The 288,358-nt window shown below is 38.8% G+C and overlaps 4 protein-coding genes, 2 long non-coding RNA genes and 1 pseudogene across 8 annotated transcripts; 4 read left to right on the forward strand and 3 right to left on the reverse strand.

Annotated features, from left to right (window-relative positions):
* Nucleotides 1-9,313: 9,313 nt before the first annotated feature.
* Nucleotides 9,314-34,751, reverse strand: GTF2E1 (general transcription factor IIE subunit 1). 2 transcript variants are annotated; one of them, XM_072613888.1, is made up of 5 exons: nt 34,601-34,751; nt 30,847-31,326; nt 17,690-17,891; nt 12,934-13,172; nt 9,314-10,476 (listed from the first exon to the last, which is right to left on the reverse strand). In XM_072613888.1, exons 2-5 carry the CDS (start codon nt 31,319-31,321, stop codon nt 10,055-10,057), a joined length of 1,338 nt encoding a protein of 445 aa, XP_072469989.1. In that variant the 5' UTR covers nt 31,322-31,326; nt 34,601-34,751; the 3' UTR covers nt 9,314-10,054. The 2 variants fall into 2 exon arrangements, with proteins under 2 accessions (XP_072469989.1, XP_072469990.1); XM_072613889.1 differs by lacking the exon at nt 34,601-34,751 and adding an exon at nt 33,034-33,900.
* Nucleotides 34,752-34,776: 25 nt separating this feature from the next.
* Nucleotides 34,777-92,037, forward strand: RABL3 (RAB, member of RAS oncogene family like 3). The gene is made up of 8 exons (XM_072613891.1): nt 34,777-35,054; nt 45,415-45,506; nt 56,095-56,224; nt 63,057-63,171; nt 74,684-74,834; nt 86,098-86,169; nt 89,909-89,947; nt 90,742-92,037. The coding sequence occupies exons 1-8, from the start codon at nt 35,009-35,011 to the stop codon at nt 90,805-90,807; spliced, it is 711 nt and encodes a 236-aa protein (XP_072469992.1). The 5' UTR covers nt 34,777-35,008; the 3' UTR covers nt 90,808-92,037.
* An 8,829-nt stretch (nt 92,038-100,866) lies between these two features.
* Nucleotides 100,867-202,546, forward strand: HGD (homogentisate 1,2-dioxygenase). 2 transcript variants are annotated; one of them, XM_072613893.1, is made up of 15 exons: nt 100,867-101,094; nt 103,074-103,273; nt 124,586-124,657; nt 125,775-125,863; nt 141,880-141,985; nt 153,499-153,558; nt 156,319-156,410; nt 157,877-157,911; nt 161,058-161,137; nt 162,110-162,209; nt 172,498-172,622; nt 181,818-181,922; nt 188,356-188,482; nt 195,210-195,391; nt 201,918-202,546. In XM_072613893.1, exons 2-15 carry the CDS (start codon nt 103,265-103,267, stop codon nt 202,065-202,067), a joined length of 1,332 nt encoding a protein of 443 aa, XP_072469994.1. In that variant the 5' UTR covers nt 100,867-101,094; nt 103,074-103,264; the 3' UTR covers nt 202,068-202,546. The 2 variants fall into 2 exon arrangements, with proteins under 2 accessions (XP_072469994.1, XP_072469993.1); XM_072613892.1 differs by lacking the exon at nt 103,074-103,273 and having other exon boundaries at nt 100,871-101,094.
* Nucleotides 120,226-123,262, reverse strand: LOC140506568 (uncharacterized). Its single transcript, XR_011967979.1, has 2 exons — nt 122,574-123,262; nt 120,226-120,935 (listed from the first exon to the last, which is right to left on the reverse strand). It is a non-coding gene; the product is annotated as an uncharacterized lncRNA (long non-coding RNA).
* Nucleotides 202,547-211,032: 8,486 nt separating the features above from the next.
* On the forward strand, nt 211,033-217,136 carry LOC140507942 (pyruvate dehydrogenase (acetyl-transferring) kinase isozyme 1, mitochondrial pseudogene; annotated as a pseudogene).
* A 13,704-nt stretch (nt 217,137-230,840) lies between these two features.
* NDUFB4 (NADH:ubiquinone oxidoreductase subunit B4) lies at nt 230,841-241,559 on the reverse strand. The gene is made up of 3 exons (XM_072613894.1): nt 241,155-241,559; nt 233,405-233,551; nt 230,841-231,015 (listed from the first exon to the last, which is right to left on the reverse strand). Exons 1-3 carry the CDS (start codon nt 241,326-241,328, stop codon nt 230,953-230,955), a joined length of 384 nt encoding a protein of 127 aa, XP_072469995.1. The 5' UTR covers nt 241,329-241,559; the 3' UTR covers nt 230,841-230,952.
* A 194-nt stretch (nt 241,560-241,753) lies between these two features.
* LOC140506571 (uncharacterized) lies at nt 241,754-280,435 on the forward strand. Its single transcript, XR_011967980.1, has 2 exons — nt 241,754-241,891; nt 279,692-280,435. It is a non-coding gene; the product is annotated as an uncharacterized lncRNA (long non-coding RNA).
* Nucleotides 280,436-288,358: the final 7,923 nt, after the last annotated feature.

Consider the following 288,358-nt stretch of genomic DNA (forward strand, 5'->3'; position numbering starts at 1 on the left):
TTTTCTTTCTTTTCCCCCATCTCTATCATGTCTCACTCACTCATTACTACCACCCCCATTGTCAAGTCAAGTCAACAGCAATTATTAAGCATCTACTATGTGTCAGGCAGCATGGTAATCACTGAAACACTTCCTTGTAAGAAATACACACTGTGTGTATATGTATGTATATAGGTGTGTGTATATATACATTCCCACAGACACATATATACATATAACAATCAATACAGCTTTCAGATATAGCATTTCGAGCTCATTCATTTTTCAAAAATGAACTCTGAAAATGCTGTCTCATGCATATGCCTCATTCTGTACCTCTAATCCATCACCTCTATGCCAAGAGAAATGAAGCATGTTGCCTTATCAGTCTTCTAAAGCTGACTAGTGACTGAACTGACCACTGTGCTGAAGTCTTTTGAAATTGTTTTCCTTTATATTATTGTGGTCACCATGCAAATAATTTTCCTGGTTCTATTCATTCCACTCTATCAATTTGTTTAGGTCTTTCCAAGTTTCTATGAATTTTTCATCTTCAGTGTTTTAACATTTCATCTTATTTCCCACTAAGCCTAAATTTCAGCCTTCCACTATGATCAGGTTGGTTTACTTACTGTACACTTGCCTCCCAAATATTTTTCATTTCAATCTGTCATTTGCTTATCCTATTTCCTCTTTCTGGAATGTCTTTTTCCAACTATCCAAACTCTCCATCTGAAAAGGCATAGTAAGTCTTATCTCTTGCAGGCATTTTTTTTTTTCAGACATTTTAAAAAATAGAATTAATGTTTAAGTACCATTCCCCTTCCCCCCACCTCAACCAACTTTGTGAGCCTTCTTTCATGAAGAAGAATTAAACATAACCAAACAACCAGAGCCATGCCGAAGAGCTTAAGTAATATTATATTTCCATAGCCCCTTGTTTCTCCAAGGAAAGGAGGGAGGTCAATTTCCTGATTTCTCTTTCATAATCAAAATTATTCATTTCAATTATGCATTAGGGTTTAATTTTAGTGGGTTTTTTCATTTTATAATATTATAGACATTGTGTACCTTACTCTTCTGCTTATCTCTCTCTCCATCCATTCATAGAGGTCTTCCCATGCCTCTCCAAATCTTCAGTCATTGTTTCTTATGGCACAGAAATTCTCCTTTACTTTCATATGCTAAAACTTGTTCAGATGCACCCTAATCAATGGATTTTCATCCTGCCACTATAACAAGTGCCCCATGAACACTCTGGCAAATATAGAACTCTTCTCTTTCCACCTCAATCACTCTAAAGCTGGGGATGCAACCAGAAGACCTGAGTTTAAATCCAGCCTTAAACATTTACTATGTGTCTCTGGGCAAGACTTTAACTGTTTGCCTCAGTTTCCTCAACTGTAAACGGGCTTAATAATAATAGCACCTACCTTGAAGGATTATTGTGAGATCAAATTAGAAAGACTTGCCCAGGGTCACAGTAACTAAGTATCTGAGGCTGGATTTGAACTCAGATTTTCTTGACTCTGGGGCCTGTTCTCTTTCTCACAGCCCCATCTAGTTGGCTATATATAAATGGTTCCAGTTCTTTTCTCCCTGCTGAAACTTCAGGCAAACCGTTAATGTCCTCTACCCTAACTTCTTTATTTCTCTTTCTCATCAAATAATATGTGCCTGGCACATAGTAGGTGCTTATATAAATAAATGCTTCTTACTTCTCTACCCTAGGCCACTACTCTAAGCTCAGAAGGTAGATTCATGGGGAATGTATGGTACAAAGCCTTTTCTCAGGCAATTCCATACTTTTCCAGAACAAGTGGACCAACTCACAGTTCCACCAACAGTGCATAAGCATACATATCCTCAGACCCTCCAGCACAGAACACCTCCATTCCTTGTTACCTTTTCCTATGTACTGGGTGTAGAAAGGAACCTTCAAGTAGCTTCAGTTTATGTTTGTCAATACGAGAGACCTGGCGCTATAGCTCATATGATTGTTTGTTGTGTCTGACTCTTTGTGACCCCATGGAATATAGCATGCCAGCCCCTTCTATCCTCTATCTCCTGAAGTCTGTCCATACGGTTCTAATAGTCTGTAATTTGTCCCCTGAAAACTGTCTTCCCCTAGGCAGTTTTCAGTCACTCCTCCAGTCTTTCTTTAATGTTCTCCAGCATTTACTGGCTCTGGCTGATATTACCTCACCATGCCTTGTGTTGATAACTTCTCCTCGTGTTTATTTATGTCATCTCCCCATCAAAGTGGTGAGCTCCCTAAGGGTCAGCCAGGGAAAGAGCTGAAAATGTTATTTCCTGAATGAATGGAAGTCCAAGGTAAGGTTACATTAAGGTCTTCGCTGCCTGAGTCCTAAAGTGCATTGCAGTCAGTTGCTTCTTCAAAGCTAATAGGAATTAAGCTCTAGTGATGGTAAAACAAGGTAAAGAGAGGATTTCTGGAGTATAATAATAATAGTAGCTAGCATTTATATGTAATATTTATATCTAGCTGTAATATGAGCTAGAGAAGGAAATGGTAGACCACTCAAGTATCTTTGCCAATAAAACCCCAAATGGGGTCATGAAAATCAGACATGACTGAACAATGACCTAACAATGGAGTTGAATTGGATCACCAAGACACTGAGATAGAGAAATAAGAAGATTGTAGCTAGTAATAGTTTGAAAAAGAACTGAGAAATAGAGGGATTATATATTATGGTAAGACTGAAGAAAAAGGTTCAATATTATCACTTCCTTAATTACTCAATTCCTATGACCAGTATATTCTTTCACTCCATTTTCAGCTGCATAGAGAGGTGGTCACACCTTTGATTTTGCCATGGACCACAAATGTTCTACTTTTTTATTCATAAGCTACAAAATTCCTTTATCTGATCATATTATCTAACCCTATTTCATATATTATCTAACCCATAATATTGAACCTTTTTCTTCAGTCTTACCATAATATATAATCCCTCTATTTCTCAGTTCTTTTTCAAACTATTACTAGCTACAATCTTCTTATTTCTCTATCTCAGTGTCTTGGTGATCCAATTCAACTCCATTGTTAGGTCATTGTTCAGTCATGTCTGATTTTCATGACCCCATTTGGGGTTTTATTGGCAAAGATACTTGAGTGGTCTACCATTTCCTTCTCTAGCTCATATTACAGATGAGGAAACTGAGGCAAAGAGGATTAAGTGACTTGCTCAGGGTCACACAGCTAGTAAGTGTCTGAGGCCAGATTTGGACTCAGGAAGATGAGTATTCCTGATTCCAGGCCTGGAGCTCTGTCCACTGTGCCATAGCTGCTCACTACCCTATGCCTTGCTAAGTCCCAACCTTGGATTACTCTTATCATCCTCTGCCTGAACAGAGATGGAAAAAATCACAAAGCTTGAGTTAACTGAGTTCCCCACAAATTTATATTACATCTTTCAACAGAACCCTACTAAAATAAGGCAATCACTTTATACCTCCCTAATTAATTCACTAGCTCACTCACCAGTGGCTTTTTCAGATGTTTTCATGTATGAAACCTCCCCATACTCCCATACATCTTCCCGAACTTTGCCTCATACTTCAGGGAAAAAATTGATATCATTCATAGAGAGCTCTCTCTTCTACTCTCATCCTCATTTCATATTACTCACACATCTTTCCGTTTTGCCCATGCACCTTGCATTAAGAGGTGGTCCTTCTTGACAAGACAAACTTTTCTACAACAGCCCTTTATCCAACTTTTTTCTGACTTCCTGTAATGTTAATAGAATAGGAAGATCTTCCCTGCCCATTAACAGGTCTAACACATAGAGCCTGTGATCACATGGTTTACTATATTTTGTGAATTTACCCTGGAAATACCCATGCATATTCATATTCATAGCAGCTGCTATGGGTATTGCATTGGCATTACACTTCCCTAGCAGATTGCTCCCTTTATATCCATTCTTACTAACCGTTAATCTCACTCTATCTACTGGCAACTTCCCTGCTGCCTACAAACACTCATGTCTCCTCATCCTTAGAAAACCTTCCCTTGATCTGACTGACCCTGGTAGCTACTGTCCTCTTTCTTTCCTCCCTCTCATGACTAAACTCCTTGTGAAAAACCTCCACTTCCTCTCACTGAATTCTAAACCCTCTATAGTCTGACTTCTACATCCATTCAATGAAATGGCTCTTTCCAAAGTGCCAGTTGCCCTGATCTATATCTGGCCACTGGACCCAGATGGCTCCAGAGCCCTCCCTCACTCAAATCCAATTCACTTGCAAGCCGTGGCATCACCTTCCTGATGTGATGATCAAAGGACAAACAACAATCTTTCCAAAATCCCCAATAATCTCTTAATTTCCAAATGTAACGATTTTCTCAATCCTCATGCTTCTTTACCCCTTGACAGCCTGGCATCCTTTGATACTGTTGATCACCTTGGTTACCCTCTTCTGGATATTCTCTACTTTCTACATTGTGGTTTTGGTGAAACTGACCTCTCTTGGTTTTCTCTCTTGGATGGCTCCTTGGTCTCCTTCGTAGACCTTCATTCATATCACAACCATGAACTGTGGACATCTCCCAAAACTCAGTCCTGAGCCCACTTTTCTCTCTATATTATTTTTGTTGGTAATTTCATTAGCTCCCCTGGGTTCAATCTACAAGGGTCCCAGTCAAGCAGTTTCCCAAGCTAGTGCAGACTGACAAGCACCTGTCTCAACTCCAAAGGACACACAGGGAGTTCAGCTTGGGGTGCAGGCAACAAATTATGGCAGCTTGGCAGAACAGGGGTGGAGGAACTTTGTCCTTGACATAATACTCTGGATTGTGTTTCTGCAAAATATGGCAACTCAAAAGGATAAGTTCAAATGATCCTCTAACAATACTTGAGCACACTGCTCTTAACTAAAAATGTTAAATTTTTAGTGATAGCAAAAAGGCTTAAACTTTTTTCTAAATAATTGATTTCATCTTTGTCTTATCCTTTAGCAATACTACTTTGGTATATTTTTCATAATATACAATATTAGTGTAGTAATACATATATGGAATATATAATCCTATATTGTAGTGCATGTTTAAAATCTTTAATTAAAGTTGTAGATCAATGATCTAGACAATTAGTGCCATAGGAATTCAGGAGGTAAAGAATTACTCGAGTTGAACAAACTAGAGAATGCTACACAGAAGAGAGAAGAGAGCTTTCCCATAAAGGATTTAGATAAGGAAGTGTATTTTGGAGTTTGGGAAATACATAGATCTATGTTGAGTCTGAAAGATAAGGAGGCAGATCAGTTGGATAGGGAGAAGAGGCTTCAAATAAGGACAGAGATAGGGACCAGGTAATGGCTTGTCTTGAATGTTAGGCTAATGAATCTTAGGCTTTAAAACTATAAGACAACTCAGAGGTTTTCTACCCAAACCCCTCATTTTATTTTTATTTTTTGAAGTTTAATAGTATTTTTTTTCCAGTTATACATGTCAAGGAAAATTTTAGCATTCACTTTTACAAGATTCGGAGTTCCAAATTTTTCTCCCTCCCTCTCTCTCCTCTCCTCTTCTGAAAATGGTAGGCAGTTTGAAATAGTTTATACATGTGTTATGAAAAAATATTTCATTATTAGTCATAGTTATGAAAACAATCATTAGGAAATATTTTGCCCAATTATATGACAATAAATCTGACAATGAGTGAAACTGATGAATATTTAAGAAAATATAAATTACCTAAATTAACAGATCAGGAAATGGAATGCCTAACTAATACCATTGTAGAAATAGAAACTGAACAAGCCATTAATGAACTCCCTACAAAAAAATTCCCAGGGATAGATGGGTTCACAAGTGAATTGTACCAAACATTAAAAAAACAATTAATTTCAACACTACAACAACTATTTGGAAAAATAGCTGAAGGAGTCTTACTTACCAAACTCCTTTTATGACACAAATATCAAGTTGATACCTAAACCAGAAAGAGCCAAAACAAACAAACAAACAAAAATTGTAGACCTATTTCCCTAATGAACATAGATGCAAATATTTTTAACACAATACTAGCAAGGCAATTACAGTAATATATCACAAGAATTATACACTATGATCAGGAATGCAGGGTTGGTTCAATATTAGGAAAACTATCAACATAATTGACCATATATCAACAATAAAGCCAACAGAAATCGTGTGATTATCTCAACGATGAAAAAGCTTTTGACAAAATATAACACCCACTCCTATTAAAAACAGCAGAGAACATAAGAATAAAGGGAGCATTCCTTGAAATGATAAGCAGCATCTCTCTAAAGCCATCAAAAAGTATTATCTGTAATGGGGATAAGCTAAAGCCTTCCCAATAATTCGGAGTGAAATAAGGATGCCCATTATCACCACCATATGGCACTAGCAATATTAACCATAGCAACAAGAAAAAGAAATTGAAGGAATTAGAATAAGCATTGAGGAAACAAAGCTATCACTCCTTGCAGATGATACGATGGTATACTTAGACGAACCTAGAGTATCAACTAAAAAATTATTTGAAATAATTAACAACTTTAGGAAAGCTGCAGATTATAAGATAAACCCATTTAAATCATCAGAATTTCTTTATATGAACAATAAAGCCTAGCAGCGAAAGAAAGAGAAATTCCATTTAAAATAACTGTAAACAATATAAAATACCTAGGAGTCTACCTGCCAAGACAAACCCAGGTACTGTATGAACACAATTACAAAATACTCTCACAAAATATTTTTCACACAAATAAGGTCAGATCTAAACAAATGAAAAAATATCAATTGCTCATGGGTTAGTCAAGCCAATATGATAAAAATAACAATCCTGCCTAAACTAATTTACTTACTCAGCATAATACCAATCAAACTACCAAAAATTATTTTATGGAGCTTAAAAAATATAACAAAAATTCATCTGGAAGAACAAAAGGTCAAGAATTAAGGAAATGAGGAAAAAAATGCCAAGGTGCCCCAGCAATACCATATCTCAAACTATATATTAAAGCAGTAATCATCAAAATTGTCTGGTACTGGCTATGAAATAGAGTTGGGGATCAGTGGAACAGAGTAGGCACACAAAACACAGTAGCCAATGACTATAGTAACCTGGTGTTTGATAATCCCTAAGACATCAGCTTTTGGAATAAGAATTCACTACTTCACAAAAACTGCTGGGAAAACTGGAAAACAGTAGGACACAGACTAGATATGGACCAATACCTCACATCATGTACCCAGAGAAGGTCAAAATGGGTTCATGATATAGAAATAAAAAGTTAGGGCTTAAGCAAATTAGTAGAGCAAGAAATAGTCTACCTGTCCGATCTATGAGGAGGGGAAGAATTCACGAACAAATAAGAGATAGCGTTACAAAATGTAAAAAGATCATTTTAATTATATTAAATTTAAAAAAACTTGTGTACAAACAAAATCAGCACAATCAAGATTAGAATGAAAGCTGGGAAATAATCTTTATAGGAAGTGTTTCTGATAAAGGCCTCATTTCTCAAATATACAGAGAACTGAGCCAAATTTATAAGAATACAAGCCATCCCCAAACTGATAAATGGTCAAAGGACATGAACAGGTAGTTTTCAGATGAAGAAATCAAAGTTATCTATAGACATACGAAAAAGTGCTCTAAATCACTTTTGACTAGAGAAATGCAAATTAAAACAACTCTGAGATACCACCTCTTACCTATCGGATTGGTTAATATGACAAAAAAGGAAAATGATGAATGTTGGAGAGGACATGGGGGAAATTGGAACACTTATGCACTGTTGGAGGAGTTGTGAATTCATCCAACCTTTCTGGAGAGCAATTTGGATTGTTGCCCAAAGGGTAACCAAACTATGCATACCCTTTGATCCAGCACAATACCACTACTAAGTCTGTATCCTAGATATCATATAAAAGGGACAAGGCCCTACATGTGCAAAAATATAGCTAGTAGCCCTTTTCGTGGTGGCAAAATTAAGGAAATGTCCATCAACTGGAGAATGGCTGAACAAGGTGGGGCATATGAGTGCATGAAATACTAGTATTCAAGAAGAAATTATGAACAGACATATTTCAGAGAAATCTAGAAAGACTTGTATAAACTGATGCAAAGAAACGAGAACCAGAAAAACATTGTACACAATATCAACAACATTGTGTGATGATCAGCTATGAATGACTTGGCTCTTCTCAGCCACACAACATTCTAAGATACGTACAAAGGACTCACAAAGGATAGGAATCTCCATATCCAGATAAAGGACTGATGGACTCCGAATGCAGATGTAAGCTTATTTTTTCACATCGTTCTTTCTTGTGTTCTTTTTTCCCCTTTTAACCTGTTTCTTGAATTCCCTCATTTTAGAAGGAAACTGAGTCCCAGAGAATTAAAATGACTTACCTAAGGTTTCATAGACTATAAGTGAAAGAACTCAGATCTGAACTCTTCAGCTCCAAATCCAGTATTCTTTCCACTGCATCAAGAAGCGTCTCCAACTTTAGATAATGGGAAACCTTCAAGTTCTTTGAGCAAAAATGCTTCTTTTTGCTTTGAACATTTATTAGTTGTCTTTTACACCACTATTCTCCCAATACATTCTCTTTTCCCAACTGAACTTTTAGCTCATACACCTTCCCTCTTCCCACTCTCCCCAATCTCATTTCAAAGAGGGAAACAGGTTTTATTACCTGTTGTCTGGGACCAAAATTCATCATTAAAAGTAATGTTTTAGTAACATTAGCCTAATAGTATAAAGATTAGAAGATGGGTGGAGGGCAATTAACATTTAAGTGTGTGGCTGTGGCAATGAAAGCCTGCACCTATACACAGGACATTTTAAAACTCTTAGTATAGTTTTAAGTTTTTAAGCTTAAACAGAATACATAAACTTATTTCAAGCTGTTCAGTTAAAACTTAACATTGCACTAAGATGTTGGGATTGCTCTGTACTGCTGTTCTGAAAAGTCTGGCAATAAAAGGAGGGTTCAATATGGGATAACTCAAGGAAGTTAAAAGGGTTGAGGTGAATCTCAAAAGAAGTGAGTTACACTTTTCCAGGGAACTGGAAAGTTTTAGAAAGTTTCAGCCTCTATCAGTGGTTTAACAGTATTATTAAAATGAAAATTTTAATGAGCAACAAGGTTTAAAGCCCAAGGTATTCCATGTGCATCACAGTATAAAAGGAAAGTTATTTCTGTAACAGCAATTTCACTGCAGGAACACTCCAGAACAGAAAAGCAGTTAACAGGTAAAATGAGAAAGGCACCAGGGCATATGCAGATATTAGTTTATGTAATGGAAAGCAGAGATGAAAATATTTTTTAAAGAAAACTTTATTTTTAAAGGAGATAAAATATCAGTTTCAACCCTTGCCCTTGGGTGTTACATTCCTAGCAATAACAAATTTTAATTGGTATAAAATAGTTTGAAAATAGTTTTTCAATTCTAACATTCATCTATGTAAATGAAACATCATTTTTAATAGGGTCAAATTCTGAAACACAATCTTTACTTTCCACAAAGGCCTGTAAAATGATATTTTAAAAAACTGTAAGAGAAAGTGTTACAAAAGTTACTACTCTTATAGGCACCTATAGGAAAAATTATATTTATATATACATATGCGTATATATATTTTACATATTTTTATATGTTTAAAACTCTGCATTAAGAAACAATGTCATGCTACAAATCAGAACTGCCGAATACTATCTTTTTGACAAACAGATTTGAAAACCAAAATCCATACTGGTACCAGAGATATTCCTCACGTAAAAGAGTGAGCAAGTTAAGAAATTATGCCAAAAAAAAAAAGGGTAGAAATACTGATACTAAGGTGACAGACAAAAGGATGAATGAATTTTCCCAGTTTGTATACAACTCACTCTACCATCTTCTCTTCCTTCCTCTTCTTTTCTGTTTTGGCACATTGAAGTCAAATTCCTAGTCTTGACCTGATTGGTGTGAGATAACTATTTTCTTTAGACTAAATATTGGGAAATATTTTGAAAAATACATTCTCTAATCTGGCCACCATGGAAGACATAGGAGAAGTTTCATGCAAACAGGTCCTCAAACATACGCTGTCCCATTGCAATATAAACATCTTTCTCTTCTGGAGTCATTTGTGCCACTAACTCAGGTCGCTGGCTCACTTCACTGTAGGAGAATGAGCGTCCAGCTACCATGACAACTGGGTCATCTGCCACCTCCTCAAACTCTTCCTCGTCATCGTCCTCTTGGTACATCGAGACAGCTGCAGACGGACGAGGTGGAGAGTCTTCGTCTGATTCACTTGTCTCACTCTCTGAGTCACTGCCATTTGCAGTCGTTATGGGAGCAGCTGCCCCAACCGAGCCCACTGCCGCTGAAGGCGTCTTTTTCTCATGAATGAGGAGGGCCCGCATGACCTCCTCATTATCATCTAGGGCCGTTCTGCCTTCTTCCCGTTCATGAAAAGCATCCAGGTCTAGTCCACCTTGAACAAGAAAATATAAAAAATAAGGCCCTTCAGAAGTCCCTGGCACATGCACTCTCTGTGGGATGAATCTAGAATTCATAAACTGCCTTCCAAGAGGAGACAGCACCTCTTCTATAAATGGAGAAGAGGCTCCACATTGGTCTAGGACTAAACAATGACCATTAGCAAAGCACCCAGAGCTTTTCCTATAACAGAAGGTGCTTCAAATGCTACAGCATTATCAGTACAGCTTTCCTCACCATCACTACCACTTTCTGAATTTTCCTGTGCAAATATTTTGCTTCATTAATAATGAAAATTTTTCTTACTATTAAGTGAAATATGAGTAGAAAGATATTTGAATTCTATACTTTTGATATTGCTAATAAGTATCTAATTACTTAATGAGAAAGCTGGTACCAAGGAAGTTCTTAAATGGTTGTCCAGGTGAAAATTTGAAATGTATATCAAGAAGACTTGATTTATTTTTCATAGCCTTAAAAGTGGGTCACTTTTCTAACACCACTACTGACTAGTGACTCGTGACTCACATGTGATAACTTTCCTTTCAAAATGTGGTAACTGCTCGGATGCACCAGTTTTGAACATTCCCTAGCAGGGCCAGCTGTACATATTGCTAGAAATAGGCATCAGGATATCTATACTGTATAATTTGAGGGGTGCTGTGAAGTCCTACAGGCCACAGCCCTCATCTGTCTGGTGCAAAGCTGTCTTCTTTAGACTAGCCAACAGAGTCAGACCCATGTAAAAAACACTTAATACTCAAGATAGCCTTAGAAAAGGGGCTGTCTTCTCTCATTGTTACATCAGCACAGATTAATTTATCTGATTAACTAGTCACTCAGACATTTTGGAAAGCAGTCTGAGTAGGTACTAGATTGTGGGGATCCTCCAAAGGGGTGTGGCACAGCTGACTTCACCTACTTAAAATCTGGCCCTGTTCCAGACTTCTTAATGTTAAGGCTGACCTGATCAGTAGGAATGACAGAGTTAGCTGAGGTGAAGTAGAATTGTGGTTTTCAGGGGAACCCTTCTTCTGACCGAAATGAGAACATTGTGGAGAGTCATACTGTGCAAAACTATTCTTGCTACCCAGGCCCATCCCCTCCGTCCTTGTCTATACAATAAAGGAAGAATAGATTATAATGGGAAGAGGGTTAGAAAGATGGAAGAGGGAGGTGATTTTTGGTTGCTTATAAGATTTTCATTAAAAGAAAACCAAGTAGTAAAGTAATAATGGTAATTCAGCCCAGGAATCAAGTGAAATGCTGCCAGGAGTACAGAAAGATCTAGTCCCAGCACCAATTTTTCTGGGACACTTACAGACATGTGTTAGTCTCATTCCCATACTAATGGGCACATCAACCCCCAAATCTAAAGAGCAAAAGTAACTCTGGATTCAGTAACATAAAGGGTATGTATGTGCCACTGGAATTCTGTTGTACAGCTTACACAGTATGGTAAGCATAGTCAACAATAATGGTTTGCAAAGCTCTTTTTATTATCTCATTTGAATCTCCCCACAACATGTGAGGTAGGTACTATCATCCCCCTCCTTTTACAAGGGAGGAAACTGAGGCTGAGAGAGGTTGAGGGATTTGCCCAGGGTCACACAGTTACGCAGGATTTGAACTCAGAACTTTGAAAGTAAGTCCAAGTCCAGAACTCTCTCCATTATGCCACCTAGCAGCCACTAAGCATATAACCTGTCTGGAAATTACTATGTGAAATAAGAAGAAAGCAACTGTGACCCCTCATTGGCCTCCATTCCCATGATGTCTCTTTTTAACTGTGTTCTGTACTGTCCTGTGCACATAATATGGATCATGATGTGGTGCAGTGGATACAGCGCTGGACCAGAAGATAGAAAGACCTGAATTCAAATCCAACCTCAAACATAGACTAGCTGTGTGACCCTAGGCAAGTCACAACTTTTGTCTGCCTCAGTCTTTTCATCTTCAAAAGGGAGATAATAACAGCACCTATCTCCTGGGGGGTAATTGTGAGGATCAAATAAGATAACATGTAAATACTTTGCAAACTTTAAAGCATGATTTTGTTATGAAAATAAATTAGTAAGTGATTCCAGAAGAAGTAAATGGGTAGCAAAATAGCTCCAGCATATTCAGGAGAAAGAAGAAGGTACTAAGTGTTACCCACAACTAAAAGAAAAAAATCTCAAATCAAACTCAGGGCTGTAAGGTCTCCTCCCTAAAACTGGAAACAATATTTTAAAAAGAGAAGTAAATAACCCTACTTGCTATTAGATCAGCTTGCTTCTGAGGAGTATTATAAATTTTCTGAAATGTCTTGTCCTCTTGTTACATTTCTAACTTCCTGTTACAAAGAGGGGTGAAAGTATACGGCAAGAAGCAAAAATGATGAAGCCATACAAGTGTACTGGCACAACATCCTCAGCTGCACCTAAGACAGACACATATTTTAGCCTCTCACCTTCCTTCATCTCTTCAGAATCATAGGCTCCCTGGACTGTGCTCTCTCTCAACCAAATGGGCCTCTCTTTGCTGGGCTTCCCTTCAGCTGCTGCCCGATGAAGATCATCTTGGTCCTCCATGCTGATGACAACATTCTGAGTGTACAAGTCCTCATAGGATGGACCCTTGCTAGTCCAAGCTTCCCGGTGATGTCCACCTGCAAGGCCAGCAGCTCCAGCAGCAGCAACACGTTCTTTACTATGAAAAATCAAAAAGGAAAAAAGAAGTTTACAAAAATATTCACTGCATAGAAGTTGACAGGAAGATGGATGAAGGACAGGAATGAGAGGACGAGGTATCTGTTGTAAGGCTGGAAGTCAGCAGCTATAGCACTTTTATGCTAATCTAGCTAATCTATGCTAAATTGAAGAGAACCCTGAAGTACCTTTCTACTGGACTGAACCTGTACGGGGGATCAGAGTCAAGGTTCAGAGGCTCTATTCAGAGTTGGTGTTTACTGGATTCTGGGGGAAGATACAACCCACTGATTTTCCATCGCTTTGAGCACCCAAAAAGACAACTGTCAGAAATCCAATGAATCCTGTCCCTAAGATTTACAACACCAATGCTCAAAAGAAAATGGCTGAAGAGGTAAACAGTTTTAACTCGGTGTCTTGTTGATGGCCATACTCATGAGAGAACCAGAGAGTCTTTGCTTATTTAACGAGCCATGGAAGATGACCAGAATGCCTCAAGAGTGGCCATGGCTGCCCAAAGAGATTCCGTTACCTTAGAGTCATCTTTCACTCTCCCCTCTCTCATACCATATATCTAATTAGTTGCAAAGTCCTAATGTCTCTGAGTCTGCAATATCTCTCTAATGTGGCCCCACCCAAATCTATCCTCACTACTACCATACTAGCTCAGGATCTTAATTTTTCTTGCTTCAGCTACTGGAATAGTTTAAATGGTCTTTATGTCTCCAATATAACTATGTTTAATCCATTCTCCAGATTGCTGCCCAAGTAATATTGCTAATTCAGTGCCAGGAGCATGTCATCTCTCTCTTTAAAATCTTACACCTCAGAAATAGGATGTAATCTCCTGAGCCTAGCATCGAAAGTCCTCCACAAACCACCTCCAACCTACCTATGGCCTCATCTCATACTGGTGTCCTCCAAGCTATTTTTAAATGAAATGTTATTTTATCTTTACAATGCTGTTGTATAAATTTCTCCAATGGATTAATTTCTACTGTCCAGTGTTCATTCTGCTCTCATCTACATAGCCTTCCTTGCTCAGTCTGCCACGGGATGAGTGGGCCTTCTCCATCTCTAAGACCCTCCCCTTGTTTGAGGGTAACTCAGACCGTGCTTCTTCCTTAGCACACATCCCCAATACCTGTCAACAGTCTTTGCTTCAATTTTTGAGCACTTTACTTGGGTCTCACTTCCTCATGTGCAGATTCTCTGTGTGCCTGTTTTTCCCTTTACTTGTTTAGGTTCCTTGAGCCCCAAGAGTCCTCCAGTAGTCCCTTAAAGTGGTAGCTACTCAATGAATGCTTACTGAATTGTAAACAAAGAGTAGCAACTGATTAAATAGACATTCAAGGAATTTGGAAGGACAGACCAGAGGTGAGGCAGGTCTTCTTGGTGTGCTTTATTGTCAGTTGACACATGTAAAGACTCTGTAACCTTTAAAGCACCAGAAACAGAGATACCTATATTATCATCCTTCAATTTTGTGTACATGGGAGAAGAGAGGGGTAGTTGATGTGTGTGTTACACTGAAAAATTAGATTACTCACTAACCTTATCCTATCTCTCCTCTTTTTTCTCAACTAAAGGCCTTGGAAAAAACTGTCTACATTTGGTGACTTTATTTTTTTCTCTTTTAAATCCTCAGCAGCCTGGCTTTCTATCTCATCATTCGACAGAAACTGCCAAATCAATGGCCTTGTCTCAGTTCTCATCCTTCCTAACCTCTCTGCAGTATCTGCCTTGTCTGCCCTTCCCCCACCCCATCTACCTGTACCCAGTCTTGATGGCGCTCTTCTCTTTGGGTTCTCCTCCACCTGTCTGATTACTGCTCCTTCTTCGCTTCCTTTATCATATCACAACCAAGGTCTACGAGTGTCCCTGAAAAGCTCTATCCTGACTCCTCCATCAGCTGCTATGGGTTCAATAATCATCTCTACACAGGTGATTCCTAGATCTCTCTCTCTCTAGCCCTAGTCTTTCTACTGAATTGCAGTCATACATCAAGAACTGCTTACTGGATATTTCAAATTGGATGTCCCAAACACATCTCCAACTCAACATGTCCAAAACGTAACTCATTACATTCTCCCTCCCCCCCAATATCAACCCCTCTACTTAACTTCCCTATTACTGTTTCAGTCACTCAGGTTTACATCCTTAGTGTCTTCCTCAACTCTTTACTCCGCCGCCATGTCCAATCCACTGCCAAATTTTGTCATTTACACCTTTACAACATCTTTCCTACATGTTCTCTTTTTTCTACTCACAAAGTCACCACCCTAACTCAGACCTTCATCACCTCTTTCCTACACTGCTGTAAGAGCATCCTAAGTGGGCTCCCTGCCTCAAGTCTCTGCTTTGCCAGGCTACCTAACCACCTTCAGGATTAAATGCAAAGTCTTCTGGCATTTAAAGTTCTTTATAACCTGGCCCTTCCTATCTTCTTATGTATTATTTCTTTCCACATACTGGACAGTCTAGTTACACTGGCTAACTTGTTCTTCACACAAGGCTTAGTCAGATGCCTTCATTCCCTTACCCTCATTTCCCATGCCTGGAAGATTCTTTTCTTCACCTCCAATTCTTAGAATCCCTGACTTCCTTCAAGACTCAGCCTATGTGCCACCACCTTCCTCAGGGGGCTTCCCCTACCAACTGCTAGTGTCATCTCCTCTAAGGCTGCCTTCCATCTGTAAGGATGGAATCTCTGCTGTGAGAATATAAACTTCTCAAGGGTTAGAACTGTCCTTCAGCATATTTGAAGGCAGTAAGGAAGAAACCAGGTAGGAAGAGGTTGAAAGTTAGAGGAAAAGAAGGAATGACTGAGGTGGGAATCTGCTGGAAGAGATGGGATCATTGGCATGTTAAAGGCTGACCCTAAGAAGAGCCATCTTATTATTTGAGGGTAGGGAAAAGGAGAGAATGGGTGATCAGGTAAAGAAAAGTGGAGAAGAGGGAACTCATTGCAAAAAGGCTTCAATCTTCTTAGTAAATGAAGATGTGAAGTCTTCAACTAAAAGAGCAGAAGTAGTAATGTGGGAGGGAAAGAAGAGAAGACTTGGAATAGCTTCTGTGAGGAGACAGGGCATAAACTGGAGAGGAATAAAAAGATTTCCTTGCTGAAGTGAAAACCTAGTTGAAAATGGGCAACAAATTTATAACTACCCCACCACATGGTTGTGTGACCTCCTCCAACACTATTCAACAGCACAAATAGATGGTAGGAATAATCCAGGCCCAGGGTTTGGTGAGGAAATAAACGGCTGGTGGACAAAGAGGGGAAAGGTTCGTTGAGTAGAGGAGAGTGCGGAGGGAATCGGTTAACTACAGGGCCAAGACTAAGAAGGGAAGAAAGTGAAGTCAGAGCATGGGTAATGAAAGGGTGGAGGAATCAGAACTTGTGATGAAGGTGATAGGTCTACTACTAGTCCCTCTACTCTATCTTTTGTAATTCCAATCTGTAATGAACGATTTTCACCTCTTCCAACCTCCTGTCTCTCCCTCTCCCACCACCTTCTGGATATTTTCAACAAAGACTCCTTTTCCCTCTTCCGGAATTAAATTGATATTACTTCTTCTGAAACTTTCTTCTATGGAAAATGCTTATTCCAACACCCCAAGATCTACAGGGTCAGGAAGAGGGCTCAGTAGGCAAACCCCTAACTCCCCCAATGCAGCTTCTAGACCACCATTCTGTGCTTAACACTCTCTCTGCTCTGAAGGTTACAACAGCTGATTACAATATTCTCTTCCCATGGAAATCACCCAGCTTTCCTGATGATGTTCAGGCCCTGGATCCCAGTTCACTGATTATTCTTCAGAGCTACCATCCACAATGATCCTAGTTCTTCAAACTCCCCAACTGTAATAGCCTTCATTCTTTTCATTTTCTTTTCAACTATCCTCAAACATGGCCACAACTTGGACTTTGAAATCACTGGGATTGGCAGCACCTCTAAGAAAAGGAATTCTTCTCCATGGCCACAACCTGCTACATCTCCACTTCTAACTCCAATATAGCCTGTTTTTTTTTTTTAATATAATGTCAATAAAGAAGACTAAGAATGTCAAATGCTACAAAGAGGTTGGAGGATGAAAGCTGAGGAAAGACCCTTGAGTTTGATGATTAAGAGACCACTAGTAATCTGGTTCCCCACCATCTTCATAGTCTCCAACTCAAACCAGCTCTCTGCTGGACCTTCCTACCCATCTTTAACTCTGCGGTCATTGATTATTTAATTCTCTGTCTCAATTTTTCCTGCTGGGCTTCACATGACTTTGCCTACTTTGAGAAGATTCACAGAGCCACAAGATTACAGTATATTTCTTTCTGCGGCAAACTTAGGAAAATGAGCACTTGGAGACTCTGCCAGACATCTAATCAAAGCCACAACTCTCTGAGTTAAGGAAAGCAGTAGTAATACACTGCCAACCCCTAATGGATAGTCTGAGGTGCAGAAGACAGACTCGACATGAAAGTACCCTTGGTAAGGGCATAAAGTCCTCATAACCCACCTTTGTTTTAGGGCTGGGATTTCCGTGGGTTCTGGCTCAAGAATTTCATATGCCAAGTTAACATCCTCAGTCTCTCGTAGCAATGCATAAATGGGCTCGATCTGTTCGTTAAACCTTGCCACAACTGTTCGAGCATCTTTTTTGGGCATTGCTGACTCATCCTCCTCCACTTCTGCTTCACAAAAGGTACAACGGAAAATTCCTACACAGACAACAAAAGCTTGTGATTAGTGAACCAGAGATATCCAATCAGTCTCTCTGTGGTAACGTTTTTTAAAAAAGCAAATATTTGGGTTCATTTTAAACTCAAAACCAAATTCCACCCCCCAGTGTGCCTTCCTTCTCAGATACTCACTCCACAGGTAGTATTTAACCACACAAAGAAACATCAGTTATGTTACCAGACACAGGTCTCAGTGGAATGGGGAAAATACTTTCTAGGATGCTACTAGATTTTTATTTCTTATTAAGTCCTTTCCACTTATGTTGGCCATTTTAAATACAGGTGTCAACACAAGGTTCTTAACAAGTTAACTTCATTAGTATTAACTATGTGCAGAGAATTGTGCTAGTGAGATTATGGATGAGAAACAAAGATGAGTCAGACCAAAACTGTATGCTTTTGGAACTTCCATCCGAATAGGGTAGATTTCACACATACAGGGAAGCAGAAAACTAAATAGCAAGTTAGAATATGGTAGTTGTTTTTTAAGAAGTACTCTGTTGGTTCACAGTATAGGATCAAAGTTAGGCATACAACTGTTTTCTTATACTCTCAGGATGTCTGAAACCAATATTCTTCATTTGTCATGCCTTTCTGCCTACTGCAGTATTTTATTGAAACTTACCCCATGTTTTAGAGACTACTTTATTCCAATAAATTCTTCAAACCTAATTCCCTAACCATAATTAAAAAATAATTTTATAAACACACACAACAGATGGATCTCCTATTTGTGTGGTTTAGGAAGAGGTCAGTGCTACATCATTCTACTCACTTTAACAATAAGGAAGTTCCAATGAATTTATTCAGTAAAATTTTATCTAAATGTGTCAAACAACTGGCTCTTTCAAAGGAACCACCACATGTTTATATTATTTGCAGAAGAAACCAGAAGGTCATAAGCTACCACAGTTTGAGAGTGCTTAGAGGCTGGTGGTAACCACACATGAAACAAGCAGTAAAAAAGTCATTAACCCAGCCTCACCGGGATCACTGCCTGAATGCCTCAAATATGGTACTTAATCAGAGTCCTGGGTATAGGTCCTGAAGCAGGCTGCATTTAAATGAGTAAAAGGAGAGTTGTGGTACAATGAAGGGAGGGTTAGACTGGGAAGCAGGTGACAGGAATTCAGGTTTAAGTCTGGGCTATAACCTTAAATTTTATGTGACTATGGACAACTCACTTCAAATCTCTGCCCCTCAGTTTCTTCACGTGTAAAATGAGGGGATTGGACTAGATCATGGTCTCTCTTGGCTCAACAATCCTATTCACTGTAAATAAAGACAAGCTACTTTGGGAAACCAGTACTTTAAATGACAAAAGAATGGAATAAATTAGCTCTACAATCTACTTTTCCATTTTAACAACATTAAAAACTGCATTTACATGCAGTTTGAGAGATCTGCATTAGAAGGCGTCAAGTTTTACTCCAAGTTTTTCAGTGAAATCTATTGATCCTTGCTACTGACATGAATAAGTGAAAAGAACAGCAGACCCTAGCAGGAGACATACTCTACTAAACATAAAACGATAAATATCAGTTTGATGGACTTTTTACAGCAAAAAATGACTAAATTATTCTCCATAATTTGAGGAAAACATTAAGACCATTATAAAACCCATCTCAAACAATATTTATTCACACCCAGTTTCCCTCTTCAGGTCATCCCAATCCTTTATCCATATACACAATCTGTCATCAAATGCCGTCATCTGTAGCCATTTTCCACTACTACAGCCATCACTTGTCCTGGCCCACAACTGTTGCCTAATTCCAGCCTAGCTCCAGTCTCTTCCCACTCCCATCCATCCTACGCACAGTCATAAGATTAATTCTGCTAAAGTACTGCTTTCAACTATCACTCCTCTAACTCAAGAACCCACTTGGTAGCTTGTAAATATAAATAAGATAAAGCTGAAATTCAGACTCTTCACTCTAGCATTCAAGGATCTCTGTTGTATGGTCCACTCTATCTAGCCAAAAATTAGTGGCTGTAATTGCTATTCTCTCCATCCAGGATGGCTGCCTCGTCTCTTGTACATTCCCACCTCCAAGTCTTTGTTCATATTGTTTCCCCTCCAGAGATGACTCTCTGCCTTTTCTCTTTCTATTCAAATCCATTCTTTTAAGGCCCACTCAAAAACAAGCTCCCCAATTAACACCTTCAATAATTTGACTTTATCACTCTGAGCCTTTATCACCCACATGATACATTTACACATATCACAATATTCAAACGAGTAGCGTAAGACACTATGGAATAAGAATTTGAGAGAGGGAAGTTCTAATCTGGCTCTGTGACCCTAAACATATTATGGAATTCCCCTGAACTTTATTTTCTCATTTATTAAATGAAAATATTATCATTTTACCTTGCCTGCTTCAAAAGGCAAAATATTTACATATATATCTCCTTATTGACCAAAATAGCCTCTTAATATTTTTTTTTGTGGGAGGGGGATGTTAAATATTCTTCTTTTCCATCCCTATCTGTGCTGGAAAAATGGAAAATTGAACACTTTTATAACAAACCATGTATATATTCCCATGATGTCCATGTCCAAAAATGTGTTTCATTCTGCACATCATTCCATTTCCTCTCTATCAGTAGTGAGTAGCCTTTATCACTGGTCCTTTTAATACTGGCCATTTCTGCTTTGACCAGTTTTCAAAATTTTTGTACAATGCTGATGGAATCTAGAGCATGCTAGGCACCTAGGTGGCACAGTAGATAAGGCTGGACCTAGGGTCAGGAAGACCTGGATTAAAAAAAAAAAAAATCTGGCCTCAGATACTTACTAGCAATGAAACCATGGGCAAGCCACTTAACCGTACGCTATCTGTCTCAGCTTCCTCAACTGTAAGATGGAGGCATTATTAGCAACCCAAGGTTGTAGTAAAGCTAAACAAGGTATTGTAAAGTACTTTGCAGATCTTAAAGAACTACATGAATACTATTACTATTCTTATTATTCAATAAATTGTTCTCTTGGTTCTTCTCACTTTACTCTGCCACAATTCAAACAAGTCTTCTATATTCATGTTTTTCTGAATCTATTTGTCATCATTTCCTATAATACAAAAATATTTTCAAACATATATAGAACCGTTTCCTTTTTCTCTCATCTCTTTGGGGGAGTAGTTCTAGCAATGGTAGTATTGGATCAAAGGGTATTGGTACTCTTGGGGTAGAGTTTCCAACTGATCTCCAGAATGGCTGTACCAATTCAGCAGACCATTGATATACAGCATCAATGTGACTATTTTCTGGTAAACCTCCCCATTTGTCATTTTCTTTATTTTTGTCAACTATGTTGAACTGATTTATGTGAGATGAAACTTATTCTTGGTTATAAGCCTATACCTCTTTAAATCATGTTATCATGACTATGGTTCCTTGGTACTGGAACTCTTCTGATGGACTGCAGTATTTTTCTTTTTGACTCGGAATCTCTGTATTTTGGTTATTATATTCCTGGAAATTTTCAGTTTGAGTTTCCTTCAGGTGGTGATCAGTACTTTTACTTTTCTCTACTAGTTCTACAAATGTCTGGGAAGCTTTCTTTCATTTTATGCTGTCTCATTAAGTCATAAATTTGTTTGGTCCATTCTAATTTTCAGGAAATCTGCTCTTTGGGCACTGTTTTGTACTTTCTCTGCCAAGCTGTTAATTCTCTTCCCAAGTTTCTCCTCCACTGCTTTTATTTCCACCCCACCCCACCAGCTCTTTCCTCCAGGCTTATTTCATTATAACACCATAATCACTCTTTTGGACAACATGTATTTTCATTTGAGGCACTGTCTATAGGTGTTTTGGAGTTATTTCCTTCTGGATTGGTATCCTGAGTATCCCTGACATCATAGTAACTGTTTCTTTATTCATCTTCCAGGATTGGAACTCTGTGTTAGGGTTAAGCTCTATATGATTCTGGAAGAACTACAAAGGCCTTATATAATCCTTTTTCTGCAGCTGAGGGTAAGGGCAACAGTGCTATGGCCCCGTTCTGCTGGGGGTTGCGGAGGGGAGGAGAAAGGAAGGGAAGGGAACCTGGCCCATTCTTGTTCCATAGTTCCTGAACTCATTACTTGAGTGAGTGTACGTGCCCCTTTGGGAGGGGCTGGGCTACCTCAACCCACCCCACTCCCCACCCCCAACTCCATCATCTTGGCTGGTCTCAACAGGATTTTTTCATCTTGTCTCTACAGTAGAGGACAACAAACTATGTCCTATGGGCCAAATCTGACCCACTGCCTGTTTTTGAACAGCTTTCAAGTTGCATAAAAACAGGTGGTAGATCAGATTTGGCCCACAAGACTGTTTGTCAACCCCTATGCTACAGAATCACTAATTCCTCAAAACTTTTTGTCTGATTATCCATTTGTGAAAATCCCAAGGAGTGACTGGGCATTTAGCAATTCCTTCAGCAAATGAACAGAGTAAATTAAAAGCAAAGAAAACAGGCCTCTGATAGAAACTGTGCCAAAAACTACTCACTTAAAGTTTATCTGTGGAATTCATTCATCTGATCTATCTAAAATCCCTAATTAACAGAAATGACTATAAGATGTTAAAGATACTTCTATTTTTACTCAAAGATGTTACAGTTTTCTTGCACAATGTTTTCGAACGAATTGTGAGCCCTTAGCAGTCTGGGTCACTACTCAACAGATAGTAATTTGTCCAATCTTTTTTTTTTTTTTAAAATTTTAAAATCAAACTTTACTACTTCATTATAGCAGACAGAGCACTTACTGTTGGCTTTATTCTCTTTTTGGTGGTGTCCATGTCCAAGGCCTTATCAAAGCAGTTCAGTTAGAAGGATTTGTAACAGTCTACTTAAGTCTAGGAATGTACCCTACAAAAGGCCAAAGTTTTGGGAATGCACTTAAGTGAGCTGCTCCTGGATCTAGCCTAGCTCTACCTCAGCCTCCTATTTTTTTGGTGGCCTTGAGAAATCCAGTCCCCCAGACAGGTTAGGTCTTCGACCTATATTTGCTTGGGCCCAAATTCAGACCCAGTCCCAACTTTACCCAGAAGAGGATTAGGTGCTATCCAATCCAAGCCTGTTCTCTATTCTTTCCTACCTGGACCTACTGCTCTCATGCAATAATTAAACCCTACCAAGGTTAAAAGTAGTTTTCTAATATGAATGAAAGATATGACAAAAATGGCAAAAATAAATCTTTTCTACATGACTAATCTTCTGATCTCTAATATTTAGAGAGAGAATATAAATAAAATTCTCCTCTAACATGTTAGTGTTCTTAGCTGGCAGCTTTATTTATTTAGCAACTTTAGAAGGATGACTGAATTTCTAGAGTATTCATTATAGGCGTACATGACTACTAATTCATCATTACTAGTCCAGGAGGACCTCAACATATTGATTTTCATTTATAATAAACACATTTAATGGATAATGAATTTTTATGCTTTAATACAGAAGACAATGTTTTAGTTTCAGACCTTTTCCCTTCCCCAGCCCTTACTCCAAACCTGGAACTACTAAAACAATAGCCTCATGATTACCAGATGCAGGAGACTTTCAGTAGTGATTCAATGGATTTGACTGAACCTCTAAATCATTTCACTGTTATGTGTCTCAGTTTCTTCCTTTATAAAATGAAGTGGTTGAATGAGATTATAGCTAAAGATCTGTTTCAACACTAAATGCTATGATCCTTCTTGAAACTGTCTTCAATTGTAACACTATCCCATCCTTATAAGTCCAACCTTTGCTGCTCTTTCTTTTTCTCTAAGTGTGAGTCTAAATGAGCTTCAAGGTTCTCTGATTACCTCTCCCTATAATCCATCCTTTCAAAATCTTGCAGAATTCCAGAGATGGAAGAAGCCTCAAATAGTTACAAACTGATGGGTGCCTGAATTCTTTATTCAACACTCCCAATAGTGGTAATCCATCAAAGATGGCTCCAAGACTTGGAGAATGGGAGGATGGATCAAAAGAAGCAAAAAGTCAATTAAGTTGTAGAGAAGCTGGAAATTAAGTTCAATTCTGAACATGTTTCTATTATAGTTTGACGTTTTGATGGATCTATCTGATAGGCAGTTGAAGATATTAGTTGAGCTTGAGGAAAGATCAGGAAGGGCTGGAGTCATCTACACAGAGGCAAATGCTGAAGCCACTGAAAAGGATGAGATTGCTAAGGAATGAAATATATAGATAGAAAAATGAGGATAATATTTTGGGGAACAGAATCAGTAAAGAAGACTGAGCAGTTGTCATGTGGAACTAGGAAGAAGCAGTGATATGGAAACAGGGAGAAGAGATTACACAAAAGGAATAGTTCTTCAGTCAAATGCTGAAAAAAAATGGAGGAAGACAGAAAAAGTCATTAGATTTAGTAATTAGGAGGTCATGTGTAATCTTCAAGAGAACAGCTTAATTTTAAACCAATACACCAAAATATCCAATTTTTAAAAAAATTCTATGGCTATATATTCTGAGGAAATGTGTACATCTCTGTGTACATCTAATATTAAGTCTAAAATTAAAATGTTAGATATAGTGCCACAAAAAAAAGTTGGCCTCAGCACATGATTTAAAAAAAAAATCAATACGAAAAATGTAAAAGGTTTAAAATTGCACACTTAATAGAACTATGACTTGAGTGTTAATGCTTTTTCATGTATCTATGGTCTCAATGATTTCAATGTGTCATAAAAACAAATGGGCTGCTGTTAATGTCACAATTCATTCCTGCTATGACCAGTCTACTTCCTTTTATAGTCAAATATCTTTCTGATGATACTCTCCCATCTACAATGTTTTGCAAATAATGTGCTACAGCCTATTTATACTCAAACATGCCTCTCTCCATTGCCCTTTGGGTGACCTACAATTTTGATTCCTTAAAAGATTTTGGTTCCCCATGACTCACAGACATATGGCATCACCTGAAGATTACTAATATGGGATAGATGGATCACTGATGGAGAAAATAGTTTGTTAAAAGAAAACCGATATTTATTTTTCCATTTTAAAAATCTATTTGTTGTCTTCCTTAAATTCCTTAGGTCTTACTCTTAAATGCTCTTGGGGTAAACTAGCTGCTTGTGAAGGCCAATTAAGTTTTCTATAAACCTGATTTTCCCTTTGATACCTTTCACTGTTTTATGAAGCAATTCTGATTATAATCTTCCCCATTCCTCCACAAAAGTCCTATTCCAATGCCTCATCATGAAGTAGAGTTGATCCTGATCTCTCAAACACTATACTACTGGAACACAAAGTGATAGGTTTAATTACACTAGAAAAGATTTCTAAGTCTAGCAACAGACCAAATGTACTTTCTGAAGATCAGTCTAGTTAAGTATAAAGAGGCTTATCATCAGGAGGCCAGACAACAACTTTGTCTATGGCAATCCCTGAGATAACAACAAAATAAAAATCATCCTCAGTTCCATATGGCTTCCTTTTCCTTCTCAAACTATAAGGAAAGAGTGGTGGCAACTATGGCTGAAAATAAGCAGTGTAGTTGGTACTTTGTATGCAAATTCTCTGTTCAAGGATCAACATGAAGACATAATGCTAAATGAATTATATTAAAATAAGGAAATACAGAGAAATCACAAGACACGAGGAAAATACAGAGAAATCAAAGGATGGCTTTGTACTTTCTCCTCAGAGATGCAAAGGAGTTAGTAAGGTTCATTTTTATCATGTGTCCTGGTAACAACAATTATTAATGGGGCACCTAGTTATTTCATGTTACAGGGTTCGCAATGAACATAAGATAAATAAGATAATTATAGCTTTATAAGCCAACATCTGCTAGAGAGAACAAGGAGGTAATTCCATGAAAAACTTGGTAAGACTCTCTAAATTAAATCAATATACACATCAACAGCAGTGGTGGACTTTGGGAAAAATGGTGAAAAATATATTGAAAGACATGGCTCAGATCAAGAAATTTAAGAACTGAAATTTCGGTTTACATATCACCTAGATGCCTCATCGTCTTACTTCATGAAATGATACTTATATCATGGCTACTTTCTTCAAGAATAAAGTTAGAAATTGTCAGGTGTAATGAGCACTAAATATTTCAAAAAGAAAATAACAAAACCTTAAACAAGAACCAACTAGTTATTGATTTAAGAATCATTTCTGAATCATTTATGTATAACTGTATACACCTGACTTGTTAGAAGACCATAATCAGCAAAAATTAGAAAATAAAAAGATATGGTATACAATTAATACAGTACAAATCTGTTTTTAAGTTTACATTTTGCAAAAAGAGACTTCTTGCCAAGATAGCTACTCAAAGAGAGGACCATCCGGCTCCTTCATACCCACTCCGGCAAGTCTGAAATTGGCACAAGACAAAAGAAATACCAAAAAGTTCAATAAGAAATTACAAAAGTGATTTCTTCCAGCCCAGAACTGCATAAAAAGTGAGGCAAGCCCATAAAGAAGAGGAAAGAGGGATCCCACCCACTAAAGCCTGTACCTGCTAGCCCACTGGTGTATCCAAAGGTAGGTCATAGAAAAGGTTGATGAACAGGGTGGTAAGAAATCCCCAAAGCAGGTAACTTGAAAGCTGAGGGTGGGGGAGGGGAACTAACAAATGCCAGAATAGGAAAGTCCCAAACCCAGGGACTCTAGGATCCCTGGCATTCATGCTGAGAATGCCATAAAAGGCATTGAAGATTCAGTGATTTTAACCTCCAAGACCCATGGGAACCCTGGAAGGTGGTGAACTGCAAAAGAAACCAGGTGACCATGACTGACCAACTACCCCACCCAAAAGCACACCAGAGGACAGAAACTGACTGTAGCATCAAACCCCAATTCAGAGCTAAAACTGGAGAAGTAAACCAAAGACTAGTTATCAAAAATTATTGTGTATCTAGAGACTTCCAAAAGATGGGGAATAATTCTGTAACAATTGCAAGCAGAGACTCAAATGAAAAAATGGATTTTTTTATAGGGATTATGTCAATACTTGGAAAAATGAAGCAAGGGGAAAAAATATTAAAGTGACAAAAACCTGGGCTACAAACTTCAAGATATATAATGGCCAAATTTAACAATTTCGATGACAAACAATCAAGTCTACAAGTAACAAAATGAAAGACCTTCAAATAGCACAAGATGCTTCTGTACTCATCAGAAATCAGAGCTGGGAATGGAATAGTGTGTTCTGAAGATGAAAGGAGCTTAAGATGAAACCCAAGGACATCCCCAGCAAGTCTAAACCTAATCATCATTGAAACAAGATAGACAGTCTATAAAAGAAAGATGTGAAGTATTCCTAACCAGGGACCTTGGAAAGAATGATAACCTTAAGAATTATTGTTGAGTCATTTCAATGGGATTTAACTCTTTAAAACCCCATTTGGGGATTTCTTGGCAAAGATACTGGAGTAGTTTGCCATTTCCTAATCTAGCTCATTTTATAGATGAGGAAACTGGGGCAAACAGGGTTAGATGACTTACCCAGGGTCACACATTTTCTGTCTGAAGTCATCAGAAGATGAGTCTTTCTGACTTCAAGCCCAGCACTTTATCCACTGTACCACCTAGCTGTCCCCAAGAACTAACTACTTTTTTTGCTTACCCCTCATTTCCACACTTCCTCCCAACCTCCTCCAAAAAAGCCTAAAAAAACTCAGAGCAATACTGGGAAGCAGCCATGCAATCTCAGTTTGCTAATCTATCTCAAGCCCTCTTCACAATTCTAAGAACAATTATGGGGTTTTATAAACACACATGATGTTGCCACCACCCCAGTGTAGGTTCTCATTACTTCAAACCCAGGCCATGGCAATACCCTGCTGGTTGATCTCCTTACCTCAAGTCTTTCCCCTCTCCAGTAAATCTCTCACTCAGCTGTCAAAGAGATCTTCCTAATCTAAAGTCTGACCAATTCCACCCCTGCCCTGCCCCTCCAATTCAACCAACTTCAGTAATTCCCCACTGACTTCAGGACTAAATAGAAAAGCCTTTCAACACTCTTCAAATCTGGCCCCTTCCCACCTTTCCAGTCTTCTTTATGTCTTATACCCAGTGATCCATCTCCCATCTCTAGATTCCAGATATTTTCACTAGCTTTCACCCATGCCTGGAATTTTCCTCCTCTCTTCTCCCTGGCTTACTCCAAGTCTCAGCTAAAGTCCCACTTTCTACAAAAAAATGTTTCTTTGTCCTCAATCTTAATGCCTTCACTCTGAGATTACTGCTAATTTACTCTGTGTATATGTTGTTTGTGCAGAGTAGTTTGAATGTTATCTCCTCAATTAGACTGTGAGCTATTTGAGAATAGGAACTTTTTTGCCTTTCTTTGTATTTCCAGTGCTTAGCACAGTATCTGACACACAGAAAGCATTTTAAGTGCTTGCTGACTTGACATACATACCAATAATTTAAATAAATGGAAGGCAGTTCAGTTTTGAACAGTGGCAGAGTCTTCATATACAGAAATGCTTTTTTTCTTTTGTTCCTTTGGAGAAAATTATTCTAAATTTGGACTAAGAATTTAGGAGTTGGCGAAACAGGACACTACCTGTCTTTCTTTTCCTATCTATTAACAAAGGGTTGCATATCCTACTAGTCAATTTCTCATGAAGACCTGGTTGAAAGTCTTGTTAATTTTTAAAAACCAATAAAAATTCACATTTATGATAAAAACAGTTAACAGTTCAAGAGCACAACATCGTTAAATTGTATATCTTATTAAAAGAAAAAGAGCAAGGATATATTGTTTTATCTATGCTTGTACTGTGTACGGAGATCACTATATAGATCCTGAAGTAGTTACAAAGTTTAGAAAAGATACAGTTCCTAGTCTCATAGACTTTAATTTTCTCTACAAGTTTAGATCCCAAATATCCCTGACTTCCCCATTGATGTGGGGACTGCTCACATTTAAATGATTTGATAATTATCTGCTTCAACTAATAAATGTTTTCAAGCACAGAAGCCAAATTCATTTGAAGGAGGAACCCTCCCACCAATGTTTTCAAATGACTTAATTTTTAAAACTGAAACCTACATCTCCATTCTTAAACACAGTCATGTTATGTCAAACAAGAGAAAATGATTAAATAATTACTGATTAATAATGACTGAAATCACATCTGACTACAATTTAAATCAAATCCACCACAGTCTACTATTCTATTTCCTTTAGATTGGTTCTCTACAAACACTGATCAATACTCTCAATTACAACCCTTCCCATGTATAAACATACACATACACATGAGTATGTCTGCATATATGAAGCTGAAGACAAAAAGTCATCTCTTAGCCCTGTTTGGTTTAAGCAACAACAACTCCCTTCATTCTTTATCCCAAAGACCTATTTTACATACTATCACTTTTACTGCTTTTTTCTATTTTTCCAATTTGTACATTTTTAAAGAATGGAGTGAGAATAAAACTGGATGCAATAATATTAAAAGTATGCTGAAAACAGCATACAGATAAATCACAATTTATGCAATAGCTGTTATACTAAACAAGTTTTAAGTAAATCAATTTTAAATGTACTATAGGTCCTAAAGGAAAACAAATAATCCTGGTTACCTTATTTATTTTAAATTTATATTTTTACACATCTTCAGTGTGGAAAGATAAATTCTCTCTGAAAAGCCTTTTTAGTTAGTCTAGATCAGAAGTGGCATTTTCAGATCCTAAAAATTAAAACTTGTTCAATTTCTCTTTACCAAGAACCCAAGAAGAGGCAGCACAGTAAGTGGAAGGAGGTGAGGGGAGCCTTGAAGTTAGAAAGACCTTGGTTGAAGTTCTGCCTCTGACTTACTAGCTTGGTAGAAGCGGGTAAAGCACTGAATTTCTCAGACAGCTTTCTCAGACTTTACATTTCAGACAAGTGGAAGGAGCTTCTGCACCAGGAATGCTTCATACTGAAGACACAAGAACAGAAAAAGGACCCAAGACAAGGACCTGAGAGACCACAGTAAAGGCGTGCACAAGTGTTGTATTAAATGACAATGTTCCTGAAATCCAAATAGTTTGAAGGAGTTTTTTCATCTCCCCTAATTTCCCTACTCTTACATCTCTTTAGCTAATTCTACTATCTGACAGATATTTAGAAATTTATAAATAAGTAGTACCTTTACTCAGAAAACAAGATCAAAAGCTTCATTTGTCATAATTATAAATAATACATACAAAGGTAGGAAGATGAAGCCATTCCTATTGAATTTTGGCATTTCCTCCATTCTCTATATGAAAAAAGAACTGTGATTCCCCAATTATCTTGGGATGAGAGAAAAATATTTTCCAATTTCACAGGGTATTTCTCTCTTGTGTGGTCAGGCAGATAGCAAGGATCACACTTATGGGAGTGATCTGTACCTAGCACAGGTCTCCTCCCCTCTAGCACGGTTAAGCAAGGCTTGTATCTGGAGGCTGTATCAGAGTAGCCCCACCCCATTAAATTAAGTACCTGGACTTAGATTTATTCAACTCTTAAAATGAGGCTTCAAGTTTCCAGTGTTAGGGCAGAGGGGGCACAGATCAACCCATTTAAACCTTTAATGTGGATGGTTGGTGTTCCTGAAAAGAAGAGAAGACAGATAGATCCAGAAAAAGGAACGCCAAACTTCTGTAGCTTTCAGCTGACCTATATCCCTCTGGCTCCAAAAAGGACAGACCAACAAGTGAGTGAAGAAATAAAGTTAAATTATGCCAACACCCACAATTACAGACCCCGACATTTATATTTTCAAACACATGTACAAAAGGCTCAAATAGCAATTTAAATGCATGTGTATGTGTGTATTTGGGGGGTGAGGTAAAGGAAGGAAGATAAAGGAGAGGGAAAGAAATAAGGTTTTCTGTTCTAGAAAATGTGGTATATTTTTTCTAAAAATGACACTATTTTTCATCATAAAACATGAACACTTGAAAAGAAAGTTTATGTAACAGGTATACCCTTACCTGTCCCTAGATCAAAGAGCTGATTGGCTTCCAAGTCTGTAAAAGTACTAAAGCAAGTGGGACATTTAAAAGATGCCCGATTAGTAGAATCTCTTTCATCCGTTTCAATCCTCCTTCTCATGTGGTCTAGCTTATATTTCACCACATTAACCAAAAGACGATAATTTATAAAGTAGTAATTATGGCGGGTAGTCTTGCCATCTGGAGCAGTCTCTACTCTCATTCTGCATTTGATGAACTTGTCACCCTTCAAGTTGTTCAGAACTGATCGGAGTTGTTTCCGATCAAATTTCAGCAGCTCCAACATGTCTTCCTCCTTCACACAAGGGTTTCGGATTAGGATGTCCAAAGCCAGAGCATGTTCAATTCCATAAAAGCCCCGTACCACGTATTTAGCAAGTTTTTTCAAAGATGCTGGAACCTCCGTTAGGACGTCTGGGTCAGTCATTTTATGCAGAATACCAGCACTTTTCATATATTCTGTATTGAGAAGAAAAAATTAATCCAGGCATAAGGAGAATTTAATTGGTTTAAGTTAGGAAAAATCAATAGTTGACCTACTGGCATACACCAGAAAGGAAGGTAGTGATTAAACATGTGTTGAAAGGCATTAAATTAAAAAAAAAAATCTTTTAGTCATCTCAAATTACATCTCATAAAGAGAATTTATAAAAAGACCACCATTAAAGTTACTGTGGCTCATGCATTAACATCCGCAGCAAAGAAGAAATTAGAGAAATCCCATAAAGGCCTTGATGAAAGCCTCTAAATAAAATACTTTCATACTCAATATTAAACTAAGTATTACATTTTAAACCTGGTGACTTCAACGCAAATCCGGGTGTAGGAGAAGACAAGGACAAAGAAATGATTTCCTTGACAAGTGGAAAGAGATGCTAGCCAAGAGCAAAGCCATTTTACATTATCTTAGATGGTGGCCTAGGAAGAGTAAAATTGTGTTTTAAAAAGTGAGACAGCATACAGAAAAATAAGTTTATAGAAAGCTTGGTAAGAGACCCAAATAAGCAAAAGTACTTGGAATATTTAAGGATGAAACTTCACTGAGGAAAAATGGAACACAGACATTAAAAATTCTTAAAACAAAAGCTTTTCACCACAAATCTGGACTCTTAACTCATAGTCTCTGAAGTGCTGCATGAAGAAATAGAAATGGCACCAGAGAAAATAGGTGAGACAAAGAGCTAGTTTAGACCAAGGACACCCAAAACAGTTTGTGGCTGGAGGTAACACAATTTTGAGGTCACTGAGGCATAATAGACTTTTGAAGCACAGAAAGAGGGGAGAACAACGAGGACATGGGAAAAAAATTGGAATTTATTATCTAAAAAAGGCAACTGGGAAAAAATATCAACTCTGAATTACTTTTCCACATCTACAAAAATTTTGAGAGCATAATCTACACATGCAGCAAGGAATATAGTTTTTCTTTTTGCATAGTAAAAAATGATTCCACTCATAAAATTTGAATAAATTTATATGCTTTTAACATAGTCAAAGCTAGTGTTCATTCCAACACACCACAAGAAGGCAGGGACCCATTAGCAAAATAAAATAAGACAATAAGATAATTGTGAGATAAATTACATGGCATAAACTATTAACAGTTTGGGACTTTACAGAAAAGGGGGCTACTGAGTCCTGGAACAATCAAGGAAGGCATTATAGAAGACCTACAACCTAAGCTAATAAGCCTTGCATGTTATTGGAGAATACACCTGTAGGGGATTAGAAAATCCACTCCCTAACCCTTCTCATGAAATCCTGAGGGAAGAAGTACAAAGTCAATTCTGTTCTGGGAAACCAGCTCATCATTGGGAGAGGGAGTCAAGGGCCACACAGTGTTGTTATCTCACTTGCAACAGAACTTTCCAATACGTTAACAAGTTAAGACTCCTCACTATCCTCTAGGCACACCATGCTTTTTCACCCTATTTACCGCTTTAGCTCCTAAGTTCTCTTTGTCTAGAATGTCTATTTACCTCTGTCTAAAGCTAGGTCAACTCTTCAAGGCCCAGCTCAAGTGAAAGCTTCTCCTGTCCATTCCCCCCCACCCTTAGAGACCAGTGGCAACGCAGGTGCATATGAGTAAAACAGATTTTTTTTTTTAAAAAGTCAACTGATTCTCAAGCATATTATTTTCATGCTAGTGGGTTATTAGAAGTTTACCTTATTTCCATTAGTCTCTGCGACAATCCAAGAGGAAATAGCGCACTCCTACGAAGTAGTAGATAGGAGAACTCCTATGAAGACCACTAGCCTGACATGGAGTCCAGAAAAAGCTGGGTTCCCACTCCCTCCTCAGATACGCACACAGTCGTGTATTCCTAGACAAGTCACTTAACTTCTTTGTACCTTGGTTTTTTTCGTCTGTAAAATAAGGGACTAGATACCCTCTAAGGCCCGGAATGTACTTTGTATGCACTCTAAAAAGTTATAAGAGGCAGCTAGATGGTGAATGCTCAGAACACCAACTACCGGTTCAAATGTGACTCAGATCCTTACTAGCTGTGTGACCCTGGTCAAGTCACTTAACCCTGATTGCTTCAAAACAATTTTTTTTTTTAAATAAAAAAACCTTTATCTAACCTAGGGTTTTTGTAATCTAAATCTGCCATCCTATGACTTCCCTCTTTCTCATCAAGGATCTTCCTTTAAAGCAGTATTTTAATTACGCATCCAGAACCTAGCACTGGAGGCAGTAAGGCATAAACAGAACTCACTCACTCTACACCATCAAGGGACCCTGGTCTCGGGGCTGTTCGTTCCTCCCCTGGGGAACCTCCACCTCCCTACTCGGAGTGTTTTCGCCCTCCGTGACTGCTGGATTCCCTAGCTTCCTGCAGGTCCCGCCTCTGTAAGAAGCAAGCCTCTCTCCCAGGGCTCTTTAATCTGGGTTCTTTCCCAGAGACCGACCCCAATCCGTCCGGGCAGTAATCTCGTTGGTACCTGGCTACGGGCATGGCAGACCTCCTCGGGGAGCTCCTGGCGGGCAGGACCTGCTCTGGCCTTTCTCTGGCTCAGTCAGCATAGTGCCTGGCACATAACAAGCGTTTAGTAAGTAAAATATCGACCAGTTCCTACTAATAATACGTCAGTATAACGAGTCCTTATTTATTAGCCCCCACAGTGTGCCAGGCACTGTGCTAAGCGCTAGGAATGCAAAGAAAGGCCCCAAACTCGAGGGCTAACAGTTTAACTGAAGGCTCTGCGGCGTGGGAACCACAAAACTTTACCGGGTCCAACTGTCTTCGAACTAAAGGACGGTCTAAAGGAAGACCCCGGCCCGGGTGGCCTCCTTCACCCTCCTCTCCTTCCACACCCTAATAGGGTCCCCTCCGCGAGGCCTCGCGGCCGGGCCACAACTGAAACCCCCCAGGACTCCAGTGAGACCGCAGGGCACGGCGCTCTTCTCCTCCGTGAGCCTCAGTTTCCTCTTCTGTTAACTGAGGGAGCTGGACCAGCGCTCTGCGAAGTGCCTGGCTCCCAGCAGGCCCTCGGTACGAGCTCGTGGACTCGCCCAAACGTTCCCTCCCGGCTCGCTCGGGTCCTGAGGCCCCGGAGCACGCCGCAGGTGAGCCTGGGGAGAGAAAGGGGCCCGGGAGGGAAACCAGGGGCCCAGGGAGGATAGCCAGCGGCAGGGAAAGGACCAAGACCTAAGAGGCACTAGGGGGTGATGGGAGGAAGTGAAAGCCTGGTGCGGCGCAGAACCCGGGGCTCGGGGAGCCCCACTCACCAGAGACAGGCGGCAGAAGCCGGGAGACGCACGCTCAGCAGGCGAACCAAGGGCCGTCCACAACAAAATACGTCACCAGCGCGACGCTGACGCCGCCGAGGGCCCGCCGCGCAGCCCTGCTTCCGCTTCTAGCCCCGCTCCTCCCGGTTCGAGCCCCGCCCCTAGGCCCCAGCCCCGCCCGCCCGCTGCGTAGGACGGGCAGTCTCCTCCTCCCAGGAAAGACTGCTCGTAAATACATCTAACCAATCAATGCTGCAAAAAAGAGAGTCCTATTCCCATTAACCAATGAAATAGCGGAGAAGGCGGGGTATGGGGCGGTACCGTGTTCAAACAAGGTCTGTGATTAGTAGGTTCTCTATCAACCTGCCCTAGACCGGGAAAGGCTTGCTATTAACCAGTGGCGGCAAGATGGCGTCGTTGGATCGGGTGAAGGTGCTAGTGTTGGGGGACTCAGGTAAGTAGTCCTGGCTTTGTTCTCTGCTCTCGACCACGCAGTGGCTGCCGAAGTTCGCTTCCTTCCTCATGGCTCTTCTCCCCGCTTTTAAGTTTTTCGGCTGGAGTCAGAGGCTCCGTGGGAACGGAAAACTACATTTCCCAGAGGGCCTAGCTAGGGAGGTCGCTTGTGTGGGCGGGGCTCCCTCTTCCTTGGCTCCCATGCTTTTGGCCTACTCTTAGTTGTGCCTTACTTCTCCAGGCGTTTTGCTTCCTTTCTACTAAAAGTACGTGAACGCCTGTGAGGGTGTTGTTGGGGCAGGAGGGTCTGCATCGTTGGAGATCGTAGTCACAGGAATGACAGCCTAAAACTGTCAAAATACGAGGGGTATACAAAAAAGAGGAAAAGGCTCCCTGCCCTGAAGGAGCTTACCATCCAGCGAGAGACAGAACATGCCAACAAGTAGTGACAAAGCAAGTTATATCCAGGACAAAGACGGGAAAGGCAGTGTCATTCCAAGGGGTTGGAGGTAGGATACTAAGAGGTACGTAAAGGAAGCCAGGGAGGTCAGTCGTTGGAGTGAAGGAGGGAATTGACCACCGAGTTAACAAAAACCTTCATTAAAAATCCAAAAACCATGCTTGGACTGCTGCCTGGGGCCAGGCCAACTGGATCTAGGCTATGAACTGCAGTTTGCTGACCCTCGGTTGGGAAAAGGGATCTTGGAATTGCAAATTAAATTTCACGTCAAGTTTATCGATCACCAAAAACACCGCTAACATTCACACTTCGCCTTGCCCTGCTGTTTTCTTCCTTCTGTCCTATTGACCCGGCAAGACTGTGTTTAAGCACCACTTCCATTCCTCCGTCCTCTGCAGCTTTACGTTTAAGTCATGTATCTGTGCAAACCAGACACTTGGTTCTCTATTCCGTTAACCACCTGACAACACAGTCCCAAACCGGCTTGGAAAAGGGCACTAGGCTGATTGGGCCGGGATTCAAATCCTATTTAGACTGTGGGCGAGACTCTTGGTCTCAGTTCCTTCATCTGTAAAATAAGAGAGTATTCATAAATGAAGGGAGTCAGTATGGTGCTTTCTACTAAAAAACAAAAACCCCAAACTGATTTTAGCTTACCTCTCTCACTCCCTCTTACTATAGAATAATTCCTCCAGGTTCAAGAGACTCTGGATTTGCATCTACTCAGAACAGAACAAACCTCTACTGATGTGTCTGTTTCTTCCCTAGTGAGCCTGAGGACACATTTATTTTGAAGAAAATGCACTTAATAAAATAGCATAATAAGGAATGAACAATAGATCTTCCCCCCCCCACACTCTCCCTTTCCCCAATAAGGCAACATATACTCTGCCATACCTATATACATTTTCAGTGGAGAGAGTGAGCAAACGTAGAGATCATGTTTGAGGAGCCCACGCTTGGGGAACATATTTTGGGAGTGAACTGCTGGGCTCCTGATGAGTTCTGGTCATGTGCTTTTGACTGAGTCGGTGTTGGTTTACTGGGCTTACTGCCCCTACTCCTGCCTGGAAGCAGCACCTCTGCTGGACTCTGTCAGATGCTTTTTGACTTTAGTCTGCACTCCCTCCAGCTTCCGGCACAGCCCTTGGATGCTGCTGCTTGAAGAAAGAGCAGAAATCATTATATTAGAAAACCTCCCCCATCCTGCTTCTTCAGAGTCTCAAACTTGAAGCTTATTTTCCCTCAAGCAGGAGATTCTCAGCCCCAAGGGCTAAGCTCTGGAACAGTGAACAAATATCCTAGACCTTTTCCTTCTCTTTAATCATCCCCAGCCCTCTTCCTTGTAGAGGGCTGGGTATTTTAAAGGACCTCACCTGGCTTACGGTGATTGTCAGATACACTTCCCCAGTGTTCATCTTTGCAGGGTAGGCTATAAACCATATAAAAACCATAGGGTCATAGAATTATAGTCTAGCACTGGAAGGTCCCTGTAAACTTACAGGTCACTAGAATATACCCTCCACGTGAGAAAGGACTCAAAAGTCAAGTAACTGACTGGAAAAATGCCCTAAAAAGGGGGGAAAAAATAAAACTATAGAATGTTACTTTCTCGGTGAAAAGGTATTTTCTTCCATCCTTTTGGATGAGGAATAATAAAGCATGCCATCGGAGGAAGACATCAAAGTCAAGGTTTCTACATCTAAAACTTCCAAAAAAAAATATGCAGTGATCTCAAGTCATAGAAGAGCTCAAAAAGGTTTTTGAAAATCACCTAAGAGAGGTGGAGGAAAAATTGGGAAGAGAAATGAGAGCAATGCAAGAAAATCATGAAAAGTGAGTCAATAGCTTGTTAAAGGAGACCCCCCAAAAAATGCTGAAGAAAATAACACCTTTAAAAATAGACTTACCCAGATGGCAAAAAGAAATCCAAAAAGCCAAAGAGAAGAAGAATGCCTTAAAAAGGCAGAATGGGCCAAATGGAAAAAGTGGTCCAAAAGCTCATTGAAGAAAATAGTTCTTTAAAAATTAGAATAGAGCAGATGGAAGCTAATGACTTTATGAGAAATCAGGAAATTATAAACAAAACCAAGAGCATGAAAAATAGAACTCAATGTGAAATATCCCCTTGGAAAAACAACTAACCTGCAAAATAGATCTAAGAGAGATAATTCAAAAATTATTGGTCTACCTGAAAACCATGATCACAAAAAAGAGCCTAGACATTATCTTCCAAGAAGTTATCAAGGAAAAGTGCCCTGATATTCTAGAACCAGAGGGTAAAAAAGAAATGGAAAGAATTCACTGATCACCTCCTGAAGGAATTTTCTTTCCTAGGAATACTGTAGCCAAATTCCAGAGTTCCCAGGTCAAGGAGAAAATATTACAAGCAGCCAGAAAGAAACAATTCAAGTATTGTGGAAATACAATCAGGAGAACACAGGATTTAGCAGCTTCTACACTAAGGGACTGAAGGATTTGGAATATGATATTCCAGAAGTCAAAGGAGTTAGGTTGAAAACCAAGAATCACCTACCCAGCAAAGCTGAATATAATACTTTAGGGGAAAAATCAAATTTCGATAAAATAGAGAACTTCCAAGCATTGTTGTTGAAAAGACCAAAGCTGAATAGAAAATTTGACTTTCAAATACAAGAATCAAGAGAAACATGAAAAGGTAAACAAGAAAGAGAAGCCTTAAGGAACTCATTAAAGGTGAACTGTTTACATTCCTACATGAAAAGATGTTATTTGTAACTCATGAGACCTTTTTCAGTATTAGGGTAGTTAGAGGGAACATATATGTATATACATATATATATTTACATATATATATTTATAGGTGTGAATGGGTATGTATGTATGTATGTGTAGGTGTGTATATGTACATATGTGTATATATGTATGTGTGTATATACATATATACACATATATTTGTAGGTGTGAATGGGTATGTATGTGTATATTACGCATGTATAGGTGTATATATGTACATATGTGTATATATGTATGTGTGTATATGCATATATATATATACACACACACACACATAGAGACCACAGGGTGAGCTGAATATGGAAAATACCTAAATAAAATTTACTGTTGAATGGAATATACTAGGAGTAAGAGAAAGGGAGAGGTAGAATATAGCAAATCATCTCACATACAAGAGGGAAGAAAGAGCTTTTACAATGGAGGGGAAGATGGGGGAGATGAAAGGAAATAAGTGAGCCTTACTTTCATGGGATTTGGCTTAGGGAGGGAATAACACAAACTCAATTGGATATGGAAATCTATTTTACCCTGCAGGAAGGCGGGGGGAAGGGGATAGGAGAGGGAAGATAATAGAAGGGACAGCAAGTTGGGGAAAGGGATAATCAGAAGCAAAAACTATTATGGGAGGACAGGTCAAGGGAGAGAATGGAATAAATGGAGGGCAGGATAGGACAGAAGGAAATGTGTTTAGCCTTTTACAACATAACTATTATGGAAGTGCTTTGCATTGTTACACATGTATGACCTATATTGAATTACTTGTTTTCTCAGTGAGAGTGGGTGGGGAGGGAGGAAGAGAATATGAAACTCAAAGCTTTAATAATGAATGTTAAAAATTGCTTTAGCATGCAACTGGAAATTAAGATATACAGGCAAGGGAGTATAGAAATCTATTTTGCCCTACAGGAAAATAGAGGGGAACGGGGATGGAAGAAGGCTGGGTAATAGAAGAGAGGACAGACTGGAGGAAGGGGTGGATGGGGTGCATGCTGTCCTGGGATGGGGGGTGGGGAGAAAATTTTAAATTCAAATTCTTGTGGAAGTGAATGTTAAGAACTGAAAAATAAATTGTATTTTTAAAAAAAGGTCAGGGTTTCCCACTGCATCTGGGGCCATCCCCAGTCATCCTGGTCTGCATATTGCCACTGAGTGGAGATGTTTCAGGTGAAGATGAGGCTGGTGACTTTGCACAACACTGCCTCACTTAAATCTAATTCACTTGCAAATGGAAACATAACCCTTCTTGACTCATTGGTCTTCTTTGAGAAGGAAGGACCTATGGTAACTTGAGGCCAGTCACTTAACTTTTCTTAGCCTCAGATTCCTCATCTATAAAACCTAATCCCTGGGAGGAAAAGGGGGGCGCAGCTGTGTGGCAAAGTAGATAGAGCACTAGCTTTGGAATCTGAGGACCTGTGTTCAAATCTGCCGTCAGACACTTACTAGCTGTGTTATCTTGGGCAAGTCACTAAACCCTAGGTACCTCCAAAACAAAAAAACAAATCCACAGAATTATTGTCAGATCCAAAAGGAATAAAATGTGTAAAGTGCTTCACAAATCTTAAAGGGATAAATAATGCCAGCTGTCTTAAAAATTTCTCTCTTCTACATTTAGTTATCTCTTTTGTTCACGTAGAATCAGATTATCTCTTATCAGATGACTTCCAAACCTAGCCCTTGTCCCTCACCTGACCTCTAATCATCCATCACCAACTGCCTGCTAGATGTCTCCTGAATAAGTATTCAGATTAGATATTTCAAATTCAACATGTTTAAAAGAGAACTCATGGTCTCTCCCCCCAACCCACTTCTTTTCCTAACTTTCTTATATCTTTGGATGACATTACCGTCTTCCCATTCACCCAAGTTTGGAATCTCATAGTTATCCTTGACTCTTCAGTACATCTATCAATAAGCAAATATTAAGCACTTACTGTCTATTAGGCACTGTGCTAAGGACTGAGGTAGATACTGACAAAAGTGAAGCAACATCTGCCTCAAGGGTGCTTACGTTGTAATAAGGGAGACACCAGATTTGAACTCAGATCTTCCTGACTCCAGTCCTGGTGCTCTATCCACTGCATCACCTAGCTGCCATGTATGTGTGTGTCTCTGTCTGCCTCTGTCTTTCTCTGTCTGTCTTTGTGTGTGTCTCTGTGTGTGTCTGTGCCATTTTGGGAGGGAGTGCATCAGCAGCTGAGGTCATGAGGAAAGGCTTCCTGTAGAAGGTAGCACTTGAACTGAGTCCTGACCTAAACCAAGAACTCCAGGAGTTGAGGGAAAGGGGTGCCTTTCATAGGGAATGATGATGGCTTACGTAAAAGCACAGAGATGGAGAGACGTATATGGAACAAAAATAGACCAAGCTAGTATGGCTGGATCTCGGGATACATAAAAGGGATTTAGGTGTAAGAAGAGGTCAAATTGTAAAAACCTCTAAATACAAAACAAGAGTTTGTTTTTAATCTTATAAGTGATAAGTAGCCACTAGAATTTCTTGAGTGGTCAGAGGAGATATGAATAACATTATCAGAGCTGACTTTTGGAAAATCACTTTAGTATCTATGTGGAATAGGGAGAGGCTTGAGGTGGGGAGGCCGTCATCCAGGTGAGAGGTAGTGAAGGCCTGAACTTGGGTGGTGGTGGTTTGAGTTGAGAATGAGGGACACAGGCACAAGATGTTGTGGAGACAGTAATGCCAAGATTTGGATACTGATTGAATGTGTGGGGTGAGAGTGAAGTCAAGAATGACATTGAGTTTGTGAACCTGGATGATGGGAAGGATGGTGGTGTTCTTGATAACCATAGGGTAGTTTGGAAGGGAGGATGGGTTTTGGGGAAAGATGAGATCTATTTCGGACATGTTAAGCTTGAGGTATCTCCCAGACGTTCAGTTTGAAATGTCCAGTAAGCAGTTGATGAGGCAGCATTGGAGCTTAGGACAGATAGACAGGTCTGGTAATCATCAGCCTAGAAATGGCAGTGGAGACTATGGGAACATGAAGTGAGAGTGTAATAAGAAAAGATAAGAAATCCTACAACAGTGAGTGTGACATGAATTATCAAAAGAGACAGAAAGAAATCAGAAATGTAGGCGCATAATCGAGAAAATAAAAATCAGTGTTTTGAAAACTCAGAGCTCATCCGGGAAGAGAGAGTAGTCAAATGCTGCAGAGCTTAAGAGTAACAAGGATTGAAAAATGACTATAGATTTCACAAGAAATCATTTGTAACTTTGGAGAGAGCAATTTCATTTGAACAATGAGACTGGAAGTGTGATTGCAGAGGTTTCAGAGGAGAGAAAGTGAAGGCACCGTGTTTGAATGACTGTCCTAGTTTGTCTGAGGTAGAGAGGAGAGGTGCAGCATGATAGTTAGGTGATAGGTTGATAGATAGATAGGTTTGGTGAGACCTAGTTGGGGTTTTTTAAGGATGAGAGATTTGGGAGTATTTGTAGACAACAGGGAAGGAACCAAAAATTGAAGATTAGAGGAGAGAGGGGTGAAAATGGGGCCAATTTTTGGAAAAGATGGGAAGGGGTTGGTATCAAGAGTGTATGTAGAGGAGTCAGCCTTGATAGGAAGAGCCATCACTTCATTAAATAGGGATAAAATGGTCAGGAATGGTGTTAAGGAATTGTCTGATGAGAGGGGGGGAAGAGGGAGCTTTTGGTGAAATGACTCAATTTCTTTTACTTTCTCTTACTCATCTGGCAGGGTGGGGGGAAGAGGGGCTGTGAGAGTCTTGAGGAGGGAAGATTTAGAACAGGTCTTGTGGGGAGTTAGTGAGAGAAACAGTTAGGGAGGAGTAAAAGGATTGCCTTACTGGAATAAGGACCCAGCTGTGATTAGGTGCAATCTCATTTTGTAGCACTGGGGAAGGGGAGATGAATTCCTCTAGCTCTCTTCAGGAGTATGTGATGAGGAGCAAAAGGGATGGATGAGGGGAGGAATCCAGGCTTGTGGTTTTACAGGGTGTGAGCGTGGGACTACAGGATGGTAGCAAGTTGGACTGGTTCCAACTAAAGGGTTGAAATTGTGAAGGTAGAAGAATGTAGCCAATGCAGGAATAATGGACTGGGTGAGGCAGGGTAGAGTTTGAAGATCATGGTGAGAAAAACTTGGTTTTGGAAGAGCAAAGTATAGCTAGTTGGTACAGTACATAGAGTACTAGACTTGGAATCAGAATGTTCTGAGTTCAAATACTGCTTCAAACACTTACTAGCTGTGTGACCCTGGTTAGGGCACTTAACTTCTCTTTGCCTCAGTTTCCTCATCTGCAAAATGGGGATACTCATGGCACCTTCTTCTCTGGGTTATTGTGAGAATCAAATGGGAGTAATTGTGAAGCATTTAGCATAAGTGTTTGTCACATACTAATTGCTATATAACTGTCAGCTATTATTTTTATCATCATCATCATTATTATTTAATCTCTCTCAGCATCATCTGTATGTTTGCAAAGTCTGTGTCCCCCATCCCTCCAACCCTCCAGCATAACATGACCACTTTTATCTTCAAATCTTTATAGTGTATTCATGGACCATATTGTTCCAGAGGTCTTTTCCGAAGCCTTGGGGAAGGTGCTCCCTCCAAAGTTACTCTACGTATACTTGTATATATTTTGAATATCTTTATCCATGTACATCATGTTTCCCCCCAGTATACTGGAAGCAACTTTAGGGCAGGGACCATTTCATTTTTATCTTTATATTCTCCAGCATCTAACACACAGTGGGTATCTTGTATATAACAGCTACTCAATAAATGCCTGTTGCATTGAATTGTCTTTTATCCAGTTTCCATTTTTCAGATTTTACAGCTTGTTTAAGTTAGATGGATACTACTGTAAGTCTTAGTAAATACTTATCCCTTTTGCTCTAAACAGTCAATGATTTGACTGCATGCAGATTGTTGATTATGAAATAACTGATCACCAGACATTTCCTGTCAAAATGCAGCTTCACTTTTTAGGGTTTCATTTAGTGTTTGCCCACGCTTTGCACCTGTCTTTTAGTATTCATACTACTCCTTATGTAAGTGACCTTGAGCAAACCACTTATCTTCCTTGAGCTTCAGTTTCCTCGGCTGTGAAACGAGAGGATTGGCATGGAAGATTTCTCAGCCCTAAATCTGACATACAAATGACTCATTTGGCTGCTGGTCTTCTCCCTTTCAGAATTGAATCAAGATGATCTTAGCAAAGTTTTCATAGAATTTCCCAGTTTCATCCCTTGCCCATCAGCTCAGTTATCATGAGCATTTGAAGGCAAGGTGACCAAGTGGTCCATGACATGATGCTTCTTACTGTCCTTAGGCATGAGAGCAAATCATCCTCCTCTGTTTGCTCTGTATGTCTTCCGATTTCATTTAAAACAGGATTGTTTACATGGATGAAATTCAGCTCCTTTAGTAATATGGCCAATTTGATGATTAGACAAAGTTTCCAGGTTAAGAGCTCTTGAGCATGTGAGTGAAAATTCTTTCCATCCATGCAAATTGCTGGCTCTCCCCCTTCTCATCATATGTGATTCTTGTTTGAGTCTTTTGGCTAAGTCATAATTATCAGCATATAAGAGATTTCATTCATTCATCCATAGCATTACAGAATTGAGAACTGAAGGGGACCTTAGAGATCATTGGATGAGGGAACTGAGGGTCCGAGAGGTGAAATATCTTGCTATAGGTCAAACAGGATGCTGCAAAGCGAGGATTCAGAACTCAGTCTTATGAATTCAAATTCAGTGTCCTTTCTATTGTACCATCCTATTAGAGAATCTACCCATCCCTACCGAAGGCTTATCTCTATTTTTTCCAATAGTTCATGTATAACAGTGGAACCCTCAGCTTGTCCATGTTTTATCCTTTGCCCCTCTGACTTTATCAGCCATCTTCTTTCCCACCACAGCAATCTTATTCTGGTGCTTCATGGCTGGGAGGTGGCCTTCGTTTCCCAAAGGAGTGCAAGTCAACTTTTATAAAGCTGGAAAGCCTTGGAATGTGAAAGATTGTCTACTGTCTTAGGATCAGTGTAGCTCAGAGCAACGAGATTCATCACCAGTAGGTTTTCTAATGGGTTTTTGATCATAGTGACCCAGGTTTAAAAAATGTGTGGGGGATGTGCATGTGTATGTGCACAATATCCAGTGGGCAACTAGTAATATAGCACCAGATTCCAAAGGGGAGAGATTAGCATTGGACATACAGATTTCTGTAGATTTTTGCTATGGGTGATAATTGAACCCAAACCATTAGATACAATCACTCTAGCAGAGAGTGTGAAAAGAAGAATAGAAGGCTTGAGACAGAACCTGGGAACTCCCATTCTTAGAGGGGCAAGAAGGTGATGGGCCATCAAAGGAGATTTTAAAAGTCCTATCATATGAGAATAGCTAGGAGAGAACAATGTCATAGAAGCCAGGAGATGACAAGGAGTGTAGGAAGAACAGTGGTCAGCAGTGACGAAAAGTGTAAACAGGTCAAGAAGGTTGGGGACTGAGGGAAAAAAAATGAGCATTTGGATTTAGCAGGTGAGACATCATTGGAGACCTTAATCATATGGTAGGTTTAGAAACTAGTTGTAAGAGGTTAAGGAGTGAGTGAGTAGCAAGTGGAGGCAGTGATTTGACACTACTCCTTCTAGAGGTTAGGCAGAGAAGGTCTCCCCCCTCCCCCCAAAAGTTACAGGAGGATAGCTTGAGGCAACAGTAATGTCAAAGGCAGATATTTTGTTTTGTTGTCTTTTTTTAAAGCTCGACTGTTGTGTTTTGGTTTTAGGCTGTCTGGAAGAAACTAGTAAATAGGGAGATATTGAAGAAAAGAGAGAGAAGGAGGGAAAATGGAGCTGGGGGAAGTTGAAGGGGGAGAGGGAATGCTTACTGGAGTAAGCTCTTGAAGTTGTGTGGTGATAAGATATAGGACACAATTGGAGAATTTGGTCATGGCAGGGAGAAGGGATGGTAATGGATGGATACATTTATAGGGAGATTTTGAGGTTTCAATTAGGGGAGGAGAGTTAAAGATGGATGCCTCTAATCTCCATAAAGTAAGAGGCAAGGTTTTGTACTGAGCGGTGGGAAGATGGATTCCAATATATACACAAATTGAAGTATTTATATCTTTTTCAGGTGTTGGGAAATCTTCACTTGTTCATCTTTTGTGTCAAAATCAGGTGTTGGGAAATCCATCCTGGACCGTGGGCTGCTCAGTGGATGTCCGAGTATGTAGTCTTTAGATTTTAGTTTTTCCAAAACTGTGTTTATATTAGCTAAGAAAATGAATTCTTTCAGAATTCATTATATGCCTTTAAATTACAGGGTCAAACTAAACTGTTAAATAGGTTAAGTCCAAGAACTTTTTGATAAAGACTTGGCTCAAAGTGCTATCCAGTACACTTCTGTCTCAGTATATTACTGGACCTACCAGGTTGCGTGACTTGGCATTTTAACCTTAGTTCCTAGTCATTGGGTCCACACATTAGATTTCTGATAAGGCTGAGCCATGTGCAACTGTTCATATGATAGAGCACAACTTTGGTTTGTTCCACACAAGTAGTTCTGGGATCACCTCAGCAAAGATGTCACTTTATAGTTGGGATGCTTCTGTTGATTTGACCCTTTCCTGCCTTAAGTGAAGGTGATGGATTGGAAACAGGGGAGTGGGGAATATAGGGGATGTTGTTTTAATATCTTGCTACTTTTGTCTTAATTATGGAGTAGTACAGAAACCATAGCTGAGACTAATTTTGTTTTAACTTTCATGTGCTTACAATACTGAAAGCTTGAACAAATTAGAGGGAACATGGAATACAAATGACCTGTTCCTGAAACTGGTTTCCAGAGGGAACAGAGCAGAACCATGTGAATGATCCCAGGTCACTCTAAAATCATGGAATGGTGAAGAAGGCCCTGATGGTTCCTTTAGCCTTACCAAGTAAACATGCAACCACCTTCATAGAGCATAATCTTTAAAATAAAAGGTTCTAGTCTTTTTTTTTTTTTTTAAGGCCTGAGGATATGCTTGAGATCAGCAAGGGGAAAGGGGGAAAAGTTAGTAGAGTAAAATAATCCTGAAGTTAATTAGAAGGCTGCTGGGTGATAGCAAGTGTTATGAGGAAGGTGACACTACTGGCCTTAATTTAATAATTTTTTTGAAGGGGGGGTGGGTAATACATGGCATAGTCAAATCAAACTGGAGATCTAACAGTTAAAGCTTTAAATTCTGTAGGTAGATTATAACCCTGCTAGTTAAGGGCCCAAAGAAGATAGATTAAATTACAAGGCATTAGCTCTTAATAAATATTAACTTTTTTTACATTTAATTTAATTTTTAAATTATATATAACAAAAAATTTTTAATATTGATTTTTGAAATTTTGAGTTCCAAATTCTCTCCCTCCCCTTGAGAAGGCAAGCAATTTGATATCGACTATACATGGGCAGTCATGAAAAGCATTTCCATGTTAGCCATATTGCAAAGAAAACACAGACCCCCAAAGTCCCAAGAATAATAAAGTTTAAAAAAAAGTATGCTTCGATCTGCATTCAGATTCCATCAGTTCTTTCTCTAGAGGTGGATAGCATTTTGTATCGTAAGTTTTTCAGAATTGTCTTGGATCACAAGTACTGCTGCTCATAGCTAGAAGTCATTCACAGTTGATCATTGTACAATATTGCCATTACTATGTAAGATATCCTATTGGTTCTGCTTATTTCACTTTGCATTAGTTCATACAAGTCTCTTCTTAGGTTTTTCTAAAATCATCCTTCTCATTTCTTACAGTACAATAGTATTCCATTATAATCATATACTACAACTTATTCAACCATTCCCCAGTTGATGGACATCCCTTCAATTTCCAATTCTTTGCCACTACAAATAGAGCTGTTATAAATATTTTTGTACAAAAAGGTCCTTTTCCTTTTTCTTTGATCTCTTTGGGTTATAGACCAAGCAGTGGCATTGCTGGATCAAAGGGTATGCACAGTTTTATAGCCCTTTGGGCATAGTTCTAAATTGCTCTCTAAAATGGTTGTATCAGTTCACAACTCTGCCAGCAATGTTTTAGTTTGCCTATTTTTCCATATCCCCTCCAACATTTCTCATTTTCCTTTTCTGTCATCAGTCTGGTAGGTATGAGGTAGTACCTCAAAGTTATTTTAATTTGCACTTCTCTAATCAATAATGATTTAGAGCATTTTTATATGACTATAACTTTGATTTCTGCTTCTGAAAAGTGCCTGTTCATTAATTATTAACTTTTAAAAGAATACATTTTATGTGGAAGAGCAATACCAGGGATGTTAGAAATGCTTTTGTATTGCCCCTCCCTCCCTGTTGCTCAAAAAGTACACTACACTGAAAAAAAAAACTAGAATTCCCTATAGACTCCCCAAAGTAGGAATCCAGGTACATAGTGTTAGGTGTTCCCATCATTATAGACCCCAAGCATACATATAAGCACTAGGAAAAAAAAAGCCATGCTACTCACAATGCATTTGACTGATTATTTTGGACTCTTTGGTACTCACTAGTTCCTTTTTGAAAAATCAAGTCATATCTACAGTCTATTGGGTTATTTGGTATAGTGAAAATAGCACCAACCAGGAGAACGTTGTACGCAGTAACAGCAACATTATGTGATGATCAGCAGTGATTCAAGACAGTTCCAAAAGACTCATGATGGAAAATGCCATCCACATCCAGAGAAAGAACTGTGGAGTCTGAACTCAGATCACAGCATACTATTTTCACTTTTGGGGGTTTTTTTTTGTTTTTTTTTATTCTTTCTTGTGGTTTTTCCCTTTTTTTCTGATTCTTCTTTCACAATAGGACTAATGTGGAAATAAGTTAACATGATTGTACATGTATGACCTGTAAGAGATTGCATGCTATATTGGGGAGTGGGGAGAGGAAAAAGGGAGGGAGAAAAAATTGGAACTCAAAATCTTGTAAACAATGAATGTTGAAAACTATCTTTTCATGTAATTGGGAAAAAAAATACTATTTACAAAAAAAAACAAAGCTGGGAAACCTGTGCTCTTGCCTCCAACTAATTGAGCAAATTTCCTAACCTCCTGGCCCCAGTTTCATCATTATTAGAGGGTTGAGCTAAAAATATCCCTTCTAGTTCTAATGTTCTGTGATTTAAAAAAATATATATATATGCACATATATATTTTTTTGTAAGAATGGAGCTTGGGCTGAGCTGAAAATTCTCCTCCATTTATTCCTGAATATTCCGGTCTGGATTTATTGATCATTTCTGCCCTACAACTTTAAAAAGCTTGCATTTCTTCAAGGACATAAACTGTAATAGGTTTTGTTTCCGACTCTTCAGAGGAAAAATATTCTATAGGAATTTAAGTAATTATGATCTGTTGTAATAAAATAAACACTTTTTTCCTTCAGAAAGAATTTGATTTTACAATTTTTCTACTAAGTAGCTTGAAATGACTGTTTTCTAGAGTAATTTTATATTGCCATTACTGCTTCTGTTGAAATAGAGGCTGTGAGTGGGGCCCTTTGGATTATAGGTGGAACCATTAAAATGCACTTTTTCAAAGCTCCCTTGGAAATAGTTCTATCCCATTTAGCTCATTTCTGTTCTACTGAGATGCCAAGTAAATATAGAAGTGAACAACATGATGAAGTGGTCGGTTTTCATTTCAGAGGTAGGATTAATGAGTTGAATATACATCCTTAAGGTAAAATTACTGAAATCTTTGGATTAGTGTTGACTACAAGGTTGATTCAGACTTACTGGAAAGGAGGAAATGAATTTTCTTTTGCAAAACTTTTTCGTTTTGGAAGTGATACAAGTACCACTTATGCAAGTTATACAAGTTATACAAGTCTAACTTCCTTAATTATATGATAACCAAACACACAGCATTTTGTTATGTGTGAATTAATTTATAATCTGGAAGCAGATGTGGCATATAATTTAAATTTACTTTCCTGAAATTTTGAAACCCTAATTTATTCATTTGATTGCAGCAAGAGGTAGTAATATAATGTAAAAGTTTGACCAATATAATTTATTTACCAGAGCAAAGATACCAGAAAAGGTCAGAAAGGGGGAAAATCTTTGTAACAAATTTCTCTTGTAAAGTTCTCATTTCTTAGATATATAAGGAACTAATTCACATATATGACTGAGAACTATTCCCCAATAAATAAATGGTCCAAGAATATAAATAGGGAGTTTTCAAATGAGGAAAAATAAGCTATCAACAATTGTGGGAAAAATGCTATAAATCACTAGTAATTAAAGAAAAAAAATCAAAGCAATTCTTAAGTTTCACTCACACCTACAAGACTGACACTGATGACAAGAAAGGAAAATGACAAATGTTGGAGAGGCTTTGGAGAGACAGGCACAGTAGTGCCTTTTTAATGAAGCTATGAGTTGGTCTTGCCATTCTGGAAAACAAATTAAAACTATCCCCAGAAAGTCACCAAAAGTTACATATCCTTTGACCCAGCTACCTAAACCACCTTTAAGCCTATACCCCAATGTAATCAAAGAAAGAGAAGCAGTATCTACTTGTATAAAAAATACGTAGAGTAGCTCTTTTCTTGGTGACTAAGAATTGGAAACTGGGACAGAATGTTGGAGAATGGCTAAACAAATTATAGTATATGAACATAATGCAATATTATTGTACCATAAGAAGTACTGAAATGGACATGGCTAATGTGGGGATTTGTTTGCTAGATTTTTCTTCCTTCTTCTTTCCTTCCTTCCTTCCTTTTTTCTTTTTTTTCCTCTTTGTGGGAGAAAGGAAGACAAGAGGGACAGATTAATTTTTTTACATGCTTCTTAACTGAGAAAATGAAAATAAAAGCTAAATAAAGATTTGTATGAACTGATAGATGTAAGAAAACAAGAAAACAATAAACCCAGTGATTATAACAATGTGGGGTAGTTTCTAGAGCCAGGGTCCCTAGATTTCAAGGAATCCATGAACTTTGATGGGAAAAAAAGTATATCTTTATTTCACTACCACTGGTTTCCTTTGTAAATCTGTGTATTTTATTTTATGCACTGAAAAATATTATACTGAGAAGGATGCAAGGTTTCACCAGTTTGCCAAAGGGATCGATGCCACAGAAGCTGTTAAGAAACCTTGGGTTAGAGGGACAACAGATTAATTGAAGGTGTAAGGTATTTTCTCCCCTCATGAGAGTAATTGTGTCAGTGGTTCAAGGTAGAGAAGAAAAGAGTCACCGGAGGAGAGTTTGAAAAAATAATTATAAAGATGGGTTAGATAATAACATCCATGAAGAGGTTACCTTTGAAATGAGAAAGGCCAGCTCTTCCCCTGAGACCTCAGGAAAAGGTGAGATTTGCACCAGACAGATTTTGAGGTGGAAAGGAAAAAGGAAAACAACCTGGGCACAAAGCCAAGTATATCCAGCTGAGGGTTAATAGGCAAGAGTAAACTGAGAAGAATTTCCTACCCCAGTGGGTGTTGAAATACTGCCAGGGAAGCATAACAAATAGGAGGGTAAGGAAAGTAGATTAAAAATGAGATCAAAGCATTTATCAGTAGTGATGGCAGCCATCCACTTCTACTACCCCATCACTGGTAGCAGAGCTTCCTTTGCACCATCTTGCTCACAAAAGGATTCTGACTTTGCTGGTCCCTGAAAATGGCACATAAAGTGTCATTCAGCAGACACAATTCCTAGACTTCATGTATTTGGAAAATATGTGCAACGTTCTGTATTCTTTATTAGAGTATCTAATTTCCTTTAATAAATTAGTTTTATTCAAGATTACAAGAAATATGACTTAAAATGGAACAAAGAAGTCATATGATTATATTGATAGAAACAGAAAATATTTTTGACAAAATATTGCACTCATGACTATTAAAAACACTTGAATGCATAGGTATAAATGGATAAGAAGCATCTTCCTAAAACCATGAGCAAGTATTATTTGTAATGGGCATAAGGTAGAAGCCTTCCCAGTAACATCAGGAGTAACATGCCCATTATCACCAATATTATTCAATATTGTATTAGAAATGCTATCAATAAGAGAAGAAAATTGAAGGAATCAAAATGGACAATGAGGTAATATCTCTTTGCAGATGATATGGTGATATACTTGGAAAATCCTGGAGATTGAATTAAAAAGCTAGTTGAACTAATTATTTTAGCAAAGTAGCAAAATATAAAATAAACCTACATAAATCATCAACATTTCTATATATCACCAACAAAACCCTGCAGTAAGAGATACACCATTTAAAATAACTACAGACTGCATTCCTGCAAGTATGCCAAGACAAACCCAGGAACTACATCAACATAAGTATGAAACACTTGTTATATAAATAAAGTCAAATTGAATAATTGGAGAAGTATTCATTGTTCATGGGTCAGAGCCAGTAAAATAAAAATGACAATTCTGCCGAAATTAATTTACTTTTTTAGTGCTGTGCCAATTAAATTACCAAAAAATTATTTTATTGGGCTAGAAAAAAGTGGCAATTCATTTAGAAGAACAAAGAATATCAAAGAAATTAATGAAAAAAAGTTAAAGGAAAGAGATTTGAAAGTACCAGATCTTAAACTATATTATAAGGTAGTAATTATCAAAATTATCTGGTACTGGCTAAGAAATAGAAAGGTGGATCAGAGTAAGAAATACAATAAATGGTAGTGACTGATTATAGTAGCCATGAGTGTTTGACTGTTGTAAAGATTTAAGCTTTGGGGATAACAATTCACAAATTGTTGAGAAAACTGACAACAGTTTGGAAGAAATTGGGTATAGACCAATATCTTACACCATTTACCAAGATAATGTTAAAATAGGTAAATGACTTAGATATTAAAGAGATTAAAAGAAAATTTCAAGAATGTGGAACATATTACCTATCAGACTTATGGACAGGAGAATTTGTGAATAAATAAGAAATAGCATTGTGAGATGTCAAATGGATACTTTTGATTATATTAAATTAAAAAGGTTTTGTACAAATAAAACTAATATATCCAAGATTAGGAGGAAAGCAGAAATTTAAGAAAAAAATTTTTTTAAAAAGTTTCTTAGATTAAGATCTTCTATCTCAAATATATAATTTTTGTTGAATTTATAAGAATGGGTCATTCCCCAATTGATAAGTGATCAAAAGGATATGAATAGCAGTTTTTTGATGAAGAAATTGAAAGTATCTATAGTTATATGAAAAAAGCTCTAGATCATTATTGATTAGAGAAATACAAAATTAAAAGAACTTTGATATATCATCCCACACCTATTAGACTGGCTAAAATGATAGAAAGGAAAAATGGCAAATGTTGAAGAGGATGTGGAAATATTGGGACACTAATACACTGTTGGTGGAACTGTGAACTGATGGAACCATTTTGGAGAGCAATCTGGAATTATGCCCAGAGTTATACAACTATGCATACTCTTTGACCCAGAAATACCACTATTAGGCCTGTTTCTCAAGGTGATCAGAGAAAAAGGAAAAGAATCTATATGTTCTAAAAATATTTATAACAGCTCTCTTTGTGGTGGGAAAGAACTGGAAATTTAGGGGATGCCTATCCGTTGTGGAATGGCTAAACAAGTTGTGGTATATAATTGTGTTGGGATACTATTGTACTGTAAGAAATGATGAGTAGGTTGCTTCTGAAAAACATGGAAAGACTTAACATGAAATAATGAAGAGTGAAGTGAGCCAAAGCTCAAGAACATTGAATACAGTAGCAGCGATATTGTTCTGAGAATAACTGTGAATGACTAAGTTTTCCTGAGTATTGTAAATATTCACATCCCCTACAAAGGACCTAGGAAGGAAGATGCTATCACCTCCAGAGAAAGAACTGTATGAAACAGTGGCCTTCTCTAGTGCAGAGTTGGAAGGAAGGGAAAGAGACAGTTTGGAACTTAAAGTGTAGCCAAAAAAATTAAATTTTAAAAAATGAGACAAAGATCTCACCTATTTACTATTAATTTGGTGTTTAATAAAAATCTAAGGATCTTAGCAAGTGAGAAGTTCCTTTTTAACAGCAGAACTTTAGATGTTGAGGTGCCTCTTCTCGCTGGTTGAACAGCCCATCTGTGTACTGCACTGTTCTAAAAATTTCTATAGGATCTTTAATGACCATAAATTTCAAATCTTTTAAGAGCTTTCTTCCATAAAAAATGTCTTTTAGTTTTACATTGCTTCTTACCACATTATGTTTTTAGGATAGTAATGACTTGGAAGAAGGTGCCACTTACTGTGTCAACAGCAGGCTTTCTCTTAGGAATTACTCAGATTGGTGAAATCAGATGTAATCTCACAGTTCAGTGTTAGCACTGCAAGACACTATTTAGTCATGTCATTTAAAGTCTGTTCAAGACAGAAGTATTTATGAAGCAGTTAACTCCTATGTGCCTAGAATATGTTACGGAAATTTCAGTGGAAGCATATGACATAGTCCTGTCTTCAAAGGACCTATACCTATACCCCATTAAATGTAGTTGGAGGTTTGGAGAGGGGGGTGTACATGAAACACTTTGAGAATGACAAAAGGTGCTATCTAAGAAAATACTAACTTGGATATCATAAAATCTTCGTTATCTAGAACTCACAGTCAGATAGTCTAGATAACTAAGAGAAGGCAAGTGCCAATATTTTTCCAAAGTTGAAACCATGTAAGATGTAAACTTTACTCCTATGTATATTTTCTTATCTTCATAAACATAAACAGGATAATAAATCTATTTTAACCTTTCATGGGTAGCACAGTTATCACAATAAACGTCAATTGTTATACCATAATGCAATAATAATTATACATTATGTTTGCAAAGTAGTTGATCAATTTACAAAACACTTTCATTTGTGTGTGTTATTAAGTTTCACAGAATCATAGACTTTTAGATTTGGAGGTCATCTGCTTCACTCCGGTCATAGAAACTATATTTGAATGCCTTCAGCAGCAAAGCTAGCACTGATAATATAGCTAGCATTTATACAGTGGTTTAAAGTTGACTTTTCATTTAATTCATTTGATTCTCACAACTCAGTGAGGTTGGTTCTATCATCCCCATTTTACAAATGAGGAAAGTGAGGATTAGAGAAGTTGAATGACTTGTTAAAGGTCACATAGCTTATATGTGTCTGAGCTGGGGCTTAAAATTTTTTTTAAGTATTTTGAGTATTTTAAGTATTTTGAAGTGGGAATCTTTCCAACTCCAAGTGCAGAACTGCCTCACAAAGTCCTACCAATTTTATTTTTCAACAACTCTCACTGTTCTCTTCCTTTATGTTGAGCTAGATTCCATTTCCCCATCTTCCCGTAGATCATAGCTCTGTTTCACCACCATGCAGAATAAGTGTATCTTTCACCATAATTTGTGATCCATCTACCCTGTTTTCCCCAGTTCATCACTCCTACACTGACTATACTCTCCACACTTCTCCATCTCCAGGGCTTGGGTGAACCAATTTTTATCTACATATCCTCAACATTCACTCTAATTGTTTATCCCATTGTCCCAAACTCCAACTAAGGATTATTTTCACCAAAACTTAATAGGACATATATTATTTTTTTAAATTTTATTTATTTTAATTTATGGAATAAAACAAGCATTTCCATAACATAGTATAATTAAAAAAGAGGGCCGTGCATGAAACTGCAAATCTGTCATGTACAACTTGCTATTCCGTTTAAATAGATAATAATGTTATCATGTAAATTTCTTATTTTCCCTCTTTTTTTTTCCCCTTCCCTCCCTCCCCAGAGATGGCTAACATTACACACAAATGTGTGTATGTGTGTGTGTGTGTGTGTGTGTGTGTGTGTGTGTGTCTAAAATCATTCTATGCATACTTCTTTACTGAGACCTGCAGAAAGGCCATCCAAAGGTGAGAGGGTTTACCTCAAGAGTCAGTGGGCTCCCAGTCACTGGAGGTCTAAAAGTGGAAGCTGGGGATCTATTTTACCAAGGGTGTTATAGGGGAGATTCCTGCTCAGTGTTTGGACTCAGTGAACTTGGAGGCTTTGAGTTTCCCTGAGAGATTCCCCAGAGACACTGCCAGGTGGAGGTACATGTAGGAAGAGTTGCCACGTAGCTGAGATCTGGAAAGATGAAGTTGACCACCTCAATCAAATACTGAAGGATGGTATATAATATGAACCTTAAGTGTACCCATAAGTAAACATATTACTTTCCCCCAACACCTGCTGCCCTTCTGACTTCCATCTTATGTCACTAACACTACTAAATCACTCCTTTCCATCTCCTACCTTTTCACATGGGTGTTCTCCAAGGTTCTGTCTTCATCCTTCTTTATGTAAATTTTGTTTCTTGGCAGTTTTATTCACTTGCATATCTTCAACTGTCACCTCTATGATCCTTTATCTCTAGCCCTGAGGTACATGGTGGGAGCTAACCTCCACATCCAATGTTTGAAATCTGAATTTTTTTTTTAGAAATGAAGAAATTTACCCACAATGGAGTAGTGATTTTATAGCATACACTATGAAGAAACATAACTCAGAGGACTATATAGAGAGGCAACAGGCTACAATAGAATCATAAGATCTGGGTTACAGTCTTGGTTATTAGTGGTGGGACCTTGGTCAAGTCTCTTAATCTTGTCTTTATCCAGTTTTCCTAATTTGTAAAGAGTAGATACTGACACCTGCCCTGCCTTCCTCACAAGATTGGTATGATCATCAAATGAGATGGTGTGTGTTGAAAATGCTCAGTACTCATTAGGTATTATATGCATGTAAGCCATGATTTAGTAGTTACTGTAATTCTTTATTTGACTTGTCAGGTTCATGACTATAAGGAAGGAACACCGGAAGAAAAGACCTTTTATATTGAACTGTGGGATGTTGGAGGGTCAGTGGGCGGTGCCAGCAGTGTGAAAAGTACACGAGCAGTGTTCTTCAACTCTGTAAATGGTAAAGTATTTGATTTTTTCCCTCTTCTGGTATGAAATCATCTGACATGGAACTCCAGGTGACCTTAGAGGGTCATATCCATTCAGTAAAGAATGTTTGTTCACCAAATACCTCGTGTACATGGTTTGAACTTGAAACTCAAGGGGCAGCACAGCTTTGTGGATCCTGAATTTTTCTACATATGTTACAACATCAAACCATTTCCTTTACCCTAGTACATCCATCTTTTGTTGTTGTTCAGTCGTTTCAGTCATGTTTGACTCTTCATGACATCACTTGGGGTTTCCTTGGCAAAGATACTGGCGTGGTCTGCCATTTCCTTCTCCAGCTCATTTTACAGATGAGGAAACTGAAGTAAACAGGGTTAAGTGACTTGTCGAGGTTCTTACAACTGGTAAGTGTCTGAGGTCAGGTCTTCTTGATTCCAGGTCCAGTACTCTATTCACTGTGCCACCTAGCTGCCCTTACTTCCATATGTCTTATTCTCATTACTGTAACTTGAGGTTAAAATGAGATTGAATTCTTTTTTTAAAATAAATTTTTATTGATAATGTTTTTACACCACCAAAATTTCTCCTAGTATTCTACCCCTCCTAAGAGACTTATGCCATCTGACAGGTAGTTTTTTTCTTAAGAAAAGGGAAAAAGAAAAAATATTTATAGCAGCACTCTTTGTGGTGGCTAAAAACTGGAAATCAAGGGGATGCACATCAACTGGAGAATGGCTGAATAAATTGTGGTATATGAATGTAATGGAATACTATTGTGCTATAAGAAATGATGAACAGGAAGACTTCAGAGAGGCCTGGAAAGACTAATATGAACTGATGCTGAGTGAAAGGAGCAGAACCAGGAGATCTTTATACACAGCAACAACCACTGTGTGTGAGGAATTTTTCTGATAGAATTAGAACTTCATTGCAATGCAAGGACCTAAAAAATGCCCAATGGTCTTTTTAGGCAAAATGCCTTCCACATCCAGAGAAAGAACTATGGAATTCAATCGCAGAATATAGCAGATCATCTTCTTTTGTATTACAGTTTGGTTTGTTATATGGTTTCTCCCATTCATTTTAATTCTTCTATGCAACATGACTATGGTGAAAATGTATTTAATAGAAATATATGTATAGAACCTATATAAAACTGTATGCTGTCTCAGGGAGTGAGGGGGTAAGGAAGGAGAGGGAGGGGAAAAAAAATTTTAGTTATATGGTAGTGATTATAGAACACTGAAAATAAAAAAAAAAGAAAAGGAAAAGAAAAGGGAAAAAAGAGGGGGAAAATCAGCAAAAATAATTAGTATGTTGAAAAAAATCTAAGAACATGTGCAGTGTACCACACTTGTGGACCTACCATCTCTGCAGAGAAGTGAGGTGAAGGTACCATTCTTTAAAAAAAGAAAGGCAGAAACTTCTGTGATGCTTCTAGGTTCCATCTCATAACACTGCCAAGCTTATTGAAAAAGTTTGTTTGTTTTCCACGTCTGTTGCCTCTAAATCCTCACCACTCACTTCAGTTTCCCTCCTCTTTCAGTCCGGTTTCTATCCCCACCACTCTCACTATCCCATAGTACTCTCAAAAGTCAGTGATGAATTCCTGATTGCCAAATATAAAGGCTTTTTCCCCAAGGGCTTTATTTTTCTGTTACTTTTCTGCAGTATTTGGCACTGTTGACCTTCCTTCTAGACTTTTTCTCCTCTAGGGCTTCAGAAAGACCCTACTTCAGTGGTTCTCCTTTAGTAAGACTTCACCAGCTCCTGTTCTGATGACTTCACTACATCTTCATCCTTTCCTATTCATACCTTTCATTATGGCTGTCCTCCAATATTTTATCCTTGTCCCTTTGTGTTCTTGGCACTCTTATCTTCTGGTGGTTTCATTATCTCCTCTTGGCAGATCGCTGAGCCCCAAGCCCATATTTCCAGCTGCCTATAGAATATTTCTACCTAGATAAGTCTTTTCCAGCAGCACCTTGAACCCAACATTTGAACTTCTGCTCTTTCCTCAAAAACTGCTATTCCTGATGGTGTTTTTTTGAGTAGACTGTCATTCACCCAACCTCTTATGTTTGCAACCTTATTATCCTTGTCTCTTTCCTGTCCTTCACATGATATACTTAATTAGTTCAAAAATCCTATTGATTCTAACTCTACAGAATTCCTTAAGTCTCTCCTCTCTTCTCCATTCCCATTGTTGTGATCTTTTTGTTTCCAGTCTTGGGATCCATCTTCCAGTTCATCCCTAATTCCACTGCTTCATTAATTTTCCTTATGTATAAATCTGTTCATCATTCATTCCTCTCTTAAAACCCTTCAGTGGGTCTCTGTTGTCTTCTGAATAAAGTTCACTTTAAACCTAGCATGCAAGACTTTACACAATATGACCTACTCTAACCTTTTATCTGTTCCCCTTTATATACTTCATACTTCATAAGTAGGCACACTGCACTACTGGCTGTCACCTGTACATGCCTCACACTTTCTCACCTTGGTTAATAACTGTTCCCAATGTCTGGAATATCTTTTCTTCTCCTTCTCTAAACAGCCAAGCCCTGTCTTCTTGTGATGGTTGAATTCCTATTTGTCCTTTAAAATCCAGCTCACATGCTGCCTTCTTCATTATCTTTTCCTGATTCATCCAGTCAATAATGATCTCTTCTTCCTCAAGTTTCACATAGTTCTGCATACCTCACTTGCCTTTACTGTTTTATAATATAGTTATTTATGTATATCTTTCTTTTATATATTGTCAGTTCTATAAGGGCAGGGATTCTGTTTTTCCTAAACTTGGTCCCATTCCCAGGGCCTAGCACAGTGCTCTGCACGTTATTGGACACTTTGATGTTGTTTATTGAATTTAACGGGAGCCAAAAGTACCTACCCTGAAATGAAATTGCAATTATTGACACAAGTTCACTGACCATGGAGTCCTCCACTGACCTGTAGTTACCCGAATGTCCCTGGTTTCCCAGAAGGGTTATGGCTCTGTTAGAATACATAGCTCTTTATAATACTATTCCATAGCCACATTCAAATAGCATTTATTAAGCACCTACTGCTTGTGGAGACTTAGAGAAAAATGCTTTAAAAGGTACAAAAATAAATAAAGGGCGGTACCTCTATGTGTGTATACATACACATATACATGCACACAATATACACATGTGAATATACACACATGTGTGTATATTTACATGCATGTATATTGTATGTGTATGATACGTGTATACATACATACATACACCACATTGGGTACCCCATGACCCACCAGTCCCAGCCTTTAACAAGTGGCACAGTCAGTTGACAGCATTAAACTTACACGGTCCTACTATAAGACAGTAAGGCAGCATATAAGCAAGTGAATGGTATAGTGTATCAGTAAGCACTCCAACATTCACAGGGGGACCTGCTATCCCAGGTTCTTAGATCTGCATTCATAAAAAGAAAGACAACTGTTGAGGGGTTAACAGTCACTTTAATCAAGCACGTGTATCGCTCCTTTAACCATGCACATATATCATTCACCTAATTCAAGGGAGTCAGCACCCTGAACTTCAAAGAAAATACAGAGAAGTTAAAAGTCAACAGACATGGCTTCCTCTGCCTGAATTCAACCAATAGTTCCAACTGTAGTTAACAGAGAGGGAAGCACAACATCTGGGTTCTCAAAGCTGGGGGGGGGGGGGGGTGCTCCTTAGCATCTTCCCAGAATCCTCATCTGACCAAACAAACACTTCCAGTCAGTAAGCCCCAAAATAAAACCCTGGACCTCAGAGTCTTTATAAACTGTTTACAGCCAGAGGACATCTCATCCCTTGAGAGCCAGTGCCTCAAATCTTCCCAAGCCCAACAGTGGGTAGGAAAGATCCCCCCAAGTCACATTCAGATAGAGACATTATGCTTGTTGATTATCCTGAAACAAAAACAGCAAAAGATCCTCTTTTACGTGCCATTACATATAGAGGCATATGGAAATGCTGAAAAGAGGTAAAATAAAAGGATAACCAAAGGATAAGCTTCTTAGAAGAGGGGAATCTTACCCTGTGCTGCGCAGGACTGATGAGCTTGGATTTGGTCAGATTGTTATACAGCTGTCCCTTCCACATTTTGCAGGTGTTAGGAGTACAGTGCCCCTGCCCTCTGGAAAATCCGTGTAAAACTTTGTGGCCCTTTCTTCAGACCAGAGAAGAAGTCTGAATTTTTCTTTTCTTTTTGTGGGATGTTTCCAGTGTCTTATTGTAAAATTTGAATTGATAGTATGCAATGCTATACGTATACTTTTTGCATTTCTGAGTTTCTAAACTTCTTTTGTGTCATCTGCTGGCCTTCACTTGTCTGCAGCTCCTGCAGAGCTCCCAAAAGATTCTCAGATTTCTTATGCTGACTTGCAATATATTAAAACCACAAAGGGGAAAGTCACGATGTGGAAGGGATAACTGTAATGAGTCATCAATGTAACGTTAGTCTGACTTGATAATAGGGGCACTTGGATATCTGTCTAGTCATTAGCCATTTGTTATATGTCCATTGTGGGAACTCCATGTGAGTAACTTCCTCCAGTGGTGCAGGCTAGCACCTTCTTTGTAGCATACAGCTGAGAGGGTCACCCAGTAGTATATGTCAAAGGGAAGATTCAAATTCAGGTCTTCTTGACTATTCACTGAAAAACTACTCCTTGCTGCCTTTCCTTACTCGTAGTAGGAGCTTAATACATGTTTTAATTAAATTGAATGCTAAGACCCACACTCAAATACTTAGAAACTTTACAAAAGTCTCATTAGCAAAGCATATGGTCCTGATTTCAGAAAAAGAAACTAGTCTGGATGTGTAAATCTATCTCTTTTTCTCCTATATTTTTGCAGATGAAAGAGTAGTTTCTGAATTTATTTTTATTTATTATTTTTATATGCCTTTTATCCCTTGGTAAAAAAGCAAGTTCCCTAAGTTCAAGGACAAGTTGATTTTTTTTTCTCTTTGCTCATGCTTTGTACCCAGGAGGCACTTAAAGTTCATTAAATTGAGTTATTTCTGTTCATTTTAATCTTTAATCTCAGTCATCAGAAAAGTCCTTTGATATCTTTTTTCTTGTTCTTTCATTGTGTTTTTGGCATATATCCCCAAATGCATATAGTTGTTCTCATTCAGATATGTTTTTCAGCTCCAGATTCATAAAAAAGCAGTAACACGTATCTTGAGTTTGCTGTAATGACATTCAGCAGTGATCCACAAGCCTGCCCTAGGCAAACAACATATAAACAAATAATTTTGAAGATCAGAAAGGGACAGACAATTCTGCCCTCCATGCTTTGCCCATTTAAAATTGATAGTACCGCTGTGTCTGGAGGGTATGACATTTTTCACTTTTTTGTCCCCTTCTGGATTATGGTCAAAAGTGGGTAAAGTTGAAAGTTGAAATGTAGCCTATTGGCAGCCTACCAACTTGCTGTATTCTCTCATATCTTCAATTTGATTTTTCAGCCCCTCAAAAAGACCACACTATCAAATTTGTAGTCAACAATAGCTCTTATTTATAAATTATCATCTCACCTATAGCCTCCAGTTACCAGTGATCTTTTTTCTTTCCCTGTCTTACTGGGAAAAGAAGCAAAAATACAAAAACTGCCAGTTTTTTTTGAGGATCTTGACAGCTTTTACTTTTTGACTCATTCTACTTTTGCATATTTCTTAACTTCGTTGATCCTACATTCTAAATTTTTCAGATTTTTCTCACAGATCCATTAATATTTATACTTCTTAGATTTTTCTTCACCCTTGTATGCACCTTTTGCTGTTTTAAATTCAGTTCTGAAATATAATGTTACGTAGAAAATGTCAGTTCTAAATGTAAGAAGTTTTAAGAATGGACTTTTTGAACTAATTTGATCCAAGTTAAATGTACTATATCTTATCATCTAAAGAATAGCAGTCTTTTCTCCATATCTGTCCCTTCTGGCCCTTTCTTCCTTTGAAGCTTGCAAAGAACTAGTTTTAGCATCAGAAGACTTGCTCCTACTCTCATCCCCAGTGCTTTACTAACTGACCATGACCAAGTCACTTAAACTCCTGAGGTTTAGTTTCCCTATCTGTTAAAAGAGCATAATAATTCTTATCCTAACTCCCACATAGGGTTGTTGTAAGGAACATTTCCTGTAAACCTTAGAAATGTGAACGTGAATTTTTCTTATAAATCAATATCAGATTAAAAAGGTCTTGTTTTACAGTATCATTTTTTAAAAAATTATTGTATTAGTAGTGCCTATGTGTAGCATAGTGCTTTAAATACCTAAGTACTCAGTAAATGTCCTTTGGGGACAAATTCTTGGTTTCAGCCTTTTCTGGTTCTCTGTAATGATGAGGTGGCCACTGCAGCTATTTGAATGTCATTGCCTCGGCCTTCTAGATCAGTGAAGCTATAAAAATGACCTGATCTCATTACTTAAGGAAGAGGTTTTAAATGAGTTTAAAGCACTTTTTTATGAAGGAACCTTTTCTTAGCTTAGCACAGGGTGTGGAACCTGTGGCCATGAGGCCACATGTGACCCTCTAGATCCTCAAGTGCAATCTTTTAACTGAGTCCAAATTTCACAGAACAAATCCCCTTAATAAAAAGATTTGTTCAGTAAAACATGCACTCAGTCAAAAGGCTGTACCTGAGGACCTAGAAGGCCACTTGTAGCCTCAAGGCCATAGGTTCCCCACCGCTGGTTTAGCAAGTTGAATCAGATACTAGGATTCCCAACTCATGAGGCAGTTTCATACTGGAATTAATGAAGCTTAGGAACAAAAGAAGCCATGACATTACTGGTATTGTTTTTCCTGTTGCATTTTAGGCATTATTCTAGTCCACGACTTAACGAATAAGAAGTCATCACAGAATTTGTATCGTTGGTCATTGGAAGCTGTCAACAGGGATTTGGTCCCAAGTGGAGTCTTAGTTACCAATGGGTAAGTCTATCGTTTTTAGACAAGAAACTACTCAAACTTCAGATTGTTATCTTCTTTACCTATTGCGTTCAAGTGTTAAGTAACTTCAAGTATATGCTCTGCAAAAATATTTATACATTTGTTGTTTGAAGAACAAGGCTAATTTTTAAGACCTTGTTTTTTTATATATGAACATCTAAGTTTTATATGAAGAGATGTCACATGACCAACAAGATAGAGGATAGACATATTGGTTGGGTCATGTCACCAATAAGATGGAGAACTAAGTGATCTTCAAAACATTTCCAAAGTAGGGATTAAGTGCAAGAGATGATAAAGCAATTTCAGCTGTCTCCATGGTCTAGGACACCAGGAACCCTAATAAGGTAACAATCCAATGAATTAATAACACACAACTAACATGCTGACTCGTCACCTTTTGCCGCATTGCCCACCACACTGTAGCAGGGTTACAGAAGCTAACCCATAGGCTTGCAACAAAACTCACGTCTTTTCTCTCCTCCCTCCTCTAAGTGCCATAGAAAACCAAAAGGCAGAAGCTTGTTCTGCCTGAGATAACAGTACAGCAGCTCATGGTTATATAATTACACCCAGCCAGAGAACTGAGAAATAGAGGGAACTAGAGTAGCACGTGTGTGACTGTGCAGCACATCTAGCCGAGGTCAGTCCTGTCACTCCAGAAGTCACTTGGGGCAAACATTGAGGCTGGTGAAACATGAATTTTCCAGTGTGGGTGGAGGCTTTGATGGCTTTGAGGTCCAACCCCCAAAGACTATCAAAGGGGAAGTAGTCAGAAAATGAGCAGTAGGGGAAAATAAGGGGAAAAAAACCTGGAATTACCAGAAATCTCAGGAGAAAAAACAGTTGGTTAAAGACCTTGAACATAAACAGATAAACTGACAGGGAAAGAGCTAATGATGGTCTGTAGATCAGCTAAACAAGTCCGGAAATCTGTGACTAAATATTGTAAGATGAAGGAAAATGGATCAATTCCTTATGATACTGAAGAACTCATGGATTCCCAAGAGAGTATAGAACCATAGCTGCAAGTTTCTGAATGTTTTAAAAGAGAAATAGGAACCATAAAAGAATTTATGACTTTCACAGCAGAAATCATTAGCAGGACAGAAAAATTTGAATCCAAAGTGGCGAGTCTCACCAAAGAAACAAAAAAGGAATAACTTGATAGGAGTGCAAATACATAAGAAATCAAGGACAGCTTGGAAGAGGAGAAGCAAAAAGCAATCATGTTAAAAGAAAACACAGTCTCCATACCAGCAAAATAGGAAATGTATACTTCTTAAGGCTTACAAATAACATGACAGGTCAAAAAATTTGAACGCTGTAATGCAAGAAACGTTGCAAGAAAACTGCCTAGAACTGCTGAAAGGGGTGGGGTGGGGGGAATAACTAATCAAAAGAATCAATACATGACCAAAAAAGCCTTACTCTGCAAACTCAAGACAAGTAGTAGTGAAATTTAACAAGTCCTATAACAAATTCTGCAAGCAACCAGGAGAAAGGCCTTCAAATATAAAACAAATGAAATTTGAATAACAAGTCATTGTTGCACACTCCACAAACCGCAGGAAGCAATGAAGATGCAACCCAACAGCGTACCCAGCCAACCCAAGCCTAACCAATAAGAAGAGATGGACATTCAGAGCCTTCCGAGAAATTCACCAGAACTGACCAGATTATTTGCTTTGCAAGCACTCCAGATGACAGATATGCAGGAAAGGTAAACAGATACCACAACCAAGCATAACAACAAAACAGCAGAAAAACCGTTAAGAGATTTCTTTCTGAAAATGCACAAGGAGACAACAGTGAAAGCAAACAGAACTGATGGTAGAGATACAGACCTGAAATGTCATGGATTAATCAACACTGCCTACCCATAAGTGGTTTTTTGTGGGACTGAATTACAGAATGAGAGGATGCGTTAAAGGGGAGAAGGAAGGAAGAAGATACAAAGAAATGTGATGAAGCTTAATGTAGGTAAAGGTTAACAGTCAAGAGGAAGCAACTCCTGTTAGGGATTGAAAAAGGGGGAAATTTTGTTTTAGTGGTAAAAGAGGAACTCACTAAAGAATACTCTCATGGAGGAAGAAAGATATTCTGTAAAGGGAGGTAGGACCTCCGGATATAATCTATACACATGGGTATAATATCCAGGGATTTGGTGCTTAGAGAGACCACTCAGGACAAGGGGAATCAGAGCTTCTGGAGGCAACACCCACAGGAGTGGGAAGGCATGTACCTAGGGAGAGTTCATGGCAAATGGGGGGCGGAGGACATTGCCATGGAGAGCAAAGGTTAATCATTAACTGCTGTTTCTGGAATGTAGAAATATTCTTACCATTGGGCAATAGCCTTTCTGTTGTCTATAGGAACTTTTCTTGTTCTAAAAGTATAACTGGGGTGAAAAAATCTACAAGGCCATAACATGGAAATTCTTTAATAGTGGGAATCAAAAATATTTACTTTAGAAATTTTAACTCCATGGGGTTACAGAGATTAAAGAAGGACTAAATAAGTATCAGGCCCATGAATCAAAGAATAAAAGTCTGGAAAAGACAAAAAGGGAAGATTAATAAGGAAGAGAACAAGGGAAAGAAATGCTTTGCTTAGATAAAGGCTCAGAAAATGAAATTTTAAAAACTAAATAGTAAAACAAGTTGATGGGAAGGAAAGGAAGGGGAATTTTACTTGGCCACTTACCTGAAAGGAGAAAAAAAGTGAAGAATTAAATAGCTAGATAAAGGAGAGAAAGTAAAAAGGAACCAGTGAGTCAGGCAAAACTCCAAAAATGGGAGAAACGTAACAGAAGGGAGCAGGGAGGAGTAAAGGTGGAATAAAATTGCCTTAAAGTAGATTAAGCTGAAATACCTATTTTATTGACAGAGGAAGAGGAGGAAAAAAAATCCTAATTTGGAAAAAAAACACAAATGGAGGGAAATAAAAACCTATATCTCAAAACCTTAAATAATAGAGTTTTAAAATCCAACAAAATGAAACAGTGACAGTTTGTATAAGAAAACAAATCCCCACAATCTGTTGCTTTCTTACAAGAAATAAATTTTAAAAACAAAGACATACACAGAATAAAAATGAAAGGATGAAAGAAAAACTTATTTTGTCTCAGATGAATCCAAAAAAGCATGAGGTGGACTCATTCTATCAGACAAGGCAAAAACAAATATTCAAAACTTTAAAAGGGATAAATAAAAGGGATATAGTTCTGGGAAGAACTGTAGTCAGCAAATCAATATCATTATTAAACTTTTATGCTCCAGTTAACGAAATTCACAAAAGGAAATTACCTGAACTACAAGAAGACATGGATAGTGATAAAGTAGTGACTGGAGACTTCAGTGTCTTGCTCTCAGTGTTGCATGTATCTAAAAAGAAGAATAAAGAGAAAATACAAAATTGAACAAATTTTCTGGAGAAATAAGAGCTAAAAGACCAATGGTGTCTTCTAGGTGATCTTCAGCACCACATGGAGCTTTTACAAAAATTATCACATGTTAGGGCACAGAGATAATACAAATAAAATGTGAAAAAGCAGAAATAGCAGACATCCTTTATAGACTACAAACAAAAGATAGACACCAAATGGAGACTTAAAAATGAAATCCTAAATAATGAGTAGATCAAAGAACAGTAATTATGTGAAAAAATATAGTGATGGAACAACTTACCAAAATTTCTGAGATGCAGCTTAAATAGTTCTTAGGGAAAGAATCATATCCCTATTAAAAAAAAGAGACATTAACAAAACAGAAAAAGAGAAGATTAGTGAATAGAATATGCATTTAAAAATTAGAAAGCCAATGTATAATGAACAGTTTTCCAAAGAATTACAAATTAGAAATGACTATTTAAAAACCCACTCCAAATCAATAATAGTGAGAAGTGCACACTAAAACAATTACTTTACACCATGCAACTGGGCAAAGATTACCCAAAAAGGCAGGGGGAGGTGTGGGGTGGGGAGTATTGTTGTTTTGGAAACAGTTATAGGAAAGTAAACACACTAATATGTTCTTGGAGGAGCTGTGAATTGTTCCATCCATTCTGCACATAAATTTGAAATTATGCAAGTAAAGTTACTGAATGGTCTTCATACCTTTTAACCAAGGGAATCTCACTGTTGGGCTTATGCACCAAGGAAGTCAAAGACACAAAGATCTAATATAGGCACAGTCAGATTCTTTGTGGTAACAAAGAAGTGGAAACAAAGTGCATTCTCATTGATTGGGGAATGGATAAAAATCTGTTATATAAATGTAATGGAATGTTCTTTTACAGTTAAAAGAAATGACAAATATGAAGGATTCAAAGAAACAGCAAGAGTTTTATGAGAGAATTGTCTGGGAGGGAAAATAAAGCAGAACTGAAAGATCTATGTACATACACATTGATCACAACATTAAAAATGAAAAAAAATCACTAAAAAGAAGTTGAACTCTGAACATTTGAAAAAAGTCATGAAAGATACTGAAAACAGATAATGAAATATATCTTCTCAGCTGAGAGAAGTTGGACTACTGAGACAGAACTTCATGTACATGGTCAAATGTAGTTACTGTGTAATATGTTTTTCTTTGTCAGAAGGTGGGGTTCAGTCTAGTTGGGGAAAAGATTTTTTGGAGGGAGTCTTTTTCTCAGAGGTGACTGATGGGGTAACAAATTACATCAATAAAATGGATTTTGAAAAAGCGAAAAACATGAGGTAGGAGAAAGAAGGTGGGGAAGGGCATTACTTGAAAGACTTCTTGACGAGACAATATTTTTGTCAAAACAATTAGTAGGAATTTGTTAGGTGTCAAGCTGAGTCACTGTGAAGTGCGTTCCTACCTAGCTGTCAGTATCCAGGAGCCTTCAATGAAAGTGTAACTGGGAGATGGACTTATCTGAGATGATTTGTTATGGGTGGAATTTTTGGTAGGGAGTAAATAGGGAAAATGTGGTATGTGATATGGGGGATTATGTGTCATAGACTAAAAAGGGAAAGGGAGAAATTGAGGACAAATACAACACTTCAGTGATTAATAAGGCAAATCACAGTTTCACAGCTTGTCTCTCAAATCAGTGCTTATGTTGGAAGTAAGAGTCAAAGGTCTCTAGCAGTAATTAGCCAAGATGTGATAAGAAGGATGTTAATGGTTTTAGAAGGTAGATTACAAAGAGTAGAACTCATTCATGTGTAAAGGCTGGCCAGTCATGAGGCTTCAGATTTCTGAAAACTATTGTTTGGTATGATGTTTCAGTAAGTTTGGCTATCCCTGATTCAGAGATTTTAAAAACAGAAGGCAGGCGGAAGGAAGGAAGGAAGGAAACGAGGGAAAGAAAAGAGAAAAGAAAGAAAGAAAAGGAAAGAAAAAGAACTGAAGAAAAGGGGAAACTATACCCAATTTGGCTATATTGACTGGTTTATTGATTTAGTGACACAAGCCAGCCTGAGTTGTCTTGAAACTCCATTTCTGCTGACTTATTTTTTGCTTGTAACGTATTTTTTTAAATCCACACCTGGCTTATCTTTCATACATAGAAAGAATTTAAATAATATAGTGCTCCATCTTTCTTTCCAACAAAATGAAGCAACATTCATATCATTTCTTTACCTTTGAATGAATTTAGAAAATAACCCTTTTTCATACCCCAAGACACTGATGTTTTCTGATCATTTTCTTGGGGTTTGGATATCAATACAAGTTTGCTTTCTAGTTACAAATTACTCCCTTTTTGTATTCAATATGTGTCCCAGTTTTATAAGATCATAGATTTAAAACTAGAAGGGATCCTAGAAATAATCTAGTCCATCTCCCTCCATTTTATAAAGGAAGAAACTGGGACTGAAACCCAAAGATGCTTAGGGGCTTTTCCAGAGCCACAAAACAAGTAAATGGCAGGACTGGAATTTGAATGCCGGCACTTCAAGTCCAATCCAGTTCCATTGCACCCCTCTTTTCTTCCTCATTTGCTAAATCTTTTTTTTTCTCCTTACACAACTGTATAATGAGACATAGATCATCTATGTTTGCTTTTCTGCTCTTTGTTGTCTCTGTGTCTAGGAGCTTTCTTAGCATAATCTCTATATTAATAGGTATGCATACCCACTGACGTGGAGACACGTCCTCTGTGATCGGTCCATTGTGCATTTCCCAAATGGATACCTGGTAGTTTGTCATTTTCCCCTGTGGCACAGAGCTAATGTAGCCATAGGCTCTTGGATATTCTTGGAGGCATAATATGAATTTCCCATCTTGCTGCTACACTACAAAACCCCTTAGCTTACACTTTGGAATACTAGGATGTCTCCAAGTAGCTGTGAAGATACTCCGTAGCCAAAATTCTGGACATAATTCCCAGAAGAAATCTTCTTCTGAGTCAAAATTCAGGAGTAATTATAATAATAAACAGTTGTATAGTACTGGTTGTAGTTATAGTAAACAGTTACATAAGCATGTGGCAGACACTGTGTAAGCTCTTTGAAAATATTATCCTCACAGCTACCCTGGGAGGTAGGTGCTATTGTCATCCCCAGTTTACAGATAAGGAAATGGAGTCAAATAGAGATTAAGTAATTTGCTGTACAGGTACAGTTAGTATCTGAGGCTGGATCTGAACTCAAGTCTTCCTGATTCCAGACCCAGGGCACTCTATGCACCTAGTTACCTAACAATAAGTAAACAATAAGATGCCTGTCAGTCATCCTGTTTTCATTCACTTTGATTCTAGGTCATCTCTTGAGCCCACAAAGTCTAGTAGATCTGCATTTTTCAAACTTTGTTTCACTCATCAGTCTATGAGGTTCTACAGATATGTTTGGTTTAAATCATATAGCCAAAAAGCCGGAAGCTTACTGAACTAATTTATAGCATTGAATGCACTGCATAATCACTTGAATGTGTGTGGGCAGCCTGGCAAAGTCATATGGGGGGAGCGGCAACAGACTATTAAGGTGGTGTTTTTTTGTTCCCACTTTGATTAGAGACAACTCGATAAAGTCATTAAGTTTAAAGAGACAGAAATGCAAAAGTGTTCATAATCATGCCAACGATGAAACAAAACATTTATGAATCTCATTCAAGTACTAAATCCTAAAAGCTAAGATAGTAGTGATCTCCAGTGTGCTTACTTTTAATGATCCTAGTATACATTGTGTATTATGTTACTAATATCTTAAAATCATCTCATGATTCTTTAAAAAAGTATGAAGGAATTTACAAGCAAAATGCCAAAAATTTAAAATTTGAAGTCTTGAAATGGTAATATAATTGTGAACAATCTACTAGAACCAAGCTGTACAGCGCACAAATTATTTCCAATGATAAAAAAACACTTGACAATTGGCTGGTTGTTGTCCTTCATTCTTGAAGAGGACCAAAATGGCATCACTATGTTTGTCTGTGGCTGATCAGACCAGTACAAGCTCAGAATGCTCTACTGCAGGTGGGGCACAAATAATCCACGTGAACATTTGAATGGAGATGTCTCTAAATTTGCACATATCATATTTTTTTGAACTACTGCAATTCTGCTTTGCTCATAGAGCACAGCCCCTTTTGACTGCCCACTATGCTGGGCAGTCATTTGCCGGTGTCTGCCATGTCATATAATCAATTCCAAAGCTCCAAGAAGACCTTGAGAGTGTCCTTGTGTCGCTTCTTCTCACCATCTTGTAAGCATCTTCCTTGTGTGAGTTCTCCATAAAATAGTCTTAGGCAAGCGTACATTTGGCATTTAGACAACATTGTCCGCCCATTAGAATCTCACTCTTCAGTAGAATTTGAATGCTTGGCAGTTGGCTTGAGAAAGGACCTCAGGGTCTGGTACCTTATCCTGCCAGGTGATCTTCAGAATCATCCCAAGATATTTCAAATGGGAGCGATTCAGTTTCCTGGCATGGTGCTGGTAGACTATTCAGGTTTCACAGGTATACAACAATGAGGTCAGCACAGAAGTTCTGTAGACCTTCAGTTTGGTATTCAGCCTAATAACACTTTTCCCCCACGCTTTCTTTCACAGCCTCCAAACACCCCACAGGGTTTACCAGCAAGAGAGTTCGCCCACCTCTCTAAGAAGATAACATTTAATTCCATTGAAAGTAAAGTACAAGGGAAGCTTAAAGAGATGCTGGATTCTTAACTCACTCAGTAAGAAAGCAGATGAAATTCAGCTTTAAGCTGATAGTAACAATCCAAAGAACTTTTATAAGTAGCCCTGAAGGCTATTTATGGGCCAAAAGAAGTAAGATGTATGTAAATTATTCAGTGCTGATGGTGCATATGGAAACAATAGAAAGCAGAGGTTAGGGGACTGGGGCGATAGGAATGAAAGGTTAGTACTAGATAAGGACATGATCCTAGAGATGGGCAGAGCACTTCCAGACAGCACATGTCTGTTTTCAACACACATCAATCAGTGCTGAAGCCAGTGATTATTCACTTTAGGCTGAAGTCAATCCCTTTCTAGTCAGATTTCTAACTTGGCAGTAGCAGAGACATGCTCTGCATTAATTCTGTGTTGTCTGATTCTTTAATTCTCCTTTTCCCACTTTATTTGAGAGCATCTCAAAGAAATGCCATCATAGTGAAGTCCTATGATCTACCCTGATTGACTGTTACAGCCCCTACTCCATAACTTCATTTCAAATCATTCCAAAACATCAACCTTCCTATACCTATACCTCCCTTCCTTTCAGCAGAAAGTTTCAATGCCTGCCATCTTGGGAAAATCTTAGAGATCGCCCATGCTGTTTTCTCTTTTCCACTATTGTGCACTTTTGCTCCACTCTCAGAAGAAGAGATGACCCTTCTCCTCAACCACACTAGCCCTACCACTTTTGGACACTTATGTATCTCTTCCAGGAGCTTTTCCCTTAAATTGGTTTCTTTCTTTTTACCTTTAGTCTCTTTGCCCACTAACTCACTTCATCATTAACTTCAAAAATGCCAGTTTTCTTCCATCCTTAAATACTTCCACTGGACCTTCAGTTTGCAATTATTCTCTTCTCCATCTTCTAACCAAAGTTTTAGAAAGGGCTGGCTACATTTAATGCCTCCATTTCCTCAGCTCTGACTCATCTCTTAGTCCCTTGCAGCCTGACTTTTACCTCCCTGAAACTGCTGTCCACTCACATAGCAATCCCCTGCTTCAGGCCCTCATCATCTCTCACCTAAACTATTGCAGTATTCTCCTCGTTGATCCTCCTTCTGAAGTCTCTTCATTCCAATCTATCTCCTACACATCCACATCCACAAAGTTGCCATCCCTAAAGCCCTTCAAGGCTCTTCAGTGACTCCCTAAGTACCTTTAGGATTAAATAGAAAAGGTGCTATTTGGCGTTTTGTAATGCTAATGAGACTAAAGATCTTCCCCATCCATTAATGGGCCTGCCCATTTAGGGAAACTTGATTAGAGGTGGCCCACACCATTTGTTAGTTTTTGGTTCTCAAGGGTTGTGGTGCCCTCTGGCTCTGAAAAGTGTGTAAATACTCTGAGGTGAGGTTTTACTTTGGGGCTTACTCATTAGGAGTGTTTGTTTGGCCACGGGAGACTCTGGGTAGACTCTAAGCCTCCCCTGCCTCTTCCCTTGGCTTTGAAAACCTAGATGTTGGTGCTTCTCTCTCTGGTATCGCTGTATGTATGTAATGACAGTTGGATCTGTCTGTTGATCAGTGATGCATGTATTACTTATGGTCAGGGAGCTGGAAGCCCTGTCTATTGATTATTATTTCTTTGTATTTTCTCTGAAGTTCAGAGACTTTTTTGCCTGAACTCAATGAATAATATAGACGTGCTTGATTAAAGTGATTGTTGACCCCCTCAAAAATTGCCTTTCCTTTGAGAGAAGCAAATCTAAGAACCTGTACAGCAGACCCTCCTGGATGTGTCAGGGTGCTTGCTGTTACACATTTAAAGCCCTCTGCAGTCTGGCTAATTTCACATCACTCTCCCACATACTGTATATTCTGGTAGATTGATCTATTGCTATTCCTTGCACATAATTTCCAAGCTCCAACTCATTCCTTTAAATAGACTGTTGTCCATACCTGGCTCTTCTGCCTCACCACCACCTCTTAGAATTCTGCGCTTCCTTTAAGACACAGTCTAGGTGCCACATTTCTTGACCCTATTAGTTGTTAATTCTCTTCCCTTATTAAATCTCATTGTCTTTATTTTGTATTTTCTTTTTCTTTTTTTTTTGTAGTCATCTTGTTTCTTCTTACTAAAAAGTAAATTACCTGAGGGCAGGCACTGTTTGATTCTTAGTCTTTATAATCCAGTGCCTAACAGTGCCTGGCATATCGTAGGTGCTTAAAAGGGGCTTTTTGAGTTGAATTGCATTGAATTGAGTTAGTTTGTGATATTATTAGATTTGTTTAGATTTATTTGAAAATGTGTGTTTTAATTATCTCTGTGTTATTCCACACTATTAGTAATAGGGTTTAAAAGATATTTTTAAAAGATTTTGTTGGGACAGCTCTCCCTGTATTATTTGAAGTGGAGTGCTTCCACTAAAAAGATTTTTGAATATCACTGAAGTACATGGTTATTAATTTATACATAAAGATACTTAATATACCTATTAGGCCCTCAGTTGTTGAAGTAGTTCCAGAAACTTGTAGCTTTAGCTCAAAAAATTAATGAGTAAAGAAATGAGACTTGGTAAATGGGGGAAAGCATCAGTGGATATGTAAAAACAGACAACATAATGGCATCAAAACCTGGTCAGATATACACATAAAAGGAAAAAAATATGCTCATGGAAAGAAGATGACTTTGTAACTGCCTCATTAAAATTAATATGTAGTCTTTTGCTTTCTTTATTCTACAAATAAAAGTTTACAGTTACATTTACAACATGTATGTGACTTATTTTGTTGGTCATTTTTTATATTTTTATGCATTTGAATATCTGTACTTAATTGATGGAAGTTAAAAGTATTCTTTTAATTGGACAGGTAGATGGACCAGTGGCAAGAGTCTATTGACAGGTAAATGATAGTATCAGTAAAATAAACAGAATTTTTCTGTTGAAAATTTATGATTTTTGATGCTGCATGAAAGGAGCAGAACCAGGAGAACTTTGTACACAGTGAGGAGTTTTTCTGGTAGTAGTCCTTCACAGCAATGCAAGGCCTTAAAAAATTCCCAATGGTCTCTTAAGGCAAAATGCCTTCCACATCCAGAGAAAGAACTGTGGAATCCAATAGCAGAATGAAACAGATCATTTTCTTTTGTATTATGTTTTGGTTTGCTTTGTGATTTCTCCCATTCATTTCAATTCTTCTATGCAACGTGACTAAGATGAAAATGTATTTTAATAGGAATATATGTGTAGAACCTATATAAAATTGTATGCCGTCTCAAGGAGGGAGTGGGGAGGGAGGGGGAAAAGTCTGAGATATGTGAAAGTGATTGTAGAACACTGAAAACAAATAAAATAATTTAAAAATGTTTTAAAATTTATAATTTTCACTTTTCATTGTAACAGGGATTATGACCGAGAACAATTTGCTGATCACCAAATCCCCCTGTTGGTAATAGGAACCAAACTTGACCAGATTCATGAAGCTAAGCGCAGTGAAGTTCTAACTAGAATTGCTTTCTTGGCTGAAGATTTCAATGCAGAAGAGATTAATTTGGTGGGTAATACTAATAATAATCACTAACATTTATATAGTGCTTACTATGTGCCAGGCACTGTGCTAAGGGTTTTACAGTTATTATTTTTTTTTGATCCTCACAATATCCCTGGGAGGTAGGTGCTATTATTATATCCATTTTACAGATTAGAAAGCTGAGACCAACAACACTTAAGTGATTTGCCCAGGGTCACACAGCTAGTAAGTGTCTGAGTCTGGATTTAAACTGAGGTCTCCTGACCCCAGGCTCAGCCCTCTATCCACTGTACCACCAAGCTTCCCTGGTATTTCACCAGCAGACGTTGGTGTTGTCAGAAAAGCCTATCGTTAGTGGATTAAGGGACATTGAGATATTGTAGGTCATTTAATATAATGGGTACTTAAAAGTTTTCAGATGGATCAATGATCCTGTCAGTTTGGAGTCTCTCTTCAGTGATACAGACGACAGTGTGTTCCTGCCTTACCATTCTGTCCAACTCTTAGCCATGTCCTCCCCTAAGTTCCTCCAGTATACTGGAGGACTTCCTTGATTTTTCCTAACATTGGAAGGATACAAGTGGAGTACTCTGGAGTCGACCTGTCTTCCCTTGCCTTTGTCTCATGGCCAGTCCATCTTTTCTTGTCATATATTTCCCTAATAGCATCTTCTACCCTTTGAAGTTTCTTATTAGTTCCTAACTTTTCCCATCTGTATGATGCAGACAGTATTACTTAAACCTTAAATTATTGTCTAATCTACCTCCCTCAACTTATAGTTGAGGAAACTGAGGCCCAGGAAAGGGAAGTAACATGCCCAGTGTCACACACCTAAGTTATTAGTGGAGTCATGACTATATCCTAGATTTTGTCAATAGCTTCCTCACTCTTGTTCTTTTGTCATTAACCTGTATGTTTTAACTCTTTGATCACTTACAAGTCTATGGTCATTTACCTGAGTAAGTTCATTCTTTTGTGCCAATTTATTAGACAGTTAGCCTGTTTTCTGGCACCTAGCAAGGTATATCATGTGTAGTAAGTACTTAAGAAGCATTGGTTCTGTCAAATTAACCTGATGTAAAGTAACCTATCCACTGTGGTGATTTACTTGTGAATGATGAAAGTTATGGCCTTACTATAAGGAAGAGAAAAGCAAAGTAAAAATGTTTAGAGTAGAGGGTAATGAGATTCATACCTTGAATGGTATGAACAGTATCACTAATTCTGTGCCTCGGTTGCTCCTGCCTTAATGTGTCAATTAGTTACCTCAGCTTTAAAATCTGCAGTGAAGGGCAGCCAGGCATATGAAGGAAATGAATCTATCCTAATCATTTAAATTCCTCTATAAACATCCGTATGCTTACATAGGCTTTGAGAACCAAATATCACACAACGGGATTACTAGACAAGCTGAAAATTATTAGTTTTTCTCATGTGGTAATATACTGCGGATTACTGAGCCTCCTTCTAAACCAGTTAGCACAGTTAGGGCTTACTGCTAACAATACCACATGATACTGTTCCCTTGTAGGCCAAGCACTGTCAAATGGGGAAGAATGCTCATAGGCTACTCCTTAACCTTGGCCAGCATTTCTTTTTTTTATTAGTTAATTTATTTATTTTTCATTTTCAACATTCACTTCCATAAGTTTAAAATTTTCTCCCCCTTCCTCCCCTCCCCAAGACAGCATGCAATCTGATATATGTGTTCTACATATACATTCCTGTTAGACGTATTTTCACATTAGTCATATTGTATAGACGAATTAGAAAAAATGGGAGTAACCATGAAAAAGAACAACATAAAATAAAACAGAAAAAGAAAATAGTCTGCTTCAGTATGCATTCAGACTCCATATTTCTTTTTTCTGGATGTGGATGGTATTTTCCATCATGAGTGCTTTCGAATTATTTTAGGTTCTTGAATTGCTAAGAAGAACTTGGTCTATCAAAATCAGTCATCTCACACTGCGATTGTTACTTTGTATAATGTTCTCCTGATTCTACTCACTTCACCCAGTGTCAGTTCATGTTAAGTCTTTCCAGGTTTTTCTGAAATCTGCCTGTTCCTCATTTCTTATAGCACAATAGTATTCCATTACATTCATATACCACAACTTGTTCAGTCATTCCCCAATGTATGGGAATCCCCTCAATTTCCAGTTCATGGCCACCACAAAAAGGGAAGCCATAAATATTTCTGTACATGTGGGTCCTTTTTCCAATTGACCAGCATTTCTGTTACAGATGCATTGAAAGGGAGATAGACAGAAATGGTAATGGTGGCTCTTTACAAGTCATTTGTCTCCAGTTCATGCCTCATTACAGGTGGATGAGTAGTTTCTACTCTTTATCAAGTCTCTGCAACTAGATCACCTTCCCCCAGGCCATTCTCTTGAATTGTTTATATCCTGTTTTGCTGTGGAGTGTGGGCTCTTTACTTTAGGAATAGCAGTGCCACAAGCAAAAACTGACTCTCAGCCTTCCTGTCTCCTTCATTTTTCACCATGGAAGATTTGGTATAAATGCCTTAAGAATCAGCACTGGATTTTGAAATATTAGAAGGCGACTCCTGTGTAGAGTACATCAGGTCCCTGTACTACCAGTTTCAAGATTACTCAATTTTAAACAGTACCCAGAAGAAAAATGGACTAAACTGAAAACCAAATTTATTTTATTCTTATGGTTCCTGTCGATTTCAATCAAAATGGTTTTGTGTTAACAGTGGCTGTAGGTTTTCCTGATCAGTCTAGAATATGTCATTCATCATTCTCTAACAAGGATGGGGCCAGTTTTACATGTTTTTAGGATCTGGAAAATATGTTTATCTGATAGAGTTTGAGTGCCTTCAAAGAGTTCACTCACTTGATGAAGAACTTTGGACTTTTGACAGTGGCCAGCCTCTGAAGCTAACTAGTAACCAAATAGTAGAGAGCTTTGAGCACCAGGAAAATGAAAATGAGGGAAGTTGATACCAAGAAAAAAACATAATTAGAAAGAAAAGTCACAAATTTAGGTGAAAATAAGCAAGTTTAGAGTCACCAAAAAGAGGAAAGTCTAACTATTTGAATGCCATTATAATTTTATTGATCACAGATCTATTAAGTGATAAATCTTCTTAAATCTGACCAAAAAAAAGAGCCTGACAATGCAATTATATAGTTTAAACAGAAGATGTTATTTAAAGTGTATGTTTATATGGTAAGCAATGAAAGAGATCAGAGTACAACTTGTACATAGTCTTTAATCGAAATGCTTGTACATACTTCCTTCAGTAATCAAAGATTCCTGATTTCATCTATGTGAGCACTCACTCCCTCCTTGCCTCACAGCATAGATGAATGAGTTCCTATGGCAAAAAAACTCATTACGTGATAACAAACATTCTGTGATGAACTTTTCCAGACTTAGCCAGGCTGATCACAGACAACAGACATATCTAGTGTTATCCACTGATCTGGCCTGTTCTTGGGGCAGCAGATAATAGCATATTTTAATATCCAGTCTCCAAGCCTTTGATGAGGCATCAAAATGAGATGTTATACTCTTATCAGAGACACTGTGGTTTGGATATCTTGCTTTTCTCAAACTTAGATAAGTGTTAACAGCTGTCCATTTGCAAAATCCTGCTGTGTCACAAATTTTTTTTTTTTTAAGATTTAAATTTATTTATTTATTCTTAGTTTTCAACATTCATTTCTACAAGATTGTGAGTTCAAAATTTTCTCCCCAATTTTCCCTCCCCTCTACTCCCTGAGGTGACATGCATTCTGAGTAGCCTTTCCCTCAGTCTGTCCTCCCTTTTATCATGCCCCTGCCCATCCTGGATAAAATAGATTTCTATACCCCATTGCCTGTATATCTTATTTCCCAATTGCATGTAAAAACAATTTTTAACATCTGTTTTTAAAATTTTGAGTTCCAGCCACCTCCATTGAGAAGGCAAGTATATAGATTATACATGTGTAGTTATGCAAAACACTTATGTAATAGTCATGTTGTAAAAGACTAACTATATTTCCCTCCATCCTCTCCTGCCCCCCAATTATTCTTTTTTATCCTGTGACACTGTCCCTTTTCTAATGTGTTTGCTTCTGACTATTCCCACCCCCAATCTGTCCTTCCTTCTATCATTCTCCCCCTTATTCCCTTCTCCCTAATTTCCCATAGGGTAAGATACTCAATTGAGTGTATATGTTATTTTCTCCTTAAGCCAAATCCTATGAGAGTAAGATTCACTCATTACTTCTCACCTCCTCCCTCATCCCTTCCATTGTGAAATCTTTTTCTTGCCTCTTTTATGTGAGATAATTTACCCCATTCTATCTCTCCCTTCCTCCTTCTCCCAATATATTCCTCTCTCACCCATTAATATTATTTTTTAGATATCCCTTCATATTCAACTCACCCTGTGCCATCTATCTATCTGCCTGTCTATCTTTCTATCTATCTGTATTTATCTATCTTTTTCCTCTAACTTCCTTAATACTGAGAAGAGTCTCATGAGGTACAAATATCATCTTTCCATGTAGGATTGTAAACAGTTCAACTTTAATAAGTCTCTTATGATTTCTCTTTCCTGTTACCTTTTTATGCTTCTCTTGATTCTTAAATCTGAAAGTCAAGTTTTCTATTTAGCTGTGGTCTTTTCATTAAGAATACTTAAAAGTCCTCCGTTTTCTTGAATGTCCATTTTTTGCCCTGAAGGATTATACTCAGTTTTGCTGGGTAGGTGATTCTTGGTTTTAATCCTAGCTCCTCTGACCTCTGGAGTATCCTATTCCAAGCCCTGTGATCCCTTCATGTAGAAGCTGCTAGATCTTGTGTTATTCTGATTGTTTTTCCATAGTACTCAAATTGTTTCTTTCTGTCTGCCTGCAATATTTTCTCCTTGACTTGGGAACTCTGGAATTTGGCTACAATATTCCTAAGAGTTTTCCTTTTGGAATCTCTTTCCAGAGGCAATCAGTGGATTCTTTCAATTTCTGTTTTACCCTCTGATGCTAGATCATCAGACCTATCAGGACAGTTTTCCTTAATAATTTCTTGAAAGATGATGTTTAGGCTTTTTTTTTGACCATGGCTTCAGGTAGTTCAATAATTTTTAAATTATCTCTCTTGGATCTGTTTTCCAGGTCAGTGTTTTTCCAATGAGATATTTCACATTGTCTTCCATTTTTTCATTCTTTTGATTCTGTTTTATAATTTCTTGATTTCTCATAAAGTCATTAGCTTCTCATTTGCTCCATTCTAATTTTGAAGGAATTATTTTCTTCTCTGAGCTTTTGGACTTCCTCTTCTATTTGACCAATGCTGCTTTTTAAGGCATTCTTCTTCTCATTGGTTTTTTGGACTTCTTTTGCCATTTGGGTTAGTCTGTTATTTAAGGTGTTATTTCCTTTGGTATTTTTTTGAGTCTCCTTCAGCAAGTTATTGACTTGATTTTCATGATTTTCTTGCATCACTTTAATTTCTCTTGCCAACTTTTCCTCTATTTCTCTTACTTGATTTTCAGAATCCATTTTGACTTCTTCCATGGCCTATGACCAATTCATATTCCTTTTAGAGGCTTTTGATGTAGGAGCTGTTCTGCTGTCTTCCTGTGGTTATATGCCCTGATCTTCCTTGTCACCAAAATAATATTTTATAGTATGAGTTCTTTTACGAAGTTTACTCATCTTCGCAGCCAAACATTTGACTTTCTAACTCTTTGTCAAGGTAGAACTCTGCTTCCAGTATAGGGGTAGGGGTGCGGTGGGGAAGGTGGGGAGCTGTGCTTGATCCCTCTCTGTGGACCCAAAGCTCTGGAAATAGCCTCTGCTTCCTGCTGCTGCTGCTGTTGCTGCTGCTGCCACTGCTGCTGCCACCACCCCTTCCATCTTGGGGCTGGGGCTGGACCAGGCTAGACTCCTCCCTCACCCAGATCCAACAGAGTTCTCCTACTGACCTCTCCTGGCATTTGTGGATTGAGAAGTCTGGAAACCACCACAACTGCCAATGACCCAGTCCCCTGAGGCCTGCTCTAGTCAGTCCTTGCCAGGGTGTGACCTATGTAGGACTGCATTCTGCTCCCTGCCCAATACAAAATACCCTTCCTGTTGACCCTCCAGGATTTGTTTCACTCTGCCATTTTGTGGGTTCTGTAGCTCTAGAATTTGTTTAGAGTCATTTTTACAGGTATTTGGAGGGCTTTTGGGAAGAGCTCAGGAAGGTCCCTGCTTTTATTCTGCTTATCTTGACACCGCCCTGTATCACACATTGTCGACTAGAAACTATTTGATAGTTTCTAGAAACTATCTATTTCTAGAAGCTGGATATTCAAACTATACTAGAAGGTCCTTAGGGTTATGATTCTGACTTGTATATATTTCAAAATGAGTTTTTCAAAAAGTTTAGTAAGTGTCTGAAACATAAGATTTTAGATTTGTGGAGTCTCTTTTTATACTAGGAACTTTGAAATTCCAAACAAAAATTATTTCAGCCACAGAAAGTCATTGTCAGAGCAATTCTTTTAAAATTCATTTTTGGATATTTTATGCAAAAAATAATAATAAAAACCTTGTATCTCTTGTACTTTATAACATGTTTTAAAGACCATATAGTATTCTTTGCTGTTATTATTCTACAACTTTGGCATCAACTTCTGACCCAAAGCATAAGGATATATAGACAGTGAATTTTGTTTAATGGGTAAAATAGGTGATTATAAATGTGCATACTTTGAGGGAGCATCAAATAGACTTTAAGGTCAACAGAACAGAATAAAGCAGTTATTACTCAGAAAAAAAACAAATTTAATTTCCAAGAGGTCATTTATAGAAAGTTCAAAGCTACATGATTCTCATCTCTTTGATAGATTCCAAAGCATGTTTAGCCTAGAAGTTATATCACCCTCATCTTGATGATAATGTAGGCTTCACCAAGAATTGGAAGGTATTTTAAAGTAGGAAACAAAGGTTTCCTTTCAGGGACACAGCTATGAATGCCCTTGACTGCTATAGCCCACTTGCTCCCTGCCAGAGGTGAAATAGCTGTTAATTTTCCATCAGTGGAGAAGGTCTTGCCACTACTAATCATTTTTTATTCCAAAAGCCCAATCTTCTCTGCCTACCCTTTATACCAGATCTTTTGTTTTTCTTCTTTAATTTTTGGTTAAACAACATTGTAATATACTTCATTATTTGGATCAGTAGCTATCATTTGTTTATTTGTTGGTAGCAATAACATCACTCTCTGGTATTTGCCTAGGGATTTAGAACCATGTTTCTGATAGGTGGAAAATCCCTAGCTGGTGTTCTCCAGTGCTTCAAAAGTCTGAACTGAAATGTTAGACAATTCCAACCATTACCCTGTAAAATCATCACTGAGCATCAGGACTGAGATCATTTAGAGAGAAATTACATATGATTTTTTATTATGATGACCTAATGTTGAATTATTAACATTAAACCATTTATTTCTGTAATCCAATTCATCAGATAATCATTTGTTCAAAACTTTTTTTGAAAATCAAAATAAGATTGATTGGGTTTCTGTTCATTTCACCCATAGAAGGATTTTTATTTGTCTCCTAAACCTTCACCATTTCCTAATCTCTCTCTAGAGGTAAACCACTTTCAGTTACATAAGACAAATCTAGTGGTATGTGACTGTTTTCTGAATTTACCATTGAATTGAAAGATGATGTCTGTTTCTTCTAGATATATGTCTCTACATTATTAATTTCTGTTTCATGAGCTTTGAGAACATATAACAATACTTTTCCTCATGTTTGACAAGTTAATGCTCAATCTATTGAAACTTTTTCAAATTAAATTTTAATTTTTTTCCATAATTACTTGTAAAAACAATTTTTAGTATTTGTTTTTAAAACTCTTGAGCTCCAAATTTTCTCCCTTCCTCCCTCCTCAAACCCCTCCCCCCATTTTGAGGGCAAGCAGTTCAATATAGATAGATTATAAATGTGTAGTCATGCAAAACATGATATCTCACACAAAGTGAGAATGTGATAACACCTTATCCTGAAAGAAACAGAGTCTCCCATTGCATCCTGAGCCATCTCCAGTTGTATTGAATATCAGGCTAGTTGACCCAGGTGGCTCAGAAGAAGAAAGTGAGGTTGGTGACCTTGCACAGCCCTCCCTCACTCAAATCAAAGTCAACTGCAAGTCATGTCATCATCTTGATATCATGATCCTCTTCAAGAATGAAGGAGAAACACAACAACAACTTACTGATTCAGTGCCATACCAATCAGACCACCAAAAAGTTACTTTATAGAGTTGAGAAAAAAATAGCAATTCATCAGGAAGAACAGAAGGTCAATAATATCAAGGGAGCTGATGAAAAAAATGTGAAAGAAAATGAAAAAAACATGAAAGAAGTACCAGATCTCAAACTGTACCACAGAGTAATAATCATCAAAGTCTGGTACTGGCTAAGAAATAGAGTGGTGGATCAGTGGAATAGATTAGGTATACAATACACAGTAGTAAATAGCCATAGTAATCTAGTGTTTGACAAAACCAAAGAGCACGAGAATTCACTATTTAACAAAAATTGCTTGGAAAACTGGAAAGGAGTTTGATAGAAACTAAGTTTAAATCAACATCTCACATTGTATACCAAGATAAGGGTGTGTCATTTAGACATAAAAGGTGATATCATAAATATATCATGGATTATGGAAAATTTTACCTGTCATATCTATGGATGAGAAAAATTTATGTCTAACAAGAGAGAGGATGACAGGAAATAAAATGGATAATTTTGATTACATTAAACTAAAGTTTTGTATAAACAAAACCAATGCAGCCAAGATTAGAAAGTAGGAAACTAGGGGCAAAATTTACAAATTTCTCTCATAAAAATCTCATTTCTCCAATATATAGAGAACTGAGTCCAATTTTTAAGACTATGAGTCATTCCTTGATTGATAAATGGTCAAACGATATGAACAGGGAGTTTTCAAAGAGATCAGTGTTATCTATACTCATGTGAAAAAATGCTCTAAATTACTATTGATTAGAGAAATGCAAATTAAAACAGCTCTGAGGTACCACCTCACAACTATCAGATTGACTAATATGGTGGAAAAGGAAATGACAAATGTTGGAGAGGATATGGGAAAATTGAGACAATAACACACTGTTTGTGGAGTTGTGAACTTATCTAACCATTCTGAAGAGTAATTTGGAACTATGTCCAAAGGGCTATGAAACTGTGTATATCCTTTGACCCAGCAATACTACTACTAGGTCTGTACTCCAAAAAGATAAAAGGAAAAGGACTTGTATGTACAAAAATATTTATAATAGGTCTTTTGTGATGGTAAGGAATTGGAAATTGAGGGGCTGTCCATATCAGTTGAGAAATGACTGACCAAGTTGTATTTTATGATTATCACGGAATGTTGTTGTGCCATAAGAAATGATGAGCAGGGTGGTTTTAGAAAACTCTAGGAAGACTTAAATGAACTGATACAAAATGAAGTGAGCAGAACCAGGAGAGCATTGTACACAGTGACTGCAATACCTTACAGTGATCAACCGTGAATGACTTAGCTACTCTGATCAATGCAGTGATCCAGGACAATTCAGAAAAACAATTCTGAAAAAATACTGCCTCCAGAGAAAGAACTAATAAAGTCTGAATGAATATTGAAGCATAATTTTTTCACTTTCTTTTTCTTGCTTTTTTTTTTGCAACATAGCTAATATGGAAATGTTTTTGCATGATTTCACATGTATTATTGATATCACATTTCTTGCCTTCTCAGTGGATGGGGGAGGCATCAACGGGAGGGAGAGAATTCAGAACTTTTTTTTTTTAATTTTAAAGCTTTTATAATAAATATTCATAGTCAATCAGGCCCTTTCTGTCCAGAGGTTGGATACCAGTCCTGTGGTATCATGGTTAGTCATTGCAGCGATCAAGTTCTTAAAGCCTTTCAAAGTTGTTCATCTTTACAGTACTGTTGTTAAATAAGTTGGGCTTTTGGTTCTAGGAATTTTACTCTGCAATAAGTTTTCCCAAGTTTTTCTGAAATCATTTCCCTAAGTTCTTACAGCACAATCGTATTCCATCACATTCACATGCCACAGTTGGTTCAGCCATTTCCCAATTAAAAGGTAGCCCCTTAGTTTCCATTTCTCTGCCACTACTCAACGAGCTGCTACGAATGGTTCTGTACGTTTTGGAACTTCTTTCTTTGATCTCTGTGGAGCGGTATAGCTGAACCTCCCTTCTGTCTGACTGATGTCCAGTTTGTCCACTGCTTTTTTCAAATAGTAATTCCTGGTATTATCATTTTCATCATTTTGGCTCAGGCTACTCATAAGCAATTAATATTTCTCTAATTATTTAGATCCATCTTCATTTCTGTAAACAACATTCTCTAGTTGCATTTATAGAGTTCCTATGTGTAGCAGATAGGCTACTAAATAGTTAATACACCAGGAGGTAAGTTTTTTTTTTTTTTGGAGGGGGGAAAGCAAGACAGTTGGAGTTAAGTGACTTGCCCAAGGGCATACAACTCGTAAGTGTCAAGTGTCTGAGGCGAGATTTGAAGGGTCCTTCTGACTCCTGAGCAGGTGCTATATTCACTTTCCCCACCTAGCTGCCCCAAGGTAAGTTCTTAACCTGCTGCCTTCAGGCTTTTCTTTTTTTGTTTCAACACATGTCTTCTCTAGGGCCCTGTGCCCTTTGTACCTTCAGACCTAAGCATTGCATCTTGAGTCTTTGGAAGAAGTAATTATGCTTGTGTCTGGTGTTGCGTTTGACCTGAAACTTCAAATGATTTTTTTCATGTCACATTGGTTATGAGTAAGTGTTCTGTGAGGATTAGTGGAGAGGACTGGAATTGAAGAATTCTTACCTAGTTATGATTCTATTACTAATTCCCAGTGTGGCCTTAAATTAATTAAGTGCTTAGCACCTTCAGCTTCAGCACACACAGTCCCTGGCACATGGTAGGTATTTGATAAATGCTTGTTGGCTGGTTGATTTTTCATTCAAAAAATGCTAGCATTATAAACCTACCTCAAGGAGGACCATAGAATTGATTGATTGGTCACCAAAAATAGGCAACATTACCTTTCTGTAACACCTCTCATCATTTATTGAGTTAATCGTAATTTGAAAACCACCTATAGAAACTGTTTGTAAAAGTATAATGCACTTTATTTCTCTATAGAAAGACCTACTAATAATTATTAGAATTAATAAAGAGTTGTTGTTGAAAAATATAAGTCAGTGCTCATGATAGATTTTGTGTTCCCTTTTCTAGGACTGCACAAATCCCCGATACCTTGCTGCAGGATCTTCCAACGCTGTCAAGCTCAGTAGGTTTTTTGATAAGGTAAATTCTCACTTTCTTTTCTAATATAAGTAGGAGCCTGTGTATTATGAGAGTTAAGGATGTGGCTTGCAGTGTCCCTTTATTCCTTCAGGCTGAACTTAGCAACCTGGGGAACATCTGCTATTTCTTTCCTTATCTGTTAGCATAATTGCTCATTGCCTGCTGAAGTATTCATACCTTTGTCCACAAAGGATAACTCATGACTATCAGAGTTTAAATTTTTCATTTTTGTTATTTGTCAGTGGGCAACTGATCCCACTTGTGATTTTAAATACACATTCCTTTGTGTATACACATTCCTAAAAAAAAAAAGGTGCTCACCTGATGCTAATACAAGTCCTAAGGATTGTTTTGATTTGCTAGACTGATTCTAAGTACTTATTAATCCCAGACACATGTAATTTCTAAAGTAATTGCTACATATGAAGTTGATGTCCTGATAATTCTGTTTCAGAGACTTTTGAATTCCAATTATTGACCTATTCTTGAAGTGCTGAAATGGAATAAAAATGTAAGATGACTCAACAAGCTCATAAATTAGGGCACCATTTGTCTTTGCCTTGGCAAAGTCACTTATCTGCAGAGCTGCTCAAGTGGCAGTGTTCATATTTCACATTAAGACAACTGGAGAGCAGAATGAACTCTTTTCTCATCTTCTTTCAAAGTTCAAGGTACTTCTTTCAGAGTACATTTCTTTTACCAGGACTTCTCTTGTCCTCACCAATGAAAAAGGTTCTCCTTCCCCAGGCTTTATTGGCACAGTTTATCTGGATCCTTTCTTTGCCCCTGGTCTGATACTTATTTGTGCACATGTTTTATCTCCCTGTTAGATTATAAACTCCTGGAGTGCAGGGACCGTCATTTTTTCATATTCATATCATCAGCACCTCACTCTTAGTGTGTACAGTTCTGGAAGGGAGGCAGGAGAAGAGGGTATGAGAATCAGGAATAGGAATCTCTCCTTCCCTATAAATTTCTTCTCTTGGTATGCCCCTTTGTCTTTGCATCTCCAGTGCCTTCTATGTCTTACACATAGCAGACATTTAATAAATAGGTATTGGATTGGATTGGTTTGGTTTGGAAGTTGCCATAATCACATACGCAGTTGAGGCACACACGCATACACAGACACACACACACACAGACACACAGAGACACAGACACAGACACACACAGAGACACACACACACACACAGACACACACACAGACACACACACACACACACACACACACACACACACCCCTTTCTTTGTAGAGAGATTTCCAGAGTAGGAATATTCCACTGCCTTCTCATTCCCCATATCATCAGAAAGTACTCCCTGTGACCTGACTCAGATTTAGTGCTCTCTGGCACGTAAGAAAAAAGATTGGGGGAACCTGAGCTTCCAGGCTTTTTCAGCTGCAGCAAATTTGGGGTTTAGTATTTAGATTAGCAAACATTTTTGCTTATCAAATTTAAGAATTGTCATATGGATTAGATTCTTAAATGATCTCACCTAATACTCATTACCAAAACATTATGAAGAAAATCATTAGATACATTATGAGCAATATTGTCATGTGACAGCAAAAAGAAATTCAAGAGAAAATGACTGGATTATCCCCAGAGCATTTAGAAACAAACCAGAAGGAGGAAAACAGACAGGTACAAAGTAGGAATAGACCTGCTAGAATTTCTCTTTATTTTCATCGATGGGCATAGTGGAACTACCAGTGTGGTGCTGCAAATGTGCATATTACCAAGATGCCAGATGAAAACTGGTAATGGTGCTTCAAAAGATATAAGAAAAAATGGCTAGATTTGACCCAGAAGAAATTTGTATTCTATGATACACTTTAACTCTAAAAATATTAAGAGTCGAATTTAAAGATTTAAAAAGAATTAAAAAAAAGAAATTTAAATTGGCGTTGCAGGTGTTCTCAAGATATCTCAAAAAAGGAGAGACAGCAAGAGAATGAGAAAGATCACAAATAGTGGTTTTACACAACAAGGCAACTAAGAAGATAATTGTAACTATATACCCATAATGCTTGCTTACTTTCTCATCTTCATAAAATCTTTGAGAGCAAACTAGGCCCATATGAAGGATATCCTTGATGAGTCCTTGAGAAAGGAAAAGGCAAGATTGAGAAGGTGGTTTTCTCTAGATTATCACATCAGTGTAGCTACACAGCTGCCTGAAAATTATAGAGAATATGTAAGTTCTCATTTTGTTCCCTAATTTTAAGAAAGCATTTGACTTTGAATAGCTTTGAGAGTTTTTCCAGGCAAGGTTCCTCTCACATATACCTCATAATCATTTAAAACTCCATGACTGAGATGAGCACAGACACAGCTTTGTTCAGCAACATCAAAGAAGATATTCAAACAAGCTGATCGATAGATGTTCAACAGAGATCATCTGGTGACGTGGAAAATGTCCTGTGTAAAGTCCAAATGAAAGAAGGTTTTACTCTAATGAAGTTTCACCTGTCCCTTTTTGCAATGATAGAGCACTACAAAACTGCCTCAGAGAAATCCATCACAATGCACAATTAATCTATCTCATCTTCCTCTTGAGGAAGACAAAAACGGATGAAAAACTCATCTAGTTGAACAGGTAGCCTATTGACTTAGCCCATAAATATGCTTGGATAAGTGCTGCTAGTGATCTGGGCTGAGAATTGAGGACGCTATCAGACTGGATTGTATTTGGGAAATTGCACAGCGGTCTCAAATTGATTACCACTGAAAAGCTATTGAATTACCATTGAATAGATGAAACCAGTGAATACCATTATTCTCAGAGTAATGGTGTTCACTGATGAATTATCTCAGAAGAATTAAAAGGACAGCTGGAAATGAAAAGATGCATGACAAGCAAGCAAAATGTAGTATATTAGCTGTAGTGGCTCATGCATGAGAAGTTGCATAAGGAGTATATCACTGGAAAAAAAAATGGGCTGGTCATATTGAGAAACATGACCAGGTGGTACATTGGTATCCCTCAGTTACTAAAAGAACAAGTGGGAGATGTGGGGAAACACAGACAAGTATCACACATGATCAAAAGGAATGGAATGGGGTATGATCTTCACCATGTAGGCAGTACCCGTACGGTTCTATTTAAGGAATAGTATAGAATTTCTGCCCTTAGATTTTGAACTATTTTATTTTTTCCCAGGAGGGTTTTTATGCCGTGGTTTCTTCATTCTCATGGAGATACATCTGCCCCTTACCTGAGCACCCTTGTTACAGTGTAATTTATCCTGACTCCAGCCACTGCAACAACAAAGATCAATATTGATTATTTTTCACATGTTCTCCATCACATATTAAAATAATACTAACATTGTAATAGTATATCTTATTTTCAGTTGTTTTTTCACTAATCATTACTTTACACAGATCCATCCACATTCTTTTACCTGGTCTTCTTTGTGACTAAGGATAAGGACACCCAGCTGTTAATGAAACGTCCTAATTAAGGGTTCAGTTTGTGGTCATGAAAAAGAGCATAGCTAACTGTATAAATGGAGATCAAGCTCGCAACCTTGGCCTGATTAGCTCTGTGCTCTGTCTAAGCTAACTGGCAACAGACTTTGCTTTAAATTGTATGAAGCCTCTTAATTATAGATTAATTAAGGTCTCTTAATTGTGGATAAGCCTTTGAGTCCCCTGAGTAGCCATCACAGTTAACCACTTTTTCCAGATATGTGTATTCTACATTTGCTAAATCATCTCTCACTTTCCAACAGGTCATAGAGAAGAGATATTTTATTCGAGATGGTAACCAGGTCAGTGACCACCTTTTTCTTTCAGTAAAGTGAGGCCGATAGTTAGAGTTAAGGTGCTACGTTTTATCTTTTATGATGTACACTGGCTCTAGAAATGTTTTCCTGGATCTCAGATATGAAATGGTAATCACCATAATGATTCTCAAAAGACCTGTATCCTTAAATCTTTCCCTTGGATTTGGAATAGTTTGATTTCTAAAGCTTTATGGGGGAAGGTGGGGAAGAGGGAAGACAAGGAAATTAGGGTTAAGTGTCTTGTTCGAGGTCACACAGCTAGTCAGTGTCAAGTGTCTAAGTCCAGATTTGAACTCAGGTCTTCCTGACTCCAAGGCTGGCCCAATTTCTAAAGCTCTTTAGATTATAAAAACACAGAGTGACAGGGATTCCTCTTGGCTCACAAGGAACCACATGTCCTGTTCTCTTCTATTCCTAACATTAAAGAACAGGCTTTTGTAATGGTATCAATTCATTTTGAACTCTAATATATTAATTAAGTAATGTTCAGTCTTCACCTGGCATTTCTTCTTTCTTAATTTAGTTGATGCTGTTATTACCTATACCTGTTTGGCAGATATACCTATACTTTGGCAGCATTTTTTCCATAACTTATTCTTACAGTTTTGAATTTCTTAGTAAAACTTCTATAAACTAGTTCCACAATATAAATGTGTGAATGCTACCATTGAGTTATTTCGCTATAGAAAAGGAGAATTAAGAGAAAAGACATTCATGTTATCAGGGAGATGAATGTGTCCCATCTGTGTTAGACATAACTTTTTATCTTCCTGCTACAGATGCCTGGCTTTCCTGACCGAAAAAGATTTGGGGGAGGAGTTCTGAAGAACCTGCATTATGACTGAAATATACTCACGCTTTTAAAGAATGAACAGGAACGAACAGATTTTCTCTTCCTGGTGGGCTCCGGGGCAATGTATTGGCTGCTAGAATGTCCAGCCTTACATCTTCCCCCACTAATGGAAAAATAAAGGGAATGACAATAGGGGTTATTTGCGAGTATGGAAGCCTTTCTTCCTTCTCTATCCCTGGCTTCCGTGGATTGTACAGCCATGTGGAAATAGAGAATACTATCAGATTTAAGCATCAAATAGCAGTGACTTGGCAAGACAGCGAAAATTTACTCTTGCCCAGTACAGAAAGGTTTTCTTGTGTGTCTCATCTAAACTTAAGTATATTTTAAAATGGGTGCCTCTTGGTTTAGACTCTGAAGAGGAGAGGTTTATATTAGCCAGTCCTTAAATTGTTTTTAGTAGCTGTCTTTCATTAACTTTTTGTCATTTTCAAAGAGGAAAAGCAGAATCAATTGTCTCCATTCCAGTCACATACTCTTCACCATAGTAGTCTTGTCTGCTGCCCTTCCTCTTCCTTATAAATGGCTCAGTGGCTACAACAGGCAGACTAAGAGCCGCAGGTAAATATTAATATAAATTAATAATACGTGGCCAGCAACAGGAGCAGAAAAATCAATAAATTGGTCAGAAGTTGGCAGCTTCCTGAATCCTGGAACCATTGAGCTCTACCTGCCTGCAGTCCTCACTGAAACCTACTTGGGAATGAGCAAGGAACATGTGTAGGCCAGCAGGGAGTGACTTACAGCCCTTTCACTCATTTATTTGAAGTAAAATTCAACTCTGGAAGAGTAAATCTTAGTTCACTCACATGTACTCTGTGAATTCGGAATATTCTTCTTGGTGCCAGCATTGGAGGATTCACTGTGAGAGGAGTAAAAATAGGCTTTGCAGCCACACATTCACTAGAAAGAGATATGAATTATGGAACAGGATTCTTGGCTTTCTGGATGGCCCAGTAATTGGTTTAGGATCATGTCAGTTTTTAGCGCAGCCTTCCTTTTTTGATTTTTGCCCATCATTTTTTCGTGTTATAATGAATCCTGCTTTTGCGGCTTTCCTCAGAGTCTCCTTGATTGACCCTCTGTCCTCTCCCCACCTCCCGTGTTCATCTCAGCTTCAATTATTTCCTCCCTCCCCCCGCATCTCTCTCCATGATTTTTTAATTAAGTTCCCACCTCACCACTTCTTTTTTCATTGTAAAAATAAAGCATTCACACTCCAGTTTCTCCTCTATCTTTTTCTCCCATTTTAATTACATTTCAACACTTAAGCCAGTCCCGAAGCAGAAGAGTTTACAATAGGGTTTTACAAGAAAGGTTTTGGAGGGTTTGGGGACCACATGTCACCCCCACTTTCTCCCATAGTTGTCACCACATTTGAATAGGGTTTGGTGGTGGGAGGCAGGGGTGGCAGGACTCTAATACCCCTGCCACATGTGGATTTTGGCATGTGTTAATGTTGTGCCTGGGACTGCGCATTGTTTGTCAGAGTCAACAACACCTGGGCAAAATTCTCCAACTGTGGCTCTCATCTTTCCCATTTTAAAAAATAATTAAGTAGAATCCTTGTCTCTCTTTCCTTCCTCTTGGTCATTAAGTTCAACCATTATGTCTCCTCCTTTTAAATTAAAGTCTATTCCAGTTTATTCCCCCTAAAAAACACAACAAAACAAACAAAAGTACCTTCCCGGGGCAGAGCTGATTATCTTCCCCTTATAAAATGAATGAACATAATTCTTTGTCACCACCCCAACCACATTTTTTTCAAAATACCGTGTTCCTTTCACACTAAGAAATGTGTAGCAAGTGTAAGCAGTGACAATAGGGGGCCTGTTGCAAAGAGAGAGCCTATGTTAGATGATTTTGAATGCCCTGATGGGGGACAGCCTGAGGCAGAAGTGAAGGAGGTAGTCTGACTTTGGATCCCCTCCACCTCCCTTGTTGGCTTTGGATCCCTTCCACCTCCCTTGTCAATATCATTTTTCCTCCTTCTTGCTTCATCCAACTCCAATAAGCTTCCCCAGGCACCTCTTCTATGTCCATTCTCGTTTTCGGCCAACCGTCAGCTGATTCCTGCTAAGGGGTGAGCTCATAACCTAACATCTTCAGGGAACTTTTGGAAACAAAAAAGCCTTCAAGACCCAAAAGAATTAAGCTATAACAGTTAAATGGCAAGTTGATATTTCTAGGCAGGAGTTGCCTGTTCTACTTAGTTGTTAATAAGGTCAGCCCTGGGCCTGGGATCACAGAGCCATGCATGCCACTTCCCATCCATTTACTCCATTGTCAGGATCCCTGTCAATGCATTCTCCTGTTCTGTCTCCTGCTAAGACTGCCTCATACTGCAAGGATATATTTCCAGCATTTAAGTGGGTAACCTGTTGGCAGTTGGTACCTTCCCCACCACCACTACTGCTCCCATTCTCACACGTAGCTTGGGGAGAACAACTACCACCCTCTTTAAGTAGGGGACAAAGATTTGGCCCACTACTCCACAATACCTCCACATCTCACCTTCTGTTTAACCTGGTCCTTGGTTCATTGTATTTTTTTAGAATTGTCTCTTTTGCCTGATAGCTTTATTAGGTAGTAGAGTCTTTTTTTTTTTTTTTGGTAAATGGTATTGTATTATTTCCAATTACATGTAAAGAAAATTTTCAGCATTCATTTTTATAAGATTTTGAGTTCTGTATTTTTCTGCCTTGCCTCCCCCCTCTCTAAGATAGCAAGCAATCTGATGTAGGTTATACATGTGCAATCAAGTTAAACATATTTCCACCTTAGTCATGTTGTGAAGGAAGAAACAGAACAAAAGGAAAAACCACCATGAAAAAGAAGTGAAAATAGTCTGCTTTGATCTGCATTCAGACTCTATAGTTCTTTCCCAAGAGGTGGATAGCATTTTGTGTCATGAGTTGGAATTGTCTTGGCTCATTGTATTGCTAAGAAGAGCCAAGTCCATCATAGATGATCACTGCACAATATTGCTGTTGCTGTGTACAACATTCTCCTGGCTCTGCCCACTTCATTCAGCATCAGTTCATGTAAAACGCCAGATTTTTCAGAAATCTCATCATTTCTTATAGCATGATAGTATTCCATTACGTTCGTAGACCCACAATTTGTTCAGCCATTCTCCAACAGATGGGCATGCCCTCAGTTTCCAATTCCACCACAAAAAGAGCTACTATTAATGTCTTTGTGCACTAGGTCCTTTCCCTGTAGTAGAGTCTTTCTCTATACGTAGACTCTGCAAAGACTAGTATCAATCTAATAAACTTTATTGGATAGGGGAAGGGGAGGGTAGCAGAAAGGACCTTGGAAGTCATTTAGTCCCATTGCCTTCTTTTACAGATAAAAAAACCCTAAACTATAAGCATCTAATATAATAGATAATAAGTCATTAAGTGTTTAATATTAGGGAGAGAGATGAAGTCATGAGTGCACCAGACACTTAGGAAAGTGTTTTGGAGGCAGAATTGAAAGTAAATTCAATGCGTTGACCTGCATGTGACCATTTTCTTTCTAGTTTGTCACTTGTGTTGTTCCTGGGTGGTTTTGATAGTTTCCCAGCTCTCTGAGGCCAGGGCTGTGGAAAAATTACAGAAAAACAGCTGAATTGGGAGCTGGAGACCCTGAACTTCAATCCTGGCTTTACTGCTCCCTCCTAGTGTGAACTTGGACAAGCCATTTAATCCTTGGGGACTTCATGTTCCTTGTAAAATGAGGGTGTTGAGCTGTATGATTGTAAAGCCAATCACGGCCCAACACGCTTGAGGACTGCTGCTGCGAAGGGTCTAGTCATATAGTGTAATGAACTCTTTATTCAGCAACAAACTAAACATTGTTCAGTAAAGTAAAGTATAGCATTCATAGCAACATCCTTAAGTAAAAAATGTCATTATATGTGTGTGTGTGTATAACAACATCCTTAATACCAAACCTCCAAGTAAAGTCCTCTTTCAAAATATCACACTACGCACTCCTAGGTCACAGTAAAAACAATCTTCTTAATATCAAGTGTCCAAGTAAAATCCTTTTTCATCTTGACTCAAGGGTAACTTCCAAACCCCACAGCTACTCAAGGGCTGACCACTCCCAGCTCATGCCTGGGCTCCTTCTCTCAGCTCACAGGGACTGTTCCCACTCCAAACTTCCTGCTTTTGTCTGACGGCAGGCTCCAGGGGCTGCTGCCCGCAGCTTCTGTTTCTAGGAAAACAAAGCTTAACAAGGCTATAACAGTATTTATACACATTGCTAGCACCATCATCTCAATTCACTCATAAAGACCAACAGACAGGGCTTCTTTTCAAGAAATCGACACAGATCAGCAGACAGGGCTTTGACATCACAAGCATTCTTTCTGTTAGGTCTCCTCCCAAACATTCCCCTGCCTGCTCACCACAATCTCTTCTCTCTCAGCTCTGCTTCTGACTGTTCTCTCTACTATATATATATATATATATATATATATATATATATATATATATATATATATATATATATATATATATATATATATATATATATATATATATACTGTTTCTTATCAATGACTCTTGATTGATACAATCAAAGGCAAGACTCAATCAAAGGCATTTGATTGGCTAAAACTCAAACAGCTAAAGATCTTTCTTTGCTTGCTGTTACAATGATCTCTGAGGACCCTTTCATGTCTAAAGCTATAGATTCTATGAAACGTTAATTGGGAGTAAAAGAATGTAGACTTTATGAACCCAAACTGGATAAGAGCCAGAAATAGAGCATTTACCTTCTAGATCTGAATAATAGCAAATAACAGTAGAGGAGTGGCCTTACAGTGGCCAAGGTGATACAACCTAGGGAATTATTGGGAGTGGAGAGAGTAGTAGGAAGACATACTACTAGGAGTAGAACAGTTGGGAGAGCTATAAGTTTAGTCTACCAATTCTGGGAAACAGTTTGGAATTAGGTAAGAAAAAAATGGCCCAAACCATTTGTGTCCTTTGACCTGCTGGATAAATGGGCATAAACACTAAGGAGGGCAAATTCAGAAAGATTCTATAAAAAATATTGTACAAACTTTTCATAGTAAAAAAAATGGAAGCAGGTGCCTGTTGATTGGCTTAAAACACCAGTTGTTCAGTCATGTCAGACTTTGTGACCCTGTGGCCCGTAGCACACCAATGGTGAGCATGGGGTTTTCTTGGCAAAGATCGTGGAGTGGTTTGCCATTTCCTTCTCCAGCATATTTTACAGATGAGAAATCTGAGGCAAAAAGAGTTAAGTTAATTTGCCTAGGTTCACACAGTAAGTCATCTGAGGCCACATTTGAACTTAGGAAAATGAGTCTTTGTATCTCTATAGACCTAGCACTCCAGCCGCTGTCCCACCTGGCTACCTTGTTAAACTTATTATTCTAGAACTACATGCCATTATGATACTTAATTTAATATTAAACGGAGTAGCATGGAATAATGGTTAAAGTCCTGAAAGTCAGAAAGAGCTAGGTTCTAATTCTGTGATTTCCTAGTGGGAACAAGTTTCATTTCATTTGAGCCTCACTTTTACCTGAGGATAGCTAGGAGTTGCAGTGGATAGAGCACTGGGTCTGGAGTGAGGAAGACTCATCTTCCTGAGTTCAAATATGGCCTCAGACACTAACTGTGTGATCCTGGGCAAGACTCTTAATCCTGTTTGCCTCAGTTTCCTCATCTGTAAAAAACTAGAAAAAGAAACAGCAAACCACTCTAGTGTCTTTGCCAAGAAAACCCCAAATGAGGTCACAAAGAGTCAGAGATGACTGAAATGACTCAACAACAGCAGTTTTATCTAGGTTCTAGAGCTGATAGAGTAGTATGCTTGAGTTCAAATCTGGTCTCAGAAGCTTTGAAGTTGTGTGACTGTGGGCAAGTCACTTAACTTCTATTTGCCTCAGTTTCCTCAATTGTAAAATAAGGATAATAATAGCATGTATCTTGGAGGGTTGTTGTAAGGATCAAATGAGATATTTGTAAAACATTTAGTATAGTGCCTAGCACATCTATATAAATGCATGTTCCATTACCCCTCCCCACTGGAAGAAGACAAAAATAAGATCATATGATCCTAGACCCTGTAAGTCCACACGTAGCAATTTTGAGACTGAATAAAAATGTGTTAGAGGACTTCATAAATCTTAAAGATGGAGTGCATAAATTCCAGCATAGAGGCCAAAGACAATGCTTAGCTGAGCCCACAGGGAGCTGTTGAGCAGCAGCGGTTTCTAACTTTCCCCTACCCATTGTGGATTGCCTGGATTCATCTCTTAGGAAGCCTGACATCTGATTAGGGGAAGTAGGCTCCCCATTCTCACATTCATTTGCTCTTCACCCTTACCCAGGCTACTCAAGGACATTTACTTTTGCCTCTTATGCAGCGTTTCTGAAAGGCAGGAAGGAAGGCAGGAAGGCAGGAAGGCAGGAAGGCAGGAAGGAAGGAAGGAAGGAAGGAAGGAAGGAAGGAAGGAAGGAAGGAAGGAAGGAAGGAAGGAAAAGAAAGGAGAAAGAAAAGAGGAAGAAAGGAAGAAAGAAAGAAAAAAGGAGGGAGGAAGAAAGAAAGAAAAGAGGAAGGAAAAAAGAAAGGAGGAAGGAAGAAAGAAAAAAGAAAAGAGGAAGGAACAGGAAGTAAAAAAGGAACCCAGTGCAGTGTATGAATCTGGAATAGGACAGGTCATTTATTACCTACGTAGAAAGCACTGGGACCCATCCATACATTACCAGAATGATTTCAATAGAATTGAGCATCTTGACGTTATTACTGATACAGGCAGCTGGAAGGTATGAGTACATGACTGTTCTTTACCTCTTTATGGGTGTTTTCTGTTTTTTGTTTTTCCTGCTCTTAGGTGAAGGCTGTGACCTTGTGAAATTCAGGTCAGGAAAGTGAGCCCTTAGAGGTCTAGCAGTTTGCAGACGTGCCAGGTTTTGCAGGCAGCCAAGTCTAATGAGGATTTTGGTCTCAAGTGACTAAGTGGATAGAAGGCAGCCAAAAGCCAATATAAACAACTCATCTATCCAGCTTTGCACTTGAACTTGGTAAAGCAAACACTATGCAGAATACTTTCCACATGAACCTAATCTCTCCAGGGATCGAGGTGGTATAGGGGAGAGTGTGCCCCTCAGTGCTGGGAAGGAAATGCTTCGTAATGTCTATTGCTTCTCTCTTCTCAGGAAATTTACAAATATTTTACAAACTTTTGTTAAAAAATGAATTCATTTGTACAGTAATGATTAGAAAAATGGTACTAGAACATTAATCGACTGGAGGGTATTGATAATACAGGGAGCGATCAAATGCAATGGGATTGGTATTGAGGAGAACACACTGGAATCAGGGCTGTAGCCCTGACAGCATTAGAGAAAGACATGCCAACGTTGACCTCAGGTCTCTCCCCGCCCCAGCCAAGGGGAGATGTGGCCTTGCTTTGGGGAACCAAACCTGTGAGCGGCAATGGGAGTTGGGATAAGAATATGGACCCCCTGCCCCCAATTAGAAAGGCTATCCTGGAATTAGGCAACTATTAAATAAGTCCTTAGAAAGTATGAGGATCGTCGTGTTCATCCTTCATTTTCAAAGACCATGCCATCAAAGAAATAATGACATGACTTGCACTTGACTTTGTTTTGAGTGAGGGAGGGCTGTGCAGGTCACCAGCCTCACTTCTCCTCCAGAGCCATCTGGGTCCAGTGACCAGATATTCATCAGGAGGACTGGAGATGACCCAAGATGCACTGGAAGACGTTGGCCCCTTTAGGCCAAGGTCTATGCAGGTACTCACTTAGGGGGAGGTAACACCCATTCATTGAATGGGCCTGTTTAAGAAGTAGCCAGGGCATGGCTCCTTTAATGACGTCAAGAAAAACAAAGACATCAGGCTGGGGGGGAAACAGCAACAGTTACTATTGATGATCACTGTAAAGCTAGAGGGGTCCAGGAGCCCTTGGCAGGGGCCCCTTGGAGTCCCAGTTTCAGAGTGTAGTAGGTTTAAGGTTCTGGGAGAGAACAGGGTACAGGACATGGAAAAAGGAAGGGAAGGAGGCAGTATGGACTCAAACTCAAAATGTACAAAACAGAACTCATTGTCTCTCCCTCCACAAAAACAAAAACAAACAACCAAAAAAAAAAACCCCTCTCCTCTCCTAAGGGTACCAGCATCCTCCCAGTCATTCAGACTTGAAACCTCAGCATCACCCTGAAATTCTTTCTCCACTCAATCATTCAGTCTGTTGCCAGATGTTATTGTTTCTACTTTCACATTTTTTGTGTTCATCCTCTTCTCACCATTCACATAGTCACCATCCAATGCAGGCTTTCAATCCCTCTGGACTCCATGAACCTGGACTATTGCACATCTTTCCTCCTGGTCTCCTTTCTTCAAGTCTGTCTTCACTCCAATCTAGCCTACTTTACTCAGCTTCCCAAGTAATTTTCCTAAAGTTCAAGTTTTACCCTTACTCCAGTGGTTTTCTACTAACTCCAAGAGAGAGTCCTCTGTTTGGCACTTAAAGCCCTTTACAAGGGTCCTTTTCTTTCTTTACAGATTTTTTTTTACACTTTATTCCCCCATAAGTACTCTACCCTCCAGTGACAAGAGCTCCTAAAACTGAACACTCCAAGTTTTAGACTTTGTTGAGAGGCTGTAGCTAGTAAGGAAACTGAGGGTTACTTCTTATTATGTCCCATCTAGGCCCTCTGGTTTAAGTATAGGAAAAACAAACAAAAAAGCTAATCACTGATAAAAGGCTCATTTTCTTTTTTTTCTTCCTTTTTTTTTTGAAGTAATTTGGGTTAAGTGACTTGCCCAGAGTTACACAGCTGGTAAATGCCACATTTGAATATGGATTCACCTGACTCCCAGTGCCACCTAACTGCCCCTTCATTTTCAAAATCTGTAAAGGATTCAAATTTATAAAAGCCATGCCCCGATTGATAAACAGTCAAATAATGTGAGCAGGCAGTTTTCTAAGTAAGAAATTCAAACCATCAATAGCAATATGAACAAAATGTTTCAACTCATTAATATTATAGAAAAACAAATAAAAATTACTCTGAGATTCCACTCTATGCCCATCGTATTAGGAAAGTTGGCAGACAGGGAAAATGATGAAAATTGGAGCAATATGGGAAAAAAAACCAGACAGTTCAATGCACTGTTGGTAAAACTGTGATTTGGTTCAGACACTGGAAAGCAATTTGGAACTATGCCCCAAAAGGTAATAAACTGCAGAACCTTTCACTAGTACTGTGTATTTACTCCCAAAAAGATCAAAGAAAGGAAAAGGATTCATGGGTACAAAAATGTTTATGTCATCTCTTTTTGTAGTGGCAAGGAACTGAAACCAAAGAGGTGTCTGTCTATGGAGGATGGCTGAATAAATTGTGGCATTTGGATGTAACAGAATACTGTTGTGCTATAAGAACTTATGAAGGGAATGGAACTTGGAAATATTTGTCTGAACTGATGCAAAGTGAAGTGAGTAGAACTGGAGAATGATTTATACAGGAACAACAACATTTATAAAGACAAACAACTTTGAAATATTCTGATCAATGCAGTAACGAGTTACAATTCTTGGCGACAAATAATGAACTGTGCTACCCATCTTTTAACAGAAAGGTGATAGACTCAAGGTATAGAATGAGACTTTTTGAAAAAACATGGCCAAATAAAAATTTGTTTTACTTGGCTATGCATATTTGTTACAAGAGTTTTCTTTTTTCCCTTAATGTGGAGTGGTGGAGAGGTGGGGAAGGGACAAGAAAACTTTTTTTGCTTCATTAAAAATAATTAAAGACAAGCCTGGCAAGAGAAGTTACTTTATTCAAATGCCCTGAAAATCCTCTCCATTTAAAGGTCACTCTGCTATCGCTTCTTTTCAGTCTTCTAATTCATTGGACTGATATTTAGCCAATCTCATTTTCCCCCTAGTCAGTAACTCAAAAGGAAAAGAAATTCTTCCTGTGAACACTCAGAAATAGTTCTTCATCTGACTTTAAACCACTACCAACAAACCCCTATGAAGCAATGTCAATAACCTCCAGCAAGGCTTGTTGGACTTTATCACTTGCACACTAAGCAGTTTAGAAATTTCTCTTAGCAGTTCGCTAACAAATAGCAGATAGTTAGGAAGAAGGAAAGACAGATTGGATTAAAAACTGTTTTCTAGAAAGAGCAGCATTTTCACCAGATACTTTCTTTGAGTTTGGGTTTGGTGAAGTCCCCAAAGGCTACAAGAAGACAATGCTGGCAGATTTGAAGGTAAGAAATGATCTGGAAAGTTTCTGTACCTAGAAGCTGCGTAGATTACTAGTGTACTCCACAGAATTTATTTTACAGGCCATATGGCTAGGTGGCATGGTGGTTAGAATTCCAGGCCTACAGTCATAAAGACTTATTTATCTGAGTTCAGATCAAATCTCAGAACACTTACTACCTGTGTGAAGATGGGCTAGTCTCTTAATTCTGTTTGCCTCAGTTTCCTCATCTGTAAAATGAGCTGGAGAAGGAAATGGCAAACCAGTGTAGTATCTCTGCCAAGAAAACCCCAAATGAGGTCATGAAGAGTCAGACATGACTAACATAGCAAGGAATTCGGGCAATAGGGAGCTGTCTGTCTTAAGGAATTATTTCTGACTGCCCAGACACAGAACCTCAGAATGTTAGAACTGAAGGAGTCTTCAGAGATCATTTAGGACCATATGTTTCATTTTACAAATGAGGAAACTGAGGCCACCGAGAAGAGAAATGACTTGCCTGAAGTCACACAATGGCAGAAATGGGACAAGAAAAAACCTTCCCTGCCTCCCAGAACACTGTGCCTCCCACTATCTCATAGGGGCCTTGGGGTTTAGAAACCTTGAAATATCAACCACACCCCCCCCTTTCCCATCTACTTCCCCCCACCCCTCACCCCCTCTGGACCTCATCCTGCCCCATCAACCCCCATCCTGCTGACCACGGATTCTGTGACTGTCAGCCCTGCCAAAGGGCTTCCCTTCTAGGTGATGGGTTTGGCTGCTTGCTGCTGTCTCCTGTACAGTCTTGCCTGAGCAGACTAGCAGCAGTCATACCACCAATCTGCTGACATTGACTGACATGACTCACAGCTTCCCCTTCCAGACTTCACACATCTTCTCCTGCTGCTGGAGCTGACTGGGGAAGAGAGGGGACTAGTAGGGGATGTTCCCCAATCCTCAAATTAGATTGAGCTGTTTATTCTGTCCAGATTATTATTAAACTCAAAATGAAATTGTGGCTAACAAACACTCCAGCCTTTCCCCTAAGGAATAATGTTTTTTGTGTACTTAAAGGAGAGAGTGTGTATGTAAAGAGGAAAAAAGAAAATACTGTCATTTTAATGTCTGCCATTAGACCTCAGAATGACAGACTGTATGATCTCTCCTGGATGATATGATATATGATTTTATGATATGATATATCCAGGATACCATGATGGGATAGTGACTGATTTTCAAATACATGCAAATGAATTCAAATTAATTGCAATGACCAATCTCGATATTCTCTAGTATCAAAGAATGACATAAGATCCTCTTCATAGGAAGTGAGGCTACAGGTATAAAATATTGCATAAGCTATCAACCAAGGTCATTGTATCAGTTGGTTTTTTCTTTCTTGTTTTCCTTAATTTAAAGGGGATTAGATTTGCAGGGGTGGGAGATGAGGGTGGACATTTTGGGAGATGACTGTGGTATAGGGACAATTTGTTCAGTCATTTTCATTCATGTCTGACTCTCCATAACTCCATTTGGGGTTTTCTTGGAAAAATGTTAGAATAATTTGCCACTTCCTTCTCCAGCTTATTATACAGATGAGAAAATTGAGGCAAACAGGGTTAAGTGATTTGCCCAGAGTCACCCAGCTAGTAAGTCTGAGGGCACATTTAAACTCAGGAAAATGAGTCTTCCTGGTTCCATCCCAGTGCTCTATCCACTGCACCACATAGCTACCCTTGGTATAAGGACAAAGTCATCAGAGGCAAAGCCATCTTTTAAAGAAAAAATAAATCAATTCATTCTTAATGACACCTAATCTGATGCCTCCTATTCCCATTTTACAATGATCAGAAGAAATAAACTTATTTGTCCAAGTTTCTACAACTAGTAAGTATTACCAGTAATAATTGCCAGTAAGGTGGAACTTGAATCCAGGTCTCTTGGTTCCTAATTCCAGTACTCTTTCTCCTGCTTTAACCCATCTCTTTATATTTATTTTAGATATGGGAAAACATACGTAAAAGGCTTTCCTGGGGGTACCTACCTGATCAAGAATAGTACTGAATCTGTCCTCTTGCTACATATCTATTTTACAAAGCGCCTTCCTCAGAGATAGGTACCGTAACAACAGCTGATGGTGCAATAGAAGGAGGAGATTAAGCTTTTAGCACACTGGAGCACAGGTCAAAGGAATGAGAAAGGTGAGATGTCTGACAACAAATATGACTTTCTGTACCCATAGGCCCCCACCCTTATACCAAGAAGAGGGAAATGTATTTCATTTTCTATTCTTTAAGAGCTAGCTTGGTCATTACCGTTAATTAGACTTTGGACACCATTTAGAGATTTTTTTTTTTAAAATTTTTATTTTTCATTTTTAACACAGTCCATATTACATAAAACAATTCCAACTTTTGGTCAGGTGATACTTCTTTTAAAGCATTTAAAATATAGACCGCAAACAAATTTTTTTTTTTAACATTAACCAAGTGAGACACATTGCAGGGAAGCAATGTCTCCCCAACTTCATGTCAGTTCCAGGCAGGAATAGATTGTCAACTTGCATTCAGTGAGGCTTAGAGCCTGCCAGGTGTCAGTGGAGAAATTGAGTCAGGAGAATCCTACCTCAGCCCAGGCTGAACAGCCACTCTCCCATCCTTCCCATGAGATCACCTTTTGCAGTTCATACTAGCATCTCACAGGCTTACTGACATCATGGATTGGAGGCTCGGATCACCTTTGTTGCTATCCATTTCTAGAGTTAGACTCAGAAGAACAGTCATTTAATAGTCCCATAGAATCTTAAAATAGCAAGTTCCAATAACCAGGTTTCAGATTTGACTATAATATCACATTGGCTAAGGAACATCTTTTGAGGCAAGTCTTAAGTGGCTCACATGCCTTTCTATACATGTTCTAGTTCCTGATTAAATTACAGTCATAAAATCAAATTTACCATTAAAACCTTAACTTTGCCATCAGTGCCAAATTTTACCCAAAGTTGCCTGCCTCTATGAAATTTAGACTAAAATTCTTTTCCCCAAACTAAAGATGTCTCTGACTTAGTCTCAGTAATTAATTCAGTCAATTGTGTTAATACTAATTGCTTTTACATCACTTTGTAACACGTCCAATTTTTCTCCCCAGCTCTCCCCTCCACCAACACCCTAATACCTTGCATTCTGATTACCACTTCCCTCAATGTACCCTCCCTTCTATCACACCTCACTCTTCTCTTATCCCCATCTTCCCTCTTTTCTTGTAGGGCAAGATAAATTTCTATACCCCATTACCTGTGTTTCTTATTTCCCAGTAATATGCAATAATAATTCTCAACATTTGTTTCTAATACTTTGAATTCCACCTTCTTTCCCTCCCTCCCTCCCTACCCATCCCCACTGAGAAGGTAAGCAATTCAATACAGATTAAATATGTGCCATTTTGCAAAAGACTTCCATAATAATCATATTGTGCAATACTAACTATATTGCCTTCTATCCTACTCTACCCCCCCTTATTTTTTTATTCCTTCATTTGACCTTGTCCCTTCCCCAAAGTGTTTACTTCTAGTTACTCCCTTCTCCCATTTGCCCTCCCTTCCATCATTCCCCTCACCCCACTTGTCGCCTCCTCCCCTACTTTTCTGTAGTGCAAGATAGATTTTCATACCAAATTTAGTGAGCGTGTTATTCCATCCTTAAGCTATATGTGCAGAGAGTAGATTCACTTTTCCCCTCTCCCCTTCTCCCTTTTCTCCTCCATTGAACAAGCTTTTTCTTATCTCTTTTATGAGTTACAGCCTGCCCCATTCCATTTCTCCCTTTCTCCTCCCAGTATTTTCCTCCCTTACCCCTTAATTTTTATTTTATTTTATTTTTTTTGTGGATATCATCTCTTCTGATTCAACACAGTCTGTATTCTCTGTCTGTGTGTGTGAGTGTGTGCGTGTGTGTGTGCGTACAATCCCTCCACCTACCCAAATACTGAGAAAAGTCTCAAGAGTTATGTTTTCTTTCCATATAGGAATGTAAACAGTTCAGCTTTAGAAAGTCTTTTATGATTACTCTTTCCTGTTTACCTTTTCATGCTTCTCTTGATTCTTGTGTTTGAAAGTCAAATTTTCTCTTCAGTTCTGGTCTTTTCATCATGAATGCTTGAAAGTCCTCTATTATCATTGAATGATCATTTATTTCCTTGAACTATTATACTCAGTTTTGCTGGGTAGGTGATTCTTGGTTTTAATCCCAGTTCCTTTGACTTCTGGAATATCCTGTTCCAAGCCCTTTGATCCCTTAATGTTGAAGCTGCCAGATCCTGTGTTATCCTGATTATATTTCCACAATACTTGAATTGTTTCTTTCTAGCTGCTTGCAGTATTTTCTCCTTGACCTGAGGACTCTGAAATTTGGCTTCAATATTCCTAGGAGTTTCACTTTTCAGGTCTCTTTCAGGAGGTGACCAGTGGATTCTTTCAATATTCATTTTGCCCTCTGGTTCTAGAATATCAGAACAGTTTTCCTTGATAATTTCATGGAAGATAATGTCTAGGCTCTTTTTTTGATCATAACTTTCAGGTAGTCCCATAATTTTTAAATTGCCTGTCCTGGATCTATTTTCCAGGTCAGTTGTTTTTCCAGTGAGATATTTCACATTATCTTCTATTTTTTCAAACTTTTGGTTTTGTTTTTCAACTGTTTGGTTTATCTCAGTCATTCATTTCCCTAAACTCAATTCTCACTTTCAAGGAACTATTTTGTTCAGTGAATTTTTGAAACTTCTCCTCCATTTGACTAATTCTGCTTTTTAAAGCCTCCTTCTCCTCATTGGCTTTTTGGACCTCTTTTCCCAATTGAGTTAACCTCTTTTTTAAAGGTGTTATTTTCCTCAGAATTTTTTGGTTCTCCTTTAGCAAGCTGCTAACTCGCTTTTCAAGCTCTTAAACTGGGTCTGAGCCCCATTGAAGTTCCCTTTGCAGGCCCTGGAGGCAGGGGCCTTGACTTCCTGTGACAGTATACCTTGTTCTTCCTCATCCAAACGGATAGGAGGAGACACTTGTTCACCGAGAAAGTAACCTTCTATGGTCTTATTTTTTTCCCTTTTTGGGGCATTTTCCCAGCCAGTTACTTGACTTTGGAATCCTTTGTCAAGAGGATGGTCCTATTGTCCCTCCTTTCCCCAGTGCCATGTTCAAGGCTGAGATCTGACTCAGCTGCTGGATTCCCTTGGGCTTTGGGTGGGGGCAGGGCCATCACTCAGGGCTGAGATTTAGATCAGCTGCTCCCTATTGCATGAGGCTTTAAGCTGAGCTGCTTGGACAATGGACGCAGGTTGGTTCCTGGCCACTGTAGCTGCCTTCACTCTGCTGCCTTGGCCTCTGCTGTCACCTGGGGCTATTGCTGGAGGAATGCCATTCCCTCTTGCCCAGCTGGGAAAGCCCTCCCCCCTCTGACCTTTGGCTTTTCTTTGTGGCTTGTGGGTTGAGGTATCTGGGACCCTCCCTGCTGGGAATTCTGCCCCAGAGGTCTGTTCAGGGTCCTGTTCTTCCCAGTGCCATGTGGCCAGGGCTGGGCTCTGCTCCACTCAGCTTCCCATGAGATAGACCTTTCCTGTTGGCCTTCCAGGTTACCTTTGGCTGGAAACCTCTTTCACTCTGTTGTTCTGTGGCTTCTGCTGCTCTAAACTTTGTTGAGAGTCATTTTTACAGGTATTTTGTGAGCTAGCACACTAGAATATATACATCTTTCTACTCTGCCATCTTGGCTCCACTCCCCTAGAGATTTTTTCATTTACATTATTTTATATCATTCTCTTGCTTCTGCTTAATTCCCTTTACATTGGTTCATACAAATATTACCATGCTTCTCTGAATGACTTATATTTATGATCTCTTATGGCACAATAGGAAGAAGGTAGGTGGTTCAGTGGATAGAGCCCCAGGCCTTGAGTCAGGGAGACCTGACTTCAAACCCAGCTTCATAAACTTACCTGGCTGTGTGACCCTAGGGAAGTCACTTCACCCTATTCACCTTAGCTTCGTCATCTGTAAAATGAACTGGAAAAGAAAATGGCAAACCACTCCAGTATCTTTGCCAAGGAAACTCAATGGATAATTTTGGTGTGCTGTGGTCCACCGGGTCACAAAGTCTGACATGACTAACATGCCACAATTGCATTGTTATATTCAAATGGAACAATTTTTCCAATCCCCAAATTGGTTTCTAATTTTTTGCTGTTCAAAAATACCACTATGAATATTGTGGCAAATGTGAACTTATCTTTCTTGAGATATGTGCATGGTAGATGGATCAAACACACATTTTAATGACTTCTCAAATAGTTTCAGATTATTTTCTAGAAAATAATTTTTTTGGCAAATCTTAAACAAATACAAAATAGGAAAAGAGAGAAGAAACAATTACTAATATTTAAATATAAAATAAGAAAAGAGAAAAAAATTGCTAAATGCACAGCAGAACAGTAAGAGAGGATTCAAAACATAAAGCAATAAATTTCCATTTCAAGAAAGCTTATATGATAAATACTAGACATTGTGTTCAGAACTGTCCATCTTTTCTTTACATTCTTGTAGGTTTCTCTGCTGTGCACTTTTTAGTTTGTTCTTTTTTTTCTCCCTTCCTTCCCCCTCCCCCAATTACAATTAAGTGCAAAATGAATATATCTGTATTTTTTATTATATATGTTTATTATATATGTATGTGTATGTGTATATGCACATACACATACATATATGCACATTCATATATATACATATATACACATATAGACATTCATACATATACTTACACTACATAGATATCTATAATCATTCACATATATACACATATACATTCCTATGTACCTATGTACAACCAACTTGCTTGTGCTCTGTTTCTCTGAAGGTGAATAGCATCTTCCTTCATAAGTCCAAGTCTTTCTAATATTTCTCTATATCTACCAATCCAACTTTGTACTGTCTAGCTATTTTAATTAGTCTAAAACAATATTGATCAATATAGCTGACATGTAGTTTTCCTATTTTTCTCTTTTGATTAAGTCTATTTTAGTTTTAACTTTGAGATCATGATTACTATCCCTGCTTTTTTCCCTAGTAAATTCTACTCCTGATCTTTATTTTATGTTTGTGTGTCTCTTATTTCCTATACCTCCTGACGCCTCTACTTTACTTACTACCAGCTACCTTGCCCTCCTACAACTCAACCTAACTCCCCTCCAAGGATCACCCTGTTATCCTCTCCTCCCACCTTTTCTCCTTGTCCTACTGTTTCTATCTGAATTTAGAAGACTTTTATAGCCTTCCAAATATATATGATATATGTTGTTCTCTCTTTATCCCATTCCCATTAATTCAGAACCCCTTCTATATCTCCCTTATTCTATTCCTCACCCTCTTGTTTCTTTACAAATTTAGAAGACTTTTATTGCCTTCTAAATATATATATATATGTATATATATATACACATGTATATGTATATATATATATACATATATATATATATATATATTGTTCTCTCTTTAACCTAGATCTGATGGGAGTAGAGTTCCCTCTAAAAATCCTTTCCCCCTCCCTATCACCCTAGCCTTTTATTTCTTTCTGAATTTAGAAGATATATACCTATACATATATATACATATATATGCATTGTTCCCTCTGTAACTCATTCTTGATGACAGTATGGTTCCAGAACTACCAACCCTCCTTTCCCATCTAATTTCTCTATGTCAGATCTTCCTCTCATACTTTATTGGTACAATTACATTTTTTACCTTTTCCTAGATGGTATTATTTTTTTAGAATCACATTATACTCAGCTCTGCCCCAGTCTTTCTCTCAAACTGCTCAATTGCTAATTACAATCTCAGAGATACAGTTTACCTTTTATCTTATAAAAGGTAAATAGTCTGTCCTTATTGAGTCCCTTGCAATTAGTTTTTGATGTTTACCTTACAGTTTTCTTGGATCTTGTATGTCAAATTTTCTATTAAGTTCAGGTGTTTCTTGCAATAAAATCCTGAAAGTCTGGCAATTCATTGAACGTCTATTTTTTTTCTTTCAGGATTATGCTTAACTTTGCTGGGTATGATATTTTTGGCTGCAGCTCCAGCTCTTTTGCTCTTCGATATAGAGCATTCCAAGAACTGTGGTCTCCTAATGTTATTGCTGCTTGATCTTGTGTGATTCTAATTGTGGCTCCACCATATTTGAATTTTTTTGTTGTTTTTTGTTTCTCATAATATTTTCTCCTTGAGTTGGGGGTTTGGGAATTTGACTATGATATTCCTGTAGGTTTTCCTTGTAGGATCTTTTTCAGGTGGTGATTGGTGTATTTTTTTTTCTATTTTTATTTTCCTTTCTTATTCTAACACTTCAGGACAATTTTCTTTAATTATTTCTTGTATTATTGTATCAAGATTCTTCTTTTAACTGTAGCTTTCACCTAGTCTCATTATTCTTGCTTTCTCTTCTTGATCTGTTCTCCACAAGTTGTTTTTCTTGTGAGATGTTTCTCTTGAGAAATTTTTTCATTCTGTATAATTTATTATTTCTTGGTCTTTTAAAACTTTGCTGGCCTCCCCTTGCCCAATTCTCATTTTCAAGTAATCATTTACTTCCTTAAGATTATGGATTTCCTTTTCTAGTTGGTTAACTTTCTTTTTTATAATCTTCTTGGTTTTCTTGGATTGTTCTTTTTTAAAAAAAATTCCTCAGTCTCTCTCATTTGATTTTTAAACTTTTAAGTTCTTTTATGAATTCTTTTTAATCAGGTGACCATTTAACATTGCTCTTTGGGTAGGAGAGGCTTTTGGTCTTCTCTATTCCCATAGTAACTTTTTGTGGTTGGATTTTTTTCTCCTCTGCCTGCTCATTTAAAAAAAATTATAACAACTTGTAATCACCTCTAGTGCTGGGGCACAGGGTATAGTGCCTCTGGCCTCAGGTTCTCCTTCAGTTATTCCCTGTAGCCTGGAACTAGAACCAAGAACTTCATACTCCTTTAAGTATCCACAGCCAGCAGTATCCTCTCCACCCTCACCCCACCTCACTGCTGCCCTTACAGGATGTGAGCTGGTTCCTTCTCTCCTAGGGCTGTGTATTGGCAGTACAGCTGGGCCTGGCATCACTTATGAGAATAGGTTCCCTCAATCTCCTCGTCCTCAGACACCAGACTCCCTACACTGCCTGGGAGGTGGGAATTCCTGTACCTGGGGTCAAGGCTACCCCACACCCCAACAAGCACAAGGGCTCACTTACTGCTTGCTGTTTCTGTGGAATTAGCCTGGAGGTGTTTATACTTCTCAGGGACCAAACCTCAGTCCTGGAGTTTTCTTCTGCTTGGGGGCACTACTGTTCTGCCACAACTCTTGTTTATTTTTTCCACTCTACATTTGTTTTCATTTTATCAAAAGTCTGCCAAATTTTATAAATGCAAGTCTCTGTCTACCAGTAAGTCCTATTTCGATTCTCTCATACCTCTTTTAAAATCAAGAAGTCTAATTATGTTCATTATTCTTTCCTATTTCTCTCTCCTTGTAATCCCTTACTTCTCTTCCTTTATTCTACTAATGTTCTCTCCTTTCCTCAATTTCTTTTTTTAACCTCCTCCCCATTTTTCAAAACATCCCCTACTTCAAATTTAAAAGTCCTTTTTGAGTATTTGGATTGGGAATATAGCCCTCAAAAAACTTTACTTCTTTGGGGTTGTTAGCCCTCACTCAGTAGGAAAAAACATCCATTTCTTACCATCTGCTCAAATCAGAAGTGCTAAGTGTATAATCAAAGGTATAATATGAGAAACACCCCAAGGTCACTTTAGTGTCTGCTTGAATCCAGGTTTCTTTTAACTCTTAGGCTAGTCTTGCAAAGAAAACTTTATTCATTTGAATATTTATTAAGATTTCTGGTCCCTGGAACTACAGAAAGTTAGGAAGTGAAGGAAGCTTGGAGATAATGCAGACCAGTCCCCACTGAGAAACTGAGAAGCAAAGAAGCAGTGTCTTACTCATGGCTACACAGCTAGGCATCGCCTTAAAAATCTGTCGCATTTAAATCTTTTCTTCATCCTCTTTTGTTTTTAGAAATAGCTTCAGAAAATCTTGTCTAAAGGTAGGTGGTTGTTTTTTAAGTTAAGGATTAACTCTAAGAAACTTAGTTTCCTGATGAAACTCCCTTGGGGGAGGTTCAGTGGGAGCCAGAAACAATCTTACCATTTATAAATAAATGATTCTCAACTCTTAGCGGGTTGTAGTTTATAGAACAATTTATTATGCACTGCTCCATCAGTCCACCAATGTAAATTATATTCTGGTCTCTCTATTAGACTTCAAAAGCATTCATTCCTGCCTGCCGTCTAATGTCTCTCCTCAAAGGTTAGTGCTGGAGGTCAGCCCAGGGATCCAAAGGAGGGGATGCCATGATGTTTATTGATTAGGATGATGGTGATACAACATTTAATTTTTTATATTTCTCAGCATTTATCTCTTTATTTCGCTCATGATGTCAAAACAAAGACTCAGATGAAATGAATCCTTAAGGTCCCATTTGCTTTAGATGTAACATAACCACGGGAGAAAGAGACATTGTAAAACTGGTGCCTAGGAGGTAGTTAATAGAAGGTCAATCTAGCCTAATCTGGGAGAGACTGCCACCAGGATATGACTGGTTTTCTCTAAAACAGCACATAACAACAACAATTAATAACAAACAATTACACGTATAGATATATAGTAACTCTAGTTAGCTAAGTACTAATAACTCTAGTTAACTCTAGAAGCATTAGTAACTAGTGACCAGGAATTAGGAGGAAGCCTCCCTTAACAAATGGTCTATGAACTGAGCCTTGTTGGAAACCAGGGATTCCAAAAAGGGGCAGTGAGAAGGATGTGCATTCCACACATAGGAAAGAGTCTATTCAAAGGGCAAAAAGTCAGCAATGAAATGCTGAGCCACAGAGACCTTTCATTTCCAGACTCCAGGCATTTCCACAGGCTGTTTCCCATGCCTGGAATGTATTCTCTCCTCCTTGTCTCAGAATCCTTCAAAACTGAGCTCAAGTGCCACCTCCTACATAAGGGCTTTCCTGATTCTCCCGTGAGGCTAATATTGTTCTCTCCTGCTAATTACTTCGTATGTATTATATAAATACATATATATGTATATTTACTTTGTATAATTATATAGTTTCTCCTTCAAAAGAATATAAAATTCTGGAGGAAGGAGACTATTTCACTAATGTTCTTTGTATCCCTATCACCTAGCACAGTGCCTGGAATATAGTAAGGGTTTAATAAATGCTTGTTGATTGACTAATCGATTTGGAAGGGATTCAATGCATCCAGGAGAAGATCAGGAAGATTTTTATAGAGAAGATAGAATTTTATTTGAGCTATAGAGAGATGGGAACTAAATCTGTGATTTCATTGGCATAGGGAAGTCCAAGACCAGGAAACTCCCTCTTACCAAGGCAGGTTGAACCTTTCTCTGCAAATTATAATTTCTTGAGCACTGAGAGGTTAAGTGATTTGCCCAAAATCCCACAGCCAGTATGTGTCAGAGATGGAATCTGACTCCAGGTCTTCCTGGCTCTGAATCTAGCTCTATCCATTGTGCTACCAACACCTCTAGAGCTATAGAGGATGGATAGGAATTCAACAAGGGAAGCTGGTAATGATACACTATAAGCATATACTGAAGCCCGCTTGTATGTGCTAGAGAGAGCTGATTGTCAGATTTTAAGTGTGAGCATTTATATCTCAGAATTAGACAAATGTTTCAAATGAATCTTGATTTATTATTTTGCTGATTTCTAAACTTAAGAAAGTGATAGAAAAAAATGTTAATAATATAGATTAAATCCAAAACTTTGTCATCCGTACTTTTTTTTCCCAGAAAGAAAAGGTTGTTAAATATTTACCAGCACCCTAGGTACAGTTATAGGGAACAATAGGCACGAAAGCACAAAGGAAGGAAAGCACAAGTCATGTTAAAAGGTCAGACAATAGCCTGGTTTTGCTGGAGCATAACAGGTTATGGAAGGGGAGAATGATGTGAGAATAGTTAAAATCTACAGCTTTTCCCTTCCCCCACTCCATTTCTACCTCATGCCCCAGTGGAAAGATAGAAAGAGGGGCCATCTGTTCCCTCTACTGGAGTGATATATTGGGGATCAGAGCCAAAAACAAGCGCCTCATCAAACTACTCTGGTTCATAAACAAATATCCTGGGGGCCAGGTGAGAATGAGAAAGTAGGCTTGGGAGCTGCCAAGGAACTAGGCATTCTGAATTAACACACAACACAATATGTCCAGGTACTTGTTCTCCAAATCATCCAGAGAAAACTGTGCTTGTGAAGTTCTCTTGTAAATAACTTGCCTTAAAAAAATATGTTGTATTAAATTACTAAGAATTCTCATTGGAGATCAACCCAAACCCTTTTGCCTGACTTCATGATTAGGTTTTTGCATGATTCAGGGAATGCTTCAGATGAAGTGATATTTTTTAATATATGGTGGCTGAATGAGGGAGGCAATATGACAGAGTGGAAAGGACCCCAGCTCTGAAGGCAGATATCCTGTATTCTGATGCTTACTACTCGTGTGACTAGGTAAGTCACTAACTTCCCTGCCCTCATCTGTAGAATGGGAGAGTTAAATGAGATGACCTCAGAGGTCCTTTCCAGTTATAGATCTATGATCCTCTGATCCCATATCCTTCCCCCTAATAATTCTTGCAATCAGTAAATCCAGAGCTCAGAATCTGGCCTTGACTTTAAAGCCAGGGCACTGATTCCCTTCTCTCTGCAGCTGTGGAAAGGAGAAGCACATAACCCTTTGGCAAACCTAAGGACACTTAACTGAGATTTTTATTTTTTATTCCAAAGGCTTTGGATAACTAACTTATTTAGCAAACAGTGACTCAGCAACTTCTCACCCCTGTCTCTTGCCAGTGCTCTGCAGCTAAAAAAGAGAGGCCTACCCTGAATCAGGATGTCCTTTGGTAGCATGTGGCTACTGTCCAACCTACCAGTTGTGCAAAAAAATCCTAGATGTTGGCCTGGTAGGAACTTTAAAGGATATCCAGACCAATGCCCTCATTTTACAAATGAGGAAACTGAGGTGCAGAGCTACTGCTACTACTTGTGGAGCTACTACTCACAGAGTAGTAAGTGGCACAGCCAGGACTCCGAACAAGATCATAGAATTATCAAATCACAGATTTAAAGTTGGAAAGGTCCTTAGAGCTCATTGAATCTAATCACCTCATTTTACAAATGAGGAAACTGAAGTCAAGAAAAAGTGGACCTACCCAGGGGCATACAGATAGTAAGAGGCAGTACCAAAATTCAAATCCAAGTCCTCCAACTCTAAATCCAGGCCTTTTCCACTGAGCTGTGTCTTTAGGAAATAATCAACCAAAAAACTCCAATCCAAATCAGATGCTCCAGTTACAGTCTCTTCCTCATTCCAACATACCTACAATCCAGCAATGTGGTATGATTGAAAGACGTGAGAAACATATTCACTCGAAAAAGACAATATCCATTGTGAAGCCAGGAAAGGTTTTATTAATTTTTACATTCATTCCTGAATGAATCAATGGGTAGTTCCTAATGGACTACTACGCTTGCTTTAGACAAATGCAAAGTTTATATGCCCTGTTTTTAATTCAAATTTCTCTCCTGCCTCCCATTGGCCAGCATTCCTCATTTTCTTTATAGAATGCCATGATATAAATTCTTTTAAAGGAATTCCCTTAATTAATGTACAATCTTTCTGGTGTCGATCTGAAAGTTTGGTTAAAGAGGCAAAAAACTAAGTGATAACTTAATTGAATAGGTGGTACAGTAAGATAAGAGAGTTGACAAAATGTCCATTGAAATTACAACCCAGGATATCTGTATTTTCTTTACCATTAACATGCCATAACATAGTATGTGTCCATAAAATATTAAGAAAAAGTCCCATTATTCAAGATAGTGTCTCAGCTTAAGGGTCTCATCCTCAATGGTCATAAACAGAAGAAAATGTTTCTTAAGTCAGCCCCATCTGGCCTTGTTGACATAGGAAGAGGTATTCTCTGAGTTTACACAGAGAAAAGAAGCTGTTAAGTCCAGGCTCTTCTTCTGGTCAGTTAGGTCAGGCTCTGACTCTTAATGAGAATCAAAATGATATTAAATGATTATCACTGGTATCACAGATATTATATATTTTCTGTGGAAATATAAGTTCAGTTCATTTCTTACAAAGAGCACTGAATCAAAATTCAAAAGATCTGGGTTCAAATCTCACCTCTCTTATTTCTGTGACTTAGGCAAGTCATTGAACCTCCAGGGCCTCAGTTTCCTAATCTTTAATATGAATGAAGAGGTTGAACTAGGTGGTGTCAGAGGTCCTTTTCAGGTCTTATGGTCCATGGCTGTTCTGAGGCCAATAGTTAAAAACATCTATAGTTTCCTATTGTTGGCCTCTGGGTCCAGAAAGCAATCTGCATTCCTCACTTTCCACAAACCACAGTCCCCCTTTTCTCTCTTGCTGTAGATGCAGCACAGCACTTGGGCCCTTTGAGGAAAGTACAAGCTCTGTCCTGATCACCATGTTCATGAGATGGTCTACAATCCCTCGATTTCACCCCATTCAGTTTGACTTGGCCATTACTTCCCACCCCCATACCCCAACTAGTTGAAATGCAATCCAGCTAATGGTTAAGGCAAGTCTGAGTACTATCCCCTCCATGTCACCAATTAGCTTTGAGAGGAGGAAATTGTGTGCAGAGAAGAGCCAAATACTATGTAGGCCATGGTTCTTTTCCTTTGCTCAAAGATGTCAGTGCAGACTCCATGTTACTGGCTTTAACTGGCCTGGACCTAATAGAACTCTGTTTTTGCCATAGACTTGAAGATGTATAGTGCAATCATGTCTGAAAACAGTCAAAATTCTTCACTTTTATCTGTTTATGGGTCACATTTTACATGTGATAGTCCTTCCAAATGGAGACGTTGTTTGCCTGAACATTATGCACACACCCATGCCCTTTGAATCAAAACATAATCCTCTGTTTGCTGTTGCTACAACTGCTAATGTGTTTCTTCTCTGGAAAAAAAAAGAAAACCAAAACAACAACAAAAATCCAAAAAATCTCACTCCATCCCTCCACTCTGCTAGATTCACTTTCAATGCCTGGACTTTTTTTTAAAATTGGAATGATTCTGCAAGCCAATCAATCTAGGTTTCATTTCCATTTGAAAAGGTGCTGAAGGGAGAATATATTTACTAGGGCTACTAGTATGGATATAGTATTTTGAATATTCATGTTCCACATAAGTTAAGGAATCATAAAACAATAAATTAAGAGCTGGAAGCAGTCTTACAAGACAAAGAGAGTAATTCGTGTGTGTGCGTTCATCTTTTGTTGCTGAAGAAGACCATGCCATCAGAGAAATAATGACATGACTTGCACTTGATTTTGTTTTGAGGGAGGGAGGGCTGTGCAGGTCACCAGCCTCACTTCTCCTCCAGAGCCATCTGAATCCAGTGACCAGATATTCATCAGGATGACTGGAGATGACCCAGGATGAGGCAATTGGGGTTAAGTGACTTGCCCAAGGTCACACAGCTAGTGAGTGTCAAGTGTCTGAGGTGAGATTTGAACTCAGGTCCTCCTGACTCCTGCACTGGCCCTCTATCCACTGCACCACCTCGCTGCTCCTAGAAGAGGAGAATATATGGTACAGAGAGATGAGTAAGTGAGTGTCTGTGATAGAATTTGAACCCAAGTCTTCCTGACTTCAAGTTCCATGTCCTATCTATCCCATGTTGTCTCACCAGAAGAGGGAGAAAACAGATATATTCATAGCTACCCACTTACCCCTATAGAAAATAACTTTTTTGGGAGGAAGAAGAATGTCTGTAATTTCATTGTTGTAGAGAACTCCTGAGGTGTTAATTCCTTCTACCAATGAAAGTCTCTAGAATTGCCTGCATCACTGAGAGTTGAATAGAAGCCTCAGAGAAATGTGACTAGGAATATGATAAAAAATGGGCCCATGCTATTTACTCTTAGTCGGTCTCCTTTGAAGTTTAGGAAAGTTGTAGGGTGCCTACTGTCTGGGGTACAGTGGAATGGGTCACCCAACCAGTATATATCAGAGATGGGACTTAAACCCAGGTCTTCTTAGCTCCTAGGTCAACCCCCTGTCCTGCCTGCCTCAAGTTTCTTCTTGCTCCAGTCCATCTCCATTCATCTACCAAAGTCTTACCATGTCAAGACCTGCCCCTCCTCCCCATCCCTCAGCCCCAAAACACATATACTCAAGCCCCAGAACCTCCAGGGTTAAAAACAAAATCCTTTGTCTGCTATTCAAAGCACTTCATAACCTATCCCTCACCCCCTCACACTCTCAAGCACACACACCTTACTCGTCAACAGTTACTGGATCCAGTGGCACTGATCCCTTTCCTATTTCACAAGCAATACACTCCATCTGTCCTCTCTGGCTTAGGTATTTTCTCTGGCTGTCTCTCTCCCCATATCTAGACTGGAATACTCTTCCTCCTTATCTCTGCCTCCTGCCTTTCCTGGCTTCCTTTTAGTCCCAATTGACATCCCATCTTCTATAGGCAGCCTTTTTCAACTCCTCTTAATTCCAGTGCCTTCTTTCCGATTTATTCTAAATATAGCTTGTTTGTATGTGTTTTCTTGTTGTCTTCCCTATTAGGTAAGCTCTTGAGGGTAGGACCATCCTTTGCCTCCTTTTGTACAGCTTTACACAGTGCCTGGTCCACAGGCAGTGTTTAATAATGCCTATTGACTGATTGACTACCCACTACACAAGGCAATCTGTCTAGAAAAGAACCTACAATCATGAATTCAGAACCAGAAGTTACCTTAAACACCATCTAGTCTAAAATCCTCCTTTTGTAGATGAGAAAACTGAGACCAAGAAATGTTAAGTGAATTTCCCAAGGTCACATGGGTAGAAAATAGTAGAGCTGAGATTTGGAACCAAGTTTTTCAAGTTCAGTGGATTTTCTTCTATACCGTATCACCCATAAGGTGTCTGTGGTTCAATTCCAAAGAGGCTATGTCTTGATCCCAAGGGGTATACGATCAGTTAATTGAATGTAGGGGAGATTGGTTGCCTCTGACCTTTCCTATCACAGTCAGTCATAGTGTCTCTAGCTACACCGCACCTATCCTAATCTCCCCAACACTCCTCTACCCTGCCTCCTTCCTCCACTGAGCAAGTTCCTAATTTCCCCCATTCTGAGATGAGTGTTGGTCCCTTGAGACAGTTATTACTTAGCCACTCCCTGGGTACCCACAGAAACAGCTACCCCAGTATCATCAGGAAAATTCTACCACTTCTAGAATTCCCGTGCCCTGCCCTCCAAATCATCTACTAGCAATGGCAGGCATCTTTAGGAGGCAGAGCTCTGAGCTTGGGTCATGACTGGTAAGAAAGGCTGCCCCATTTTTCTTTTGGGGTTGGACTGACTCTCAAAGGATGATCAGGCCTAGATGGGTTGTGATCTGCATTACCAACATCATTACATTATCTTCCCCCTAATTCCCTCCTTCTTCTGTGTTTCTATTGAGGCAAAAACTACCTTTCTAGTCACCCAAGTTTATAATCTTTCTTTATCTCTTCCTTCCATCTAGTTGCCTACAAACATCCAGGTCTCCCAGGTGTTCGGGCTATTTATGTTTACCTTTCCTTCATAGTCAAAATTCCAGAAAAAGTCACCTGCATTTGTTTCCCCACTTCCTTACTTCTCACTCACTGACTTCTGACTTTATCACTTGCCTGAAACTGACAGCTCCAAGGTCATCAATGATTTTTTAACTGACAACTCCAATGGCCTTTTCTTAGTCTTCATCTTTCCTTTTATCTGAACGCTAGTTTTCAGTGTCCTTTGCTGGATCGTCATCCATCTTCTGCCCCCTAATAGTGGATATATCTCAAGGCTCTGTTCTGAACTTCTTTTCTCTTTATACCCTTCCCCTTGGTTAGCTCATCAGTTCTCATGGGTCCAATTATAATCTTCATGCAGATGATTACAAAATCTATTTATTCAGTGCAATCTCTCTCATATTCAGTACAGTATTACCAACTGCCTGCCAACTATCTCTTAACATCTCAAACTCTAAATCTAAACTGAAACTCACCAGATTTCCCCTAAAACTCATCCCTCCACTTCCCAATTTCTAATGAGGGTACCCAAGTTCTTCTAGTCCCCCAGGCTAACAACCTTGGAGCCATCATTGACTCTTTCTTCTCCTTCAACTCCATCTCTTTCTTCTCCATCAACTTCATCTAATCACTTGTCAAGTCATGTTGTACATGCTTGCGAGACAAACTTTGTGTCTGTCCCTGTCTCTTCACTTACATATCCAGAAGAGAGTAGATGCTGAGGAAGTAGGGGAAGTGAGTGATGCTTTTCTAGAGCTTTGTCCATGAATGGGAGAAGAAACCTATAATGTAGCTAGAAGGGAGATCTTTTGCATGTCAAAAGAAATAGTCCTGTCCAAATTTTAATGGGTCAAATCAATTCTGAGTTCTGTTTCTTCACTCCTTACCTTCCCTGCTGTCTGTATGGAAACTAAATGGAGTTCTGGGATAAGTCTTGACCCAAGGACACAGAGATAACAGTTCAGGCTCAGAAACTGTAGAAGGGTAGGAGTAGAGAGGGAAATCTATTAGATCTAGAGAGGAAAAAATGGCTTCTTGTTAGAATGGGGCTGTCATGAGCAGTGCCAGAGAGGGTCTAACATACCAGACTAAGGTATTTGGATTTTGATCATAGTATTTTATGCCACAAAATTAGATGATTTATCCCAGGGACAGTATCAGCTATATAGAGAAAAGAGTAGGGGGTCATAGATTGAACTTGGGGGAACATAGATATCTAGGTACTAGAAGAATGACAAAGATCTAAGAGAAGTTTTTATTAAGATATTAAGAAAAGATGAACAACTTTGAAAGACCCAAGAACTCTGATTAATGCAATTAATGCAATGACCAACCATAATTGCAGAGGATCAGGAATGAAGAATGCTACCTATATCCCCAAGGCAATATGTGGTGACTATGAATATGCTGGCATAGTTCTCAGTAGCAAAGTATAAAAGACTCTCCATATAGAAGTAAAACATTTATTCAGACATCAGAAAGTCAAATCCCAAAACCAGAAAGCAAAATTCATCATGGTGATCAAGAAGTTAATAAACATGATCACAGCAGAGGACAAAGCCATTCTCAAATCTCCCCTCTCTCAGCCAGGGCCTACTTAGCATCAACTGTCAAACTGTGTCAGTTGGGCCCATGTCAGTGGGCCTGTGTTCTTTCCTCTCTGACCTGACTCCATTTCCTCTCTGATACTTCCTCCCAGTTCTGCTCTATCCTTTCTGTTCTACCCCTTCAGCAAGCTCTTCCCACCACATGTGACCCAGGCTTCCAGGGGATCCTAGCAGATCATATGGGCCTATTAATTAAATAGAAAGAGCTTTCCATTTTAAATTGCTATTACATTTGGCCCCAAGATCTTTCATAATCATTACACAGGTTAGTCGAGCAACTGGTATTACAAGCACGTCATCATTCCCCCTCAACAAATGGGGCCCAAAATCTTGAGGTAAGGGGCAAATGTCTCTTCTTCCACAACTACTTCCTGCTGAGATTGGATGTAGAGCTGTCCCTGCCCCAAGAGGTCCCATTTGAGAGATCAATTCTTTAGTTGGCATCTGGAGTTTGGTCAACTTCAGGTTCAGAGATGACACATCTCCATCATGGATAAGAGGTGACATCTGACTTAAGTGATCAGGTATCTGCAGGTGGAGGGTACTAAGCCTATAAGAAATAAATCTAGTAAATAAGTTTAACAGATGAAAACACAAAAAACAAACAAAAAAACCCGCAAGGAAACAATAACCAGAAGCAGGGTAGATATAGGGTCAGCTGTGGTTCTGGAGTCCATAAACCCACTATCACAGCCTCATTCATAGTAGAATATATGAGTTAAGGGTACAATTTGGTAATCACACTTACAGTATTATCTTTCCCATGTGCTATCATTCCACAGCCTTTGGAACATCGTCTGGCTTCCATTTTACCCATACTTTAGCTCCCGATTTTATTCTATCAGTAGAACCCAATCCTTCGGTTACTCTGCTAGTTATTTCAGAGGAAGGTTAGGTTTTCACAAGTGGTCTTGTTTCACAAGAAATAATAATCACTTGAACTATTCTATCATTTTTACAAAACTATATGGGTCTATCATCTAAATTTTGGAATGTTACAACAACTTCTCCTTGATAATTGGAATCTATCACTCCAGCCAATACATGTATTCAAGCTGCCAATCCTGATCTGAGCTGGGGTTTGGCCAACTTCCTATTCTCCCTGAAGGTGCAACAAACTTGGATACAAGGGTTCAGCAGGATCTGTAGGGGCAGTTCTTACTTCTCTATTTCTCTATTTCATCTAGTATCAAGTCCGTTTTCTCGGTATATTCTGTATAGTTCATTAGTTGGAATACCATCTATGCTTCTAAAATCTACCCCTGACCTCAAAAGAGCAGTAAACAATTCTTTCCTTGTTGATTTATTCTGATTTTGAATCCACTGGCTATTTACTCTTCTCTCTCTAGCAGTGTTGTCTTTTCCCCATCTCCTAAGTCACCTAACTGTGAAATCTTATCCAGCCCTATTTCCCTAATTATTAGAGTCAAAATCAAGTGCTTATAAGTAGGAGGAGCTGTCTTCACTATCATATTCCTATGGTATACTTCAAAGGGAGTATCACAGTATGTATCTACATTTCTGGTCATTATGGCAGTCTTCATTACCTCCTCCTTTAACTTTCTTATAGAGTCCCTAAGGAATACCAGGGTCTGTCCCCACTAGGCCACATAGAGTCATTAGGATACTGCCTACTGCAGCCTTCTGCAGCCAAAGCTAACAGATTGGTTGTATTGTTACCTCCTTGCATATTGTAATCTCTAAAAGTTTGCTGTACAAAAGGATTCTGATTAATACCTATAAATTTTAGTCAACGGGATCAATAGCTATTCCTCCAGCTCTATCATCACTGATTCTCACCATCCAAGATATTGATTCTCCCATCCTTTGGGTGAATTTACTCAAAATTTCTGTGATCTCTTGCTGAGTAAAATCCTCAATTATTTCCCTAAACACTGAGTTACCTCCTTGGTTCTCCTGTTTTAGCCTCACTATTGGGCATGCTTCTGACTGAGAAACTTCTTCCTCTAAAATTATTTCACTTCCTTTGTCACTGTGGCAACTAGGCTGGGTCTATACAAAGATCAGATGCACATTTCTTTTGTTAGCCTTCAGCTTCTTCTGAGCTAAATGAACAACCTTTCCTTCCACTTGAAACCCCTCCAGATTGCTCTTATACTCTTTTTCCATCTGAATTTCTACACATAATACAGTAAACCATTAGTAAAATCCAAACTCTTCTACTTACCCCTGCCAACTCCTTCCCTGGAGTTATTGGCATTCCTTGCAAACACCTTTCCAAATCTCCAGGTTCCCCCTCTTGTAACCTCACTTCCCAGTTTTCACAGGGTTCAGTGCTTTTAGCCCATTCCCTTGCTAGTGAGGAAAACAGTAAATTTTCCCATCCTGGGATATTAATGTCTTCCTCTAAATCATTTCTGCCTCCAAATAGAGATTTTTTACTTTGTGATCTTGTTAGCGATGCCAAATGTATCGCCAAGGCAATATTCACAGCACTGGTGGTAACTATGAATATGTCAGCATAGTTCTCAATCACAAAGTATAAAAGACTCTCCATATAGAAAGCAGAAGAAAAACATTTATTTAAACACCAGAAAGCCAAATCCCAGAACCAGAAAGCAAAATCCATCATGGTGACCAAGGAGTTAATAAACATGATCACAGCAGGAAGTAAAGCCATTCTCAAACCTCCCCTCCCCCAGTCAAGGCCTTCTCAACTGTCAACTGTAACAATGTATCAGTCTCAAACCTCCCCTTCCCCCGTCAGGGCCTTCTGAACTACTGACTGTAACAATGTATCAGTTGACCTGTGTCATCTGGCCTATGTTCTTTCACCTCTGACCTGACTCCACTCACTTCCTCCCAGTTCCGTTCCACCCTTCAGGAAGCTCCTCCCACCACTTGTGACGTAGGCTTCCAGGTGATTTAAGAAAATCATATGGGCCTATTCATTGAGAAAGATCTTTCCATTTTAAATTACTGTTGCACTACCCTATTCCTGACAGAGAGTCAATGGGTTCATGATACAGAATGAGACTTATGGTTTTGGACATGATCGATGTAGAAATTTGTTTTGCTTAACAATTCATATTAGTTATAATTTTTTTTAAATTTTTCTTTAGGGGACAGTTAGAATGGAGAGAAAATAATAGCCTTTTAATTGAAAAATATAATAAATATTTTTTAAAATATTAAGAGGACAAATATGGTATTATTTCTTACATGCTAAATAAGAAAAGATTTATAGACTCAGAGTATGCAAAGATTCAAAGAAACATATATACACATATAGAGATGCTCTGATATAGAGACTGTAGTCTATATCAACATATACTCACAAAGACAAAGATCAGTAACATGAATGACCTTTGGAATCACCTGCGTTGATGGACTGCTAGGCATCCCTTGTATACTGTTAGCACCCTTTACACTACTATACACTGAAAGGCTCTGGGTCCATCCTGGGGTCATGAGCATGGATACAGTTGGTTTTCAGAAGTCTACTTCTTTCTTCAAGAAGAGCACTGTCTGGTCAATATGCCGCTGGTGTGGCATGTTAGGATGAGAAATTATCATCACAGCAAGAACTTGCAATGGTCTGAAAGTTGCTTCTCTGTCACCTCTACTCACTAGTTGTGTTCCCTGGAACCACACAGAGCATGTCCAATTACTATTATTAGCACATAAACTTTTTGAAAACACACTCTATGTCAATTTTCTCTTCTAAGCTAAACATCCACCATTTCCTTCAACTGATCTTAAAGGACATTAATTTCAGGAGCCCTTGCTTACTCTCCTTGGGATGAATTCCGACATATCAATTTATTGTTGTTCAGTCAAAAATAAAATCATAGGAGATAGTAAACTTTCCATAATAAAGAGTTCAAAATGAAACTTGACTAAAGGCTATTTGTCAGGTGTGTGATAGAAGGAATTCTTGCTTCAGGTAGGGAATTGAACTATATGACCTAAGTCTCTTCTAACTCTATGGGTTAGTGGATGTGAAAGAACACAGCTCAGTGGATGTCAGAAAGGGTGGGAAAATAGATAATAGCTGAGACTGTGAAGACTAGTGGGTGCCAAAGCAGGTGAGGAATGAAGAAGGTGAGTCATCACTCATGGAACCATTGGGAGCTAATAATTTAGCTCTCCTGTAGACACAGTTGTAGAAGTTACAAAAAGCTTTTTGAAATCCAGCTTCTTCAGTTCACTTATGTGTTACATCTTTCTTGACTGCAGTACATTTCGGGATTTGGAAATGAGTTTGCCTCAGAGGATCCACGCTGCCCAGGAGCCCTACCAGAGGGACAGGTATGGAATATTCAGTATAACTGATTTACTATCTCTGATGGAGAAGGAAGGCTTCATTATCACATGGCCAAATCTTCATGTGGGCTTCAGCTAGTCACTAAAACAATCAGGAGTCATGTAAGATTTTCTAGACAGAATTTAAGTTCCTTGAAGACAGACTTTTTTTCATTTTTGCCTTTGTATTCTCTGAATCTGGAATAGTGCCTGTCACCCAGTAAATTAATAATGATTGTTAATGCATTGGTTTGCAGTGTTTTATTATGTAGGCCATTGATGTACAATGAGCAAGTGGGGGTTGTCAAGGTCCAATTGCTACATAATCCCATGCTCAATGTGTATGGCATGAGCTAATTACAGGATTTCCCAGTATGTGTGTGTATGTACGTATGTATGTGTATGGGATGACAAAATTCCCTACTTAAATTAATTACTCAGAGGCCTCTCAAAGTGATGACAGAAAGTTTATTTATTCAATTCTCGAGAAGCGGGGCAATTCCTCCACCAGGTGGTCTGGAGCAGGAAAAGCTGAAGACAAAGGAAAAGCAGTGATATATATAGACCCTAACGCAAATCTCTCCTCCTACCACTGACCATTATTCTCATTAGCTGAGAATATGATCTTACATTCTAGACAAGAAATCTAGCCAATCCCCTTTGAAATGAAGATATCGAAAAGTTATGTAAGTATTATCCAGTCACTGAGACCCTAATATACTACACAGTCTATATCCTTATATGAAATTATTCCACTCTAAAAGTATTGTAACCTGAGCCTCTCAGTCTCCTTTACCCCTGGGAGAAGAATTACAATCTGAGAAGTCTTCACCGAATCTATTCCACTCATATGTATGTGTGTATGTGTGTGTTGGAAGGGAGCATTTCCCTTAAATTAAAAGCAGATTTAATCCAAAACTAAACTCTTCTCTATGGACATATGGTCTCTCAGGGTCTAGGGGTTCATGAAATCAGTCCTCTCCAATCCTGTGCCATCATTTATACATTTATGCCTGGGTTTCTCCAGATGGAATTTTATTTTATTTTACTATGAGTACTGAACACCTGGAATCATTTTTCTTTTGGAATAGTTTTTGTTACTTATTATCTTTTAAAATTTCAGAATAATCCTCAAGTCTGCCCGTATAACCTGTATGCTGAGCAGCTCTCAGGATCAGCATTCACTTGCCCCCGAAGCACCAACAAAAGAAGGTACAGAAACCCTGACCACTGCTTTCATTTGTAGACTAGGGGAGAATTATGGGCCAGAATGTATGATTCTATTACTTTATGACTGGAAACATATGCAATTGAAAATGCCTTGTTGACTCAGTAGTGCCTTAGAAAGAGAGAAGGAAGTTGACTATGGTTTATAATTCTCTCAGCATACAGATCCAGGACATTTTGTCCAGTCCTCACAATTTTACAGATGAGTGAACTAAGGCACAGAGAGGGTAAGTAATTTGCCAAGTCTGTGGTCATAACCCTCAGAGGAGAAAGGGGATAGAGAGTAAAGGAAGACCTGATTCCAAGAACTCTGAGGTCTAGAACTTTCCAACAGCACCTAAGGCTGAGCCATAGAGTCTCAGAAAAGTAATATCTCAAAGTTGCATCCCTAGGCTTTTTTCAGAAAGGCCTCATTATTGCAAGTTTATTTAAAACCTAAAGATATGGTAATGGATGTACCAAGTATAGCTAAAGCAAATGCCTGGGGTTGAAGGGAGAGGGTCAGTGGGAAACACTACCCCCCCCCCCCCAGCTCCCCTGGCCACTTTCCAGAGGTTGATATCTAGTGGAGACATACAATCGCATACCCATTTCTGGGAAATTTCCCAGGAATCCTAAGTATGCAATCATGTTCTTAAACACTAGAAAATCACCTGGGTCTGAGTCACCTTCTGTAAGCAACCAAAACTGCTACAAATTCCAGAGGAGCAGAGAATCACTTTTCCTCTTTAACATTTTCTTCCATACCCTTCTCATCACCTGCAAACATCCAAAACAACCATACAAAACAGAAATTAACTCCCAGGACCTAGGTACCATCGTTTTCAAAAATCTGTTTTTGATCTCAGTATTCAGCCTTCCCAGAGTCCCTATCCTGACAATAAGGTAACTTTTCCAAACCCCTATGTCTGCCTTTTCCCCAGCCTTAACAAAGTCAAATGGCCAGTAAACAAAGGCAACCCCAGAATGATCGTGCTTTCAACATCTTGGAGCTGGAAGGGACTTTAAAGTGCATAGTGCAAAGACCACTGGATTTTATTTCAAGTCTACCACACCCCCATTCTGTCATTTATTGCGTGACCTTGGAAAAGTTAATTCTAATTTCTGAACCTTAGTTTCATCATCTTTAAAATGGAGATAATGACATTATTACTATGCAATAGGGTTGGAGGTTTTGAAAAATGTGTATGAGTTTTTATTATCTAGTCTAATTTCCCACCTGATGCAAGAACCTACCAATACTGAAAGCTATCCAGATTCTTTCCGAAAATCTCCAGTGATGGAGATACTCATTACCTATATAAGGAAGCCAATTCAATTTTTGAAATGTTCTAACGCTTAGAAAGTTCTTTCTTTATATTGATCTCAAACTACAAATTTTTCCCTGCAAGTTAATGTCTTAGGTTCCAAGAGCAGCCCTCAGAGTCACGTAGAGTCGCTCTGTGGGAGAATAAGATACACACAGCTGCAAAGCTTAAGTCAATAAAAGGTCATTCCTTGCTTCCCCAGAGCTATCAACCATTCCAAATGAATTTCTCCATCATGGGAACAGGTTCTGAGAACCTGGTATGTGAAAAGTATTCTCTAACATTTGAAATCAGAATGGTCTAGAAACTTTCCGAGTGGTAAGGAAGACTTCAGAGGCAGTTGGTGGCATAGTAGAGGGTTGGACCTGGAATAAGGAAGGCTTGATTTCAATTTCAGCCTCACACATTTACTAGCTGTGTGATCCTAAGCAAATCACTTAACTTCTTATCTGTCACAATTTCCTCATCTGTAAAATGGGATTAACGATAGCATTTACCCTCCAGGATTATTGTGAGGATCAAATGAGATACTATTTGTAAATTGCTTTGCAAACTTTTAAGGCACTATGGAAATGCTAGATATTATTATTACTTCAGTGGTTGTATAGAGTAAGAAGGGAAGTTCACGTTCTCTATTTTGTTTTTCGTTTCTGTTGATGTCACCTTCTCATTCACCTTTCTGGTCATTTCCATATGATGGAAAAAAGGGGATGATCCTTTGTTTTGGGTGCCTTGGTAAATGCTGATGCCTAACCGCTAAGAGAGTAGTGGATTATCCATGTGACCATCAGTGCTTTTGGAGGTAAGCAGGGGAGTTAGGGCTGCTAGCAGCATAGCTCCACTAATGAGCACTGAGTAGTTGAGTTTTGCCTGCCCAGCTGAGAGCAGGTGCTATAAGGACCAGCAGATGTCTTCCACCCATTCCTGGTTGTCATGTCCACTTATCAGATGCTTCAGCTTTCTGAAGTTATCTGGTATGCCAGCTCCAAGTCTGGACTGTGTTTGCCACACAATTATTTATCAAGACAATTGGATATCCTAAAGACAGCTACTGCCTCTGTAGCTAAGCATGACACTTTCCACTTCCCCTCAGACTGTGAATTTCATGTGCTTTACTTGGGCTCAAGCAGTCTCTGGATCAGGACAAGATTTTCTTGTCTGTGTCCCTCCAGGATCAGGGTCATATTGTAAGGTCCTGCTGGTCTATTGCTATATCTATATGTCTATGATAGGTGATATTGAAGGAGTAATGAGGTAATCATGTGTTAGCAATATCACTGGCAGGTGAAGCTTGGTTTTTTGACCATTTTCTGAGGTATAGTGATTGGATACCTGATTTTACTTAGTAAAGTGAAGGGAGCAAGGAGAACCAATAGATTCTCCTTGATAACATGGTTTGTGAACATGCAGGTACAATACTGCATTCACTCAGGGTGAGAGAGTTTATAGCAATCAAAATTCAGTTTGTGAGAGACCAGAAGCAAGAGATAGGATCCTTCCCTTGTCCAGGAAGAACTAAAGACAATTGTCTTTCCTCTGTCCTAATGTAAGTTCCCTGAGAGCAGCAAGATTTTTGCCTTTGTATTTTTAGCCTGAGCCTATAACACAGTGCTTGGCATTTAATATGACCAAGCAAAAGGATGAAGAGTCAGGGAGTGGTTAGGGACTAAGACAGCAGATGGGAGAGGTTAGAAATGTAGAGGTAACAAGATGCAAGGAGCTGAAATAGTCTGTGGTTAACCTAGAGTTAAAAGAAAACAAGACATCCAAAGAAGTTTGAGCTACCACATCCATCCAAGTCCTATCCTTCTAGAGTTCATCTCTCTCTTTCTCTGTCTCTCTCTTTATTTATCTCTGTTTCTGTCTCTCTATTTTTCTCTCTCCCTCCCTCCTTTTCCCTCTTCCTCTCTTTCTCCTCCCTCTCTCTTTTACTCTCTCTCTCTCTCTCTCCCTCTCTCTCCTCTGTTTCTCCTTGCCTCTTCTCCTCCCTACCCCCAACTTATCCACTGAACATATAATTCACTTCATTTGGAAAGAGAACTCCCAACGAGAGGATCCCTTCTATCACTGCAAGTTAATATTTAATCTTAAAGACTTGCCTGAGGCTCTGAGAGGTTAAACAATTTGCCCAGAGCACTCAGGACTTCTCCTGATTATCTATTATTTCTATCTATCATTTCTCTATCTCTCATGCAATACCATCTCTAGATCTTGGGTTTTCAGTGGATATGACAATATAGTAAAGACTCTGGTGGGTCTTGCTTATTTGGAAAGGATATGAGCCAAATTGGTCCTATTTGAGGACCAACCTGGTTAAATTTCCAGAGGCTTGTTATCAAGTTGACCATGTGGTGATGATTCTTCTGGTCACAGGAACTCTTGAAGATCATCTCCTGGACCATCCACTGAGACATACAGTTTTTTTTATCTGCAACAATGGAAGGAATATTTGAACTAACAAAATCTTAGCTCATTGAAGTTGAAGTCTAACAGAGTTTCTTACACATAGTAGGCACTTGATAAATGTAATATGAATTCAATTGAATTGAGGTACAGCATGAGGCAGGGCACTGAACTTGGAATCAAGTGGACCTGGGTTCAAATCCCACCTCAGTTACTTGTTTACTTGTTGTTTGACCCTGGGAAAATCACTTAATCTCTGTCTCAGTTTCCTCATTTTCAAAACGGAGGAACTAGCTCCTCAACGGCCCCTAGCATTCTTTCCAACCCAAATTCTATTCCTCTGATGAAATTCTATTCTAACCCACTCTCCTTGTTTGTCCAAATGAACTTTAAATGCGGATGCCTCCCTGCAACCTATGGATGGTATTTCCATTCCCCCAAAAGCAACAAGTTATATCTGAGCAGGGCATAGAAAGAAGGGACTTGGGACTCCGAAGATAAACTAAGCCTATTTTTTCAAGTGTGCTCAAGGCCAGCCCTGCCTAGTAGTTGTGTCTGATTCTATCAAGTCAATACCAAGATGAAACCATATATCAAAAGTGCAGAGACCAGATAAATGGCCCAGTCTAAATCAGATACTCTAAGATTGTCGTGAATAGGAATCTTGTTATTGAATCTTAAGCTATTCCCTCTGAAATTCCTTCATCCCCAGCTTGTAGGCCATTCCAAATATGTCCCTTGATCTCACACACACACACACACACACACACACACACACACACACACACACACACACTCTCACTCGCTCTTGGCGTTCTTCATCTTTTCCCACCTCTCCTCCCCAACTGCCCTGAATCTGTGATCCGCTGTCAAGTCTATGAGACAAATTTAATATCACTAAGGGCAAGGTCCTCCCTCACTCAGCAGAGTTGGCACAGTAATACAACAGAGATTGCCACTCATCTCAGGGCTGTACCCTTCCCATTCTCTGACATACAGTCTGACTCTTTTAGCAACAACATTTACAAAATTTAAGTTACAGTCTGACTCATGGTCCTCTTGTAAGCCTGGCATACTTCCATCCCTTACAAATCCTGACATGAAATAAGAAATGAGTATGGACAAGAAAGCCTTGCTACAGGTCATTTGGCTGTTTCACGTCTCCTATTTCTCAAAAGTGCATTAACCTTTTCACTCTTTCCAAATAAGCAGCTTTTTAGAATGTCATTGTTCTAGCAGAATGATTTATTGAATAAGTAGGTCACATTCAGTATCCTGGGCTTGCTGGGTGAACCAGAAGCACAGAATCATAGCAATGATGGCTCACATTTCTTTTTAGCATTTTAAGGTTTGCAAAACACTTTACATATATTATCTCATTTGATCCTCTCAGCCCCTTAAGAGAGGCACTATTATTATCTCCATTTTACAGATGAGACTGAAAGAGTTCAAGTGACCTGTCCAAGGTCACACATAAAGTAAGTGTTCACTGTACAATTTGCACTCAAGCCTTCTTGACTTCAAATCTACTCTGCCAAAGTTGCCTCATAATCAAAGAATCTCAGAGCAGGAGAGACTTTAAAGTTCGTCTAGTCCAATCCCTTTATCTTAAAGATGGAGAAACTGAGACTGAGAGAGGTAGAGTAAATTTCTTACAGTAAAATTGCAAGGGCCAAAGCACTATAAGATTTAGGGTGAATAAAAATTGTGTCTTACATATGTAATAGTAGTAAGTAAATGATGCTAATTGAAGCTAAAACTCCATTGAGACTTTGGGGCATCATTTCTAGCTACTGAAAGTTTGCAGAGTGCTTTATATAAATAATCTCACTTGAACCTCAGTAAAGCCACCATGAAATCAGTGCTTACCCCTACTAGGATACCCATTTGACAGATGAAGGAAAGAGGTTAAAGGTGCTTGGCCATGGTCACAAAGTTAGCAAATATTCCAGCAACTATTTCAAATCAGGGCTTCCTGAGTCGAGGCACACATTGCTCTCCACTGTGCCATGGTGGCTCTGTGCTAGGATATTTGACAGATAGCAGATAACTAGAGCTCTTTGATCTTTATATGGGATACCAGCGTTACCACCACCACCACCACCATCTCACACTTTTACCCTAGGCTGCTAGGTGGCACAGTGGATAGAGTACTAGACTGGGAGTCAGAAAGACTGAACTTCCAGTCTGGTCTCAGTCTCTTAATAATTGTGTGACCCTGAGCAAGTAATTTAACTGCTGCTTGTCTCAGTTTTCTCATCTGTAAAATAGGAATAATATTAATATCACCTATCTTCCTCTCTTTTTCCTCCTCTTTCTTCTTCTTCTCCTCTCTCTTCTGTCTCTTCTTCCTCCCCTTCCTCCTTTTCCTTTTCCTCCTCCATCTCCTTCTTCCTCCTTTTTCTCCTCTTTCCTCTCCTCCTCCTTCTTCCAACCACTCCCTCACTTTTGTATACTGCTCTACTGCTGCTGCTGCTGCTGCTACTACTACCACCTCACCTTTATAAAATACTTTATAGTTTACTAAGCACTGTTTTCACAATAGTCCTATGAAGTTAGTAGTGCTAGTAGATTATTCCCACTTTGCAGATGAAGAAACTGAGATTCAGATAGATTGAGCTGGAGTTCAAATTCAAATTCAGCTCTTCGTATTCCATTTCCCGAGCTCTTTCCAATTCTGTACCATTTGGTCAATGTCCATACTACTCTAATATGAAAAAAAACATATGAATTGAAGCAATAACAGTGATTATTATCAGAGCTATTATTAATAAAAATGGCAGCAAATGAGATGTCCTCATTTATTGTGGGTTATGCCAACAGACATAATAGTGTTGGCAAGTGTGCTCCACAATAATTAGCTTCAAAATGTGATAAACAGATGAATTAATATTTATAGTCATTATACAGATGAAACAAAAAAATGTTGGAAAGTAGCCACCATAAGAAATATGGAACTCACAACATAATGAGAACAATAATTTCTAGCCAACAGAGTAGATGTATTTTTATTAACCTAATAAAAGAACAGAAACTATTAAGATGAAGAACCTCAACTAACCTCGTGGAATGAATCATTTAAGACAGATGGCTTTTCTGGGTAGCTGAAGATAAATCTCAACCCACGTCAAGAAGCATTCATTAAATGCCTATTGTGTACCATGCACTGTGCTAAAGAGTGAGGATAAGGGGGGAAGGCAAAAATGATTTAATGAGGGAGACAGTATATAAGCAATTATATACCAATGTATGAATGTATAAATTGGATATAAAAGTAAAACATCAAAATCAGAGCCTTAAACATCAAAATTTTTAAATTTCAAGTATTTGAACGGAAGTTTCTTGAAAATGTATTATACACTTCTCTGTCTTCTTAAACAGAGGGTCATATACATAATTCAACCTCTTCTTGATGTTAGGACCTAGGATACTTCCTCTCTAGTCTATATTCATTAGAGCACCCTCTGCAGTGTTATACCCTCTCCTGCCAAGATCCTGGGATATTGACAAGCCACCCAGGGATATTTACAAGCTGAAGCATGTGAACTGGATGGTGAGGAGTCTGGAAATCATGTTATACATATATTTTCGAATAATATTTTCTTTTTCCTCAGTTATATGTAAAAACAAATTTTAACATTCATTTTTTTTAAATTTGAGTTCCAAATTCTCTTCCTCCTTCGCCTCCACCTTCCCTGAAACAATAGGCAATTTCATATTGGTTATGCAGAAATCATGTTATATGAGGAAGAGTTGAAGAAACTGTGAGGATTTCAGTGTGTATTTCAGAAAACTAAGATGGGAAACTTAACTGCCTGCAAACCTCTGAATCTCTGTCATGAGAACAGCAAATTAGCATTCTCTCTAGCTCTAATCCTAACTGGGACCAGTGGACAGAAGAGGGAGATTTCAATTTAGTTCGAGGAATAACTTTATAATGGTTAAAATTGTCTGAAAAAGGAATATGCTTACCAAATGGGATACTAGAAGGGCTCAAAAACGCTGAATTTCAAGGATAGTGTAGAAAGGTTTTAGGTACTGGACAAAGGGCTGAAGTGACAGATAAAGTTCCTCCCAGTCATAGATTCTATCATTATAAAAATCAGTTATTGCACTATACTGTTCTACTGAGGGATGTAAGATTATTTTCCTAAACACAAAGTTACCACCAAACTTCTGTGATTTTTGAGTTCTTATATCTAGTTTTTTTAGTTTTTCTGTTTTTTCTAGCTCTCACTCCTTCTTGTCGGGCTGTTAGCTCTCACCTCTTGCTATCAGTGGGTCTGCTTGTACGATTCTTTCTCTCTTGCCCTAATTTGCGAATTCTAAATTTCTGTGGCTTATTAGTGAGATAACTAAGCTTGTTAGAACTATGTATAAAAGAATAAACAGGCTCTGAGCAAGGGTTTTGAAACATTTTCCTATGAGAGTCAACTGCATGAGCTTCAGTCCATACACTTTCTGATACTGATTTTGGCTTTTTGGAGGCTTTTTTTTCCCTCTATAGTTCTTGGCTGTGTTTCATTTGGGTGAAGATACAGGCTAGTTGAGGTGTTATTGTAATAATATCAGTATTGTTACTGTGTTGAAAACCTACCCACATATTATTCCTAGTGTGGATAATTTGCATGTGAATAATAATAGCTAACATTTGTATAGTGCATGCTGTGTGCCAGGCACTGTGCTAACTGCTTTACAATTATTATCTCATTTGATCCTCACAATAACCCTGCAAGGTAGGTGCTATTATTATCCCCATTTTACAGATGAGGAAACGGAGGCAAATAGAGGTTAAAAATTTGTCCATGATTATGTAGCTAGCAAATGTTTGAAACCAGATTTGAACTCAGGTTTGCCTGACTCCACGTCCAGCACTGGATCCTCTGAGCCACCTAATTTAGCTCAGAAGGTATATGTCTAATGTACATGGTAGAGGAGTGGTGGAATATGAATTCTCTAGCTGAAGAGCTTTCCCAGGAAAATGGCAGGCACAGAACCATGCATGTGCACAGCAAATTGAGATAACTTAGTCTAAAATGATACCCTATTATTGGTACCCCATTAACAAAAAATTATAGCTTGATACTTGAATCACTTCACATTTAGTTTTGACCCAATTTTCACTTTAGACACTAACTCTCACGTGATCTGGCCTTTTAAATTCCATGATATATACTGGCTCTTGCTCTTGGTATGCTCACATTGTGATTCTGACTCTTCCTATGCAAGAAAAAATGCATATTTTTTTTTGTTCATTTATTTTTTTCAACATCTTCTTTTATAAGATTTTGAGTTCTAATTTTCCCTCTTCCCTCTACTCCCCACTTCACAAGATGGCATGAAATCTGATGTAGGTCATATGTGTGCAATCATGTTAAATATATTTCGACATTAGTCATGTTGTGATAGAAGAATGAAAACAAAAGAGAAAATCACGGGAAAGAAAACCCAAAAAACAACAACAAAAAGAGAAAATAGTCTGCTTTGATCTGCATTCAGATGCCACAGTTTTCTCTGGATGTGAATAGTGTTTTTCAACATGTGTCTTTTGAAACCATCTTAGACCGCTACATTGCTGAGAAGAGCTAAATCTATCATAGTTGATCACCACATAATGTTGCTGTTAATGTTATGCAGTGTTCTCCTCTCCTGGTTCTGCTCACGTCACTTAGCATCAGTTCATGTAAGTTTTTCCAGGTTTTTCTGAAGTCCTCCTACTACTCATTTCTTATAGCACAATAGTGTTCCATTAAATTCATATATCACATCTTATTCAGCCATTCCTCAATTGATGGACATCCCCTCAATTTCCAATTCTTTGCCACTACAAAAAGAGCTGCTATAAATATTTTTGCACATGTGGGTCCTTTCCCCTGTTTTATGATTTCTTTAGGATACAGTAATGATACTGGTAGACCTAGTAGTAGTATTGCTAGATCAAAGGGTATGCACAGTTTTATAACCTTTGAGTATAGTTCCAAATTGTTCTCCAGAATGGTTAAATTAATTCACAACTTCACCAGCAATGCATTAGTGTTCCAATTTCACCACATCTTCTTCAACAACAAATTCATAATCTTAAAGAATGAGCTTGAGTATGGTACTCCCCTCCTCAAGAAACCTCAGTGGCTACACATTACCTACCCCTAGAAGAAAATATAAATCCCTCTGTTTAGCATTTGAAGTCCTTCACAATTTGACTTCAGCCTACCTTTCCAGACTTACTATGAATTATTCTCCTTCATGGTAGCTAGGTGATGCAGTGGATAAAGTGGCGGGCCTACAGTCGGGAAGATTTGAATTCAAATCCAATCTCAGACACTCACTAGCTGTGTGACCCTGAGCAAGTCACTTAACTTCTGTCTGCCTTAGTTTCTTCAGCTATAAAATGAAGATAATAATAGCACTTGTCTATCAGGATTGTTGTAAGGATGAAATGAGATAATATTTGTAAAGTTTTTTTCTTAACACAGGGCACATAGGAGGTGCTTAATAAATGCTTATTTCTTTCCTTCCCCGTGTACTCTGCATTCCACGTGAACTGACTTACTAGTTGTTCCCGTCATATAACATCCCACCTCTTGCCTCTAGGTCTTTGTTTATAATGCTCTTCCTCCTCATTTTGATCTACCTCTTGGAATTTTTAGCACTCTTCAAGGGTCAGCTCAGGTGACACTTTTACCTGAAATACCCCTGATTTACTTTGCACATTTTTGCATTTGCGTATCTGTGTGTGCTTACATATCCCTTTCCATAGTGCTTTGCAAATGTTGTTGTTGTTCAGTCATTTCAGTCACGTCTGACTCTTTCATGACCTCATTTGGGGGTTTTCTTGGCAAAGATACTAGAGTAGTTTGCCATTTTCTTCTCCAGCTCATTTCACAGAGGAGGAAACTGAGGCAGAAAGGGTTAAATAACTTGCTAAGGGTCACCCATCTAGTAAGTATCTAGGGCCAGATTTGAACTCATGAAGATAAGTCTTCCTAGCTGGCACTCTATCCACTAAACCACTTAGCTGCACAAAACGGGCACTCATTAAGAATGAATGAATGAATAAATGAGGTAGTAGATGAATGAATGAATAGTTGTTACTCCTTCCCCATCCATTCCCTAACCCAGGTATAGCTCAATATGAATCTTGCTCAGTTACAACCATAAACTCTAGGCCTCTGTCATGGGGAGAAGTCAAAGAGAACAGTACATATGAAGTTAAGGTTGAAAAATGCAGTCTCTATTATACTCTGATTTATGGCAGCTTGGCTGTCCCTAAACCCATTTATTTGGTCTTAATGACTATCAAAATAATGGAGGAACTGGACTCAATATTTTGTTGCTCACATCACTCAGCAGTAATTACCAGTAGCCCAAGCCACAGTCTCTTCCAGAAAACTGGAAAGGAGCTGTCAGAGCTTCATTAAGAAGCTGGCGCTCTTCCCTGAAACAGAATTAAATCTCTGCTGAGCAGCCCAATGAGCTTTATGAACTGACTCAACTACTGCGTAAACCCAACCATGTTTCCCTTGTCTTTTTAACAATCCTCCAATGGGGAACGTTGAGAACCAAAGCTACTACAGAAACATCCTTATTGGGAAACCAGTCATAAACACAGATGGAGTGATATAATGTAAGGGAGCCAGGAAAGCCACTCCACCCTACATTTCTCTTCCAACAACCTAGAATTCCAATTAACTATAGGACAGCTTGGTGGCTCAGTGGATAGAGCACCAAGCCGAGAGTCAGGAAGAGCTGAGTTCAAATCTAGCCTCAGACACTTACTAGCTGTGTGACCCTGGCCAAATCACTTTACCCTGTTTGCCTCAGTTTCCTCATCTGTAAAATGAACTGGAGATGGAAATGGAAAACGACTCCAGTATCTTTGTCAAGAGAACTCCCCAAAAAGGGGTCACAAAGAGTCGGAAACAACTAACCAACCACAGTAATCACTGCAGTTAGACGGAATTCTTTATTCCTCTCTGAGCTCCATCCAGATTCTTCAGACATTTCCTACCATTCCACTTGTACAAGGAAGTCTGGGGCATAAAGAATATGCTAATGAGTGTCTGAGATTGGATTTGAATTCAAGTCTTGAATTGCATGTTTTTTATGCCTCAGATTTGCTTGTGCAAGAAATACAGTCTGCATCTTTGGCCCCTTCTTTTAATTGGTTGGTCTTTCCTAGAACCTCCATTTTAAGGAAAGTACTCAGGACAGCCACGTCTTTATTCCCCTTCAAGCTTCACTTCTGACTTTCTGGTTTTTCTCCACAATGACCCTCTCTAGTACCTTCTCCCCTTACACCTCCCTGTTTTTCTATTTCCTGTTATGCATCGTCTTCCTCCTTGAGGACAATAAGCATTAATTAAACATCTACTGTATAATAAACATTTATTAAGTACCTATGGGAGAATAAACATTTATTAAGCACTTCGTAATAAATAGAGCAGCTAGGTGGTAAAGTGCATAGAGTTCCTGGTCTGGAGTTAGGAAGACCTGAGTTCAAATTTGGCTTCAGATGCTCATTAGCTGTATGACCCTGGGCAAGCCACTTAACCCTGTTTGCCTTAGTTTCCTCATCTGTAAGATGATCTGGAGAAGGAAGTGGCAAACCACTCCAGTATCCTTGCCAAGAAAACCCCTAATGGGGTCACCAAGAGTCAGATACAACTGACAAATATCAAGAACAACAACATATAATAAACATCTTATTTAACACCTATTATATAATAAACATTTATTGAGCACCTGGCACCTCCAGGCCCTGAGCTAAGCATCTCCCTATATTTTATGGAACAGAAGAAGTTAGGTTATGCTCTTCTATAAGAAACCTTTCTCAGACCTCTGAGATTATCTCCAGTTTATCCTGTATGTATCTTAGTAGTACATAACTATATGCCCGTTGTCTCCCTAGTTAGAATCAATCAATCAAAAAACATTTATTAAGCACTTACCACGTGCTAGACACTGTACCAAGTACTAGGGATACAAAGAAGCAAAACCAGTTCCTGCCCTCAGGGAGTTTACAGTCTAGAGATTTCTGCTCTTATTTGTATTACCAGGATTTAGCAGAGAGCTGGGACATACACAGTAAGTGCTAGATAGAGTACCTCTTGGAGTGGAATTAGCAAATCTGATTAGCTCATTGTTATCTTTAGTCCCGAGGGAAGGAGATACAGGATGAGGAAGTGTGAGTGTGGGAGATTGAGCCACTGGGGAAGCAGGGGTGACCACGCTGTCAGTGGCTGCCAGGCCTAGGGGGATGCCATGCCTGGGCCTGGGTAGAATGCCTTCAAAGAGAAAAAGGGAAACAGGTTTCAACTTTTTCCCTCAAGCAAGAGTACGGCAACCATTTTGTTCTTTGGATATTGAAATACTGGCGTTTGTTAATGATTACTAAGTTCATCATTTTTTTTAGATGTTAAAGTTTAAGAACACTGCAGTGGATGCTGGGATCCAGGACACTGGTAGAATTGGGGAGGCAGTTGTTAACCCCTCCAAACTTCCAAACACCAGCCTGGACTATTGTCAGTACAGAAGCCACAGGCAGCTTCAGTGACCTTTGCCTCCAGGTGATTGGTCTGGGACTCCGACAGGGTCCATTGAGCAAGAAGAATGTCACAGCAGTTTTTAGCAATTTAGCAGAGTTCTCCAGACTGCTTTCAAGGTCCCAAGGAAACTCTTTGCCAACCTTTTTTAATTTCCTTACTGGCAGTCTTGACTAGCTTGTACTTTCCTGGTCTACATTTAGCAGCTTTGGAGACTGCTTTTTGAATATGTTTTTATTAAAGGGAATATTTATTTGACCCCTCAGGCTCTGAGGTATCTATCCTACCAGATGTGAAACCGCAACTAGAAAAATGGCACTTTTTAATGGCACTTTAAGAAAGAAATCCCAAAGAGTTGCAATAGGCTGTCCAGCTTGCAGGGTCTGTAGTCCAGCGGCAAGAGCACTGGGTCTGGAGCCAGAGGACTTGAACTCAGATTTCATCTCTAGAACAGCCTAAGTGTTTTGGAGCAAATCACTTCATCCACTGACCTTAACTTCCTCCTGTGTAAAATGGGGTGGCACAGGGGAAGCGTGAATTCAGAGATCTCCACGGTCCCTTCTGACTCAAAATCTATGATTCTATGATCCTCCTGAATTCAAGAAGGGAAGACCCCCTACTGCTTGTGGCTCAGGGTGTTTGATCCATTATAGCTGTAATTGTCCAAAAGTGATCCAGAAGTGTCATAGAATCTAGAAGCCTTGATCACCTAGTCTAACCCAAATCTAATGGAATGGAGGTCCAGGGAGGAAAAGGGATTTGCCTAAACTACCTAGTTCAGCAGCAGCTAGCAGGAGACTAGAGCTCAAATCTCTGAATCCAAGTCCAGTCAATCAATCAGCCAGTCAGTGACTCAATAGCATTTAATAGGTGCTTACTATGTACTAGACAATGGTTACACAGACAAAAAAAAAGAAAAAAACTAAAACAAACAGTACCTGCCCTCAAAGACCACACATACTCCACCATATTCCCACTGTCCTACTAACAAAGATCATAATTTGATTTTCCCTCTATGTACCAATGAGAAAGTGAGCTAGGTGGTGCAGTGGGTGGACCAGGAGTCAGAAAGCTTGGAGTTCCCACCTGGCCCCAGATACTTGCTAACTGTGATGATGATGATGATGATGATGATGATGATGATGATGATGAGGAGGAGGAGGAGGAGGAGGAGGAGGAGGAGGATTTCATTTCATTGTTATTAGTAGTAGTAGTAAGACAATTTCTGCATTTTGTTGGGATAATATCACCCACTTCCTAAGGTTGCCATGAGGATAAAATGAGATAATATTTGTAAAGCCCTTTCCGAATCTTAAAGTCCTATATAAATATGCATATGGGTATTCACTGAAGTCACTTTTAGCCTAAGTCTCAATTTCTTCATGTTTAAAATGGAGACAATAATACCTTGTAAAACCTATTTTATAGGGTTATGGTAAAGATCAAATAAGGTCATGTTCAGAAAGCATTTTTCACATTCTTAAGCACTGTGTAAATGTCAGTTTGTATTATTACTATTTAGTTCCAGAATATAACGAGTTCTGTCCCTTATTTTTTGTAATTTTTGTTGCAGCTTTGGAATACTGTCACCAGATACTCTACAAAGGATTTCCCCCTCCCTAGATTCCATTTACAGTGTTAGTTGGGAAGGATCATGGTGTCAAAAAAAATACCACAATCTGCATTCCAGGCATGAGTCCGCCAGAGACATTTTTAAAATTAATTTAACAAAATTCAAGCATTGTTCTGCTTGGAAAGAAATGTCCACATTGTCAGAGTCCCTCTGAATCCCCTCAGACATGTCAAAACATTTTAAAGTAACATTTATAGGAATCTTGAATGAGGAAAATGTCACAACATGATAAAACAGATTTGGGGGTTAACATTCTAATTCATCTGGTAGAATAATAGTCATTTAATCTTTCCAGAACTGTGCTTGGAGACAAATCATTCATGCCTCTTCGACCCCTGGCATCAAGGACTCTCCTGAAATAATTAAAGGGACCTCCTTCCTCTGATCAATACCTTAATACCTTTAGGAAAAGGAGGGAAAGGGTGCTGTCCTCAGCTGGGTCATAGCTCTGTTTAAGGGAAGGGGAAAGGCAAGGATATTAACTAGTGAAATCAGCAAGCATTTATTAAGTGCCGACTGTGTGTTGAGTACTGTGCCAGAGCAAGAGGAGATATTTTTAATTCTAAGTTTGGTTATCTCCCTTAATTCACTTTCCAGGGCTTTGACTTTTGCTCTTGACGTTTCTACCTACTTTCCTAAAAGAAAAAGGCCTGAGAGAAAGAGTTCTAGAGTAAAGCAATATTGATTTCTTAATATTTGAACTAAAACAGGCTTCTAATAGGCTTCCCAGATGATGTCACAAAATTATAAGATTTAGAACTGGAAGGAACATTAAAACTCAATAAGTTCATTTTGCAGATGAGAAAACTGAGGCACAAAGGAGTTAAAGCATGTTGAGCAATTCTTTACCTCTTGTCCTGTCTTCTGATGTCTTGCCAACTCATACATCAGCCATTTCACTGCACTAATCAGTGCCCAAACACTTTGCAACATTTGGCAGGGGTAGGGGAGGGAGGCCAAAGAGAAAGAGAGGGAAAGTCAGTGACCACCATGGAACCAAAAGTGGCCACAGGAAATTCTTTTGTTGCTTCTCCTAGCTGGGTGTGTGTACTTTTGGACATGACTGCTTCATTCATGACATTTCCTAAATCTTTCACCTTCTCTTTTCTTCCACAGCTGGCTGTACAGAATTCTACCTTCCGTCGTTCACAAGCCTTTTGAACCCATCGACCAAGGCCATCTTACTCACAATTGGGACGAAGTAGAGCCAGACCCCAACCAGGTAACTCAGTCATGTCAATAAAGGCACACGATGTACATAGGGGATAGGCACTGGACCTCTAAATTAACCGACAGAAGGAAATTCCCTCTACCAATGCAAATTGGCACCTTCACTGCAGGATCTGCATCTAAGTCTTCTTGGCTTTGAAGCTAGCCCTCTAGTCATGATGCATCTCTACCTTTCTGTATTTTGTACAAGGGGGCCTAAAATAAGCCAGGCCTGGGATTGAAAGAAAGTACACACATGATCAGCAGAGCTGAAATTTGAGTTTGGAGTAGACTCTGTGCAAATGAATCCAAATGGACACAGTTTGTATTCTCCTAGCTTAAAAATACAGAGCATAGGAAAGAATGTGCATCAACTCAGTTAAAATTTTGCAAGTCAATAAAAATTTTTGCAGGTTCCTGACCCTCCTTACAACAAAATATAGGCAACCTATCCAGTAATGGGACCTAGGCCTATGATTTCTTTGGTACAAGTTGCTCCCCAAAGAGGGGCCTCCTTCTACTAGTACAAGTGGGCATCTTCTCTGCTAGTCATAGGCCTACAGAGATGTGTGAAGCTCTGAGAGGTTACCTAGGGTCCTTCAGTCAGTATATTCTGAGGCAGGACTTGTCCCCAGCTATTCCTGTCTTGTACCCAGTTCCTTACCAGAAAAGCCATGCTGACCCTGGCCTCATCACTATTCCTCAAACAAGACACCCCCCAAGCTGGGCTTTCTCACTGACTGTCTCCCATGCATGGCATGCTCCCCCTCTTCATCTCAGCCTCCCTGTTTCTCTGGCTTCCTTCAAGTCCCAGTTAAAATCCCACCTGCTACAGGACACCTTTCCTAATCCCTCTTAATTTGAATGCCTTCCCTCTGTTCATTGTTTCCAGTTTATCCTCTATATAATTTGTCCATAGATAATTATTTGCATGGAATGCCTCCCATTGGATCGTGAGCTTCTGAAGAGCAGGGCTTAGCCCAGTACCTGGCCTGGTGCATATTTGGTGCTTGATAAATATTTAATGACTAACACTTCTGAAAATATTCCTCAGGAATAGGGATGAAAAGATCCCAGATTCTGATGATCACCAGAGAGTATCATGTTGTCCCAACTGGATTCTGGGAAGTATGGTTATTCTCAGGGTATTAGTTTCTTTCCATAGCTAGGATCCTTCATCCTTTCCTCCAGCCTCCCTTAAGGAGTGATCTAATTTGTAAACTATTATCCTCTGCTGGGTAACTAAGAGACCATATCTAGTGATGTAACTGAACCAGATGTTTTTTTCCCCCGTCATGAGCCCAGTGTCTTTGCCCAAAATGTAATAAAAAAATTAATAATGGCTAACATTTATATCATGCTTACTATGTGCTAGGCACTGTGCTAAGAACCTTATCATTATTCAAATATCAGTTGATACTCACAATAACTCTAAAGTAGGTGCTGTTGTCATTCCCATTTTATAAACAAGGAAACTGAGGCCAGCAGAGATCGTGACATAATATGCCATATACTCCTAGTGACCTTAAAGGAAGCTTTGGATCATACCTATTTCCCTTGATCTAATCTGGTTTTTTATAACTTTTTTTATATCTTTATATTTTTTTGTCTTTATCTTAAATTTTTTTACATTGATATTTTTGTTTTTACCTCTTCTTCATTTCTGAATGTATCCTTTTTCTTCTTCTTCCACTCAGTGAGCTGTCCTTTATTTAAAAAAAAAATAGATTTTTTTTTTAAAAAAAGAGAAAATGAGCAGTTCAGAAAAACTATTCAACATATCAATCATGTGTGACAGGACATGCAAGACTTCTCCTCTTAGGCCCTCACCTCTGCAAAGATAGGAGAAGGAGACATTTCCACAGACCTTCTCCAGGGCCATTTTATTTCTCATTTCTCTTCCGACTTTTTGATCACCTTCCATATGTTAGCAAGCCACCAATTAAATTTCCTTTCCAAGAGTTTTCCTGTTCTCTTGTACTTCTCATAGTCATAAGCGTGTATCTAGGTAATTGTTCTGTGCAATCCACTTTTGTTAAAGTTGTTGTTCAAGTCATTTCACTCATGTCCTATTCTTTGTGACGTCATTTTGGGGTTTTCTTGGCAAAGATACTGGAATGGTTTGCCATTTTCTTCTCCAGCTCATTTTGCAGATGAAGAAATTGAGGCAAACAGGGTTAAGTGACCTGCCCAGGATCATACAGTTAGTAAGTGTCGTAAGCCAGATTTGAACTCAGAAAAAATGAGTCTTCCTGACTCCAGGCCTGGCACTCTATGCACTATGGTGCTGCCTAGCTGCTCAAAGGTAATGGTTTTGTGATTCCTCCCTTCTCTGTGACCTGGCCTCATCCACAATTCTGATTTCTTTGCTTTGCTAAACATGTACAATATTCTTGATAATATGATTCTCTTGTCTTTTCATTTTTACCATCCTGACATGGCATAAAGGTATTCCTTACATGATTCATGCTTCAGTAATTAAAGTCTAGTGGTTTCTGTTCATTTTTCAATTTTCTTCTCACTTTTCAATGACACTGAAATATCCCCTCCAGACTCCATCAAGTAGGTTTGAAGAAATTATTTTTGCGTCTCTGACATCCTTTCCCATCCAAAAACTTAAAGTAGAGCTTCTGTTCTTACCCATTAAACATATCAAGGTAGACAGAAAGCTGGGACCAATGCCAGGAAGACATGGGTCAACTCAAGTCTTTGTCCCCCCTGAGCAAGTCACTTAAACTCTTGGATCTTTAGGCCGCTCTCTTTAAAAAATAGCAGCTAGATGTTGAAGTGAGTAGAGAACTGGATCTGGAGTCAGAAAGACTTGAGTTCAGATGCAGCCTGACACTAGTGGTGTGACCCTGGGCAAGTCGCTTTAACCACTATCTGCCTCAGTTTCTTCAACTGTAAAATGGGGATAATAGCAGCACCTACTTCTTGGGGTTGTTGTGAAGATCAAATGAGTTAATGATTGTAAAGTGCTTACCACAGTGCCAGGCACATAGTTGGTGCTTTTCTTTCACCTTCCCTCTAAGAAGGTGCCAATCTGCCCTAATAAGGGAGAGTTTTCTCTTCTGAGAGTTCCCTATGCCTATTCTCACCTTTCACATACCAGCCCCAGGGAGCCTACATGGTACAATAAATTGAGTTGGAATTGTGATCAAAGGACTGGGGTTTGAATCCTAGCTCCCTCCCTTACTACCTGTGAATTTTGACTTTCTTGTATAGGAAAGGAAAAGCTTGGACTTGGTGGCCTCCAAGTCCCCTTCCAGTTCTGTGATCCCATTGGCTTAGAATTATGATGCAGAACTTAGGCTGAGCTCATTAAAGTGTCTTTGGAGTCTTCAAAACAAGCATTAAAATCTAAAAGTTGAAAAACTATAATAGCTAGCATTTATGTAATGCCTTCAGGTTTGCAAAGCACTTTGTAGATTTACCTCATTTGATACTCAACAAATTGAGGCAGAAAGAGATTAAATAACTTCCCCAGGACCACACAGCTGGATTTGAACTCAGATCTCCCTAACAACAGGTCCAGTGTGCAATCCTCTGTAATACTTGCCTGTTGTAGTCTGTTCAGGCTAGTAGATGTTTACCTCTCATGTTGTAACTACAAAATGAAACTCTTCTCCAAGCTTTTCTCTATTCTAACAACGGTAAAAAAAAAAAACACAAAAAAACAACTTATGGTAAAGAGAATGTGGTTGTTATTCATGACATCAATTTCAAAAGGTTAAGAAATGTCACACAAAATAGGCCTTATTTCCTCTCTCCCTGTGAATGGATCTTTCACCCAGGCCAAGGGCAAGGCCTCTGGGTACCCGAGGAAAGATGTGAAAAATTGTGCTTAAATATTTCTATACTAGAGGATTTAAGCTTTCCTGGGAACATATTCATAATTTATCACAAAATAAATATATGCATAGCATGGAAAATTAGATTTTTCTGGCAGCAAAAATATGGGAGAAGTAGTATGTCAGATAGATAGAGAAGTGACCTCAGTTAGGAAGAGCCAGGTTTAGGTTTTGCCTCTGACACATTAGCTGTGTGACCGTGGTCAGGTCACTTGAACCTTCTGTTTCCTGAGAGATTCTATAAGATTGTACATTTAGACATGTTTTGAAATTCTAACAAATAATTCCCACATTGAGAAAATCACAGGCCTGGATCAAACTTCTACCGTGGCACATTTATAAATAGTAAAGTTTAAGAGTATCCGTTGTTACTCCCACCCTGTCTCCCTATTTCACCCTAGGCAGACTTTAGGTAGTATGAAATGAACAGGGTTTTGCTCCAGGGATCCAACAGTGAGTGTGTGAGTAGAAGGAGGGGCAGTGTTTCGTCCCCACAGCAACCACCATCTCTGTACTTTGAGGCTGACCACTGACCCATTCCATCACAAGCGAGAACTACCCTGGGACAGCTCCCACCCCTAGATTCCCATTAATGTTTTGCCCTCTCCTGGGAAAGCCTTATCCTCCAATTCTCCAGAACACAAGAGCTGGACCAGCTCTTCTCCTGGTCCAACTGGATCTACAGTCAGATGATCCTCTGTGATGCTTCCATTTCCTGACCCCCCCATCCCCCAAGTGAAAGTAATCCCCATTAAAGCTGGGCCCTAGAGGAACCTGCTACTCGGGGCTACTTTTATCCAACATGGATTTATCTTGAAGCTTCAGAGGCATCTATTCCTAGAATCTTGGAATTTAGTAAGTCTATTTTTTCTATATATACTCACGAAAATTCAGGGGGTTTATTTTTGTTTTTGTTTGCGGCAAATAAACCCCATCTACTTCCAATGCCAATTCCTTGATCGTTTTAATTGCCCTTCTCTGCAACTTCTACATTTATAGGAATAGGGATGGGGATAAGGATAGGCACCAGACCTGTGCTTTCATCAGGATAGGGAACTGTAGCCTGTGAAAGCTCTTTCTACCAGGGCAAATGAACACTCTCTGTAACTCATAACCTAAGATGGTTGCAGAGACCGCTGAGAGGTTGATTGATTTGTCCAGCAACACACAGCCAGTATCTATCAGAGGTTGGCCTTGGCTCTGAACGCAAAGTCTTCCTAGCTTCAAGACCAACTCTCTACCCACAATGCAATAGTACCTCTTCTCCATTTTTAGAAAATGATTATTTCTTGGTTTCCTGTTTCAAACTCAACTCTCATTCATAGAATATGTTCTCAGTTCCACAGTGGCTTATTTTTACAAATCATCTTTAAAAAGGCTTTTTTGAAATTTTGAATAAACTATATCCTCTGCTTACCTTTCTTTATATACCCATTTAACCCCTAATAGGAAATACATGGTTTGCCAATTCCTCATTTTACAAATGAGGAGCTAAAGCAAGCAGGGTTAAGTGACTTGCCTAGGGTCACGTGGCTAAGTAAGCGTCTGAGACAGATGTGAACTCAGGTCTTCCTGCCTCAGGCCCAGCACTCTGTCCACTTTGCACCTGGATTCCCTCCTTAAAGTGCTGTATACATCTTTACACAAGCTAGAATTCATACAGCACTGGGAGGGTCTGTCCCTGACATTCTGTTCCACTGTTTTGTTTGAGAAAGGTGCGCACTGTAAAGTGGAGTGTCATAGATTGCTGTGGTTTGGGCTGCGTGAGTGAAAGACCATGGATTGTCAATGGGAAACTTCTATGGGAAAGAGAGATGTGGAAGAGCCTCTGACAAGGTGAATGTGCACACCCTGGTCTTTTGGATTTCAGTGTGTAAGCTTCCTTTTAGGTGATGCAGAAGTAAAATGATCTAAGATAACCAGAGGTTTGCAGAAGCACTCGACAAGCAGCATTTCGTTTGATCCTTGCCACAGCTCTGGGAGACAGGGGCTATTATTTTTTCCATTTTACAAATGAGGAAACTAAGGAAGATAAAGGTAAAGTGGCTTTCCCACAGTGTCTGAGTCTGGATTTGAACTCAGGTCTTCCTGAATTCAGCTCCAAGCCTCTATTCACTGTACTACCCAGCTGCTTCTTGTTTTATAGATTAGGAAACTGAGCCTAGGGGAGATTAAGTGACTTGCTCAAGGTCGTACAGGTAGTGGGTATATGAGACTGGATTCAAACTCAGAGCTTTCTGACTCCAAGTTGAACACTATCCACTGGGCCACCTGGCTGTCTCTAGTAGTATAGAAGGCAACTAATCCATGCCCACTGATCCAATACTGCTCTTGTCTATGTCTTAACAGTGAATCCTTCATGAAGGATTTACTTTATACACCAGTGACAATGATGAAAGCAACTCCATTTCTTTTCCTATTTCACAAGATTTTAGAACTTAGAACCTAAAGAGACTCCAGACCCCTCTCCATTTTTTAACAGATGAGTAAACTGAGACCTGGAGTTAAGTGATTTATTCATGGTTTCACAGATAACAGATCTGGAGTATCTGAGGTACTCTAATTCCAGACTTTGTGCTCTTTTCAGATAGGTGGCTCAGTAGATAAAGTGCTGGACCTGAAGTAGGGAAGACTTCCCTTAATATCTTAATAGCTTCACAAAGAAATTAAGGGAATGCCCATCAATTAGGGAATGGCTAAACAAGTTGTGCTATATGCATGTAAAGGAATACTATTGTGCTATAAGAAATGACAAACAGGCAGACTTCAGAAAAACCTGGAAAGGCTTACATGAACTGATGCTGAGTGAAGTGAGCAGAACCAGGAGAATGTGATGCACAGTAATAGCACATTGTGTGATAAAAACCATAACTGACTTAACTCTTCTCAGCAATATGAGGATCCAAGACAACTGCAAAAGACTCATGATGGAAAATGTTGACCATATCTAGAGAAAGAACTATGGAATCTGAATGCAGATCAAAGCATACTTTTTCACCTTCTTTTGTTTGTTTATTTGTTCTTGTGACTTTTTCCTTTTGCTCTTTCTTTTTTCACAACATGCCCAATGTGGAAATATGTTTTATTGGTTGAACATATCAGATTGCTTGCCACCTTGGGGAGAGGGGAGGAGAGAGGGAGAGAGAGAGAGAAAATTTGAAACTCAAAATCTTATCAAAAATGAATGTTGGAAACTATCTTTACATATAATTGGAAAAAATAAAATACTATTTACAAAAAAAAAAATTAGCTAAAAAAATCTGACCTCAGACACTAACTAGCTGTGTGACATTGGCCAGGTCTCTTAACTTCTGTCTTCCTCAGTTTCCTCAATCATAAAGTGAGGGTAATAATATTTCACAAGGTTGTTGTGACGATCAACTGAGATGAGAGCAACAAGATTCTTAGCACAAGGCTTTGCATACAGTAGGTGCTTAATAAATGCTGATATCTCTCCTTCCCTCCAGTCCCTCTCCTACCCATTGAGAAGTAACGTGATATTAATTGTACTTGTGAACTCACGTGAAACAATTTCCATATTAGTGATGATGCAAAAAAAAAAAGCAAGAAAAATAAAGTAAAAAATTGTACATCAATCTGTGCTCAGTCTTTATCAGTTCGCTCTCTGGAGGTAGATAGCATTTTTCATCATGAGTCCTTTGGAATTGTCTTGGATCATTGTCTTAATCAGTGTCTCTTATTAATTAAAAAAATAAAAACCTTCAGAATAAATGTGTTAACTCTCAGTTTTCTCCTCCGAGAAATGAGGAGTTTGAACTAACTGACCTGTAAGATTCCTCACCCCCACCCACCCCCAGTTCTAAATTATTATTATTTTATTGTGTATAATTCAATTGCTTTTACCAAACGGAAGGGATAGCTTTAACAGTCCATAGGAAGGAAATGGGCCTGATTAATATCACCACATATAACACTGGGAAGAATTAAGCTGCCCATCGTGCCTCAGCTGAAGTTATCTTATGTCCTGCTCTAAAGATTCCATGTACTCACCAGCTCCCAAAGACTTTCTTATGTTGTCATCTCCTCTCCCTAGCCTCCATCTCCACAGCTTCTTAGAGGCTAGAGAACTCTGTCTGCTTCTCCAGACAGAATCTCATGCAAAACTTCTCCAGAAATCCTAAACTGGACTTCCCCATTATATTCATTTACCCATTATACCCATTATGCCCATCTATACCACAATCACTAGCTCTTTCTCCCCCATCTCTATAATATTACAGTTTTATGTCTCATTCAGATGCACCCCTACCAAACAAGTCAGTCTGGGCTTCCCTGGGTCATCATCAGACCCTGATATCCCTGTATCTAATTGTGGAAAGTCTCATTCTCACACTTAATTCCCTCCTTCCTGAGAGTCTCTTTCCTTGGAGGACCAGAGGAGGATAAAGCATCATTTGGGAAAAGGTTCCTATTTAAGAGTACTTTTGTTTCCTCACAGTCTAGTCCCTCTTTTCCTTGAAGCCCTGTTTTTCCTTGCCTAAGGGCTGCCCTCCTAGAAATAAGGCTGTTCTGTAGTAAACAGGAACCCCTCACCTAGAAATCGGTTTGATTCATTCACTTTCCCTAGGTCAACTAGTCTTGTAAGGTAGTATGGTTTAGGGGAGTGAGGTGGCAGGGTGCTGGGGTCTGAAGTCAGAAGACTCCTCTTTCCAAGTTCACATCTGGCCTCGGACACTTACTAGCTGTGTGACATTGAACAAGTCGCTTAACCTTGTTTGCCTCAGTTTTCCTGTAAAATGAATTGGGGAAGGAAATGGCAAACTACTCTGATATCTTTGCCAAGAAAATCCCAAATGGGGTCAGGAAGGTCATGACTAAACATCAAAGTGTGGAGTAGTGAAACTACTACTGATCCTCTGATCTCGAGTCAGAGCGCGTTGGGTTCAAATCCTAAGGCTGCCACCTTTTTGGGGGGTAGGGGAGAGATGGAGGAAGGATATTTCATTATTTTGTATTTGCACCAGAGAAAGCTAAGGCTTCAACAATGTTACTCAACTAGGAAATTTCAATCAACAAAATTTTTTTAAATGCTTACTATGTGCCAGGCACTGTGCTAAGTACTAAGGATGCAAAGGAAGGCAAAAAATAAAAATCCTTGGCCTCAAGTAGCTCAGTCAAATGGAAGAAACAAACAACTATGTAGGCACAGTAGATGGACGGTATTCTCAGAGGGAAGGGGCTAACAGTGGGTGAGGTAGGGAAAAGCCTTCTACAGAAGGTTGGATTTGAGTTGAGTTATGATTTCCTTTGATTAGGGTTTTTTAAAAAATCCTTCTCCAAAGTCTTACTTCTAAATATTATCATACAGTGTGGCAAAAGAGTATGAGTGTTGGCAAGGAAAAATCTTCAAATCTGAGCCTAGGGAAGGTCTTAATACCTGTCTAATCAAGGTTCAACCTCCCTGCTCTAAGTTTAAAGAATCAGAGCCCACTTCTCATCACCTCTTCTAGTTGGCTATCAGGTGGTGAATTTTTTTCAGTCACTTGCTTGTTCAGTTGTGTCCAACTTTTCATGATCCCATTTGGGGTTTTCTTGGCAAAGATACTGGAATGGTTTGCCATTTCCTTCTCCAGCTCATTTTACAGACAAAAGAAACTAAGGCAAATAGGATTAAGAGACTTGCCCAGGGTCACACAGGTAATAAGTGTCTGAGGTCAAATTTGAACTCAGGAAGAGAAGTCTTCCTGACTTCAGTCCTGGCACTCTATCCACTCTGCCACCTAGCTACCCTTTTTTAGCCACAGCAACAAGCAAAACTTTCTCCTAAAATATGGAAGGGGTAGGGGCACTGGTTGCTGTTTCTGTGGGATGGAGTATTCTCATCAATGAAGTTATGGATCCTTGAAATACATTATTAAAATGTATATGTGCACCTAAAGGGAAAAGATACTAGAGTCTGGGATGTGGGGCTGGAGGGGGCAGCCCCTGATCACGTGCCTCAGCAGAGCTCTCAGAGACAGGCCTTGACTGTTGGTACTGGCATTGAGAAGGATGGAATGAGACAGAGGGGATTTGGGAGATTATATGTGGCTTTGATGAGATGAAGCAAAGATCCATCTTTTTCTAAATATTTTCTAAAGTAATTAATTTTTTCCCAATTAATGTAAAAACAATCCAACTTTTTAAAGATAAATTTACTTATTATAGCTTCGTCATTGATAAATGCAAACATGACAAAATACAATGAATAAACAGAAAAAAAATGTATATGTGTATGGCATTCCCAAGCAAGCTATCCACACATATTTATTATTTACCCAATATGTGCCAGACAATGTGAAAAGTACTGAGGATACAAAAATAAAAAAGAAACAGTCCCTGCCCTCAAAAAATTTACAGTCTTTCAAAGGAGTGTGTACACACACACACACACACACACACACACACACGCAAAACGAATACGTAAAAAATACAGTTTGGGGGAAGGGAGGGACTAGAAACTGGGGGTAGAGGGGAGCAGGAGCTCAGCCGTGTAATTCAAATTTCTAAGTCAAATATTTCCCTATTATGATAACTTTATTTTCTTTTGAAAAAAAATCAGGACTACCACATGACTGTGACTAATTGCCAAACACATTCTCTCCACCTCTTGGACTCATTTATTGTAGTATGAAGTAATGGGGCATGAGCACCCCCCGCTGTTCAGTACTAATGGAGACACTCTGAGCAGGGATCTGGGTGCCAGGCTGATCCAAGGCAGAAAGGTCACTCTAGGAACAGATGGGCTCAGAGACTTCATTGTTTATCGACCTCTGACAGTCATCACCTTGCTGTGTTAAACTCAATGCAGAGCTGATTAATACATCATGAAGTCCTGGACCACTTGGCAGGCTGGCACAGCTGGCAGGGCCCCCAGCCTGCTGACATCTTCTGATTCTTTCAATTGTCTAATTAATAAGTTAAATATTGCCTAATTAACAAATCAAATATCGTCATGACTCAAATGAAAGTGCCAGGTAGCTTAGGGACAAATCCTGAGCTTGGTGGAGGAACTGAATGGTGGTTCTGTAACTTGTAAAAGCTACGATCAATTTGCAGAATCACAAGGATGTCAGAACTGGAAGGGTCCTTCGAGATCACTTAGCCCAACTTCTGCATTTTACAAATAACACCAAGGCTCAGAGAGGGGCACTGGCTTGCCCCCAGTCCCCCAGACTTCACGCTTTTTTTTACTTGTTTAAAGTCATGATTCAGAACTACGAGGGCTGAAAGCAAAAGCAGCCCCAGGCAGCCTCTGCAGTGTTGGGAGCCCACACAGAGCAGTTAGTGTGCCAGGAAGGGGAGCTGATTATAAACAGCATAAAAATGAGATCAGTTGAAACTCCCTGATCTTCCTGAGCAGAATGTCAAAAAGCAAAGCTCCAGCATCTGAAGGAGAAAGGAAGGGAACCAGGGGACACATTCTGCCACTGAGGGGAATAGAAGGCACCATCCCGCAAGTCATATGAAAAAATGGGTGGCTTATTTTCCTGGGTTTTTTTTGAATCCCACCAGTGCCTCTGGAAGAAAGTGACTAATAATGATCAATTTCAAAATAACAGACACACCAGCAGACAGGGCTCCATGCTTCAGCTTCCACGGTGTAGATGCCATTCATTAAAAACCTCTAACTTTCCTCTGTGAAATAAATTTTTTACCTGTGTTTGTTTTTCAGCTGAGGTGGAAGCCATTTGAGATTCCAAAAGCATCTGAGAAAAAAATGGACTTTGTGAGCGTAAGTCACTATTCCAGCCCTCCTTCTTAGCCTTGTCCTCTCCTCTGTGGCCTGGTTCATTCATCCGTTCATTTGTTCATTCATACAGTCATCCAATAAGCATTCATTAAGTACCTGTTATATTCCACAGGGTCTGGAAATATAAAGACAAAAATTAAATAGTCTGTAACCTTAAGGAAATTACATTCTCTTGGGGAAGGTTCATTTGGCACATGATAATCCAACCATTAGCAGGCTGGGTGCCAAGTAGGGTCAGCCTCACATGAAAGCAGTCACATTCATGGTAGGGTGTAGGATCATTGAAAGCCTCCCTCTGACCCAAATGTGGACTTCACGTGCCTACCCCTGAGCCTGATATTTTCACCATTAGCTGAAGATGGCTGTTAAAATGCATGTCCTTTCTGGAAGAAAGTCACACATTCATCCTTTGCTAGCCACTAACACTTTCTATCAATTCATCTTTATATTACTTAGCAAAAAGTGGGACACAAGTCCAGAAAGACTGAAGGTGGCAAAAGATAGAAGCATATAAACTCAATGAGGGCAGAGACCGTGACTTACCCAGCTTTTAGAAAGGCATCATGGACATGACACTGAAGTTGGCATTAGATTTGTGTTAAATTCATCATCTACCACTTACTACTTATGTTATTTAGAGCAAATCACTTCCTTTCTCTGGACTATTCTGAGGGTAATGGACTAGATCATCCCTAAGATCTGATCTAGCTGATTCTGTGATCCAGTGATCCCATATGGATTAGGGAAACATCTAGTCTAATCCCCAATTTGAGCAAAAGAGGAAAGTGAGTCCTAGAGATATGAAATGACCTTACCTAAGGTTAGAACGGGGAAATCAGAGAATGTTGGAGTTAGAACGATCATTATAACAATGAGAGTTGATGTCATGCTTTAAGGTTTACATGCATTATCTCAGGGAAACTTAGGGATCATTGAATTCAACTCTCACCCAGTGCTAGAATTCCTTCTACAACATTTCTAGGTCATTCAATCTCTGCTTCAATACTTCCAGGGACAGAGAGTTTTCTGTATCAATTCAGTTCTGCCCCAGCTTCCAAGGGCTTCTCACTCTGGAGTCGTGCTACAGGAATCAACTCTCCCTGCTGCTTTCCTTGGCAGTGATGAGGAGACGTTATACAGAGAAACCCCATCTCAGGGTTGAACCTTTTCACAAACAGGAACCTGACAATGAGGTTTGAGGAATATCACAAGGTCCCAGCTGACTCCCACATATCTTATTCCTCAGATTACAAGACCATTATTAGAGAGATTCCTTTGAGTGAAAGAAAATGTCGCCAGAAGGTCCCTATTTAAATTACCTGGGAATGAAGAGACATAAACAACTGTTATTGGAGCAGCTGGGTGGTGCCATAGTACATGGAGGCCTGAAGTCAGGGAAGATTCATCTTCCTGAGTTCAAGTCTGGCCTCAAACACTAGCTGTGTGACCCTGGGCAAGTCAGTCACTTAACCCTGTTTGCCTCAGTTTCCTTATCTGTAAAATGAGGTAGCAAAGGAAATGGCAAACTACTCTAGTATCTTTGCCAAGAAAACCCCAAATGGGATCATGGAGGAAATGACTAAAATGACTGAACAGCAACAAAGTACACATTAGCACACTAATGAGGAATAATTTATGGAATTAGCAGAAAGTGGGGATCTGACAGAATGGACAAGAAGATGGGTGAGTTTTTATTTCATTCCGCAAGTATTTGCTGAGCACTTATCATGTGCTCAGCCCTGTGCTAGGCATGAAGGGACCTATGGAAAGATTGCCTCCAATGCATTACATACCTTATACATGCATTCATACATCAAGTGCCTTCTATGTGCACAGCATAGTGTTTCTGCTTTTATGGAGTGTATAGCTTACTAGATACTTTATAAATATTTCCTGGGTGAAGGAAGAGTGAGAGAGTTTTTCTGGGCCAATAAAACATGAATATGACACAATTAGGTTAAAAAATTGTTTAATTATTAAGCATTTATTTTTTAATCATCTACTACTTACCAGGTACTATGCAAAGCACTTTACAAATGTTATCTCGTTTTATCCTTGAAATAATCCTATGAGGTAGGTGCTATTATCATTCCATTTTACAGATGAGGAAACTGAGGCAGAGATAGACTTGCCCAGGGTCACACAGCTAGAAAGTATTTGAGGCTATATTTGAATGCAGGTTGTTCTGACTCCAAGTTCAGGGTTCCATTCACTTTACTACCTAACTGCCTCTAGTTGCTGAGTTGTTTCAGGGTTTTCTTGGCAAAGACACTGGAGTGGTTGGCTATCTCCTTCTCCAATTCATTTTACAGATGAGGAAACTGAGGCAAACAGGGTTAAGTGACTTGCTCAGGGTCACACAGCTAGTAAGTATCTGAGGTCACATTTGAACACTGGTCTTCCTAACCCCTGACCCAGCACTCTGTGCTCTATGGCTTCACCTAGCTGCCCAGCTCTCTCTAGCACCTGTGTATTCTTAGTGTCACTATTCCTAGCTATCTTTTCTAAATGATTATAACATAAGAGTTAGAGGTTAAAGAGGGGGCTGTGGACATGAAGCATCTTGGGGTCTTCAGTCAGCTCCTCTCAGTCTTTGCCTGTCCCAGAGTTCATAATGAGTCTCACAGTCCTTGATGCAAATGAGTCCACTTCTTTGTTTTAGTTACCAGAGGGAGGGCAGAATCTGCCTGGAAGCCTGAATTTTAACCCTTCTTTCTGGTGGGGCTGGCTTTTGTTTCCTAGGGACTCCATACCTTGTGTGGAGCTGGAGACTCCAGGTCCAACAATGGGATTGCCATCCACATTTTTATCTGTAACACCTCTATGGTTAACAAGTAAGCAACTATGTTTTCCTGAATTTGAGTGAGCCCCAGAGGATGTTTTCAAAGATTTCCAGTTATGACAGATTATGTAGTAGGGCATTTATTTGACTTTGATTTCCTAAAATTATGGCCTTAGAATGATAAAATACCAGAGTTGTAAGGGATCTTTTGTGGCTTAGTCTTTTCTGACTCTTTGTGAACTCATTTGGGGTTTTCTCAGCAAAGATACTGGAACAGTTTGCCATTTCTTTCTCCAGTTCATTTTACAGATGAGAAAACTGAGGTAATTACCCAGGGTCACACAGCTAGTGTCTAAGGCTAGATACGAACTCAGGAAAATGAATGTTTCTGACTTTAGGCCTGGTATTCTATCCACTGAGCCACCTAGCTGTCCCCAGAAGAGACTCTAAACTCTTCATTTTACAAATGAGGAAAATGAGTCATGCATGTGCTTGACCAATTACATAATCCAGTTTGTCAATCAACTACAAATCTCCCTAGATATTAATGGTTCATTTCATATACTGTTTTAAGTTTTAAAGTATCTTTCTCAAAAAAAAAGCCCTCTGGGGCAAGAAGTGCATATGGAGTACATTGAGGTTCAGATAACTAACTTTCCTATTTTTGTATGTAGTTAGAATCCAGGCTCGAATGTCTGATTCTATTTGCAGTGATATCCCTTTGTGATATTAACCTATTAAGAGTGATTCTCAATAACAAAGAAGGAAAAAAAGAAGGAAGGAAGGAAGGAAGGAAGGAAAGAAGGAAGGAAGCAAAGAAGGAAAAAAGGAAGGAAGGAAGGAAGGAATTTTTTAAACAACCCTACCTTATTCTTCTGCAGGCTCTTACAAATAGGCATTCTGAACATTAAAATATTTACTTTCAGCTACACTGCTATCAGTCTGCTCATACGTGGCTAAAGAATGGAAAACTGCTCTTAGGCAATTGTATAGTCTCTCACCTTCCCTCATGATTAATGTCTGGAAAAATTCCCTACCCCTTCTGCTGTGTCCTCTCCTACTAAGTTATCCCACCTTTGAGTAGGGAGCTCCCACTCAGGAACTCCTCCTGCTAATAATGCAGATCCATCTCCAGCCACTTTGAGAGTATTAGAGTTGCCTGGGGACATTAACAAGTTAAGCAACTTGCCCAGGGTCATACAATCAGTTCCTATCAGAGACAGGACTGGAATTCAGTTCTTCCTGACTTTGAAGTCATTTCTTTTTTTAGGATCATAGAGTTTTAGAACTAGAAGGGGTTTTATAGGTTATCTGTATCATCCCATTTTAGAGATAAGGCAAATGAGACCTAGAGAGGAAGTGATTTATTGATGGGATGAGTTGTCAGAACCAGGACTAGAACCCAGAACCCCTGACTCCAAGTCCCATTCAGTTTCAGGAGCACTACACTTCCCTTTACTGTGCTTTTATGTTGCTGATATCAAGCATCTCATAAATTGTTTTCTACCTTCTTTCCAGATGTTTTTACAATTCAGATGGTGATTTCTTGATTGGTGAGTTATAAAGAACTTTTTTCCTGTTACTCTCAAGTGGTCTCTAGTCACAAATTTTCTATTTCCCAGTACTTTACAAATAACCCTCTTTTCTTGAATTCTCTAATTTCCAACTGCTTAGCCTTATACAGTCATCTGAAGCCAAAATTCCCATTAATCGTCTAGAAAAGATTATTGCTACTCCTTAAGATTCCATCTTCTATTTCATTTTGTTCTGTGTGTCTGGGCTCTGCCATCATTTCGCAGGAGATCTGACTCAGTTGCAATGCATGGATGGATAAGAAGATATGAAGAGAAAAATTAAGATATGATAAACCTTTGGGTACAGCAATACAATTTAACTTGAACATTACTCCCATAAGGATAGGACAAAATAAGGCATTTTGCATATTATAAGCAAATATATATGCATGTATATTTATATATACATGATTTACATATACAAATACATACATGATCACCTGAACTATTACATACATCTGAATTTGGCTTCTGGACAATCTAAAATGAACCTTTCATTCCTTGATAGACAGAATCTCTAAGGTTTTCTTTCAACAATCATAGGTTAGATTGATGAGACCTTAGGGAATCACATTCAGCCCCTTTATTTTAAAAATGAGAAAACCAAGGCCAGGAGAAGTTAACTGACTACCAATGTCACACAAAACCAGAATCAGGATTTGAACCTAAATCCTTTGACTCCAAATTTAGTGTTTTTTGCCATTACACTAAGGGTTTGGGGGTATCTGTGTAGATGTCTCCAGGGATACTCCCTGACATTGCTACCAAAAAGTTGTCGCTTCCTCTTCCAGCATGTTTTGGATCAATCTGCTCTATCATGCATCTATTTTTAGCTATTCTGAACTTGATAGATATCAACAAATGTGAACTTTACCAAATAAAAAGAATAGAAAAAGGGGATTGCGTGTGGTACTCTGAATCTCCACTATGTACAGTTTGTTCCCTCTTTTTTATAGTGTGTGATAAATTTGCCACAAGGCTCCTAACCTTGCCATCTATGGGTTCACTAGCAGACAAGACAAACAAGGATGAAAAACCTGATATATAAATGATATATAGCTGCAGACCCATAGAATTAGAAAATTAAGCAGTCTTGGGTCAAGCTTTATTTTGTTCATGTATAATGAATGAAGTCTACTGATAGGATTCCCTTTGATCTCATGGTAGAATTGGGGTCTTTCTAGTTTCTTTCAAAGAGTAGAATTTGCCATCCCGGATCCTCCACATTTGGGTGAAGGGTTGTTCTTCTTGAATGGTCTAGAGAATCTCTGATTGTAAAAATAATTCTCCAATCAGCAAATATTTATTAGGCATTTACGTGGAATGGACTTTTTGTCCAACAGTGTCTATCTTCAAAGTGCTCAGATTCTTGTTGTAGGACAGTAAGTAAATGATTAGGTAAGTACTCACTGCATAGAGTCACTGGAAGGCACCTTTGAGAGGAAGGGTAGAGCATCTTTAAGGACAAGGAAGGCCTCCTCCAAAAGGTGGTACTTGAACTGAATCTTTTTCTTTTTGGAGGGGGAAGGGAAAGGCAGTTGGGGTCAAGTGACTTACCCAAGAACACACAGCTAGTAAGTGTCAAGTGTCTGAGGCTAGATTTGAATTCAGGTCCTTTTGACTCCAAGACTAGTGTTCTAGTGCACTGTATCACCTAGCTGCCCATTGAGCTGAATCCTAAGCCAGGAATTCTGAGAGGCAGAGATGAGGAGACAGATCATGCTAGGCATAGAGGATAGCTAGCATGAAAACTTAGAGATAGCATCTGGTCAGTGAGGAATACCAAGCAAGCCAGTGTAGATTATAGAGTATATAAAGGAAAGTCAATGTCAGAGACCTAGAGAGGCAGGAAAGGACCAGGTCATGAAGGACATTTATATTTATATTTGATCCTGGAGCAATAGGGAACTACCGGAGGTTACCAAGGGAAGCATGACCAGACCTTCACTGTGGCAAAATTACTTTGGTAGCTATGTGGGGGATGGAATAGAGTGGGGATTGTCTTAGGGAGATGAGTTAGAAGGCTATTGCACCAATACAAGTGAGAGGTGCTGAAACCTTGAGCTAGAGTGATGGATGTAGGAGTGCAAAGAAGGGGAGATAGACAAGGGATGTGGCAAAAGTAGAAGCGGCAACATTTGGCAACCACTTGCACATGTAGGGTAAGAGAGGAGTCCAGGATGACACAGAGATTTCAAACCTGGGTGACTTTCTCCTGAAAAGAGAGATCCTCTTGCCAATCAGATTAGCCTTGGGCGTAGTCCCAGCAAAAGAGGGATTGTGAGTCAAGGTATTGCCAAAATCTCTTTGACATGGCTGATCTCTTTAGATTTGGACCCAAGCCATTCTGAATTAGAGCACCCCTATGACAGATACTCCAGAGGCCCTGAATTACACTGGTGAATTTTTTGCTGGTTCACAATGCCCTTCTAATACCTGGCACTGAAAGGACAACAGACTAAATGTGGGCTTCAAGTAGGTGGGTAGTGGGTGTACAACTATTGCAGACCAAACTTCTGGCCCTGCTGTCCATAGCAAACTGAACTCGTAGAGAGGCTGTTCTAGAGAACCTACTAGACCTTCTCTGAATTTGCAGGTCCAGATATAATCCAAGGCTGAGCCAGTCTCCCAGGCCAACCATGAATGGGAATGCAGAGGATAAAGTATAGGTCTTAGAGTCAGAAAGACCTGAATTCAAATTCTGCCTCAGATTTACTACCTGTTTGACCATGGGCCATGCACATCATTTAGCCTCCATGAACCTCCTTTTTCCCATCTGTAAAATGGGTACAATAATAGCGCTTCTCACAGGGTTGCTGTAAAGACCAAATAAATGTCAGCTTTTCCCTTCAGTCTACTTTCCACACTCTGCCACTGCCAACAACTGAGCTCCAGGGCAAATTCAACCCAAGAATTCCTAAGAATGTACTTACTACTGCTAGAAGACTGCTCAGTTCATTCCTTTGACTGGGTGTCAGCCTCCAGGGCCCTGAATCCAATATCTTTTTTTTTTTTTTTATCAACAGAGGGTTCACCCTTAAGCCTAGTTCTCTGTTCTCTGTGTTTGCAGAGATGGAAGAATTTCTTCTAGTCCCTTGGAATCCTGAATGTGTCTTTCTCTTTAGTTCCACAGCAAGGGAAGCTTCTCATTTACACTGAGTTTGGCAAGATGCTGGTGGAACCCAAAGAGATCTGTGTCATTCAGGTAAGCAAAATATCCCTCCTTTCAAGCCCAGTCCCCATGTCTACCCTCCAAAACACACACACACACACACACACACACACACACGCACATGCACGCACGCACACACACACACATACATCTTTCAGGTTAGGGTTAAATTCAGCAGGAGCAAAGAGGCATTTGGACCAATTAATCAATCAATAAACATTTATTAAGTGCCTGGTATATTTCAGGCACAGTGCTAAGTACTGAGGATACAAAAAGAGACAAAAGATAGCCCCTGCCCTTACAATCTAATGGGTCTCACAAGAAGAGGGATGAGGTTGGGTGGCTTGATTGAAGCTTCATTGACGTTGCTTACTGTCTTAGGGAGGGGAGAGGGAAGGGAGGGAGAGAGAAAATTTGGAATGCAACATTTTATCAAGAAAAGGTTAAAAAATGTCTTTATATGCAATTGGAAAAAATAAAACACTATTTTTTATAAAAAGAACCTCATTGAGTCAGGCATGAGGAAGCTCTATCTTGTGCAGATCTAGTAAATGAGTTAAGGCCTCTATGAATAAATAGTGCACAATGAAGGAAAATGATCCAGTACTTGATGAGATAGAAAACTGTGTGGAATTTGCGAATAAGGAACCACCACAAGCTGTTCCTGAATGGTCTAAAGGGGAAATTAGAATTAAGAGAACAGAATTTACCAAACCCAAGGAGAAGATGGATTCAAGTTGGGATTCAATTAAACTGAAAAGTACTTATTAAGTGTCTGCTGTGTGCTAGGCAGTATATTAGGTGCCAGGGATACAAAGACAAAATCCAAAGTCTTTGCCCACAAAGACTATGTTGAGGGTAGTTGGAAACATGCATAGTTCACTAAGGACAAATATAGGGTCTATTGGATAAATTGAGTCTTTGCATTTCGGGGCTGTATGAGGACTCCTTGTCACTGCAGGTATGATTTCTATGAGGAACCCCAATATCTGCTTCTTTTTCCAGAGAGGAATGAGGTTCACCGTGGATATATTTGAAGAGACCAGGGGCTACATCTTAGAAGTCTATGGAGTCCACTTTGAGTTGCCTGACCTGGGACCTATTGGTAAAGACTTTACATCTCTAAATATCATTCAATGAGATATTGAGAATAACAGAAAAACTGGATACTCTTTATATTTCACTTTTTCATTTAAATTCCCATTTCTTTTTTGACAAATCAACTTTCTTCTCTAGAATAGAGATTTTTTGTGTTCAGCTGCCATAGATGATGCCTGGAGTAGTATTAGAGAATGAAGTGATAGAGGCTAGATGTGATTTAATTGCTATAAGGCTCAGGATAGGACTAGAGTTATGTTGAGCTACATACATCCACAGCCATACATACATAAGCATTTATACTCTGATCTAGTAGCATGACATAGTGGATAGAGAACCATCCTTAAATTCAGAAAGATTCAAAGCCAAGCCCTACCTCTAACATACACACTCTCTTTGTGACCTGAAACATGTTACCTATCTTTTCTACGCCCCAGGTAACTTCTCAAAAATTTCAAGGAGGTGCCAACTTGCATTTGGTGGAGGGAGCATTTTCATACAGGCATTCCTTATAGCAATGAAATCAGAACTCCAGACCTATTTCCTATTCTGATCTGGATCTTTGATTTCACATAAGCCAAAGCAAAAGAGTACAGTCTAGTACTGACCATTCAGTTGGGGCCCCATTCAGCTAAGTTGGTGAATAGTGAATTGCCCAATGTGGGGGCACACTGAGACACTTTGAGATTCAGCCCCCAAGGAAATCACTGTCAGAAGGGAGGGAATCAGGAAGTGAGTGATAAGAGAAATAAAGGGTGGGGGGGAGAAACTGAAAATACCAAAGAAAATACCCAAGAAACTGAACATAAACAGATAAATCAACAGGAAAAATAGCAACAACAAGAAATATGATCTTCAGATCTTGCAAACAAGTTCAGGCATCTATGAATACCTGATGAAGGAAAATGATCCAATACTTGGTGACACAGAGAACTCTGTGGAATTTGAGAACAAGGAACAACAACCTGTACCTGAATGATGTAAAAGGGAAATTAGAATCATGAGAGTAGATTTTATATCCTGCACAGCAGAAATAATGAGCAGAATAGAAAAATTTGAGTCTGCAATGGCAAACGTCAGCAGAGAAACAGAGGAGAGAGCAATTGATTGGGAAAGCAGGTAAATGCAAAGGTGAAGGATAACCTGGAAGATAAGAAACAAAAAAACATTAAAAGGTAATACTCTCACTATGCGAGCAAAGCATGTAGCTCTCAAGGGCCTAGAGACAAGCCTGTGGATCATAAGTCTCCCAGAAGAACCTAACAGGACAAAAAATCCTTAACACCATAATGAATGGAGTAATAGAGGAGAATTGCTCAGAACTTCTAAACATGGAAAATGAAATTCCAATAGAAAGAATCCACAAGTCACCTCCAGAAAAAATTTAAAAAAGGTGGCTAACTGCAAGGCCCAGAGTCATTAAATTTAACAATTCATTTGAGAGACAAGTTCTACAAGTCATCAGTGGAAAAGTCATCAAATATAAAGGAAAGGACATTCAAATGATGAAAGACTAATCCTCACCTACTAGAAAGAAAATGAAGGAATATCATAATGTATTCTGAAGAGCTTTGGAGCTCAAGATACAGCTCAGGGCAGCCTATCCCTGAGATTAAATGTGCAAATCCGAGCTTAACCACATCCAATAAGGGAGAAAAGTTTGAAACATTTGTAGAAGATAACTGAACATTTTTAGAACTGCAGAGATCATTTGCTTCTCAAATACCTTAAGCCACAGAGTTTCAGGAGGAGTGAATAAATGCAGGCAACAACAACGGAGAGACAACAGAAAGACCAAGAAGAAACTTCTTTCTAAATGTACACAGGGAGATAGGAATGAAGGCAGAAATCTGGTAGAGGTAACAGTAAAGAGAGAAATGGAGGAATTACTTTTTTTAATATCTAATTTATTTATTTTTCAGTTCTTAACATTCACTTCCACAAGAATTTGAATCCAAAGTTTTCTCCCCCTCTCTCCCCATCCCCTACCCCAGGACAGCATGTACCCCATCCACCCCTTCCTCCAGTCTGTCCTCCCTTCTATTACCCACCCTTCTTCCATCCCCTTTCCCCTCTATTTTCCTGTAAAGCAAAATAGATTTCTATACTCCATTGCCTGTATATCTTAATTTCCAGCTGCATGCTTAAATAATTTTTAACATTCATTATTAAAGCTTTGAGTTTCATATTCTCTCCCTCCCTCCCCCCGACTCTCACTGAGAAAACAAGCAATTCAATTTAGGTCATACATGTGTAACAATGCAAAGCACTTCCATCATAGTTATGTTATAAAAGACTAACTACATTTCCCTCTGTCCTATCCTGACCTCCCTTTATTCCATTCTCTCCCTTGACCTGTCCTCCCACAATAGTGTTTGCTTCTGATTATCCCTTTCCCCAATTTGCTGTCCTTTCTATTATCTTCCCTCTCCTATCCCCTTCTCCCTTACTTTCCTGCAGGGTAAAATCCAATTGAGTTTGTGTTATTCCCTTCTTAAACCAAGTCCCACGAAAGTAAGGCTCAATTATTTCCTTTCATCTCCCCCCTCTTCCCCTAAATGGAGGAATTATCAATACAACCTAGTGACACCTTGTCTACAAGTCAAAGCTTCTTTTGTGGGATTGCACTATAACATGGGAGGGTACATGAAAGGAGGAGAGGGGAACATGAGGATAGAGAGGAGTGAATGATGCACTGGAGTCTAATCAAGGGTTAGCAAAGAGGGGAAAGTGACATCTGTAGTCTCAGAAAAAAAGAGCCTATAGGGGAATGGTGAGGAAGAGAGAAGAAAGATTGAAAAGGTGAGGAAAGGAAGGACATCTTACTCTGGATGTGGGATGAGGTTCTACAGGTGAACACTATTGTGAATGAAGGTAGATGAGGACCATACACTAGATGAGGCCTGGGGGATTTGCTGTCTGAAAATTTACTTATCCTAGATGATGGGAGAGTTGGAAGCCTTGGGGGCAACTGACAACTGGAGGAGTGGGAAAGCATGTTTACAGGGAGATTTCCGGCAAATGTAGGGGGAAAAGTCAACAAGAGAGTATATAGATACATTTTTGGTGGGGAAGGATGGGCCGTACCATAAGACAGTGTACTGTATGACACCTGTAATTATTAACATTGTTCTGAGAGTGAGGCACTAAAGAAAAAGAGAATCCATGGGCTAAGCTCTACAAGGTAGTATCAAAAAGTAACTAGAGGGCTGGGCTAGAATGGATACCTTGGAAGCTTTGATTGTATGAAGAATATAGAGAAAAGAGAAAGATCAGATGATTATATGGGTCACGAATCAGAGAATAAGGGTCTAAAGTAAACAAAAAGAAAAGGTGGATAATGAAGAAAGTGAGAGAAATCCTTTGTGGAAAAGGGTACACAAAATAAAAAAAAATCTGAAGAGCAGGTCTAATTTAAAGGTTCTTTCTCTTCCCTTTTACTTGACTGAGAGGTAACAAAAAGGGGTAACAAATGAGGAGAAGAGAGGGAAGAGAAGGGAAGAGAGCCAGTAGGAACAGGGACACCTTAAAAAATTAAAGTTATTAATTGAAGGAACATACTATGCTGACAGCAGGAGGGAAAAATCTTAACTTGAAAAAAAAACATTTTAGAGACAGAGGAAGTATAAACCTAACTCTTTTAAATGTAAGTGGATTAAACTATCCAATAAAATAAAAAAGAGGGACAAAATGGATAAGAAAACAAAACCCTATAATCTGTTGCTCCCAAGAAATACATTTAAAAGACAAACATACACAAAATGAAACCGAGGGAATGGAAAAAAATTCACTCTGCATCACATGAATCCAAAAATCAAGCCTTGCTATCATGGTATTAGACAAAGTAAAAGCAAATATTCAGAAAATAAAGGAGATAAACAAAGAAACTATAATAGGATAAAAGAAAACAAAGACAACGAACCAACATCACCAATAACCTTTTCTGCTTTAAATGCCTTAGCATCTAAATTCATAAAGGAAACATCATCTGAACGTCAAGGAGGCACAGAAAGTAACTCAATAGTTGTAGGAAATTTCAATATTTGTCTATCAGTTTTGCATAAGTCTTACAGAAAAATAAACAAGAGGGGAAATATGTAACTGAATGCATTTCTGGATAAACTAGAGTTGAAAGATTTATGACATCTTCTAAATGAGACAGCAAAAGAATATACATGGGTCTCTGCACCACAGAGAAAGCAGTTTTACAGAAATTAGGCTAAGACCAACATCTTGCACCATTTTTCACATCATGAACAGAATGTGGGTGTAGATAAATAAGACTAGAGGCACAACAGGGGTCTTCCTGGGATAATTCAAGAAGATCAGAAGAAAAATCTCAGGAAGAGGTTTGGTCCCTGTAAGGAGTAAACACCCCCAGGCTAGGTTCTGACTGAACAACAAGCTGCAAGCCACTTAATGAACAAGTGGCAAACCCTGGGGTTAGTTGATTTGAGAAGTCTCCTCAGCCCCAGCCACAGGAATTTTCACCCAACTACTCCCTCTATGGGTGGGGTGGGGCAGAAGGATCCAGCACATGCCAGGTGTGTGCAGAAGCAGTGGGGCAGAAAACCTCTGGCTGCAGGCACTCATAGGAAACTGATGGTTTGGTTTTGGTTCCAGGTCAGAGAGGAGAACTGAAGATGTGGGGCAAGAGGTATGATATCTCATACCCACAGAGGTGATTACAAAAATTAAGCTATTACCAAAAAAAAAAAAAAATGCACAGGCAAAGGAGAAAGAATCCAAGCATAGAAAGCTATTATGGGAATAGAGATGACCAGGGTTCATCTTCAGAAGAGGATATTGAAGTAAAGAAATCCCCAAAGAGTAACATCAAACATACCCGAAAATAGTTTGTAGAAGATCTTTAAAAAAGCCTTTAAAAATCAAATGACAGAGATGGAAGAAAAGCTGAAAAAAAATTAGAATAATCCAAGAAAAATAAGAGGGTTATGAAAGGAAAGTCAACCAATTAGAAAAGAAGATCCAGCATCTTAAGGAAGAAAATGGTGTTTTGAAAATTAGAACTGGGCAAAGTGAAGTCAGCAAAATGATAAGAGATCAAGAAATAATTAAACAAAGTATGAATAATGATAAAATAGAAGAGAAGGTGAAACATCTTATAAGAAAAGCAATAGATTTGGAGAATAGATCAAGAAGAGAAAATATAAAAATAATTGGACTAACTGAAAGTTATGATCAAAAAAAGTCTTGATAAAATAATACAAGAAATAATTAAAGAAAATTGTGCTGGAGCATCAGAAGAAGGGAAGAAGTAGAAATAGAAAAAAAATCCATTGATCACCACTTGAAAGAGCTCCTATGAGGCAAATTCATAGGAATATCACAGTCAAATGTCAAAACACTCAGCCCAAGGATAAAATATTAAAAGCATCAAGATTAAAACAATTTAAATATGATGGCCCACAATTAGAGTTACACAAGACCTAGCAGCAGAGATATTAAAGGACCCTAGGCCTTGGAACACAATATATCAAAGAGAAAAAGAACTCAGGCTCCAGCCAAAAATAGCATACCCTGAAAAGTTATTTATTATTCAGAATGAAAAAAATTAACATTTGATAAACTCTCAGACTTTCAAGACTTCATTAACAAAAAGCCTGAACTTAATAGAGGATTTGACATACTAAAACCAAGAGAAATATAAGGTATATACCAAAAACTGTTTATAAGGAATTCATAAAGACAGACTATTTACCTTTTATATATGTAAAATATAAAATGTATATCTAAGACTCTTATTAATAATTGCATAGCTCATAGCAAAGATTGGAGTAGGGGTGGAGCCAAGGTGGAAGAGTAACAACACGGACTTCCTAGTGCTCTTCCCGCAAAATCAGTCAAATACCTGTAAAAAAAAAAAAAGATTCTAAACAAATCCTGGAGCTGTAGAACCCACAGAATGATGAGGTGAAGCAAATCTGTAGCCCAAGATAGCCTGGAGGGTCGCTGGGAGATGCCTATCATGCCATGCTGGGAACAGAGCACAGTCCAGTATGGGTCATGCCAGCATAGACATGACCTGAGCAGGCCTTGGGGAGACTGAATCTCGGGCATCTGTGGTGGTTTCAAGACTTCATGACTTTAAAACACTGAGGACAGATTGGAAGGTCAGTGGAAAAACCTGTGGGACCTATGTGAAAGAGTAGAGTGCTCCGGCCCCAGAGCAAGGGCAGCGAAGGGGGTGGAGGAGCCCATGGCAGCCACAGCACCAGCAGCAGGGACAAGGGGCAGTGGCAGCAGCAATTGGAGTTTCTAGGCCCACAGATTGTGGGGGGATCAACTGGCTGACAGTACTTCCCACCAACCCCATTGGAAGCAGAGAACTATCTTGACAAAGAACTCAAAAGTCAAGTAAATGACTGGAAAAATGAGTAAAAACCAGAAAAAGAATCAGACTATAGAATCTTACTTTGGTGAAAATGAAGACCAAAGCGTACAAACTGAGGACAACAAAGTGAAAGCTCCTCCATCTAAAGCCTCCAAGAAAAATATGAATTGGTCTCAGGCCATGGAAGAGCTCAAAAAGAATCAAGTAAGAGAAACAGAGCAAAAACTGGGAAGAGAAATGAGAGTGATGCAAGAAAATCATGAAAAATGAGTTAGCTGCTTTCTAAAGGAGACCCAAAAACATACTGAAGAAAATAACACTTTAAAAAATAGACTAACCCAAATGACAAAAGAGATCCAAAAAGCCAATGAGGAGAAGAATGCCCTAAAAAGCAGAGCTGGCCAGATGGAAAAGGAGATCCAAAAGCTCACTGAAGAAAATAATTGCTTAAAGATTAGAATGGAGTAGATGGATGCTAATGATTTAATGAAAAATCAAGAAATTATAAAAGAAGTCAAAGGAATGAAAAAATAGACAATGTGAAATATCTCACTGGAAAAACAATTGTCCTGAAAAATAGATCCAGGAGAGACAATTTAAAAATTGTTGGACTATTTGAAAGCTATAATAAAAAAAAGATCCTGGACATACTCTTTCAAGAAATTTTCAAGGAAAACTGTCCTGATATCCTAGAACCAGAGGGTAAAATAGGTATTGAAAGAATCTACCAATCACCTCCTGAAAGACATACCAAAAGGAAAACTTCTAGGAATATTGTAGCCAAATTCCAGAGCTCCCAGGTCAAGGAGAAAATATTGCAAGTAGCCAGAAAGAAACAATTCAAGTATTGTGGAAACACAATCAGGATAACACAAGATCTAGCAGCTTCAACATTAAGGGATCACAGGGCTTGGAATATGATATTCCAGAGGTCAAAGGAGCTAGGATTAAAACCAAGAATCACCTACCCAGCAAAACTGAGTATAACATTTCAGGGGTAAAAGTAGTCATTCAATGAAATAGAGGACTTTCAAGCAGTCTTGTTGAAATGACCAGAACTGAATAGAAAATTTGACTTTCAAAGACAAGAATCAAGAGAAGCATGAAACAGGAAAGAGAAATCATAAGGGACTTACTAAAGTTGAACTGTTTGCGTTCCTACATGGAAAGATGATATTTGTAACTCTTGAGGCTTTTCTTGGGAATTTGGGTAGTTGGAGGGATTATATACATATAGACAGAGGGCACAGGACGAATTGAAGAGATGGGGATGATATCTAAAAAAGCAAAATTAAGGAGTGAGACAGGAATATATTGGGAGGAGAAAAGGAGAAGTGGAATGGGGCAAATTATCTCACATAAAAAAGGCAAAAAAAAGTTTACTCAATGGGGGGAAAGAGGAGGAAGGTGAGAGGGAAAGAGTGCACCCTACTCTTATCACATTTGTCTTAAGGAGGGAATAACATGCACATTCAATTTCATAATGAAAATCTATCTTATACTACAGAAAAGAAGGAGGGAAGAGGATGAGTGCGAGGTGGGAGGATGATAAAGGAAGACAAATGGGAGGAGGGAGTAATTAGAAGTAAACACTTATGAGGAGGGATAAGGTCAAAAGATAGAATAGAATAAATGGGGGCAGGATAGAATAGAAGGAAATAGTCTTTCACAATATGACTGTTATGGAAGTGTTTTGCATAACTACACACTTATAATCTATATTGAATTGCTGGCCTTCTCAGTGAGGTTGGATGGGGAGGGAGAAAGGGAGACAAGTTGAAACTCAATGTTTTAAAAACAAATGTTAAAAATTGTTTTTTACATACAACTGGGAAATAAGATATAAAGGTAATGGGATATAGAAATCTATCTTGCCCTACAAGAAAATAGAGGGGTTGGGGAAAAGAGAAGGGAGGGATGAGATAGAGGGGAGGGCAGATTGGGGAAAATGGTCATCAGAATGCATGCTATCTTGGGGTGGATGGAGGGGACTGATGGGGAGAAAATTTGGAACTCAAAATTTTGTGGAAATGAATGTTGAAAACTAAAAATAAATAAATAAAATTTTTTTAAAGATTGGGGTAAACCTGACTATGATATGAATTTTAAAAGTAAAATCATTTAGGAATAACTAAACAGTAATTATTTTATACAAATGAGGTGCAAGTGGAAGAAGTGATACAGAGAAATTAGATGGGAGAGGAGGGCTGCTAGTTCTGGCAACCTATTTCACTGGGAATGGTTTTAAGAGGGAGGAATACATATATATTAAGAAGAAAATAAAAATCCTCTTAATTAAGAGGAAATAAAATAGTAGGGGTATAGGGAGAAGGGAGAGGACAAAAGAGGGATCTTTAGAAGGGAATGGGAAGGAATAGGTAAAAGGGAGTATAGAAGTTTAGATTTATGGGAATGGGAGGATAGAGGATGGATCCTTGGAGGTGGGCAGGCAAGTAATAGGAGGGCAAGGTAGTGGGAAAGAAGTTAAATAGAGGAGGCAGGAGGATAGGAAACAAGAGATATGCACAAATATAAAAACTAAAGATCAGATTTGGGAAAATATATGTCTACATATGTATGTATATATGTATATATATTTATGTATCGATAGCTATTGAGAAACATATCTAAACTTCATTGCAGTCTTCTGGGGGGTGAGGGGAGGGGAAGAAAAGAACAAAATAAAAAAGTGCACAGCAGAGGACAAAAGAACTCACAAGAAAGCAAAGAAAAGACGGAAAATTCTCAACACAAGTATTATTTATCATACAGGCTTTCGTGAAATGAAAATATATATTGTTACACAATTTGAATCCTCTCTTATGTTCTGCTATGCTCATGACATGTTTTTTTCTTTTTAACTTTGTATTTAAGTTCCAATACTTAACTCTATGGTATGTTTTTGTTTCTTTATTCTGTATTTGTGTTCTGGCATTTGAGTCTAAAATAAAATTTTAAAAGTGTTTTTTGAATGCTCCAAATCATAAAGAATAAAAGAAATGGAAATAAAAACAACCCCGAGGTTTTATCACACATCCTGAAAATTGGCAAAAATGACCCCCAAAATGGCAATAGTCAATGTTGGAGGGGTTGTGGGAAGATAGGCATCCTAGTACATTGTTGGTGGAATTGTGAAGTGCTACAACCATTTTAGGAATCAATTTTGAATTATGTATAACAAGTCACTAAAATATTCTTACCCTTTGAACCAGAGATTCCATTACAAGGTTTATACCCCAAGAAAAGTAAAGTTGAGAAGAAAAAAAATCCCCATATACTCCAAAACATTTATAGTAGCACTTTTTGCGATAGCTAAAAATTGGAAACAGAAAATGTCCATCAGTTAGGGCGAGGGGGGGGCGAAATGGCTAAGCAAATTGTGGTATATGAATGTCATGGAATACTACTGTGCTATAAGAAATTGTACGTATGATAAATACAGAGAAGCACAGAAAGATCTATATGAACTAATACAGAGTGAAACAAAGCCAAGAATACAATATACGCAGTAACTATAACCATATAAATGAAAAGAACAATAACACACCAAAAAATCAAAAGCAAATGTAACAGAATTATAAAGATAAGTTAGGACTCAAACACTACCAACCTACCCTTCATGGAGAAGGGACATCCACACATGTTACACATTACTCATGTTTTCGAACTTTTTCAATATTATCAATCAGTGGTGCTGACATTTTTTTCTCTCTAAAAAAATACTAGTTGTTGTATGGGATGACTTAGATAGGGGAAAGAGAAAGGGTATATTGGATATTTTGATAATATAAGAAACAGAAATTATCAATAACTTATTTTTAAAATGTAATAAAATATTAAAATATAAAAAATATTTTAAAAATATTCTATCTACTCATGAAAATTCCTAGATGAAATTTTAGAAATAATTGACAAGCCCATTTGTGTGTTTCCATTTCAGGTGCCAATGGGCTGGCTAACCCTCGAGATTTCTTGGTACCTGTTGCCTGGTATGAAGATCGGCAGGTACCAGGTGGTTACACCGTGATTAATAAATTCCAGGGCAAGCTTTTTGCTGCCAAACAGGTAATGATATTATCTCCCTGGGAAGCTAAGAAAACTCTAGCTCTCTCAATGTCTGTGAACATAGTAGAGAACATAACATATAGTTGAGGTACTAGGTTCCATGAACAAAAAACTCCACTTAAAAAAAAATCATCCCAGTAGGATATAGTGAATGGAGCGCTGGGCTGGGATCTCAGAAGATTTGGCTTCTAGTCCAGACTGTGCTATTGCCTCACTCTGTGATGTTGGACAAAACCCTATCTCTAAAGTCTGAGAGACTCTGATGAGGTTTTACAGAAAGAGCTTCAGCTTCCTTTTGGACAAATCATTTGTTCAGGAATGCTGTTACATCACCCTAAGGGGACATCCTAAAAGCCTGCACATAACATGTAACAATTATTCTATGGCTCAGATCTGGATACAGTTAAATTGGCTTAGTGAAATACTCTAATTATGGGCTAGCTCTACTAATAGAGGAGAAGAGAATCACATGTAATGCAAAATGTCAGATACTTTTAAGAGAGTTTCTATTTAAATTTGGGGTTCATAATATTTTTAATAGCACATTTATTTTCTTAATTACACTTTTCTTAGTCCTTTTCTCCTGGAGTGACAGATGGTGGAAAATGACTTAGAAACAAAAGAAGTGATAGGCATAAACCAGGGACTTAAAATTAACATATGAGATAATGTAGAATATAAGCTCCCTGAGGACAAGGATGATCTTAACGTTGTATTTATATGCCCAGCACCCAGCATAGTGTCTGATACATACTGGGTCCTTAATATTATTAACTGATAATAAAAACTCCTATTTATATCCAGAGTACTTTGAGAAGCAGTGTTCTGTAATGGTTAAGAAGCTGTCATGAAGGGCTGGGCTTGACTCCTATGTCTGCACATACTAACTGTGTGAATCTGGGCAAGTCACTTACTCTCTCAGTGACTCTGGTTATTTCCCTAAGACTATAAAATGCAGAGAAAGTTCGAATTTGCATTGGTAGAAGTTCTTCATGGACAGTTCCCTATCATGATGAAATCACAAATCCAGTGGTATCTACATCTATATCATTAACGGTTCATACTGATATCTATCATATCTCTCTATGTCTCTATGCACATCATATCTCTATCCATATATCTATAGCTCTATAATGTCTCTCTATATCTCTCTGTCTCTATATTGATTTCTAAATCTGTCATTTCTCTACATGTCCGTCTCTGTCTATATTTACATCTATCATACTTCTATCTCTGCTTCTCCTTAATCTACATATCTATAGCTCTATCTCTCTCTATATATATATCCAGTCATATGTGCTATATTAACATTTAATTAGTATGTAATATACTTAAAATAAACACAGGTCTAGACACATATATATGCTTACATTAATAATAAATAAATGTAATAATACAAGTAACAACAATATATAATAGCAGTTCGATGGCTTTAATGTTTGCAAAGCATTTTCACAACAACTCCGTAAAGTCGGCAGAGCAAATATTATTATCCTCATTTGACATATGAGAAAGCTGAGGCTCTGAGAGCTTGAGGAACTTTTTATACAGCTAGGATGAGACTGAGGCAAGATTCAAAGCCACTTGCATTTGCTTAGCAAATGTTTACAAAAACAAGTTTACAAAAGGCATTGGTTCACTTGATCTTTATAGTGTACCTGCAAGACAGACAGCATGGACGTTACTATCTCCATTTTACAGACAAGGAAACTGAAGTTCTGACAAGTAAATGACTTAGCCAAAGCTCCTCAGTGAGTAGGTGATGTGGCCAGGAGTCGGTCAGGATCTCCGATAGCAGTGCTACTAAACTCACTCTCCCACAATATCTCTGACGTATTTCATGAGTTGGCCCCCCAACATTTTAGAGAGGACATCTAGCTGTAGAACTCAGAGCTGTCGTGGTAAACTACTCCTTGTGAGGAAAAAACTCAGGCAGGAAGAGAGCAGTGTGTATAGTTTCCACTGCTCTCCACTTACTCTACCTCCAACTCCTCATCAACCACAGATCAATTATGTCAATTCCACCAGCCCATCCAATCTCTAGAGGTGAATTATCCTATCCTGAGTGATGTAGTGAAAAATCACTTCTCTTCTTAGGTCAGCAGGGACAGTGGCAGAGATTTTCACAAACAATTTTTAATTTAGAAACCAAAACACTCTGTGAGAGATAGAAATAAAAAGAAAGGAGGAAGAAGGGAGGGAGGTAGAAAAAGACAGAGAGATGGAGAGATAGAGACCTACAAAGAGAGACAGACAGAGAAGGGAGAGAGACAGGAATAGATATGGAGACAGGTGGAGAGAGGAAGAAGGAGGAGAAAGAGGAGAGAAAGAGAGAGAGAGAGAGAGAGAGAGAGAGAGAGAGAGAGAGAGAGAATTTAGAGTACAAAATCCTGCCCCCATCTTTAAGGAATGTCTAAATAAGGCATGCTTGGCTGACACACAACTTATGAGGCATCCATTCCCTGGTGACTTTTCCTTGCTTCAAACTTAACTGGGCTAAATGACAGAAAATGGATATGGGTGGGGGTTTGGGTAGGGGGAGGAATGACAGCATGTTGTAGTAAGAAGATCACTGGACTTGGATTCAGGAGACCTGAATTTAAGTCTTGATTCTAACCCTAGCTGCGTGACTATAGGCCGATCACCACCTCTTTGGATCTCAGGGTCCTCCCTTTGTAAAATGGAGATCATCATACTTGAGCCACATACCTCATAGGGTTGTTGTAAGGAAAGCACTTTTTAAACCTCAAAGCTCTGTACCCACTCTGTGAGTGGTTAGGGCTCCCCCTCTGAGGGAGGCTTGAGATGTCGTCACTACCATGACGGGTGGGATTCATTATCTCTTCTCGAAGCAAAGTCAGCATTCTTTAGCTGCCTGCCAAGTTCCAAGCACTGTGTTAGACAGTGGGGAGGAAGGTAGAAAAATGAAATAAAGCTTAAGTTAATGACCTGAAGGAGCTTAAAATCTAGTAAGGAAATAGAGATACAGACAAATAACTGTGATGCAGTGCAGAATATGTAAGATCAAAAGATCTAGAAGAGGAGTTTGTGGAAGGAAAGATTGCTTTCAGCTAGGAAGAACCAAGGAAGGCTTCATGGAGGAGATGTCATCTCATCGAGCCTTGAAGACTGGGGAAGATTTTAAGCAGTGAAGATAAGGGGGACAGAATCTCTTCTGAAAGTCTGAGAGCACTTGACAGGTGGTTAGACCTGGACAGTATGGGAGAGAGAATTCTGAGATTTTTAGGACTGATTGAGACATTTCAGTTGTATCTCACTGTTTGTGACCCCAAGGTATCCTTGACAAAGGTACAGGAGTGGTTTGCCATTTCCTTCTCCAGATCATTTTACAGATGAGGAAACTGAGGCAAGCAGAATTAAGTGACCTACCCAGGGTGACTCAGCTAGTAAGTGTCTAAGGCCAAATTTGAACTCAGGAAGGTGAGTCTTCCTGATTCTAAGCCTAGCGCTCTATCCATTGTGCCGCCTAGATGCCCATGAAGATCATAAGATTCTAGTTTTATAGAAAGAAGGGACATCAGAGATCATCTGGTCCAATCCCATTAATCTACAGACACTAAAACCCAGAGAAATTAACTCAGGGTAACACAGGTAATAGGGAACAGAGGTGGTTCCTGGACATGGAGAAATTTTTAATCTTTGCTCTGTACCTCCAGGTTATCTCCTCTCCTCTTGTTTATTCTCTTTGGAAGCCACTCTGGCTCTCTGCTCTAACATGTTAGTAGTAGTAGGGAGGAAAGGGCATAGGATATGGAGTCAGAAGACCAAAAATTGGGTCTCAGATGCCATGGAATAACTGTGTGGCCCTGGACAAGCCATTTTACCTTTATAGGCCTTACTTTTCCCATGTATGGAGCAAAAGGATTTATTAAATGTCTACTATGTGCCAGGGAACAAACTTCTCATTTGACCTTCACATCCCTGGGAGGTAGGTGTTATTATACTCATTACAACTGAGGAAACCGAGGCACAAAGTTTAAATGACTTACCTAGGATGACGTAGGTAAAAAAGTATCTGAAGCCAAATTTGAACTCAGGTCTTCCTGACTGTAGGTTCAGCACTCTTATCCACTGCACTTCTGAGCTGTCTCTAAATGAGGTATTAGATGACTTCTGAGCTCTTATCTAGCTTTGCTATCTTAACATTCTTTGATCTTGTGATTACCACAAAAAGAAGACAAAGATTGCTCTTTCCTGAGGCAGTGACAAAAGAGGCTCAGAGTTGCCATTAAAGGCCCCTCAGATCCCCATCCTTCCAGACCACAGAACTTCTCTGGAAGGCCATGATTTAAGATGACTCTACAATCTCAGGGCTTTAGGAGGATGCTGGGCTTTTCCAGAACTTCTCACCTCATGAGCCCCAGTCCCCATTCCATCTCCCAACAGATGACCTTGCTGCCTAAGTCACTAAGAAGCCTGAAGTCAACCAGTAAGAGCTTTACATTTACCTCTGTCTACATCTCTACCACTACACCTACACCCTTATCTCTGGACTCAGAGGAAGATACATCTCCTCTCCAAAGCTAACATTCTACCTGGCCTCTAGATAACATCCCTTCCCCACTCAGAGTGACTGTGTTCCTACTTAGCCCCTCTCCCCCACCCAGCATCCTTTACGTTTCGCTGTCTACAATGTCTCCTTCAGGCAAGCCGAGACACCATCCCCTCCACCTCAATTAAAAAACAGCATTGCTTGACACAATACTTTGTTTCTTGCTATTATCCAGGTTCTGTATTTCCTTTTACTGCTAAACTTCTGGAATAAACACCTTAGTTTTCTCATTATCCATTCTCTCCTAATCCCACATGCTTCCTAATTTTAATAACTATCAAAGTGACATCCTCCAAAATTACCAATGACCTCCCCTTATTGTCTAATTGGATTGCCTTAAAAATCACGGATGAACCAAACAGGATTTCAGGGTCATCTAATCCAATCCCTTCCTAAATCATGTATCTGGTTTCTAATGCCTCCATGAGGGGTCACCCAACCCTCTGCTAAAAGGTCTGTAGTAAACTCTACTCCTCAAGGCAGTCCATTCCTTTGTTGGGACAGCTCTAATACAGAAATTCTCCTCATACTGAGCTGGAATTGACCTCTGTAATATCTATCTACCCATTTGACATTAATTATGACCTCTGTAGCCAAGCAGAAAAAGTCTGAAAACTTGCCCCTGGCCACACAGCTGCTGAGGCCTTGGTTTCTAAGGCTTCTGTTTCCAAATTTGGAACTCTTTTTACTGTATCTCACTTCCTCTCATGCCTGGCTATGCCTGGTTCTTTCCCCAAATTGAAGCAATTCTAGCTACCTAGGCCTCCCTTCTCAAGAGACTCCTATAGACAATAAATGCTTGTACTTGGCACCAAAGCCCCAAACTATCGTCTCTGGGTAAACATTCCTGACATCCAAATGATTTTTTTTTTCTGTTTGCAGGAGATAGCTTAGGGAATACCTTTGAAAATACTTTGCTCAGACTTCTTTTAAAAAAAAAAGATTTAGGTCTCCTGTCTAGATTTAAATTTGAAGCACTGGAAACAAAACTGGAGACAATGGATAGAAGTTTGAATTGAGGTAGATGTAAGATTAATGTAAGGAGGAAATTTTACTGATAATTAGAAATGTTACAAAGTGAGATAGAGTAGCAGGTTCTTCACCTCTAGACATCAAGTAGTGTGGATGGATGACTACAATTATCCCTTCCGCATCATGATTTTCCCCCAGCATAGCTTTGATATATCATGGGTCAATATAAAAAATTAAATGGGAATTTTGGGGGAGTTTTGCAGAAGCCACAGACAATATGTGAAGGCCAGCAGATGTTACAGAAAGGGTATTTTTACTTAACATTGACCTATTTACAGCCTATGATCAAATACTTAATCCACATTTTACAATAAGATAGTGTAAAGACCTCATAAACAAAAAAGAAAAGAATTCAGTCTTCTTCTCTGGTATGAAATGAGGGTCAAAAAATTTTATGTGAATTTTCCCAGATAGTGGGGAATGCAGCTCCCCTAATCCCCAAAATGTGGTCGGGATAACTGTACTTGTTGGTGATGCTATGAGGGAAGACTCTTAGTCAGTAATGACTTACAAGACCCATCAAGGGGCTATATTTTATAATATATATTATACAGATATATTTTATAATGCATAAATATTAGCAATAGGTAACATTTATATGGCTTTTATTATGTGCCAGGAACTGCTAAGCACTTTACAATTATCTCATTTGATCCTCATAGTAATTCTGGAAGGTAGGTACTAATCTTATCCCCATTTTACAGATGAGACTAGGAAATGTCTGAGGCAGATTTGACCTCAAGTCTTCCTGACTTTAGACCTTGCACCATATTCATTGTGTCACTTAGCTTCCCCTTCAAACTCTTAAAGAGTCTGTGATAACCCTTTAGTTAAAGCATAGTGCCTGGAATACAGTAAGTACTTAATAAATGCTTGTTTAATTGACTTGAATTAGAATATTCTAAGATACAATGTGTGTGTGTGTGTGTGTATGTGAAATTTCTTCTCCAAGCTTCTTTCAATATTCAAGAGTTCCCTTGTGACAACAGTCATTACAATACAGTTCTTTTGCATATTCTGTGCCTGCATAGCCTAATAACAACAACTTTCTCAGAGATCCCTACAACCCAGAGGAATGCAAAAATACCCAGGAGAAGTGAGCCAGGTAGGAAGACTCCTCAGATACTCAGTATCTCTCCACCAAGAAGCTTCACCTGGCTTCTAACACAATCAACTCAAGTCCCACAGTATAAGACCCAATTTAGAAACACCAACTCAGAGGCTTGCCTGGTTTTATCTTATACCTAAAGACAGAGAAACTGCCTTTAGAGAGACTAGAGAGAGAGAATAAATAGTGAATGCATCCAACCTTAAAGAGTAGGACAGACGCTAATACCTTTGTTAGGGCTATTGAATACAACTTGCAGCTTCTTATATCCACAGCTCAAAGTGCGCCTCCACCATGATTGGAATAGCATCACTATCCACCATATGTTAAATAAACTGTACTCATTATTATTTCTTTTCTTTGTCTTTGCTCTTTTTCTCTTTGCTTAAAATACATTCCTTTTCCCCTTGTATATCTTAACAGATTGTCCTTCCCAGTCCAACTTCCTTCATCAAACATCCTATCTTCATTGGTCTCTTCCCTCTCAAAGCATATGTAATTTATAGTGGTCCCATGAAATTTAACTCTTTAAATTACAGGTGATGAAATACTAAACAAACTATAACTATAAGGCAATGACTAGTTTTTTGTCCCCTATCCCAGAAGGCCTGAGTTTCTATCCAGATAAGAATTTGTTGCTCCGTTGTGTCCAACTCTTTGTGATACAAATGGGGTTTTCTTGGCAGAGATACTGGAGTGGTTTGCCATTTCCTTTTTCAGCTCACTTTCCAGATGAGGAAACTGAGGCAAACAGGGTTAAGTGTTTACCTGCCCAGGATCACATAGGTAGTAAGTATCTGAGGCCAGATTTGCACTCAGGAAGATGAGTCTTCCTGATTCCAGGCCTTGCACTCTATCCCTGTACCACCTAGCCTTTTAGAGGATAGTAAGAATTGTCTTCTTCAAATAAGTCATTTCAGAAATTGATATATGGGTTCCAATGAAGCTGCCATTACATAGATCATTTTTGAAATGCCTCGCTGGAACTTTCTTTCAGAATCCATTTTTAAAACACGTAAAACACAGTCTCATCACTTCTATGCCATTTTGGGGGGTAATAATTCATTTCAAAATGTTTGATTGATGTTTTTTATATTTGGGCATTCCCTAATAACTTTTCCTCTACTATCATATAACTTTCATTGATAACAGAGAAAAACAAATTAACATCTCCTTTTGATGGCATATGAAACACCTAGCACCTATAAATATCACTTCGCTACCACAAGGAATGTGTTTCATCATCTGTCTTCTCCAACCAAAATGTAAACAATGTGTAAAACGCTGATGTATTTTAGTCACATTTCGCTTTTTAAATCAAAATGGTATTACTTAATATGATTAGCTATTTCATTCATCAGATTTGGCTCTGAATGGACTTTTTTTGGCCACTGCCAAAAATCAAATCTATCTTGGAAAAACAAAGATATGACATCATTCTGACATTCAAAAAAATGTACTGAAAGATCTGAAAGACAATTCCTAAATACAAATTCAGAAGTTGGTTCAAACAAATATGGCATCATCTGTTCATTTTGTCTTTGTATTTGTATCCCTGGTACCTAGTATAGTGCCTTAACATTTGGCACAGTGGTAAACACATAGTAGGCATTCAGTAAGTGGGTAGAAGAAGCGGAAAGGATGATAGCAATGATTTTCCCTGAATCAAGGTTTGGTCTTTGGTTTTAGATTTCAATAGATCCATGTTCTCATAGGTATAGGTACACCCTCCACTAGTACAGACTTCAACTCATCTGTGCCATCTCATAATGTACAATTCTTGTCCATGCCTTTCCTTTAAAAATGATTAATATCTTTTTAATTTTTATATCACCTTCATTTCCCAAAATATCCTCTCCTGTCCCTTCCCCATCGAGCCATCTCTCATACCAAATAATAAAAAAAAAGTGTCCGTGTTTTTTTTTCATAGACTTCCCCCCACTTAGATCCTCCTTGGGAAGATTGCAAAAATCTACCCAAACTGACAAAGAATTTGGGGTGCACAAGAGCAGTAATTGAGTTTCCCATTTAAAATGCCTTGTCCTTATTACATCTACTTATTTGGTCAACTATATCTTGAGGAGTTTATGCCATTTTTCATGTTCGAGGTATTGCTAGTATCAAACTGGACCCCCTTACACCCCAACCTATTTGACTTGTCCATTATCCTTTGTGCAAGACTTGCATTGGAAAGACCTGGGTTCAAATCTCACTTCAGACACTTATTTGTTGTGTGATCCCATGACAAATTACTTAATTTTTATAAACCATAAAGTATCATATACATTTGTTATTGATAATAACTGTTACTGAAACAAAATATGAATAGGAGAAAGAGGGAGAGAGATAAAGGGAAGAGAAAAGAAAGAACAAGGAAGAAAGGTAAGCAAGAAGATGGGCAGGCTACAGAATAGGATATAGTACCTATGCTTTCCTCTAGCTGCATAGCTTTGTGCTAAATCTCTGTTTACTTACTGAGCAGGATGTTTCTCCGTTCAATGTTGTTGCATGGCATGGAAACTACATCCCCTATAAATACAACCTGGAGAACTTTATGGTCATCAACAGTGTTGCCTTTGATCATGCGGTAGGTCCTAAAATGGAAGCTATCTTTGGGAGTGGGGTGGAGGGGTTGGGGTGAAGGGGTCGGAGTAGGGGTGGAGGAGTAGAGAGGGGGTGCTTTTCTTTTAGAGGAAAATATTTTCTTCTGGATATGCTCTTGCAATGCAAAAGGATCAAAGTCTATTTAGCTGCAATATAAGATGTCCACAGAATTTAAGACTTGGATTAATGGAAGTTCCAAAGAAAATTCTAGAGCATGAATTTTGGGATATATTTCACAAAAATAAGGTCAAATCTCACTGAATCGAAAAAACAAAATGTTGCACTTCTTTAAACCACTTTTATGATCTATAAAGTGAGGATGCTGGAAGTCAGTGATCTCTAAGTTTCCTTATAGCTCCAATGATCTAGAGTCCATAATATAAACATTTTCAAGACAGAGATTTTTTTTTTTTGTCTTTGTATCAGCAGTACTGAGCATGTCTTATACAGTAAACATAATAAATCCTTGTTGAATTGAAATTGTTGAATGTCATTGATCTAGGTCTCAAGGGTAGCCAATACAAGGTTACATCTCCATAATCTTTCCTTCCTTCCTTCCTTCCTTCCTTCCTTCCTTCCTTCCTTCCTTCCTTCCTTCCTTCCTTCCTTCCTTCCTTCCTTCCTTCCTTCCTTCCTTCCTTTCTTCCTTCCTTCCTTCTTCCCTTCCTCCCTCCCTTCCTTCTTCTTTCTATAAACATTTATTAAACTCCTACAGTGTATCTGTCATCACTGTTAGGCGTTGGAGGGATACAAAAAAGAAATAATATTTAGTCTGTGCCTTCACTTAGAGGTTTTAGTCTAATGTTGAGGGGGGGGAGACTCAAATAACCATAGTACTAAGAAAACTATAAAAAATATACTAAAATAAAAAATAAATAAAATGAAATTATTTAAATAAATCATTTAACAATCAAATAAATAATATAAAATTATTTATATAAATATAAAATTAATATAAAATAAATAAATAATGTGAGGTGCATATTATATTACATATTATATACATATATAATAAATAAATTATTAAATAAATAAAAATTAAATTAAAAAATAGAACTGAGAAAACTCAAAAAATATCTGAGAATTCCAAAGGGTGAGGAGTTACTGATTCATTACTGCAGTAATGAGATTTGTTGTCTAGTTCATCCTAGATTAACAATCTACAATACAGAGAGATAATTAAAGATGGGAGGACAGATAGAATAATTGATTTGAGCTAATTCAGTTTATCACTGAGATACCCAAGTACCAGTCTGAGAAAGAGTAACCCTTAAAAAATGCCAAGGGGAAAAAGAACAAATAATAGCAACCTTTAAAAAGAGGATCCTAAAACGCTGAATAGACTTTGAGTCTCAGTACTTTTTCCTTTAATAGATTTCCATATGTAGTGGAAATAGTACTAGATTTCAGGTCTAAGGACCAATGTTTAAATTGAGATTCTGTGTCCTGAGCCAATCACTTCCTCACTTCTGGGTTTCAGTTTCCTCCTTTGTAAAATAAGGGATTTGGACTAAATGACCTCTAAGAGCCTATACAACTCTAGGTGCCATGATCCTATGAAATTTTAGCTTTCACAGTGATGTCTGACTGTGAATCCCATTTGTGGTTTTCTTAGCAAAGATACTGGAGTGATTTACCATTTCCTTCTCTGGCTCAGTTTACATATGAGGAAACTGAGGCAAACAGGGTGAAGTGACTTGTCCAGGGTCACACAGCTATTAATTGTGTGAGGCTGGATTTGAACTCAGGTCTCTATGACTCCAGGCCCAGCACTCTCTCTCCTACACTACCTACCTCTCCTTTCACAAGGCTAAGAAATGACATTTTGGTTAATTCTGAAATCACCTCATTATTCTGCACTTACCTAGATCCTTTGTGGTTCAAAGAGGTCAAACTCTTTTATCATTATTTGAACCTTTCTCTCTTTCTTTCTTCCTCTCTTTCCCTCTTGCCTTATGTTTTCCTTTCAGAAAGGGCCAGGGTCTCACGTTGCATCCTGGGCCATCTCTGGTCATCCTAATGAGTATCTGGCCAGTAGACCTAGATGGCTCAAGAGAAGAAAGTGAGGTTGGTGACCTTGCACAGTCCTCCCTCACTCAAAACAAAGTCAACTACAAGTCCTGTCATCATCTTGATGTCATGGTCCTCTTCAACGATGAAGGACAAAAACAACAACGTTTCCTTTTCAGTATACATATATCTCTTAATCTCATCCTTGAGTAGTGCTTTCCCTAGAAGACCATAAACTCCTTTGGCCTACCTCTACCATGAATCTGTAACTTGGGATCAGAAATACATTTTAAGGACAGATCAGGGATTCCTAACTTTTTTCTTTTAAAAAACATATATGCCTCTATTTTCTTCTAATCTCTTAGTGATGAGACCATTTCATGTATCTACTTGAACTTATTTTTGTATATAACATACTGATCTAAACCTAATTTCTGTCCAGTTGCTTCCTAGTTTTCTTTTTTTAAATATAGAATTTATTTATTTATTAGTTCTCAACGTTCACTTCCACAAGAATTTGAATTCAAAATTTTCTCCCCATCCCCTCATCCCAGGACAGCATGCACTCCATCTACCCCTTCCTCCAGTCTATCCTCCCTTCTGTTACCCCTCCTTCTTCCATTCCCCTTCCCCTCTATTTTCCTGTAGGACAAAATATATTGCTATACTCCTTTGCCTATATATCTTAATTTCCAGTTGCATGCTAAAACAGTTTTTGCATTCATCATTAAATCTATGAGTTCCATATTCTCTCCCTTCCTCCCTCCCCACCCACCCTCATTGAGATAACAAACAATTCAATATAGGTCATACATGTGTAACAATGCAAAGCACTTCCATCATAGTTATGTTGTAAAAGGCTAACCACATTATCCTCTGTCCTATCCTGCCCTCCATTTATTCCATTCTTTCCTTTGACCTGTCCTCCCACAATAATATTTTCTTCTGATTAGCCCTTTCCCTAATTTGTTGTTCCTTCTATCATCTTCCCTCTCCTATCTCCTTCCCCCTTGACTTCCTGCAGGGTAAAGCAGATTTCCATATCCAGTTGAGTGTGTGTTATTCCATCCTTAAACCAAGGCTCACTTGAGAGCCTTGAGAGTAAGGCTCACTTATTTCCTTTCATTTCCCCCCTCTTCCCCTCCATTATAAAAGCTCTTTCTTCCCTCTTTTATGTGAGATGATTTGCTACATTCTATCTCTCCCTTCCTCTTACTCCTAGTACATTCCATTCAATAGTAAATTTTATTTTTTTTAGATATTCTCCCTTCATATTCAGCTCACCCTGTGCCTTCTGTCTACGTATGTATATATATACATATACACGCACATATATATATACACACATATACATATACACATACACCCATGTACAAATATAAGCCTGCACATATATAATATACATATACATCTATATCCATACACGTCTACATATATATGTATATATACACACACATATATACATACACACATGCACACATATATACATGTGCACATGTGTGTGTATGTATATTCCCTCTAATTACCCTAATACTGAAAAAGATTTCATGAGTTACAAATGACATCTTTCCAAGTAGGAATGTAAACAGTTCAACTTTAATGAGTTCCTTAAGGCTTCTCTTTCCTGTTTACCTTTTCATGTTTCTCTTGATTCTTGTGTTTGAAAGTCAAATTTTATATTCATCTCTGCTCTTTTCAACAAGAATGCTTGGAAATCCTCTATTTCACTGAAATTCCACTTTTTCTCACTGAAGTACTATACTCAGGTTTTCTGGGTAGGTGATTCTTGGTTTTAATCCTAGCTCCTTTGGCCTCTGGAATATCATATTCCAAGTCCTTCAATCCCTTAGTGCAGAAGCTGCTAAATCCTGTGTTATCCTGATTGTATTTCCACAATACTTGAATTGTTTCTTTCTGGCTGCTTGTAATATTTTCTCCTTGACCTGGGAACTCTGGAATTTGGCTACAGTATTCCTAGGAATTTTCCTTTTGGGATTTCCTTCAGGAGGTGATCAGTGAATTCTTTCCATTTCTTTTTTACCCTCTGGTTCTAGAATATCAGGGCATTTTTCCTTGATAATTTCTTGAAAGATGATGTCTAGGTTCTTTTTGTGATCATAGTTTTCAGGTAGACCAATAATTTTTGAATTATCTCTCCTGGATCTATTTTCCAGGTCAGTCATTTTTCCAAAGAGATATTTCACATTGCCTTCTATTTTTTCATTCTTTTGGTTTTGTTTTATAATTTCTTGGTTTCTCATAAAGTCATTAACTTCTATCTGCTCCATTCTAATTTTTAAAGAACTATTTTCTTCAGTGAGCTTTTGGACCACTTTTTCCATTTGGCGCATTCTGCTTTTTAAGGCATTCTTCTTCTCTTTGGCTTTTTGGACCTCTTTTGCCATTTGCGTGAGTCTATTTTTAAAGGAGTTATTTTCTTCAGCATTTTTTTGGGGGGGTCTCCTTTAGCAAGCTGTTGACTCACTTTTCATGATTTCCTGGCATTGCTTTCATTTCTCTTCCCAGTTTTTCCTCCACCTCTCTTACTTGATTTTCAAAATCCTTTTTTGAGCTCTTCCATGACCTGAGACGATTGCATTTTTTTTTTAGAGGTTTTGTATGTAGAAGCCTTGACTTTGATGTCTTCCTCTGATTGTATGCTTTGTTCTTCCTCATCCAAAAGGATGGAAAAAAATACCTTTTCACCCAGAAAGTTACCTTCTCTGTTCTTATTTTTTCCCTTTTTTTGGGCATTTTCCCAGCCAGTTACTTGTCTTTTGAGTCCTTTGTCAAGAGTAGGGTATACTCTATGGACCTGTAAGTTCTCAGTTCTCAGTTCTTCCAAGGTAGAACAGTCAAGGGAGAAGAGTTTCCTCCTTGTCTGGCCTTCCCTCTGGTCTATGAGCAACCACAAACACTCTTTTCTGCCCAGGATTCCCTCTCCAGAGCCTCCACCAGTTCCACCATGTCAGTGCTCCTCCTCATTGCGGGACCGCCACTCAGGACTGAGACCCATATTGACTGCTCAGTTCCCCCAGGATCTTTAGGCTGAGGGCTCAAAAGTGGACACTGCTGCTGCAGTGGCTGCTGCCACTCTGGGGCTAGGGCTGGGGAAGGACTTTACTCCCTTCTCATCCAAGAGAAAGAGCTTTCTTACTGACCTTTGAAGCTGTCTTTGGCATTTGGCTCTAGTCCTGTCCCTGCTATGTGGCCCAGGATGTGCTGCACTCTGCTCTGAGCCCAGTGCAATAGACAGTTCCTATTAGCCTTCCAGGCTGTCTTGGGCTGGAAATCTCTTTCACTCTGTCATTTTGTGGCTTCTACTCTTCTAAAATTTGTTTAGAGTCATTTTTTACAGGTATTTCATGGACCATGGGGGGAAAACTAGAGCAGGTCAGTCTTTCTGCTCTGCCATCTTGGCTCCATCCCTCAATTTCTAACTTTTTAATGTTCTGGACCTCTTTGGCACCCTGAGGAAGTCTAGGGACTCCTCAGAATAATGTTTTTAAATCTACAAATTAAAGTATGTAGGATTACAAACAAAAGCCAATTACACTGAAATAGAATTTTTTTAAATGTATATATATATATATATATATATATTCATTTTATGTATTTTTAATGTTCTACAACCACTACCATAAAACTTAGATTTTTTTCCCCCTGCCACCCCCTACCACCCACCTCCCTCCCCAAGACAGCATATAGTTCTATATAGGATCTACACTTACATTCCTATTGAGTACATTGAAATAAAATTATTTTTAAAAAACTTTTTTAAAGTTCACAGACTTCAGGTTCAGAATCTGTGGACTAGAGAAAGAAATGGAAGGAAAACAAATAATACAACACTCCTCAGACATGCCTCTCTGAAGAGAGCTGGGATATATTCAGGAATCCTCAGAGAGAAATTATTTCATCTATGCAAAATTTCAATATGGTTTTAATTTTATTTTTTCTCACCCAAGCCTCTGGACTAATCCTTTGTGCTATCAGCTCTCCCTAGCTATCTAACTTACAGTTTTCATGTCCTTATTTTGCAGGGCATAGGAACACTGGGTTCTCAGCTCAGTGGGATATAATGTACCATATGTTCTATAAGACACAACCTCAGTGGGATGAAAATCAGCTTATGCTTCACTCACATGGTGTTAATGCACCTTGCTACAGAATATAGTAGGGAGAAAATCCAGAGAGGCCTAATCATATCTGTACTTAGGCCAAGAGGTCTAGACATTTTAGGGTAATCCCAGTGGTGACAGGATGCCTGCCTTAATCAGAAAACTTGGAACATCCAAGAAAAATTGTGAACTATAACCAAAAGATACATACAGCAAGAGAAGAGCAGGCATTTGGTTGAATTACTATCTTACCAAAGCTGGCAATTCTCCTTATGATTTTCACAGGATCCATCCATTTTCACTGTGTTGACGGCTAAGTCGGCTCGTCCCGGAGTGGCCATTGCTGATTTTGTCATCTTCCCACCTCGCTGGGGAGTTGCTGATCACACTTTCCGACCTCCTTATTATCACAGTAAGCCTCTTACTTAATAGAGTGCAGTAGAGAACCAAGGAGACCAATGCTGAACCAAGTGAAGGGGGAAGGGTCTTGGAGCAAAAACAAAGTCCTGCACACTAAGAATTAAAGTCTAGCCATTTTCTGGAAATGCTGGGGACATGAAAATGCCAGGTCTTGTCTTAGGAGACTATCTAGACCAGATCATGGGACTCTTATCACTGCTCTCTGGAGTTTTGGGTAGTCAAACTCCCCTGCTTCTCCAAGGGTCCACAGCAACCAGGTGGTGCAGTGGATAGAGTTCTGTACTGGGAGCAGGGAAGATGGGACACTTACTAAACATCAGACACTTACTGCTTGTGTGACCCTGTGCAAGTCACTTAACCTCTGTCTGCCTCAGTTTCCTCTTCTGTAAAATGGGGATACCAATAGCACCTACTCTCCCAGTGTTGTTGTGGTGATCAAATGAGACAAATTTATAAAGCACTTTGCAGACATTAAAGTGCTGTGTAAATGCTAACAGTGAAGATGATGGTGATGGTGGTGGTGATGGTGATGGCACTGTCCTTGACTCTTGTTCCTTTTTTGTCTTCTAAAGAAGAAGGTAGGGAGGTTGAAAATGGGGAAGGGAGGCAGAATAATGCTCTGCTTGCTAGTTTGATTGTTTAAATTGATTCTTGTCATGTCCTTTACAGTGCCTACCACACCAAAGGTAAGTGAGGTAAATGGTAGGCACTTAGTAAATGACTTTTTATTTGACTTGTTGATGTTAGACCTAGGTGCCTCTGGGAGATACATTGGTCTTTTATTTTCTCTTTCCCCCTCCCTCAACCAGTTGAATTTCTACCCATCCTTTTAAAGTCCAACTCAATGCCAACACCTCCATGAAGTCTTCCCTGACGCCTCTTCCCTGAGTCAATAGCAATGGTCCCTCTTTGATCTCTTTTGTTTGACAACTCTTTAATTTATTTGTCATGGTATCATGAATCTGTGCTGGCATCTTAACCCCTTCCAAGATGATAAGCTCCCTTAGGGCAAAAATTGCACCTTATCTAAACTTGGTATTTTCCCCAGACCTTAAAAGCGTTCAGCATACAGAAGGACCCCAATAAACATTTACTAGCTATGACTTTCAGAGCAAGGGGGGAGGGGAGTTGATCCTGTGGCTACTGGCCTATTGTAATTAACAGAAGACATCAATCTTGGTGGTTGTCCATTGATTTTCTTCATCTGAATGAGATTTAGTGACCTTGGACCCAATGAAGTAAAGTCTCTTTCAGGTTAATGACTCAACGTTTCATGTCTGTTTAGCCTACAGTAACTTTCTACTGAAAGTTTATAGATTTGAATTTAATAAAATTTGGTAATAAGAAACAAAGTTTGACTTTGAGTACAGTCTTTCTGTATCAAAATATTCATAGTAGTGCACTTTTATATATAGCACTTTAAAATTCTCAAAGTATTTTATAAATATTATCTCATTTGATTCACATAACAGCCCTGGGAGGTAAGTGCTATATTTTCTCCCTTTTCAGAGGAGGAAACTGAGGCACATAGAGGCTAATTAGTGTGTAGGCTAGTTAGTGTTTGAGGCCAGATTTGAACTCCCATCTTCCTGACTCCAGGACTGGCACTCAATCCACTGGACCACCCGGCATTACTGAGTTTGGTCCTCACAACAACCCTGTGACATAGGGGTTATTATTAAGGCCCATTATACAGATGAAGGAGTTGAGGCTGAGAGCTGTTAAGTGACTTGGTTACACAGTTAGTAAATGTGTAAGGTAGGATTCAAACCCAGGTCTTCCTGATTCTGAGTGTTTCATTCACTACCATGCTGCCTCTCATGGTTCCTGATACCGTAGATATTTCTCCTATAATTTTGAATGGATTTCAATTATATTTTGTAAATACATAATTATGTTGAACTAAATCCACAACTGCAGAACCACTATTTCTAAGTCAGTTTTACTGAAGACGTCAAAAAAAAAATATTGCTACAGCAATAAGCAAAAAGCCATGTAACTTTGATATAATTTTAAGGGTGATGCAGGGAATTATTCCCATAAAAAATATTGCCTCTAGGTAGCCTGAAACCACCTTAGCTAACTGAATTCAGCATTAATCAGACAGGCAAAGACTGCTCTCCTGTTATCTGTGAAAAGCTATGTAAAAATGCCAGCACTGAACCCACTGACACGTACATTTATATTCAGAACAGAGCAGAATTTCTGCCTTGCTCTTCTCTCCCGCTAAGCCGTGAAGGTGACCTTCGGGCTTCACTGGAACAGCGAAGAGTGAAGCCTGAGCACGTCAGAGCCAGGAGCCAACCTGTTTATGAGTCAACAGTGTGATGTGGCAGCCAAAAACCCCAATTGAATCCTAGGCTGTATTAATAGAAATAGAATGCCTGGACAAGATTCCAGTGTCACTCTGCCCCAGTCAGGTCACACCTAGACTCTCATGTCTAGTCCTGAGTGGCACATCACAGAAAGGATAATGACAAATTGAAGTGTATCTAGATGGTATCCAAGAAGGTAAGGACCCTTAGCCCCATGACGAGTGAGCATTGATTGAAGGCGTTCGATTTCAACCTGGAGAAGATAAAACCAGAGGGGTGGAAGATGGGAGAGTGGAGAAGGATATCACTGTCTTCAAATGTTTGAAGGGTTGTCACATAGAAGAATTAGGTAGTTCTGTTTGGCCCTAGAAACCAAAAGTAGGGCCAATGTATGGAAGAAAAAGGAAGGCAAATTTAAGTCCAAGATAAAGAAAATATTTTTAACCACTTCAATTGACCAGAGGTGAAATGAGGGGTCAAATGAAGAAAAAGTGAGTTCACTGGTCACTGAAAGTGGAGGCTGATAATCAGTTATGGGGACTGTCATTGAGGGGAGGTAGACTGAAGCGGGATTGAGAGCCAATGACTTCTGAGTTCTCTTCCCATTATGAGACTATACTTTTTCAAAAGAGGAAGGATTTCAACGTGCCTGGGAACATGAAGATAAGGGAATTCCTTCTACCAATTCAGGACAGAGCACAGAGGTTTGGAGAGCTCCAGAGAACCCCAAGAGGTTAAGCCATTTGCCCTGAGTCATATAGCCAGTATGTGTCAGAGGATGGGGGACCTGCACCTTTTTGGTTTTGAGGCTGGATTTCTAACCATTATGACATATGAATTTTATGTGAAAACTTATTCTATTTCCTACATTCCCTATTTATGGGGGAAAAAGAGTGGAGATGTGATGAGAGTCTCACCTTCCCTACTGCGGCTGTCATCCTCCCAGCCTCCTGTCGGGTTCTGCCACACTAATCTCCTCGGGGCCTCAAGCAGAATTGCTGTGAAGCCAAGCACGAAAAAAAATGGTTTGGCACTTTGCTAGGGCTCACACAGAGAGAAGGGGGATGTGACTTTAGCTAGTACTTTATAGGTCTGGTTTGCAAAGCTAAACCTCAGGTATTGTACATTTCCCCTTAGTTTTAAGAACTTAAGTTTGAATAAGCTGCCACCAAGTGGATGGTCTCAGTGTCCAAACAATTAAGCACATGCCACAGGCAGGATGGATCCAGGCAAAGGTCAAAGTTCACTTTCTCCTTTGCAAATGCCTTTTCTATAAAAAGAGGGTTCTCTGCTCCAACAGTGAAGCAGAACAATGGCTAATCATGACATTTTAAAAGATGATATACAATCCAATTGCTTTAAAGGTTCTTCTCAAATAAGATATCTCCCACGCATATGTTAAAATAATACAAGATTTTATGACAGATGTACCTACGGAGATAACTTTGTTCAACTCACTGACTGTGAGCATCAAGCAAGGCATAAGCCCTGGAAACATATGCTCACCTGAGGTATCTGCCAGTATCATGCAGGATGTCCTGCACAGAGAGAATCCAAATAGAAAAGGGGGTCTATGTTGATGAGGTGTTCAAAATATTCTTATTTGGATGTGTCATAAACGGGAATAATTGCAGTAAGCTCTGGGATATTACTAAACCTCCTCAGTAAAATCCATGGATATGCAAAAGCGATCATTTGCCCAATCCACACAAAAAAGTCAGGTGAATGAATAATCTGTGTTGTCTAGATTCAATCCCACAAACATTTAGTGCTAGGTACTAAACACACAAAGACAAAACTGAAACCCTTCCTGACCTCAAAGAGCTTACTTTCTTCTAGATTAGGATACACCACTGGATGAGCAATCCATTTATTGAGCTAGTTCATCTCTCTCTCTCTAACATACATACATGTGTGTGTATATGTATATACACACACATGTGTGTATATATGCATGTATGTATATATTCTGGATAGACACTGCAAATAGATAAATTCAGTCTAGAACTGAGGCAAGAGAAAGACTACATTGGTACCATCAAGATACTAAAAGAATCAAAGGAGAGCCCCTAACACATTTAGTGGTTCTTATATGAGGAATTTATAAAATGCATAGAGAGACTGTTACATACTCGGGTAGAGGAAGTACTCACATCTATGACGAAATCATAGAGTTATTAAATCATGAAAGTGTAGAATTTAAAGCAAAGGTTGAAAAAATACATACATCTGAGTACAATTAGGCACCTGATTCACTAACCTTTAGAGTTGCCAATTTAGAACTGGAAGGCTCCAGAACTGTCTAGTTGAATGTCTTCATTTGACAAATGTGGAAACACAGACCCAGAGTAGTTAGCGAAATTACCCAAGGTCATATAAAGTAAGCTAGAGACCAAATCTTCTTACAAAGGTTTCAATAGAACTCAACTTTCAAACCCACTCTGAACATTTTCTTTTAATTAAAAGTTCAACCAATACATATACAGAGCAACATCTCTGGCTCCAAAGGTTTAGGACTTCACAGTAGTCTGCTAACAAAAAGCACTTGCAAATGTCTTTTCTCTAACTTTTAATCCTCACTAGCAAAAGAAACCTTCATTATCTACCTACAGGTTATAAAAAGAGAAATCACATTTGTCCTTTTGCATTCCCAGCTAATAGCCTTCTGGGAACGGGCTTGGGGAGACCAGGGCAGAGGACTTGCGAAGGTAATGCTGATTGTGTTTCCTATCTACAGCTGCAGACACAAGGGAAAGAGCACAGCTGTAAAGTGGAGGTTCTCAAAAAGTAGTGTGAGAGTCCCCGAGGGTCTCTGAGACCCTTTTCAAGAACTATTTTCATGATAATAATGTTTTAATTTCTAATAAAGCAAATATCGATAGATGTAACCCACATAAATAAAAGCTCTTTGAGTCTGTGTATAGTGGAGAGAGTGGTGGTCATTAATAATTTTTAAGTGTGTAAAGGGTCCTAAATCAAAAAGTTTGAGGATGACTTGTCTAGAACAGCAGTAAGTGATAGTAGGACTGGGAAGCCACCTTCCAAACAGTTGATAAAAACTGGCCAAAGTGTTTTGAGCTAGCTAAAGCTGAAAAGTAACTGTAAGTGAGAGTTGGACAAAAATGAGATCTAAGATCAGACCAGGTCAAATATATTGGAGAATCATGACCCAAAGAGGAGCTCTCAGGATGTGGGCCAAGACAATCTGGGATAGAAAACTGGAAGAATCATGATAAAAATGGATGTTGATAAAGGCTAGAGTCATGAAAATATCAGATCTTGTCTCAGGAGACCATCAGGAACAGGTTATGGTGCCCCGAATCATTTGCTCCCTGGACTCCTGGATGGTTAAATTCTCCCTCCTCTCCAAGAGTCTATGGCATTTTCCTTGACTCACTGCTTTTCTGTAGCCTCCTGTCTGCAGAGAGGGGGGATAGGGTAGGAAGATAATGGACGACAAGTTGGTAGGGTTTGTTTTTTTATTCATTTTCCTTTGTTGTTTGTTTGTTTTTTTTTTCATTTGATGAAGGTGGTTACCAAAGGTGGCAGGTCAAAATCAGAAAGGAAGAAGATAGTATTGTGACAAGACAGATAGGTGGCTATGACTTGTAAGAATCTGGAAATATATGACTAGAGAAGAGGAGGAGTGGAGGTGGAGATTTGTGAGTCATCCCCATTGAGGTGATAGTTGAAGCCTTAAAAAGGGCAGATAAGTTCACAAAGGTAATGAGTGAGTGAAGATATAGAACTAAAGAGACTTGACAAAAGGTTGGTAGTAGAAAATCCTTAGCTGGGGAAAAGAGGATGGAGGATGGGAGTAAGCAAAGGAGACCAAAAAACCTTGGTAGAATGACAAATTCAGTGTCATTGAAACCAAGTGGGAAGAAAGTTTCAAGATCAAGAGTTTTTAATGTTTCTGGGCCAATAACGTGAAAAGTACAGTTACAGTTCAAATCTTATTTCTATTAAAATTTCTTATTTCAGATTGATTTCCTTTAGGTTTAACCTCATTTCTTTAAGATCTTATACTGAAGTCCTGGGCAAATTCACACCTACCTTAGTAAAATGATGGGGTCCAGGATTGAAGCGCTGTAATCAATGATCATAGGTTCAAAGATCTAGAGGCCATCTAGTCAACCTTTCTCATTTTATAAATTGGTAAACTGAGGCCAAAAGAAATTAAGTGAATTGCCCAAGGTCACCCAAGTAGAAAGCATCAGAGGAGGCATTTGGACATAATTTTTCCAGCTCCAGAGCTAGAGTCTTATCATTGTTTTTCCTCCCTAGTATTCTATTCATTCTCTAAAGTCCACCTGTCCTTCTCTGAAGTCTTTTGGGACTATAGTTTCAAGCACTATAACTATTTTCCCTTACATCATAAAAAACAAATTTCAAATCCCCTAGGGAATTGCATGAGTGAATTCATGGGATTGATCAAAGGGCACTATGAGGCAAAGAAAAAAGAATTCCTGCCTGGAGGAGGCAGCCTGCACAGTGCCATGACACCTCATGGACCAGACAATGACTGTTTTGAGAAGGCAAGCACGGCCAAGCTGGAGCCAGAGAGAGTTGCAGAGGGAACCATGGTAAGCATTAAATTTCAGTATTGTCATTCTGTGAGCCCCAGCTTCATTGTTCATCTCCCAAAAGCCCTGAAATCATCAATCCACAAGTGCTTATTAACTGCCTACTGTGCGTTGAGTATTGGACTGAGGATACAAACACATGAATGAAACAATACCTAATCACAAGGAGTTTTGGTTTATATTGGGGGGAGACAAATATATGTATGTATGCATGCATGTATGTATGTATATTTTAATGTATATATATATGCATATGTGTATATATGCATGTATATGTTTTTGCTTGTCCCTCATTCTTACGGAGGACTGATGTCCTCAGAATGACTTGCAAGTGAATTGGATTTAAGTGAAGCAGGGCTGTGCAGAGTCACTCGCCTCACTCTCTCCGGAGCCATCTGGTTCCAGTAGCAAGATGTAGATCAGGATGACTGGAGCTGGCCCTGGATGTAAGGGGAGAACTTGGTCTTTTTAAGCCAAGGTCTTTCTCAGGTCTCAGTTTGTCTGAGGGCAACACGCATTCAGTGATTAAGACTAGGTAAGAAATGAGGCAAAAAAAGTCCTCTTTTACCTACTCAAAAAAATAAAAATAGGGAAGACCCTCAGAGTTTCTGGCCAAAACAGAAATAATTGCTATTTACACTCACTCTGAGTCATCAAAACCCAGACAATGAGCAGCAGAAGCTTGGGCTGGGATTTATTATTGACCAATAAACGAGAGGCAGAGTGATTTGGGCTTAAGCCATAGTCAAGTAGCTCCATTTGAATCCTAAAGGCTTTATTGATGCCTGATTTCCATGGCTCTGTTTCAAGAAGTTTATATTCCTTGTGAGGTCTTTACCAGGTCTTAATTTGTCTGAGGCAACACCCATTCAGTGATTAAGACCAGGTAAGAAATGAAGCCAAAAAAGGCCTCTTTTACCTACTAAAAAAATCAATATGTATATGCATGTATATATGCATGCACATACGCATGCCTCGGTGTTTGTGTGTTCTCACATCATACTTGCCACCATATACTCTTCGATCCAGTGACACTGGCCTATTGGTCATTCAATGAATAAGACACTCTTGGCTCCAGGCATTTTCTCTGGCTGTCCAGCAGGCCTGGAATGCTCTCCCTCCTTATCTCTGTTTACTGACTTCCATGGCTTCCTTTAAGTCCCAACTAAAATCTCATCTTCTACTAGAAGCCTGCTCCAAAACATCTTGGTTCCAGTACCTTCCTTCTGTTAATTATTTCCTATTTTCTCAGTTTATAGCTTGTTTCATATCTATTTGTTTGCACTGTCTTTTGTCTCTTTTTTTATTGCCAGTACTTAGCACATAGTAGGCACTTAATAAACTGTTTATTGTTTGATATTTATGTATGCTAGATATATATGTAAATAAAATTGCATATATAGGTATATATGTAAATAAAATATATGTTTAAGTATATATGCAAATACAGTTGTATATGTAAAGTATATATGTGTGTGTGTGTATACACACACATGCGCACACACACTAACACACACACACACACATATACCCATGCAAAATGAAGGGTTGGAGACACTTCTACCTCTTCTCTATTTTGCCATGGAGTAGATACAAAAGAGGAAATAAGGGCTATGTCAGGTCTCATTTTTCCTTCCTTTGATCTACCAGGAGAAGAGTAAGACATATTTCTGGACATGAATAATGTGAAAATTTGTTTGCATATATTTATTACAAAATTTTCTTTTTCTTTTTTAAAAAAAAATTTTAAATGGGCGGTAAGGAGCGAGTGACAGAGAGAAAATAAAAATGAAAAATGAAATAAAATGAGGAATCAAACAAGGAACCCCTCCAAGATGGTGAGAGAGGGTGTGAGGAGGGGCTGAAGGAACAGCATTGCTGCTGATTATGAAGTCTCAGACCAAGAGAGGGGTGCCTTCCTGCTGAGAATTCCAACAAACTGAGATTAGGTAGATGATGGCTCTGTCTGTAGGGGGTGGAAGGCTGACAGCAACTGACTCAGAGATCATCATCCTGGAAGCCCCTGGCTAGGTGGTATAGTGGATGGGGAGCTGGCCTTGGAGTTAGAAAGACCGCAGGTTAAATCTTGTCTCCATGGTGTTTTAGTTCTTTGACTTTGGGCAAGTGATTTAACCCCTCTGAATTTCAGCTTTCTCATCTTTAAAATGGGCATAAAAATAGCACCTATCTCACAAGGCAGTTGCAAAGGTCAAATTATATATATGTGTGTGTGTTTATATATGTATATACACACATATTTATACATGTGCACATATATGTGCATATATGCATGTATATATGTATGCATATTTATATATACACACACTTATATATTATATTTGTATGTATTGTCCACTCTGGTCACTAATGACCAAAAAGTTACAGAGGTTTTGTAATGTGGGGCTAAATCTGGATTTATAATATTTGTGGCTAGACAAAGAATTAAACAGTGTAGTGTAGCAATAATGTTGAGCCACAACAGCAATGGCAAGGGCAAGGTTGTCTAGTGATAAAAAGTTCGCTCCTAGCAGGGCCTTATGTCTGGGCCTGTTGGTGCTTGCCCCAACTCAGGGACCATAAGTTCCATGACTTAGTTGCTGCAATGATCATCCAGAGGCTGAGCACAAAGGATTGTTGTTATGCCAAGCTCGGACACAGCTTGCTTGCCAGGCCTTAGCTCTGGAAAACAAGATTTCTAAAAAGAGAGGGGTGATTTTAGATCCTGGCAGTATATGTGTGGATATGTTCATATATATATAAACATATACATTAAAGTGCTATATTAAAGTACTGTACATGATGGTAGGTAGGATAAATAGCTGTATTAATCTGGTAGTCTAGCTTCCATTATAAAGAAATCATATTTTAACAAACATTGCTACATTCTTCAGGTCCCAGAAATTTAACCTCTTATTTCTAGTAGGACAGAAGTAAGGATCCAAACATTTTAAAAGGGCTGAGTCTTGAAAGACTATGAAACTTTTCCCAACTTAAACTGCAAGCTCCACCTTCTTATTTGTTGGGGACAAAAAGAAAGAGAATTAATGCTACATTAAAGACCTTTTTGAACTTCTCTCCCCCTCCCCATGACCCAGAACACTTAGTCTGTCCAAGTCTCTTCTCTCTCCCTGCCTTTTTTGAGCTAAACCCAAACTCAGTCCTTGAGGTCAGGGTGGAGAGATGAAAGCTATAGGGTCCTAGAATATCAGAACTGAACGAGACTTTAAAAGTCACCTTGAACTATGCTATAAAAATGGGCATACCCTTTGACCCAGAAGTACCGCTTCTAGAGCTATAGCCTAAACAGATCATAAAAATGGGTAGAGGACCCACATGTACGAAAATATTTATAGTAGCTCTTTTTGTGGTGGCCAAGAACTGGAAATTGAGGGGATGCCCATCAGATGGGGAATGAACAAGCTGTAGCATATGAATGTAATGCAATACTATTGTGCTATAAGAAATGGCAAGCAGGCAGACTTCAGAAAAACCTGGAAAGATTTATATGAGCTGATGCTGAGTGAAGTGAGTAGAGCCAGGACAACATCATACACAGTAACAGCCACAGTGTGTGAGGACTATTTCCGATAGGCTAAGCCCTTTACAGCAATGCAAGGACCTAAAACATTTCCAAAGGATTCATGATGCAAAATGCCATCCACATCCAGAGAAAAGAACTATGCAGTCAGAACGCAGAATGAAGCAGATTATTTTCTCTTTTGTTATGTTTTGTTTTTCTCATGGTTTCTCCCATTCATTTTAATTCTTCTATGCAACATGACTAATGTGAAAATGTGTTTAATAGGAATGTACATGTAGAACCCATGTAAGATTGCATGCCATCTTGGGGTGGTATAACAGCAACTGTACTGGCACATATAACATCCTGCTAGCACAAGTTCTTAGATCTGCTTAACTAGGACAGACAGCCATTTAAGGGGCCAACAATTTTTTAAACTACATTTAACGAACAGAGACAGTTTAAGCAGAATAACGACCAACAATCAGGGCTCTACTGCCTGAATCAAAGCAATATACACTTTACATATATCCCTGGGTTGAGAGAGCCTTTACATCTGAGCAGTCAGGGGGTCTGAACATACGGCCACTCAGTCTCAACCAGTTAATCACAAGGTTCTTCCTATAAGCAAACCCCCAAAGCAAAACACCAACCTCCTAACATATATAAGAAAGACTTGGCTTATGATTGACTCAGTCAGTAGGCATGAAACCTACATGACTCGGCACAGCTGTGAACTATCAGGATTCAAAGGAGACTGAGCCTTCAGATGCTCACAATTTAACCTGAGCCTGGGAAACTGAACTCCCAAAAGAAAAACAAAAAATCCCACTCTGCTTGCTGTTACAGGAGGGAGGAGGGAGAAAGGGGGAAACAATTTGGAACTCATGGAAGTGATTGTTGAAAACTGAAAACAAATAAATTAACAAATTTGGAAAAAGAAAAAAAGAAGTCACCTTGTTATCTTGGTGATTACCTTGCCTAGCAGCATCACAAGGTATCAAGCTGGAAAGGACTTTTGAAGCTATTAAGTCCAGCCGTCCCCTTTCATTTTACAGATGAGTAAACTGAAATAGTGACTTGCCCAGGCAAACAGCTAATTTAAGTGTCTGATACAGGATTCGAATCCATGTCTTTGTGACTCCATATGGATTGCCCACTATATGGTGCTGCCTTATTTTTCAGAAAGCCAGAAAAGAGAAAGTAACTTTCCCAAGATCATATGGCTAGAGAGTGTTCTAGTCCTAACCCAGTGCTTCCTTTATACTGCTTCAGGATATTTCTGGCCTACAAAGAATGATCTGAGGGATACTACAAAGTGGAGGGAGCAGGAGTATGCTTGTAAATGTTTCATGATCAGCTCTCTGGAGGGGGAAGATGTGCACAGGAAACATTTTTAAGTTTAATCTTCATTATTAACATCTCCATCACTTTCTTAATTCTGAACATCCAACAAAACAAAAAATTGAATCCTGATTTATAGTGTTTGTTGATTTCTAAAGTATTAAATGTTCACACTGAAAATTTAGCAATTGGCTTAGCCCCTTCGAGCTGGTTCTAGCACACCCCTGTTTATATCCCATCTCTCTCCTCAAATCTACAAGGACAAATGAACTTCCTACAATTTAAGTCATTCTCTTAGATTACAGTATTGTCCTTGGTCTCTGCCTGTACTGGGAAAGATAAAGTACAGTTACCATGAGCACCTATGGCTTAATAACTGGTTAACTGTCATTTATCAGAAATCAGGATAGTAAGAGAATGGGATGCAGGAAAGATTTTTTCAGGGGGTAAATGCTCAGAGAGGGCATCACCATGGAGTACCCTAAGTAATCAGGGATCAGTAGGAGAATACTGAGTATGTTAGGGGTAGAGATTAGTGGCCAACATTTTGTCTCTCCTACCCTTGGGGCAGCTCCAGTGGATAGACTACCAGGCCTGGAGTCATCTTCCAGAGTTCAAATCTGGCCTCAGACACTCACTAGCTGTGTGACCGTAGATAGTCACTTAATCCTGTTTGCCTCAGTTTCCTCATCTATAAAATGAGGTAGAGAAGGAAATGGCAAACCATTCCAGTATCTTTGTCAAGAAAACCCCAGGTGAGGTCAAGTTACAATAAGACACAACTGAAATGACTGAACAAGCACCTAGCCTACCCTATTCTCTCTGACTTTATAATTCAGGACTTGGTCAAGATTGAAATTGTCATTTGTACTTCTCCCCACCCACCCATACATCAATAGTACAGCGAAGCAGCTAGTAAAATGTCCTTCTATACCAGAGATACTTAAATTTTGTATCATCTGGTGAAGTTGAAGGACTCTTTCTCAGAATAATGGCCTGTTGCCTCCATCTAAAATCAGAGGAGATGCTAAATTTCACTAAAAGGTTATTGAAAATAAAGATGTGATTTTTTTTTGCCATAAAAGTTCAAGGTTAAGAATCCCTGTTTTAGATACCAAACTGGAAAATAGGAGGTAGGTGGTACCGGGACAAGAACAGAGGTATCAAACATATCTCGTAAGCCACAATAATAGCATGAACCAGATGAAAAGGTAACTGAGAAATATTTTAAAAAATAAATTAAAATAGAACAGGGCATAATGTCAACGTGTGGTTTTCTGAGTCAATATGGAGCCCTCAGGGTTCATTGCACATGGTTTAGTGACCTTAGTTTCTATTTAAGTTTGACCCCATTGAGCTAGAGCACTGAGCCAAGAGTCAGAAAGACCTCAGTTCAGAACCTAAGACACTTCCTAGCTGGGCAATCCTAGACAAATTGCTTATTCTCTGCCTCAGTTTTCTTATCTGTAAAATGGGATTAATAACAGTATCTATACCCCAGGATTATTTTGAGAATAAAAATGAGATAATAGTTGTAAAGGACTTTGAAAACCCTAAAACGCCATATAAATGCTAACTATTTTATTATTTTCCTATACCTTAAACTTCCATTGTTGATACTTAACCTTGTTTCTACCTTATTTTTTTCTCCATTTCCACCAGGCATTTATGTTTGAGACTTCACTCAGTTTGGCTGTCACCAAGTGGGGTCTCAAGACATGCAACTGTTTGGATGGAAACTATTACAAGTGTTGGCAAACCCTGAGGAGCCACTTCACACCCAACCTCAGAAACCCCACTGGACATAAATAAGCCTGAAGAGTTTATGTTAGGGCTCTTCTTGGAAAAGTCAGGGTCTCTGCATATAGTTGTATAAGCCTGTAGCTGGTTAAAATAATTACCCATCCTCCCATACCCAGGTAACCCATGAAAAATAGTGCAAAAATGTGTTACAGGTGCCATTATTGTAAGCTTAATTACCTAATATACAGTGTGTGGAAATCACAAACCTAATGGCCAGGGTGTGGGCAGTCGCAGAACGGCATGTAGTTTAGTCTGAAGAGAGAATTAGAAATCTACTAGGAATCTTTCAAATCTGGGCCAAAGATACAAGGCAGGGAGGGTAGGTGTGGGTGCACAGCTAGGAGCACTGGTGTTCTGGTAAATATTTTATAAGCAGTTCTGGGGGGTGGGGGGGGAATGTACCCATAATACATTTTTAAATTTAATCTGAATTATTAACATATTATCTATCGCTTTGAACCTAGAAAATCAATAAAACAATAAATCAAGCCCTGATTTGTAGTATTTGTAGGTTTCCAAGGTATAAATGCTTACACTGAAAGTCCAAGAACTTAGCTACAGCACACCCCTGGCCAGGAGACTATCATTCCAATGACGGGCTTGAGGCCAGAGCAAAAGCTATGATCCTGGGTCAGTCCAGGCAGGGGTAAGAGAGATGATCAGCAAAAGTCTAAAGGGAGAAGCACAACTGGCAGCAGCTGGGATGGACCCCACCAGTGGGAGACCATGGTATCTTGCGACTTATAAGAATGAGGATTAGCAGACAACACTCCTAAGCACACACATGAGATCAAAGGGGAAAGAGACCAGAACTACCAACAGTCATATCCATTATAGCTCAGCAGCAGAAGGTTGGCTACTGGGTGATTTCTTTTTCTTTTTTTCCCACAAAAGGGGTTGTGTTTCTGCAAAGGGGTACCAAGGGATTGTGAGCTGTATTTGAGAAAGGAATACCCACTATGAAAAAAAATTTCTTGATAAGCAGTGTCTTCCTAAGTCTTCCATTTTATTTAAGCCAATTAAAGTCATTTTATTTAAGTTAATTGAAGCTTAAGATGGCACTAAGACTTTGGGGAAACCCTGCATAAGTATTCATCACAGACTTTCATTTACCCTGATTTATATGATTTCATTCATACACATGCAAGTAGTAACCAGTTATTGAGGGTGAACATTCTCTGATGAAGTCACAGAGTACCTGCTCATGGCTTCAACCATAGTTCTGGTGGAATACCATGGAAAGACTCTTTAAGAATATCCCCTATATGGCAAAACAGATATCAAACCCCGGACCTACAACATTCCTAAGTGCAGTCCAAACCAAATTAAAATGTAACTGGAAAATATTTAACAAAACACGTAAAAAAACCAAAAAAGCATAGATAACATTGCATTTTAAAACTTAGTCAATATGTGGCCCTCAGGAATCCTTATGTATGGATTAGTGGTCTTCATTTCTATTTAAGTTTGACCTCACTGATGTCGAGCACTGTATATGAAGTCAGAGAACATGAGTTCCATTTTATATATGAGGAAACTGAGGCACAGTTAAATGACTTGCACAGGATAAAAAGCATCAGAATTCGAACTCAAGTCCTCAGGGTTTAGAAAGTATTCTTTCCATTATACCATTCTTCTTCATTCTGTCTTCCCCTCCATCCAAATTCTGTTATTCTTGAGATTAAACATCCCAGGTTCCTTCAATGGATCCTCCTTTGATACGAGTTCAAATTTCTCTTGTCCTCCTGGCTGTCCTCTGGGTGAGTTTCAACTTGTCAATGCTCCTTTTAAAATTTGGCATCAGATTCTTACTAGCCATGTGACTCTTAGTAGATCACTTAAAAAAAAAAATCTGTTTGCCTCAGTTTCCCCATCTTTAAAATGGGATTAATAATAGCACCTATCTCCCAGAATTGTTGTGAGGACAAATGAGATAATATTCGTAAAAGTGCTAAGGACAGTAGCAGGTACATAGCATGAGCTACATAAATATAATAATAATAAATGTAATACATATATTTTATATATTTAATATATGATATATTAATAATAATATAATGCCCAGAACTGAATACAATTTGGCCTGACCAAGGCAGGACTACAACCTCCTTTGTTCTGACATCATATTTCTAACAATGCAGGAAATAAAGCAAAAATAGCAAATATTAATTATATACTAAATTAAGAGTCCTATGATAGCAGTTCTGGGGGAGAAGCTAGAATGAGCTATGTCAAAGTCCTTGCTCCTGGGGAGCTCAGAATCAAGTAGAGGTACAAGAGACATATACATAGACACATATGTACATATGTGTACATGTTACACAGACACACGCCTACAAACATATGTAGATACATTTGAATGTAGGTATATATGTATGTACACATATTTACATACATACAAATATGTATGTATATGTATACATATACACAGAGAGAGTACCCATATTACATGTAGCATGGTGTTATGGAAAAAGAGTCGGTCTCAGAGTTAGGAAGACCTTTGTTCAAGTCTTTCCTTTGACCCACAGTAGCTGTGTGACTCTTGGCCAACCGCACAACCCGTCGGTACCCCAGGTAATTTTTAAAAACTCTAAGTTGAAGAGAAAGTGTCAATCTACCTTGGTAGAGGGAGTTTCCTCACCAGTGAGTTCCTTTACCAGTAAAACACAGGTCCAGTCCCTATCTCCTAACTATGTAACACCCAGATACGCCAGAAAACCACCGCAGATTCTAGACATTCTTTTGTTCATCCTTCATCCTTGAAGGGGACAAAAGACATCAGGAAGGATATTGTGAATCCAAATTCTCTCCAAACCCCTACCTATGTGTTTACCCTTATTAGTCAGCTAAAAACAAATTTAATCCACAGCAAAGGTTTGCTGAAATGGCATAGCAATAAAATAATACCAGGAAAATCCCCAATAAATCTAAACCTTGTTTTTCCTCAGATATATTCTTTTAGCTGGAAAAGTAGCTTTGCCTAAATTCATTTATGGCCTTATACATATGGAGAACATATATAACCAAGGCATTTATGTGGAGGGGCACACATGCCAAGAACACATATGGCTGGAGAACGCAGACAGAAAGAAAAGGCAAACTTTTAACACTGAAAAGCTGCTGATGTCTTCTGGTGACATAACCAAATAAATGCTCTCTGCTAGGTCTGTTCTCCATTGGATATCATGTTCTATGGCTCTATGGTGGACATCAATTCTCTTTTCCAATTGGTCTTTATCCAGTTATCTTCAAGGTTACCTAATGGCCTATTACTGTTTAATACTATGATTAAGAAGCCTCTCCCTGTGGAGGAGGGATACAACTTTTTCAGACCTACTCCATCCCCAACACACAAACACTATCTTTCGGTGATGATCTTCAGGTGAGGTGCTACTTCTCAGGGGCTGTAGTTAATAGGACTCTCTCCTGAAAGGGAGGACTTGCTCTCTTTAATGAGCTCTCTCAGTTAATAATGATGGAACTCTTCAGCAAATGTCTATGAAATTCTCTTAGTTAATGGCAATGGAACCCTTCCCTTAATCCAGGTTGTTCACAGAAGATAGCAGATGCCCAGGCTAAAATAATATCCGCTCTTTGAGCTCCTCTTTGAATTCTTTTTTTTCCTACTATACCCTCAAGTCTAACTGCCATCTATTTTTTGGTCAAAGATCCCTTGAAGTTTTACACCATTTTACTAATACTTAACTAGGCAAATATTCTCACAGTTCTGTTTACTCAAACTGAAAAAAAAAAGTGCTGAGTGAAACTGGTGAGGAAACCATTTTAACACTCCTCCATCATGTTCCTTTGTCTATCTAAATGACAAAGGATGAACAAGTTAGAGAAGATTACAAAAGCTAGTGACCTTTTTCTTTCTCCTTTCTTTTCCTGTCTTCCCCCTCCCCCAATAAACAAAAGCATAGTTCCTCTAGAAGTACATTTAAAACACAGTGTTTTATGAAGTTTAAAAGAAAATCAGGGAAAGTCTTCCAGAGAAAGTGGAGGCAGAGTTGGCTTTTAAAAATGAGTTCAATGCAACAAGCAAAGAGGAACAGGGAAAGGCACCAGAGAGAGAAGCAAAAATAGAAACAGAGAAGACAGATGGTCAGAGCCAAGAGAGATGGCACCTCAACGAGAACAAGAGGCAAATGGTCCAAAACCTTGACGAGAGAAGGAAGAGATTTGGAACCTGAATGACAGAAGGCAAGAGAGAAGGTAGACATGGCCAGATTCATTTAGACCTAGAAAAAGGTCTACAGGCTGCACCATCTGCACATCTCTGAAGGGGAAGAAGAATGCAACATGGCACGATGAATTTAGAATCAACGAATTTAGATTCAAATCTCTGCCATATATTATTTGTGACCTTGGCCAAGTCATTAACCTCTCTGGGTCTCTGTTCTCTCCAGAATAAAAGTAGAGGTTTGAACTAAATGGTCTCTAAGTTTCTTCCAGCTCCATGTCTCCAGTCTTATAATTCTATGGATACAACAGAGGCCCAAAGAGTAACCAAGACCTATCCTTTTGTGTCCTGCATCATGGACAGTGAGGTCCCAGAGAAAGATGGGAGCTACTTGAGGCAGAAGATTGCTAGACGCCACCCAGAAAAGGATGAAAAGCTTTCCTAAGGATTGAGGAGCTTGGTCACTGAGCCTGTTCTGTACTTTTTGTCAGGTTAAAAAAAAGCTATCTTGTATTCAATGTTTGTTAGCCTTGAGTGCTCCAAAGGTAACTGAAGGTTCTTTGGGTGATAAGCAAAATGAACCAGATACTGAAATTCCCAGGGTTTCAATGGGTGGGGCCAAAAGCATATGGAAAACATGAGCCAGGGGCTGATGTCTCCAGAGTGTCTCTGGGCCCAGGCTCATGAGATTATATGTGGGACAGCCCCCAAAATTCTACCTGGGCCTATCATGTCAAGGTTGTAAGTTCAACTGACAAATGGGTTGCACTGATAAAAATGTAGGAACAAACCCAAAGACAGAACCCTAGGACAGTCCATTATTGACTGCCCTCCAGGGGACCCCCTTTTGGTCCAGTTGTTCAAATAATTCCAAATGATTGCATGCTATCTACATACTTGTATTATTATTCTTCTACATAGATAATCCTCCAGAATGGCATTTAGTCTAATTCCTCCATAACCCAGATGGTCCGTATCAAAATCACCAGCTTCAATAGGGGTTCTGTTGCCATGTGAAATAAGATTGCCTTCGCTCCCTGGTTCCTATATGATTCGGAAACAATTTAGCCTCAGAAAGAGGCTAAACAATTTCCCCATTTGTGCACGGACTTCCCAGCTCCACATTCCCTACCCTGTTGGGTCTGCATGGAGTCATTGCTATTCCTGCCACCTGTAGCTGAGTTTTCTGTGACCTGTGGTCCTTGCTGTTGAGTATGGAATAAAAATATGCCTGTCGTTTTCCAACTTCACTTCATTTGACAGCTAGTCCTTTCATTACCTAGGCAAACTCAACACATGACTGCTCTTTGGCTCTATGGCTGAATGTATTCCAGCAATAATCCCTCTGTGTTGTCCCTGGAGCAAGGTTGTCTCTATCCCCAATAATTGGGTTGTCATCCAGTAAGCATCTCTCCTATTGCTACACTATTGGGATCCTGGGGCCTCTCCATTCTCTGCAGATGCTCTGCCAAAGCTGCTGACATCATTACAGAAATATTAATTTAGTACTGGCTATGTGCTGTTAACTTTGGTTTTGTAGTTTCAGTGTCAAAGAGGCTAGGTTTTTTTTTTTCCATCCTTTTTAGTTATTTCTCCCATAATTGAACTATAATGCCAACAGGTGACTGTAGTCTACCATGGACACGTGCTCTAAGCTGTGACAAAAACCACAGATGTGTCACTTTAGTCAATCATCAAACATTTAATTTTTTTAACTCAATTTTATTTTTAATTCAGATTCTTTCCCTTCCCCTCCACTCCCCAATGAGGTAAAAATAATTACAAATATGTATAGATATACAAAGCATGTCACATTAAATATTCAACAAACGTATATTAAGCAGCTACCACTTATCAGGCCCTCTGCTAGGCAATGGAATTTTGAATGTAAAGAACGAACAAATTCTTACTGACATGAATTAAATACAAGGCAGTTGGGGATGGGAGGAGGAGGGGAATGCCAGAGTTGGGTGATAAGGAAATTTCAACTGAGGTAGAGATGAGCATATCTTTCCCACTTCTCTTATTATGGGGGGAAAAATTTCCCTGAAAAGCAAACCCTGTTAATCAGATAAACACCTAAAACCCATGTACACACACACACACACACACACACACACACACACACATAGATACATATATATACACACATATATATTATATACATAATGTATATGTGTATACACACAAATTTATACATACACACACACATACACACAATCGTTGATCCTTTCCCTTTAGGAATCTTCCATATAGATAATTTGAAATGTTCCTGGGTAACATACTGATTCTAAGCTTGGTGCCAAAACCTTCCTGGGATTTGTGGAGTCCTTCTGGTTTCAGCCTCACTTGCTGTAAATCATCTTTCAATTGCCAGCTACGAATTCTCCAAAATTCAATCACACACCATCCTTTCTCCCTGTCTAAGTTGCTTTATATTAGACAAGAAGGTTTTAGTGTGGTTTTTTTTTTTTCTGTCCCTGATCAACTACCAAGCAGTCAACAAGCACTGATTCACAAAAGCTCCCTATGTGTCGAGCAGCTATGTCCAGATGTTGGGGCAGCTAGGTGACTCAATGGATGGGTCACTGGGCCTGGAGTCAGGAGCACCCTGTCTCAGTTACTTCCTAGCTGTGTGACCCTAGATAAGTCATTTAACACAGTTCGTCTCAGTTTCCTTGTCTATGAAATGAACTGGAGAAGGAAATAGCAAACCACTCTCGTATCATTGCTAAAACAAACAAAAAACTCGTGGGCAGTATTTGAGTGATATGGGTTACAGGGTCACAAAGAATCAGACAGGACTGAACAACAGCAGATGTGTTGGGTACTTTGCTAAGTGCTGAGAATAGAAAGAAAAATCCAAAAAACAGTCCCTCCTTCAAGGGAAGTCAACCTGGACTTAAATAGTTGCTTGCATAATTCATACAGAGAAGAAACAAAGGGCCAGGCACTAGCAGTTGGGGGAATTGAGAAAATCCTCCCACCCAATGTAATTTAAGCTGAGTCTTGAAGAGACCCCAGCATTCTAATAGGCTGGAGATGAGGAGGGAGAGCTACTGGAAAGATCTCTGGTATTTAAAACCCTCTCCTCCCCAAGATAGTGTGTTTTCTTTTTCTCCACAAGGATAAAGCATCCCTCTGTTTGGGAAGCATTTAAAAGGAAAAAAAAGCAAAAGACTTGGGACTCTTTCAGGTATGTTCTGGAGTCCAGTTTTCAGTGTATTTACACCTTGGAAATCAGCAAATGCTAAAAATCAGGACTTGGTTTATTATTTTGTTAATTGTCTAGACCTAAGAAAGTGATGGAGAAAAGGTTAATAATTCAGATTAAACTTTAAAAGTATACATGCAGATATTGCTGCATTTTGTTTGTTTTGGCCCAGTTGTTAAACATTTACCAGCACACTCTTGGTCCTTCCAATTCTAGGTTTTCCTTTTAGTTTGTCCTAGCATTTTTCTGTTGTTTTTCTTATAAGAAGAATGAAAAAGCTTAGATTTCCTTCTCTTTCCCACAGGGAAAGAAAAACTGATTTGATTTGCATGCAATGTTACTTCAACAATCATGTTACTACTAGCAACAGTTTAAGATAATTTCTTTTACAAACTGCCTCAGTTTCCCTTACATTGTTGATTGCTGACCTGAACCCAAATCAGAGTCAGAAAAAATCTACAGAAGAATCTTGGAAGATTTTCAGGGGGAAAAAAAGATGAATTTAGTAACCTTGTGATCAAACAAAGAGAGGTTTGGAGAAAGCACAGTCACAGTGACATTTGAGGCACCTCCTGGTACCAGGAATTATGCCTTAAAGGTACATCAGCTGGTTTGGGAAGGCATAGGCAATCTAAGAGCTAGAAGACATCTCACTGGCCATAAAAGAGAAGAAAGTTACATACATGTAATAAGTAGCATAACTAAGAAATTGAACTCAGATCTTCTGACTTCAAATCCAAAGCTCTTACCATTACATAATACTAGCTCTGCAGAGATGGCCACCACCATTTTCTCTGAAAAGAAGCTCAAGTCTGTGGCCCATGAAAGTTAAATATTAAGAGTACGTAACACCCCCTCCCCCAAAAAAGTTTATGTAATACCAATGTCAGAGACAGAAAGTGCTGGACCGATGAGTCAGCGGGACCTGAATTCAAATAATGCCTCTGACACTTATTAACTCTATTATTGTTTTGTGTTCGTCCTTCGTTGTCAAAGAAGGCCATGCCATCAGGGAAATGATGACATGACTTGCACTTGCCTTTGTTTTGAGTAAGGAAGGGCTGTGCAGGTCACCAGCCTCACTTCTCCAGAGACATCTGAATGCATTGACCAGATATTCATCAGGATGACTGGAGATGACCCAGGATGAACTGTACCCTCGGGCAAATAACATAAACTTTTTCAGTCTCCTTTCCTATAGCTATAAAATGCAAACAGTAACATCTCTCACACAAAGTTGTTGTTAGGATCAAATGAGTTAATGTAAGTAAAAAGCTTTTCAAATCTTAAAGCATTACAAAATATTAACTTTCTTTCTCATGACACAAAATGCCCAGGTACATATGGAAGGATTTATTCTTTTTCTTGGCTCACAGCCCTGAATCAGAAAAGCTGGGAAAGCATAAGAAGCAGTACTTCCCTAGCAAGCTGAGATCTCCTCCTAACTTGTGAACTCATGACTCAAGATGCAGAAAATATAAAATGTAGGTGATTTTTTTAAGAGGAAGAAACAAAGCAGAAATTCTTGAATGAGCACCTACCAATACATGTAATTCTCAGTCATTGACTTGCATACAATGCCTCCTCTGGCTGAATCTACCTGCTCGAGTCCTGTCTTGGCCAGTGCTCCCTACTGCTCAGGGGCAAGATCAGTGGGAAAATAGAATTTCTCTCATTTTTTCTCGTTCTGACTTCCTGCTGATCTTCATGACTCAATAACCCACAGTCCATTAATTTCCCAGATGAGGCCACGATAGACCTATAGTTCCCTCTTGTCTTTTTATGTCATCTCCCTGGTGCAAGAAAAGGGGAAAAAAATATAGCTCACTTAGAGCTCTCTCTGGTTTTTCATTGCTTTCCCCCCATAAGCGTTTACTCTTATTCAGCCTCTCACAGTAACCAACCCAGCCCATCACCATGCTTATCCTTTGGGTTAGCACTTTATTTTCCTCATTTAGGCAGTTAGGAATACATAAAGAAAGGAGCAAATATTCCAGCACCTGCTACAAGGATATTTGTGTACTCTAATTTGCTAAAACTAAGAAACATGCCCCAATATTTGAGAAGAATTTTCTCTCTCTGTTGAATGTCTTCCCCCCTGTTGAATATTTTACAACTGAGTTGGCAACAACTGACCTTTAGTGTTGACATTTGAACATGATTGTGATGCTTCCTGGTGGGTGGGTTAATACTCATAACCATAAAATCCAAGGGTTTGTCCCATAATTCATGGTTTTAGTTTTGTGGGCTTCATTCTTTTTTAAAAAGTTATTTTATAATTATAAAATAACATAGAATCACATATAATTATAGCATAATTATAATTACACCTTATAATTATTTTATAATTAGTGCATATAATCATTATTGTACAAAAATTTCATTGTGTTTTTAAAATGAGTGCTATTTTATTCAGTTCCTATTTAGGCCTTAGAATTACGAAACCTCCTTTGTGTCTAATGAAGGATAACAACAGTATCACGTCAGAGGATCAGAGTACAGTAGGGACTTAGAGAAAATGACCAATGTACAGGAAGAGAAAGCCTAGCTACATGAGAATTGTAGGCCAGAAGGGCAGTATGAGGTCCTCTAGATTGGAAGGAGGAGTTTACAAGAAGCAGAAGAAGAATGGGGAGTGGAGACAGACATAGAGTCAGCATCACAGGGGCAGGCTGAAGACTGGGGGGGGTTAAGGAGAGAGTGAAAGAGATAATTCAACAATTTTTTGATAATGGAAGACTAAGGCTAGGATGTCAAAAGTGGCTTATGTTCTCTCCAAGTTCATTTGCCTCTGCCTTCAATTTCCTAAGAAGGGATGTTAGTAAAACAGAATAGAGGTGAGATCTGCAAAAGGGTGGTGAAGTGCTTAAATTCTCCACCTCCCTCCCCTCCAAGAGGATAAGCATTTATTCCAAGATTTAACTGGTCCTTAAGTTATTCATTATTCTTGATTTTTGTAACACCTTTAAAGCTACATTATTCTCTATATAAAGTTATGACTGGAAATTACTTCTTTGTGTATGTATATATCTGAAATTGGAAGCAGTAATACATACAACATAGTGAGCCGATGCATGTTTTGTAGTATAAAACAGAGATAAAACAGGACAGAGGTCCAAATCTTCTGTTTGAAAATGCTAGAGATTTCCCCAAGCAGGGAACTCCAAGCTATGTGATTTTTATAAGATTTTTATCTTATTAATAACTCTTACAAACTTCCCAATTACAGAAAAATTTAAGCCATGCAAGTCCATCCTTTAATTTGTTTCCCCCTTAAGCTAAAATTATCATTCAGGGAGCCATGTTGATCTGGTAATTGAATTGAGTGTAGGTGAGTCAAGTTGTCTTTTCCATTTTTTTTTTTTAATCAAGACCTGCTTAGTGAAATGAGAATGTAAACTAAGGAGCAGATCTCCTTGGTGAGAGAGAGGTATGCTTTGAGAATAGTTCCCATGCCTATATTCCAAAGCTAGGAGCCTTGCTCACTTTTGCCTTCCATTTTAAATCTCCAAACCCTTCCAGAGAGGGCCACCATCTGGTTATCAGCCAGTCCAGACCCTTCACTTGACAAATAAGAAAACTGGAACTCAAAGAGTAGATTTGACTTTCTAGAAGTTTTACAGTAAATAGGAGAGATAAAACTCAAACCCAGTTCTTCCAACTCCAAAACACTCAGAGAATAAAATATTTAGAATAATGTATTTATAAATTAGCTAAATTAAATAGAAAATTTGGACAAGCAATAAATAGGAAACTAGCATGAGACCATCCACAGAGATTTTCCTGAAAATGTCTCATCTGAATGACTTGTGTTCTTTTGTGCCCAAATGGAAATAATTGGTAGATAATAGAATAAGGCAGGAAATTACCTGGTGTTCCTAAATTGCTGCACCCCCCCCCCTCAAATAACTTAAATGCCTCAATGTGAATTTTAAAGTGGCAGAAATAATTAAAACTTGGGGTAAAGCAGCCATCCAGCCTAAGACAACTTGGGAAGATGTTAGGAAAGATCTGACCTGCTGGAGTGGTGATCTGTCTGAATTGAAGTGCAGATACTGCCAGGTAGATACCCCTGCATCAATAAACAGCAAGTCCTAGGGGCAGCTGTGTATATGGCAGCCTCAGCTTCCAGAACTTTCACCCCACCAACAGAGTGAAGGTTGGGCAGCTGATCGGGGGACTACTGGAGGGGTCTTCACTGTTGTTGAAAGTGGGATCCAGAGAGGGGCCCTGCTGGTTGTGAATCATTCACTGGAATATAATCTCTGGTTTCAGTTCTAGGGCAGAGGGGTGAGCTTGTGCTTACAGCCACTTGAGGAACCACAAGGAGGAAAAGCTTTTCTGGCCCATGGGGCTCTGGTCATGGCTCAGGGGTAGACAGGAGTGCCTGAGGTCACTTATAGACCAAGGCATGAGCCAGAGGAGTAGGGATCACACCTGATCTTGGATCATAGAACAATGGAAAAATAAAAAAGTGAAAGACCTCCACATAGAGCTCAGAAAACAACAGCATGAAAACCCTGAAGCCTAAGACATTATCCCAGTGCCAGGGAGCAGACCCTAAACCTTAATATAAAGTTAATGGTCAAGAAATAAACCATTAAATGAGCAAACAGCAGAGAAAGAAACTGACCCTAGATAGCTACTATGATGATAGAGAAGATTAGGATTCAAATTCAGAAAAAAGACAATGAAGTCAAAACAGCTACTTGTAAAGCTGTTATAAAAAATGCAAAATGGTCACAAGTCCAAAAAGAGTTCTCAAAAAAGCTTTCAGAATTTAAAAATAAAATCATAAAGGTTGAGGAAAAATTGGAAAAAGAAATAAATAATGAAAGAAAATCAAGAAAATCATGAAAAGAAAGTCAACCAATTAGAATAAGATATCCAAAAACTTACTGAAGAAAATAACTTTTAAAAATTAAAATTGGGCAAGGAGAAACCAATGACTTCATAAGATATCAAGAAATAATGAAACAAAGTCAAAAGAATGAAAAAATAAAAGAGAATGTGAAATATCTCAGTAGAAAAACAATTGACCTCGAAAACAGATTGAGGAGAGATAATATAAGAATTATTGGACTATCTGAAAACTATGATTCAAAAAAGGTCTAGACATTATACTTCAAGAAATTATCAATGAAAATTGTCCTTCAGTTTTAGAACTAGAGGCTAAAATAGAAATTGAAAAAATCTGCTGATCACTACCTAAAGAGATTCAAAAATGAAAACTCATAGGAACACTATAGCTAAGTTTCAAAGGTCAAAGAGAAAATATCACAAGTGCCTAGAAAGGAATAATTTTAATATTGTGGAGCTACAATCAGGATAATAGAAGATTTAGCAGCCGCTACATTAAAAGATCAAAGGGTGTGGAATATGATATTCCGAAATGCAAAGTTGCTGGTTTACACAACTAAAAATAACCTGCTGAGCAAAATTGAGTGTAATCCTGAAAGGGAAATATTGGATTTTTAGTGACCTAAAGGACTTTTGGTTACTCCTGAGGAAAAAAATAGAACTGAACAGAAAATTTGACTTACAAGAATCAAGAGAAATAAAAGAAGGCAAATATGAAAGACTAATTATGGGGGATTTAATAAGGTTAAATGGTTTACTTCTTACGTAGGAAAATGATATTTGTAACTTTTAAGAATGTTTTCATTAGGTAGGTGATGGCGCCTCCTGGTTTCAGGTTGCCTGTTTCTTCATGTCTTTTGGAACACATTTTGCTATGAAGTTAATGAGGTACAGAAGGGCAGCTTCAGTCCATAGTCGAGTCCAAGCTACCAGACCAAACCAGGGTCCCGGTACCAGCTGTGAGTGCAGCATCCCAGACCAAGAGGATTTCTATTTGTACTCTCCCCATCCCTGCTCTCCATGAAGCAGTTTCTGGACTTTGATTCTATGAATGCATGTGAAAAGACCTCGTTATGCTTTTGTAGAACGTGCCAGTGAGATAAGCAAATATAATGAAAGAAATACGTCTCCTTCCAGATAATTTCTTGAAAGCACCTTCTGTTCAACATTCAACATTCAGAGTCTACAAAAGTTCTTTGATTTTAAGCATAAAAATACTGAAGATCCTAAGTTGTATATGACTTTACAAACACTGTGATAAGAATCCAGAATCGACATAATGATGTCATTCCTACCATAGCCCTGGGTGTGATTGTATACAAGGAAAGCTTTGGTAGATCCAGTGACCAGTCAGAATGTACAGTATTTTTTGGATCATTTTCACAATTCGCATTTCAATCAGAATGCTACTCAATTAGCCCTCCTTACTGTTGGAAAAGGAAAAAGAAGTTCAACTCACTGAAAACACATTGGAAGCATTAATCCAAATTATAATGTTGAAGTTATTAAATATGCAACTTGAGGCAAAACATCGTTATGATTTGTATTATGTTAATTCTCCAGAACTAGAACTGAAGAATTAAATGCAAAATCACCAGGGCAGCCTATGCAAGTGGTTTATGTATCATTACATCTCTATCACATGGTATTGGAACTTTTCAAAAATGCAATGAGAGCCACCATGAGATACCATGCTGATAAAGGTGTTTACCCTCCTATTCAGGTTCATGTAACACTGGGTAATAAGGACTTGACTGTGAAGATGAGTGATCATCAAGGTGGTGTTCCTTTGAGGAAAATCAGTATTCAACTACTTGTACTCAACTGCACCCTGACCTCATATTGAGACATATTGAGCTGAACCCCTGGCTGGTTTTGGTTATGGACTGCCCATATCTCAGTTTTATGCACAATACTTTCAAGGGGACCTGAAATTGTATTCCTTAGAAGGTTACAGGACAAATGCTGTTGTTTACGTTAAAGCACTATCAACAGTCAGTGGAAAGGAAACACTAATTATGAGGCAGATGACTGGTGAGTGCCAAGCAGTGAACCAGAGCACATGACCATTCTGCAGAGCATAACTGCATCTCGACCACTTGAAAAAAAAGCAGTATTATATTTGAGAGGGACTTTGGAAACTGTTACATCAAACATTTCACATCTGATTTTCACATTCATTGACTGTATAGAATAAATGGAAACTGAATTCTGTAGCTATCATTCAGATTTCCTAAAGCATTGAACTGTACCTTTTAACTGTAAGAAGAAAGAAAATTCTAGCTACCGTGCATATTTACTTTTAACTACTGCAAATGTGGCCAACATGTTTTGCTTCCTTTTCAGTGGACTTCAGGGACAAGGTTTCAGTTATAGAAATCTCCAGGTTCCTCACGGGACCCATGACATTTCTTTTTGTAGTTAACTTAAAGCCACTTAGTTTTAGGGGTAAATTTTCTTTTTCTGAACAATCAATATCTAGTTCTCTCTGTGTTCAGTCCTTATAGTATATTATTTGACTAATTAATAGTTTTTGGTGACTGTAAGCTGTTTTAAAATATATATTCACCAGGACCTAGTCTATGCAAATAAGGTGGAGATAATTTACTTTTAACTGTAATGCATAGATGTCATTCATTTTCTATTGAGAAAATTATGAACTGTTTTAGGAGGACATAGTAAAACAGATATTCTGTTTTATTTTTTGGCTATGTTCATACCCACATGTGGTTTTCTTTTCTTGAATCAGGAAATTTTAGTGAGATATTCAAATGGAAGTATAAAGTGTAAAATTATGAAACATTTTGTAAGTGGAACTAAATTGATACCATGAATTAAACCTTTTCTTTTAAAAATCCTTTCAAAACGAATTAAGTTTTACTACACAGCTGTTATGTCTTATACAATAAAATCAATTATTCCTCCCTTAAAAAGAGAATGTTGTCATTACTAGGATCATTATGATGGGATGATCATAAAACATAAAACTGAGTAGGGAGAGATAAATATGGAGAAAATTATCTTATATAAAAGAGGTATAAATGGAAGAGGAGTTACAGTGGAGGGGAGAATAGGGTGGAGGGCAAGTAGTTGGAAACTTAGTCTCATCAGAATTGGGCTAAAAAGGGAATAACATATACATCTAATTGGGTATAAAAGTCTTACCTTACAGAGAAATAGGAGGACAAGGGGATAATATAAGGAAGGAACTCTTAGAAGGGTATACAGATTAGGGAGGCAGTGGTCAAAAGTAAATCAGACTTCTGAGAAGGGACAGGGTAAAAAGACAGAGAGAGAGAAAGAGAAATAGTGAAGAAAATAGGATGGAGGGAAAAAAACAACTAGTAATTATAATTTTGAATGTGAATGAGATGAATCCATCCATGAAATGGGAACAGATAGCAGAATGGATTAAAAAAAAAAACAGAACCTGACAATATGTTGTTTACAAGAAACACATTTAAAAATGAAAGACAGAGTAAAATTAAGGACTACAGTAGATTTTATTATGCTTCAGATGATGTAAAAAAAACCAGGGGTAGCAAAAATGATTTCAAAGTTAAACTAAAATAGAATTAATTAAAAAAGATAAACAGGGATACTATATTATGTTAAAAGGTGCCATAGATAATGAAATAATATCAATCCTAACCATATGTACCAAATGCTATAGTATCCAAATTCTTACAGGAAAAACTAAATGAATTACAGGTAGAAATACGTAGCAAAACTAGAAATATTAAGAGATTTCAACCTTCCCCTTTGTGAACTACATAAGTCTAATCAAGAAATAAATAGAAAAGAGGTTAAGGAGATAAATAAAATCTTAGATAAGATAGATATGATAAACATCTGGAGAGGAATGAATGAGAATAGAAAGGATTACACCTTTTTCTTAGAGATACATGGCACCTTTATAAAAACTGACTATTAGCCACAGAAACTTCATAGTTAAATGCAGAAAAATAGAAATATTAAATGCATCTTTTTCAGATAATAATGCAATAAAATTATATTTAATAAAGGACCATGGAAACACAGATTCAGAATTAATTGAAGACTAAAATAACCTAATCTTAAAGAATGAGTGGGTTAAAGAACTAGTTAAAGAAATAGTAAATAACTTTTTAAAGAGAATTATAATTATAAGACAACATATCAGAACTTGTGGAATTCAGCAAAATCAGTCATCAGAGAAAAATTCTATCTCTAAATCAATAAAATAGAAAAAGAATAGATTGATGAATTGGGTATGCAATTTAAAAAACTAGAAAAAGAGTAAATTTTAAATCTTCAATTAAACCTCAAGTTGAAAATCCTGAAAATTAAATGTGAGATTAATAAAATTGAATGTAAGAAAACTATTGAATTAATAAAATTAGGATTTGGTTTATGAAAAAACAATAAAATAAGTAAACCATTGGTTAATATTTTAATATTTTAAAAAGAGAAAGAAGAAAACCAAATCACCCATATCAAAAAATGAAAAGGGTGAATGTACCACTTATGAAGATGAAATTAAAACAATTATTAGGAGTTATTTTGCCCAATTATATGCCAATATTTTTAACAACTTAAGTGAAAGAAAGGGATACTTGCAAAAATATAAACTGCCCAGATTAAAAGAAGAAATAGAATGTCTAAATAAACCCACTTTTAGAAAAAAGAAATTGAACAAGCCAGAAATGAGCTTCCTAAGAAAAAAAAATTACCAGGACCAGATAGACTTGCAAGTGTACCAAACATGTAAAGACCAACTGAGTCCACTATTAAATAATTTGGAATAATAGGCAAAGTTCTATCATCTGCTTTTATGAAACAAATAATGGTCCTGATGCCTAAACCAGAAAGAACAAAAATAGAGAAAGAAAATTATAGATCTATTTCACTAATGAATATTGATACAAAAATCCTAAGTAAAACAATAGGTAGGAGATTGCAACATTATATCACAAAGATGACATTGTAACCAAGTGGGATTTATATCAGGAATGAAGGAGTGGTTTGATATAAGGAAAATTACTAATATAATTGATTACATCAACAATAAAAGTAACACAAACCATATGATTATATCAATAGAAGCAGAAAACAACACTTATTTTTTTAAAAAAAGTTCAATGCATAGATATAAATGGATTTTTCCTTGAAATGATAAAAAGCATATAACTAAAACCATCAGCAAGGATTATCTATAATGAGAAGAACTAGAAGCATTCCCGATAAGAACAGGAGTGAAACAAAAATGCCAATTATCACCAGTATTATTCAGCATTGTACTAGAAATGCTAGCAGCAACAATAAAAGAAGAAAAATATTGAAGAAGTCAGAATGGACAATGAGGTAATAAAACTATCTCTTTTTTGCAGAGGATATAATGGTATACTTGGAAAATCCTAGAGATTCTACTAAAAAGGTAGTTGAAACAATAATTTTAGCAAAGTAGAAGGATGTGAAATAAAAAAACGTAAACCTTCAGCATTTCTATATATCACCAACAAAGCCCTGCAAGAAGAGTTATGCACACTAATAAATTATTATAGTAATCTTGTGTTTGATAAATGTAAAGACTGAAGCTTTGGGGATGAGAGTTCACTATTTGGTAAAAATTATTAGGAAAGTTAGTTAACAGTCTGGCAAAACTAGGTAGAGACCACTAACTTATACCATTTACCAAGATAAGATCAAAATGGATACATGACCTAACTATAAAGGAAAATAGTATATGTGAAATAGTATATCAAAAAGATAGTATATGTAAAATAATCCAGGTTTTTACAAGAGACACTTCTAGAAAAGCTAGTAGAGTTTAGCAACTCTAGAGTTGCTAAAATACAAAATTTATAGATATCCTAATTCCATTCCAGGGAAAACAACCTAAACTAAACAAATAATGTCATTATGCTCTAGCTACTGTGTTCACATCCTTCATTTTGGAGCATGAGACCAAAATGGACATTTGTAGAACAGGTATATAATTACAGTTAGGTCTCTCTTAGCAAAAAGGATGAATTCTCAGGGCTGTCAGGTAAGAGGCAGAATGATATAGGGAAAAAAGCAGTGAAATCAAATATAGGTTTAAGTCATGGTCTCAACATTTACCCTCAATTGGCTTCTGAGTCTAGGTATCCTCATCTGAGGGCTGTTGTAAATGAGATTAATGTAGTACTTAGAGACTGTAAACACTGTTTATGTATGAATGATTATTATCATGATGAAACACTATGTTGTTAGATATTTTATTACGGAAGGCATAAATAATATAGGAGGCCAGTGCATGTGTCTCAAGCCCTTTTGCATTTCCTTTCATCCCTGGCACCTAGCACATTGCTTGTCACAGAGTAAGTCCTTGATAAAATGCTTGTTGATTCGAGTCATAAAAGAGGAGTTGGACTGCAATATAAAAATACAAGGTATCTTCTCAATAATAGATAAATCTGCTAATGTTGGTTCTTGACACAAACTGCTTCAAAATGCCTACATTTTTCCTTAAAGCACTGTCTTTTTCTGGTATGTCTTTCAATTCTAAATTCATAAGGAGAAATCTCCAACCGAGTGTTAATCAGTTTTAGCAACTGCTCAGCTTCCTTTGAACAGTAAAAGGAGGGCAGCCAATATCTGAAACACCAAACCATGAATCCACAGCTTTAACAATGGAATGGGAAAGAACAAATCAACCAACCAAATAAGTCTAGCTGCTGTGTGATTATAACAATCAAGCTTGACCCTAGAGAAGAGGTTTAAAAAACTTCTAGGTGCCACAGTGAATAGAATGCCAGGTCTGAAGTCAGGAAGACTCATCATCTTCCAGAGTTCAAATCTGGCCTCAGACACTTATTAGTTGTGTGACCCTAGTCAAGTCACTTAACCTTGTTTGCCTCAGTTTCCTCATCTGTCAAATGAGCTGGAGAAGGAAATGACAAACCACTCCAGTATCTTTGTCAAGAAAACCCCAAATGGGGTCACAAAGAGTCAGACGCAACTGAAATGATTAAACAAGCAATCTCTAGTCTTTGGGTGTCTTCCTTGAAGCATCAGGAGGCTACTTGGGAGGAAGACTGTTGTCCCTTCTGATAATCCTGCATCCTATTCATAATAAGTGGAGTAAATCAGTTTTATCTTCAAGGCCAGCCTTCTGAGTATCATGATTTTAGGGGTCCCCTCTCCCCCTCATCAATTATTACTGCTAGCATTCTTAGATACGAAATATTAATTTAATATTTCCTAGAGGGAGGGGCTTAGTTGCCTTGTTGAGAAGGAAGGCAACCCCAGAGCAATGGATAGAAGGCAAAACAACAAGGACAGGTAAAGGATAGGGATTGATGAAAATTGCCAACTTCTTGGGTCCCAGCCAAGCAGTGCCTGGCTAGCCACTGCGCTAGAAAGAGATGGAAAGATGGTGTAAAGTGGAAACAACAGGAATCAGAATTCTAATGCAATTCTTCAGCACTGGTTTTGATTATGCAATTAAAGAGAAAAGACTTGAAATGCAAATACCTGGTTGAGTTAACATGTAGCAGAGACATTTTTAAGACTCTGAAGGGATCTTAAAGTTAGATAGATAGATAGATAGATAGATAGATAGATAGATAGATAGATAGATAGATAGATAGATAGATAGACAGATGTGTGTGTGTGTGTATATGTACACACACACACACACATATATATATGTATATATATATATCCCAATCCCTTCATTTTACCAACTAAAAAATAGACCAAGAAAGGTCAAATTTTTAGCCCAAGGTCGCAGGGAGTCAGTCACAGATGCTAGATTATAATCATCAGCTTAATCAACAAGTATAACTGTTTCTCCCTTAATGGTGAATCATATGATCATAAATGTAGAATCAGATGGAATGTTAGAAGCCATGGAGTCTAAACCCCTCATTTTACAGATAAGGAAACTGAGACTTAGAGAGGTTAAATAATTTGTCCAAGGTTACATGGGTAATGAAGGGGTAGATCTTAACCTGAGTTTTCTGATTCTAAATCAAGCTCTTTTTGTGAAAGGAATTTAGAGAGTAGAAGGATATCTGAAGGGGGGAGTTTTGTTTCCAAAGAATTCTTCAATGGAAGTACAACATGTGCTACCTGGAAGCATTATGGTTTTCTCCACTCTGGGATGTTGATATGCTCTTGTTTTTTGTGAGTAGAGATTTGTAGAAATACTCTCCTTTTCCTTCCCTTCCCCATCCCCAGTGCCTCTCTACCCCTCACCATTACTTCAGTCTCATCACAGTGGTTACTTAGGTTGCTCAGGTCCTTTGGCTTTGGGGCACCTCATTATAGTTTTAGCCATCTCCTTCATTATGGATCTATCTGTTTCTTTGTTTCCAAAGGTCTCTCTTTTCAACAGGGAACTTTCGGAATCTTGGGCATACCCTAATGACATTCATCTGCTGTTCATAGCACTGATATTCAAAGAGTGGTCTGGAGACCCCTAGGAGTCCCCAAGATACTTCCAAGGATCTAGTAAGGTCAAAATTATTTTAATAATAGTTTCTAATTTTGATTTTTAATTCATTATGTATCAATAAATATAACTGACATTAAAATTTTGGGAGAGATCCTCAGTGGTTTTTAAGAACTTAAAGTGGTCTTGAGATCAATAAGTTTGACAGCTGATAGGATTGCTATACTTAGAATGGGTTCCAAGGAGCTCAGTATTTCTACAATATCTCCAACAGAGGGTCATACAGCCTCTCTGCCTCTTGAAGACTCTGTGGAATCCCCTATGCACGTTTGATAGTTCTAGTTACTGGAAAGTTGTTTTTTCCTTATGCACAGTCAAAATCTGCCTCTTTGCAACTTCTACCCACATTGCTCCTAATTCTGATTCCTGGGATGAAGTAGAATAAATCTAATCCCTCTTTCATGGGATGGCCTTTTAAATACTTGAAAATAATGATCATATGAGCTGAGTATTCTTGGAAAAACCTGGAAAGACTTGCTTGAGTTAATGCAAAATGAAATGCACTCTGTACAAGTAATAGCAATATTGTAAGATGATCAGCCATGAATGACTTAGCTATTCCCAGCAAGAGAATGTTCCAAGACAACTCTGAAGGACTTATGATGAAAAATGCCATCCATCTCCAGAGAAAGAACTGTTGGTGTCTGAATACAAATTGAAACATACTATTTTCTTGAGATTTTTTCTTGTCTATTTTTTCTTTCATAACATAACTATTATGGATATATTTTGCATGATTACATGTATAACCTATATGGAATTGCTTGTCTTCTCAACGGGAGCTGGGGGAGAGAAGCAAGAGAATTTGCAACTTAAAGTTTTAAACACAAATGTTAAAAAATGTTTTTACATGTAACTGGGGAAAAAAATAAAACACTAAATAAAAGCTTAAAAAATAAACAAAGAAAAAAAGAAAATAGCTATCATATCTGTGGCATCTCTTTCCCCAAATCTTCTCTTCTCTGGGTTAAATATCCCCAATTGCCTCATGTGCCAAGATCTAGAGGCTTTTCACCATCACATATCTCTAATCCAGGGGTTCTTAACCTTTTTTTTTTAATGTCATAGACTCTGTCAGTCTGGTGAAGCCAATGGGCCTGTGACACATAAAAAGTTCGAGACAATTTTTGGGTAATTAATCATTTTATTAATCACGTTACCAGATAATTAATAACAGGGGTCAATGGCACTCTCATATACCAAAGATCCCTCATGGAACCCACTCAACACTTATATGCCCTTGGAAGAGTGAGTGCTCCTGAGGGTGGCAGTCAACACTGACTGGTTCACAATGAGAATGAATATTGTAAGAAAAGGTAGACTTATTTTAGTTAAATGAATAACATAAAGTATTTAGGATTATAAAATAAATCAATTGTATTGAAAGTTATCAAAATAAACTTGAAAAAAATTCATGGATCCTAGGTTAACAGATCCTGTATTCAATCCTCTGTGGCTGATTAATGTTTTTCCCAAAATATGGTGATCAGAACTGAATACAATATTTTAGGGGCAGACTGACCAACACAGAATACAGCAGGACTACCCAATTAGCACCAAGAATGAATCCTGTGAAGTGGTTGCATGCATTTAAATTAATATTATCCCAAGTTATTATGGAAGTCTACCACTGGCTTCCTTAGGATTGAAATCAATTCACCTCCTAAGCCTCTGCTTGCCTATGCTTCCCCCATCCTTGCCTTAAAGATTTGATGAAATTCTAAATGAATGATTACCAGATACTAAAGGAGGTTTGATTGTGAATGTGGAAGTGGAAGATGCAAGAGGGCAAATTTTAAAAGATTTTGAAGGAAATTAAAAATCTTCAAAAATAAAGCTTTTAAAGCTGCTTCTTGGGCATAAGATGGTCAAATATAGGCTGAATGACAGCTCTGTCAAGTGGATTCAAGGATGGTTAAACAACTTCACCCAAATACTGTTGATTAATGACCATATTAACTTGAAGTGCCACAGGCATCTATACTTGGCTCTGTCCTGCTGAATAGGATGATGCCATGACTTGGATGAAGACAAAAGAGATGCTTATCGAATTTGCAGATGTCAGGAAGCTAAGAGAGGTCATTAATACAACAGAAAATAGAATCAAGGCATAAAGTGATACTGACAGGCCAGAACACTGGGCAAAAACTGACAGGAGATAATTTCACAGGGATAAGTGTGAAGTTGCATCTGCAGGCTAAAACAATTAATTGCACAAGAACAAGATAAGAAACACCTAGCTTAACAGCAATTCATGTCAAAACTCTGAGCGGTCTTAAATGACCATAAGCTTAACTGGAGCCAACAACAGAATGTGAGTGCATCAGCTTCAGAGTCTTAACAAAAATATAGTGTCTATATTACAGGAAGCTATATTCCTATTCAATTCTGCCCATATCTGACTACATAGGGATTATGGTATTCAATTCTGGTTAATATGTGTTCTTCTTTACCTCTCCCTTCTCCTCTTTCCTGCCCTTCCCTTTTCTTCCTTTCCTTTCTTCTTCTGAATACAGTAATCCACATGCATTCTTTCTTTGTTTCTTTTTTCTGTTGTTTCTTTTCTCTTTGTTTCCTTCCTTCCTTCCTTCCTTCCTTCCTTCCTTCCTTCCTTCCTTCCTTCCTTCCTTCCTTCCTTTCTTCCTTCCTTCCTTCCTTCCTTCCTCCTTTCTTAGTTCCTTTTCTCTTCCTCCCTTCCTTCTTTCCTTCCTTCTTTGATTTCTTCCGGTTGATAATAACCTTCCCTCTCAGACCTTACATAGCATTTTTTGTAACTATCTGATAAACTTATCATGTAACATTGTGTCTCACAGCTTATGTGTGTTGTCATCTCATTCCTCTACAGAAGTCCCTCAGGAACAGGACTGATGTTTTAATAAACCTTGTAACATAATGATCAATATCCAAGTAGGTACTTTAAAAATGGTTGTTGTGTTTATATTTACGTTCTTCTAAAAGGCCAGTCTAGGTGGCTTTTTGGCCACAAGTAGAAGCTGTAGCGGGAAGGAGCTAGGTGGCACCATAGTGCCCAGAGTGCTGGACCTTCCTGAGTTCAAATAGGGGCTCAGACAACCTGCTAGCTTGGTGACTCTGGGTAAGTCACTTAACCCTGTTTGCCTCAGTTTCTTCATTTGTGAAACGATCTGGACAAACCACTTGGGCATACCTGCCAAGAAAACCCCAGATGGAATTATGAAGACTCAGACATAACTGAAACAACTGAACGGCAAAGACACTACACTCAACATAAGAAAGAACCTTTCAACAACTAGAACTGACCATGGAAAACCCTACCTTCTGTGATTAATCGATCCTCTTCCTCAACTCCCCTTCCAATCACTAAAAGTGATTAAAGAGATGAGAGGGTGAACATCAGATATCTGTCAGGGATGTTATAGGATAAATTCCTACATTGAGTGGACAGTTAAACTCTAAAGATTATCCTAACTCTATCACTGAAATAGGGAGTCTTTGGTCCATGAAATAAAATAGAATCAATAATTTCTGAGACAGAGTACCAGGTTATTTAATATGATGTCATTTATTATATATTATATATGTATATATATATGATGTCATTTAAAATTAAGCAGAAATGTTAACACCATCTTAGGGGTGAGATCAGAGAAAACAGGTCATGTCTTCCTGTACCCAATAATCTGGAACTATATATTTTGAGTTTTTCTGCATAAACTTTCAGGTTTTGTTTCTTATGATACAATTATATGTCTATCTTCTAGCCCCTAACTTCCATTTGATACCACCTCTCTCTCCTAACCCCAACTTATGTTCATTAATCTTTTAAATAGCAATTACAACAGTAGGCTGGAGGAAGTAAATGAATCAGTGAATGAAAATGCATTTATTAAGTGCTTTTTGTGCCCCAAACTGGGAATCCAAATGCAAAGATTAAAATTATCCCCAGCATCAGGAGTTTATATTCTAATGGAGGAGACAATACATATGATGCAGTTATGGGAAAGGAGGGATATTATGGAGTCAAAAGTTATAGGACAAAGCTGAGTAGATTGAGACACTATTTCCAAGAGCAATGATCGTACTGATTTGACTAGGGTTTCAGAACTGGAAAGTGGGGCAAAGTGGAGGGTCCATACAAGAAGGCAAGGCAGGAGGCAAGGCATTGAAAAAACAGTTGGGGATGTAAGGAAGATGAAGCATTGCTGAAACATTTCTAGATAGAGTGATACACATAAGGAACTCACCAATAGGGTGAGTGAGAGGAGAAGAAGAAGGGGAGAGAAGGGCCCACTGTGGATTATTTAGAGCTAGAAGGGATCTTAGAGATCATCTAATCATCCTTTTACAAATGAGGAAACCAAGTCCCTGAGAATTTAAATGATTAAGGACACACAAATAATAAGTACCCATGTCAGAATTTGAATTCAGTTCCTGTAGCATCAAATCTTTCCAAACTTGCCATCCATAGCCTGGAGCTGTTGAAATCAAGATTCAAGAGGACTCAGTTGTCATTCTACCCAGCTTTCTGCCTGTCCCCATTTTGCAGTATACCACATAGTGGCCTGAATAATTAGAGCTTTATTCAGTCCAACTCCTATTTGCTGTTGAGTCACGTCCAACTGAATGGTTTTTTTTCCAAGATACAAAACTGTCAAAGATACTTTTTAGAAAAAAAAAAATACCCTAGAACCATTTTTCCCCTGCACCAGACCCAGCTGGATTAAAAAGGAACCCAGTAGAAAGGAGAGAGTCTTTTGGACCAGCAAGAGTTTGGGATAAATTAGCTCTGTGTGGTACGTAAGGCTCATTTCTGCAGCCTCTAAAGTTTAACCCCCCACTTTCCTTTCCAGTGGCCTTCAGAAGTTACAAGTTCTCATTCTGTTTTCCTTTTTGCTGGAGGATTGAAGCTCAGCGTGGAGAGGTACCATATGCTTTTTAGGTGATAAGAGAAGAAGGTTTAGGCTACACAGCCCTGAAATACCAATGCAGAAGAGTGACAGCTCACCATTTCTTTCCGAGGCCACAAGAGTTATCAAGTGTGAAGAGGTTCTTTATAGGCCAATGAGGGGCAGAGGCAAGGCAGCCAGAGGGAAAATGATGGGAAATCATCTCTAGTCCTAGCCTTCGGTACAAATGGGACCTCTGGAATATTAATAAAAACATAGTAGAACTTAATAAATTCAGGAAAACAAGGTGGGGCAACGTCTAGACTTGGTAAAAGTCAGAACTGTAGAACTTTCTTAAATACAGTGTTAGTACTTTTAAATGCATATTTATATGGGGCTTTAAGGAAGCACTTTATGAACATTATCTTAACTGGTCCTCCCAACACCCCTATTAAGTACTAAGTAGCTTGAACATTGTAGAATTCCATTATAAAGTTGAAGAAACTGAGGGGTAAAACCTGTAAATGGGATACCAGTCAGGCCTTAAAGAAAGCTAGGGATTCTAAGAGGTGAAAGTGAGGACAAAGTGCATTCCCAAGTATAGCGGCCAGTCTATACAGAATGTGGAAGGGTAGGTGATGGAGCACCAAGATCAGAGAATGCTAAGTGATACAGTTATTTTGGCCAGAATGCCAAGCTACAGAGTTCCGTTTTGAACATGTTGACTTTCAAATACATACTGGACACTGTCAATCCCCACCTCAGCAAACCTTAGTGGTTCCCTCTTACCTTTAGAATGCATCCAAACTCCTCTGTTCTGACATTTAAAGTCCTTCGCCATTTGGCTCCCACCTATCTTTCCAAGTTTATTACCCATTACTTTTTTCTATCCCCTTTGTAATCCATCCAGACTTGATTCATTATTCCTCCCACAACATTCTATCTCCTGTCTTTGTGCCTTTGCAAAAGCTGTCCACCATGTTTGCAAAGCATTCCTTCCTCACTTTTGTGTCCTCAGTTTCCTTCAAAGCTCCACCCAAACATCACACTTCTTCATGAAGCTTTTCCTGATACTCTTGCTGCTATGGCTCCTCCACCTCATTTATTTTGCATATGCTTATGCATGGACATGCTGTTTCCTCCAGTAAAATATAAGCTCCTTGAGGTCAAGGACAATTTTATTTTCTTGTCTCTACTGTCTGGCAAAATGCATAGGCTAGGGCTGGTTATATTGATCTTGGAGTGAACTGGCAATATTTCTTGAATTCATAGGAGCTGATGAGATCACTGGGTGAGAGGATGTAGGCGGGTGAGGGCCCAGGAAAGGTGCTTGAGGAACATACACACACAGTGGGCAGGACATGGATGATGACCTGGCAAAGGTGTAGTCGTACAGGTGTGAGAAGAACCAGGAGAAAGTAATGGTATAAAAATCCAGAAAGGAGATGGTGTGGAGGGGTGGGGGAGAGTCAACAGTGTCAAACACAGCAGAGAGGTCAAGAAGAATGAAGACTACGAAAAGACTAGCAGATATACCAGTGAAGGGATCATTGCTAATCTTGGCTGTTTGTTGAGAAGTGTGCTCCAAAGCCAGATGTGAGTGGTAGGAGAGCAAATGAACATGGACAGTTTTTCCTCCGTTTGGCTATGAAAGGAAAGGAAGATAAAGAGTGATAGTGAAAAGGAATGGCAGGTTAAAGTGAAAGCCTTATATGTATGGATAGATTTGAGGGTCTGTAGACAACAAGGAGATCAGCAGACAGGGAGTGAAAGATTTGTGAGAGGGGAGGGCAAGCTCTCAAAGAAGACCATAGAGGACGTAAGTAAAGGAGTGGGCTGCTGCTTCTTAATCAGAATGCAATGACAGATCAAATTTAATAAAAAGTGGACAAAGTCACAAACAGGCATTAAAAATTTGATGAAACGGAAGGCAGGAGGGACCATGATGACTAGGGTGGAGCTTAAAACCGTATTTTGAGTTCACTTGAAGGAATTGAGGGTGTTTAGGCTAAGGAAGGGAAACCTAGGGAGTTGGGGAAGACATAACAATCCTATAAGTATTTGAATTAATAACTATATAGGAGATTAGACTTGCTCTGTACAATTCCAGAGAGCAAAGCTAGAACCAATGAATGGAAGTTATAGACATGTTGCTTTTAGCTCAATGTAAGAGCATACTATCTGAAAAAGGAACAGTCCCATCAGGTAGTAAGTTCCCTGTTCCTGGGATTATTCTTCATGATTGGTATGTGGTAAAAAGGGACATATTGGGTCATGAAAATGACCAGGATGACCACAGCAACTGCTTCCAACCCTGTAATTTTATGTTCCTACTGTAGGTAGTTATTTCTGTACACAGCTTTCTCTCAAGTAAAAAATTATCAGAACTATACTTAGCGAGAAGCCTTCATTCTCAGGGGAAGGGTAATTACCATAAAGGCAGCAATTCTGCTCCTCCCTCTTGCAGCCCACGCTATCAGCCCTGAGGAATGAAGGTGAAAAAGAGGCTTGTGGGGGTGGGGGTGGGGGGAAGGGAAGGGAAGGGCAGGGGAAGGCAAAGCTCCCAAAGACAAGATTCCATCAAAACTCTTAAGAACATTTGAAGTATTTTCAAAGCCTATTCCCAGGATGCTGTTAATGCCCTCTTTCCCTAATGCCAAGAAAGCAGAAGTATTGCCCATTTAAGCCTTACCATCTTTTCTGGTCGTAAGAATTTGACAGGAGGTGAGGATTTTTTTCAAGGGGACTCTCTTAAACTGCAGTCATGTTAGATATGGCAGATAAGATACAAAAGATTCTGGGGGCATTAGCAACAAGACTGAGGAACCTGTGGCCTCAAGGCCCCATGTGGCCTTCCAGGTCCTCAAATGTGGCCCTGTGACTAAATCCAAACTTCACATGCCTCAAAGCTGTAGGCTCCCCAACCCTGAACAAGACCATGCAGTATGACTTTGATTTGGGGAAGTTTCCCGAGGTATGTTGGAACACTCTCAAATCGAAGAGTTCTAGAAAAGAGCAGGAAGCCCTCAGTCTTTTGCTTCTTATATGACTTCAACACAAAAATCAAATGAAATAGGAATACTACTTGCACTACTTCCCTCACAGTATTATTAGGAAAAACAAATGAGAAAACATAGGCGAAACCCTGAAGAAAAATAGAAGGCAACGTTAAGAAAAAGAGTTTGCTTAATGAGTATCGTAAAATTTATTTAACCAAGAATCTATCGTTTGACAAGATGTACAATACAGTGATTTAAATACATAGCAATCTTATGTTTTTCACATTTCCACACTTAATAAATGATGCTTAGCGGTCTTTCCAATTTTCCTTCCTGAATAAGTTTTTCTCTCTTGTCCTGTAAAGGCAGAAAAGAAAAAACACATAAAATGTACAAATATACATTAATACAAATCAAAACCCAATTCTAAGAAAAGAGTCTAAGAATGTCAAAGATAAACATTTTTATCCACAAACTAAGGTTTGAACATTTACAATCTTAGTCCCAGACACCATAAGGAGGTTCTGGAATAGAAGGCCAAGGACAGAGTCAGCAGGAGACAATCAGAAACCTCTCCCCTCCTCAGACTTCTCACACCTCTAATTGCACCAACCAGTGACTGCTTTGAGTTAATAAACCATTCCATCCACAACACTAAATATACAAAAACAGATGCTATATAATGATTACTGGTAAGTCTACATAACCTCCTTTAGACCTATAAGTCGTTAATACTTTGAGATAACAGACGATGAGATTTAATGAAACCTACTAGTTTTCCTTAGGAATGGAAATTTTGCTCTCACTGAGTAAAGGAAGAGGTAAGTAATTTCAGGGTACTTGGGAGACCTAGAGAGCAGAATGATACTCTCAATTACTAAATATAACAAAGCTTCTATGTTAGGATATTGAGAAAATGTGGTACCATGACTAAAGTGAAGTCCCTGTTTATATGGAAAATTAGGCAGAGTAATAGTAACTTTGTCAAAAAATTTTCTATACCTATAAATACCATTTCTTACCTTAAAAACATTATGACTGGCATTTTGACTATTGAACTATCATTCTGAACATCAATTCAAATTTTATAGTACAAGAAATCCTCAAAATTATTCTCAATCTACCCCACTGCATATTTAATTTGGAAGCAATTATTTACAAAAACATTACAGGAAGTATATCTGAATTCAGCATCGAAAGGCTTACCCCACCATGTTGGGACCAGGGAAGTATGTATTTTTGTCTCACCCCCAACACCACCCATCTCCCACCACAGTTAAAAGCAGCCATCACCTTGGATTTTTATTGGCAGTCAGGAGTTCTTACTGCTACCACCAGTTAGCCTCTCTCTGTCAGCTATCTGGCTTTGCCCTCCCTCCCTCCTTCTTCCCCACTGATTTTTTTCAAATGACTGATATAGTTTTATATTGAACAAATCAGGAATTAGAAACATCTTAAATAAAGTAATCATGTAGAAATACCTGCTAGCTGGAGGCAAATGCACCCTATTCATTTAGGGGCCATCCTCTCCTAAGGCCCTTCACAACATGTACCAAGGAAAAAAACTAATCCTCTTGTCAAGTTGCCCCTCCAGGAGCAGCAGCTAACTCTGCTAATAGCTAAATGAGGGGGCCTGTTAATGGCAGGCTTCCTTCTCTTATCAATCATTCAGACAACCAAAGAAAGGCTTCCTGCTCTCAAAGGGGAGAGGAGAGAGACCTTTACAGCTGGGGAAATCAGAAAAGTCCTCATGGAGGTGTGGCACTTGAACTGAGCTCTGAAAGGAGCTATGGTCTGAGAGTGTGGCACAGGGACAAATGCCTTCCTGACTCCTTCCTCCTCTTGATCTGGGGGGAGAAGAGTTAACCAGGAAAGAACTAAGTGAAATATTTTCCTCTCATGGGCTTCAAATTTAATGCCTTTCTTAAAGAGTCAGGAGGAAAAACTGAGGAATAGTAAGGAACCAGAATAGAAAATAATGGAAAAGATAAATCATTCTAGAATCAGGGCTCCGTAGTCTGACCTTTCCCTAACCCAAGATCACAGACTGTCTTAATCTGATCAGGAAAAGAAGGAAGCCTCAGAAAAGGAGGGTATTGACATATTCTCACAAACTGGCACTCAAAAAAACCATTACCCTGAATTTTCTTTATGCTTTATTTAATTATTCATATTACAACATTACTGTTTTCTATTAGTAAATGTACAGTATTTCAGGTATGTGGTAGGTAAGATAATCTTTAGCATTCTTATTTCCACAGGAGAATGATTTCTCAATTCTAAACAAAACTGATCTGCAATCAGATGACTGCAATCTTGCAATTTTATCTTCAATCAATTCTAAATAAATTTGATCTACTTTAATCTGCAAAGTAATTAAACCTGAGGGCTTCCTGGCCTACAGATACAAAGAATAACAGACATTCAGCTAAATGTATACTCATCCCAACAAATATGTAAAAGGCTGTTTGCTGATTAAAAAAACAGATAATTTGTCATTTCTCATAAAAGTGGAATTCAAGGGGAAAAGGGCTTGTCAATCAAATTTTTACTATGCTTGTAATCTGGATGCTGAATTATGGACTGAGGGAGCCACAGTTGACCTGTGGACTTCAATTCTACAAAGCTACCAAGATGCTTATGTGGTCTTCCAGGAAAAAGAGTCACAGCCAAGGCCAGAGGTTAAACATACTATATTCACCAATTCAACATTTCTTAAACCTAAACATTACACTATATAACTTACCCTATCAGTTTTAAAAACATAATACCAGAAGACAAGAGGGCCAATTCCAAATAGAGCGCCTAAGAATGAGGTCTTGGGAGTGGGTCTGAAATTGGGGTAGATGTTTGCTGTTCTTGCATAGGTCCAACGAAGTAAAGCAGGATCTTCCTAAAAATAAAGAACATAAAAATTGCCAAATTGGATCTGAACAAGTTCCATCTAGCCTAGTACTGTCTCTAATGATAGCACTAGAGATGTTTTGTGAGGAAACATGACAGCTGCTCCTAAAATGTCAGCCAAGTAGATTAGGAACTTACCCTGAATATTTCTAAAATTTTTTGGAAAAACATGTGCATCTCATTTAATAGTTCCTAAAGCTATCAAGCACTTACTTGTACTTCCATCCTATTGGAACTTCTTAGGATGAGATTCACATATTTGACAATCACAGTGCAATAGTTCCTTTCAGTTCCCTTAAAGTTACTTTTAGTTGAAGAATTGTCGCCTAGTTTTGATGACTATGGAAACATTCACCCAATTCATGCCTATTATAACTATCTTCCACCTTTACACATCCCCTTCATCTTAAAATTTAAGTCTTAATTTGTTAGTCTGTTCTTATAGAGAAATCACTTCACCACCTAGCCCATTTTATTTTCCTTCCTCAGACATCTCCTAAGCTGCCTTACACATTTCTTGGGATGTGACAACTGTAACTACACATAATAATCAAGACGCAGGCAAACCATGGTTTTGTACTAGGATAAGATTACAATTTTGTTTCTAATACTTGATGATGGTCATAATTAATTGCTCTTTTCAGTACAGAATAACTAACATTTATATAGACCTTCCTGTATGTCAGGCATAGTATAAAGGTCTTTAAAATTATTATCTCATTTGGTTCTCTTGAAAACCCTATGAGATAGATACTATTATTATCCATTTTACAGATGAAGTAACTGAGGCAAATAAGGGCTAAATGACTTACTCAGGGTCACATAGCTAATATCTTTCTGGGCTGCATTTGAACTCAGGTCTTCCTGACTTCAGGTCCTGTGGTCTATGCACTGTACTACCTAGCTGCCCTTGGGCAGCATATAATCAGTGTAATAAAAACTGAACCTACTGAATAACTCAGAATTTTAAGTTTCTTATGTTGGCCTGGCTGACATTTAATGGGTTTTATCTCCCCCAAATTACTTAAAATTATAAAGTCAAAAATTTTAAAATACAGTTGCTTGTTAAGTCACTATAACTGCTTGTTGAAGAAAACTATCCATAGCCCACAAAACTGTTGTTAATAAAACAAACTTAATGTCTGTTGTTTTGATTGGTGAATGCTACCCTAACAAAGTGTAGTAACAATTACATATAATTACAAGTATTGAAATGTAAACAGTTTACTCTCACATGCCTTCACAAGTAATTGTTTCAATTGACTGACAGATAAAATAACCAAATCACCAGTTTCCTGAAGTAGAACACTTGCAAATTAGCTGAATGTGAAAATAAGCTGTTTGAAAATTTAATCTGCATCTCCCTTTGTGCATATTTATATAGAGTATATGAGATATTATAGTTTTAACACAAGAATGCAGATTTTGTAGAACAAAAATCATTAAACTAACCAATCAACAAGCATTTATTAAGTACTTATTATCATTCCCTCCCACTAGAAAAAAAGAAAAAACCCCAAGCCCCTTGGAACAAATAATCAGTCAAGTAAAACAAATTTCCATATAGGGCATTTCTTAAAAATATGTATCTCAATCTGCATCCTAAGTCCATCTCTGACAGGAGGTAGCCGGCATGTTTCACCATGTGTCTTCTGGAACTACAGCTGATTACTGTGTTGATCTTTCAAAGCTGTTTATCTTTTTGATTTTGTTACTATATATAAATTGTCCTCCTGGTTCTGCTCACTTTTCTTTGCATCAATACTTAGAAGTCTTCCTAGGTTTCTGTGAAACAGTAGCCCTTTTATCATTTCTTATAGCATAATAGTATTCCTGTTCTATTTATATATTCTAAATTGTTCATCCAGTCTCCAATATTTTTTGTACATATAGATCATTTTCCTCCCTCTTTGATCTAAAATATCGGAATACAGCAAAACTGCTTGGTCACAAAGTATGTACACTTTAGTAACTTCTGGGGCATGGTTCCAAATTGAGAAGCCAGAGATTCTAAGAGGCAAAGACAAAGAGAGCATTCTTAAGAGTGGGGAGGGAGGCCAAATGGGGAAAAAGTACAATGTTGAAAACAACTCCTTAAAAAGTAAAATGGGACAAATGAAAAAGGAGGTACAAAAGAAAACAATTTGTTAAATTAGAAGTGGACAAGTAGAAGCTGATGAGTCCATAAGACATCAAGAATCAGTCAAATAAAATCAAAAGAATGAAAAAATAGAAGAAAATGTAAAATACCTCATCAGAAAAACACAACTGACCTGGAAAACAGATCCAGGAGAGATAATTTAAGAATTATTGGTCTACCAAAAGCTATGATTAAAAAAAAAGAGCCTGGACAGCATCTTTCAAGAAATCATCAAGGAAAACTGCCCTGAGTGAGGAAGACCTGAGTTCAAATCCAGCCCAGAAAGATATCAGCTATGTGACCCCGAGTAAGTCATTTAATCCTTGTTTGCTTCAGTTTCCTCATCTATAAAACAGATAATAATAGTATCTATCTCACAGGGTTGTCAAGAGGATCAAATGAGATAATAATTGTAAAGACCTTGATACTATGCCTGACACACAGGAAAGTCTATATAAATGTTAGTTATTCTATACTGGAAAGAGCAATTAATTCTGGCCATCATCAAGTATTAGAAACAAAATTGTAATCTTACCCTAGTACAAAACCATGGTTTGTCTATGTCTTGAGTATTGTGTGTAGTTACAGTTGTCACATCCCAAGAAATGTAGGAGAAAACTGTTTTACAGAGGGCAAAATAGTCATTGAAAGAATCCACTGATAACCTCCTAAAAGAGATCTCAAATTGAAAACTCCAAGAAATATTGCAGCCAAATTCCAGAATTACTAGGTCAAGGAGAAAATACTGCAAGCAGCCACAAAGAAACAATTTAAATATCACGAACCACACCCAGGATTATGCAGGACCCTGAAGCTTCTGTATTAAAAGATAAGAGGACTTGGAATATGATATTCTATAAGGCAAAGCAGCCTGGATTATAGCCAAGGATCAAATACCCAGTGAAATTGAGCATAATCTTTTAGGTGAGGAGATGGATATTCAATGAAATAGGAGACTTCCAAACCTTCCTGATGAAAAGACCAGAGCTCAACAGAAAATTTGATCTTCAAATACTCAAGAGAGGTATAAAAAGGAAAACAGGAAAGAAAAAGCCCCCCAAAACCTATTATTCAATAAGGGCAAATATTCCTACAACGGAAGATGGTAACTCTTGAGAATTATATCTTGTATTTTGACATTTAGAAGGGGTATACTAGAAGGTGTGGGTATAACTTGACTTGGATGTGATGATAAAAAAATCTAAGTGGTGAAAAGAGATTGTACTGAGAGAAGAGGAAAAGAGGAGATAGAAAAAAGGTGAATTACATTATGTGAAGAGATATAAAAATCTATTACAATGAAGGGAGAGAAGGGAGGGAGATGAGCATTGCTTGAACTTTAATCTCATCAGATTTGGCTCAAAAGGGGAATAACATATTCAGGTACAGAAAACTAACTTACCCTATAGGAAACAGCAGGGAAAGGGGAAAGTAAAGGAAGGGTGTAGATAGAAGGGAGAGAAGAAGTAGAAGGGGAAAAGAGAAAGAAGAGGGAGGGGGTAATAGAAGGGAGGGAAGATTGAGGGATGTGGTGGTCAAAACATCTTGAAGACCTCTTAGAGAAGGCGGAGGGGTGGGGAAGGGAGAAAATTTAAAACTCAAATTCTTATGATAGTAAATGTTGAAAACTAAGATTACACAAATTAATTTAAAAATGAAGTTAAAGCTAGAAAAATAATTTTTTAGAAAGAGTGAGGAGAGAAACTCAATGTAGAGAGACCAATTAGATGGCTACTTGCAATAGTCCAGGCAAGGGGTAATAATAGCCTAAATTAAGGTGATAGCTGTGTGAGTAAAGAAGGGGACTTATACAGGAGATGTGAAGGTAGTAATGACAAGATTTGACAATGAACTGGATATGTGAGGTAAGAACAAGGTGCTAGGCAACACTAAGGTTGAAACCTGCGTGACTGAGAAGCTAGCGGCCTTTATATGAGTAATAGGGAAGTCTGGAAGAACACAAGTTTGGGGGAAGGAAGCAGAAGATAATTGAATTCCGTTTTGGACATGTTGGTTTAAAAATGTCTAGGTAGTCAATAATGTGAGACTGGAGTCCAGAAGACTAGGGCAGAATTCATATATCTGGGGAGCATCTATATAGAGACTGAGATAAACTCATGGGAGCTGATGAGATAATCAAGTGAGACAATACAGGGAGAAAGAGACAGTGAGCATGACATTGATGAAGATCAAACAGAGGAGACAGAGAAGAGGGGGGAGAACTAAGAAAGCAGAATTATGAAAACCCAGAGGGAAGGAAGTACACAAGAAGAGAAGGTAAGTAACAGCTGCCAAGAGGTCAAGAGGGATAAGGACTGAGAAAACGCCAACAAATTTGGGAACAGATTTGAGATTCTTGGCAACTTTTGAGAGAGCTGTTTCAGCTGAGTGATGAGGCTGGAAGAAGGTCTGCAACAAACTGCAGAAGGTCAAATTAGTCTACTAAGGAACTGAAATGTAATCCAAATAAAAATCATCTTTTTAAAGAATAACTAGGAACATATAATGGAATATTCCACACTCTCATGAGAAAAGTCACTTGTGCATGCCTTGTTTCCTTACAGTCCAGGCAACATGGCAGAGAAGACAGTGCTCTTGTAGCTAGGAAGACCTGGGTTCAAATTTTGCCTCAGATACTTACTACCTGTATGACCTCAAGCAAGTCACTTAAAATCTCTGTGCCTCAGTTTCCTCATTAAGGGAAATGAGGGAGTTAGACTTAATGCCCTGAGGTCCCTTCTAGCTTTAAAACTAGCTCTAAAATGACCTTACTATGAAGTTGTCATGTCACCTCCAGAAATGGCTCAAATTAGTAACTTCAGGATGGCATCCTGAAAGGTTGGAGCAGTCAGTATAGACCAGGGTGGGGAATCTGTGGCCTCGAGGTCACATATGGCCTTCTAGGTCCTTGGGTGCGGCCTTTTGAATGAATCCAAGTTTTATCAAACAAATTCTTTTATTAGGAGGATTTGTTCTGTGAACTTTGGACTCAGTCAAGGGCTGCAGTTGAGGACCTAGAGGGCCACATATGGCCTTGAGGCCACACGTTAGAATTTAAAATAAGGAAAGGTCAAAAATGTCCTCTGCAATATATAAATATAACTATATTTGGTAGATTCCTGCTTTCATAATCTTGACAGGGCATGAAACTGCTATGCTTGAGCTTTATTAAAATTAAGCCTAAATGCTATAACACATATGAGGTAAATATACTACATGTTTTTTAAATTTGTATACATAAAGCCAACATTCTCAAAACATCTTACTAAATGTATTCATGAGGATCTTTGATTCCAGTTGTGATGCCTGAGAAAATAAGTGCTGCTATGTTTACGTTGAGTTCTTTTCCTATAACTACAATAGGATGCAATGGCTGATCAATTTAAGAGTTTTATAACTGAACTGATCTTTCCAAACCTCCCCTTTCTGAGAAGGATGTCTTCTTTCTGCAGCTGTCATGGAAATTAAAATACCCTAGCTCTCTCCCATTCAAGTTCCAATATGCCTGGGCAGGTCATTCTAGGTAGAGGAGGCAGTACAGTGTAAGAGATCTGGCCCAGGGAGCCAGAAGGCCAAGATTCTAGTCCTGGCTCTGACACTTACTTTTCAGATTTGTTGTTGAGTCACATCCGACCCTTCATGACCCCATGGACCATACCATGCTAATATGTTCATGGGGTTTTCTTGGCAAGGATACTGGAGTGATTTGTCATTTCCTTCTCCAGCGGATTAAGATACACTGAGGTTAAGTGACTGACCTGCCCAGGGTCACACAACTAGTAACTATCTGGGGCTGGATTTGAACTCAGGTCTTCCTAACTCCAGGCCAAGCACTCTACTATCCATGGAATCATTTAGCTGCCTCCTACTAGCCTTATAATGTTGGGTAAATCACTTCTCCTCCCTAAGCCTCAGTTTCTTCATCAATAAAATAGGGATAATATTTACACCATCTATCACACTGGGTTGTTCATAAGAAAGTTTTGTAAACTCTGAAGAGTTAGAAACATGTTATTGTTATTACTACCACTCTGACAATCCACCTCAGATTCTTCCCCTCTATAAATGGGAAGGTATACTTCCTTCCTGACTTTGGAGGGATCCCAGAAAAGTCTGGAGGATGAAAGAACTTTGGAGGGAGCAGACAGCATAGTACAGAGGGAAAAGAACTAGACTTGAAGCCACAAGACCTACTGTGGGTTAAAGACCTAGCTCTGTCTCTTTATATGACCATTACTGAGTCACTTCATCCCACTAGCTCAGTTTTCTCAACTATAAAGATGAGGGCGAAAGACTGGACAACCTAAGGTCCTTTCTAACTCGAATATCCTCTGATTCTGTGACATCTCTAAGATGGCAAGAGCAGCACCTTGTTTGATTTTTGCAACAAAAAATTTTTATATGTAGTTTATATGCAGTTTAAGGTTTACAAAACACTTCCCTCCAGCAATCCAATAGTGTTAAACACTATTATCTCCACTTTACAGATGAGGAAACTGAGGCTCCATGGATTGTGAACGTTGGCTTAAAGTCAACCTGGTTTAGGGAGGGGTGGAGTTTTGAAGTCGGGTAACCTGGGTTTGAGTCTCAGCTCTGATACCCATAAATGTGTAAACTACTTCGCAAACTTGAAAGTACATCAACAGTCAGTTATTATTATTGCAGTTCTAAGTTAATTTCCAATCGAAGCTGTACTCTCATTTGCAAAACAGGCTGAACTCGTGGTATGTGCCTCCCAGGTCTATTTTAGAGATAAAAGGAGACGACAGTATGTCCCCAAAGCCTTACTGCAGGTGAAGTTTTAAGCTCTTAAAACTGGGTTACGATTTTAGGGGCACCCTTGGTACGCAAAGCTTTCCTGTACATTTTAAAGCAGTTTATAAGCACCAGCCCTGGGCGCGTAGGAGCTCGAAGACCTGGGTTCCAAGGCTGCCTCAGGCATTCACAACCTCTCCACCTCTAAGCAAGCCATTTAACCTGATTACACAACGTCAGAGCCGCTGGAAATACTAAGGCCGGCCATCAGAACTGCTTAGGACTCCGTCAATAAGCATCCACTGAGGGCCTACTACGTGCCGGGCACTGTAATAATTCAAATCAATGCAAATACTAGGTGCCAGGTACTGCGCTAATTCAATGAACATTTATTAAGCGCCTACTGTACGCTAGGCATTACGCTGAGAAAGACAAAAACAATCCCTGTCCTCAAGGAGCTCTCCTTCTAGAAAGGGCGGGGGCGTCCCAGCACTGTGACACGCGCACTGAGACTTCTGGGACACCCTGCAGGGCTAGCTTGGGGTCATTAGGACGGTCCTCCTCCTAAGAGCGCAGGCGCACAAGCGGCGGCCGGCTCTCTTCCGGCCTCCAGGGTCCAGCAGTTTCTGCCTCCGAGGCCCCGCGGGGCGAAGGCCCAAGGTCGGGCCGGGCCCCCGGCGCCGCCCCCGCTACTCACGATGATGCCCCGGCGGTGAGGGTTGTCGTACTGCAGCAGGTACTCGCGCTTGAGGCGGGCGCGGATGGCCATCCGCTCGTTCTGCGCCCGCCGGACCTCAGGCGAGGTGTCGTACTCGGCGGGGTCGAGGGTGGGGGGCAAGGAGGCCAGGCGGGCCGGGACGTACTTAGACATCTTGGAAGCGCGGCGGAGCCCGAGCGCCTGCGCAAAGATAAAGGCCCGCCCTCTGCCGGAAGTTCCCCGTCCAACAGCGCATGCGCCCCAGCCTTCTCTTTGACCTTAGCGTCCGTGTTTAGGAGACGAGTCAGGGGGCACGGCTGGACCAATGAGCGCTCGGAATTCTTTTCACCTTGTTTCCCTCTCTACTGCTCTCTCCGCCCCTCCTCCCCGCGGTGACTGGGTTGCGCATGCGTAGGGGCTGGGCGCTCTCCTTACCCGCACTGATCCCACCTTTAACAATTTAATGCTCTATTGGTAATTACCAATCAGCCACAAACAGTTATTAAGCACCCAGACTTGGTTCCTAGGCAGTGTAAGGGTTATAAAGCGCTTTCCCCCAGCGATCCAGCAGCGTCAGCACTGTCACCTGCACTTTACAGATGAGGAAACTGAGGCTCCCTGGATTGTACACACCGGCTCCATCGCGTAGTTCTCCTGTCCAAGGAGCCTTGAAGGTTCCCGGTGCCTCCGGCGTGCAAAGCCCCTTCGTGATCTGGCTCCACACCTAACTCTCCAAGGTGACTATGGATGATTCCATTTCCCAGGCTCCAACCAAACTTTCCTGTCTTCATACGTGACATTTCGTTTCCTCCTTTTGCCTACACCATGCCTAGCTTAATTAATGCTTAATTAATGGTGGTTGTGTTCGTCCTTCTTTGCCTAAGAACCCCATGCCATCAGAGAAACGATGACATGACTTGCACTTGACTTTGTTTTGAGAGAGGGAGGGCTGTGCAGGTCACCAGCCTCACTTCTCCTCCAGAGCCATCTGGATCCAGTGACCAGATATCCCTCAGGAGGACTGGAGATGGCCGAAGATGCACTGGGAGACCCTGGTCCTTTTGGGCCAAGGCCTTTTTAGGTTCTCACTGAGTGAGATTAATACCCATTCAGTGAATAGGCCTCTTTAAGAAGCCTATTCTCCATTTAAAGAATCAAAGTTTGGCCCCTTTAATAAAAAAAAAATCAAAACTGGGAGGGGAAGACCGTCAAGGTTGTAGACCAAAAGAGAAACAGTTGCTATGCCGGAGGGCCCAAAATGTAGCCATTAAGTGGCGCCTGGGCAGGGACCTGTTGTTGTCCAATCTATGAGCTCCAGAGTGAAATGGGTTTAAGGTTTGGAAAGAATCTAGCCAGTTAACCCCCAATTAATGTTTATTGACCGACTATATCCCATGCCTACCATGCACTCCCTTTTAGAACCTCTGTTGTTACTCAGTTACTTCAGTCATATTCGGTCATATTCATATCTGAATCTTCGTGACCCTGTTTCGGACTTTCTTGGCAAGGATACTGAAATGGTTTACTATTTCTTTCTCTAGCTCGTTTGACAGATGAGGAAACTGAAGTAAACAGGGTTCAGTGACTTGCCCAGGGTCACACAGTTAGTATCTGAGGCCAGATTGGAATTTGGGAAGATGAACTCCTGATTCCAAATCTAGTGCTCTATCTGCTTCACAACCTAACTGCCTTCAAGTACTATATCAAAGGGCTACCTCCCAGTACTGGAAGTAGAGGTACAATGGTTAGAGTGTTCCACCTGGTGTCAGGAAGGCCTAAGTTCAAAACTAGCCAAAGACTCTTACCAGCTTCAAGCCCTTGAGCAAGTCAATTAACTGCTGTCTGCCTCAGTTTCTCCAGATGTAATATGGATATAAAAACACCTTTCCAGGCTTGTTGTGAGACTCAAATGAGGTCATATTTGTAAAAACTCTTAGCACAGTGCCAGGCACATAGCAGACATTTAGGAAATGCTTATTCCCTTTCTCTGATCCCCCTTAATCATTTTCTGTTATTTTTGTGTATACATAAAACTCACTCACACACACACACACACACACACACACACACACACACACACACACACACACACACACAATGCGCAGAAGCAGCATGGGAGAGTATGAAGAGTCAGAAAACCCAGATCTGAATCCCAATTCTACATCTTGTAACGTTAGAGATAGGTGTGTGCTATTCCCCAACTGATGGACACTCCCTCAGTTTCCAAATCTTTGCCATCATAGGAAGACCCATTATCAATATTTTTGTACCTATGACTCATTTCCCTTTTTCTTTGGTTTCTGTAGGGTATAGACCTAGCTGCTTGGGCATGGTCATAGTACTAAATTCCAGAAATTCAGGGATGTTTGAACTTCACTTCGTTACCATTGTTTGTTGTTATTTTTTAGTTTTGTCCAACCTTTCATGACCCCTTTTGGGGTCTTCTTGGCAAAGATACAAAAGTGGTTTGCCATTTCCTTCTCCAGTTCATTTTATAGATGAGGAAACTGAGGTAAACAGGTAAATGACTTGCCTAGGGTCACACAGCTCATAAGTGTCTGAGGCCAGATTTGAACTTAAAAAGATAAGTTCCTGATTCCAGGCCTAGTACTCTATCCACTGCACCATATGATAGCCCTTTACTAACTGAACTTTAGTAGGAAAGAAATTATTTTTAAAAACATATTTAGTATTTTATTTTCTCCAATTACATGTAAAAACAATTTTGAATATTCATTTTTAAATAGTTCAGTTCCAAATTCTCTCTCTCCTTCCTCACTCCCTCACAGAGAAGGGAAGCAATTTGATACAGGTTATACATATGTAGTCATGGAAAACATGTTTCCATATTAGTCATGTTGTGAAAGAAAACATAAGGAAAATACCTCAAGGATAATAAAACAAATATAAATAAGTATGCTTCAATCTATATTCAGATACCATCAGTTCTCTGTCTGGGGATAGATAGCATTTTTCATCATAAGAGTTGTCTTGGATCGTTGTAATGCTGAGAATAGCTAAGTCATTCACAGCTAATCATCTTATAATATTGTTGTTACTTTGTACACAGTACATTTCACTTTGTATCAGCTCATGTAAGTCTTTCCGGGTTTTTCTGAAAGCATCCTGCTCATCATTTCTTAGAGCACAATAGTACTCCATTACAATCACATAGCACAGTTTGTTCAGCCATTCCCCATTGTCCAGTTGATGGGCATCCTCCCAGTTCTTTGCTACCAAAAAAGAGCTTCCATAAATATTTCCATACACATATGGCCTTTTCCCTGTGGTTTTTTTTTTTTTAATTTCTTTTTGGATACAGACCTAGTAGTGGTACGGCAAGATCAAAGGGTACGCACAGTTTTATAACCCTCAGGGTATAGTTCCAAAATGTTCCAAAGAATGGTTAAATCAGTTCACAACTCCACCTTAAGGTCTCTTTTCCCCCACATCCCCTCTAACGTTTGTCATTCTCCTTTTCTGTCCTATTAGCCAACCTAATGGGTATGAGGTAGTACCTCAGAATTGTTTCAATTTGTATTCTTCCAATCAATAGCGTTTTAGAGCACCTTCTCATATGGCTATAGACAGCTTTGCTTACTTCATCTGAAAATTGTTCAAGCCTCTTGATCATTTATCAATTGGGGAATGGCTTTTATTTTTTTTTTTAATTTGACTCAGTTCTCTATATATTTAAGAAATGAGACCTTTATCAGAGAAACTTGCTTCAGAATAGTTACAATTGTTAAATGTATTCCCCCCATTCGTTCTATTCTCTCTCCTTTCACCTTATCCCTCCTCAAAAGTGTTAGCAATTATTTCTTAAGTTTACAACAGCAAAAAGCAAGTTGAGGGAAAAGGGAATTAAGTAATAGAACAAAACAGAAAGGTTCATCTTCATTAGCCTAAAATTTAAGGTACAGCCCCCTCCCCCTTCCCATGACAAATCCACAGCGTCATCTCATTTTTACTATGGAGATTGATCTCAGTTCATGGAAGTCATCAGCTCTCCCATAACCCAATCTCACTGGGGTTCTTCTAATCCTTTGCAACCACTGGAGAGAGCCAAGATAAAATTATTTTCCAGGCAATGAGTAATGAGAAAGTCTAAGTCTTGGAGTTACAAGCTCAGCCCTGCCACCAGCCAAGAGCCATGGATGAGAGCCCTTGGACTTGGGCCAGAAGTTTGACCCCCCACCAGGCAGCAAGTCTTTGAAAAAGAAATCTGTATCCAGGAAAAAGGAGAAGGAAAAAAAACCAGCACAGCTAACTCCAGTCTCCATCTCCCCCTCTGGGTTTAATCTAAGCTTTATTCAGTTTAGCCACAGGGGCCAGAACTAGGACCAGTGGGTGGAAGTTACAGGAAGACAGATTTCAACTCTCTCATAAAATGTTCCGGCAATTCAGGCTGTTCAAAAATGGAACAGATTGTCTTTTGATACAGTGAGCCTCCCATCAGTGACAGTATTTAAATGGAGGCTGAATAACTATCTGTCAAGGATGCTGTAGCAAACATACTTGCTCTGGGTGGGAGGCTGGATTTAGGATCTATAAATAAAAGTCTCTTCTAACTCTAAGTTTTTCTTTCAGAATTGGGGCCCTCAGTAGTGTCAGAGAACAGATTGACACCTGGGCCAATAATGGGTTTCCTTATGAAATGGGCGTTTGGGCTCTTTCAGATTGAGTACTGCAGCCAAGGAAACATTAGACGGTGTGTGGGTGTTTGCATGTAAGTTAGGAAGGGGCTGCTATGTAGAGAAGAATGGCAGAAATTACAGGTGCTTACACTGATGAGGGCCCATCAGCATCAAATATTTAAGATTTTTATACCATATTTAAATATTTTAAAGCATCCACGGTTTGTGGAGCACTACGTTTGTCAGTCAGTAAACATTTATTCTTAGGTAGGTCTATAAAAGAAATGTAAGACAGGTTTTTCATTTTCGTTCAAGAATACAATTTTGCAGTAAATGCAGAATTTGTACCCATTATCAGTCAATGACTTTAAAAATATAAGGGGATTATAATAGCCTGCATTTACATGTTTTTTTAAAAAACAGTTTTCCAAGGACTTTCCTCCCAGCCATCCCGTGAGGTAGCTAATACAAGTATCATTGTCCTCATTGTACAGATTAGAAAATTGAGCATGCAAATAGTAAAATGGCTTTCCAAGGATCATATAGTATTACATGCAAGACTTAAAACTAGGCGATTTATGACTTTAGGTCCAGTGTTTCCTCAGGTGCATGATATTGTCTCTTTTTGAGTTAGTCAGGGGTTGGATTGGAACATTTCCAGTGGAGCTACTCATGCACAGTTGGACTACTTGCAGAGGAACATGTGTGTCCCTTTCTGTTGCTAAAGGGAATGCTCAACCAGAGGCTCCTTGTTGGTCCTTTTGTCCCTGTGATGGGTAGGGGGGCTTTGCCAAAGGAGACTGGCAACTGAGTCAGGAAGAGCCACCCATTCTGAGATCCAATAGGAGTGAGAAGGAATAGTTCATCAGTAAACATTTATTAAGCCCCTCTTATGTGCCAGGTACTGTACCAAGGGTTGGAGATAAGAAGAAATGGAAAAGCTGCTGCCTTTGAGGAGTTCCCGATCTAATAGGGAAGAAAACATGCAAATCGCTATGTACAAACAAACAAGATGGGATGAATCGGAAATAATCAACAGATGGCTTCCACTCTTTTTAAAGGTAGCTTCTTTGTTAGGACATAGCCAATGGTAGCTCCAAGGGGAGAGAAATAATTTCTCACCCTTCCTCAGCAATATGGAAGCTACATCCATGTGGCATTGACAATATGTGCTTTTCTAATAGATCTTAGGTTGATTTCTACACCCATAGGTGCCTGTTTTGCCTTGTGTTTCTTTCCTTGATCATAAACATCCAAAAAGTGATCCCTGATAGACGGATATTTCTAGCCTTGGTGACTCCTTCAAAAATTTTGAGAGTTCAGGAGATACTGGGTTATGATTGGTGGTAGAAGGTACTTTCTGCAACTGTGACCCTTCTTTGATGAGGTAATGAGCATTAGTGGTCATTGACCTGACTGACCAATGCGTCCAGACCTCAAGTTACTACCTAGACAGTGCAGACAGAAAAGAAGTGAAAAATGTTCAACAACCTCATAAGTCTCCTGAGAATCTTCCTTACTTCCCAGCAGAGATCATAATAGAGGTGATGGGTTATAATTTTAAGTATATGCTAATGCACACTTATGAGAATTTTGTGTTTCTTTTAAAGTTTCTTTTCTTTTTTTTTATTTAACTTTTAACATTTATTTTCACAAAATTTTGGGTTACAAATTTTCTCCCCTTTTATCCCCTTCCCCCCCCAAACCCAAGCATTCTAATTGCCCCTGTGACCAATCTGCTCTCTCTTCTATCCTCCCTCTCTGCCCTTGTCTCCGTCTTCTCTTTTGTCCTGTAGGGCCAGATAGCTTTCTTTACCCCTTAACCTGTATTTCTTATTTCCTAGTGGTAAGAACATTACAGTTGATCCTAACACTTTGAGTTCCAACTTCTTTAGCTCCCTCCCTCTCCACCCCTTCACTTTGGAAGACAAGCAATTCAATATAGGCCAAATCTGTGTAGTTTTGCAAATGATTTCCATACTAGTTGTGTTGTATAGGACTAACTATATTTCCCTCCATCCTATCCTGTCCCCCATTACTTCTATTCTCTTATGATCCTTTCCCTCCCCATGAGTGTCGACCTCGGATTGCATTCTCCTCCCCATGCCCTCCCCTCTATCCTCCCCCCCACCCTGCTTGTGCCCTTGTCCCCCACTCTCCTGTATTGTGAGATAGGTTTTCCTATCAAAATGAGTGTGCATTTTATTCTTTCCTTTAGTGGAATGTGATGAGAGTAGACCTCATGTTTTTCTCTCACCTCCCCTCTTTATCCCTCCACTAATAAGTCTTTTGCTTGCCTAAAGTTTCTTTTCTAAAGTATTTCTTTTGTAGGGACATGTAATGATAATTATTAGAGTTAAAGATCTTTCCTACCCATTAATGGGCCTGCCCATTAAGGGAAATTTGATTAGGGGAGATTTGTTTTGTAGGAAGGCCCATTCCTTTTGTTAATTTCTAATGAGGCACTGGTTCTCAAGGGTTGTGATCCCCTCTGACTCTGAAAAGTGTATAAATACTTTGAAGTAAGGTTTTACTTTGGGGCTTACTCATTGGATCTGTTTGTTTGGCCAGATGAGACTCCGGGCAGCTGCTTTGAAAACCTAGATGTTAATGATTCTTTCTCTGGTAACTATGTATGTATTGCTTATGGTCATAAAGTTGGAAGCCCTGTCTGTTGATTTTTATTTCTCTGTATTTTCTCTGAAGTTCAGGGTGCTGACTTTCCCCCCTGAACTAAGTGAATGATATATGTGCTTGATTAAATAGATTGTTGGCCCCTCAAAAGTTGCCTTTCCTTTTAGAAAAACAGATTTAAGGACCTGTATAGCAGGCCCTCCCTTGTATGCTGGAATCTTTGCTGTTACAGGAGATAACAAATAGCTGTCCAGATATCTAGTATGTATATTGAGTAATTTTTCTAGAGGGGACCCTGACAATCTCTCTTAGGGGAGGCCCTACACATGACCTGGCCAAAACTGTATTTAAGAGATTTTCCTTGTTTTTCTACTCTGGATGGGGGCATATTGAATCAGAAAGAGTGGGGAAATGTCTGATACTTTCTCTTGAGCTGGGTTCCCCCAAGATTAAACATGGTAGAGTGAATCCAGTGCAGTAGCCTTTTTGTGGGAAAGGGGCACCCTGTGGGCTCTCAAGTAATAAAAGCAATTTTAAAAGCCCAGGACTCAATTATATATAGTGTAAATTGAATTGATAAGTGCTAAGAAAACATAGAGCATATTATGTGGTGAGAAAATCTCCACATAAGCTTGTTTTAAAATTGTACTGCCATTTTGTTTTAAAATTGTACTGCCATTTTGTTTTGTTCCAAAGGGTTACAATATTTAAAGCAAAAAAAAAAGCCTTAAAAAATAAGAACACCTCTTTAGCATATAGGACTTTGCAGTTTATACAGTACCTGAGAGACATTATTAGGGAGCTCCCTTGGGACTCAGGAAGACTTGGGTTCAAGTCCTCCTTGTGACACATTCTGGGCAAGTCCTTTAAACTCTCAGTGCTCTAGGCACTGTTCCAAGTGTTCCAAGACTGGGAGTTCCAGAGACGGTATGGATCTGCTTTGATAGAGGGAGCTTCTTTGCCCAGGAAAATTACCTACAAAAATTAAATCACAGGTGTGCTTATTTTTAAAGTGACCATGTATGTGTTTGTGTGTGTGTGTGTATGTATATATTCTTACTATATTCTTATGAGATTTGTTTATGAATTATTCAACAAACACTTTTAAGGTTTCTGTTGTGTGCAGAAAATGGTGGTGTCTATACTACTTAGTGTAGACAAGACAGAGTTTACATTCTGATAGGAGGATGTGACACATATATAGGATGTCTTTCTAGTAGGTCTATTAGATCTGTCCGTTCTTGACACTCAGATCAAAATTTAGGCATATGTAACTTCATTCTGATAACATCAGTATGTTTGTCCCCACATCTGCATTTGGCTCATTTCTCTGTTTCCTCAATTCCCTTGCAAATACCCAGGCTAAGAAGGTATGGTATGGGGAATAAACTCTTATAGAAAAAAAGAAAGTGATACAGAAAGGACTCATATCTAGGCCCACATACAATCCAGAAAATTGTACTTTCTTCTTTTGTGATTTCCCTACCCACAAATTCTACCATGGACTTAATTGGCCCTCTAAACTTATAGTACTGCCCTGTGTGAGGCTTTCCTGCAAGGGCAAAAATTTGGAGTTGCTAGGGAGTCAAGCAATCTAAAGCACAATGTATGTTCCTAACATGATCCAATGGGAAAAACATTGGATTTGCAGTAGGAGGACCTAGGTTTGAATCCCAGCTCTTCTAGGAGCTTTGCATGTTATGTTGGACTTGTTATATAATCTCTTTGGGCCTCAGTTTCTTAATCTGTAAAGTAAGAAGATTGGACTTGATGACTTTTAAGGTCCCTTTCAACTGTGATCCCAAACATGTACACAGGAGATCCAGACTCATAGTACTATCAAGGATTTGAGAGCCAACCAGGAAGGGAAAGAATTCACCATCATCAGATTCAACCCTCACCTCTCCTGGTTTTCCCAGTGCATATAAACATTATGGTTGAGTGTGAATGTAAACAGCAATTGTTTCTGTTTTTGGTCAGAAACCCCAAAGGTCTTCTTCCCCTTCCAAACTGAATTTTTTAAATTAGGTTTTGATTAGATAAAAGATTAGATAAAAAGAAGCCATTTTTGCCTCATTTCTTACCTAGCCTTAATCACTGAATGGACATTGCCTCAAACAAGATGAGACCTGGGAAAGACCTTAGCTTAAAAAGGCCAAGGTCTCATCTGGGGCCATCTCCAGTCATCCTGATCTATATCCTGTCACTGGACCCAAATGGTTCCAGAGGAGAGAGTAAGGCTGGTAACTTTGCAAAGCTCTTCCTCACTGAAATCAAAGTCAATTGCAAGTCATGGCATCACCTTCCTGACGTCATTGGTCCTCCTTGAGAACAAAGGACAAACAGGAACACTATATTGTAGTCTATTAAGAGGGCAATCGTATTATGTCTAAAAACATGTACATACCTTAATTTTAAAAATATTTTATGGCTAAAAAATGCTAACTCTCATCTGATTTGCGGAAGGTTGGTGTGGCTGTGGCAGTTTCTTAAAATAAGACAACGAGGAAGTTACCACATTGATTGACTTCTTTTCACTTGAACATTTGGTAGCCATTATAAGGTTATTATTGGGCCTGTTTCAGTATTGTTGTGTCTCAGGGAATAAGGAGACCCAAGCAGAGGGAGAGAGATGGGGAACTGCTCTTGGGTGGAGCAGTCAGAACACATACAACGTGTATCAGTTAGGATCTCTGTCTTCTAGGGGCACTGCTTGTGATGCCCCAAAACAATTACAATAGTAGCATCAAAGATCACTGATCATGAATCACTATAACAGATATTACAATAATAATGAAAAAGTTTGAACTATTGCAAGAATTACCAAAATGTGACACAGAGACACGATATGAGCACAGGCTGTTAGAAAAATGGCACCAGTAGACTTTCTCCATGCAGGATTATCACAAACCTTTAATTTGTAAAAAAAAAAAAAAACAACAACACGATACCCTCAAAGCTCAATAAAGTGAAGTACAATAAAACAAGGCATGCCTGTACTAGGAAACCAACCTGAGTCATGTGCAGCCCACTGTATTAGAGTCAGGAGAAATTTCAGCCAACCAATCAATCAATAAGTCAAGGTTGATGAAGCACTTGCACTGTGCTAGGTACTGTGCACAGTACCCGGAGATACAGAGAAAGGCAAAAGATAGTTTCTGTTCCCAAAGAGCTCATGATCTAACAGGGGAGACAATGTAGGATTTAAGTATAAACAAACAAGCTACATACGGGATAAAATGGAGATAATTAACAGAGGGAAGACTTTAGAATTAAAGGGGATTGGGAAAAGCTTCCTGCAGAAGCTAGATTTGAAAAAAGCCAGGGAAACCAGGAGGGGGAGATGGGGAGGGAGTGAATTTCACGTATTCATGTACAGCCAATAAAAACGTCCATGGTTGTATATCAGGTAGAGCTGCAAGACACAATTGACCGGAATTCAAAGACAGTGATGGACATGTATCATTTAAAAGCAAGTGTTTATCAGATAATGAATTTCCATGACTTAAACAGAAGGGACCTAAGAGGTCATCTGTTTCAACCTTTTTGTTTTACAGATGATGAAGCTAACAGAGGTTTAGTGATCTGTCTAATATAACAGATAATAGATATTAGAGGTGGAATTTGAACCCAGATTCTCTGACTCCAGAGCTAATACTTCTTTTCCTGTACCATGTGGATTTTTCATGCCAGAGTCATAGAATCTTAACAGTGAAAATACTTGAGAGATGATCTTATCTAATGCCCTCACTTTACAGATGAGGAAACTGAGGTCCAGAGAACACAACCCAAGTAACAGAGTCAGAACTAGAACTGGGCTCTAGGCTCCCACTCCAAGGTTAAAGGGAGCCTGATGGCACAGTGCATAGAATGCTGGGCTTAGAATCATGGAAATCCGAGTTCAAATACAGCCTCAGACACTTACTAACCGTATAACCCTGGGCAAGCCACTTAAGCAATGTCTGCCTCAGTTTTCTCAACTATAAAATGGGAGTGATAACAGTACCTACCTTTTTAGAGTTGTTGTGGGGGTCATATAAAGTAATAGTTGTAAAGCACAGTTCCCGGCACCAAGTAGGCTCTCCATAAATGCTTGTTCCATGCCTCAGGTCTTTCTTTGCACCACATAATGCTACATCTGTAGCAAGCAAGTTGCACGTTAAAGGCTAAGATCAGTGGATATAGGGCTGTAGATTCCAAAGTAAGATGCATCCCAGGATCTAGGTCAAGAAACATCTGAAGCAAAGGTCTGGAGGCAGACAGTATATCCTGGAGAGCAAAGGGAAATAAATAATTCTTGGATCCAGCAAACTGAGCTAGCTACAGTGTAAGGATAATCCATTAAAAATCCAGCCCCAAATGGGACTTTAAGGGATGGTGCTAGGAAGATTAAAGTACTTCTTTTCATGTTGTCAACAGTCAGTATAAAATTAGTTTGAAAAAGAGAGCCCACCTGTTCCAGTGGATAGAGAGCTAGCCTTAGAGTCAGGAACACACCTGGGTTTAATTTCCACTTCTGACTCCTGCTGTCCATGTGACCCAGGACAAGTGACTTAGTTTCTCAGTTCCCCAGGCAGCTCTCTAAGGCTATGAATTATAAAATAGCTGCTAACACAATAATAGTTGGAGTGCCAGGCTTGGAGTCAGGAAGACTCATCTTCCTGAGTTCAAATCCAACCTCTGACACTTACTAGCTGTGGGACCCTGGGGAAGCCACTTAACCCTCTTTGCCTCAGTTTCTGCATCTGTAAAATGAGCTGGAGAAGGAAATGGTAAACCACTACAGTATTTCTGCCAAGAAAACCCCAAACAGGGTCATGAAGAATCAGATAGGACTAAAAATGACTGAACAACAACAAATCTGACTTGGTTGAGGTAATTTACTCACACCAACAAATAACAGGTTCAGACCAAAAAGAAAACTTAGCCTAGAAAACCAAAGATAGTTTATGAAAAGATATGAATTAAATTGATTTCAGTAAGTCCTTATTAGGCACCCTTTATACACCCAGCATTGTAGGTTATAGAACTTAGAACTTTGTTAGGTAGAAAAGACATACAATCAATCAATCAACATTAATTAAGTGCCTGCTATGTGCCAGGCATTGTGATAAGTGCTAGGGATATAAACATGCAGATATAACCATATCAGATAATATATGAGTAAGTGCAGAATAAATGATACCAATAATAAATGCTTTCAGAGTTCAAAGATGGGAGAAATAAGGAAATTAGAGAATTTTAATATTTCAATTCAATAAACACTTATTAAGGGCCTACTGTATGCTAAGCACTGGTCTAGGACAGAGGTTATAATCTAGGAGGATAAAACACAAACAGATAATCATAATATGATGGAATAAGTACATGTTGTTCAGGCATTTCCAACTTGTGATCCCATTTGTGGTTTTCATGGGAACGATACTGGAGTGGTTTGCCATTTCCTTCTTCAGCTCATTTTACAGATGAGGAAACTGAGGCAAACAGAATTAAGTGACTTGCACAAGATCACAGAGCTAGTAAATATCTGAGGCTGGATTTGAATTCAGGGAGATGAGTCTTCCTGATTCAAGGCCCAGCACTCTATCCACTGTACCTCCTAGTTGCCCCTACATAGAGAGATGTAAAAAAAAAAGTTGTATGAGAACCAAATGGGAAGGTTGTCATCCACAGGAAAGGCTTCCCAAGAAAGATAGGAATTGAACTGAGTGTGAAAGCTATGGACAGAGAGGAGAGAAGAGAGAATATTTGGTAGAAACGAGAAAAACATGAGCAAGGTTTGGAATAAGATGATGTAAGCTGGGTAAGTGAGGAGCTGACTTTAGTGAGGCAAATGGATTGTAAAAGAAGCTAATAAGAAACGAAGTCAGACAGGTAGGACATAGCCAGGTTAAATTCTAGAAAGATGAACTTGCATATATTTTGTGAGCAATAGGGAACCATTGCAAATTTTTGAGAAGGGAAGGAACCTGATAGAAATGGATCAGAAGAAAGATGTGGGATAAATCAAAGGGGAAGTAGACTTTTGGGACATCCTGAATAATACTGCTCACTCTTTCCATTTTGCATCTTCTATATAGAACCATGCAAAAAACAATTCCCTACCCAAAGAATTCTGCCTAAAATATACACGGTACATTCTGAGACACATCTGTTGTGTAGACAATATCCAAAACTTGATGAATATTGCATTCTGGGTTCCACTGTGAAGGAAATAGTACTGCAGTTGTAGTGTGAGTGTATAACTATTCTTATGACTAAAGTAATTTCTGGTACTTGAAGGGAACAATAAATAGCCAAGTACAAGATGACATTTTCTTAGGCTTATTGGACTAACATAAAAGAGGGTTAAGACTGTGACAGCTGTGACTATATCACAGCTTCCTTCTTTGGGTATAACACTGACATTTAGGAGTATAATTGAAATAATTGACTTTTCTTTACCAAATTTCCATAGTTTAAAAAAGTTTGGAAGAAAATCCATTTACTCCTGCCTTAAAGAAATTATGATTTTTTGGCATTTTATTTTATGAAGAAATTTTCTTTAAAAAGGTCATCAAGTTCCATATTTTAAATTCCAAGCCCAAAATACCCAGTTTAGAGATGATTTCCAGTAAACTTAAGTCTTAAGTCTTAAGTCTTTGTGTTTTCTATAGATTGACAGATTTGGTGGGTACAAATTTAGCATGCTTTGGTACCTCAGTGGACTTGGGATCTCATCCATGAGAGTTCACCTCTTATGGTGACTATAACATAGCCACATCTTCTCATCCTGTTCAATTGATAAGCATGCATTTCTCTGTTTTTTGCTTCCTTCTTTATTTTTGATCCAACGGTTGATGAACAAAAGTTTGTTGTTGATATATGTTTCAAGGATATTTTGTCATTTTGACATGCACATCAGACACCTTACTGAGAAGAAGTCAAGACTGCACTTTGCTCTTCCAAAGCAAGTGCTTTTTAATTGTCAAACAATAAACCCAGTGGGCAGGTAGATGACACAGTGGATAGAACACTGGACTTGGAATCAGGAAGACTCATCTTCCTGAATTCATATCCAGCCTCTGACACTTATTAATTGTGTGACCCTGGGCAAGTCACTTACCCTGTTTGCCTCAGTTTCCTCATATGTAAAACGAACTGGAAAGAACCACTCCAGTATTTTTGCCAAGAAAATCCCAAATGGGGTCACAAAGAGTTGGACATGACTGAAATAACAACAAAAGTCCAGTAAGTTCTTATAGTCTTTGTTTCCTTCTCTCTGTCAAGTTGTGATCTACTACAGAATATAACTTGTGAAGACCTGTCTATGACCTTAATTGAAGCATGTATAGATTCTGACATTTTTGTGTAGATGAATTAAAAAAAGTAGAAATATACAGTGATAGTCATTCCTATCAGGAACTTTTACTCAGTAAAAAAACAAAACAAAAACAAAAATAACAACAGTTTGTAATTTTCCTCAAGTATTTGGTATCCTCCCAACTTTTATTCTCTTAGCATAAATATTTTGGGTAAATAAGATTGGAGTTGCCTCAGTTGCACACGATATCTTTTGTTCATTTTTATTCTTTTTTTCAATTGTATATTGATTTTGGTCTTTGTTCTAACAAGTCACCCTATACACAGACAGATGATTTAGAAATGACTTTATATTAGATTGCTTACTGTCTCAGGGAGCAGGGAGAGGAGACAAAGGAATAGAATTTCAAACTCAAAACTTAAAAAACCCAACAAATGTTAAAAAAAATTTTGCATGTAATTGGGAGGAAAATAAAACATTATTTTTTTCAACAAAGAAAGAAATGATTCTGTTAGTCATCACTTCCTATTCCTATAAAATCAGTTTTATTTTCTGTGATATTGTTCAGTTAGTATGTACATTGCCTCCTGCCTCTCTTGAAAAAAGCATCTGTGTAGATATGAGACCTTCATAGACTAAGTTCTCCTTTTAACCAGCAATAAGAGGCATTGCTAAACTAGACTGTCACTTATTGAAGTGTAACTCCAATCTCATGAAGTGATGCTTTTGTTGCCTTTAGGCACACAATGAGATCAACTCTAATTCTCAAGGGAAGAAATCCAAGCTACCAATGACCCTATGAAAAAAAGTGCCATATCACTAGAGTAATTAGAGTAATTCATTAGAATAATTCAAAGCAAAACAACTCTGAGTTTCTATCTCTCAGCCATCGTATTGGCAATATTGATAAAAAAAGGATAATGACAAATGTTGGAGGGGCTGTGGGAAGATAGGTACATTAGTACACTGTTGGTGGTAGCGTGAATTGAAACGGCCATGGTGGAAAGCAATTTGGAATTACAACCAAAAGGTTGCTAAGCTATAAATACACCCTTTAACCCAATAGTACTATTGGGTCCATATTCTAAAGATGGAAAAAGAAAAAGAGGAAAAGGATGTACATGCGAAAAAAATGTGTAGCAAGTGTTTTCGTGGTGCCCAAGAACTGCTGACTGAGGGGGTGCCCATCAACTGTGGAAGAGTTTCACAAATTAGGGTCCAGGAATGCTATGAAATACAATTGTGATGTAAGAAATGATGAAGGGAATGTTTCAGAGAAACCTGGGAATACTTGTCTAAACGAATGCAGAGTAACATGAGCAGAACCAGGAGACTATTATACTATAGTAATGTTGAAAACATGAGCTACTTTACAAGAAGAACATGGTTCCAGAGGACATGTGGTGAAGAGTGCTACCTGTCTCCTGATAGAGGAAATATGCAAAATGAAACACGTTTTTGAACAAGGGTAATATGAGAATTTTCTTTTTCTTTTTTTTTTTGCCTCAAAATGCTTATGTGTTTCAAAAGTTTTGTTTTTCTTTTGAATGGAGTGTGGGCAGGGAAGGTAGAGAAAATAAATCCCACTAGTTGAGAGGAAATTAATTGTAAAACACTATGCATTTTGTGTTCCTGTAGCTCACAGAATTTTGAAAAAAGTGTAATCTTTGACCTATAATAAACACATGTATATTCCCTTTCCCTACCCTCTCCACCCTGAAAATGGGGGAGGGGGTAGGAATAAAGGAGAGGAGCAAAAGTTCTTCTGCATAACTGCTCTAAGTAGAAATCAGAAATAATCACTTGTCAGGACAAGCATTTAAAAATCACATTTTTGTGTTTTGTTTAGTTGTTAATTGGGGGAAGGGTTTGTTTGCATGCTTTTTTTTTTGGCTTGTACTGGCTTTTTTTTGGTTATATATCCTCTTGTTCTTTTAATGGAAGTTAAAATTTATCATACGAGCTAATGTTGGAGGAGGTAACTAGTTGATTCTTAGAAACCTCTGCCTCTTTTCCCACTATAGCAAACTAATGCAGAGTGAAATAAGCAGAACCAGGAGAACATTATACTTTAGGAACGTTGAAAACGAGCTGCTTTACAAGACAATCATGATTCCAGAGCAAAATGAGGCAATTAGGGAAGAAGCTGAAGTGGTTCCCCAAAGGACTGAGCCCCATTTAGACTATTTTTGTTGCATGGATCCTTGTGGCCAAAGAATTAATCCTCTACTTATCCAGCTTCTGGTGATGCTCCTCTGCATCTGGCTAGGCTGATTCTCGGAGAGCAGACACAGTCTGTTGCTAGGACTGTACCTGAAGCTTTGCCCACTTAGTAGAATCTGCCAAAACTTGTGTTTTTCTAGCATAAGCTTAGAGATCCCAGAATCACCTCCACGCTAGTATGAGGCATTAGCGTACGGATGTTATGGAAGTCAGAATATCAGATGAGAAGACAGGATGGTGATTACATGAAACTATATACAACAGTTCTAAACCAATCTCTTTTTTAAAAGCTGTTGATTCTAAAATGTAGGGAATGGTTATAAATAAATGGTTGTAAATAAAGTCATTGATTCTGATAGTTACCATTTATTAGAAAAGTTTAATTGATTTAAAAATAAACTCCATAAAGAGGAGAGTAAAAGCACCCAGGAACCATTTCAGCCAGCAAACATTGTTCTCTTCATGTAACCCATAGCCCCAAGCCAAGCTCTGGGTTTACATGAACTGAATTCTCATATAAACCACTCTCTTTGGCTCATACTTCCAAAGTTTCCTTAAGGAACATATGAATTTGGCTCATCTCCAGGTCTCCCTCCCAAAAGGGAAACAGAGCTCAGCTCCCATGCAGATACTCATGTTAACAGCACATTGTTTATAGGACAGGTTTTATTTAACCCAACAAGAAAACTCTAAGTACTCACACCAGAGCCCTTAAATAATCAAAACAATTCTTTCCCTCTCTGACGAACCCCATCTCCCCAGGGATCTAGAGAATCTTTCTGATATGTAATCCTATCCTAGTATTGAAGAAGCCTCTCAAACCCCAAGAGGAGAAAAGGACCCAGGGTTGCTAGAATGTTCAGTGCTTCTTTTCTGCTAACTGCCTACAGTTTCCAGTTGATTGGTAGGCAAAGATGACTGAAATACCTTGAGCCCAATAGATGATTGTATCTTAAGCCCCACTCTGCTGGTTCTCTGATGACTCATCACTTAGGTGACCTCCCAGAGAAATAAATTTTCCAAATCTTATCAGTGTTTTTTCCTTTTTTGACTGGGTCTCCTTATCTTGCCCAGACTTGAAATATAGTGATCACTACTAATTATCACAGAAGCTTGCTTCATTTTCCCAACCTAAGCTAGTTCTTCTTTCCTTAGGCATTCCACCAAACCTTTTCCCCTTCCACCCTTTCTTAGGAGTTCATCATATTGGTGTCAGACTTCGGGTGAACATTGGATTGTCTTAACCAGTGGCAGATGAGAACTGCAGAACTTGAATGATTCATCAGCTTCCACATCCTTGGTACCAGGGATTCTAGGTGTGTGCCACCTTTATAGCTTATAATATGAAAAAAAAAATTTATCTATGATAATAAGTAATAGATGAGAAAAGAACAGATTTTCTGTCACAGAGACCACATCTTTTTTCAAAAATAGAAATTAAAGTTGAATTTATTTGCGCGTGTACTAAAATAAGTTATCCTAGATGACTGCTGGATCCAGTCCCCCTAATAGATGCCCCCCCTCAACCTCCAGCCACAGAAACTACATCTTAAAACATCTTAGTAGTCTTCCACAGTGACTTGTAACCTAAAATAAAATCAGTGTAAAATGAGTCTGGAAAAGAGAGCCAGCATGTTACAGTGGCTAGAGAATCCAGAACACTTGGGTTCAGTTCCCATCTCTGGGGTATACTGTATGTGAGACCCTGGACAAGTGACTTAACTGCTTAGTTGCCCAGGTAACTCTCCAGGTCTTATGAATTAGAACATATTTATTCACTTATTAATAAAAATTATAAAAATCTACATTGGGAGGGGCAGTTTCCTCACTGGAAAGATCCTTATACCAATAAATAACAGGTCCAGACTGAAAAAAAGAAAACAGCCTAGAAAATTCAAAAAGATTTGCTCTATTATTTTTGTTTGTTTATGATGAGAGGACAGAAGAAAGGAAGGAAAAATCTAGGATGATGGCTGCCAAAAAGAAGGAAGTGGTCATTTCATCGTACCTGAACTACTCAGACAATCTAAATACCTCTTGTATGTAATTTTAGATCCTGTCCTACAGCTTTTCGTGGTAGTATTTCATCCTTCTCTGTGCCCGGTGGTTTTATCTGAGAATGTTTTTCTAATATTTCCAAATCATATATAATCCTCAAAAAACAGCTCAGCATATTTATCATGATTTTTATAGATCTAGCAGGGTGAGGTGGGGCAAATTCCTGAACCCTAGCAACCTGTAATCAGCTGTGTGACAAAAGTCCTGATTTTTCCTCATCTGCTTTAATCAGTAGACCATGGCTCCCTCTTAGTCTGTTATAGGAGAATTTAAAATAAGGTTCCACTTCAGTTCTCCTTGCAGACTTCTATTTCTTCTTCTGAGAAAAACAATAATATAACACGTAATGAAATCAGCAAAAAAAGAAAAAAACCATCAATGTGCTAAGTTGGGATGAGGCTGGCTAGCTGGCGATGCCTTCGATATTTCAGTAAAAGGATTGGATCACTGATTCACAAAGGAGCCTTTGGGAACATGCTGAGAGGCAGCCAGCCAGAATAAATCAAATGTGCTAGTAAGGAGACACCGAATCCAATATGAATAGTTAGCTGGCAACCATAGTGAGAGAGCAGTCTGAAATGGCAAGACAGGATGCATTCTGTTAGGCTGAAAGTCAGCATACAAATGAGGGAGAGGACTGTGGGGATCCAGGAGATGAGGAGGATTCTGGAACTATTTCTCCAAAGTGTTTTGAACAAGTGACCTAAGTAGGAAAATCTGAGACCATAGCCAGCAAAAAGCAATCGCAGGAGTAGTGTTTTCAACAAAATCACAATACCATTAGGGCAGAGTTGACCAGTCATCATCATGTTGATGCTCTAAGAGAAAGACAGGGCAGCCTGCTTGGGTTACAAGGATAATATTTATAATTCAGTAGTTATCTATACATATCTGCAACTGCATGCAAAACAGCCAATGTAATGAGATATCTATAACCTCTCATTGGTCTTATATATAAAATGGGATCACTGAAAGGGATTTTAGGAATCATCTGGTCTAGGGGCTATTGGGAAATTAGGAGAAGGAGACATCAAAAGAATTAGAACTCTAAGGCCATTGAATGTTCGAGCTGGAGAGAATATCAGCAATCATTAGACTGACCCTTTGGTTTTAAAGAAGGGGAAACAGACTCAGAAGTTAAATGATTTGCTCAGCATCACAGAGTTAGTGAGTGGCAGATCTAGGTCTAAAAACCAGGTTCCCTGCGTCCAGTGACTCTTTTTTCATTCTACTATCACACTATTTCCTCAGAATCATAGATTTAGACTGGAAGGAAACTAAATGGGTTATCTAGTTCAACTCCTTCCTTTTGTTGTGAACTAGGGGTGCTGGAACCCTGAAATTCAAGGACAAAAGGCATGAGTTCTACCTCGAAAGAATTCAACTTGAGCCTTCTTTCAAAGACAAAGTTTATTAAAACACTAGTTGGGATGACTGAGATTGCTAGCAAGTCTGTGCTATTGGCCAGATTTTAAGAATCTAAGCATTTATATGGCTAGATTATTAAGGAATCTGAACAATTTGATGAAGGCAAGATGTACCTTTTATATAGAAAGACTGTGGGAAGATCTGGCTGTGATCCAAGAGTGGCCAAGTAGTCAGGGGTGACCGGAATGTAACAGAGAAGGGGGTCTAGATGGAATTAAGGAGTAGTGGTCCAGGGTGGGGCCAAGGGCAGACAATGATGGGCACAATGAAAGGGCAGTTGGAAGAATTATACTGGAATGGGCTCAATGCCTCAGGCAGATGCTGGAGACTTGGTTCAGGGACTTTGGGGTCCTTTTAGGGGTCCAGTACAAATCCCATCCCTCATCACTTTTATGGATAAGAAAATTGAAGCCCAATTTAAGTTTAAGGTGGATGCCCAAGGTCACACAGATAACATGGGGAGAACTGGGACTTGACCCCAGATTGTGTTATTTTAGATTTAGAGCTGGAAGGAAACTTTGGGTTTATCTAGTCCAATCCTATAATTTTACAATTCAGGAAACTGGCAAAGAGAGGTCGTAATATACCCCAAAGTCACAGATGACACATGGCAGCTCTGGCATTTGAACCAGCACCCTCTGATTCCAACTTCATCACCTAATCATTCTAATCATCAAATATCTTCTCCTGCCCTGTCACATTCATTCCATTATATTGCCATGTTTCCTCCCATCAGAAACTTTTTCCTAAAAAGTGATGATGATAATAATAAGTATCTCATGAAATGACCTTGTTAAGCAAATGAAAATACTGAGGGTATTGGAGTTAAAAATTGACTTTGGAATGGGTACAGTTCTTGTCTGACAGGCCAGTGCACGATTCCTGATTGCATTCATTTTCTGGGCTTTTAGCAGGAGAATAAGCTGGATCTTAGGCAGATCTTCCAAATGATCTTCCAGCCTCTCAAGCTGGGCCAGCCACAATGTCTCACAGAATATCCCATTTAAAAAAAAAATTATACTCAGTTTGCTATTCTTTAAAATAATGGTGACATTGATAAAGGGCACTCAGAACTGGACAGATTTAGGGTGAATCTCCTTTAACAGTCGTTAAAATACCAACAAAATTCAGACACTCAGCTCCTTCACTAACTTCAGCAATGTGATTGTAAATCAATCTCAAGCTTTATGGAGAATGGTTTCTACTCTAAAAGGAAAGACTGGTTCTTTTAGCTCTAACATTCTATGGCTCTATCATTCTACTGCTTTTAATTCCTGCTTTCCTTATCTCACACTAACTCCTGAAAAAAAAAAACCACAACAAAACAAGAAAGCAACCATGCTCTTCCTATTGGCCAGGAAAGTGGCTTGGACTGCACCTTTCAGCAGAACCTGCTAGGGCACCCAGCCCTACTCCTGGTCAGCCCCTTCCTTCCTTCCTTTCATACCCATCACTACCTCTAGCCTTTTGGGTCCACAGTGGAAGATGCTGCTGCTGTATATGCTCTTTGGCCCATCTGAATTTCTCTGTCCCCTCCTACTTAGGTCATCACAGATTTGAGAGGTGGTTCAGGATTTGGAGGAAAGAGTGATTGTCACATCTCCCAGTTCAATTCCCTTGCCCTGTACTTTCTATCACATGTTCATTTTAAGAAGAAAGTACAGTGTTGTTTTGTTTCTTAAAGGCTTATATGTTTATAGATGCACTATGATATAGTTACAAGCTTTTGAGTCAGAGGTTTCTGGATTCAAATTCTAGATCTCTCGTTCATTCATATGACCTTGGGGCAAGGACCTTGATAAAATGAAGGATCAGGACTGCATATAGGTCCTTTTGAGCTCTACATTGATGATCTCTGTGAGGTTTTCTTTCTGTTTTTAGGGCTTTTGGTTCACAGTGTCCTAAATGTTTTATCTTTATCTGTTTTGCAAATCAAAGGTGTGGGGAGAAGACTTTGAACAGCTAGAGACAAAAAAAAGAGAAGGGGAAGAAAAAACAACTGTACTGCCATTTTCCTGAGGCCCTGGAGTTCAGCCTTGTCTTATGTATTCTCACTCTTATTCTCTTTCTCCTCACCCCTTTTTTCTCTCTCCCCCTTTTCCTCCTTCTCTCTCTCTTTTCCTCCTTCCTGTCCTAATAGTCTTTTTCTCACACTATGTCCTTACTTCTCTCCATCTCTCTCCATCTCACCTCTTTGTCTATCTCCCTCCTTCCTTCTTTCTTTCTTTCCTTCCTTCTTTCTTCCTTTCTTCTCTCCCTCCTTTCCTCTCTCTTACTCTCTTTGCCCTCCACACTCTCTCCCCTTGTCCCTTCCCTTCTCCCCCTCTCCTTCTGTCATTTTCATTTTGTCTCTCCTAGTTCTCTACCTCTTTCTGTCTCTCTTTATCCTTCCTTCCTCCCTTTCCATAAGGGACCCCATGCCCCAAAGGTACAACTAACTTGGTGAAACTGGTGTGCAAGGTGAGAAGACAAAAACAAAGTAAATCAATTGGACCAGTGACCAAAAAATGCAGACGCCAACCCCTCCCCTGCCCTACCCCCCCAGGTCTAGAAAGTCCCAGGGTAAGTGAGCTTGTCAGAACAAAAGGGCAGGCAGCACCACTGACTGCACTATATCTATTCCATATGTCAACTGAGGACTGCAGTGTCCAGGGCTGTCAATCCAACACCTTTCACCAGCAGTCAATTTACTTAGGGGAGAAAGAGGGAGGGGAAAAATGAGAGGGGATGGGAAAGGAAAGGAGAAGAGACAGAGAGAGAGGTAGAGAGATGGGGAGAGAGAGAAGGAAGGGGAGAGTGTGTGAGAAAAAGACTGACTGGAACAGGAGGGAGAGAGTGAAAGAAATGAGAACTATAGGATGAGGAGATGGAAAAGACAAGGAGAGAGAGAGAGAGAGAGAGAGAGAGAGAGAGAGAGAGAGAGAGAGAGAGAGAGAGAGAGATGAGGCAGAGAAAGCAGAACGAGAAAAGCAAGAGGCTGCAGCAAGACTTCACAGCGATTCATCTCTGTATCATCCATCCCCTTGCTTATGCCTTGCCATGGGCAGTACCCCTAAAACGGCACATTTAGACATCCAAATTATAAATGAGAACTGCCTTTCAAATATTTGCAGAGCTGCAATGAAACGAATTTACTTTTTTTCTACTTAACTCCAAAGGACAGAATTAGGACCATTAATCAATAAACATGTATTATGCACCTACTATTTGTGCCAGGCATTGTGCTAATCTCTGGGATACAAAGAAAGGTGAAAGACTGTTCTGTACTCAAGGAGTTCAGAATCTAATGGGGGAGATGACATGAAAGTAACTATGGGCAAACAAGCTAAATTCAGAATAAGTTAGAAATAATCAATGCAGGGAAGGCTCTAAGAATTAAGGAAGATCAGGAGAGTCATCCTACAGAAGGATGGATTTTAGATGTGACCTGAAGGAAACAAAAAAGGAAGGAAACAAGCATTTATTAAGCTCCTACTATGTGCTAGAGGGTAGGTCGGTGGCACAGTGGATAGTGTACCTGGCTTGGAGTCAGGAAGGCTCATCTTCCTGAGTTCAAATCTGGTCTCAGACACCTACTAGTTGTGTGACCCTGGGCAGTCACTTAATCCTGCCTGCCTCAGTCTCCTTATCTGTAAAATGAGCTGGAGAAGTATCTTTGCCAAGAAAATCCCACATGGGGTCATGAAGAGTCAGACATGCCTGAAAAATGACTGAACAGCAACAAAATATGCCAGGCGCAGTGCTAAGTACTTTACAAATATTATCTCATTTGATCCTCACAAAAACCCTGGGAGGTAGGGAACGAAGGCCAATAAGAAGTGAAGTGACTTGCCCAGGGTCACACGATTGGAAGTGTCTGAGGCTGGATTTTAATTCAGGTCTTTCTGACTCGAAGTCCATTCACTGTGCCATAGAGAAAATGCAGCTAGAGAAGCCAGGAGGCAGTGATGAGGAGGGAGAACATTCCAGGCATGGAATGAAAATGCCCGGAGTCTCAGAGATGAAGTGTCTTGTTCAAGCCACAAGGCCAGTGTCATGGAATCAAAGAGTACATTGTGGCAGGCAGGGGAAGAGATTGTGTAAGGCATGAGAAAACTGGAAAGGGCCAGGAGGCAGGTTATAAAGGACTTTAAACAGTAAACAGAGGATTTTATATTTAATCCTGGAGGTGATAGGGATTCACTGGATTTAATTGGGAGTCAGGGACAGGGGAAACTTGCCAGACTTGTACTCTATTTCATAGCTGAGCAGAGGTTAGAGAGACTGGAGTGGGGAGAGACTTGAGGCAGGTGGACTCACCAGCAGGCCATGGCAATAGTCCATGTGTAAGGCAGCAAGTCTGGGCCAGGGTATTGTTGGTGTCAGTGGAAAGAAGGGGACCACTCAAATTGTCCTGTATTTACTCAGCTGTGGATATGCCATATACAAGAGATGCTATGAGCAAAATTCACAAGCCTTGGTAACAGATTGAATGTGGGGAGGGAGAAGAGAGTGAAGAGTTGAAGCCTGACACCTAGGTTGTGAGTCTGTGTGATAGGGAGGATGGTGTCACTTAACAGTAGTAGGGAAATTAGAAAAGGGGGGATTGGAAAGTTAGAAAGAGGGGACAGAAGTGGTTAATTCCAAAGAGGCTGACAAAATAATCTTTCTAAGGCAAAGGTCTGAAGGTGCTATTCTCCTGCTCAGAAATCTCTACTGGTACCCTATTACCTTTAGGATCAAAACACAAACTCCTCTGCTTTGCATTTAAAACCATCTCTGATCTGGCTCCAGACTACCTTTCCAACCTTAATTCACATTGCTCCCCTTCTCATACTTGAGATCCCAATCAAATTGTCCTTCTGGCATTTCATTCCATCACCAGTCTTCTTCATGACTCAGATCAGATCCAGTCTCTCCTGGGAACCCTTCCCTTATGCGCATTGTTAATGCTCTCTCCCTACTCAAGTATACTTAACTTATATGCTGCATTCTTCATCCTCTTCTCAGTAGGATGCAAACTCCTTAAGAGCAAGGGTTATTTCATTTTTTTGTCTTTATGCAGTACCTGAGAAAATCCCTATCCCACAGAGTTGGTGTTCCAGGGATGGCTATTTCAGGTTTAAGGATCCTAGGTCCATATCCAGTCATATACCATGGTTTATAAACCTGACCAATATACTTGGCTTTTTTTAATGGTCAGTCCGAGAAAATGATTAGCTTATAGCAAAGGAATTTAATGAAACTGTATAGAAAGAAAAGGAACAGTAAAAAAAAATTTGCTCCCAAACCTGGTATACCCTCTCCTACAAAAGCACACACTACCAAAGCAAGAGTGAACATACATAAATAATGTATGAAGAGACATACACATCGGAAAGGCCTCACTAGGACATGAATGTGGAGGGGGGAACTCATGCTTCTGACCTCTACAGAACCAGAGTTCTTTAGTGATGTCATTGCACTGCCCCCTGCCGTTCTCTGCCAACACTGACTCACAGAATGCTGCTTTGATGGACGCAGTCTTCCCATGTATAGCTCCATTGAACACATGTTTGTGGAGCCATTTTCAGCTTCTAGCTTCTGGCTTTAGCTGAATTCCTTGGGTATCTGTTCCTCATGAAGAGAATGGTCTCTGCCATGGCCTTTTAATTCAAAGCTAGAGTAGCCTTTTAAAAATAGTTGATTGTCCAGCTATGAACAATCAAAAACCTTGAAAGGGGAAGGAAGTGAAGTTGGAAAAACCTTTTCAGCTCTTTTCCTTTATTAAAAAAACAACCTGTCTTATTCCCTTCAGAGTCTTGCCAGGAGAGTCTTATCCCCAAGTTCCAAGCTCTTTTGGACAAAACAGAGATCCTCCTAACCCAGTAGCTGGTGTCCTCAGGTTCAAGTTAGCCCAGTAGAGAGTACCCCTGCATTGTGTGGTAATGTAGTCATGGACTCAATGACCACTCATAAAACCAGAGATCAGTCTATGCTCCTGTGACTTGTATGGAGACATTTGTTAGGCATTTCATCCACTGGGGCTGACACCTATTGACCAATTTTTTTTTTAACTCCTCATTTACAGCATAGTTGGAGTTGTTACAGGTTCTTGCAGCAACACTTCCATACAGACTTTTAAAGCTCTAGCTACATAGTTACTTAGTTCCTTTCTCTCTGCTGAATCTATAATTAAGCAGTTTTTGTAATACATAATTAGACAAATTCCCCGGTTCCCTAAAATGCGTAATGTTCACCCAGGAGATCAGCCTAGAAGAAAAACACAGCACTGGAAATTTTTTTTAATGTTTATTCAGTATGATTGCTGTCCCCAACCTACCTGTATGCTGCTATAGAATTGAAAAAAAAAGTGTTTTGCAGTTAAAAATAAATTTCTTAGTGTTCCAAGGGATTTTTTTTTTGCTTAGTCAAAAAATGAAAACAAAGACAATTTAATTCTACATTCACTTAATAAAGAGTTGACTATATGCAAGGCATTGTGAAGCAAAACAACCCAAAACCTGTCCTCAAGGAGCTTATCATCTGATGATGAGAAAGAGAAGAAAAGACATGAAAAGAGACATTCATAGTAGTAAGTATCCCAGGTAGGGAGAACCAGCCACCCCTTCTCGGTAGTGGTTGTTAGCAAGGCTTCCTTTGCTCTTTTACTGAGTGTGTATGTCAACCCTCCATTGTTTCTCTTTTACGCAGGAACTCTGAGGGTCTTCCCCTCCCAGTTTGATTTTTTTTTTTTTGATTAAAGGGACCATCCCTTGAGTAACTTAAAGAAACCTATTCATTTGAATGGGTGTATCTTACTCAAAGTCAGAATGCTATAAGACCTTACACTAAAAGGGGCAGGGTCTCCTATTGCATCCTGGGCCATCTCCAGTCACCCTGATGAATTTCAGGTTACTGGACCAAGATGACTCAGGAGAAGAAGGTGAGGTTGGTGACCTTACACAGCCCTCCCTCACTCAAATCAAAGTCAGCTGCAAGTCGTGTCATCATCTTGAGGTCATGGTCCTCTTTGAGAACGAAGGAAAAGCACAGCAACAAAAATACCAGGTAGACTATAATAAAAAGAAAAAGAAAAGATCTAGACAAAGCACTATAAGAAAATACAAGTAGTAAACTCAGAGTTAGTGGACTATAAATATTGCTGACACATAACCAGCACCTTGTTGGGGTGAAAAACCAATTTTAGGCCAAGGGATGGTAAGAAGATGGTATGTCCAGTTGGGTCTTTGTGCCACTGACCTTTCTCATGCTTCCTCTCCCTTTTCTGCCTTCCCTTCTTCCCCACCCCTCAAGAGAATGAGTGTACCTTCCTTAAAGGCAGCGACATGTTCTTTTTCATATTTTTTTCATCTCTGTGAAGCTTTTCCTGATCCCCACTAGCCGCTAGTGCCTTCATCCCAAAGTATATTACATTTATTTATTTACATGTATGTGCACACATTTCTCCCTCAGCTAGATTGTAAACTCACTGAGGGGAGGAATTATTTTTTCTTTCTATCCCCAGCATCTAGTACAGGGCCTTGTACCTAGGAGGTGCCTAATAAACATTTGTTGAATATTTGATTTTATATTTCTAGCACCTGCCTAGCAGAATATCTGGGATATAGAGTAGGCCACATTTTATTGTAAAATATTCAGTCAACAGGCCACACTTAAGGATTTAGGTTCCCTGTCCCGGAGTAGGCCCTTAGTAAAAAGGTTTTAGAATTGAATTGAGACCAGCTCTGCAATTTACTACCTGTGTGGCCTTAGGAAAGTGACAATCTCTCTGGGCCTATTTCCTTATCTGTAAAATGAAAGCCTTAGATTGTACAGCAAGGTCCCTTATAACCCTAGATTTTATCTTGTAGTGATTAATGATTTCTTGTTGGTTTTTTTTTTAATCTACCAGAAAGACTCAATGACCATAAGGGATTCTAGGAAATAAAACTAGTTTCCAATCACATGAGTAAAGAAAGGCCATTGGAACAATTTCCTGGATTGCATGCTATCTGTTTGCCTTAGAGATTATTTCTTTCTGGTCTGTTGACGAAGGAGGGTAGCCGACTTTCTGCTGGAAACTCGTATTATGGCAGTTTTTGCTTCCTTTCTGATTACGTGGGAACCAGGATTAGTGTATCACTTCATCTCCATTCATTCACTCTACTCATTCATTCAAAAATATTTCCTGAATGTTTTCTCTGAAATTCATACTCTATAATATAGGCAGATATGAACACATATTGTCATCTTATAACCACTTACAGGCTTGAAAAACTTGTGGATGACTAGAAGCTAGCAGGCAGCTAGGGAACAGAGTGGAGCTGAAGTCAGGAGGTCCTGAGTTCAAATATGACCTCAGATCCTTACTAGCTACGTGACCCTGGGCAAGTCATTTAACTTGAGCTTTGATTTCTTCAACTATAAAGTGGGGATAATAATAGCACCTACCTCCCAGTGTTGTTGTGAGGATCAAATGATATCATGTTTGTAAAATCCTTTGTAAACTTTAAACCACTGTATTAATGCAAAGCTATTATTATTGTGCATGTGGTATAAAAAATGGCTGTTTGTCTCCTACTCCCCCACCCCATGCTCTGCATTACCACCTACTCTTCCTTCCTCCCTTCTCTAAATCACTGATATCCTTCCATATAGTAAGTTATCACTATAAAGCAATGTGGTTTTCTTGAGTGAAGAACTTAATTCAAGTCTTGAAAGAGCCCTGGAATTGGATTCATGATACATGAATTCAAGTCCTGACTGCTTCTTGCTATGTGAATTCATTTCCCTCTTCTAGGCCTCAGTTTCCTCAAATGTAAAATGAGAGAGTTTTGTACTAGATTAAATCAAAGATCTTTTCTAGCCTCAACTTCCCAGCCTAAGTTTGGTGAGATGCAGATACAAGTTTGACAGTCATTGATAGACTAGAAGTAGTTGCAGAGCCTGGCTGCAGAGTCCAGCTTTGGAGACATTTCTAATTGATTCCTTTACCTGGTTTGGATACATCTATCCATCAGGTTTAGTCTAACCTTATGGAGGATCTTTTTGGCTAGCTCCTCAGGAAATTTTGTGTTCTGTCTGAATATGATGGTCTGAATTTACTTCCACCTTTGTAGTCTATACTTCCCTAGTTTAATTCTTCTTAACTAAACTCAAGGATGTCAATATGATGTTTTTTCATGCCTGGGGAAAGCTTCTCAAAAACCCATGCCTGGGTTCAAAGAACATGAAAGGTGCCCTCAAATTAGATTTTAAAGAAAATTTCCCAGGGAGAAAGGGAGAAGCAGACATCCTAAAACATCCTCATCCCCCCTACCATGATTTGCCACAATGGATGGGCATCCTGGAATACATCAAAGCTGTTCAATGGAAAGAGCAGGGAGAGGAGATAGAAGACTGAGCTTATCTGAGCAGCTTCCTATCTTGACCAATCATTCTTGCTAACTACTTGCTAAATTCAGTTGTTTCTATGCTTTGGGCAGGGTGTAAGGGTTGTCAGGGCTCCGTAAATTTTGATGCCCTGACAGAAAGCTCCAATCACCCTACCCTAGTCAAACCTCTGGGTAAACTGTTTAGCTCTCTTTTCACCTTCTCCCTTGTACTCAATGTGTTCCTTTGCCCTTTGTGCTTTAAACCAAAGAATCCATGGGCATTACCTACTCTCTTCCAGCAAGGAGATAGAACCAGGTTTTCCAATTCTCATTCAGACGTGGCATATTCTATACCTTCTGGCTGGGTCAAATACAAGTCAAAAGCATAACTATACAGCAGAGCCCACGCTCACAAGCAACAAATGATTGGTGAGACAGAGAGGTCAATTCATCACAGTGATGAAAAATAAGAAATGTTGAAGAGCACATATTTTAAAATCTCATCAAAGGGCATTCGGAGGACAGTGGACCACAGCCAGCTGGCTCAGCCAGTGTTTTGATCTATCATCTGCAACTTCATTACTCTCAAATTTAGCATCTTGACACACAGGCAAGTGGGAATGGATTATTTCATTTTTTTGTCTTTGTATCTGGGATATAGTACCTGGGACATAGTAGGTGATTAATAAGTGTTTGTTGATTGATTTTTTAAAAACACCAAACTATCATCTCTTGTCGTAGGCAAGCATAGGTTTCAAGTGAATGCTGGCAACAGAGGTTTTCAATGAAAACCCTAGACAAAAACTGCCTCATAATCTTGTCGCATAGCTAGTGAGGCTTTCATTTATAACCTAAGTCTGCCCTCTGCTGCCGTAAAGGAGCTGCAGTTTAGCATCCCAGGCCCCCAGCATTCAGGCAAATCTTGTCTAGTCATAGTCATCCAGAACCTTAAAACAGAAAGTGACCGACAGTCATCAAGTCCAACCCTCTCACTCTACAGATGAGGAAACTGAGTACAGGTGTCTTTTAGAATAATTTAGCCTCCAAGAATATTTTGGAAATCTCTCTCCATGGCAATAAAGTGTGTCAGAGTGGATAGAGAACTGCTCTCAGAATCAGGATAATCTAGGCTCTCGTTCTGCCTGTGACACCCTGACTGTGTGACCTTGGGAAAATCACTTAAATTCTCCTGCCCCAGGCAGCTCGCTGGGACTGTAAAATGTGAAGCAGAAACTGACCTGCTCTGGTAGAGGTTTCGTTACTGTAGTTCTCTATACCAATGAGGTCACAGTTCAAGTCCAAAGACCAACCAAAAAAAAAACAACCAAAAAATCCTGAGAAAAGGGGATTTTGCAAACAGAAAAGTGGGGATGTTTATGTATGTATGTGTATGTTTATGTATTTATTTATTTGCATGAAACGGAAATAGACCTAGGTATAGTTCAGTTTTTGTTAAGCATTTTCATTCATAACAACCATTATTTCAATTTATGAAGTTCCTCTTGAAAAAAAATCATTTGACTCATCCTCAGTCAATAAGAATTTAGTGTACATCTATTGTGTGCAAGGCACTGGGAGAGAAATACAAAAAAATCAAAATAATACCTACTAGAAATGAGCTTCCATTCTAATAGGGAGCACTAGTCCGTATAAAATATATACAGCATAAAGTTAATAAATGCAAAGATATACAAAGTAGTTAAATACAAATTAATTTGGGAGGGAAGGCACTAGCACTTGAGAATAACCTGAATTCATTATGCTCTAATACACAGTTGAGAGAGAAAGAGAAGGTTTAATAGGCTTTAGACTTTATGATTATTAGACTTCTAGTAATATTTCCCAGGTGATTTACAAACTAGGTCTTGAATAAAGATACTGAGCCTTATTGTCATTGACTTCTACAACAGAGCTGATTGTTCTAATGGAAAGTTAATGGAAACCAGCAATTTTGAGCCTCCAGGCAAACATTTCTGAGCCTTCATATATGTGTGTGTACATATACACATATATACACACATACATATTTACATATATGTACGAGTGTCTGTGTCCCTACTCCTTTCCCCTCCCATCTCTTTTCAAAACTCTTTGGCCAAGACACCTCTTTAATGATTTTTTACTGTACTTTTCAGATGCAAGTCATTGTTGGTACTTTATACTGCAGCCTATATATGACCACTATCTTCCTAGTCATTTGCCTCCAACCCTAGGAGTCATCCTGGAGTTTTCAATATCTCTCACCTCTCCCACACTTGAGTGTGGACTAAGTGTGGGAGAGGTGAGAGATATTCCTAGGTGTTGCTAAGGTCTGTCAATATTGCCTTTGAGTCACCTCTCCCTATAGGGTTTCTTCCCTCCTTTCACACGTCCACCATTCTGCCAGACCCTCATCTCCTCACACCTGAATTATTGCAATAGGTTGCTGGTAGGCCTGCCTTGCCTCAAGTCTCTCCCCACTCCAATCCATCCTCCATCCAGCCACCAAAGTGATTTTCCTAAGGTGTAATAGACTCCCTTGGCTTCCTGTTTCCTCTAGGAGCAAATACAGACTGCTCTGTTCAGCATTCAAAGCCCTTCATAACCTAGCCCCCTCCTACCTTTCCAGTCTTCCTTTACCTTATTTCCTGACAAATACTCTTTGATCCAGTAACATTGGCCTCCTGACTATTCCACAAGCTAGACCCTCCCTCCCTCTGCTTTGGCTGTTCTCTCTGGTTGTCCCCCATGCGTGTAATACTCTCTCTCCTTGGCTCTGGCCTCTGACTTCCCTGGCTTCCTTTCAGTCCCAATTAAAATTCTCCCTTCTACGGGAAGTCTTTTCCAACCCCTCTTAATTCTAGTGCCTTCTCTCTGTTAGTTATTTCCTTTTTATCCTTTATATAGCTTGCGCTGAATATATTTGTTTGCATGTTTTCTCCCCTATTAAATTATAAACTCCTTGAGGGCAAGGATTGTCTTTTTCCTCTTCTTACATCCTTACTACTTTGCACAGTGCTTGGCACCAGAGAGCTTAATAAATGTTAATCATTCTCCTTTTGGTTTCTTTAGATATTGTGGTGTTCTATGATTCATAGATGTACCATCAGTGGAAGATTACTATTGAAAAAGATCAATTTTTGTGTCAGAAAGCAACTTAGGATCAGTAAAAGCGTTGAACAATGTCCCAAATATAATCCATCTCCTCCACCTATTTAGTTTGGGACCAAGCCCATTGGCCTAGTCCAAGGTACATGTGCTGAAGGACCATCTCAGTTCATCCAAGTGTGTCCATTTTGGACACTGGCATTTTTAATTCACTTTTTTCCCGTGTAGATTGTTTGATGATTAAATTGAATTCTTTTGAATAGTTATAGATCTCATGTAGGAGTCTCTGTGGTATTCTAGGACTTGACATCATCAGCACATTGTCTGTGTATAGTGGTAGTTCTTAACCTTTTTTATTTTGTTATGAACCCCACTGGCAGTCTGGTGAAGCCTGTGGATGCCTCCTCAAAATTATATTTTTAAATGCATTAAATAACATACGTAGGAAATGAATTAGTGTATTAAAACACAGGTATCAAAATATTTTTCAAAACAAGTTTTTATGAATCACCATTTCCCTTACTAGGGAATTACCCTTCCATTTGGATTCTACATTGGCTATTTTCCCTGATAGAAACAAACACTTAAGAAAACCTACAAGAAAACAAAGAAAAACTGGGTAGTTTTGAAAACAATGTGTAGTATTTATTATCTAGATTTTCTTGAAATGGAAGCTTATTGTTTTATATTGAATCCTCTCTTATGTTCAGCAGTTTGCATGAAAATGTTCTCTTTTTCTTTTCTTGCTTTGTACTTAAGTTTAAAATAAAATTTACAAAAAACCCCACATAAACAAAAAGAAGCAAGCACTTTTGGCCGGCACCTGTCTTTCCTGTCATAGAACTCACTTGATGCTCAATCTACTGTGCCACCTAGCTGCTGTAAGAATGAGACTTAGATATTTTTTGTGTATAAGGGGAATTTGTTTTGCTTGCCTATGTGTAATCATTACAGTAATTTACAAAAAAATAAGGTGGTAGTGGGAGGAAGGAAATAAGTAGATTTCTTTTTTTTTTTAAATAGAAAGGTGAGGAGGAATTACAGATGTGAAGTGTTGCTTTTACTTTCAGATGAGGTCACTGTATTATTCATTTTACTTAACTGTTTTACTTTGCTTCAACAGCCCACCTCCCAAGTGGGAATAATCTGTAAATAAATAAATCAATCTATAAAAGCACATCAGTAAAACTAGAAGAAAAGTAAATAGAGAGTCTGGGTTTTTAATTTCTAGGTACAAGACAGCACTGAGTCCTGTCCGTCTGCCCCAGCCCTACCCTAAGTCAAGACTTCCAGCTACCCAGAAGCCGCTGGTCACAAATTATTGATGAAGCCAACAAGAGCTATTTCTTACATCCTCTCTCTCTTCTCCCTCCAGTTTTGCCTCCTTCTCTCCTTCCTTATCCCTCCCCTTTCTTGCTCTTGCCCTGCCACTTTTTTCCTGTCGAGCCATGGTGCTTCTTACATGGTCACATTAGGAAAGAAAGTCATAGATTATGGCAGGCAACATTTAGGAATTCCAAACTGAGACCAAGAAACCTTTGACCTTTCTACTGATCAGGATTTACCTTTCTGGGCTTCAGTTTCCTTATCTGGAAAACGAGGGAGTTCAACTAGACCAAAATGCAACCCACCCTGTATGGCTAAGAAGCTCTGAGGGGCTTGGGATTTATTGCAAAAGGGCAGAGGAACTCTATGCACCACACACTGTCAATTTGATCTATATTTAGCTACAGTAAATACGCAGCATGACTCAGTAAAATAAATAAACATACCTTCTGGAGACCAAATAAATGCTCTCTCAAAAGTATATGCATTACCATTTTTTTCAAATATATGTGGATATTACTGGCATTACTAAATGACAGATTCACTTCAGAGCATTACTAAATTCAGAGTAGTTTCTTGTCATTATGTATTTTTTCAATCAATGGATTACTAATCACGCAACTCCTATAGTGCAGAGGAGCAAGTGGAAACATTCGTTGTTCAAAAAGGCATCTTCATATTTAAAAAGGCTGGAAAACACTGGGCTAAAGTAACTCTAAGATGTTTCCTCACTGACAGTCTGAGTTTTTATATTAATGTCCCCCTGAAGTACAGTTCCCATTTAACAGAAGGAGAAAGCATATATCCATTCCCCCAAAGTTCTCCCCATAGTAATGTTGTTGTTCCTTAATGTCTGAGTCTTCCTGATCCCCTTTGGGATTTTCATAGCAAAGAACCTAGAGTGGTTTTCCATTTTCTTCTCCAACTTATTCTACAGATGAGGAAACAGAGGCAAACAGGGCTAAGTGACTTGCCCAGGGTCACACAGCTAGTAAGTGTCTGAGGCTGGATTTGAACCCAGGAAGATGAGTCTTCATGACTCCAGGCATGGCTCTCTATCCACTGAGTCACCTAGCTGTCCTGTAGTAAACTGGGCACATTAGGAAGCTCTTTATCTCTCTCAGGACACTGAGGAATCATTGTGGTCATTAGAGGCTTTACTTTCCTAACCACTTACCTTGCTACCAGAAGCAACTCAGGAAAAGTTATACAAAGGAAGTGGAGTGAGGGGAGGAATGAGAACACAGGACTAAAAGTCCAAGAGATAGGGGGTGGAGGTGGCACAGAAGACAATTTATGAAGGGCAAGAATACAATGGAGCAGTAAAAAGTCCCACATTAAGTATAGTCATGCCAAGAGGAGGGGGCAGTTTGCCCCCCAGAGAGTCCTGATGACAGGACTCTGCAAGTGGCAACCTTGGATCCTGGAAGAAAGTAGGATTATACTGTGCAGCACATGTCATCAAAAGATCACAAGCCATGCCAGGCCCAATTCATTGCCCTGGGACAAAGCTAGGGTAAGGTAATCACCTTACCCTAGTTACACCTCTGATCTCAGTCAAGTAATTCTATCTTTTTCGATCTCATTTCATATGTGTGTGTCTTGTGCATACATATGCACATGTATATGTATATATACATGTATGCACAAGACATATAGACATACATATACATGTATATGTATAGAAAAATTCATATATACATATATGTGTACATGTATGTGTGTGCATGTATGTATATGTATATATACATATTTCATATATATATATACATAAAAACATCTTTTGCATCTCCTACGGTGGAATTTAATGTGCTCCTGAATTATACTTTAAGAATGCTAGGTCATCATTATGGCCATGGGGGATACAGAGAACATGAATAATTTAGATTCTAGAATAATCACCCCACCAAAAAATACACAAATTTTAAGCAGTAGTTAAATCTCTTCCCTTAGCAGACATTTAGGCAAATCTCAAACGTGATTCCAAATGAGCAACTTTGTTTACAAGATCATGGAAAATGGGTTCTTCCTCAGTGGAAGTCTTCAAGAAAAGACGTTGTCTACCTGTCTGATGTACTGTAGAGGTTTCTTGTTCGAGTGTGGATTGGATTACATGGCATTACATGGTCCCTTCCAGTTTCAGTTCTGACACTCTGTGATAGGCTTTTGAGTTGAAAGAACCTTAAGCAGACACTTAGCCAACTTCCTTAGAGGTCATACCAGCTGGTAAGTGACAGTCAGGATTCACACCCACACACCCTAACACCAAATTCAGTAATTTTTCCAAAGCACCATGGTGCCTATACTCTCCAGCTCAAAATCTGTGATTAACAATGATTAGCATTTACATAATTAATCAGTTCCTAATTCCCTTTCTATGATCAGCCTTTGGTGCTACATTCAGTAAAACTGTCCAAAAACAGATTAGCAGGAAAGAGGACAAGTCAGTCGGTCATTGGGCATTTATTAAGCATTTTCTATGTGCTAAATACTGTATTAATATGGGGGTACGTAGCTGGGGTACAAAGAAAAATAAAAAATAATCCATTCAAAGAGCTCATGTTATAATGGAGATGACAGTATGCTAAGACCTGTGTACATACAAGTTCTAAACAGAAAAAAATGAAAGTTACATGATAACTTTATTACATATTTAAAAGGAATAGTGAGTTGTACATAATAGATTTGCAGTTTCAAGTGCAGTCATCTTTTTTAAAAAAAATTCTACTCCTATAGAAATGTTTATTTTATTTCTTAAGTTCAGAATAAAATAATTTTTTAAAAAACAGAATAAATGGTAGGTTATTCAATGACAGAGGAAGACGCCAGCCTCTGAGGCACCAACAAAGGCCTCCTCCAGAAGATGGGATTTGAGCTAAGTCTTGTAGGAAGCCAGGGAAACTGGGAGGAAGTGGTAAGCAGCATTCTCGGCATGGGGACCATCTGTGCAAAGTCTCCGTCAGAAAATTGAGGGTTGATTGCAAGGAAAAACAAGTAGACCAATGTGGCTGGATCTTAAAGTTCTTAGAGGGAATTAAAGTGCAAGAAAACTGGAAATTTAGGAAGGAGCCAAGTTATGAAAAGTTTTAAATGCCCAATAAATGACATTATTTTTGTAATGGGGGGGCCTCTGGAATTTATAGAGTAGGGGGGCAGGATGCTAATATGGTCAGACTTACACTTTAGAAAAAATCATTTTGGCAGCTAAGTGGAGGGTGGATCAGAATTGGAAGAAAAAAATAAATAAACCCTTTGCTCTCATTCTTTGACCCACGGAAGGTAGAACTCTAAAGTCTGAGCCAAGTCTGCTAGAATTCTAAGGTTTTAGATCTGAACTGAAGAAAGCATAGGGGTTCTAAATAAATCCTGGGTCACTCCTAAGCTGAACACTTCAGATCTCCAGACTCCCAGAGAGTTCTTGGATCACACTGGGGTAAGAAATACTAGGGAGGACACAGAGTCAAGGTCTAGTCCAACCAGTCAGCCCTCTCTGCATAGAGGAGATATTCCCTCACCCCCATCACTCCCACAACTGGGATGAGAATTAGAGAAGATAAAGAAGGGAGTCATTTTGAAAGGAATTCCATTTGTGGTATTCGGCACCATTGGAGACCAGAATAACATGGTTTCCAGATAATTCACAAATGGGATGCAAGGCAATATGATGGACAGAACATTAGCTTTAAGGTTGGAAGTTCTGGGTTCAGATTCTAGATCTGTATTCCTGGTGTATCCTCAGACAAGTGAATTAACTTGTGTTGACCATCTATAAAATGGGAGCATCAGATCAGATCTCTGAGATCCCTTCAACTGTCATCCTATTATCTCCATACTCTGATTATAGTCCAGGTAGGGGAGTGGAATACTAGAAATTCGCCAGCAGGGGGAGCTCAGACAGTATGTCATGGCCAGCGACTAAATTTCAGATAAGCCAAAAAGACTATCAGAGCAAACGAACAAGCCTTTGTTGTTTTCATTCCAACTCTAGCCCATGAGTGGGGGGGGCCTGAAGCCTCCAGGCCCTCTAGGTCCTCAAGTGTGGCCCTTTGAATGAATCAGTCCAAAGGCCCCACTTGAGGACCTGAAGGGCCACACATGGCCTGGGGGCCACAGGTTCTCCAACCCTACTGTAGCCAGATTACTTCTGGATAAGCGGGGTGTTGTGCTCAGTTTGCCAATGGGCTATGTTTCTTTGTGACAGGGGAATGGGGGAAGGGTCATTCCCCAAAAGGCCGTAGTCTCTAGGATACCCTAATTTCATTTCATTTTTTCCAGTCTATGAGTTTTTCCGTGTTTCCCATTCTGTCTCTTTTTTGTTCTGTCTTGATATGTGTGCATGTCTCTGTCTCATCGTCTTATTTTTGTGTTTCTGTGTCTCTGTAGGTTTCTCAGGGTCTGTTTGGGGATGCAGACTTATGGACAAATAAAGATCCTTTCCAGTTCTAAGAGTCTGTGATTCTAGGTTATTTCTCACACTCTCTTTCTTGTCTCTTTGTGTCTTTCCAGGGAGAGCCCTGTCAGTGTTCTGGACTCTGCCATGAATCAGCAGATCATACTATGCACATGCATGTCCCTATCAAAGCTCAGAATCACAGTCAGAAAAGACTACACAGATCCTCACCTACAAAGCTTCCCTGACAAGCAGCCGTTCGATTTCCATTTGAAGACCTCCAGTTGTTGAGAACCCCTTATGTCTCCATACATCCCATGCTATTTTGTTCTGTAAACTATGCAGGGCATTATTGCAGGAATAACATTGAAAGTAGGTGATTAGTTACAGCCATATGTATATACACAATGGGTAAGGTTATAATGTTTTAACTGTATTATTTTAAAATAATTTCACAGGTTATGGCTGTATTCCAGTATCCTTGTCAATAAAATGAGAGAGGGGAAGGTTGAACTATCAAAGGTCCATGAACTTTTTAAAAAAAATCATTTGAGAACTATTTCAGTGATTTCCTTTGTAATAGTATGTATTTTACTTTATACATTTAAAACTATTCTGAGAAGTAGTGCATGTGGAGGGGAGGTGGAGAGGGAAGGAAAAAAAATTTATGCTTTATATTATTTTTATTATTACATTATATGATATATATATAACTTTATTATATATTTAAAAGGAATAGCAAGTTGTACATAATAGATTTGCAATTTCATGGCAAGCATCTTTTTTTTGTTATACTATGTTATGGAAATGCTTGTTTTATTCCATAAATTAAAAGTAGAATAAATTTTTTAAAAAGTTAAGAACCTCTGGACTGAATGATGTCTAAAATTTCCTTTAACTCTAACATTGTAGCAGAGGCTGGGAGTAGCATTGACTTTGGAAGGCAGAAGACCTGGGTCTTGTGGCATATAAAAAGTTCGACATAATTTCTGGGTAATTAATAATTTTATTAACCATTCTAGCAATAATTAATGAAAGAATTAGTGACATTCTCAAATGCCAATGACCTTTTATGGAACCCACTCAGTGCTTATATGCCCTTGGAAGAGTGGGTGTTCTGAGGGTGGAAATCAACTCTTATTGGTTAATAAGCAATGAGGGAATGAATATTATAATGAAAGGTGGACTTATTCTAATGAGGGTCTGGAAGACTTGACTCTGATCCCTCAATCCACCTTTCATTATAATAAGTCAAAGAGACTTATCTATGCCCATATAACCCCACCTAGGGTAATCCAGACAAAAGAGAGAACCCACTTTTCCCCAGATCTGTCTGAGTAAAACACAGTGGGACAGAAAACGTCGATTCACCTAAACTAAAATTTCTTTACCTTTTGAACAGATCTGAGTTTTCCATCTCATTATCAGTTCAGCACTTCAAAGACTTCCTGAATACCCTACAGGGGCTGATTTCTGAATGAGGAAATAGAAAAGGAAGAAAACCCTGGTCCTAATTCAATACTTGATTATTAATATAAGAGAGAAATAATAATCTCTCTCAGCCCGAATCCCAATTCTTCTAATTACTACCTTTCTAACTCTGAGAAAATCACATCAACACTCTAAGTCTCAGTTTTCTCACCTGCGAAATTAGTGCATAAAACTAAGTGATCTTGAAGGTCGTCTGTGGACTACTGGCCTAAAATCAGTAGCATTGAAGGAAAGGGACTATTGCAGGAGAGGAGCAAGATCCTCTTGATGTTGCCAGTTCTGATCTCATTCCTATTCTTTGCCTATCCCACTTTCAGAATTCTAAGGTACCCAAAGTCACGCCAGCCAGGTTAGGGTGCAGAAGGCAAGCAGGCAGATGTCTGGAATCTTCAACAATAACATCAACCATGTGTCATTCTCTAAGTGACAGAGAAAGAAAGAAACCAACAGAAATAAATATAACTCAGCAAAGGAGTAATCATCTTAAACACCTTTCTGAATGGAATGAGTCCTTCTAATTCTGGTTCAGTTCAGTCCCTTTTTGGTTGTGTCTGGCTCTTCATGACCCCATTTGGGGTTTTCTTGGCAAAGATACTGGAGTGGTGTGCCATTCCCTTCTCCAGCTCATTTTACAGATGAGAAAACTGAGGCAGACAGAGTTAAGGGATGTGCTCAGGGTCACATAGCTAGGAAGTATCTGAGGCTGGATTTGAACTCAGGAAGATGAGTCTTCCTGATTCCAAGTCTGGCTCTCTATCTCTTGTGCCATCTAGTTGCTCTTTCTTAATTTAGCCATCAACCAATTCTGAAAACCAACAATGCATTCCTTTCGGCAGAGCTATGGCCCCCAAGTTGCACATTCCTGCATGTGAGACTGTTTTTTAACTGACTGCCTAATTGGCTAGTTGAGAGACACTGGGTTAAAGTAATGGGTGACAGAAAAAGTAAATAGGGAGGAGATGATGGTTAGAGTTCCAGATCCCAGAACACAGAGTAAAGTATCTGATACTACTTGGTCTAGATTCTAGAACATCAATTTTCAAAGTGTGGTCTGGGCATGCCTTGGGTCCCCTTGACTCTTTCAAGGAGTCTACAGTATCAAAACTTTTTCCATAATAATACTAAAATATTTTAAATTCTAACACAATAAACATCAATAGATACTACTCACATAAACAAAAGCTCTTTGGTGCATCCACAATCATTTTTACCGGTATAAGAAGGTTACAAGACCAAAAAAATTTTAGAACCACTGGTCTAGAGAGAAAAATCAGGGCAACACCATTTGAAAGATTATTTATATGGGAGATAGTGAGAAGTGGTTTGTGGTGGTATAGAAAGAACATTAAACTTGGAGTCATAAGTCCTGAGTTCAAGTTCTTACTAGCAATCTTCCACTTACTGTATGGTCATAGGCAAATCACAGAGATTTCTGAACTCTAATCATTAAAATATGAATACTGACATTTTTACTACCTACCTAGGTTCATAACTAACAATTCTGGTGCCCAGGAGAAAACTTTATTAAGTGTGTTGGAGGCAACCAAAACAAAATGGGCCCTCAATTTAACTTTTTAGACAACTATCGTTGGGGGTGGGTAGGAAGACCCAAAACACATAGCCCCTTACAGGGGAGACAGAAGCAGGATGAGTTCAGTCTGGAAAGGCATTTACTAGCAATCTAGGTAGAGGGGTAAGTATATATCTGGTAACTTTTCATTTTAATGAACTATTCTTGATAACTGTCTTAAAATCGTTTGCTTGTAGTATTGAAATAGTATACGCAGCATCTACAGTATGCCAGGTACTGTGCTAAGCAATGGAGTTAAAAAGACAAAAATATGGAATAGTCTGTAATCAAAGTTTGTAGGGGAAAAGGTTTCTCCTCTTTCCCTGAAGGAATGGAATGTTTCCAAATTCTCTTCCTCCCTTTATCTCATCCTCCACCCAATTCAAAGTCAAGAAAACAAAACCTATTACAAATGCGTATAGTCATGCAAAACAAATTTCCAAATTCGCCATGTTAAAAAAAAGTGAGAAAGAAAAACTGAAGCTCCATTCTGTACTCTGAGTCCATCAGTTTTATCTGGAGATGGATAGTCTGTTTCATCAATAAGTCCTTTGGATTTGTAGTAGATCATTGTGTTGATCAAAGTTACTGTCCCCTCCCCCCCTTTTTTTAATCAACACTTAAAAATGTTCTTTAATTTAAAAATTTCAAATGTTAAATTTTTTTAAGTAATTATTTTATTTTTCGGTGTTCTATAATCACTTCCATATATCTTAGATTTTTTTCCCCTCCCTCCCCTTTCTTCCTCCCTACCTCCCCACTCCTTCCCCGAGATGGTTTGAATCTTATATGGGTTCTACACATACATTCCTATTAAATACAATTTCACCATAGTCATGTTGAATAGAAGAATTAAAATGAATGAGAGAAACCATAAAACAAAACATAACATAACATAATACAAAAGAAAATGGTCTGCTTCATTCTACGATCCAGTTCCACAGTTCTTTCTCCGAATGTGGAAGGCATTTTGCCTCAAAAGTCCATTGGGAATTTTTTAGGTCCTTGCATTGCTGTGAAGGACTAAGTCTACCAGAAAAATTCCTCACACACTGTGGTTGTTGCTGTGCACAAAGTTCTCCTGGTTCTGCTCCTTTTGCTCAGCATCAGATCATTTAAGTCCTTCCCGGCCTCTCTGAAGTCTTCCTGTTCATCACTTCTTATAGCACAATAGTATTCCATTACATTCATGTACCACAACTTATTCAGCCATTCTCCAATTGATGGGCATCCCCTTGATTTCCAGTTTTTGGCCACCACAAAGAGAGCTGCTATAAATACTTTTGTACGTGTGGGACCTTTTCCCATTTGGGGATACAGTCCCAGAAGTGATATTGTTGAGTCAAAGGGTATACACATTTTTGTAGCCCTTTGTAGCCCAAATTGCTCTCCAGAGTGGTTGAATCAGCTCACAGCTCCACCAACAATGAATTAGTGTTCTAACTCTCCCACATCTCCAACATTTATCATCTTATGTCATGGATTATTTTATTAATTAGAGTAGCCAAGTCTTCATGGTTGATTATCATTACAGTATTGTTGTTACTGTGTACAATGTTCCCCTAGTTCTGCTCATTTCACTTTGTATCAGCTCATCTAAGTCGCCCCAGGTTTTTTTGAAGCCACCCCCTTCATCATTTCTGGCAGAACAACAGTATTCCATTACATTCATATACCGTAACTTGTTCAGCCATTTTCCAGTTGATGGGCATCACTCAGTTTCCAATTCTTTGTCACCACAAAAGAGGATTGCCATAAATATTTTTGTAGTTAGGGGTCCTTTTTCTCTTTCTTTCCTTTCCTTGGATTATAGCCCTAGCAGTGGTATTGCTGGGTCAGAGGTTATTGCACAGTTCAATAGTCTTTTGCATATATTTTCAAATTGCTTTCGAGAATGATTGGATTATATCACAGCTCCGTCAACAACGCATTAGAGTACCCGTTTTCCCATACCCCCTCACATATTTGTCATTTTCCTTTTTTATCATCTTAGCCAATGTGATGGATGTGAGGTGATACCTTAGAGTTGTCTAATTTTCATTTCTCTGATTTTTAGAGATTAAGAGTATTTTTTTAAAATGATTAACTATAGCTTTGGTTTCATCTTCTGAAAACTACCTATCCACATCTTTTGACCACTTATCAATTAAAGAAAATCTCTTGTTCTTGTAATTTGACTCATTTCTCTTTGCATTTAAAAAATGAGTCCTTTATCAGAAAAACTTACTGCTAAGATTTTTTTTTCTTTGTTCCCTGCTCCTCTTTTAATTTTAGCTGCATTGGCTTTATTTGCATAAAATTTTTAGATTTCATATAATCAAAATTATCCATCTTACCTCCCACAAGCCTCTCTATCTCTCATTTGGTCATAAACTCTCCCTCTGTCTATAGATCTGATGGGTAAGTCCTTCCATGCTCCACTAATTTGTCACCACACCATCCATAAGTGGAACCATCAGCCATAGCAAGTGGAGAAATTTTGAATGCTGTGGCTAAGTTCACTTATTTTGTCAGTATACTTTCCAGGAATGTCCACACAGCTGATGAGGCTGACACATGCATTGCCAGTGCTAACTCAATGTTTGGTAGCCTCCAAAGGAAAGTGTGGAGAGAAAAGATATTAGACTGCCTACCAAACTGAAGGTTACTGAGCTATTGTGTTGACCTCACTATTGTATGTTTGTGAAACCTGGACAGTCTATAAACACCATATCAGGAAACAAAACACTACCATTCTAATTGTGTTAGGAAGATTCTGAAGATCAACTGACAAGATAAGGTACTGAAAACTGACATCTTTTCTCAAACTGAACTGCCAAGCATTCAAACTCTGCTACAGAGAATACAACATGAAGGGCTAGTCACCTTGTTTGAACACTGAAAGCCCATTTGCCTAAAAGATTATTTTATGGAGAACTCACACAAGGCAAACGCTCATATGGAAGTCAGAAGAAATGATGCAAAGACACTCTCAAGGTCTCTCTGAAGAATTTTGGAACCAATTGTATGACATGGGATACACTAGCACAGGACTGCCCCACATGCCCACATCAAAAAAGGCACTATACTATATGTGCAAAGCAGAATTGTAGTAACTCAAAGAAAATGTGAAATACACAAATCTAGAGATATCTCTACTCTAAATGTTCATGTGGACTATTTGTGTACAACCTGTGATAGAGTCTTCTGAGCTCATTTTGATCTGATCAGCTGCAGTTGGACACACCTGTACCTTGACCCCAACATAAGGGTTCTGATCCTCTTTGAGATCCATAAGTCATTTTGATCCTCTTTGAGAACGAAGGACAAGAACCAACTATGTTATCATCCTTTATGTCTAAATTATGCTCCCATTATAGTCTATGCCCAGTTTCTGCCAGACTTTTCCAGTTTTCCAAGTAGTTTTTGTCAAATAGTGAGTTCTTGCCCCAATAACTGGGATTTGGGGAGTTCTCAAAAACTAGGTTACTATGTTCCTTTGCTTCTGTATATTGTATACATAATATGTTCCACTAATCAATGTCTCTATTTCTTACCAAGAACTAAGTTGTCTTAATAATTATAGATTTCTAGTATAGCTGGAAATCTGGTACTGCTAGGCCCACCCTCCTTCCCATATTTTTTATCAGTTCCTTCAATATCCTTGACCTTTTATTCCTTCACTTGAATTTTGTTATCATAGTCACTCCACAACATTCACGGGAGTTAAGGGTGTAAGACCCCTGCAGATGTGAAAAACCATAAATAACTCTAGACCCTGCCCCAAACCTTTACTTTTTTTTAATAATCCTGATCCTGTTTAACATGCAAAATAGGTAAAACAACACACTGCACTCATTAAAAAGTTGTAATTTCTATGAGAGAAAGTAGCATTTTGCACACTATGCAGTCTTTGCAGCCACTGTACAGTTGTAGCAACTGCTTCACAGATTTCCTTCTGCTACAAAAAGGACAAAATACAATGATCTCTGTAGGAAAAAAATCATGAGACTGAGTCCGGATGACAGAGGGACAAAGAGGAGGCATTCCCAAAGAGAGTGCATAGAGCTCATAGTTCTTTAGTGCACTGAAACTTTTAACAAAATTTAACTGCTTATGATAAATTCATGAATGTATACTTATGGTAGTAAATGACAAAACAGATTAATAATATGTGGTATTTATACATTTATGACTTACTAATTTTGTTTTTTTAGTTTTCTTCACATACGCAAATTGTCACCAATTTTTCACACATGCAGCAAATCTCCAAAAATTTCCATTTAATTATCAATAGCCATGAGTAATCAAAACTAAAACTAGGAATGTGAAACCTGTCAATGTCAAGAGATGACTATATTTTTTCTAGTTCTATAAAGTAATTCTTTGGTAGTTTGATGTAGCACTGAATAAGTAAATTAAATTAAGTAGGATTGTCATTTAGATAACAATGACTAAGCCTACTCATTAACAATGAATATTTATCCAGTTATTTAGATCCGTCTTTATTTGTGTGAAGAGTGTTTTTTAATTGTGTTCATATAGTTCCTACATGTGTCTTGGAAGATAGATTGTCTGTAGGTATTTTAAATGGAATTTCTCTATCTCTTTCTGCTGTAGTAATACCTAGAAACCGTTATGATGTGTGTGGGTGTTCAATGTGTTAATTGTTTTAATTAGGTTTTTAGTTGATTCTCTAGGGTTCTTTAGGTAAACTATCATACTGCACACTTAAAGTGATTATTTTGTGTTGCATATGCTCTTCACTTCAATTTGTGCTGTTGTTACAACTAGCATTACTACAACAATGTTGAACAATAATGGTGTTAGTGGACATCTTGCTTAACTCCTGATCTTACTGGAAAGGCTTCTATGTGATCCTCTTTAAAATAATGCTTGCACTTGACTTTAGTTAGATACTATTTATCATTTTAAGGAGAGCCCCATTTATTCCTGTGCTTTCTAGTTGTGTTTTTAAAGAATAATGGGTATTGAATTTTTGTTAAAAGCATTTTCTGCATCTGTTGAAATAATCACATAGTTTTTGCTGATTTTATTTTTGATATGGTCAATTATGATTATAGTTTTTTATAATATTGAATCATCCCTGCATCCTTAGTATAACCTAGCTTAGTCATAGTATATGATCTTTGTGATGTATTGCTATAGTCTCCTTGCTAGTATTTTATTTAAAGTTTTTCCATCGTGATCAATGAAAAGTTCAGGGGACATAATTTCTGGGTAATTAATATTTTATTAATTATGGCTAGAAACTAATTAATAAAAGGATCGTCATTTGTCTCTTGTAAACTAAAGATGAATCATGGAGGCCCCTCAATGCTTACATGCCCTTAGAAGAGTAGATGTTCCTGACAAGTGGCAATTAACTCTGATTGGTTAACAATTAATGAAAGAATAAATATTATATTAAGAGGTGGACCTATTCTAATGAGGGGCTGGGGAAATGACTTTGATTATGTCACTCTTACTCCTCTCCCCACCTCACCCCCAAAGTAGAGAATCTACCCCCCCCCCCCAGTCAAGCCTGAGTAAAACATGATGGGTCAGAATTCAGCTAAATTATGTTCTCTTTGTAAGGTTTTTTCTAGTATGGTGGGGTAACAATCCCACCTAGATAAGATGGTCCTGGTCAGTAATGTTCTTCAAAGGCTGGCTGTTATTAACCACAAAGGTTTATGTCTGAATAAAAAGAAGATAAGATCTTAATAAATAATTGTCTATT

This window comes from Notamacropus eugenii, chromosome 5 (genome assembly GCF_028372415.1).
Source record: "Notamacropus eugenii isolate mMacEug1 chromosome 5, mMacEug1.pri_v2, whole genome shotgun sequence".
Classification (NCBI taxonomy): Eukaryota; Metazoa; Chordata; class Mammalia; order Diprotodontia; family Macropodidae; genus Notamacropus; species Notamacropus eugenii.

What these genes read in the sequence shown, in the direction of transcription:
- GTF2E1 (XM_072613888.1), bottom strand. Translation starts at nt 31,321, where the DNA reads ATGAAAAGTGCTGGTATTCTGCATAAAATGACTGACCCAGACGTCCTA. An exon ending in GCTCTTTGATCTAGGGACAG is followed by an intron (nt 17,892 to 30,846) that starts GTAAGGGTATAC and finishes TTGTCTGTGTAG; the next exon opens with GAATTTTCCGTTGTACCTTT. An exon ending in TTCTGAAGAGATGAAGGAAG is followed by an intron (nt 10,477 to 12,933) that starts GTGAGAGGCTAA and finishes TTCTTGTTCAAG; the next exon opens with GTGGACTAGACCTGGATGCT.
- RABL3 (XM_072613891.1), top strand. Translation starts at nt 35,009, where the DNA reads ATGGCGTCGTTGGATCGGGTGAAGGTGCTAGTGTTGGGGGACTCAG. An exon ending in GTTCTTCAACTCTGTAAATG is followed by an intron (nt 56,225 to 63,056) that starts GTAAAGTATTTG and finishes GTTGCATTTTAG; the next exon opens with GCATTATTCTAGTCCACGAC. An exon ending in GGAGTCTTAGTTACCAATGG is followed by an intron (nt 63,172 to 74,683) that starts GTAAGTCTATCG and finishes TCATTGTAACAG; the next exon opens with GGATTATGACCGAGAACAAT.
- NDUFB4 (XM_072613894.1), bottom strand. Translation starts at nt 241,328, where the DNA reads ATGTCTAAGTACGTCCCGGCCCGCCTGGCCTCCTTGCCCCCCACCCTC. An exon ending in CTCACCGCCGGGGCATCATC is followed by an intron (nt 233,552 to 241,154) that starts GTGAGTAGCGGG and finishes CTTTATTTTTAG; the next exon opens with GAAGATCCTGCTTTACTTCG. An exon ending in ATGTTTTTAAAACTGATAGG is followed by an intron (nt 231,016 to 233,404) that starts GTAAGTTATATA and finishes CTGCCTTTACAG; the next exon opens with GACAAGAGAGAAAAACTTAT.
- HGD (XM_072613892.1), top strand. An exon ending in AAGAGATCTGTGTCATTCAG is followed by an intron (nt 161,138 to 162,109) that starts GTAAGCAAAATA and finishes TTCTTTTTCCAG; the next exon opens with AGAGGAATGAGGTTCACCGT. An exon ending in CCGACCTCCTTATTATCACA is followed by an intron (nt 188,483 to 195,209) that starts GTAAGCCTCTTA and finishes CAAATCCCCTAG; the next exon opens with GGAATTGCATGAGTGAATTC.